This window comes from Lissotriton vulgaris, chromosome 5 (genome assembly GCF_964263255.1).
Source record: "Lissotriton vulgaris chromosome 5, aLisVul1.2, whole genome shotgun sequence".
Lineage (NCBI taxonomy): Eukaryota > Metazoa > Chordata > Amphibia > Caudata > Salamandridae > Lissotriton > Lissotriton vulgaris.
In genome coordinates, this window is record NC_141693.1 from 1945451488 (window position 1) to 1945695280 (window position 243793).

Genomic DNA, 243793 nt, shown 5'->3' on the forward strand with positions numbered 1-243793 from the left:
CTTGGCCATAAAATAGGCTCACAAACTGCTACAAAACCAACCCACACACTGATCTATTACACCTGCCCAACCAGCACTGCCTGATTTCCCTAATGACCAGTTGGACCGTGGCCCTGAGTACAATAGTAGCATGAAAGCTCCTCAACCTCGTCTCAAGGGAACCTTTTTCACTGCAGTTTAAGTCAGGTATTACACCTGGTTTCAGCACAGGCAGTGGCGGAAGTGGGTAGAGCCAATTTGCACCAGTGGTGGAAGATGGCAGACACCTCCTACGAAAAGGTTTGGGCATCTGCAAATTAAGCACTGGAAAAGCCTAAACTTACTGTACAAAAACAACAGTTGATGGACAGAATGCAGAACATACGTTCACCCCAGTACAGAGATCTGGGCCTAAATCCATCGTTTTTTTGCTCACCATGCCATTCCTGTTTGAACCTAGCCATATGCAAATCAGTCTTGACCCTGTGCCCCTTGGGAACAGTCCAGACCGACCTGCCAAGCCAGGTCCTCCCTGGACTGGAAACAAGCATCCTAGGACTGGTTTCGGGCTTTCAGCCGTCATCAGCCAGGATAGCTTGATTCCAGTGGCATGGAGAGCACGGGACTCACGTCTGAGCATACCCATCCCATTCGGGGTAACAAATGCAAAAACAACAGTTGATGGACAGAATGCAGAACAATGTCATACATTCACCCCAGTACAGAGATCTGGGCCTAAATCCATCGTTTTTTTTTGCTCACCATGCCATTCCAGTTTGAACCCAGCCATATGCAAATCAGTCTTGACCCTGTGCCCCATGGGAACAGTCCAGCCCACACTACAAAGCCAGGTCCTCCCTGGACTGGAAACAAGCATCCTAGGACCAGGGGTTGATTGGCACTGCAGGCACTCTAGCACGGGCTGAAGGGCCATTGTCTCAGTGCACTCTGTGGGCCGTTTTTTCCCCCTTTACCAGTCCACAGAGAGCACTGAAAGGGAGAGGAAAGCAGCTTCGCTGTGCGGTCGGCTGTTTAGCGATGATCAGTTATGGACTCTCCTTGACCCCCTGCCCTGCCAAGCAATCATGCTGATGGTGGGCTGGAGAGGGGTGATTGTGTGCCAGAATCAGCCACCCAGGGGGCCAGGTGTTGCTCAGGCCTATGAGCCATTTTCACCTCGGCCCCCCTGGGGCCCACGCAACCCAGACACAGAGCTTGCATTAGTCCTCGCCCACATTCCTTCTCATTCAGGGCATAGTGGAAGAGGAGGAATGGGTCTCACTATGGGGGCCAGGTGATGTGGGGAAATCACACCATCTTCACCTTAGCCTCCCCTCCACCCTCATGGATGGCCCAGAAGCTGTGGTTTTGCTTTGGCCGCTCACCTGCCATGCCATTGCCCGAGGCAGTACAGGACTGGGGAGGGCTGAGTAATTTACAAATAGCTAGGGCCTCGCTGTTTTCAGGTGCTCTTGCGCTAGAGGGCTGGGGAATAATTTTTTAAGAGAAAGGGGCCTCACTGTTTTCAGGTTATCCTGAGCTGGAGGGCGGGGAAATCATTTTTTAAGAGAAAAGGGCCTCGTTGTTTTTCAGGTGCTCCTGCGCTGAAGGGCTGGGAAATAATTTTTTCATAGAAAGGGGTCTCACTGTTTTTTTAGATGCTCCTGCGCTGGAGGGCTGGGGAATGTTTTTTTTAGGAGAAAGGGGCCTCACTGTTTTCAGGTGCTCATGCGCTGGAGGGCTGGGGAATAATTTGGTAATAGAAAGAGGCCTCGCTGTTTTTCAGTTGCTCAGCTTGTAGGACATTGTCACATTGGCCCTGTGTCCGTCACAAGAACAATATCTTCCCTCTTACATTCCTTGTGTGTTTCATGAAAGGGCACAACCGTAAATGTGGGCCACGCCCGCGAATGATTGGGCCACACCGCACGAATGTGGGCCACTTTTTTCATCAGTGCCCGGGCCAAACTGTGATCCCAATTCGACCCTGCCTAGGACCCCCTTTGGTATTGCTGTGTTCGCCCTAAGTTGGCAGGGTATGCCCTGACATGGGTCCCTTGCTCACTCTACCACTGGATTCAAGGTAGCCTGGCTGATGAGGATTATGAATACGAAACCGGTCCCGGGATGCTTGTTTCCGGTCCAGGGAAGACATGGCTTTGGTAGTTCGGGCTGGACTGTTCCCATGAGGCACGGGGTCAGACTGATTTGCATATGGCCATGTCTGAACTGGGGTGGTGGAGTGAGCTAAAGAATGGTGATGGATTAAACCCAAATCAGTTGACTGGGGGTGAGTGTTTAATTTGCTCAAACGCTCCTTCCATCATCCCCTTTGGTATCGCTTTAAACTTACTGTACGGCAGGATTATAACTATCAATGGTGCAAAAGGGGCAGTCACCTGAAGGCTAGCAGAACCATGTTATCGCTGTATTATTAAGACGACCCTGCCACCCAGTGGCAACATTAAAGAAATAATCTTCCAACCTTTGGTTCTTCTAAACAGACTTTTTTTTTAGACTTTTTTATTTTGATTTGTTGCACATATTGTCAGAACTGTGTGGAGTCGAGAAAAAAACAGCACCGGGGCGGACATCCGCCTGCCAGAAACGTTTGGATCACTGACAATGTAGGTTAGCCATGTGTCAATTCTTATGTGACACAGCGAAAGTAAATAGGATTCATTTTTAAACAGAAATAAACTTGATCAGTTCAGCCAGAAACGACTTTCTAAAAAGCACATAAGCAATGGAAAAAACAGCCCCTTCCAACTTTTCACAGTTGATGGTGGAAACGACAGACTTTCTTTTTTACTGAAGAGGTTGCTGAAATAGAAGAGATGTTAAATGTACAGTACAATCTTCAACAAATGTGAACAAAAGGCTGCTTGTTGTGTCTCCAACCCTTTCTTGAGGAGCCATCAAGAATCCAGAAATAAGGTCCTATTTACTGACCTCACTTCCCCATTTTGGGAGGTTTCCAAACAAGGAAAGATGGGGACAAGCACTATTTTACCAGCATAATTTCAGTGAAAAATTCGATTATGACAAATTGCTTTTCTAATTGATAAAAGTTGGTGCTAATTTTTTCATTGTTCAAAGTATTCACTTAAATCGTTCACATCCTTTTACGATTTACCAATAGGCCTGCTGATTTGTAGTTTAGTGTCATAATCAAGCGCTTACAACTGAGGCTGCAGTTAGGTCCCCCAACTTTCATTTACTGATAAGTACTTAACAGGTTGTTCAATTCGTGATGTTTGAATTTGATTTGTTTTGTTTTCTGACATAGCATGCTGTGTATCATTCTTTAAAACAGGTATTTGTAAATCCGGTATCTTCTTCATTAATAAAAACTTCAAGAAATATGCAAAATTATTTCAGGCAACTTGCTTTTTTTTACTTTTTAATCTGGTGCAAAATCACCTACATTATAGGCAGTGAAACAAAATCCATCTGCTCTAGTCAGTATCATATGAGCAGTAAAGACTGCAAAGTGACAATCACTCCTTTGTAGCACTGGGTCACAGAATTTGTAACCCTTTCATGTAATAGGATTAAACAGCGTAAATCAGGCTGGGCACTATCTGACATATCATTTTTGTCCCCCCTTCTGCATTTTTACTATATAATGTTATTGAAAAATCACAGACGGGTGAAACAGCAGAGGCACTAACCCAACAACCTGAGAGGAGATCGCTTGATCCCTCAATTCCAACTGAGGCCGCATATTTGTGTTAACTTCTCCCCTTCGATGCGGTGTGTTTTAACATTTTTGCCTATTTCCTCACTCCAACCTTGGATTGTTGGATACCACATGTTCATTTGTTCGAAACAAGCTTTATAGAAGTCTCAATTCTTTGCTGGTGTTGTTATTCTTGTACACACTTTATTTCGGTACTGTACACTGTTCGGTGTTCTTTTTATGGTGTATAAAGGTGTCTTAATCATCTTTGTACTCATTTTCAGTACATCTCACTGCTCGATGTTCTGTTTTTTGCATGACATGGCTTGGAGTGTGAGGTTCTGACATGTCTCCTAACGGAGTTTATAAATTCACTTGCCATTATTTAGTACGGCACGTACATGAATTGTGTAATGGTTTAATAATATTCTAGAGATGATTCTTATACATATACGTTACTTTGGAGTTTTTTTTGTTACTTTTGCCCATGTCGTGAGGAAGCCCGAACTAGTGGGCCGAAACGCGTTGACCGTACAGAACAGAGGAGTCCGACAGATTACTATTGCTACATAAGAAAATTAGATACACAGTCTTTGGACTGTGTGGAGGCTTCAGTGTGTATTGCGCTACCTCTCATTCGGATTGTGTTTGTGTTAGCTTTGTGTAGTAAAAAAACTATAAAGAATCGCTTTAATAGTCCTTTTTGGAGTTGGTATGTGATTGCAGAAATAGGGAAAAAAGAGTATCTAGGGACCAAGGGGCAGATTTATGTTAACTGGTGCATCCCGAGGGATGCGCCAGTTAACGTGCGCCACAGCTACGCCACCCATGGTGCGCCGCATTTATAATGCGGCGCACCATGGTGCAAAAACGGCACAGATGCGTGACGCATCTGTGCCGGAAATGTGGCGCATTGCTGGAGTTGCGTCGCAAGTGCGACGCAGCTCCAGCAAGGCTTGGGGGTGCCCCATCTACACAATGCTGCATCAAGACCTACGCCTGCTTCAAGCAGGCGCAGGGTTTTGACGCAGCATTGGCCAGAAAGTGACTGAGTGAAATCTCATAGATTTCACTCAGCCACTTTCAGGAGGCATTCCTGCGCAGGAACGCCCCCCCCCTGCGCAGGAACGCCTCCTTATGGCGCAGGGCTTTACAACGTGACGCATCTCCTAGATGCATCACGTTGTAAATAGGGCGCATTGTTTGCGCCACAGTTGCGTCAAATAAAGTGACGCAATTGCGGCGCAAGGGCATCATAAATCTGCCCCCAAGTACCCACTTGTAGGGTCTGATTTATTTCTTCCTTAAAGAAATCTCTACATTATTTTTTTCTCCACATCATTTTGTTGTTTGTCTGATGTCACACTTAAGGCGTCAGCTACAATAAACAACAAAGTGATGGATGGAATGCTTGAATTACCCTCCTTTAGAGCAGCATTCCAGTCCATCATTTTTCATTCGACAAATTGAAGGAGGCTGCCAGTGCAAAGAAAACACAATTCTCTTCATCCAGTCCTTCATCTCTAACGGTCACCAATAGGCATTCTACAACGTTGTGTAGTTTGGTGATGTCACCTGGGGTTTTGAGACCTATGGAGATGTCATTCCCTTGAGGGCATCTTTACCTTCTTTCCTCCCTCACTGTAGAGCTCTCTCTACCTTTCCCACCTTCAGCTCTTGTTCAGAATCTGCCTCTCAGAGCACATGGTTTGCAGCTCACACCTTCTGACTGAACCTCCACCATTTTCACACTTGTGTGCACATTTTGACCTTGTTTCACAATATCTGCCGTAGCAGCACTCCCTGTGTCAGGTGCAGAAACCACACGTAGCATAAACCCCTAGGCGCTACAGAACATGCTGACCTCAAATTAGCCTCACTCTGTGGTTGGATGGTTTCCCCAAGCCGACTTAGGAGAAATCTGCTTCAGGAACCTACTGACTCTTGCAAAGAGGATTAAAAAAATATATATATATTGACTTAGTGGTCTTCTTTTAGGATTAACTCTAAATTGAAATTCTGTAAAATGTCGAGAACAGATTAAAAACACTTTGCCATCTTAACTGGAGCACAATATTATAAAGTCTTTCCAGTGAGTATGTTTGGTGGATCCTTGGTGACTTCTTAATTTCTAACTATTATTTACACTTTTTTGTTGAAAGAAGTGATTATGATTGTGCTTCAAAGACATGCACGTGATAAGTAGAACTACAGTTGTTGTAGTTAAAATGTTTTGCTCATCAATCGAGAATCCTTTACTGCATGAAAGTGTGTACTCACTCGTGAATCCTTCTAAGCGTGAGTTGGCGTGTCAACCTGGCACCGATGCCGAAGACCACTGCTGACCGGGACAGGTCTAACCAACCTCCACCCTACAGAGAGTCCCCCTCAGCCCTTCAAGAGACACTCAGGAGAGAGGCTTACTGAAAAAACACGAGACTCAAGATGTTATGAGATGTAAACAGTAAAACCAAGCAGGGTTTAAAAAACTGCAAGAGCTGACATGTCCACATTGCTACCATATCGAGATGTTATGGTAGCCTTTTGGCCACCATAAACAGGATGAGAGTTGGCTTCCTGTAGATCTATGGACCCCTCTTTGCTGTAACTCCAGATTTACCCCAGCTGAAGTGCACTCTCAAGTATTTCATTGACATGTCACCCATGGGCTTTAAGCTGCGGCCAATGGAATGAGGGGACACCTGAAGGTGATGCTAACTCCTGACATGTTGCCCACCTGTGGAACAAACTAACCGTACAAGACATATGGCACAAACCAAACTGGGAGAACTTGTTTGGGCTGAACAAACAGAAATACTCTCTCCACCCTTGAAGAGGCAAATGTTAGCGTGACCTTGCTGAAAACTATACAGATGATGGTGATGATGACAACTACCCTACAAGAGCATCCTGGTGCTGTAGTTGAACACAGAGGGGCATATGTACAAGCCCCTATCGCCACCACAACGTCACCTATATTGACATTGTGGTGGCGATTGGGGCTGTGCCTTATGTACAAGGCAGCGTTAAGCCACTTAACGTGGCTTAACGCAGCCTCGTATTTAAGGCCCCCTTTCTCGCTATGGTTAGCGTGAAAAGGAGTGGGCAGTGGGTGTTGCGGTGGGTGTACCACTTATCTGAACAAACTATAAGAAGAAACTTGGGGCAAGATGTCGGTAAATAGTCTTTACCGATTTGTAAATACCGAATTTTATGGATTCGGTATTTACGAATTGGTAAATGCTATCTTGCTAAAAATTCGGTAAAAATTACCGAATCGTTAAGCTTCGGTATTTACTGAATCGGTAAATACCTATTCGGTAAAAGGGGAAACATTGAAGGGTGGCAGGGTGTCACTTTAACACCCTGTTGCACCCCTCAATTGTGTATGGGTGCACATGTTGCAGACATACAACCCCTAAGGGCATGTATGTCTGCAAAATGCACTGAAGCAATTTGCATTAAATTGCTTTTTTTTTTTTTTTGTTATTTACCACCAACTTGTAGTTAGTGGTAAATAACAAATCCTAACATGGGATATGCACTCATTTAAGTGCTCCCAACATTAGGAATCCGGTAATATACCGAATCGGTATTTAAGAAATCGGTAATTTACCGATTCCTTAACTTACCGGTTCTGTAAATTACAGAATCCTTAATTTCGCCCCCTACATAAGAAAAGCCTATTACCATTCGGTAACGGCCGAAATTCGTTAATTTCTTCCGTTTCCGACCAGTAATGGGCCACCTACATCTGGCCCTTTAACTCATGCTGATAAGTAACTTTAGATCATGAGCTATAGTCTCTTAACATAAGTATAACTATAACTGCTGAATTTCTATGGTTGGTGTGGGGAAAAACATGAACCTAACTATAACTTCCCTGTAACCTTTGTTTTTTTCATTAGATATATATCAGTGAGCAAGGGCACGGACGTGCCCGAAACGGGTCTGATGGCAGTTTTTTACCCACATGTTGTGAAATAAAACACCAGCAGTTGAATAACCGACTTCGCCTTGGATTGCTGATTTTGTAGTCTGCGTACCCTTCTGTGCACGAAGCACTTTGGTGACGGGTTGGATTGGCATATATATATATATATATATATATATATATATATATATATATATATATATATATATATATATATATATATATATATATATATATATATATATATATATATATATATATATATACACACACCGAATGAAAAGAAATTAAAGAGTGGTTTAAATTCCAACCCGAGTTCGAGTGTCGGTATGCATAGATGGATGGTGAACTGGAGTTGGTGTTTATATGTATATATATATATATATATATATATATATATATATATATATATATATATATATATATATATATATTATATATATATAATTATATATATATATACATAATATTTAGTTTGTATTATTAATTCGAACAGTTTTTGTATTGTATTTTTAAAATTAAGTTTCATATATGTTTTATCATAAATAAGTTTGCTAATTCGTTAGTTTTTACTTTTAAGTTATTGGGAATATTTCTATGTAGCTTTTTTTCAAAAAATTGTTTCTTTTTTTAAATGTTTTTCAGAGAAATATACATATTAATTTATAATTCTAATTAAAAGTAATTGTTTTAATTATATCATTAGTTTGTTTTTTAATATTTTAAACAAATTACACCCGCAGCACCCGCTGGATGTGACCGCCAAGGTGGTGGTCACATCCTAATTAGCACGGAAGTACCGCCGCTGCCCCTGCGAACGGTCCCTCCTCCTCTGGGGTGGCGGACGGAGGTCTGTCCGCCATCCTAATAGGCCCCTTTGTAATTGCAGGCTTCTGACTCAATGGGGACCTCTTCTAATCACTTGTGTTACTGCAGCCTTCTTCTGACTCGACAGGGGTCTCTACTAATCATCTGCTTGACTGCAGTCATTTTTCTGATCCTTCTTTCGTTTTTACTCGTCACATGTGGTTCTGCGGAATTCCTCTGACTTGACAGGGGCCTCTACTATTAATATGTGTTGCTGCAGCCTGCTTCTGACTCTACAGGGATGTCTGCTTATTACCTGTCTTACTGCAGCCTTCTTCTGTCTTTAAGGGAGTCTTTACTGATCAGCTCTTTTACTGCAGCATTCCTCTGACTCTATGTGGGATTCTAGTAATCACCTGTGTTACTGCAGCCTTCTTCTGACTCTACAGAGACCCCTAGTTATCACTTATTTTACTGCAGCCTTCTTCTGACTCTACAGAGACCCCTAGTTAACACTTATTTTACTGCAGCCTTCTTCTGACTCTGTGGCGCCTCTAGTATTCTATTGTGTTACTGCAGCCTCCGTCTGACTCTACAGAGACCTCAAGGAACAACTTGTCTTAACACAGCCTTCTTCTGACTCTACACGGACCTTCTATAATCGTCTGTGTTAGTGCAGCCTTCTTCTGACTCAACTGGGGAATCCACTGATCGCTGTATTACATGCGGCAGTCTTCTTACTATATCATACTGGTTTAGCTTGGTTCCAGTGACACAGTGTGCCGGGTGAAACTGGTCCTTAAATGCTTGTGTTCAGGTTTAGGGAGGACCTGGGCCGGCAGTTCGGGCTGGACTATTCCCATTGGAGCATGGTCGAGACTTATTTGCACATAGCTGGGTCTAAACTGAGGTGACAAAGTGAGCAAAATAACAATGGACTGGGATGGGGACCAGACTAATTACCAGTGGCTGAGATTAATAGAGCATTCCATCCATCACTGTTTTGTATACTTCAAAGTATTCTACACCAGCCAACTGATGGGTTTCACCAGCAAAAGCAAAATAGAGGATCCATTGTCTGGTTTAGGGTGATTTTTGCTCATTAGATCTCAATTACCAGAGATCTAGGATACAGCTTAGGATTTCTAGTTGTGAAAGACCTATTGAGAGCTTACAGGGTATTTACAGCTCGCCCATTGCTTACCATTGCCTCTCTCTTCTTGTGTTTGTTTCTACCCTGCAGAGGTTACTGAGTGAACGGTATCTGATATATAATCCATGACATTTACAAAGATTGAAAATGTTGAACTCAATGTCTAGTTTTAAGATATTAAAACATATATTTGCCTATTCTCTTGAAATGTTTTTTCTTTGACATTTTTTATTGGGATTGGCACTCACATTTTAAGGTTGAGACTTTTTCGCTTTCCCAATGCTTGTCTTTTCTATTTGCAAAGCAGTATTGCCACTGCACATCCCAGTATTAACACATTTATTGTGTTTCTTTAAAGTCCTTGCTACAACATTCCTTGTTCGGGTCTCAATGAGGGTTTCTCTGTATTCCACAGGACCATAGAAGCATCTTTCAGTGTTTTTGTGTAGGGTCAATATTCCTTTGGTTGTTATATTGAAACTGTGCAAATAAATTAAATGAAGAAGCACAATAAACTAACATAACATAAAGGTAAAATACTGCATTGTGCTAACCCTCTTATTGATGCTTATCTTGAGTGACATTGCATCAAAGACAAAACAGAGTTCACTCCATCCAAGGTTGAGGACATATGCAGAGCTCTGTCACCTAATGTGCCAAAAGCACCAGATCAGAGGGTGCTGACCACACAGAACACCTAGTGTCATTGGCTGCTATCTGATGGAGAGGAGGAGGAACTGCAGCTACAAAGGACATCAGACAAGTACTCTCTGCTTAGCCGGTGACATTGTGTGTAAACTATGGAGTTGTAAGATTACAGACAGTGATACAGTACAGGGATACGGTCCCGTGTGCACCACGAGTATCAAGTGAAAGCTGCCAATATGTTACCAGCCACCCTGTAATAATACTGCATTATTGCTCCTACTGTGTGCTGTATAATTTAGGAGCCCATTAGGATCGCGGACGGACTTGCGTCCGTCTGCGACCCTAGAGTAGGAGGGAACCTCCGCATGGCATGCGGAGTTCCCTCCTGTGCAATTAGGATGTGACCGCCACCCTGGTGGTCACATCCTCTATTTTTAACATTGCGGCGGGTGCGGCTTCAAGCTGCACCCGCAGCAATGTTAAAAATGCATGCATTGCATTTGTATGTAGAAAGTGGCAGGCACCGCGCGGTGCCTGCCGCTTTCTGCATACAAATGCAGGGGGGTACCATAGGTACCCTTCATGTGCACCCCCCCACCCCCCTTCACCTAGGGGGCCCACAACGGGCCCCCGCAGTGAAGTTACACATGCTTTTCCACGGCGGAAAAGCCGCCGCGGAAAAGCATGTATCAGAGCCCATCCTAATCTGGCTGACGGTGTCTGAGAGACACCGTCACCATATTAGTGCTTTTCCGTTGCGGTTGTAAGCCAACCGCGGCGGAAAAGTTGCGGATGGAAACCAGGACCCACCAGCCATCCTAATGTGGCGGTGGGTCTTTGGTGGGTCCCCTGTGGATTTTCCGCATCCTCCGGGCCGGCGGTGGCTTCCGCTGGCCCAGAGGATGCGGAAAATCCGCAATCCTAATAAGCCCCTTAGTTTGGGATCTCCAAGTGACTAAAAAAATGTGAAAACCAAAGACCAGTTGTGCTTTCAGATTGATGAAGAAATCTTCACACAGTCTCCATAAAATTTCCAATCAATAACTTTATATGTGTTTAGTTCTCATACATAATATTTATTAATATCGTGAAAACTGGCTAGCAGATTACTTTTCCAATATTTGACAACCAGGGCATGTCATGGCCGGCCTTGCACGGGAGGAAGTGTCAAAGTCCAACTCTATGTAAAATCAAATATTGCGCATGCACGAGCACTGGAAGGCTCCTCCCACAGGTGGAGGGGCGACGCCCCAACTCTTCCATCCTTAGAGTTCTCTGTTTCAAATTCCAAGGTAGGACAAGCATTCCTGGGTCCACTGCTGCAAAGACAACTCTCTCAGACAGGCTGACATCGGATAGGGGGTGGATCCGAATGCATTGTCATCTCTCCCAGTGGTGAACCCCAGGAGCATCCGCCACAAGGCTCACTTGAACTTCACGATGAGGACGCCGGCCAGGGAGATCAGGACCAGCAGCAGAACGATGCGGAGGACTTGGAGAGCCGTGTGCAGAATACCCGGCTGCAGCTGTGCTTGGATTCCTGTAATGAAGGTATTACATCAGTACCAGTAATGCAGGTAAAATATTCACACATCACTGTCATGCTCTGGTATTGCAGATCAACGAAACAGGAAATGTTTGATACCTGATAGAGGTTGCATGTCAGAATGTCGAGGACAAAAATATCAACTAACAGACTATCATGAAGACGTGCATGTATAGATAAGCATAGGGTTACTGCACTTAACTCCACATCTACACACACTGACCATATATACATTTTTGAGGTACAGAGATGTGGAGTTAAAAGTCAATTAATCAATGAATACGGATTTATTTAACGCAACTAGTCACCCACAAGTGTATCCTGGCACTATCCAGATCCAGGGAATTTAGGGGCATATTATCAAGGGGGTTTATCTCCGCTTTTTTGGCTTTAAAAGCCAAGAAAGCGGAGATAAAATTATCTTCCTATTACCTAGCTGCCGCTAACACCAGTTAGCGACAGCTAGTAGGAGATAGCGACCATCTTGGGCCCCACTTTGCATGTCAGTGATATTTATCACTAATGAGATGCAAAGTGGGCGTGCCAAGATGTTAGCGACTGAAACAGTCTCTAACATCGCTATCTCCTATTACCAACTTTTGGAGATATTTGCGCTAAGCGGGAATATCTCCAAAAGCTAACACCTGCCCTGAGCAGTTCTTAGCCATGTTATCCAATGGGAGGTGGATAACATGGCTAAGAGCATTAGCTCGCTAATGCATGAATATCGCTGACTTTTCAGCGATATTCATGCTTTGCGGCGATTTTTACCGCATTTGCGTTAAACCTTGGTAATACCAAGGTTTATTTGCGGTAAAAATCGCCGCAGCGATGCAGTAAATTTTTGTCTCTAACCAAGCAATAGCGATAATTATCGCTATTGCTTGGTAATATGCCCCCCAGGGTAGTAATATTTTGGCAGGTGGATGTAAAAATCTCTCAAATTCTAGTAGTAAACTCCGTGAGATAAGGTACAATTGCCACCTGTGAGACTGCCACCTTTGGCACTACTGGTAGCAGAATTACCTCGGTGTAGTGTGGCAGTGCTAATCTCTCTTCAGCTATGGTCAAAATGGTCACCCAAAGCATCCATGACAAATGTTGTCACACGAACCCCCAGGCTGTGAAACTGTGAGGAGAGAGGGAGCACCCCGATCTCTGCAGGGGTGTGCTGGTCTCTCCATCTCCTGCCCTTCTATCTGTTTCCTTCCTCTTGCTCATCTCAAGCACTCTCCTCCTTTCTCTAACCATAACACCTCTACAACTTCCTCTTCACTGCCCTTTTCTTGTATCTCTCCCTCTTTGCTGCCACTGTCTCCTTCTTCTCCTTATTATTTTCCCTTCTCCTTTCCCCTCCTCTCTCTATCCCCTGCTACACCTCTCCTCTCCTCTGCTACCCCCTGCTACACCTCCACCTCTCTTGCCTGCTAGTGAAGCTTGATAATAATGTTTTGTATATCCACTACTCAAAAGGCAAAATGAATGGCGTCATGTGACTAACACAGTGCACTTTATATAAGGTAACCATGGTTATTGTGTTTAACATGCGGGTGAAGCAGTAACAGTGCTGGAAATGAACTAGTTTGTAAAACTTCTGAACATAGGGCCTGATTCTCAAAGGTAGCTTACACTTTTGAGTATGTTTATTACTTTTTACATATTGACAAAACCCAAGTGTAAATCCCTACTAAAAAAACAAAACAAAACAGTGATAAGTCCAGCACCACATATCGCAAACCACTTGTTCTGCAGCACTCTCCCATAGGAAATAATGAAGGTAGGGAACTTAAAAGAACTACCTTAGGAAATAATGGTAAATTAAATTAAATAATTTGAAAGAGCTAAACATATAAATAAATGCGATTAAATGCTTACAAAATAAACATTGTTATTATTTAATAGGTAACATTATAATACCCCATTCTAAATGTTAAAAAATACAATATTTTTAATTAAAATATAAATACATTAATTTTAATTAATTCTATACTGCACTTTTAATAATTATTAATGCATTCAAATATTATTTTTTCTTTAGGTGGGGATATATTTTTCATTGTAAACTTCATAAAATCATTTAAATGTATTTAATGCATTTCTAGTAATTAAACACATATTTCCAAATTAAGTTAATTGTGCTGTAGCATGTATTTTTTTCTATATTTGGAATAAATTTATAAAATTAATTTACCTTCCTATGTAATATAAAAGTATTTGTAATATTTATTTTCGAGTTAATTGATTTTTTAAAGTTTTTCCTGTACTTTAACATAGGGAGACTCTGCAGTCGTGGCAGAGATAGTCACATGGTAAAGTGTAGGGAAAAATAAAACAGTCTCAGTTGCCTTTGTGAATCAGGCCCTGAACGTCCAGTTTATCGTATTTCATGAGCAACTTTTTCAGGCGCTCCTGGCTTTTCAGCCAGCAACACTTGGAAGGTTTAGTTTCTTAAGGGGCATATTATCAAGGGGGTTTATCTCTGCTTTTTTTGGCTTTAAAAGCCAAGAAAGCGGAGATAAAATGATCTCCCAATTACCTAGCTGTCGCTAACACCAGTTAGCGATAGATAGTAGGAGATAGCGACCATCTTGGCCCCCACTTTGCATGTCAGAGAAATGTATCACTAATGACATGCAAAGTGGGCGTGCCAAGATGTTAGCGACTGGAAACAGTCGCTAATATCGCTATCTCCTATTACCAACTTTTGGAGATATTCGCGCTAAGCGCGAATATCTCCAAAAGCTAACACCTGTCCTGAGCAGTTCTTAGCCATGCTATCCAATGGGAGGTGGATAACATGGCTAAGAGCATTAGCTCGATAATGCATGAATATCGCTGACTTTACAGCGATATTCATGCATTGCGGCCGATTTTTATCGCATTTGCGATAAACCTTGATAATACCAAGGTTTATCTGCGATAAAAATCGCCGCAGGTCGGCGATACATTTTTGTCTCTAACCAAGCAATAGCGATAATTATCGCTATTGCTCGGTAATATGCCCCTTAGACCCTACAATGTTAAATGCATGCCCTTGAAAGCATCATGGTCGTGCCTGAAAAGCCAGGGTGCTGACTGAATGGGATCTATGACAGAATTTCGACTACAAAAATATCGACCTACAAGAATATCGAGTCAACAATATCGAGGGCAAAAATATCGACATCCTATCTACAACATGGTAAGTACAAAAATATCGAAAAAATAATATCGTTGTAAAAAATATCGATGTTAAAAATATCGATTTTTTTTTAATATATATAAATGTAAAAGTAAGTATATAACACTAATAAATAAAATATACATATTTAAAAGTATCTAATGTTTAAAATTAATAAATAAAACATATATATTAATAATACATTAATTAAATATATACAGTAAAGATATAATATATATGTACTGAACAATAAGTATTAATAATTAATTTACTAATTTCTAAATTAATGAAATATATTCTAATTTACTAATACATGTACAAACATAAAACAATAACATACATAAAATGTAAGTAATATAAAAAATAAAATAAACATGTGATATTTTAACAATTAATTATATAAAACGTTGGATAGCGTAAGGGTAAAAATTACTATTCCTACTCCAGAGAGTGGAACAGTAGGGAAAGCGTTTGATAGCGTAGGGATAAAATTACTATTCCCACTCCAGAGAGTGCAACAGTCGAGAAAACTGACCCTGAACCCAAAAAACACCCCTTTACCCACGAAATGAAAACTGACCCTGAACCCTAAAAATACCCCTTTACCCAAAAACTGAAAACTGACCCTGAACCCTAAAAATACCCCTTTACCCAAAAACTGAAAACTGACCCTGAACCCTAAAAATACCCCTTTACCCAAGAACTGAAAACTGACCCTGAACCCTAAAAATACCCCTTTACCCAAAAACTGAAAACTGACCCTGAACCCTAAAAATACCCCTTTACCCAAAAACTGAAAACTGACCCTGAACCCTAAAAATACCCCTTTACCCAAGAACTGAAAACTGACCCTGAACCCTAAAAATACCCCTTTACCCAAAAACTGAAAACTGACCCTGAACCCTAAAAATACCCCTTTACCCATGAACTGAAAACTGACCCTGAACCCTAAAAATACCCCTTTACCCATGAACTGAAAACTGACCCTGAACCCTAAAAATACCCCTTTACCCATGAACTGAAAACTGACCCTGAACCCTAAAAATACCCCTTTACCCAAAAACTGAAAACTGACCCTGAACACTAAAAATACCCCTTTACCCATGAACTGAAAACTGACCCTGAACCCTAAAAATACCCCTTTACCCATGAACTGAAAACCGACCCTGAACACTAAAAATACCCCTTTACCCATGAACTGAAAACTGACCCTGAACCCTAAAAATACCCCTTTACCCAAAAACTGAAAACTGACCCTGAACCCTAAAAATACCCCTTTACCCATGAACTGAAAACTGACCCTGAACACTAAAAATACCCCTTTACCCATGAACTCAAAACTGACCCTGAACCCTAAAAATACCCCTTTACCCAAAAACTGAAAACTGACCCTGAACCCTAAAAATACCCCTTTACCCAAAAACTGAAAACTGACCCTAAACACTCAAAATACCCCTTTACCCAAAAACCCAAAAATGACCCTGAACCCTAAAAATACTCCTTAACCCAAAGTTAAATAATATTATTTAATTAGCAATTAATAATTAATTAACAATAACAATAAAGTAAATATATTAGCACATAAGCTGTAATTAATATAATTTAATAATTAATATCATTTTTCCCCAATTAATTAATTAACAGTAACTAAAAATTATATATATAAATAAATTACTCTAATAATGTAATTAACTAACTAATATTATTTAATTACCAATTAATTACTAATTTAAAATATGTACAAAATTATATTAATTAATTAACTAATTAATATTAATTATTTGCCAATTAATTAGTTATAAATATTTAAAAACATATATTAATTAATTAATTATTATTAAATTACTCCCCACCCTATTCCCCTATAAACCCACATCCCGCTACAGAAAATATATATCAATTAATCAATTAATTATTTCCCAATTAATCAATAATAATTAGCAAATAATTATAATTAATTAATTAATCCTACTAATTATTAATCAACTTACCATAATTGAATTACTTCCCACCCTATTCCCCTATAAACCCACAACCCGCTCCGGTACTAAAATATCAAATTTCCTTATAAATTTCTATATTATTATAGAAAATGTATACACATATAATAGTAATTATTTTAAATACTTAAATTAAACATATAACACATACATAATAAAAAACTATAAAATAATACAAATATCGATATTAGTGTCATCGAAATTATTAACATCGATATATATGCTATCGATATTACTAACTTCGATATTACTTACATCGATATTAAGTATTTCGATATTACTTACCTTGGGTCGATATTCTGTCCTACGATATTCTTGCCTTCGATATTATGCTCCTTCGATATTTCAGACTCGATATTATGGTAGGTCGATATTTCCAACTCGATATTTTGACTGTCTACCGACTGAATGTATCACAAAGCCAAAGAATCACTTCGAAATTATGCAAAAAGTTTAAAACAATAGTTTTCAGTTTGCGATTTTCAACCTTTATTTGCAGTAATAAAAAGGTAAGTTAATGAGGGTTAAAAAGGGCGGAGAATGCATTTCATGTGTAGATTTCAGAATATTAGTGCAAACTTGGAAATATTCACACTTGACTTGGAATGGAGTTTGCTACAAACATTACTGCTCACCATTGCTAGAGGCCCTGAGTGCTGTGGGTTTCACCTGCAGCCACCACCCAGCCCTCCTCCTGTGGTCATGCTGTGTAGAAACATCAGCTGCACTTGAGTGTGCCTGAATTAAGAAGATGGAAACAACACCTCGCTGCTGATGCCTCGATTCCCATACATACCCCAGGCTTTAGTGAGCTTTCACAAGCCCCTGTGCTAAACATTGCTGTGTTGTGAGCTCCATTGCCCCCTCAGACGTTGGAGCACGTGCCTGAGTATTAAGTAGGCTTCAGGAGCGGCTCAGCTTAGGCGGAGGAGCGTCGCCCTACTACTCTGCAAGCAGTTTAAAGAGGAAAAATAAAAGGATAATAATGCAATGGTATTACCATTTTAATTTTCTGTTCATGCTTTTGTGCGGGTCAGGGCTGGGCTGTGGAGAGCTGGGGTCAGGGAGAGGAGTGGTGAGCACACTCCAAGGGCCAAAATACGACTTCGGCAGTGCGGCTGCAGGGTGGACACGCTGCCGCACCGCCAAAGCCATGGTCAGACCCCCTGCCAGATTAGGAGTTTCCTCCTGTCTAGTGGGCTGGTTTTGGCATTTCCACGGCAGTGCCACAGAAAATGGTCACTGCAGTGGGAACACCAAAAACAGTTCCTGCACAGCATGAACTGAAATGTCTGTGCTGTGCTGGAGCTAGGGCGCATTCAAACAGGAGGAGGCACAGGGGGCCCTGCATGGCTCCCTTTGTATCCTCTCCACCACGGTGTTCATGAAGGAGGAACCTCCATGACATCGCCGGGGGAGAGGAAACTCGTACTATGCTTGGCGGAAACGCCACTGCGGCCTCCCGGCTGCAGCAACACCACCCTGGAATGGCTTTTCCCTGGGTTCTATGGCGGGCTGTGGCTCCTTGACTTCCCACATCATAATAGGGCAGTCGGGAAGCCACCAGTGCCGCACCCACTCAAGTCTGGTGGTCCTTGGACCGCCATAATTGTAAACTACAAATTGTGAGTCGCAAATTGCGAGTTGCAAAATCAAATGTACAGCAGTGTGTTTAACACTGTTTGCGATTCCCAATGGTGTCGCAAATTGTGAGGCTCATTAATATTAATGAACCTCTAGCAATTTGCAAGCTCATTGGGAATGACAGGCCCTCCCAGTGATGGTGGCCTCCTGGACTCAGCAGACCACCATGTCTGGGACTGCTTTTAAATAAAGCAGTTTTGTTTTTAAAATGCAGCCCGTTTTCCTTAAAGGAAAACGGAATGCATTAAAAAAAAAAAAAAGCTTTTGTTTCATTTTTTAAGGGCAGGCAGTAGTCCCTGTGACCACTGCCTGCCCTTAAAAAATAATTTTGCATGTGCGAATGCATTACTAACTACCTGAAGTAGGTGGTAATTGTAAGTGTTTTGCGAGAGAAATGTCGCTAACCGACATTTCTCCTATCAACAAACCTCCCGCTAACTTGCAGGGCGATAAGAAAAGTAGCGATAACCGCGCTTATCGCTACTTTTCTTACACCTGCTTTCAATGTGACTTAGCCATTATATCCAATGGAAGGTGCATATAATGGCAAAGTCTGGTCTGCCCTATCAACAACGTATCACCAATAGTTGTGCGATTATCGCTGGATTTCCAGCGATAATTGCACATTTGGCAGCTAACTCTGGAATTGTTATCGCTTTGGAGATAAGCGTCGCTGATAGCGCGCTATCTCCGCGATAAAATCCAGCGATAGCCGGCGATAATTATCCTAGAACTAAGCGCGCTTAGCGATAATTAATGACAATTGTTGTTGCTGATATGCCCCATAGATTTTCCCGGCACAGATGCACCAAAAATAGGAACTTCCAAAGTTCCAGCATTGTTGTTCACTGGACACACATCTCCCAGACTCCTTCTGGACTTCAGGCTTTGATCGATCATTTTTTGATATTCTGTGCAGAATGGGGTCTGGAATTAAATGCATCATAAAGTACTTTTATGGACAAGGAGATGATGGACAGAGCACTGACACTTCTTTGTGTTTGCTTTGTTCGCCCTAAGTTGGCAGGGTATGCCCAGAAGTGGGTCCCTTGCTCACTCTGCCACTGGATTCAAGCTAGCCTTGCTGAAGAGGGGTGTTACCCCGAAACCAGTCCAAGGATGCTTGTTTCCGGTCCAGGGCAGACATGGCTTGGCAGTTCGGGCTGGACTGTTCCAATAAGTCACAGGGCCAAGACTGATTTGCATATAGCTGTGTCTGAACTGGGTGGTGAAATGAGCTAAAGAACGATGATAGATTCAACCCAGATCTGTGACGGGGGTGAGTGTTCTGAAAAGTTTCAGCGCTCCGTCCATCATTTCCTAGTGTTTGCTCTCTCATGAGGCCTACAGACCATGGGTCAATGCACCTAACGGAAAACTGCACCACTCAGCCCTTAATTAGTAGGGTAGTGTAGCGGCTGCTACCCTGACTAGTTCCTCTTTCGGGGCCTTCTCAATAGGCCGGCAGGTCACAAGCTATCAGCATTTAAGCTACTGAAGCTATAATCCCCAGGTGCGGATGTTGCCAATAGCACAGCTCTTCTGCAATCCAGTACTACAGCACCCCTAGGCTGATACCAACAGTCACATGCCCCAATTCACACCCGGTACCCCTGCCAGCCTGCACTGATCCAATATTGGACACCCTTGACTCCCTTACCATAATTCCCTAAGGAGAGCCCGCCTCCTGGATTGAGTCCTTTTTTCCTTCCCCCATATATTGGGTGCCCACGCCTGATGATGGCCTCACATTGCCGGACTCCTAGTATATTGTATAAAATAACCTCAAGGTGTCATATGTCTGTTTATGTGTGATGCATGCTATTTTCCTTCGTTTTTTTCTATCACTGCACCATTTTCACTTTAGTGAGAGCACTGGGTCTTCGTTAAAATACAAAAAAAAGCTTTAGATTGCAAAAAGTATGCAATTAATGAATACATTGTCATACAGTATTGATTACCTGCCAGTTTCTTCCTTGACTTGGACAACTGTTATTGTTCTGTTTTCAATCACTGAAGACATATTGCTTTTTTGGGGGGACTGATGCCAGAGTTAACCATTGTTTATCTTCATATAAAGTAATAATACAATCAGTGGGGGTTGGAGAGAGCATAATTAACTTGGGGGAATAAGAGGAAGTGTCCACAAAGGAGAGCAAGCTATCAGAAGAAGGTAATAGTGAAGGAAATTTAAGCGTAAAACAATGTGCCACACGGAGATTCAAAGTGAGGACCAGAACGACATGGACAAAAGAGTGGTAGAGGGATGTGACAATGGTGAAGAAGCTAATTATATGAAAAAGTTCCCATACGTGGGAATTGTTGTACCTTTAGGGTCACACCTATAGGAAAAAACAAACAAAATTTGGAAGCATGAAGATGTGGATGTTTTTAAATTGCTCCACAGAGACATTCAATCAAAAGAGGGATTGAAAGAGGAGGAATGGGAGCCAGCGCGGAGGCCAAGAGTTCCTATGATAGTGGATAATTGGACATCAGTTTTTTACTGTGAGAAGCATTGGTACAGGGCAGTTGTGATATCAAAATATGTGAATATCATTTGCAAAGTCCAGATGCCTTTTGGAGATTATACCTGGTTGAAATAAAACAAGGAGTTCAGGGCTGGCTTAAATTTGAACCCAGACAAACCATGGAGGGACGTAGACTTGGAATTATGGCTACAATGAATGTCTTATATGCTTCCGCCAGCAACCACCCATATTGCAAGTGGTCTATCGGTCACATAGCATCCTTTTCTGTATTGTTTTACCCAGTAAGGAGCAGAGGCATTTGGGCGGGGTAAGGACTTAAGGAAGTCAGAGGCATGCTTGGGGTTCAATAAGGGTTATTGTCCCAGCCAGGAGAGCAATGGAGAAAACACAGGGGTAGGGGTCAACAGTCACAGCCTTTGCCATGCTGATCATGAAACACATGAACTTCCAGTTCTGCACTGGCGATAAAACCACCATCAAAGTCACCCTCACATACAGTCCGCCAGGACCATGAACCGACCTCAGAAATGCCATCGCTGAATTCATCACTCCGCTCACCATCGAATCCAACCACTACGTCTTCCTGGGAGACCTCAACTTCTACCTGGACGACTCCACTGACACCAACTCCACCTACCCCGTAGAAATATTGGACAATATCGGCCTCAAACAGGTGGTCACCAACCCTACGCACAAAGCAGGGCACATGCAGGACCCCAACTTCACAGCTAGCAACAGAATTAAGTAAAGCCACATCTCGGAGCTCACCTAGTCCAACCACTCTATCATACACTTCACCCTCGCATGACCTTTCCGCACCACCGCCAACTGCCACAGCGCACCCTACCGCTGCTGGACCAAGGTCACTCTGCAGCAATTGACCAACACCATCAGCATCACAAAACCCAGCATCACCACCAACCTGGACCATAAAGTAGAGAACTTCAACCCCTGGATCACCAGCACCGCCAATTGAGTCTCTCCCACCAAACCAGCCAAAATGCACAGACGAACCAAAGAACCTCGGAGCTCAGCACATTGAATTGCAGGTGTAAACAATTAGAAACAAGACGGTGCGCCAGCAGCAACCACATTGACTGAGCCACCCACAAATCAGCCCTCAACAACTACCAGTGCCACCTCAAAGCCACAAAAAAGGAGGCCCTGACCCACCAGATCCAGACCAGCACCAATCAAACCAAGGAACTTTTCACCATCGTCAGAGAGTTCACCTGCCCGTGAACGACTGAAAACTCTATACCCTCCTCACAAGACCTCTGTGACTCCTTCACCTACCACTTTCACAACAAGATAGAAACCATCTATAAAAACTTTGATCACCAACCCTCTGACCTCGTCAGCAACCCATCAACCACTACCTCAGACCACCCGCTCACCACATGGGAACATCTCAGCACACCGAACACAACCACCCTTATGAAATCCATTCACTCAAGAGCGTACAACGACCCAAACCCCCACCAATTCTTCAACCTTGGAAGAGATGAGATCAGCCACCAGCTCACCACCAACCTCAATGCTTCCATAACCATAGCCGCCTTTCCTGATGCAAGGAAACATGCAGAGATCTGGCCCCTCCTCAAGAAACCTTTGTTAGACCGCAGAGAGCTCCTAAACTACCGTCCCATCTCCCAGCTCCTGTTCCTTATCAAAGTCCTGGAGAAAGCCATCAACCTCCAACTCACCAAACATCGGGAGAGAAACAACCTCCTGGACCCTTTCCAATCAAGCTTCAGACGCAAATCAAGCAACAGACGGCATCCGTACCCTACTCGACAGAGGAGAATCAGATGCCATTATCCTCCGGGACCTCTAGGTAGCCTTCAAAACAGTTTGCCACCACACACTCCTCAATTGACTTTGCCAGATAGGAATGTACTAAAATGGATGGCATCCTTTCTCCCAAGAGGCACCCAGAAAGTCTGCCTCCCCCCTTCACCTCGCAACCCAAGCACACCTTCTGCAGCATGCCCCAAGAGTCATCCCTCAGTCCACCCTCTTCAACATCTATCGCAGACTACACCAGATTGCACGACATCAAAATCTTCTCCTAAGCCGATGATATCCAGCTCGTCCTCTCTATGTGGACCACACCTCGATGAAGACCAACTTCCCCAACTGTATGAAAAACCTTGGTGCCCCTCATAGCTGTTGGACCTGATGGGTTACCGGGAAATTTGTTGCGCGCTAACCACAAAGAGTGGGGGAAGCTGGTCTCATCCCTGCTAAATGCTATTAACAACGGTGCACCTGTTCCTGAATCTTGGAAAGGGGCGGAGGTCGTCCCTATATTTAAAAAGGGGTGTCGGGACGACCCTGCCAACTACAGGCCTTATTGACTCAACACAAAAGGTGGCGGGGAAAGTGATCCTGGGGAGGGTCCTCCAGTGGGTAGACGATAATAACATTCTATCGGACTACCAAGCCGGCTTTCGCCCCGGTACAGGGACTATAGAACAGGCCTTCAGACTGGTCCTTATCTATTGGAAGGTGGTGGTGCTGGGCAAAGGCAGTCTTTATCTGGAATTTATAGACCTGAAGACTGCCTTTGACCTAGTACCAAGGGAGGGGCTGTGGAGGGTTTTGTCTGAGATGGGATTGCCCCCGTACATCCTGTCCCTACTGGTGAGGCTCCACGCTGACAACTTTGCTCAGGTGCGGTGGGGCATGCGCGGAGAGAAAACTGACAGGATCCCAGTGGAAAGGGGCATCCGCCAGGGATGTGTGCTTGCTCCCACTCTGTTCTCTCTTTATGTGAACGGAGTGGTTGAGCACCTGCTTAGTAACCCTGCAGATGCACCGTCCCTGGCGGGCAAGCGCATCCCCACATTACTTTTCGCTGAAGACACCCTCCTTATTTCCAAGACCCCCATGGGCTTGCAGAGCCTCTTAAATAGCTTTCAGGAGTTCTGCTCACATAGGGGCCTGATTATTAAAACAAATAAAACCAAATAACCCGACCAAAAAACTGGGCTGTCCCCCGTTGCTGAATTCCGTGCCCTTGGAGAGGGTGGCCGAATTTGATTACTTAGGCATCCGCCTTACGGACTCAATGTATTGGAATTCGCACATCCAAAAGATGTTACTTGGTCATAAAAGGGTGGATGGTGCCCTCCTTAAGGAGCAACGCTCCTCTACAACTAAGCCGATTGCCCCAGTCATGGAGATTAATAAAGCAAGAGGGGTTAGTGCTGCTTTGAATGGGGCGGAACTGTGGGGCACGTGAAACCTTGAAGTATTAGCTAGATCAGAGAGTAAATTTCTGAAGGACTTGATGGCCCTTCCCCAGAGCACCCCAACAGTACCCGTATTAATGGATCTGGGATGTAGATCGATTAAGGACCAAGCCCAAATACGCCCCTTGTTACTTTGTGCGCGCCTGTGGCGTGTGCCCGAGCTGGCCTCATACGCAGATGGTTTGTTAGAGGTTATGCTAATGGAGGGCTGGTCTAAGATCAAGTGGTTGAGGGATGTGAAACGGTTGTTAGGGGATCTAGGCCTTGGTGAGGCATGGGAATCCCGGACCGCCCCTCCAAAAGCCGATTTAAAGAAGCTGTACTGGAACTGGATCTCCTGTAAAATCTCTACTGATTCAAAACATTGCAAATCCACTACTGACTTTATGAAGATCAAGGATGCGGTGGCTTAGGTAGAGAAATCAGTTGCAACTTCTAAAAATAGAAGTTACTTGCAAGCATGGAAGGAGTTCACAGATTGTGGGTGCACTAATTAAACATGTGGGCAAAGGGACGGAAGTGTAGAGGAGAGACAAAAGGGAGCTACTGAATTTTGTGATGAGTTTGATTGACCAAGGTTTATAACACTTCACCATAGCCGGGAAGATAACAGGCATATCTTTTTATGGCAAGTTGTGGTTGGGTTATGACCCAGAGGGAGGACACCTAGTGAAAAAGTATTATGTGGATGGCGTAAAGGCCTATATCAAGGAAATCTGTGTCAGTGGAGATTTTGGAAAGCACCACTCCTGTCTCACTGCTGCAGCTTGTGTTATAGTGGGCTGATATTGCAAAAATATCGGCCCAACCGGACCCCAGTATCAAAAACGCCCCGTCCCCCCCCCCCCCCACCCCTCTGTCGGCTCACCGGGGAAATGCCTTGTGCCCACTACGGCCAGTCTGGCCCTGCTTGTTTGGGGAAAAGTTGGTTTGAGGATGTGGAGCAAGACCAAGTGTAGTTTTGCCTGGGGGTCTACTGGTAGGGTGTGAGAGAGATTGGGAATGGAAAGGAAGGGAGGCCCATGAAAGAAAAAAGAAAAATGTTATGGGGTAAGGAGACACGTGTTGGGGAATGTTACAGTTTAAAGGAGGGGGCTGTCAGGAGTTTTAATGTATTAGTGAAGGTGGTTTGTTAAATGTCATTTTGTAAATAAAGATTTAATAATCTACAAGCCTGTCCTAATAATGTGCCCTTTAATGTCACACAGGTTTGTGGGCTAGGTCTATTGCACGATAATTGGCGCTGTTTTGGTATTAAACAGAACAGTGCTTAATTTGTAAAATAATAAGCTCCAGCGCCCTGGCCAGGAGACCACTGCAGCCTGCACCAACCATCGCCTCTGTCATCGCTGCCAAAACAACTCATTGCCATCTCTCTTGCATGCAAGTGCGACAGTTCAGGTTATTCCAGGTCCCCAAAGCTAAAGGAATGGCAGCGCAGGCAGGTATTTGTAATTGTTTTAAGTATATTGTATTCATAAACAACTGTTGCCGTACTCATCTCTAAAATAGATGAACAGCGCCACCTTGTGACAGACTGTCATAAGTGTGGTGATGACAATTAAGTGTCCGTGCTGAACACTGGAAACCAATTAAGTGGCGGTGCTGAGCACAGGAAACTACTGCCTCAAATTAAATACTACTGAAACAGAAACCTGCTCGAAACAGATGTATTGAGCAACCCTCTATAAAAATGAACTTAAAGTAGCAAATTGCCTATCAAAACGCCTCTCTCGTGTGCTATTCAGGACTCTGTAAACACCAATGGAGGCTGATATACCCTGAATATTTCTGATATCCCCGTGGCAAGACAGTGGACAAAATCAAAAGCATTAAAGGGCCGCAAAAGATGATATTTCAATAGTAAGGATCAAAACGAAGGACGCACTCTCTGAAGGCATTTATGGCTGTCCCTTAACTGAAGAGACTGTCTCAGCACCCCCACCCCCTGAAGAAATACTGGAGAACGCCTGTCACTGAGACAGACTATTAATAATTTACCACTCGTGGCACCGCGTCATGTGAAGTATTTTGGAGAAACAGAAGTGAGTGATACAAACAAGTGTAGAGAAAGAAATAGTCTTGGGCACACAACGCACCAGACGCTGGGTACAGGAAGCTGCCAGTCACATCTGCCAATCCACGGTACGTAGCCGTCACTCGTGCAGCGTGATTGACAGGGAAGCGCCTGATTGGGCCCGGTGCTGTCAATCACAATGCACATGTGATGGCGGCCCAGGTGTTATGAGGCCTCTTCAAGGGCCATCTTCTCACAAACAGAGGCCTGCCTGTCAGCGCTCCCACAATACAAATTTCAAGAGTGTGCTGTGTGGCCAGCTGTGAGCAGGGCATCTAACCTGGGCTTCTATTGGAATTCCATAATGCATATTAGCAAGCCCATTATCGCCGTTTTAGGCAGTTTCCAACAGTAAAACAGAGATAATTTTAACAATGTTCTTGCTAATATGCCCCTACTTTAGTATATGGCAAGTCTGAAATGCTGAATTGAATAATACTATTATTAAACGTGTAGCGATCTACATTAGTATATGGCATATGCTAATAAAATAGTATCAGTTGCATATTAAAGAACTACATGCAGCGGAATGCATTGTTTGAGAGTGTGTCAACTACACACGGTTGCTATCCCAGTCGCACAGTTCAGCAGTTTCCTCAAGAGAGCCTCTGGCAGACATTTTCATGCAAAGTGAAAGCATCTCAGTAGGAAACAGTACAGAGGCATGGACCTTCACCGTTCATCGTTAATCCATTTCAAGCCCATTCTTTTTTGTAAACTGCCCACATGAAAAGTGTTTGGCAGATTTTTTTAAGGCTGGTGGCTAGTTCGGAAAGTGGTAGGATGCTTTTTAGGTCGAGCTCTCGACCTATTGTCACTGAGTTAGCTCTGAAGGGAAGTCGATTGGTGCACGAGCGCGGATTGCTCCTCGTGGACGCGCATGCCCAGCCTCCCGGAGCCGTGCACATCTCCAGAAGCCGATTGCCAGGGTCAGCCATGCCTCTCCAGTCACACGCGCACACACACTGCATACACGCACGCGCACACACACACACTGCATACACGCACGCGCACACACACACACTGCATACACACACGCTCACACACAGGTGCCAAGCCCCCCAAGCCCCACTTACCGCCTCAGCCGCCTCTCCTGACTTCTGCTGCCATCCACTTTGTGAGAGTGGGCGCGGGCTTCTCCAAAAGACGGAAGTCCCGCCCCACGACTGCCGTGAGCGTGCACATCCCGAGACCGGAAGTTCGGGAGAGTGCACGGCTCACGGCTAGTTGGTATTGTTAGTGCTGTTTGTGAAATTTTGTTTTGCTCGTGTAATTTACTGTCTTTTTTTTGTTGTTACATCTGAATGACTTTTGGCGCTTATGAAAAGTTCTGGTTATAAGTAATGTTAGTTGAAATACTGTTATTAATCCAAAGACCAGAGAAAATCAAAGCAATGAAAGTTCTCTATTGCCTTTTCTCTGTCCAAGTACCAACTCTGCCTTGATTGGATCACTTCTCCGGAGTGAGAACAGTCGTAATTCACTTTCAGTTTATTGTCATTCTAAGTCAGAACGTTGGCTTTCTTTTTTTACGTAAGGTAACTATCTCTTTGTACAAGTAGCACACTTGACTATCTCCTTTTAGAGTGCTCCTGTTTTAATTAATAATGAATGCACTTGGAAACGAAGATATTTGCTAAGGATAACAGTCTGCTGTGGTGGACTAGATGGACTGAAACTTAAGTCTTGTTTTATAATGTCAGGTGTGATTTTGCTTCCCTGAACAGCGATTGAAACAAGTATGTATTTGTTAAACGATGTAAATTGTGTGGCAAATGGTGGTTTATATTGCAAGTGCGGCAAACTCATATTTAGGCATAAAAAGCTGCAGAATCAGATTTCTCTAATGCTCTGCCTTTAGGAACCAAGAAATCCGTGATATAGGATACCCAAGCCGTGTAAACCAATTAGAGGTGGGACCCGTCACCAGGCTAGGCACATGGCATAATTGTTGCTCAGCTATAGCTGTGCTCCTGAGAGCGGGGTGACTCACAAACTTCAGACATATCAGAAATTTCAACCATGGATGAAAAAAATGCAAATCAGAAAAAGAACAGAAAAAACACGTACAGCATATCGCTCCGACAGGAACAGCGTGCAGTGTGGAGGGAGCAGACGGGGATTTAACTGCTTCGGATTATGAGAATAGTGCAGATGTCTGTATTAGTGTGTTTGCTCACCAGATCTCGGCATACACGGTTTTGGCAGAAACTCTGATATTGAAACGAGCTTTGTCATCCTGCCCTTCGCAGGACAACTTGTACCTGCCAGGGTAAATGTCGAGATTGTGATATAGGATTTTAGAAAGGCATTTTGAAAGTTCTACTCATAAAGGAAATGAGGCCTGGCGAGATTAATTAACCTGCCCATGGTCACCTATTGTCAACAAGTGGGTATCACTATATTCAACTATTGTTTGCAATGCTTACACCACAATCAGTTGATAACGTGAGTTTCAGCAACATCACAGAGGTCATAGGTCTGTGCACTGACTGCCAGCAGCTGATTGAAAGTCCTAACAGGGAAAACACAGCCTTCCATTCTTCCAAAGTCGATAAGTAACATTGAGTTGGACAATGACAGCACAAGTCACTTGAAAGGGTTACTTTCCAGATCATGGTGTATGCTGCATAAGAGGTTAACTCGATACAAAATAATCAACAACAGTTAGCCAAAGGGACAGTGTCCAAAGCTGTTGTCCGGCTTCTCGGCCAAGCCCCATCCTCTTGTGGCCTACAGGAACGTTTCGAGAAGTCTTAGAACTTAGAAATGGCTCTTGGTTGGCTTTGTCAGGACACACTTTGGGTACTTGGTTGGTGGTGTGCACTGTGTACAAAAGCCTGATCCACAGTGGGGCTACTCAGCTGCAGATTAGGAAGCAGTGGAACGAGGAGACAAAATGGCCCAGAATCACACAATTTGGTCAAGTGGAGAAGGTGCAATTCGGAAGGAGGTCTCCTGGTTCCTCACTCAATGGAGTATCCATTATAGGATTATTAAGCATTTCTGACGTTGACTTAATGAGATTAACGCATCTGAAATCAGTATTTTGTAGGTGAAAAGTTCAGTCTTTGGGACAGTGTCCATATTCGTGTGGAGTGAGGTGGCCACCGTAATCTGACTCCACCAAGTTACCCCATCACAATATTCTGCAAAACATGATGAAGTCTTGACCAATGGGTTTGTTAGACCCTGTGCTAGAATGAATCTCCTTCGATCCACAGACCTCTCTGATGAATTCCGCAGGGATAAACTGCAAATGCATGATTGAGATGGCAACAACTGGAGATGGCTTATTTTTCTCCAGGATACTGTCTGGACGATAGAGTAAACACCCTCGTCTTCTATGTTTTAGTGCACTTATGCATTCCCGAGCTCCTCCAGGGCAGAGCCGCTCATATATCGTCTCTTTAAATCCTGGCTTTCTGCCATGCTAGCACTGCACTGCAGATGTGACTGGAGTCCTAAATTAAAAAGATAGAATTCAGAAGACAGAGAGAATAGTGTTCTACCCAGAGCTAAACTTAACCCAGGAGAGGTTAACAACAACACCAGTGTCTTGATTTTGAGTGTTGTCGAATTTGGCGAGTATTTAAATACACCCAGAAATTTCTGATGCTGCCCCATGAGGTATGGGTTCCATAACTACTTTCTGTGTCTGAGTTTTTAAAGTCCAACATGGGCAGCGCATGCGCTGATCTGCGAGGCATGCTGTATTGAGGTAGGGGCTTGATGCTTCGCCCACTCTCCGCTCATATTTTTCATTGGCTTGTGTCATTGTCCAATGTAAACTGTGGCTTTTCATTGGTCAAAAGCTTAGTAGTCCCTCCTTAGTACTGCCTTATCTCATTTTGTAACCTCCCATGGCATCACCCCTTTTACGTGTGTTGTTACTCTGTAGGCTTTAACTTGAGCCTCCAAGCTAAATTTTCTCAAATAGCTTTGTCCTGCCTGCAACAACAGGACATGCTCTTTCCTAACACTTAAAAAAAAAAATAACATGCATTTGCAGTTCATAGGTCTCGCATTTGCAAGAGTTAAAGCTATTGGCATTGTAATTGACAATGCTTATTATTAATCTGTTTTAAAAATAACACATACATTGTAATTTACAAGGCCAATAACTCAAACTCTTGTGAATGCGAGACCTATTGCATTGCAAATGCTTGTTTAGGTTTGGCTGCAGACATCTCTTGTGGTGTTGCAAGACCTCATATCTTCATAATACACAACATAACATTTGGGTGCTCGATTTAGTCTAATTTTTTCAAATACAGGTACATGGAAGGAGGAACGCGTGCCCTACAGAACCCCGAAGATAGGCTATGATGAGCAGGCGCTGCTCCTTCTCCTGGGAAGAATGAAAGAAGACCTTGCTACAAACTTCTCAAGTAAAAAGCTGACTCTGCTACTCTCTGCAAACCTCGCTTCCTTGCGCTAACTTAAGAAGCAGGCATGTTTTTGATGAGGGCAATAAGTACTGTGGAGCAGAGTCCATCCCCAGACTTATGTCCACGGGGTGTTCTTGCTTGGTTGAGGAGTTGGCGACTAAGAGGACCAAGCAATGAAGAGGCTTCTGATGGCGTTTAATAGACTCGATTAGGGGTTCTGAGGCGCACATGGGTTACTAGCCCTGGGGCTGGCTTACTGGGGAGGCTGCATCAGGTACACCCCCTTTGCACGTGACTCTCGGGGCAGCGAGGCAAGCAGTCCAAGGCTTACTCAGCGAGGTGAGGTGGGGTTATAGGCTCAGAGCCCCCAAAGCCTCAGGAACTCTAGTGATACACATTGCTGGTCTGGCGGGCTACTTGCAACCTCCCAGTTGTACTGCATGCTGGCAAGGGCTCTCCGATTTATGGATTCTGATGACTAGCAGTCGTATAGTGCACACACTCCACTGGCAGGTACTACCATATACCTATGACACATAAATGCACTATTCAGGAAAGGGAACCGGCTACATAGGACTTAAGAGGAACTTGAGAAGTACCAGGCTCTGGAAATGATGGAAATCAGACATGACCACTGCTGTCAAGCTCAAGTTGCCAAGGGGGAGAGTAAACCCCCTAGATAAAGAAAGTACATAATATATTTTACCAGTTATGCTCAGCTGTCCTCAGTGAGCACACAAGATGGTGGGATAAACCGAGGTCAAATAATAAAAGTGTCTTGCAATACGATAACTCATGGCAAGAGTGAGCGCTTGCAAACTCATGCTGGAGCCATTGGCAGGGGCGTAGCTTGGTCAGTAAGATTGGAGTTTGTGAGCTTCAGATTTTCCGACAATCACGCTGGCATATAGTGTTTAAATGCATTATAGGATAAGCAAGGTGCATGAGAGGGGCCTAAGGGACAGTGGAAAGGGAAAGGAATGCGGATGGGTAGGAATACTAAAAGATAAAATATTTTGTGAAACATTAAATATTCTGAGGACTCTCAAAACAGAGAGGGAGAGAGTGTGTGTACATTTTTGTCTGCGTATATGCAAAAATTCATGGAGAATTCAGACTGACATCTCACAATTACAGTCTGAAAGCACCTATTCCCAACTATTTATAAGAAAATACATTTATTAGGGGGTGTAATACCCCAAACACCCCCTGAAGCTACGCCCCTGGTCGATCCTTTTCTTTTCTTGCCGCCCCCCCCCCCCCCCCCCCCATCTCTGGAACAAGCTGCAGTTTCATCTTCTGTCCATTGCGGAAAAACAGCGTTTCCACAAAAAATTGAACACATGTCTGTTTGACCAGAAATAACGCAATTGGATATGAGCGCCAGTCTTTGGAATCTCTGAGAGCACCATGAGACCTACCGGTGATATGCGCGCTATATAATATTCTCTGACTTGACTTGACTTGACATTCCCATGATAAAAGCATTCCCCAGCTCACAATAAGACACCTCAGTGAGTTGAGCATTCACTGCAGCGATTAAGGGAGGGCAGGGAACTCTGCTCTGCCAGTGGAGTGTGCAGAGGTTTCCCTCCTCCGCCTTCTGCTGAGACCGTGGAGTATATGGCAAAACTCTGACTCCGCAGAGGAGCGGAGTTATCCAGCCCCCCGACTAAATAAGCTTACTGCCTCCACCCACCCTAAAAAAAATATTTAAAGAGAAATAAACACATTTACCTGTACTGGGGCATCCTCGGTCTGTGCTGCTCCTCCTCGCCATCTCTCTCCTGCAAACCCCCTACATCGGATGTACCTCTTGAGAAAACTGCGCATACAAGCGCGCATGTGCAGTTCTCGCAAAATGTACGTCCGACATAGGGGGCTTGCAGGAGAGAGACGGTGAGGAGCAGGACAGCCCGTGGACGCTGCAGTTCAGGTAAGTGTGCTTATTTATTTTTAAATTAATTTTAAAATATTTTTTTAAGGGGGTGGATGGAGGAGGGTGGAGGGTGGAGGAGCGGGTGGATTTCCACTGAGTTTTTTCCCCAACTCCATGAAGGTCACAGGTTTGAATCCCAACAGGGGCAACTCAGTATTTCATCAATCTGAGTTTGAGAAAAGGAAGAACATTGAGTTGGGTAATACTAACCCACTTACAGTAGCACAAAGAAACAATTCAGATTGTGTTAAGAGCTATTCAAATGGTCATCATTAGTTTCAGTAAAAAAGACCAGCTGTGATTCATGTGAGTCACAGCGATTCAAGAGTGGATTACGGTTTCGGAGAGGGAGGGCGTCATTCGATGACTTCAGGAAGGATACAACACACAAAAAAGTAACCACAAGCGAACCCACATATAGGTCACCACTGCTTGAGGTGGAGTGCATATCCACGTACAAACATAGTTGCTTTGCTTGCAATCTAGAAGGAGGTCGTAGATGGTGGACCAGTCTAGGCCAGAGGGAGAGAAGAATGCTGTAGCCCACTCATATAACTCCCTCCCTCCTGCATCTCCCCCACTCTCCCCATCCTTCTCGAGTAATTGATATTACACACCGGGGCATCACTGGAGCAGACCAAATAGCATCACAGCTTTACACATTGTCACATTTTCACTAGTTCTGCAATAGGAAGAACAGATAATACGTGGTAAAATCTGGTCACGTCATGACACAACTACTGTGACAACAATACCTTATCTCTTACATATCTGACCTAAGCCAAGGCTATTGATGTGTGAGGTCGCAAAGTCCCCTGACTCCCAAGTTCGCAAAGCTGACAAAGTTTAAACGAGCAGTGGAAAAGACAATAACCCCCGGATGCATCAACAACCCAATTTGCGATTCCTTAATAGCGAAAAATACTGATTCGCTATTAAGGAATAGCAAAATGGAATGCATCTAGGAATCACTAAAAAAATAGCAATTTCCTAGAATTCTTTAATTGTGACTCGCTAATTGAGAGTCGCAATTAAGGAATACCTCCCCATTCATTCCTATGGGCCTAGAGGCCCATAGGAATGAATGGGAAGACAATCTCAATTTGCGATTCGCAATTAGCGAATTGCAAATTGAGATTACGATTTCAAGGGTGCAGGGGTGTCCAAAGGACACCCTGTTGCAGCCCTGAAATTGATCTGTGCACATATGTTGCGCAAACACATGCCCTTAGGGCATGTGTGTGCGCAAAATGAAACTTTGCAAATTACCATGAAGTTGTACTTCAAGGTAATTTGCGTACCCTATTAGCGAATTCGCTATTTTTAAAACTTTCATGCATTGCATTTAAGGAATCTCAATTTAAGATTCCTTAAGGAGAGGTGTGGCTCACTGGTTAGAGGCGGCAGACCCGAGTGCAGAGAACGGCCCGGGACCAGGGTTCGATTCCCGACGCGGCAGGGTCTTGGACCAGGATCAGCGGACTGATAATTCTCGCATCGGTGCCTACTCCGACCAGGGATCACACTCGGCAACTCTGGGCATTAGCTTGCCTCATCTCCACAACGGCCCCACACAAACGCCGGGGATGCCTGGTTTCACCTTGGAGACCCCCAGGAGGGACTATCTCACAGGGAAAGCCAGGACGGGTTCCCCAGCGGTCTATAGCGCTACGAGGCCTTCGGGTAGCAGTGCGCTTTACAAGACACAACAATTTACAATTTACAATTTAAATGCAAATAATCGCAATTTAGCGATTTCTCTCTTTACGATTTTTTGCATCCCAAATGCAAAAATACCGCTTGCAAAGGGGCAGATTCTGAGAATCTGCCCCTTTGCGAGCGGATTTTTGTTTGATGCATCTAGCTGTAGGTCTAGCGCTGACAGCAAGCCTTTTAGCTTTGCCAATGCTTGTTTTGTTTTGCCATGGTTTCGGCAAAACCTTACTTTTGGGGAAGCTAACCGGCCCTCTTTGATCTAAAAACAAAACATTGACTAAAAGCAAAACTATGATTGGCCACAAAATCACACATTGCTGTAGTAGGGTTCGGCCCAGAAGGGAACTACTTTTTGTACGTATGTGTTCCTTGAAGAATGCCATCACTCACAGTGAAGTTAACCAATATCTGAAGTGGGCTGACCCATTGTCTTATGCTGTATGGTGTTAGTGTACTGAGTGGAAGAAGAATGTGAATGACACAGTATGCGATGTGGATGGCAGAGCCAAGCTAGCCAAGATAAGCCTTCTTTCCTGATGAATAATCTGATCAAAGAGCACTTAAAAGAAATTATGTAAAATGCCTGGATGGCTTGATCAGGGCTGGACTGGCCGTAGCAGGCCTCAGGGAAGCTGGAAGGGTGGGGGCCAGTTTTGCAGCAGTGGGGGCTGTTTTTTTTTGTTACTGGGAGCCAACTTAGCGGTGCTGCAATATCGGCCCCCAGTAACAAAAGCATCCATTTTGCTATGGTAGTTTGTGCTGCAGGACTTTTCCACTCGCTGCAGAAGCCTCCGTAGCAAAAATGGATGTTTCCAAACGCCCTAGGGGTGGTCACATCCTGTTTCTGAGGTCAGAATCGCCGACCTACGATCGAGTTGCTCCGGACCAATACGTGCAACTGCCCGACATTGTAATTAGGGCCTGTGTGTTTCACTAGGCTTCAGTGTGCAGAAAACCTTCTCTATGTGCATGGCTATGTAAGTCGTTGAGAAATATCCCCTCCGCCCATGCTGTGGCTCCAGATTGTTTTTTATTTTTTCAAGCCCTCAGTTTTGCCAGTTTGAGTTCTTCTAAACAGGACTCGGGTCCTCTACGGATATTTTATGCTGTATCTTCTCTCCAGTTCACGCCATCAAAGTGAGGTTGGCCTGGCACTTGCTACATCAATAGCCCAGCCACGGCCGTGAAGGGAGTTCGGTGGGGCAGGGAGGCTCTCTGCATCACATTTTGCGATGCAGGGTGCGCTAGGAACTTCGTTTTATTTATTAAATTGTTTACTTACCTCCAATTATCCATATTCCATTGTTTACCACCTCCCACCCTACCCCTCCCCCGCACCACCGCCCTGCCCCACCGAACTTCCTCCACGGACCGCAGCTGCAATAGCCTGTCACCAGGCTTTCCCAAGTTGTCATTCTGAATTTTGAAATATTGATAAAAAGCACACTGTAAATTGATTCTAAATGTAAATGACTAACCAGTGTAGGAAGGTAAATGAAGTTATAAAGTGCAGATGCCCTAGTGTTGCAGGCCTTCTGTAGTAGATGGTTAGTTCTGGAATGCGTATGTCTTTTATTTCTTTTGTTGAATGGTATGTACCCCATGTTCGGTGGATGTGATGCAGCCGCAATTCCTGCATGAGGGTATAGGGGGCAGAGCCCCACTAGTCTGAAGAGGACGGAGAAGGAGATTGGACTGGTCTGAGGCTGCGGCAATTACTCTGTCCATTCTGATGGCAGTGCAGCACAGCCACGTACAAACACATGCTGCGCATGCGAGGTGGACGACTTCAATGCCGCCCAAATCCCGAATGTGCAGTGTGTATCTCTGAGGCACTGTTGAGGGCAATCAGGCGCCACTAAGAGCAGAAGTTTTGCCAGTACTTTGGTCGAATACTCGGCTCGACCAGATCTATGATGTAGCCCATAACATCCTTCTAGGATCCCGCCTCTTCCTGTGAATGGCTGACCCATGTTACTGTCAGCCTATGAGAATCGGAAGCGAGATTTCCAGCACTGCTTCCTTCAGTCTGTACTGGGTTCCTATTTCCCTCCTTCCTTCAACGAGCTGCATCTGGGACCGTGTGGCCCCTCTGGGCGAAACACTGTGTCCGTGACCAAGCTGAAACCGGTGAGTACAAGTGCGCCCAGGGCCGGTCCTAGAACTCCTGGGGCCCCGGGCGAAAGAGAAGATGTGAGGCCCCTCTAATTTGCATATATCTTCCAGTCGCAGCCGGCATGACTCACGGGTGGAGGATCTTGCGGGAGTTCGGAAGGGGGGGGGGGTGGAGAACAGGAAGCAGGCAGCCTCCCTCCCCTCCCCTAAGCCAATCATAATGCTGCAATGGCAGCGTTGTGATTGATCAGGACGCCGACCAGCCAGGCGCCTATGGGGAGGCCATTTTCCCCATGTAGGCTGCATTGCAGCCTACATAGAGAAAGTCCAGAGTGCGCATGACTGGTTTGGCCGAACAGTCAGCGCCCTTAGCAGTTGGCAAGGCAATCCTCTCCTGCTCTAAAACAGACCCGCCCGCCCCCAACAAAACACTTCTGCTTTCTCGCAGTGCTAGAGGCAGAAACATAAAATGATCGTTTTAGCATTTTGTGTTTCTGGTTTTGCGAGAAAGTAGTGGGGCATCGCTCCTCCGCCCTAGTGAAGGAGCCGCCCTTGGTAACATCACAAGAAGTGACATCATAGAAAGTGACATCGCAGGACTATTGATCTTATTTAGCATCCCTGAAGAGACCTAACGTGGATATCAGTAACATGGACAAAAAGATAAATATACAAATGAAATAGGTCCATATATTTTAAAACTGTTAAATGGATTACATTTGTCTCATTAGATGGAAAAGCTAGGTGCAGGTCTCACAAAGATGTATATTATTGATCACCGGAGTTTCATGACATTTTTGTTGTTGCCGAAAATTCCTGGAGACCTAGTTAGGAGGCAGCAAGTGCTTTTAGAAACATAATATATTCGCAAACATGACCCAAAGTCAGCGCTCAATGCGATCTCACCGTTTGCACCGCCCTAGAGCCTCCCTGCTCAAGGGTCCTGTGACCTCAATGACAGAGTCACTGTTGCTCTAGGGTTTGCTGCTTCGTAGACCTGCCCAAAAGACTTGCGGTGGGCTTCAATAGGGATTGTGGTAGACCGGTCTTCAAGGTTAACCCACACTTGCCACTGCTAGGTTTCATCTGCTGGTGCTAAGACACCAGGGCTTCTAAGGTTGTGCGGGTCCTTCCAAGGTCTAGCATGGAAATGTGCTCCCTCAGGGAGATTGGTCTGGTGGACTGGTCATGAAGGCTGAACCTGGCTCCCCAGTTCCAAATTCGGCAGCTCTGACCATAGTGCCACAACCTCTCTCCACTGAACACCATACTACCCCACTGAGAGAAACTCACACTGCCTTCAACTACAACCCAATTGTGCCCCGCTACTAACACCTAGAGGCGACTCATTTCAAATTACGCACTAGACAAGAGCAATATGCTGCCTAAAAAAAAAAGTGACAACATTCTGGAAAAAGCATACACTCATAAGGAAGGTAAGATTAATTAAAGCATGTGAAATGTAAGCAGGAACAACATGGTTACCTTAACGCTTTAGCACTTATTCAGAAATGAATGAGTGCTTTTGCATGAAAAGTTAAGGCCATGACTACAGGGCCGGAACAGACCTGCTTCAATGCCCTTTGAATATATCCTTAAAAAACAAAAGCAATATGGTTTAAAAAGACCACATTTGTGAATACAGAGCAGCACTACGCACTTTATTTTCCAGTCCGCCCATCAAGGAGGTATTGCAGTACATCCAGAAATGGTGCACTTCCCCACCTGGGGAAAACAATGCTGTTTAGAGAAAGACAGGAAAACAAAAGTAGCGCTTCACTGGTAAACTCTGTGTAGTGGCACTAATGTGATTTGGGTGTGAATAAAATCAATCTGGCCCCTTTTCGACCCACTCTGTCTTGCTTTAGTTATTTTTTACAGTTTGAATTTTTTATTTCTCTCTTTCCCAAGGCTGCACTTTGGAAGTGAAAAATGTCACAAAAAGGATGACGTTTCCAGCAAAAAAGTTTTTCTTTTTTGGATTCATTTCACAGGGGAACAAATAAAGGAAAGGAAAAGAAAGAGGGAGTAGTGGCTACAAGGCGCTGGGAAGGGGGCCCCTACACCCTGATCTTGCAGATTTCTATAGTGCTTAGAGGTCCAGGGAAAGGGGGCCCCACACCTGGACCTTGCAGCTTGCTCTAGTGCTTTGAGGCCCAGGGAAAGGGGGCCCCCTCCCCTGGGCCTGAAGCAGTAACAAGGCCTTTCTTAAAACACTGCCCCAGCACCAGTTTCCCTGGCTGCTCCCTCCTCCCCTCACCCACTGCTCCTAACCTGTGTCCGGCTGGTCCTGGAAACAAAGGGGCCTTCTGTCACCTGGCAACAAAATGCAGACAAGGAATGGCCGGTACTTAAGAGAGGTGTTGCCTCGCCCCTGACACTCTGAGCCCTAATTGCTGGCCCTGCCGCTTTGACTTCCCCACTCTGTTTGTCCCTCCCCCCCACCCCTGCAGCCCCAGGAATGCCACCACGCGGTCGTCGACACCAGACATCTCTGATGTGTATTGTAATGTGTGGGGAGGGGGCCCTGGTGGAGCAGGGGGGCCCCCTGCCTCTCACCTGAGCGCGAGGCCCTGGGCGGCTGCCCATACTGCCCATACCTAGCGCCGGCCCTGAGTGTGCCTTGCCTTGTTTTTCAATGGCCGCCACTGCCGTGATGACCTTTCCCACCATCACCATCCGCAACTACAACCGGTTTGCAAGTCGGCCCTCACCAAAAATGACGTGCTGTGTGCTGGCCCACTCCTGGGTTTGGAGCAGGACAAGGAGGTGGGTCGCTACATTGTTGACCTAGGCCTAGTCGACGACTCCCCCAAATCAGTCTGCAGCAAGGCCTTCAGCATGTTGGACTTCTTCCAGCGCACAGGCCACAACATGGACGACATGCTGCTGCACTAAGGGTATCGCAATGACGACGGCGCCGGTGTGAACTTCACCACTGTGAGTAGCCATGTAGGGCCGGAAAACTAGAGGGTCTCTCAGGTGTGCTAGGAAGAGACTCGAAATGTGACACAGTGCTTGTTTAACTTCATTATCATTGTACTTGTGTTTATTATTGCCATTGTTACTAGCTCTATTAAATTCCTCATAGTATTATTGTTATATGTGCAATCAGAGGAGTTCGTACAGTTTAGAAAAAAACTTAAAACCCATCTTTTTCCCAGGGTGCAGTGCTCCATCACCTGCGGTGGGCTAACTGCGTGTGTATTGGAACTTCTATCTTCAGCGCCAGGATACCCGCGGGGTGATAGAGCGCTTTATAAATATTGGATACATTACATTGCATTACATAGATTACATTACCTGGTGCTGTGTAGGTATGAGAGTAGAAAAGAACAAATTCGGTTTCGGTATTGATTACTTATTTATGGCCACTAAAGATACATTCATGGGGGGTGGTGTCTTCTTCTCAAAGATATGTGTTTAACTCTTAAGGGTACTCTAATATAAATCTCACCGCATAGCCATATAGCCCTTTAAAATTAAAAAGTAAAACCTTTTAATCACATCTTTTCTGTAAAATCCGTCAAATGATTTCCGTCCGCTTTTAGCCGGTTTAAATGGAGAATAATATGCGAAAAAACTGCAGTTGGGGAAAGGTTGTTAATGACTGCAAAATTACAAATGGCGATATGCGAAGTGAGTCTGCTGGGATAAACGGAACGCCCCTCTACTTTCAAAATTCACCGGCCGCCACTGTGACATTGCTTCCGGGGATTCTAGAGAGGCGGTTGGAGGATCACGCTCCCCTGACCTTGGCTGTTTATGAATAAAGAAACGTCAACATGTCAGGGAGCCGCCAAGGCTGTGCACCCTCGTTCGTGTCCTCGTCGCCAGGCTAGGCTGGCATTGGTACCAGCGGCGCGGTCATCTTTTAAAGTCGTTGGTGCGCCAAAGGAAGGGAAGCTGAACAAGGAAGAGACTTCTGCCAGCAAAGGAAGGAAGCATGTTATGTATTTCATCCGTAAATCTATCCGTTATATCTAAATGTCAATGTTTTTATCATGCTATGCCTTAATTTCTAAAAATCAATAAACATGTCTCGGAAAAATAAGAGGGATGAAGTAGCCAGTGAGAGTTCCCTGACCTGAAGTCATGTTTCAAAGGCTGTTACTGGCGTCACGTTGTATTTAAAAAGCACCTATTTTAGATGTAAGTGGTAAAAGCTCACTGGATGGTGTTAATTAGCAGATGCATCCGCAGCCTCATTTAGAATGAGAGGAATAGAGCTTTGCCATCAGAACTGTGATCTGGAATGGAGAACCTTTTCGGTAGTGCATCTGGGGACATAGCTTCGGAAGGCCTCTCCTACTCAGGGCCAGGCTTTTGATGCCGGGTTCCCTGAAGTTTTTCCTTTTCGGATCTGCAATGCACAATATTCTGGTCCGGAAAGGAAAAGTGTAAAAATACCCCACACCGCACTAAAAAGTACTAGTGTTTAGTTGGAATTAGTTTTTCGGTCTGACCTTTTGATTTTGCTATAATTATACATATAATATACTTACTTGAAGGGGTTTCTGCCATCTCTCTTCATCCATTGGTCTGCTGTTATGTCTTGCTTCTACCCACTACACCATACAGCATGGGGCAATGCGTCCGCCTACTTCAGACACTGGAAACTTTCACTTTGAGTGATTGCATTTTGCTCTTTGACAATGAGCACATCCGCACACGAGGAAGTTCCCTAAAGTGGCAGTGCTTTTGTTATTACTTCATAACTACTTTAGTACTTTCTCAGCTCACATGAACTCTTTCCTTTTTTTCTTTCTTTCATCTTTTTTTCTTTCCTTTATCCTTTACTTTCCCCTTTCCTTCTTGCCTTCTACCCTTCGTTCTGGGTTTGTTTTTTTCCTTCCTTCATTCTTGATTTTTTCTTTCTTTCAGTCTTTCTTTTTTTTCTTTCTATCTTTCTTTCATTTTATCTTAATTTTTTCTTCCTGTCTTTCTTTCCTTCATTCTTGTTTTCATTTCTTTCTTTCTTTCTTTCCTTTCCTTTCCTTTCCTTACCTTTTTTCTTGGTTTCTTTCTTTCATTCCCACTTATTTCTTGGCTTCTTATGAAAGGCAAGAGACTGGCAGCCAATGCCAGACCAATTTGTCTTTTTTTAGGTCTGTGTTGCCAAACCTTTTTACTTCACTAAAATTATGTTGATAGCATACTTACTTTGGCGGTTTTCAGCCATACTTTATCGATTAGTTTGTGGTAACTTTATTCACAATTTTCATCCACCCACTCCAGCATGCGTCAAAGGGCAATGTGGCTGCCCACTGCAGCCATTAGCTGACTTCACTATGACTTATGGCACGCTTTTACTTCACAAGGAATGCATCCACCCACAAAGTAGTTCCTTTCAAGGCTAGGGAGTTCTATTGCAATGTCTGCATTTTTTAGACCAAAACTCAATTGTTGCCTTTAGCCATTTATTTTTTTACCTTAGTTCCTTGACACTATACTGTTTATATAACCACTGTGCATTGTGCAGTGGTGCTGTCTATATACCTGTGGCCTTACTGTTGATTGTATTAAGGCTGCACACGACTTAACCTGAGCTCTTCGAATTGCTCTTTTTGATTACTGTCCCACTTTCTATGTTTCCTTTTTATTCATGATGTAAATACAAATAATTCTACTCCTATTGAGATTTCTACAACACAGTCTTTATTATATCACTTTGTCGATTACTTTCATTCATTTATGTTGCATGATTTGGGGTGCAGAAAATAGGCATCAGTGAACATGTTCGGTCCCCACACCAACCCAGTACAGAAAATAATTCGCAGTAATTGGCATCTGATTGAAGAAATCTTACCCCACATTGGCAAACCTCTGTTCGCTCTTAAAAAAAACAGAAGCATCGGACAACAGATCTCGTCCACAAGAGGTGTCGCAAAAAAAGAAACACAAGGAACCCTTTTCAATATGGGCCCTGTAACGGGCCATCGCAAATGTGGGACATGTTCAGTGTGCAATCTGACGACAGAAGGAACCCTCTTCACGGATGGTCAAAAATTCTGGCGCCATAATAACTTCACAAACTGCAAGACCAAGTACGCAGTATATGCCATTACATGCCCCTGTGGAAAGGTCTACATTGGCAAAACAACACAAGAGGTGCGCCAACGCATTATCCAGCACAGATCGAGGATAAACAATAAAGTCTTGACAGCACCCTTGGTATCCCACTTTTTGCGAAAGGAACATTCATCTAATGATCTGAAATGGACAATCCTAGCGAACATCAAGAACACCCCGGGAGCAGGCGGGGACCCAGAGGCTCGCCTTGCTCAGAAAGAGGCTTACCTCATTTTGAGGTTCAACACCGCCATGGTGGGACTGAATGATCTTAATGAACTGAGTAATCTCTAGATAGCCTGCCTGCAGCGATTGTCTGTTCTTGCTGCTTGCCGCTCATGTGTCTAATATAAAGAACACCCTCATTACCCTATGTACCTATGTACTTGTCATATCCCTTTGCAAGGGTCTCCGGGTTTGTCTCCGCCAACATGATCATATATGCACTAGATTGCCACAACACATGGCATCACGATGTGCAATCTAACTCCACATACACCGCTCTAGCTGCCCTTTTTCCATAACCCTTATCACAGAGTTTTCCAATCGTTTCTGTGGGCGCGTGTATACTAGCGGACTACATGTCCCATCACACCGCTGCTAACGCATCACACGTTAAAAAGACTCGGACACGCCCCCTACTCACTCGCGTTGCCAGTTTCTCGCCGCTTGGGTGTCCGATGTCCAGCTCCATTGAATCGTTCAAAACGTAAGTCCTCTCTTAACAATGTTTGTAAAGAGCGAGTGAACGTTTTCCTGGTCCTTTTCTAAATACTGCTCCCCTTTGATCCCACAGTTGCCGAACTGCCGCGGCGGCTGCCGCTCGGGTTCGTGCATAATCACGAAGTTCTGCCGAATGAGGTAGGAGTCAATTTCACCCTTTTGCTTGATATAAGCTACGTGTGTAGAAGCAAACTGGGGCGTTAGAAGTGGGGATTGTGACGTGCAGTGTTGTTTACTTTCCCCAGGCACATCTTCACAACTATTGATTTTATGCGCATCGGCACCCCATACACTCTTTAGTGTCTTAAACATCAAGGTACGTGCACATAAACTGTCCTTTGATCATATGGAGGCCCATATTGTTTTATAAGCAACAGAGACTAACTAGGGTTTATATCATCTCACCCACAGGGAGTGTCCTGATATTTCAAGCATAAGGTACTCGCATGTTTCTTTACAGTGTTTTAGTTTCGGTGAGGTGTTAGTCAGCACTCCATTGATACCATTTTTTTAAATTTTCAGCAACAACGACCCCCCAATCCTTGTCCTGAGGAGAACCCCTTACCTACTTAACGGGTTCGAAACGCGTCGGCGTCCTGCTCCACCCAGATACTGAAATAACAGGGCATAATAGGAATATAACTTGCACAAATTCTACACTTCTGCATAGTTTTTTGTGTTCCTATTCTTTTGCACCATATGTGAAATTATAATACGTATCTAGTGGTGGTGGAAACGAGTAGGCTAGTATTTTATTCTGCTTGTCCACTTGTTCATTTTCATCCAGGATTGGTGCCTCAGTAAAACGTAATTCTTTGAGGCATTGCACAGGTGTTTTTTTCACAATTGTTATATGTGTATGTTTTGACTTAATGTATTGTATTTGGTTTATTCAATGCACTTGTGAACTTCTGTAAATGTGGTGTGTATCCCTTGATGCCAAAAAATTTCTTCAAAAAATCTTTTTCATAAAATACAAGTGATTAATCACAAATGGTTTGTCAGCCTAGCAATTAATTATACTAGGTGTGCATTTGTTTTCATTAATCTAGACTGTTCGGCACTGTGTTTTGTTTGTTCCATAAGAGTGGTCCAAGCCGGTCAGAGACAGGACCCAGCCTTTCCCTCTTCTCTCTGCGTCTTCCTGTGTTTAGCCCTCCCAGAGAGCATGGACCAATTACTACTATCCATCCTTGATTCCTATTTTAGGAACTGCTTTAGGAACTACTTTTGTCATTGTTTTTGACCACATCAGAGGAGCGATGTGTTTTAACTCGCTTCCTGATCCGTTTCTGTAAAAAGGCCTGTAAATCCAGTTCTTTTCTCGTCACATCTGCTGTGCATTCATAGACCAAGATCAAATCTCATATGCTGTTTTCCCAGGGTGCCTGTTTATTTTTCTTTCTCTGAATTCAAAGTGAGAGGATTTTTTTAAATGAATGTCCCAGGGTTTGCTTGCCCATCCCCCAACCCCTCTTGCTTCGTTGCTTGACCCGTGCCCCCACCTCCTCCCTCATACCTGCTGGTTGACTCTGTAAGCGTCTTTTCGCCAATCTAAATCACGCACAATCTCCCAATCTACAAGGTCGAAAGGTGTGCATCAGAAGCAGGGTTACAACAATGAATGCTCGGCCAGTCCGTCTTCAGTTTGGATTGGCAAAGGAGCATCCAGTCTGTGAATGCCCTTAACTCCTTCGGCGCTGATGACGGAACCGCTCTGTCATCAGCCGCGGTAGTGCTCTGCTGATGACGGAGCGGTTCCGTCATTGCCCGCTCGCCACGCCTGCGCGGCGCGGATTCAGCGCCTGCGCTGAGCGTTCCATTGAGCTAGCAGGGCCATGACGGAACCTAGGCTGGTGACGGAGCGGTTCCGTCACCAGCATGGGCGTGCCGCGCGGTCGCCGCGCCCCCTTAGCGGTGCGGCGGAATAGCTGCCGCAGCGAAGGTGTTAAGGTGCTCCAGTCCCATTCCTTCTATATAGCCCAGCTCTGACCCTCCAGTTGCTTCTTGCACCGCTTCTTCTGCGGCAGCTCCGTACCCTGTTGTGTTGCACCCCAAGGCAGCTCTGCCTTCTGGTAATTGACACGGCATGTCTGGGTGTGTGTCCACGTGTTGTCATCTGCACTTGTGCGAGTACACCTCCTACCCATGTAAAATAAGGAGTGACGCAGAAGTAAGCATCTGCAAACGTTTGTTATCATTCAACTCCAAGGCACAAACATACCACTCAAGTCATGTGTCAGCCTTGTTAGCTTCATCTTTATCTTCCAAAAAAGAAAAGAAAAGTCTCAAATGGGATCACCGGGCCGTAAAGCCATCAACGCTCTCAAAAACTGTTTTAGTCTCCCTTGATTTTATTGGGCACACTCTCCATAACCAATCTTGCATGCATAGGATACCTCAAAGGTACGATTAACCACTGTTTCCCTGCACGCCCCCATGCAGAGATCTGACTGCATTTCACTACTGTTAATTGTACCTTTATTTATTTCTGCTCTAATCCGGTGTCAGATTTCTGGTAGATAACTTCTTACATATTTCTTTTTTTGCAATTATATTTGGAGTTGGTTAAACATTTCCCTTGATGACTTGTAAGTTATATGAACTATAATATATTTTAACACTCTCTGGCATCCCTTTTAGGTCTAGACAGATTTAAATAGAAGAAAGTCACTTATGTACCATACCAAAAACGTACTTACTCACTCTTGGCTAAAAGACATTTACATTGATAAAACAAATAGCTCTCAAATCGGCGAGATCTATTGGCTTTGCAAATGCTTTATATTTTTCTTACTTACGCAGCTGTTTCCTTAAATCTAGATGCTCAGAGCGAATAAAAACTCTGCTGGGCTCAGGACGACTCGTGCTGTTGTTCGTCGTCTTGCCTCCTCTGTCACAAAGCGGTGTCAATGCTAAGAGTCAATCCTCTAATGCAAAATTCCCATTTGAGCAAAAAATATTTTAAAATAATGCATGACTTTCTACTTTAGAGAAGAGGTTCGGGTTTGGTGGGTTGGAGGCCTTTTTCATCCCACAGGGCTGACTTCTCACTCTGAACTAAAACCCTTCCTGTATCCTGTCTAGCCCCTTTGAAGTATCACATCTGGTGACGCTGCTACGAATGATCCATACAATTATCGACTTTGTGTTGTCTAATTTGAGGGCAGATTGACTCTGACTCCTGAAACTGACCTGCAGCCTCCTCAGGATTTGTCCAGCTGCAGAATATCACCTATCAACGCAGAGTGTGGGTCCACACATAATGATTCAGACCAAGTGGTGCCCCAGCTCCAGCTGACTGTTCAGGGGATTGACGACTCCCCTGTAGGGCACCGTAGACAGAGGAGACCGAAGTTGACAAGCGATGGTCCTATAGACCTTGTCCCTCATGGTAGTTGGGGGGCCCTTTGAACTGCGCCAGGGTCACCTGTAACCCCCAGAAGCTGTGCCTCAGTGGAGTGGGGCCCTCAACCCTGTCCTGTAGATGTACAAATCTTGGTAGAGGAAACACTTTAAATTTTGTGAAGAACTAACAGAATACAGAAGTGAGTCAGAGACACCTGTCTGATAGAGATGAAAGAGCTTCTCTTTTGGCTATTACCACCTGTTTATGATACTCTAATCACTGACCCCCACCGCATATGCTTGCACTACATAAGCAGTGAGAGGATGATGTTGCCTTCTGCCCACGTTGGTGGCCTGCCTCATCTCACAGACCCTGTTCGCAATGAGCTCCTGCTCAGCACACTATCGGCCACATGCATAATTGTTGCCGTTTGCGATTCCTAAATTGCGAAAATTAAGGAATGGCAATTTAGAAATCGCAAACGCAATGCATGAAAAATTCGCATTTATTATTGCGATTCGGTATTTTTCCTTAATTGCGATTCACAATTTGCGAATCGCAAATAAGGAAACCCTTCCCATTGATTCCGATGGGCCAAAAGGCCCATAGGAAAAAATGGGAAGGCATTGACATTTTGCGAATTTCATTTTGGGAATCGCAAACTGTGAATGCAATTTCAAGGGTGCAGGGGGGGGGGTAAAAATAACCCCTCCCTGCCCCCCTGATATTTAACTTTGAGTGCAATTTACACACACACATGACCCAAGGCATGTGTGTGTGTAAATTAAAACTTTCAAATATGCAACTAGTGCATTTTTGAAAGTTTTCGGTAAATTAGCATGAAGTTTAACTTCATGCTAATTTACCCCTTCCAAATAGCGAATTCGCAATTTAAAAATAATCATGCATTGCATTTAAGAAATCGCAAACTGCGATTTCTTAAATGAATCGCAATTTTAGAAATCGCAACATGGTTGCGATTCCTAAAATTGCGAAATGCATGATGCATCCCAAATTAGTCAATTGCATTCGCAAACGGCCGAAAATTGCGATTCGCACCGCTTGCGAATGCAATTGACTTTGATGCATGTGGGCAATAGATCCTGACAGCCCAGTCACACCCCCTCTTGCAGTCTCCCCCCTCCTCAGACTCATGTTCATCCATACTTAAGACTCAGGGCCTGATTTAGAGTTGGGTGGTGATAAAAAAGACTCTGATGTCTTGAAAAATTCTAAATCCAGAGGACAATCCTTCAGTCGCTTCTCGTCCTGAGATCGGAGGACTTCCTCTTTCCATAAACAATACCCTAAGTCTGAAAGTACAATCACTGACCGACACTGGTCCCTAGCGCTTTCTGACACTTGCGTCCAGCAATTGAACTCACCAGAGATTTAAGTCCTGATGAAATTCCACTCCAGAACTAACATTTTAACCCTTCCTGCTCACTCCAATGTAAATCGTTGATGCATAATTCAACATGTTTAATATACATTTGGGGGCCTATTATAAGTTTGGCAGTCCTCCTGCAGCATCCTCACCATTGTGCTGGCAGGAGGAGCGTGAAGCCTGTGGTGCCCCAGCCCTCCGGATTCTGAGTTGAATCTAGGGTGGGCAGTGGCGTAACAAAACTTGAGGGGGGCCCCCTGCAATGTACGTGGAGCAGCAAAAACACATTTCAACAAAATTGAATTTGGTTGCAAAATCAGATTTGGATGAAAAAAGAGCTGGGTCTGATGAGACGCTTTCGGGTGGAAAAATAAAATTAAGACAAAAATAATTTGGGGGCAAAAAAACATTTAGGTGCAAACTCACTCTAGGCACAAAGTCAGCAGGAGGAATGGTACCATTTTGAGGTGCAAAGTCATCGAATACAGAGAGAAAATATGGTTATAAGAAGTTACATGAAGTCCTGATGAAATCCCACTGCAGAACTAACATTTTAACCCTTCCTGCTGACTCCAATGTAAATTGTTGATGCATAATTCAACGATTAATATGCATTTGGGGGCCTATTATAAGTTTGGCAGTCCTCCTGCAGCATCCTCACCATTGGGATGGCAGGAGGACCGTCAAGCCTGTGGTGCGCCAGCCCTCCAAATTCTGAGTTGAATCTAGGGTGGGGGGGGGGCTGTGCTGCGGCAGTCGCACGGCGGCTTCTGTGTTGAGCTCATAGGAGGGCCTTACCAGCAGACCGCCGCCGTGACAGCGCCTACAGCACGTTCCTGCATGATGTGGCATGCATCATGTCATTCATGCCACACCATGCATTAACAGGGAGTGCAATTCAAGGGGGGCACAACATGTGCCCCACCACATGCACCCTTCAGCCAAGAAGCGACAGGAGGCTCTGTAAGGGCCCCCTTCATTGCATCTCTGCCACCGTTTTGATGGAGGGTTCACCTCCATGAAATGGATAGTAGACCTGCTACTCGGAATATGGTTGGCGGTGCCACGTCTGCACCACCAGCATATTCCTGCCCCTTTCCGCTGGGCCACTGCAGCGGGATCCTGGATCCCAGCAAAGGTAGCAGTTCGATTGCCACACTCCAAATATGGCGGGCGGATCCACTGTGGTGGCTTTGGTTGTACCGTCACCACTAGTACAGTGGTCCTAAGGAACGGAGTACTTGTAACTAGCCCCTTAATCACTACTTTCCATTTTTATAGTTTTTAGGTTTTTCGTTAATACTTTTTAAAATCATGTTTATCAACACCTGGCTTGGAACTTTAGGTTATTTATTGTATTGTTGCTTGAATAGTTGTGTTTGTGGTCCGCCACCACAGCAGAAGGTGAGGGTGGTTTATCATTGTGGCATCTTTTATGAATAAGTGTCTTGCCCTTGACTGCAACTTACGATTAATCTGTAGGGCAGTTCCCGTCCCGTTGAGAGTTTGGCCTCCGAAGAAATGCACCTCGCAGTAGTAGCTCCCTGAGTCGCAGACGGTCAAGTCCCAGATGTGCAGAGAGACTGTCTTGGTGTTGGTTGCCTTGTCCAGCCCGACATCCCTCTTTTTGACCCGGCCTGCAAAGATAGGAGAATCTTCAGCGACGGCGAAGAGCTCTGGCCACTTGAAGAACTTGACCACAGCCAACCTTGGTCCATCACTGGAGTGGAATGTGCAGTTCATCACTGCTGCTCCTCCCTCCTGAACCTCCAGGGTTTGGGGGTGCTGCTGAACCGACTGTTCAGGGGCTCCGGCTCCTGCTTGAAGGAGGAGATGAAACAGGTGTATAATTTCAACAGAGAATACATTTCAGGGATAGGGGAAGAGTGGAAGAGAGTGGAATGAGAGGACAAGGAAAACATGTGCTGAAGAAAATACGCGCAGTGGTAAGAGTTCCCGTGCATGATGAAGAGGTAGCAAGAACTTTATTGAGTAATGGGGGATGTGGGGATAAGAACTGGTTAAAGGGGGTAAGCGAGGTAAGAACTAAGAGATGAGGGTAAAGGGACTGAGAGCTGAGCAATGATTTAGAGGGGGTAAGAACTGAATAATGAGGGTAAAAGGAGTAGCAATTGAGTAGAGGGTGTAGAGGGAGTAAGAACTGAGTAATAGGGTGCAGGGGGTAAGAATTGAGTAATGGAGTAGAGGGGGTAAGAACTGAGTAATGAGGTAGAGGGGGTAAGAACTGAATAATGACTGTAGACAGGTTAGGGAAAGAGCAATGGAGTAGAGTGTCTCAGAACTAAGTAATGAGAGTAGAGGGGTAAGACTAGGTAATGGAGTAGCAGGGTTAGTACTGAGAAATAAGGCTTAAAAGGGGTATGAACTGAGTAATGGGTATTGAGGGGATAAGGAATAAGCAATGAAGGCAGAGGGAGTGATGAGAGATGGGGGGAGACCTGACTAATGAATCTAAAGGAAGTAAGAACTGAGGGCCCAACTACAAGATGTAGGAGCAGACAGCCAGTCCACAGTGGCGGCGGTTGGTAGAACACCTCCAAGCCGGCGGCATCCTGACCACTGCATTACAATGTTACTAGCTGGTAGAGTTGTGGTGGCATGCTTTGGCTCATAGATAGAGCCTGAAGCACATTTTTCTGCAGTGCAGCACCACTTGCACGCTGGGCACACATTTTCCATGCACCATGTCGTGCCTGGCACACAGTGCGTACACGACAATTCAGGCATACGGGGGCAAAACATGTGCCCCCAGCCACAATGGGCTGAATCACCCTGGTTCCCTTTTTGTGGCCCCTTCCGTGCCTTTCCACTGACCATTTCATGGCGGGGTCCCCGCCATGAAAAGGTCAGTGGAAAGGCAGGTCGTAATGGCCACGTTGGTGGTCAAAAGACGGCCACTGTTCGCACCGCCGTGGGAGCTATGATCTTGGCAGTGGTGGTGGTCTTGAGGAGTTCGTACAGTGGTCCGACCGCACACCTTGTAATTCAGAGGTCGGACCACGGAGGAGGTGGCGGTCAGACCACCAACCATAGTACGGCAGTCCCAAGACCACCCGTCTCATAATAGGGCTCTCAATAATGGGTAGAGGGGGTAAGAACCAAGTGATGGGCTAGAGAGGGTAAACTGAATGATGTGACAGAGGGGGTAATGGTATTTGGACAAAATATCGAGAAGAAAAATATTGAAAGGCAAAAACATTTAGTTGTAAGTATCATAATGCACAAATACCGTGTGCAAAATTATATCATTGACAAGAATATTGATTTTAAGGTAAGTAATATCTTTTTTTTTCTCAATTTCCTGCAGCAACAGCTTCCGCACTCCCGCCCACTTAGTAATACAAATCCCTCGGACCACTACTTTAAAAGTGTCCCATTCCAGGCAGTCGTCGTGGCCGTAACTTAATTCTCCGCAAAATATTGTTCAATCCCTACTCCCAGCTCGGCACAAAAGGCCGGGTCCTCCAGTAACTCTGGGCGCAGTTTCCAGGTTGGAACAATAGGGAGCTCCGCAACCCAACAAAAACTCATCAGCAACGGATTGTGGTCCGAAATGGTGTGCAATAAATATTCGCTACCTATTGCCATAACCGCCAGACCGGGACTACACAAGACCGCATCAAGTCGTACATGCAATTCATGCAAAGCATAGAAGTATGAATAATCTCTATCGTCTGGGTGCTGCACTCGCCAAACATCTAAAAAAAAACAGTGATCCTGCCATTGGGTCTGATTTTCGCTAGTTTATGAATCGGGACGTAGGTAGTGGAGGGTGGAATCTGTCCATGGTCACGTCTGCAATAAAGTTAAAGTCCCCCCCCCATCAAGACCGGGTTCGTAAAATAATCTGCCAGGGCGTCAGACAATCTCTCCAAGAAGGGTGCCTGTTCTACATTAGGGGCATAGATCCTGCAGAGGGTCACCTCCCGCCCGTAAAGGCGTCCTCTAACCACAGCATAGCGGCCCTCAGGATCTACCAGGTGGTCAGTCATTTGAAAGGGGACCCCAGCCCTAATCCAGATCAACACCCCTCGCGCAAAAGCTGAATAAGTGGTATAATAGAGCTGTCCTCGCCATCTGCGCTGCAGTGCCAACCCCTCTGTTCTAGTCAAATGTGTTTCCTGCAGGAAAGCTATCTGCGTGCCTCTACGCACTAGATAAGAGTGGACTTTATATCTACGCTGCATGGAGTGCAATCCCCGCACATTCCAAGTCACACATTTCACATCAGGTAATGGACCCATAGTATCAATGCAAAAAACAGAGGGACCTCCCGTTCCCCCCCTAGCCGCGCCAGCGGGTACCATTTCCCACTCAAACCATTCCCTTCCCCCAACAATCCCACCCCACCCACAACATCACCCTCCCTCCCCAATAACAGGCACTAACATAGTGAGTCCCATCCAAACTAGCCCAATAATTGCCTTAAGCTGTTGTAAGGCCAACTAACTGGGGACCATCCGGTGGGGGCTTGATAGAGCCTAGCAAGGAACAAATAGGTAATCAGTGCAACACTCAGCTTCCGCCCCAGGAACCCCCCAATAACCCATCCCCCTCAATACCCCCCAAGCATAATTCCACGTATCACAATGGCCTAAGCATTAGTCTGTATTGTCCACATTGAGCCAAGCCCGGGGTCCCCCTTCATCCTAATACAAACTAGTCCCCTAGGGAGCTCACAACATTCACTTTTCCCCCATGCACTCTTTCCACAGCTGACCAGATCAGGACCCCCTCCCTCGCATAATACACAGAGTCTACTCATCCATCAGTCCGTCCGCCGTTCCCGTTATGACCAGCTGCAAATGTACACTGTCTGATGCTGAAGTGTCCACCTCCGAAGTGCCCTTGTCATTCTCTGGGTCCGAGCCTCTTGGTGAAGTCAGCAATTAGTCCCCAGAAATTGCAGACACCGCCGCTAATGCTCCCTTGCGCTCCAACTCAGTTTGTGAGGTCGATGGTTTCCGCCGCCCCCGGCGCCGGCGCCTTATACGCTGTGATCTTCGGGGCAGCGAGTCCTCAGCCAGTGCCCGTGCCTCTCGTTCTGGTCCATCCCTTCCAGCACGATAAGATTCCAGCCATGTCCACGCTTCCTCCGGTGTATCATGAAAGCAGGTTTTTCCATCCAGTATTGTGTGAAGTTTGGCCGGGAATAAGAGGGAGTATTGAATCCCCTCTGCTCGCAGTTCCTTCTTGACTGCATGGAAGGTCGCTCGACGCTGCTGAGTCTCAAAAGAATAATCCGGGAATAGAGTGACTTTACTATTGCCGACCTGGTAGGGGCCATCCGTACGAGCCTTCTGAAAAAGCAAGTCCTTGTCTCTAAAGTGAAACAGGCGCGCCACCACTGGTCAAGGAGGGCGTCCCTGTTGTCGGGGTCTAGCAGGGACGCGGTGCGCACGCTCAAGAGTGTAGAAGGCGGACAAGCCCTCAGGGGCCACCTCCATTCTCAGCCAGTCCTCAAGGTATTGCACCATGTCTGAGCCCTCTGTTTTCTCTGGCAGGCCCACCACTCGAATGTTGTTCCGCCTGTTCCTTCCTTCTGCATCCTCTGCACGCTTCTCCAGCACTGCGATCCGGTCCAAAACGCTTGTCATTGTTGCGGCCAGTGTGGTTTGTGCAGGCGCTACCTCTTGGACTACGTCTTCCACATGTTTCACCTGGTCCGATAGTTTCGAGTGGTCGTCCCGCAGGAGGCCTAGCCCCGTCGCCACTTGTGCAATGTCCTGCTGTAGGGCAGTACGTGAGTCCGCAATGGCGGATAGGATCCTATCCAGCTGTTGCTGCAATCCAGGCTCTTGCACCAGGTCTTGCGTATCCTATTTAGCTTGAGACTGGGATACGGCGTCAGAGAGCTGGTGATATCCTTCCTTCTTCCCTCGGGGCTTACCCATGGCGTCGGTAGGCGGAACTCACACGAAGGGCCTGCAGAGCCTAATCACGTATTGGGGGGACACGGGGTCCAGACCCCAGACCTGAGGACCCTCCAGGGCTCCTATCGGGTGCTCAGCCATCTTCCACCGGTACTGCCCCTATCAATGCCGCCAGCCAGTACCTTCCGTTCACTGTGCCATCTGCGTAGGCCCGGGCAGGCCAACCCAGAACAGGATTATCCAGTCAGCGTGGTCCCAAGCCTGGTGGTCCTTCCGTGGATCAAAGCGTGGCAGCACCCGGGCCCACGCCAGGTCCCATGTATCGCAGCAGTCGCAGCCTCAGCACCGCAATGCCGTCCGAGCGCTCCTTCCCAGCCCTCCGTGAGGCTACTTGTTCGTTAGGCCCGCTTCAATCGTGAGTCCACGTTATGAGATAGTGGCCAGTATCCAGCCGCGGCCCGTGGAGGGAGTTACGGTGGGACAGGGAGGCGGGGAGGGGGAGGGGCAGGGTGGAGGGTGCTTAAAACCGGCATATGGATAATTGCAGGTAAGAACACAATTTAATTAATAAAACGAAATTCGTAGCGCAAACAACATCGTATTTTGTGATGCAGGGCGCACTACGAAATTCGTTTTATTTGCCACATTGATAGTAGCACACTTACTCTGAAAATAGTTTCAGCGCCACTGCAATCTGGTGTCTCTGTCCCTGGAGCAGAACCTCGGGCAGAGCCTCAGAGACCCTGCCGCTATTGTATGGTATTTGCAATAAACATTCAGGGCCTGATTGATTCACAAAGGTAAACTGACACGTTTGTGTCAGTTTACGCTTTTTCAGTAAGTTTACAAGTACGGAGACTCCGAGGTCAGAGCGGTGATTTCTGCACATAAAAAAATAGACCAGGCCTATCTTTTGATGTGCAGAGTTCCTCTCCCCGATTGCGGAGTCTCTGCACTCATAAACTTACTATTAAAGTGCTGTTTTGTGTATACTGACAAAGCATAAACTTACACAACATGTAAGTTTTCTTTGTGAATATGGGCCATATGTATCATACTTCCGTTTTGCGAATTTTAAATAGCGAATCTTAAGTAATCGCTATTTAGAATTCGCAAAACGATATGTATGTAGGTAATCTAGGAATTTTAGCGATTCCTTACTATTCCTTGGAAGGCCAGGAGGCCATAGGAATGAAGGGGAAATTTGCTAATCGCTATTTGCTAATCGCAAATTGTGCGAATTTTCAAGGGTGCAGGGGGTGTCTCAAGAACACCCTGCTGCACCCCTGAAAATGACATGTGTGCGCATATGGCGCACATACATGCCCTAAGGGCATGCATGTGCGTCACATGCCATAATGAAAAATGTCAATTTGTGCTTATTGAAAAGGAATCGCAATTTACCACCAACTTCCAGATGGTGGTAAATTGCAATTCCTTAAACCAAATTCGCAAGAGAAAAAAGCTTCTTACATAGCAATTAAGGAATCGCAAAATTGCGATTCCTTAAATGCTATGGCAAAATAAGGAATCGCAAATTTTTGCAATTCCTTATTTTGCTACTTTTTCATACATTGCAAATGTGCAAAAATGGCCGTTTCCGATTCGCAAAGGCCGAAATTCGGCGAATTTCGGGCTTTGCGAATCGAAAATAGCTTCATACATATGGCCCTTAGCCCCTCTGCCCGGAGCCTGGGCTGAACACTGAAAACTGTCCTAAAGCGGTCTGGCCACTTTGGCAGATGCACAGGCAGATTTGCTCAGGTACAGCTCATCCCACAGTCAGAATGGACAGGTTTGAGGTTCAGTCCACATCACGTGGTCATCTGTATCTTTCCAGGTAGCGCTCAGCTGAGGACTGTCATGAAATCTCTGACACACCACCTGGACAGACTGCACTGTCTCCCATGGGATCCACATGTAACAGGCTAGATGCTGCATGGCCTTCCCCTCCTTTCTGGTACATAATTTGTAAGACTTGCAATGCCAGTGCAAGTTAAGATGAAGTGAAAGAGTAAGAGAAAAGAGAGCAAGAAAAACAATGAGCACAAAAGACAAAAAAACTGAAAAACACGGAAAAAAACTCTAGAATAAGAGACTATTCTAACAGAGAAAAAGAAAAAGGAAGTAAAAAAGCATGCAATGACGTGAAGAGGTGGATACAATGGTACCTGGAGTATGCCCTTGTGTACAAGGGTTGTGCAAGATATCTGTGAAATGTATTTTTCATACAGTTTCTAAAACCAAGCGGTGAACAATGCATTAGCAGCACAAGAAGCTGCAACACACATCCAGTTTTAGCGTCCCAGCAAGACATTTTTATCATAAATTGTTTCTCGAGGGCAAAAATCATGAAGTATAAGTCCACACAAAATAAAAAAGCTGTAAAATACGTGAAATTCAATAATTCACATGCAATTGCACTCATAGAAAAAACACATGCCTACGAAGGAGTGGAAGGTGGAAAACACAATAAAAAGAGAGGAAAGCGAGAGAGGGGAGCGTAAAACCATAATGAGACCTGGTCACCTTGTTGGTGAGCAAGCCTGCAGAACAGACGAAACGTGACCGACAATTGTCAGCCGACAATAAATTATTGTTTTCTTCAAGACACGGCGTTGTCATCTTTGGTAACAAAGGATTGTGGTAAATTATTGAGGACTGTGCTTGAGTGGTCCTTTGAGACGATGCACCCTCTGATCCGGAGCATCGGTGGCAATACACGAACAATGAGTGTGGAATATATATATATATATATATATATATATATATATATATATATATATATATATATATATATATATATATATATATATATATATATATATATATATATATATATATATATATATATATATATATATATATATATATATATATATATATATATATAGTTCAAGCAGCAAATTCCCCGGCTTGCGCCGAGAACGCCATGTCCCCGCCACTGGTAACGGCGGCCCGTGGTAAAGGAGGCGAGCCTTCAATATAAATCAAAGCGTTGTCTTCTGTCAAAACACAACTCATGACCAAGAGACAGGGTCTCAAAACACGTAGAGTGAGTTTTGCCTAATTTTTTCTGCAAATAAAATACTGCTGAACGCATTGGGAGTCCGTGGTGGTTGTGTTTTGACAGAAGACAACGCTTTGATTTATATATATATATTATCACAAAACGATCCTTTCATGCAATGAGAGCGCTCCGCAATGTGTGCTCGGCCCAAGGGCTGGATCAAAGCCCGAAATTCAATTAGAGCACAAGAAGGGCGGCACAACCGGGTACTTTTTAAGAAGCTTTTATTCGCTTTTATTTTATTATAGGTGGGGTGTTGTGCGAATAAAAGCTTCTTAAAAAGTACCCGGTTGTGCCGCCCTTCTTGTACTCTAATATATATATATATATAAAAAATCCAACTTGCCTCTGGAGTGCCTCGTGCACAGACAGGTACACAGACAGCAACAATAACAAAATCGCCAGAGTCAGACTTCTTCTTTATAGTTGCTTTTATTTATGCATTTAAGTGGTGCTTATCGTCAGACGCGTTTCGGGCACGTCCGTGCCCTTGCCCACTGATATATATATATATCAGTGATGTGTATATATATATATATATATATATATATATATATATATATATATATATATATAGAGAGAGAGAGAGAGAAAATACGAGGAACCTTGAGACCAGAAATTCAACATAAAGAAACAAAAAATTAATTATTTTTTTATTCCTGATAAACATATGAAACTGCACAGGTACTTTGATCAGAAATTTCATAGAGAAAGTCGGAACACTTTGAAAGTTACATTAATTTAATAAACATTATTACAAACTATGCTTACTTTTATTTGCAAAGCAAAGAAATCGAGATTTACAGCACAAGAACAAAGGTATGAAGAAGTGGGAGAGAAGAGGAGTGCAGGGCACCGAGCGATGCTTCTCTTTTCCTTTTAACCCTGCTTCTGACCATCATGGTGTAATTTTGGTTTAGTTTTTTAAATCATGCAGTCTTATTTCTCATGCGATAGTGTCAGAGAAATTTCTAAAGGTTCTCTCTTTCCACAGTGTTGAATGCTTTCTCATAGTGGATGAATTTGACGTAGAGGGGTAAATTCCATTCTACCGATTGCCCAATGATGATGCGCTGTGTTGCAATCTGGTCTGTGCAGGGTCTATTTTTTGCAGCATCTAGCTTGCTGGTCTCTCAATGGTACGTCGACTTGTTCCTTTATTCTGTTCAGTATGACTCTGTTGAACATTGCCTGGGGTTCATAGAAGAGTTACCCGCATGTAGTTTGTGCAGTAACTCAGGTCACCTTTCTTGGGAAATGTAATGAGATATCCCTCCATCCAGTCTGATGGCACCTTATTCTCAATCCAGATCCTTTCAATCATGGTGTAGAGAATGTCTACTGATGTTTCAGTGTCTGCCTACTGTGCCTCTGCAGGGATGCTATCAGGTCCTGCTAACTTCCTATTTCTCAGCTGGTTGATGGCTTGCTGTATTTCTTCCTTGGTTGGTCTGCTACAGTCTATTGGCAAGTCATTGGCAGCTGGCTTTATGTCTGGTAGGGACTGTGGCATGGGCTGGTTAACCCTTACTTTAAAGCACTCCTCCTATCTTTGTTGTTGGCCTTTGATGCCCATGATTGTCTTCATAGCTTTGTCTTTAACAGGTCTTTCTCGCTTACTGTATCTGATGGGGAGTTTCTTTGTAATGTTGCAGCGTTCTTTTAAGTTTCCATGGGTTGTTGCTTCCTGGTCTTCTGTGGGAAAACCATCGATGAATCTTCGCTTCTCTGCTCCTAAGCTTTTCTTTGTTTCTTTGTTGGTTTTGGTGTATTTGCCTTGAGATTGTACTTTTTCTGCTCTTGTTTGGCTGGTGTTAACTACAGCTTTCTTTTCCTTTCTCTCTTGGATTTTTCAGAGAGTCTCAGTGGTGACCTATTCTTTTTGCTTGTGTTCTTGGGACCCTGTATCTCCTGGCAGGTTGATGCGATTGTTTCTTTGATCTTTTCCCACTGACATTCTACTGGGTCTCTGTCATCCTACAGTTTGTGCAGGAGTTGAAACTTGTTACTGAGGGTGACTGTGCTTTCACTCTGTTTCAACGCATCTTTGAGTAGGGTGGTGTTATATCACTGGCGTTGGTTTGTCGGTTCCATCCATGCTTTCTTAAGCTTTAGCTTTATCCTGGTTTCTACAAGGTCATGGTCTGACGCCATGTCCGCTCCTCTCATCACTCTCACATCCTGCAGGGACCACTGGAGCTTCTTGGAAATTTGGACATCGTTGATCTGATTCTCTGTTGAATGGTCTGGTGACACCCAGGTTGCTCTGTGTATTCTTTTGTGTAGGAATACACCAATGCCTGTCACCAGACTGTTTAGGGCACAGAGATCTGCGAGCCTTTTACCATTCCCATTCATATCACCAATGCCATGGTTGCCCATGACTTCTTCAGACCCAGTGTTGTCCCTTCCAATGTTGGCATTGAGGTCCCCCATCAGTATGCTGATGTCTCTTTCAAGGAATCCCTCCAGAAGAGACAGCTCCTCCATAATGGCAGAGGAGCATTGCCCCACAGCCCGCGTCAGCGATGATAAATAAAAAAAGATAATAAGACAATGGTATTATCATTTTATTTATGCTGTCTGTCTGAGCCCCGCAAAAGGTATAGGGTTGTGGCATGTCAGGAAGAAGGAGTGGTGTACACTTATATTAGTAGAGAAGTGTGGCTCAATGTTTAGAGCGGCAGACCCTGATGCAGTAGTCTGGCCGGGACCAGGGTTCAATTCCCGTCTCGGCGGGTCTCGGGCTCAATTTCCTTGGACCAGATAATTCTCGCTTCGGTGCCTATTCTAATCATGAGTCCCACTCTGCACCTCTGGGCAATAGCTTGCTTAATCTCTACAACGGCCCCAACAACGCTGAGGATGCCTGACTTCACCTTGGGGGTGCCAAGGAGTGGGCTCCTCACAGGGAAAGGTTAGGAAGGGTTCCTCGGCGGTATTCGTACAAGCGCCAAGGTGCCTACGGGTGGTTGTGCGCTATACAAGTGCGTAATCATTTCATTTCATCATTTCATTTCATAAGTGCACATGTGTGTTTGGCCGGCCGTCCTAGGCAGGCCAAACACACATGCACACTTATATTTCTCCAACCCAGCTGTGTCATACAGCTGCTTTGGAGAATAGCCTCAGGCTTCAATGCATGGTCTGAACGGCGCCGCTTCCGCCTTGAGTGATCGCTCCCCTCGCTGCTCCTTACAACGTGGTATCGTATTGCTGCATTGTAACCAAGTTCTGATATTTGCATAGCGCATTGTAACCAAGTTCTGATATTTGCATAGCGCCATTGGTAGTAAGCTTCGTAAATTCATAGCGCTATTATCCCACAGCGCTTACATTGCTTTGCTTGCATTACATTGCATTGTTGTGTGTGATTTCCCCCGGCGCCCTGCTCTGACCTCCCCTCCATTTTGATCCTGCTGTTGTTGTGTTCCCCTGAGCCCGCCACGCCTCCCAGCTGAGCCGCCCTCCCACAAGCATTGAAAAGCATTCCCCAAACCTCGCAGCGCTGTGATTCACTCGCCGCTTCCGCCTTGAGTGATCGCTCCCCTCGCTGCTCCTTACAGCGTGGTATCGTATTGCTGCATTGTAACCAAGTTCTGATATTTGCATAGCGCATTGTAACCAAGTTCTGATATTTGCATAGCGCCATTGGTAGTAAGCTTCGTAAATTCATAGCGCTATTATCCCACAGCGCTTACATTGCTTTGCTTGCATTACATTGCATTGTTGTGTGTGATTTCCCCCGGCGCCCTGCTCTGACCTCCCCTCCATTTTGATCCTGCTGTTGTTGTGTTCCCCTGAGCCCGCCACGCCTCCCAGCTGAGCCGCCCTCCCACAAGCATTGAAAAGCATTCCCCAAACCTCGCAGCGCTGTGATTCACTCGCCGCTTCCGCCTTGAGTGATCGCTCCCCTCGCTGCTCCTTACAGCGTGGTATCGTATTGCTGCATTGTAACCAAGTTCTGATATTTGCATAGCGCATTGTAACCAAGTTCTGATATTTGCATAGCGCCATTGGTAGTAAGCTTCGTAAATTCATAGCACTATTATCCCACAGCGCTTACATTGCTTTGCTTGCATTACATTGCATTGTTGTGTGTGATTTCCCCCGGCGCCCTGCTCTGACCTCCCCTCCATTTTGATCCTGCTGTTGTTGTGTTCCCCTGAGCCCGCCACGCCTCCCAGCTGAGCCGCCCTCGCCCCTCCCCCTCCACTATCCATATATGACAGTAGCTCCCGGGCCAGCGTCCACGCGCAGCGTCCGCGCCCAACCCGCGCCGAAGGTGCGCCAAAGGTAAGCCCGTCTACGCCCGTCCACGCCTGGACCGCGCCCAGCGCCATACCCCCTTGCCCCACGTTCCTCCCAGCCCTCCCGCATTACCTACGATGCCGCCACCCTCCTAGCCCTTAACCCCGGTCGCGCCCCCAACTGCGTCCAAGCCGCCCCTGGACAAACCCATGGACCTTTCTCTTGCTACTCCTGCAAATTCAGCGGCACCGACAACCTCTCCGCTACAACCACACCACAGATTCCCGACCCCAACCACCTACAATGCATCCTTCTCAACACCCGTTCGGTCCACAGGCACGCCATTGACCTATGGAATCTACTAGACACCATTTCTCCGGACATCGCCTTCCTTACAGAAACATGGATGAATGCTTCCTCCGCACCAGACATCACCATTGCCATCCCTGAAGACTATAAGATCACTAGCAAAGACCGTACCAGCCACACAGGAGGAGGGATCGCTATCGTCCATAAGAAATCAATCCGCATCTCAACCAGCTCTGACGCCAACCTCGCTAACTCCGAACACCTTCACTTCCAGATCCACATCGACCCCAAGACCACACTCAGAGGCACCCTCCTCTACAGACCACCAGGACCCCGCGCAAAATTCAGTGAAGACATCACGGACTTCATCTCTCCACACGCGCTCCCCTCCAAAGACTATATTCTTCTGGGAGACCTCAACTTTCACCTTGAAAAGATAAACGACCACAACACCGCCACCCTCGTGGACAACCTCGCCAACCTCGGACTTGCACAACTAGTCACTTCCCCCACCCACATCGCAGGTCACACTCTCGACCCCATCTTCACATCCAGCAATCATGTCTCCTTCAGCCACACTACGGATCTCCTCTGGACCGACCACAGCTGCGTTCACTTCACCTACAACAAGCCGAAACCCATCAACCACTCCCAACCTACCCTGCAAAGAAACTGGAACAAAATCACCACGGACCAAATCTCCGCATCGCTCCTTCGAAACTCCCCAGCCCTCTCTTCTAACGCCAATGAAGCCGCCGCCAACCTCACCCTATGGTTATCCAACACCGCCGACACCTTAGCTCCACTGAAAAAACGTCAAAGCAAACCTGGCAGCAAGAAAACCTCATGGTTCAACGATGATCTCAAGAAGTCCAAGAAACTCTGCCGCTCCCTTGAAAAGGCCTGGAAAAAAGACCCAACCACCAGCACCAAGGAAGCCTTCAAAAGCGCCACCCGCACTCACCACCAACTGATCTGAAAAGCCAAGAAAACAGCATTCAAGGATCGACTTGACAACAACGCCCACAACAGCAAGGAACTTTTCAACATCGTCAAGGAATTTTCCAACCCCTCGGCCAACTCCAACGACATCACCCCCTCTCAAACCCTCTGCGACTCCCTAGCCTCTTTTTTCCACAACAAGATTGCAGACATCCACAACAGCTTTGACAACCAACCCGGAAACCAACCCACCCTACCATCTGCTGACCATCTTCCCCCCGTAAACACCCTTAACGCCTGGAACCCAATCTCCACTGAGGACACCATCCGCCTGATGAATTCCATCCACTCTGGATCCCCCACAGACCCATGTCCTCACCACATCTTCAACAAAGCAGACTCCGTCATAGCACCGCACCTCCGAGACATCATCAACTGCTCCTTCAACTCCGCTACCTTCCCAGAAGACTGGAAACACGCTGAACTCACCGCCCTTCTGAAAAAACCAACAGCGGACCCCACCGAACTCAAAAATTACCGCCCCATCTCGCTTCTTCCATTCCCGGCCAAAGTCATCGAGAAAGCCGTCAACAACCAGCTCGCCGCTTTCCTCGAAGCCAACAAATCCCTCGACTCCTCACAATCTGGCTTCCGAGCCAAACACAGCACTGAGACCGCCCTCATCGCAGCAACAGACGACATTCGAACTCTACTGCACAATGGTGACACAGTCGCCCTCATCCTCCTCGACCTCTCTGCAGCATTCGATACAGTCTGCCACAGCACCCTTCTACAACGCCTCAATAACATCGGAATCCAAGGAAAAGCACTTGAATGGATCACCTCGTTCCTCACCGGAAGAACCCAGAGAGTCCGCCTTCCTCCATTCAAGTCCGAGGCCTCTGAAGTCATCTGCGGCGTACCTCAAGGATCCTCACTCAGTCCCACCCTCTTCAACGTATACATGAGCCCCCTCGCGGCCATCGCACGCCAACACAACCTCAACATCATATCTTACGCGGACGACACTCAACTGATCCTTTCTCTCACCAATGACCCCAGCACCGCCAAAACTAACCTACACGAAGGAATGAAAGAAGTTGCCAAATGGATGAAACAAAGCCGTCTGAAACTGAACTCAGACAAAACAGAAGTCCTCATCTTAGGTACATCCCCCTCTGCATGGGACGACTCCTGGTGGCCGGAAGCCCTCGGAAAAGCACCCATCCCGACAGACCACGCTCGGAACCTTGGAGTCATCCTGGATTCTTCACTCTCAATGAACAGACAAGTCAGCGCCGTATCCTCTTCCTGCTTCAACATTCTTCGCATGCTCAGAAAAACATTTCGCTGGATCCCCTCCGAAACAAGAAAAACAGTCACCCACGCTCTGGTCACGAGCCGACTAGACTACGGAAACACCCTCTACGCGGGTACTACCGCAAAACTCCAGAAGAAACTCCAACGAATCCAAAACGCCTCAGCCAGGCTCATATTAGACATCCCACGCAACGAACACATCTCTAGTCACCTTAAAGACCTCCACTGGCTACCCGTCAATAAGAGGATCACTTTCCGACTGCTTACCCACGCACACAAATCACTCTACGACATCGGACCAGATTGCCTCAACTCTCGACTGTCCTTCTACACCCCCTCCCGCCAACTACGTTCTTCCAGCCAAGCCCTCGCCACTGTACCTCGCATCAACAAGACCACCATGGGAGGCAGATCCTTTTCATACCTAGCTGCTAAAACATGGAACTCACTCCCCGCTTACCTTCGCCTCACCCAGAACCACCTAGCGTTCAGAAAGCAGCTTAAAACGTGGATATTTGACAAATAATCCTCCTCCCTTTCCTAAGCGCCTTGAAACCCTCTGGGTATGTAGTGCGCTATACAAATTTTATGACTTGACTATGACTTGAACGGCATACGAGGCCTCTCAGACCAATCCTGTCACTGCTCAGCAGCGTCTGGATTGAGGATGAAGCCTGTAACCTGAGGGCCTATTCACTTCCAGCCCAACGAGAGGAGCAGCGAGATGGCCGTCAGCAGGGGTGAAGCAGCAGGTAAGTCTCTTCTTTTTTTAATTTTATATTATTTCTTCCCCTTCCAACCCCTTTCACTCGACCCATGGCCACCCTACCACTTTAGATAGGCAGACACCGCCACTGCCCTCTGGGATGGAATGGAGTCTGTTGTAAAACTGTTCTTTTTCCTCTTCCTTGCTGTTATGTGTAAGCAATTGGGCTGTCTTGCCTGGCTTGTACATGGTGCTCACGTTCCATGTCCCGATGGTGATGGTCTTGGTCGAATGCAGGTGGATTGGCTTTGTGGCTTCCAGGGATCTCTGGCTTTCATCACAAGGCTTCATAATAATAATAATAATAATAATAATAATACCGACATTTGTAGAGCACGAACAGCTACTTCAAGCAGAGGTGTCCCAGTGCTATAACAATAAGTGGCAGACAAGGAGGTCAAATCATCAAGAAACCTGAGCATGTTAGCCTAAGCTAAATAGTTACGTTTTCACCGCTCTATTAAATAGTAGCTCTGAGTCAATATGTCGTAAGTTGTTTGGCATTTAGTTCCAGAGCTTGGAAGCCTTGACCGTGAAAGATCTGCCACCTATCTGGTCTTTCCTAAACCGTGGAGTGTACAATAGGTTTTATGTGTTCGATCTCAGCACTTGATTCTGTTTGTAGCTGCAAGGGTGTTTTTTCAGGTGGCTCGGGCATTTACCATGGATTTAACGGAATGCAAATGTCAAAGCCTTGAATTCGATTCTTCTGGCCACTGGCAGCCAGTGGAGCTCCTTGATGTGCGGAGAGATATGATGACGGAATGGCTCATAGCTCTCCATGAGGGAGATTCCTCTCTCCCCAAGACCAGGATGTCTTTTGGTTGATGTTTCCGTAGTTAGGACGTTTTACATGGTGGGGTAGCTGGCCCAACGTTGCCCTCCTTTCACAGCTGGGCTTGGTACCAGCCATGGCAGAGCTCTGCTGCCACCAGCCCCAGGTGAAAGACAGGTCAGGTCATGGAGCATAATTAAAGCAGCTGTTTAATGCAAATAAAACAGAACACTGCATTTCCATCTTCTGCTCTATATTAATAGCTTACAATGACAAGCAGAGAGAATATGTTTATTTTTGCACTTCTTAGATAGAGAAAAACCTGATTCTTTCTGCATGTTTCTTTCAACACATTCCGAGCTACTGCAGAATGATTTTTTTTAACTGACTTCTATTGAGCTGTTTCTACTATCTGCTTGCAACAAATACATAACAGGTTTCTGATAAATGTAATTTTGCACTAGAGGTTTCATTTTTATTCTTCATGTTTGCAAATATGCTTGCTCTTTCTCTTACGAAAGAGCTATGTACCAAGGTTCCACTGGCTTTGTAGGAAAAGTGATGTTGTGACCATGTATTGTATGGGATAAAGTACCCCCTGGCGTACCTGTCAAGGATATTGCAAATCACCTCAGAGTTCCATAACCTCATAAAGCAGCTTGCCGTTCTGCCTCATTCCTCTATGTGGTTATGAAACTCCTCAGTTACTTGCACTGTCCTTATAATGTATGGTGGGGTATTTTATCCCACGTGGAATGCGGTAACTGGGATATCCGCCACATTTGTGGCCTAGTATCCAGTCCACCAACTGGTAAATCAGTCCCTTAGTGTCAATGTAATTCTAGAAGACTCTCTTGATTTGGTCCACTAGACCTTTGTTCATGAGAAGAGAGTTGTGCCAAAAATGCCAAAAAACAAAAAACGAATAATTTAAAAACATTGGGACATTTGTAACCCCTTTGCTGCGTCGAACGTTCAGCACCCAGTGCTGAACGTTCGAATAACGAGCGCTGGCCCGTCGGCCAACGGTCGTGCACAGCACTGGCAAGGTAGTGCTCGCGACGACCGTTGGCCGACGGCAGCGCTTAAGGGGTTAAATCAGGGCAAATCGGAAGCATCTGTCATAACAAGTACCTTGCTGATTGCGTCTCTAAAGGGCTTACAGGTCTTGGTGGATCAGTGGCTTAGAGACTAACAAAGTATAACAAGTGACAAAGTTCTGCTAAATATTCCAGACCATTTCTACACCCTGCGGCATTCACTAATGATGCCACAATATGTACCCTTTTTTCGTAAGATAGGGCTTGGCCGCCTTGTTGACTGAGTCGTGCTATGGGGGAGTTTTCTACATCAGTTGAGCCTGGCTGTCGGAACCTTAATATAAAAGACACAACTTTGTCAACAAAATTGGCGAAATTGAGCACTACCCAGTTTGATTAAAAGTGGATCCAAAAGCCAACTCAGTAGTAGGATAAATTAGCAGACAGGTGAAGTAGAACTTCTGATAGGTCCATATTGTCCCTTTTCAGCTTCCTTCTATTTTTACTTAAGGGTACATTAGATATAAACTCACTCCAGTTAACACAGGGCTCAAAAGGGATATTCTTCAAGAAGGAGCTGAAAAGAGAATTCTTCAGTTTCAGACTTTTTGAAATAAAATGGAAAGTACTATAGATGGGTCCTGCTATCACAAATAAGCACACCTCGTTCAAGACCCCATTAAAGTCTCTTGTTGTAAGGGGAGGCGGATAGCAAGTCGCTGTAAAGACCACTCACCATGCAGCGGACTGCAGGCAGCACGTGGCCCCTTACAAATCACCCAAAAATTACTAATTAAATAAATAAATGATACTCACCAGAGAGAAGCAGGCAGGATAGGACCTTCATAAGCAGAAGCTTCTTCCAAGGACCCCATGCTGGGCAGGGCGCGTGCGAGCGCTTGGGGTACTGCGCACAGGTCATAATTGTGCTGGTGCGTCCTTCAGCCCGGTGAAGGCTTATTATTGTAAGAGGAGAGCAGCAACGTGTTGTGGGCGTTGGCTATGGGGTACTGAGAGGGGAATGTACTCCTGCTAATGAGGTCACTTGATTAGCCACAGCAGTTTGCGCGGCTGCTTTGTGAGAGGAAGGGTTACACACATCCTGCGTTTTGACCGTAGTAAGAACACCAAACGCCTCTTTGATCTTTAGCAACCTGAATCTGCATTGATTTTAGGAGTAGTCTTTGAAACACTTGAGAATTCCTAAATTTGTACATACGCACCCAGGCAAGGTGGTAAGATTGTGGGTACAGATTACCAAACTGTTTTAACTGGTATACATTTGTTTAAAAGAGGTAAAGGGACTGGTGGGCTCTAACTCTGCCCCCGGGCTTTGAGCATGAAGCATTCGGAGAGGTTAGCATATTGCTTCTTAAATACAGTTACCAAATTCAAATATGAATTCTTCTCGTACTGCGGTTAAATCTCAAAATAGGCATACCGACAGGCCCGGACTGGCCGTTGCGGGCACCGGGCAATACCCCGTTGCGCTGGACGGGTGGGGTATGGTTTTGGGTCCTTGGGGGCCGTTTTTGTTACATGGCCGATTTTGCAGTATAGCTCATGAAGCCTTGTGGTGAAAGACTCACGAACAGCTCACGCCATGAAGCCAGGCAAAGGCTGTGAGTCAAGGATGGCATTAAATACGGCTGTAGCCCTAATGCCCCAGGAGTGTGCACCTAGGGGCAGGAAGTGAGGGTAGAGCGAGTCAGCGGTCTAGAGTTCCCAGCCTCTTCAGATCCCACTGCCTCCAGTCTGTCACATGACCCCCATATTTAATTGCCCATCAATGCCAAGCCTCAGTAGTGACGGAATCACAGTAAAAGACAGGACACATGGCTGGCCTATCACATCGTCCACAAAATATTCCACATTTATTGACCCTCAGCGAGGAAGCATTCAGGCACCAAGCAAACAGAAAGGGATTGGAACTGGAGAAAAAGCATCATTTGAGCATAGAGAGGATCAATAAACAGCAAGAAAAGAATAAAAGGAAAGCTTCTGATATCAGAGTTGAGCAGGTAAATCCAATGGCAGAAGTGTGAGGTCCCACATGCTCAAATCTCTGGGATTCAGGCCGAATGGAAACTTCCGGCACCACACACAGACATATAGATGCAAACAGGTCAGAGAGAATTAGAGACCGCGTTCTAGCACAATTTCCTACGTCTTCATGTCAAGCGTCAGATTTGTGCTGCTGTAGGGTCCTATTGGTTTGAGACAAAAAGCTTCCAATTCCAGTTGAATTGTTAGTGTTTTATTGCAGGTGGCACATTAAATTGTGATCCTTGACAAACGGCATGCAAAATTTGGCACACTCACTACATTTTGGCACTCAAACCAGCCAGACCCTTACAGAGGAAATTGGTGCAGTATTTAGCAGAATATGTGCCTTTATCTGCGGTAAAGAACAAAATACACGTTATTCCTCAAAAAATTCAGAATAGGTGATAAATATTGACACTGATAAATTCCGTAACATGAGTTCAGATTTATATTTGGCGCTGTAATTATCGCATCCAAAAGAGTCTGTTCGTAATCTGACTCATAGTCAGTGCTCGTAAACAAAACCATGGCGCTAACATCTTATAAAGGGGCCATAGATGGCATACAAAGTGCACTCTCCCCCCCGCCCCAATGCATGCATCAACAAGAGGCCCCCTTCCAACAATTAAACTCAGGAGTCTTGCTTGATTTTCTGCAGTGCGTATGTTTATTAAAATAACTTCACAGGTCAATTACTTCATTGACCGCATTTCTTTATTTAAAGTCCAAATTACTTTTCACATCATGGCATTAAAAAATTCACACTTATCTACATATATACTCTTTACCGCCCATTCTCCAATGAGCATTTGGTTTAACTTCAGGGCTGCGCCAGCAGGCCACAACCCAGATAGCCTGCTCTCTTTACGTTAACCCCCTTCCGGTCAACAGAGCCGCAGGTGAATTATATGCCCCCACTTGGGCAACCAGCGGCTTCCAGGGTAGGGCTGGAGAAGCCAAGGCCACCAGCAGGTCAGCCTCAACTCTCCCGCCAGCCCGGAGTCCATGATGATTTCTAAAAACCTGTTCAGAGGTAAAAAACTGTCACTGGACAAGAAGTTCCCGTGTTATTCTTGTCCGGAAACCCCGCTATTGACCTGCCAAGAGACCTAATTTTAGGGTTGGGTGGGTGGGTGTCTTCTTCACGGACGTCCGACTCCTAGGGTGGCCAGTGGACAAAAGAGGGAGCCCTAAGATGGACGCAGGCTTTTAAGCCTCGCACCCAAGTATCACTTCCGGGGCGCCAATAAGCCCCGATTCTATTGGTCTACTTCTAGTTTCACTTCCGGGTCGGCTGACCCGGAAGTGAACCCCTGCCGGATCGGCCCCTTTGCTTGCCACTAACGGCGCCACTCCCCGAAGGGGGGTGGCGCCTTGCATAGATGGCATACAAAGTGCACTCTCCCCCCCGCCCCAATGCATGCATCAACAAGAGGCCCCCTTCCAACAATTAAACTCAGGAGTCTTGCTTGATTTTCTGCAGTGCGTATGTTTATTAAAATAACTTCACAGGTCAATTACTTCATTGACCGCATTTCTTTATTTAAAGTCCAAATTACTTTTCACATCACGGCATTAAAAAATTCACACTTATCTACATATATACTCTTTACCGCCCATTCTCCCATGAGCATTTGGTTTAACTTCAGGGCTGCGCCAGCAGGCCACAACCCAGATAGCCTGCTCTCTTTACGTTAACCCCCTTCCGGTCAACAGAGCCGCAGGTGAATTATATGCCCCCACTTGGGCAACCAGCAGCTTCCGGGGTAGGGCTGGAGAAGCCAAGGCCACCAGCAGGTCAGCCTCAACTCTCCCGCCAGCCCGGAGTCCATGATGATTTCTAAAAACCTGTTCAGAGGTAAAAAACTGTCACTGGACAAGAAGTTCCCGTGTTATTCTTGTCCGGAAACCCCGCCACAGGGCGAGGCGCTTACTGGCGGACTCGACCTCGCCCCCACGCTCAAGAGCTTCGGAGATAGCTCCTAAGATTGTTTCTATAAATATCTCGGTGCCCGCCTCTGACAGGTGCACACCATCCTCCGCATACAGTTCCGGCCTGGATGTTTGTATCAACTTGTGACGAATAGTTCTGATACTGGACTTCTGCAAGATCTCCGCCACTGCCTGATTTAACCTCTTTATCGATTTATTCACGTCTTTAATGGGTGCGGCCCGCGACCATACCAACCTCGGGATGACTTCGGACCACATTAGCGTAGCCTCGGGCAAGATATTTTTGACCGCTGCTAAGGTCGAAAACAAGAACGCTTTCACTCCTCTCCTTCCCGCCGGGATCATGTCGTTGCCACCACAGTGCAACACGAATACATCTGGATAAGGCATACCCCTGGCCAAAGCCGCCTTTAAATCCTTAGGGACGTCGGCTAGGAGCTGCCCGCCTATCCCCACCCAATGATGATTACATCCTTGCACCATGTGCACCCTTTTTTCGAGCGTCTCCTTGAAGATCACCCCAGCCCTGCAAATGAAGGAATGGCCGCACCAACATATTTGGACTCTCTTAGGGGAGGTACCTACAGCAAACATTAAGAGACACGGTGAGAACGATCTGAAGCAGAGGTGGCGGAAAAATAATGATACAGCTGTTAAACTAATTGTGGTCGTACATAACGTTCGTAACAAGCAGATTTCCAACGACCCAACCTCTTAATCGCCTGCTCGGGCAACACCAGACCCGCAGCTGTTGTTGCTGCCCCGATGCGAAAAGAATGGGATGTAAAATCGGACGGGTCCACCCCGATCTTCGCTAAAGTCATCTTAACCACCCTTGTAAACTGGAACCTAGTGAGGGGGAGCCCATTCATGTGAATCAGTACTCTATCATCGGCCCCTTGGGGCCTGGCTTGCATGAACTCTCTCATCAGGTTAACTGGACAGAAAGACTCACCCTCTACTCTACCCAATTGTACCCAAGTCCCTTTGCCTAAAGGGTCCGTTTTCGACCTTCGCACCCTGAGTCTCAGGACATCTACTGACTCTATTACGTCTGAGCACCTTAGGCCGCCCTCACTATCTGTTTTCGATGCCGGGAGTAATTCTGAGATTCGTAGAGCGCCGCAAAAAGCTAACACGTAGGCCATTCTAAATAATTGGGTCTCATATGATGAAAACCAAACCAACGGCAACGTGTCCAGGATTTTTACCAACTTCCCTACATCTATCGGCCTTCTAGAGTCTTTCGTCCCAGGTACCAAGCGCTCCCAACCCTTCACCGCCCTTCTTACTCTCTGATCCTTCGTTGGGTCGGTGACTCCCTGCAACCCTGCATAGAATGCCAGCGCTGATAGATGCCTCTTCATACCTGCAACTGAATTCCCTTTCTCCTTTTGCTGTACTATGAATCCTAACACGCTCTGCGGCATAAAAACATCCACTAGCCCCGCTCCCTTTAAGTATGACATATAACATTCCCAAGACTTTTGATACATACTCTTAGTCTTGGGGGCCACGGATGCTGCTATCAACTCGGAGGCAGTGGGGCACCAAGCTTCCATAGCTCCGCTGGGAAAGCTGACATTGTCGACTCTGCTTGCGGCCAAAGTGCCCGGAATTCTGTTAACTTAAAACGAGACAATGCATCAGCCGCTTTATTCTCAACACCTGGAACATGCCTAGCTGTGAAATGGACATTGTGTCTGAGACATTTCAGAATAAAATTCTTTAAGAGACGAAGCACCCATGTGCAGGTTGCGCTCTGGTTATTGATCACCATCACTACTGACATGCTGCCTGACCAAAATACAATGTGCCTGTTCGAGAGCATATCCCCCCACAAATGCAATGCCACCACTATGGGGAACAATTCTAGAAAGGAAATGTTACGGGTCAGGCCTAGTTCTACCCAGTCATCAGGCCAGTGCCGCATGCACCACTTGGAGCCCAAAATCGCTCCAAAACCAATACTTCCCGCTGCATCAGTGAACAGTTCCAGATCGGCATTTGAAGTGCTGGCGGACCGCCACAACACCGTACCATTGAATTCCTGCAAAAAACCCTTCCAAATCAGCAAGTTTTCTCTCACATCAGATGATAACCTCACTCTGTGGTGTTTTGCCCGCAGGCCAGACATTGCCCTTGCTATACTCCTGGAAAAGGCCCTGCCCATTGGTATGACCCGCAAGGCAAAGTTCAGTTGGCCCAAGAGGACTTGTAACTGGTGTAATGTAACTTTCTTTGCTCCCAGACAGCTATCAATTGCCGCCTTGAAGGCATCTACCTTTGACTTTGGCAACCTGCACACACCTGCTCTGGTGTCAATTTCAATGCCCAAAAATGTCAGACATGTTGTTGGGCCTTCTGTTTTCTCAGCCGCCAATGGCACCCCCAGAGCTCTCGTCACTTGCTGGAAGCCCAGCAGGGCCTTCCTGCAGGACTGGGAACACTTAGGGCCCATAAATAAAAAATCATCCAAGTAGTGTACTACTGCATGGGATTTGTCTGAGGTCAGGAATTGTTCCACCGCCCATTCTAAGAACCTTGCAAAGGTCTCGAAAACTGCACAGGCGATAGAACATCCCATGGGCATGCACAAGTCTATGAAGTAGTTGTCATCGAAAGTAAAACCCAACAGCCTGGTATCCTCTGGGTGCACGGGGACTAACCTAAATGCTGACTCAATATCTGCCTTGGCCATCAGGGCACCCTCACCCAGCCCCTGCAATTTTTCAATGGCTGTGTCGAAGGATGTATAGCGCACTGTGCATAGCTCCGGGTCTAATTTATCATTGACAGATAACCCTGGAGGGCTTGATAGATTATGTATCAGGCGGAATTTGCCCACCTCTTTCTTTGGGACTAAACCTAAAGGTGAACAGACCAGTTCAGGGTTTGGAGGATTCTTGAAAGGTCCAGCGACCCGCCCCATGGAGACTTCTTTCATGATCTTGCTTCGCGCCGCCTCCATGTTCTGGAGCACTGAGCTCTGATTGCGAGGCGGGACTTTAGTAGGGGATGCTGAAGACGGGATTCGAAAACCAAATGTAAAGCCGTGAAGCAGGAATTGGGCCTCCTCGAGTTTGTCATACTTACTAAGGAGGTGTGTCAAAACATGACGTTTAATTGGAGTTGGGAGCCTTGGGAGCCTTGTTGGATGCTTTGGGTGGCTTTCCTTTTGGGGTGGCATGGGCGGGCTGTTCTTTAGGATTTCCATTTTTCTTGAAACATCTGATTTCAGGATGGGATGTGCCACCGCAGTATGAACAGCAGTGCTTGAACCTGCACGAGGCTCCCCTAGTACACTCGTTTCTGTTAAACTGCCAGCAGGCCTGTTTTTTATCACCGACTCCCTTGTCACTCCGAAAGGACTGACTCTGAGCAGGGGCACTAGACTTAGACGTTGAGGGTGAGGAGTAAAAAACTGTATGCCATAAATTGATCTCTCGTTGATCCCATGATATACCTGGGTGGACTGCTTTCATTTGCCTGAACATTTTATCATATTTTAACCACCCCAGTCCTGGAAACTCAGCTGCGGCACCATGAATCAGGGATATATAACTCATCATCTGAGGACCTAACACAGGATATTTCTCCAGTATAACTGCAGCATAAATGGCAAATCCTGTGATCCAGTTTTTCATGGACCACTCTGTCCATGACTTCCTTTGACTATATTCACCCTCTTTCCCCCCTTTGGACTTTCCTGCCGCTACCCCAGCATTAATGAGGTCAAATACATCCATATATTCACCTCTGAGTATTCTTTCTTTTGTCTCTGCAGGCACGTGCCAGGTGATCCCTGTAGATGGCGATAGGGTCATTGAGGATGAACCAAACATTAACGGGCTGAAAGCCAACAGTGGTTGTCCCCCTGCCCCCCCCTGCGTCTGGCTATTAAGGGGCACAGACAAATCAGCAGCGTTGTTAGCTATTGATGCCTGTGATGGACACCCTAAATTTGAGTAAGCATTCAACATTACAGGCCCTGCCCCTGTTGGGTACGCCATGGTGGGTATCATCGAGCTTATGGGGCCATTACCAATTGCTTGGTAACTGCGCGACCCCCCCGGGTTGGACCCACACTTGCGACACTCCGCTACCTCGTTGCACCACTACTGGCGGTAACGTGCCCTGTGAACAGGGAACCCCCACATGAGTGACGGGGACCCCTCCTATTTGTGCAGGCTTAGCAGTAACATTCTGTCCTTCCGTGACATCCTTGTCCTTATCTGCGGGTGAATTCAACTCAACTGTCTCTAGCACCTCCTCCTCACCTGGTGATGCTGGTTGGGGCTGAGTCGCCCTGGGCCTTTTGCCTTTTGTTGCCTCTTTAAACCTCTCCGGCGTACGCCTCGCTCGCTTGCCTCTCCCTCTTTCTTCCTGAGGGTTCGCGTCCGCTTTGGCCCCCTCTCGCATGTTCTTTAGCACCCAATCCATGCCTTTTTCTCTCGTATACTCCAACAACTCCGTAAAACCGAGGTATTCGTCATTTTTTGCTGAGGGCTCTTTACCCTTCCGTGACCTTTTCGGCGGCATCCTGCGCTTAAAGAGAACAAGCGTTAATTTCTTTTAACTAACATTACACACATCTGTAAAGCCGTGCTCTCCCTTGCCCGGACCCTCGATGGGCCACCACTTATAGGATCTAAAGTGATCTTACTGCAGGTGACCCAAGAAAGTGTTGCACTATTTAAATGAGACACTCTGCTATCAATAAACTGACCCTTTCAGTGTTCCAAGCCAGAATATATTATACATCTTGAAGAAGGTGAAAGGTGAATATGAAATGAAACTTTGGGGACAAAGTCAATGTGCGATTACTATTCACAATAGCAAGGGACAATATGCATGACTAATGAAACCAAGTGCAGATACTACACCCATTTGTGAAACCTTAAGTTGATGCTACAATTCCCATACCGGGGCATAGATACTCAGGAATGTAACGCAACTAATGCCTGTAATTTTAGATAGCTTCTGTTTTTTAGCTGTATTTATGTGGAGGTGTACAAATCCGTTATTTCGGATTGTATCGGCATTTATAAATATTTTCTGCCCTTAAATGTTGTGGACTACGATATATTGCAAGACGCTCGCCGCGCCGGACCCCGGCTCCCAATGCTCCCTCATTCACTTGATAGAAATGCCAAAATTAACACTTAATGGTGAATCCCCGCGCCGGGGGTTAAAATGCGCTAAGGGGAGCCTACGCGCCGCGTCAGCCATACACCCGCTCGGCTGCATTCGCGTGCGCGCGCCACTCGGCACCCTGGCAACCCGTTCCTCTCATCAAGAATCAACACGCGCCTCCATTCGCTCGCACGATTCAACCATTAACTCCTCCCACGCTTTGGTGATACTTCATCAACAATCAACGCGCCTCCGGTCGCTCGCACGATTGAACCATCAACTCCTCACACGCTTCGACGATACTTCCTAAACAATCAACACACGCCTCCGTTCGCTCGTACGATTAAACCATTAACTCCTCACACGCTTCGACGATACACACGTGTGCCACGTCTCATAACCACACAACACACTGCACGGCCCACAAACCTGCCCACAAGTCGGATTGACCCTCGCTTGCTCGCCGCCGCACGATGGTCCCACGATGTCTTCTTCACGGACGTGCGACTCCTAGGGTGGCCAGTGGACAAAAGAGGGAGCCCTAAGATGGACGCAGGCTTTTAAGCCTCGCGCCCAAGTATCACTTCCGGGGCGCCAATAAGCCCCGATTCTATTGGTCTACTTCTAGTTCCACTTCCGGGTCGGCTGACCCGGAAGTGAACCCCTGCCGGATCGGCCCCTTTGCTTGCCACTAACGGCGCCACTCCCCGAAGGGGGGTGGCGCCTTGCATTCATACACCTGTTATGGCAAACAGAGAAACATCACCAACTCTAGCTTGACCAGGAACTGCCAAGAAACAGCAAGGCTGTATCATCTGGTCTTGATGGTTAAGGGCATTGATAATCAGTGAGAAATTAGTCAGATAGCCAAAGACAAAAAACCAAACCACTTCGGGCCCGTTTCACAAAAGTAATCCGAGACAAAATCCTAACTTTACAACTTTTGGTATTCACAGAAGGCATTTAGGAGTGCTGAAGTTAGGATTTTGCCTCAGTTAATCTTAAGTTTTGGTTTTATGTTAAACTTGAGACAATTAATTTAATAGTCGGTAACCTGAGCAGAAACACAAAAGTAGATGAAATAAAGCAAGAAGAAATATATTATGGACTGAGAGTTGGACTTTACATGTGTATCTACTTTTGAGTTTCTGCTCAGGTTACCAACTATTAATTAATTGTATTATATGTGGACTTAGGACTCTTGTTTCGTTTAAATTTAAGACAAACTTAAGTTCAAATGAGACAAAATCCTAGTCGTAAAGTTAGGATTTCGTCTCAGTTAAACTTATTTGTCTTAAATTGAACTTAAGACCAAAATTTAGGATTAACTGAGACAAAATCATAACTTTAGTACTCCCAAATGCCTTCTGTGACTACCTAAAGTCGTAAAGTTAGTACTCCCAAATGCCTTCTGTGACTACCGAAAGTCGTAAAGTTAGGATTTTGTCTCAGATTATTTTTCTGAATCAGGCCCTTAATTTTCTGTACATCTATATGTGTTCGTCTTTATACTTCTTATGGTCTCTAATCTGCTACATGTTGAATGAACTGTTGTTTGGTTTTGTGTAAAGCATCCATTGCCTTGGTGGTTAGGTCCATACTCTATAAATAACTAAGAATACACAATTTAAATAAACCACAGGCACATAAGGGCCATGGCTGAGTACTTGTAATACCAAAAGGGAAGGCCTCAGTCAAAGTCCAAGTAAATCAGCTTGATTTCAGAAACTCAAAATTGCTGGGACATCAAAGAGAAGTTTATCAATAGACAACAAAGCAGACTTTAAGTTTTCTCATTTTAAAATAATCAAACAAATGCCACAGTGAAAAATAGTTATTCAGAATATCTTCCACATTTCTTAGTAGAAGATTTCAGTATATTACATAAGTACGTAACTACAACAGCGTCTTGTTGCAATGTTTTACTTTGCCTTCTTCTGATCTCTCACCGTCGCTCTCTCTGTCCAGCTGGAAAGTTTCTTCCAGCACTATTTCCAGTCAGAAGGTTGAGGTTTTGCCTTAAGCAGAATCCATTGTGAGAGTTAGTTTCCCATCTTGAGTGGCTGTGAGGTGGTGTTTTGTATGTGTAATAAATACAAGAAGTTTTGTTTTTCCACATACTTTATCCAGGTTTGATCTATTTATGTCACTTGAGAAGAGTTAATTTTACCTGCTGTGCTGGGGCAGCCTGACACCACCATTCCTACCTGGTCCTGATGAACCGTGCCAGCACTGCTGCAAATGTGAAATGGTGCCAGTCATCGGCCATCCTGGTCTTTCACACTAACCTTTCATTTGTGGTGGATGGCGGGGAAGACCAAGAGGCTGAGTGCATAAAGTTTGCCCTCGACTACTACTCAAGAGAAATACCTTGGAGAAGGAATTGAATACATTGAAGTAGAAAGGGGTAATAACGCCTACCGAGGCTTCAGAGTGGCTTGCTCCTGTTGTTTTGGACAACAAATCAGGTGGGCTGGGAATAACACTTTGTGTTGAACTACGTGACGTGTATACTAGTATCTCGGTGGATCAACACCCATTGCCGCAAATTGAAAAACTACTCAGGATGATGGGGAAAGCATGTTTCGGTCTATGTGGGCCTCTTCAGATTGGTGTAGCTTGGTTCCAGTGGCACAGTGAGCAAAGGACCCAGGGATGGGCATACCCATTCAACTTTGGGAGTTACTACAAAGAATACAAAAAAAGATGATACAAATGCTTGAATTAATTTCAGCCACCAGTAATTTCTTGGGGATGCATCCCAGTTCAATTTTGTTTTTTGCTCACTTTGCCACCTCAGTTTACACTAAACCATACACAAATCTGATCTGGTCCTGCTCCAGGAATTGCTAAACCAGGTCCTCTCTGTAATGGAACAGGAAACCCATGATTGGTTAGGGCCTATCTGGGCATGGATTGGTGTCATTACAACGCATACAATTACAACGACATACCATTACAACGGAACTTTTACAACGCAAAAACTTTTACAACGCATGTATTTACAACGCATGTTTTCACAACGCAGGTACCTTTACAACGCATACCATTACAACGTAAGTATTGGTAAATATATAGTAATTTTATAATCGTAAATTAATTGAAAAAAATATAATTTAATGTAATTTAATTTCATTTCATTTCATTTAATTAATTTAATTTAAATTTAATTTTAATTTATTTTTACCCTGTACCCCTGTACCCCAAAAACCCAAAACTGACCCTGAACCCCAAAAATACCCCTTTACCCAAAAACTAAAAACTGACCCTGAACCCTAAAAATACCCCTTTACCCAAAAACCCCAAACTGACCCTGAACCCTAAAAATACCCCTTTACCCCAAACATATAACATTTAAAATATAATTATATACTTTCCAATACTTACGTTGTAATGGTATGCGTTGTAAAGATACCTGCGTTGTAAAAAGATGCGTTGTAAATACATGCGTTGTAAAAGTTTTTGCGTTGTAAAAGTTCCGTTGTAATGGTATGTCGTTGTAAAAGTTGCGTTGTAAGTGATGTTTCCCTCTGGGCATCTTCACTCGGGTGTAACTTGGTTCTAGCAGAAAAGTCTGCATCAGACCCACATCTTGGATTACCAGCTGCACCACTGCATTGCAATAAAGAATAAAGAAAAGTGATGGATGGAATGTTCGAATTAACTTCAGCCACCGGCAATTACTTGGGCTGCATCCAAGTCTGTTGCTTTTTTGTGTACAATCTGACCTCAGATTAAAACCAGTCATATGCAAATCAGCCATGGTCTTTCTGTATTAGGAACAGTCCAACCTAAAGCGTCAAGTCAGGTTCTCTAAGAATTGGACTGCAAGCAAGCCAGGAAAGGTGTCTGCCTATTTTGCCTTCCTCAGTAAGGTACAGATTGGTTTCAGTTGCGCAGTCAGCATGGGACCCACATCTGGGCATTAAATGTCCCTTAGGGCTTTGCATTGAAGAATATAAAAAAGGTGATGGCTGGAATGCTTGAGTTAATCTCAGCCACTGATAATTACTTGGATACCATCTCAGTCCATTGTTTTTATTTGCTCCCCATACCATCTCAGATTAGACATCCCAGACATATACTAATCAATATTGATTCTGCTCCAATGGATGCAGTCCAGCCCAAACAGCCAAGCCAGGTCCTCTCTGAACCAGTTGTGTTTTGTTACAGAGAGGAAACCTGTGATTGGGTGGTCCCACAGACTTCAGCAGCTGGCTCCCTACCTTGCAGGCTAATGTGCAATTTATAGAAAGAAAGAGTATTATGGGGAAACAGGAAAATTAAATAGAGAAAAACACATACCCCAGGAGTACCAAGTCATTTTTTGCCCCTAATGACAAGGAACGTGTACCACAGGTAGTACAGTATGAACAGTATGAAGGCAAGAAATATCACAGGGAGGTTTAATGCAATGTCACAGACCTTATAACTCAGTTACTGAAAGAAACTAGGACAATATTCAGAGCATTCTGGCATGTCCAATAAACAGAGCTGGAAGTTGAAAAACAATATAGGACAACAAAGGTACTGGAACCCAGAATCTTCTCATCCACAATCAAACACCGTATCCATTGTCACAAGGGCCTCGGGTCATGAGAGGACAAGCCTCAAATACTTTTCATGCCATGGTACCCTTAGACACACTCACTCTACTCTAGTTCCTCAACTCTACAACAAAGCTCTATTGCATTTTTTCTCAGAGTCCTGAAAGGCCACAGCACGTGTTTACAGGTTGTAGAACAACTGAACAACTTTTAAAATAACAACGATAAAGGAAAGACCAATCAGATGAACCCAAGATGAAGAATAAATATCATAAGCACAGCTGGAATAGCTCTCATTATAGGACCGAATGGCAGCCTGCTGAGAGTCCAAGCCGTGTAACCCGTTGCCATAGCTGCCAGGTTTTCAGTGTGCGTATGTGTGACATTTCCATGGTTGCAGTGGGTTTATGTGCGACATTTCAGTACCTGAGGTGTGACATTTCGAGTGACACTTTATCATGAACAGAACAAAACAATTGTTTCCAAGTAATAACATTTCCTTTAGAAAGGATTTGCTCCTGTGCAGTGTAATATAATGCCCTTGAGAGTACTTTAAACCCTCGTTAACAATCCTCGTCCCTAATAGTGGCTCAACAGAACCCAGACAGGAACAGCAGGTTGCAAGAGAGGCACTGCTGACATGATGAGAAAGCTCAAAAGTGACGGGCCGTCATCCAGGAGGCAGGGCAGCGTCACCACACCACAGGGACTGTGGGGACTATCCCCCGAATGCATCATTGTAGGAATTTGCGATTCCTAAATTGCGAAAATTAAGGAATCGCAATTTAGGAATCGCAAATTTCTATGCATTAAAAATTCGCAAAAGTTTTTACTATTTCTTAATTTTCCTTATTTGCGATTCCTTAATTGCGAATCGCAAATAAGGAATCGCTTTACATTGATTCCTATCGGCCTAGAGGCCCATAGGAATCAATGGGAAGGCATTCTCATTTTGCAAATTCGCAATTAAGGAATCGCAAAATGAGAATGCAATTTCAAGGGACCCCCCCTGCACCCCTGGAATGTCACGTAAGTACATTTTACTCACACACATGTCCCAAGGGCATGTGTGTGTGTAAAATGTAAGTTTCAAAAATGCATTTTTTTGCATTTTTGAAACTTTTCGCAAATGACCATGAAGGTTTACTTCATGGTAATTTTCCCCTTCCTAATTGCGAATTCGCAAATTAAAAAAAATCATGCATAGCATTTAAGAAATCACAACATTTGCGATTTCTTAAATGCTATCGCAATTTGAGAAATCGCAAAAAAATGCGATTTCTTAAATTGCGAAAAATGAAAAAAAAATAATGCATCCCAAAAAAGGTTTTTGCATTCGTAAACGGCCGATTTTTGCGATTTACGCCGTTTGCGAATGCAAAAACGCTTGATGCATGTGGGCATATATCTAATTATGAGAGCATGTTAGCAGCTGAGCAATGACCAGGGTATTATTGGCCCTAGTGCAAAGAAGGAAATTAGCCTCTTGCCCTCTGCTTGAACTGTGAAATACAGCAATAATCACAGTTTGGAGGTCCCCTTTGCTCTCTAAGACCTGGTGCCACTGCGCCTGCTGCACCAACAGAAGCTACACCCCTGCAGCTGCTTAGCAAATATGCATGACTAAAATTGAACCCTGTTCATGTGGGGGATTTAGCCAGAATGTGTTCCTCTAACCTCTGATGCAAGGTACTTTGCGGGGCTGCGATTCAATTTCCTGGTAACACATCTCGGATAGGGAGTGTCAGATTGGCTCGGCCACTTCCAAGAGTATAGAACAAAAAGTGGAGGGAGCAACATGCAGCTTCATCAGGTCATGATATAAGAAATTCCTACCTACTCCAGCACCTACGGTGGGGGCTGGGGAGGGGGGGGGGGGCGTCTGCAATGCCTACACAGGGGACTCTGGAGGTCTGCAACGCCTGCACAGGGGATTCACAACTGCTTAAAAATAATATTTACAGATGAATACATTGTTTACAAATAGAGAACCAAAATGTTAAATTCAACATTTTAAAAAGTTCTGGGAATCTGAAGGAATTTGACGTTGGAGGCCAATATTAAATTAGTATTCTCAGATTGGTTCATGGGAGCACTGCAGGTCATCAAACAGAATATAAAATGGATATTGGTTGGCCTCATTGAATTTAGAATAGCTCCATTTCCTCCCATTAAAATGTTCATTTTTTTTTATATATTTGTGATTTAAATAAAATATTTATTCATTTGTGTATTTGTCTAATAAATGCTTGTGTCAATTTTTGAGTATAATTTTGTAGGTCAAATCATCAAAATTGCTTAGGCTGAGATCCCCGGCTTCCAGTAATAACTCAGTGGGGATCTTTGGATTCCAATAAGGATTCAGTGGGTGGTCCCCTGATTTAAGTAATGTTGAAGTGGGGGTCCACATAAGGTCAAAGGTTAAGAACAACTGCAACATACAATAAAAAAAATAGAAAGACCAGGGTGTAAAGGCCATTCTTCAAACTTTGGGTCACTCAGTGTAGACCAAATTGTCACATTTGTAGGACTGGGATGATAGGCAGTTGATCGAGCGCAAATTGCACTGGCAGCTGTAGGGTTGCCTTATAATTCCGAATAGTCTGCACCTGGATATAATCTTTATTGTGTTAACATTTTTGCCATTAGATCGTGTATTCTAATAACACCAACGGTGAAGTGATAGGCATATTTATGTATGATTGCAGAGGCGGCTAATCCGCAGAAAGAAATATTCAAAGTCTTGAATGATCTGCGGACAGTGAAAGGCCCAACCCCGACCTTCAATTTGAAGGATTGTCAAGATTTTCAGGCCTTTTTTCTGAATAAAATAAAGGATCTGATGGTAGAGATTAGCCTAACCTCCCATTTTCCCTGTTCTATTGAGCCTCCCCACATATCCCCAAGGTCAACACTGGGTACGTTAACAGACCTTCCAGCTCTCACAACGGAGTCGCTACTCACCATAATGAATCGGGTGAAATCAGGATCCCCAGCCGACCCTTGCCCGCCCAAAATTTTTAAACTGGGCTGGCCTGGCATGGAGGATAAAATTCTCAACCTGCTGAATCGCTCCTTGGCAGAGGGACGGGTCCCCCATAACTTTAAGGAAGCACGGGTGATCCCCCTTCTAAAGAAACCTGGTGCCGACCCAAAAGTTTTCAAGAACTTTAGGCCAATCTCGCAGCTACCCTTTCTCTCTAAAATTTTAGAGCAACATGTCCTGCACTCCCTCACTCATTTTGTAGAAAGCAACCTTCTTCTGGAGCCCAATCAGGCAGGGTTCAGAGCTCATCACAGCACCGAATTGGTGATGCTTTCGGTGTTGGATGATTTGAGATTGAAGGCGGACAAAAGAAATCCATGTGCCCTGGTCCTTCTGGACTTATCCGCGGCATTTGATACCGTAAACCATTGTCAACTATTGTCGCGGGTTGAGGACTGTGGGATCCGGGGTACGGCCCTGGCCTGGCTGACTTCTTTTCTAGAAAATCGCTCACAGCGAGTCCAACTATCTGACCTCGTGTCAAGCCCAGCCAAATTGACATGTGGGGTGCCTCAGGGTTCAGCTCTGTCGCCCCTGCTCTTCAATATATACCTACAGCCACTGATTGCAGCCCTAAATAAGTTGAACTGTAGGGTCTATAATTACGCGGATGACACACAAATCCTGATCCAGACTGAACACTCCTCGAACGCATATTTGAGAATGCAAGACATTCTCAAATTTACGATTAACTGGATGTCGGATAATTGGTTGAAAATTAACCCAGACAAAACCGAAGTTTTGGCAGTCAATACAGCTACCGATCCATGGAATGATCGGTTCTGGCCAGTTGAATTGGGGCCATGTCCAGAACCTGCGGTAGCAGTAAAAAGTCTGGGAATCAAAATTGATGCTCTGTTGACCTTGACACAGCAGGTGTCGGCAGTGGTGGGCACTTGTGTTGGTCTACTGCGCCAGCTTCGGAAATTTTCCTCACTGCTGTCCGTCTCCACTCTTAGGCTGGCTGTTTCTGCCTTAATTCTAGCACGGCTGGATTACGGTAACTCCTTGTATCTGGGCCTGCCTAACAATCTTTTAGCCAGACTCCAAGTAGTGATGAACGATGCGGCCAGGCTGATTTTTAATAAGCCTCGGCGCACTAGGGCAACGCCTTTACTTCAGGATCTACACTGGCTGCCAATAGCTCAGAGAGTGAAATTCAAGAGTCTATGCATCGCTCATAAAGCGGTCCATGGCTCAGCCCCCATCTATATCAAGGATCGACTGACTAAATATGTGCCAAATAGGACCCTTCGGTCTGCTGACGCATGTAATTTGACATGCCCGAAGTTCAGTTTAGTATCCAAGGGTGGCAGAGCCTATTCCAGCATGGCCCCCCGAGTATGGAATCTGCTTCCAGTCAGTTTGAGGAAAGAAACTAATCTCCTCATTTTTAGAAAGCACCTGAAGACGCTGCTCTTCTTGGAAGCTTGGGGTTCATCGTAGTGAGAGGTTATGTGTTCTTGCCAGTGTTATGTGTCCATTGTGAGCGCTTAGATACCTCGGGGTGATATAGCGCTTTATAAATGAATAATAACATAACATAACATAACATATGATGTGGAGAAATCAATATTCCAATTGCGTATGCTTAGATAAGAGCCTTAACTTGAAGAATTGTATCTGGCTCTAATGAATGTTATAATTTGTATGCTTATGTAATGCATTGATTTAAATGTGCTCAGTAACAATGTTCATTCATCTGTCTTTTATGAATTTACGTGCTGTTTCTTATGTTGGCCAAATTCTGTAGGCCTGACATGTATTTTCCCTGCCGCTCTCGCTAGGTTTACTAGTAAAATTCATGTGTATGCAGAACTTGTTCTGTCTCATGTTTTCCATTGCAGGTGGAGAAATGCATCTTTGTTAGTTAGAATAATGTATCTGTTTTAGGAGTTGGGCTTAGGGAGAACATACATAGACCAGCAATGCTGATAATGTGGTATGATGTTCTTTCTCACTTGAGTGAGCCTGGGAATCAAGGTCATCGAGACAAGGTCTGGAAGCATTGTTGCGGCATGGAAAGTTTTCTGCGAGGAGGTGTCTTGTGTGAAAGGGGTGATACTGCACAGCCTGCTGGGAGTTTGCATTTGATTCTTGTATTGGAGTTAGGGATAGAGTCCTGGGACTTCTGCCTTATCGTGAGAGAAGAGAGCATCTTAGAACGAGCTCTGTAGCTTAATGCTACTTGACCCATTCAACGTTAATGGTTTTCTTAGGAAGCCTTCACAAGCTGACACCTCTCCAGAACTTGCCTTGGGGAAATCTAAGTAGGGATGTCAAGTTAGCGGTAGTGTAGGGACAGACTAATGCTTTTTACTTACAAACCTCCGATGAAGGAGACTCGGATGTAGGCGCTGTAACATTCCAAGGATGGATCGGAGATGTGAAGAACCTGAAAGCAGAGGGGACAGAGTCTGGGTCACTTGCCAGTAAACAGGAAGGAGATGAGCAGATGCCCACCGATGTCTGGAGATTTCAGGTGAAGATAGTGAAGCTTGACTCTGGAGAGTCCATCTGCTACTCCTAGATCTATATTCCACTGTACAGTGCGTCCCCTGTAGGGAAATACCACCTCAAAAGTTTGGGGTTTTTACCCTTCATCTGTTTTAGCTTTGGACTGGTTACTGGCTATTCATCCGTCATCCGCCAGGCCAGCTTGAATCCAGTGAGCTAAAGAATGATGATGGATTAAACCCAGATCAGTATACTGGGCTTGAGTGTTTGATTTGCTCAAGCGCTCCGTCCATCATCCCCTGTGGTATCGCTTTGATCGCCCTAAATTGGCAGGGTATTCCTAGACATGGGTCCCTTGCTCACTTTGCCACTGGATTTAAGCTAGCCTGACTGATGATGGCTGAATAACCAGAAACCGGTCCCAGGATGATTGTTTCCATTCCAGGGAAGACATTGCTTGGCAGTTTGGGCTGGACTGTTCCCATGAGGCACAGGGTCAGACTGATCTGCATATGGCCATGTCTGAACTGGGGTGGTGAAGTGAGTTAAAGAATGATGATGGATTAAACCCAGATCAGTTGATTGGGGTGAGTGTTTGATTTGCTCAAGCGCTACGTCCATCATCCGCTTTGGTATCGCTTTGTTCGCCCTAAGTTTTCAGGGTATGCCCAGACGTGGGTCCCTTGCTCACTTTGCCACTGGATTCAAGCTAGCCTGGCTGATGACAGCTGAATAGCCAGAAAACGATCCCAGGAAGATTGTTTTCGGTCCAGGGGAGACAGGCTTGGCAGTTTGGGCTGGACTGTTCCCATGAGGCAAAGGGTCAGACTGATCTGCATATGGCCATGTCTGAACTGGGGTGGTGGAGTGAGCTAAAGAATGATGATGGATTAAACCCAGATCAGATGATTGGGGTGAGTGTTGATTTGCTCAAGCGCTCCGTCCATCATCCCCTTTGGTATCGCTTTGTTCGCCCTAAGTTGGCAGGGTATGCCCAGACGTGGGTCCCTTGCTCACTTTGCCACTGGATTCAAGCTAGCCTGGCTGATGACTGCTGAATAACCAGAAACCCGTCCAAGGATGCTTGTTCCCGGTCCAGGGAAGACATGGCTTGGCAGTTCGGGCTGGACTGTTCCCATGAGGCACAGGGTCAGACTGATTTGCACATGGCCATGTCTGAACTGGGGTTGGAGTGAGCTAAAGAATGATGATGGATTAAACCCAGATCAGTTGACTGGGGTGAGTGTTTGATTTGCTCAAGCGCTCCGTTCCACATCCCCTTTGGTATCGCTTTGTTCGCCCTAAGTTGGAAGGGTATGCCCAGACGTGGGTCCCTTGCTCACTTTGCCACTGGATTCAAGCTAGCCTGGCTGATGACTGCTGAATAACCAGAAACCCGTCCCAGGATGCTTGTTTCCGGTCCAGGGAAGACATGGCTTGGCAGTTCGGGCTGGACTGTTCCAATGAGGCACAGGGTCAGACTGATTTGCATATGGCCATGTCTGAACTGGGGTGGTGGAGTGCGCTAAAGAATGATGATGGAATAAACCCAGATCAGTTGACTGGGGGTGAGTGTTTGATTTGCTCAAGCGCACTGTCCATCATCCCCTTTGGTATTGCTTTGTAAACCCATCTATTAGAGCACTCTTCAGGACTTTGTATTCATCATCTTCTCTGACAGTGACGAGCTTGTATCTACCTTTGTCTACAAAGGAGAACCCGCAGGATTGCTGCCCACTGCTCCTGGGGGACCTTCTGTCCTTGGCAGGCCCTTTCCAGTGCAGTTATACATTTGTGGATGTCATCCCCATTCTGATAGGGAGGGACAATATTGTTTAAGTTTCTATGGTCATAAGACCTTTCCAAACCACTAGGGAAGTTGCTGCCACCATGGGACTCTAGTCCCATATTTTTTATTTCTCGTTCAAGCTCTAGGGACTCCCTTTCTGAGGTTAATCTTTGTTTCCTTATTTTCAGTTGGGTTTCTTCAAACTTCATCTGATTCTCTCTCCTCTCCCGGGAGGTGTCCCTCCTATGAAAAGAGATAGAGGTCCCTACAGATGTGTCAGAATGGTTAGATTAATCTGAAGGAGATCTTGGCGTTCTATGCACACCCCCAACTTTTCCAGGTGGGACAAAGACAGGGCCACCTTGGCCTTCTTCATCTCCAGTTGGAGCTGGTTGGTCCAGGTCTAGGTCATTGTCACCTGCCTGGTCAACATCAGAGTCTGAGTCCTGGTAGTTTGTACCACTGGCCTCTTCTCTCCCTGTTGGTTCCACCCCATTGCCTACCATTTGAGGCTCTGTAGCCTTCCTATGGTCACCAAGCAGTAACACCTCTCTGAGATGTTGGGTGGTGGCATTCTTGCCTGTCTTTAGTTTCCTCATAGTACACAGAGCCCTTAATTCTAAAAAAGGGAATGTGTCATACTTGGATGTCTGTAACATATTGACATCTGGCAGGGGTTCACTGGTTCCTGGCCCTGAAGACATAACTAGTGAGGTGTGGTATATGCACTACCTACTCTAGTTGTGTACCTACTAAACTCTCTTGAGTTGTAGAAAGGGTGTGCTAAAGCCCTTAACACGCAACTCTAAGTTCAGTAGAACTTACTCTATTTAAGCTTGTATTATATGTACCTCTGGCACCTTTAGTGGTTTTGAAATGAAAAATCACTTGATATTATCTGGTAAAACAATGGCAAGCTGTAATCCCACACGCTGGACACCAATGTGAGAAGTAGGCCTGGCATATGCTGTCCACTATTCTAATGGGACCTTGCACCAGTCCAAACGACCCTTATTGAAGGTGGGTTTAAAGACAACCTACATAGAAAGCTATCCTAGTGGTAGCTGTGGAGAGCAGCCTTCAGGCTAAGTCTTGAAGGAATGTAAAGCAGCTTGTTTTAACAGTCTATAATCTCATGATTGACCAAATGAAAGGAGAACCACAGCAGGTATATATATAACATATATGGATTTATTCTAAGCATATCCCTCTAGTCTCTTTATGAGAGTAGCGGCAAAAGTACATTCAGTAAACTTAATTAGCACACAGTAAATTAGCACAATATAGGTTGAGCCCTGGGGGCGTACCAAAACATATATTAGGAAAGTGGTATAAGAACCACGACTGACATAGAGACAAGGCCTAGAACCTTAAAAACCGCTGGGGCCATCAGGAACCACCCAAAGTAGTGACGCAGGGGACCCACAGGGGACGCGTGCAGTGTCTAAACACAGATGTGCATCACCATTGACTTCTAAGAGAAAAGTTGAGGTTGGGATGTTAAAGATTAAGGACACTTAGAAGAGGACTTGGAGCAAACCCCTTTAGAACTATGAGGTTCTAGATTCAACGCCCACTGGAGCACCGGGGTACTCTTGTTACCTCACCCAGGGAAGCCGGGTGCATAGGTGTCTTTTCGTGTCAGGAGTCATCGTCGATTTCAATGGTGATCTGCTGCAAAGTGCTGCTGGTGACCAAGTCGAAAGTGTCCGGGTGGATACAAGGGTGGATAAGAGATGTGAAGAACCTGAAAGCAGAGGGGACAGAGTCTGGGTCACTTGCTAGTAGTGACCAGGAAGGCGATGAGCGGATGCCCACCGATGTCGGGTGATTTCAGATGAAGAAGGTGAAGCTTGACTCTTCAGCCACGAGGACCAGGAGGTGTCGATGAAACCAGGATCTGTATTCGAGCTGTCCCACAAAGGATGTCGAGTGCTGCTGTGTCGGTTTTCCGGATTGGACCCAACAAGCCTTGGCAACAGTAACCCATGCAGAAAGCAGAGATTGGCTTCGGTGCAGACTAGCAAGGTCTGAGGGACTCACCACTCAGTGGGGAGTCAGAGCACATCTAGAGCAACAAGGAAAGCTCAAAGAAAAGAAGAATTACCTTTGTGAGGACCCACCAGTCAACGGACCAGGGATCGCAAAGGGGCCTCAAGCAGAAATGCTAGAAGCTGGTTCACTGAACACTCGTGGAGTGTAGGCCCACAATCTTCAGTGCAGATGGTGCTCAGGGCTTGGACTACAGATAGCCCAATGCACAAGTTCAGGAAAGCTCAGAAAGTTGATGCACTAGCAAATGTGCACAGTGTCGAGGAATTCCGGTCCCACATCACTCATGAGGGCTGCGGGTCTCAGCTTTGCTGGGATCTTGTATTGGCCTCTGAGAAGTCTGGAAGTCTATATCCTGAGTTGCAAATACTTTGGGATCTGGTGGGAGCCTCGGAAATGCAGACCAGCATGATGCTTCTTTGGTGCCTGTTTGAACAGGGGAGTTACTCCTTGACCCCAAGGGAGATTCTTCCATCTTCTGGTTGTGTAGAATGTCGAAGTTCCATGATATATGTTGCAGAGTTTCATCCAGGTGTAATCTGAAGTCCTAAGGACTGAGGTCCCATACTTTATACTAAGTTAGGGGGTTGGACATACTCTGGGGACCCACCTATGGGAGGGTCTGGGGAGAGGGGTGGTTACACCTCTTTTGCTTTGTCCAGTTCCATGCCAGAGTAGGGGATGAGTGCCCCTGCAACCGGTTTGAACTGGGGTATGCACAGGGACACCAAGTGTGCCCCCAGCACTGTCTGAAAACCATTCTCTGAATGCACCCACCCAGCCCCAATACACTAAAGCCTGTCTGGGAGGTGGTTACAACTCCCTGTGACAGGAAACCTATAGTCCAGGCCTCCCTTGCTGGAGTTTCATCCAGCAGCAGGGGGTCAGACTCTGTCTGTGGCTGCAGCATCCATTTTGCGATGCTGGGGCTCTTTTGAACTATTACCGTTTAGGTCAGTGCTTACATGTCTTCTCCCTCTAGAAGGGTGGAATTCACCAGGACGGGTGGGGGTAGGATTCCAAAGTGTTTGACACCAAACAGAACATGTTTCCATGCAGCCATTCCAAAGTTATATATTTACAACAAGGGGTGGTGAGGGACAGAGTCTCTGAATTAAGCAGAAAACTCTCACCCTGTCAAGAGATCAGGGCTAGATCCAACACCGTTTTTTAGCTCACTGCACCATCCCAGTTTCAGAACCTGGCTGTATGCAAATTAGTCTGTTCCTGTCCCAGTGCATGATGGGAACAGGGCAAACCAAACTACAAAAGCCAATTCTTACACTGGGAAGGAAACAAGCTCCCGGGGACCGGTTTCTGGCATTACAGCCGTCTTCGGCCCGGTTTGCTTGAATCCTGATGGTGCAATGAGCAAGGGACTCATGTCTGAGTATACCCTTCCACGCTTAGGGTGGACAAAAATATTTACAACAAGGGGTGGTGAGGGACAGAGTCTCTGAATTAAGCAGAAAATTCTCACCCTGTCAAGAGATCAGGGCTAGATCCAACACCGTTTTTTAGCTCACTGCACCATCCCAGTTTCAGAACCTGGCTGTATGCAAATTAGTCTGTTCCTGTCCCAGTGCATGATGGGAACAGGGCACACCAAATTACAAAAGCCAATTCTTACACTGGGAAGGAAACAAGCTCCCGGGGACCGGTTTCTGGCATTACAGCCGTCTTCGGCCCGGTTTGCTTGAATCCTGATGGTGCAATGAGCAAGGGACTCATGTCTGAGTATACCCTTCCACGCTTAGGGTGGACAAAAATATTTACAACAAGGGGTGGTGAGGGACAGAGTCTCTGAATTAAGCAGAAAACTCTCACCCTGTCAAGAGATCAGGGCTAGATCCAACACCGTTTTTTAGCTCACTGCACCATCCCAGTTTCAGAACCTGGCTGTATGCAAATTAGTCTGTTCCTGTCCCAGTGCATGATGGGAACAGGGCAAACCAAACTACAAAAGCCAATTCTTACACTGGGAAGGAAACAAGCTCCCGGGGACCGGTTTCTGGCATTACAGCCGTCTTCGGCCCGGTTTGCTTGAATCCTGATGGTGCAATGAGCAAGGGACTCATGTCTGAGTATACCCTTCCACGCTTAGGGTGGACAAAAATATTTACAACAAGGGGTGGTGAGGGACAGAGTCTCTGAATTAAGCAGAAAACTCTCACCCTGTCAAGAGATCAGGGCTAGATCCAACACCGTTTTTTAGCTCACTGCACCATCCCAGTTTCAGAACCTGGCTGTATGCAAATTAGTCTGTTCCTGTCCCAGTGCATGATGGGAACAGGGCAAACCAAACTACAAAAGCCAATTCTTACACTGGGAAGGAAACAAGCTCCCGGGGACCGGTTTCTGGCATTACAGCCGTCTTCGGCCCGGTTTGCTTGAATCCTGATGGTGCAATGAGCAAGGGACTCATGTCTGAGTATACCCTTCCACGCTTAGGGTGGACAAAAATATTTACAACAAGGGGTGGTGAGGGACAGAGTCTCTGAATTAAGCAGAAAACTCTCACCCTGTCAAGAGATCAGGGCTAGATCCAACACCGTTTTTTAGCTCACTGCACCATCCCAGTTTCAGAACCTGGCTGTATGCAAATTAGTCTGTTCCTGTCCCAGTGCATGATGGGAACAGGGCAAACCAAACTACAAAAGCCAATTCTTACACTGGGAAGGAAACAAGCTCCCGGGGACCGGTTTCTGGCATTACAGCCGTCTTCGGCCCGGTTTGCTTGAATCCTGATGGTGCAATGAGCAAGGGACTCATGTCTGAGTATACCCTTCCACGCTTAGGGTGGACAAAAATATTTACAACAAGGGGTGGTGTTAGCCTTTACTGCGAGGTTATAATGCACTTAAGAGTATATGGTCTGGGTACATCACAGAACATCCTCAGAGAATAGGCTCCGAAAGCTGCAGAGGTGCCCAGCTCATGCATGGGCACCCTGTCACACAAAACTAAGCACTCTGCCTTCAGGATTGATAAGGCCTGCCATAGGAGTGACTTATAGGTTTATATGTGTCAGTGATTAAAGGTAGATATAGTTAACCTATATCTTAGCAAGGGGTGCATGCACCACCTTACCCAGGCTGCAGTAGCAGACCTGTGGTGCCAATTTGGAAGGCTTCCCAGGGGTGTCGTAATACATGCTTCAGCCCCTGGTAGGCCTCTGGAGTACCTATACCCTTAGTACCTAAGGTACCATATACTAGAGACTCACAAGGGTAACCCAGTAACCAATCTTGAGGGTACCTAAAGTACATGCAATCCTTTTAGAGAGGAAGCAGCTAGGTTGGGGTCCTGGTTAGCAGGGCCCCAGCCAGACTAAAGTCGAAAAACAGTGAAACACCAGCAAAAAGTGGGGGTAACCACAGTAAGCAGATCCTACTCTCCTGCACATGGCCCCCCATTCTCCAATACCATTGCAGACCTCATTGCACCCTTGCATATTGGAGTTCTGGACTGTATTAAGGTCCAGAGGTGTCAGGGACAACACCCAAAGACCCCTGAGTTCTACCTGTCTCGGTGCACAAATAAACAGAAACACGGGCTTCTCGATGGTGGCGTCAAAGACCAAAGGTTTATTACTGCAGGGATACAGAAGTCACAGAAACTACACACGGGCAGATTCTAGGAGCCTGTTCGATTTGTACTAAGTGGGTTGCTCCCTAAATACACGATTTTTAGCTGTAGGCAACATTCTTCTCATACTCGTACATTTCTTAAACTTTGTATCCCAAACAATAAATATTTGGCGTTAAACAGGAACAGTCAACAAAGTTTCTGATATCAAAACATTTCGAATGAGGGGTTCCCACTGTTCAATCATAATCTTATGTCATCTTCTTATTCAAGAGCCGGACCGCCTCATCGTAAATTTCGTTACCTCCCCATAATAAAGGCCCAGAAGGAAAAGAGCAGAGCCAGGTGTAGGAGATAGAAAAACAGGATAAGAGATGTTTTGTGGGTCGTAAATGGGCAAGGCTACCGACTTCGGCCGCCTAATCATGATTAGGCCGACGAGCACGAGAACCAGTATAGCAGGACTGGCCTCAGGCAGAGGAGACAGCTTCTGCCGAGTCATGCGGCCACAGCGTTTCCGAACTAAGGTGTATGTGTCATTAACAAGGGGAATCGCCGGCAAAAGCCTACGTGTTCTTTAGCGAAAATGAATTGATCAGAGGTCACTGTTTGTTCATTGACTATGTGAGGGCAAGAATACAAGATGGATGCCGTTTTCTAAAATGGATGCCATTGGTGTACCGGAAATGGGCTCATAACAAGAGTGCTCTTGCTCGTAGCATAGCGAAAACACCAGGATATACTATATGGATCATTTACGGTTCACTGGTACCGGAATTATAGGTCTACGACGATGTCAAAAACACGGGTTCGAATCGTCACGGAACCTCAGACCCTCCTTTTGCCCTTACATAGGCAATTACTCACTCTATAGGGTCTATCTCGATGTTCATCAGGTCAGTGATATGTTGCTGTAGCATTATTCTTTCTCGTACCTGGTCTCCCAACACAGGCGGTCTCCTTAAACAGGTTGCAGCACAGAGGCTACACAAGGCCGGACCACACTGGATAACAAGACAGCACGAGAATAGGAACACTAAGACAATACCAATGACCATCAGAACCTTCCATCCCCACGCTGATAACAGAGTCCAAAGCCATTCCATGAATGACCAATTTCCCTTGTCTACATGAATAGAGTCGGAGATCTTGTGTAGTTTAGAGATCGCCTCGTACACTGTCGGAGCATTATTGGGGATATAAACACAGCAGCTCGATTGGATCATTCTGCATACCCCACCTCGATCTGCAAGTATTACATCAAGAACCATACGGTTCTGTAATGTCATGAGACGATCCGCCTGGAGCTCAGCTGTTAAGTTACTAAGGGCGCCAGCAGTTTCTGTAATAGTAGACTCAACTACCCGTGTTAGCTGACGTATATTTCTACTATTGGCCATAGGCCCCCAGAACGGAAGGAAACCTTTGAAGAAGTCTCCGGCTTCTTGACCAGCGGTGTCTTCCTTGCTAAAGACACCTCTAACCACTCTGGTTTTGCGATAATCTGGGGCAGCTGTGTACGTCGGAGGTAACAGTCGAGCAATATAGCATGAACCTGAAAAGTCAGCAGGCAACCATGTATATGCTCTGTCTCGACAGATGAAGTAGGTACCCTTAGCAGTTAGGAAGGCAGGGGAAGAGTTTGATGGATACACATAAGTTTCGACACAGTCACTCTTCCCTAGCCGAGCTCTTGGATTTCTCCCATTACCTTGCAAGCAGAATTGACCTCGGTGAGGTACGACCCAAACTGGAGTGGAGCTCTTACGCTTGTTTTCACCCAAACTAATGCTATACTCCGTAGAATTCCAACTCAGATAAACTCGTAGCTCATCTTTAGGAATAAATGGGGTGTTACTGACGTCTTTAATCATGTCAGTTATTCCCTTTAGCACGGCTTTATTAGCGGAGTTATACTTGGTGGAACGTGGAGGACGCGGGGGATAGGTCTCGAGAGCATAGACAAATACAGTCTGAAAGGCCCGACATGATCCATTATAGCTAAAAGGCAAGACCAGATAGGGAATACCTTTATACATGGTATGTGGTATCAAACCACACACCCAGCAGTTCGTTGTGTTAACTACCAGTTGGTGTTGGTGCAATAGCTGTACAAAAGTGTTATTTATAAATTCTGAGCGTCGAGCTTGCTCATGTTCAGGAAACGGATGAAAGGAATGAAGAGAAGCATCAGTAGGATAAACAGGAACATGGGGAGGTACTGTAGTCGTGATTGGTGCAAAGATTAACTGAATACCAAAGGCAATTCCACCCACCAACGTTATTAAAATAATCAAAAATGTAATGGCACATTGCATCAAAAAGCATCTGTTATGTAAAATTTTGTATAATCTATTCCTGCGAACATAAATTACATTCTCTCGGTGCAGCCCAAAAAGCTCCATCTTCTACGACCGTTCGTGACCACTGATGATTTGTACGTAGTTGAAAATGCCTCTATCAGCCCTGGGAGTTCCCAAAACTAATAGAAAGGCCGACCTTGTGTCTGGCCCCCGCAGATTTAACTAGGCACAAAGCCACGACCCTACGGCGACCCAGACGGTAAGGTAATAGAAACAACAGAAAAAAAAACAGGGAAGTACAAAAAATGTTCAGTAAACTTCCTGGCTGGAGGCAATGTAATAGATTAAATATGAAAAATGCAGTTTCCTGCTTTATTTGTCCTTAGAATGAGAACAAAGGTTGTATCTCACTTTTCCTGGCTTCGTTTGATCCGGGAATAGTCTGTTTTCAGCAGGAGCAACAATGTTCGAACTTGCAGATGACAAATGTTCGTTCGATGCAGTGTTCTGGTCAGTAACCAAAGAAACAGCTTCAGGGGGGGAGTCAGAGTTCGGTGAATCAGTTGTCAGTTCTGCGTCACTGTAAGGAACATATCTAGGAACAGGTTATGTGTCAGAGGCACCAATTCCTTGCCTAACCCAATTGTCATAAGAGAGTGGAAGGGGTACACGCTTAGTGTGAGTAGCGTGGACCCAATTTCTCCGGCCAACCACACGTACAGCAGTCCTTGTCGCCAAGAGCACCTGATAGGGGCCCACAAACTTCGGTTGGAGATTCCTGGTCCGTCCGAAGTTCCGGATGACGATGAAGTCTCCGGGTTTCAGCTGGTGACCTGGACTTTCCGGAGGCTTTGGCAATGCATCGAAAACCTGTTGGTGAATGAGACTCAATTTAGCAGTCAAGTCAAAAAGGTAATCAATTAACATTGGGTACTCTAGCTGCTTAAACTCTCGTGGTCTCGGTACCCCCCAGACATTTGCAGGGCGACCAAACACAATTTCATATGGGCTAAGCCCTACTCGAGAGTGCACAGTCGCTCTAGTGGATAACAAAGCCAGCGGTAGTGCATCTGGCCAGGACAAACACGTGGAAGCTTGGATCTTAGCAAGTTTCAGTTTAAGAGTACCATTGTACCCTTCAACTAAACCTGCTGACTGGGGGTGGTTCGCACTATGAAACTTCTGCTTAATCCCTTAGCCCGCACACACACTCTGCATAACTTTCCCTACGAACTCACTCCCATTGTCTGACCATACAATCCGTGGCATTCCATATCTGGGGAAATATTCCTTTAGGAGGATTTTAGCAGTGGACAAGGCAGTGTTATCTTTTAATGGATATGCTTCAATCCACCTTGAAAAAGCACAGACTACCACCAGGACATATTTAAGGTTATTACATCGGTCCATGTGGATGAAATCCAACTGAATCACTTCGAAGGGGCAAGTAGGAGGAGCGAAGTGTCCAGCGGGTGTGGGGGTTCCTTTACCAGGATTATGCATCAGGCATACCATGCAGTTCCTAACCACTCTTTCTGCACACTTACTGATTCCATCATTCTTCCAGACTGGGGCCAACATTTTACAAATTCCTTTTGAACTGATGTGCGCTGCTCCGTGCGCCATCGTTACCACCGCAAGCACATACGCATCAGGCAACATCCAACGCTGATGCTCCGACAAGTCAATCCAACATCCACTCGAGTCCAATTTACCCGTTTTCTCTTTCCATGTAATCTTTTCCTCTTCAGTCGCTTCTTCCTGAAATGCTTTCACACTTTCCACTGTGTCCTCACACATTCCCGATTCAGCAATCCATCTCGCAGACGTCGCAACATACATCCCACTCATCGTATTCCTAGCTGTCTGTTTAGCTATCTCATCAGAAAAAGCATTCCCACGACCGACATCATCCGTAACTGCTCGATGAGCACTGCACTTTACAATCGCAACTTCAGTCGGTAAGATTAGAGATTCCAACAAGTCATTGACTAACTGACCATGCTGGATCTTAGTCCCATGGGACGTAATAAAACCTCTTTCCTTCCACAGTCGACCAAAACTATGCGCTACGCCGAACGCATACTGACTATCTGTGAACACATTCACTCTCTTTCCCTTTGCTAAAACACACGCTCTAGTCAATGCAATTAATTCTGCAGCTTGGGCAGAATTCTGACTCACTCTTGCAGTCTCCACAATCGTACTCAAAGTCGTTACTGCGTAGGCAGCTGTCACATCACCATTCTCCAATTTAAAACAAGACCCGTCAACATATAGCGTGTAAGCATGGGCGAATTTTGCGAATCTCGCGTTCGCGAATTTTGCGGATTTGCGAACTCGCCATCCGCAAAATCCGCGAATTCCCGCGAATTTGCGGATTTTTTTTTTTTTGTGTTCGCCCGTGTTTCTGCCAGTTCGCGAGGGTTTTTACAATTTCGCAATTTGCGAACTTACCTGTCGGGTCGCAAGTTTTGCAAACTTGTTGTTTCTACGTGTCCAGCCTGTTTGGGACACTCTTCTTCATCACTGCCACTCTCTGTCACCACTGCCACTCTCTGACTACTCATGCCACCCTCTGGCCCACCCATGCCACCCTCTGTTTCATCACCACACCCTCTGGTTGTCCAGTGTACATTATTTTCGGCAAAGCAAAGCACACCTTCCCTGCCTCAAGTGACCTGAATTAATTTGGGGCTGATTAATGTGTCACAGAATATTTTTTTAGCTGGCACCTGCTTCCTTAGTGCGCCCTGATTAGTGATCTTTTGCACTTGCTAAGTGCTTTCATTGTTGCAAAATTAGTTACAACACCTGCCCTGCCCCAACTGACAATAATGAATTAGGGGCTGATTAATGGATTTTAACTTCCAGCCTGGCTCCTGCTTGTCTCCCTTAGCTGTAATTCGGGACCTTTGTGGCATATGTGTAACTATTCTGAGGTTCAGAGCAGGGTCACATAATAGTTGCAACTGGCAACTGAACTCTGGAGGGGCCCCTCAGGAAGCACTACAGGAAATGGCTACTAATGATGAGCCTGAACTTTTGAACCTGGTAAGTAGTTTCAGTTTTGCTAAGATCGTATTTCTGCAATTTAGCACTTATTCGCGGGGCGCGAAGTTGTACTGGGAAGCCGCGAACTCACGCGAACAGTGCGAGCAGTGCGAGCAAAATCCGCTGCTCGCGGATTTGCGGATTTTGCGGGAGATTCGCGAATCTCGCGGATTGCGAATTTCCCGAAAATCCGCAAAATCCGCGAGCGAAACGGATTTTCCGCCCATGCTTAATAACGTGCCATCTGGATCTGGTAACGAAGTATCCTTAAGATCAATCCGTCCTTTTGTCTCCTCCTCGGTTCTAAAACAACAGTCATGGGGTTCAAAATCACTCGACTCCTGGCTAGTCGGCAACAGTGTTGCTGGATTCAGTACATTGCATCTTTTAATCTGAATGTGACTCGCTAGCAGTGTCAGCTCATAGCCTGATAATCTAGCACTGGTGAGGTGCTGAGTCTTCGTTCGGTTCATGAGTGTATCCACTGCATGTGGAACCATGACCACCAGCATATTGTTCATGACCAGACCAGCAGATTGTCGAATGGACACTGCAGCTGCTGCTGTAGCTCTTAAGCAACTTGGCAACGCTCTGGCTACCGGGTCTAATGTTGATGAAAAATACGCACAAGGACGTTGTTTATCACCAAATCGTTGCGTCAAGACACTCAACGCACAACCTTCTCTCTCGTGAACATAGAGTGTAAATGGCTTACTGTAGTCAGGTGTACCCAACACAGGAGCTGAACACAGTGCATTTCGTAACTCAGAGAAACTCTGCTGACATTCGTCAGACCATGGCACCGGACTCGGGACACCTTTTCCAGTCAGGGCCACCAATGGTTTTGCCAAGAGAGAAAAATTTGGGATCCATTGCCTGCAGTATGAAGTTATACCTAAAAACGCACACACTTCTCTCTGTGTGCTAGGAACATTCATCTGCGTAATTGCTTTTATTCTCTCCGGGGTCAACCTTCTTCCCTCCTTTGACAAGAGATGACCTAAGTAGGTCACTTCTTGGCAACAATATTGTAGTTTGGAAGGTGACACCTTGTGATGTAAATCCGACAAATGATGTAGTAGGGAAATTGTGGCTGTTTTGCAAGTTTCCTCGTCATCAGCAGCCACTAGAAGGTCATCTACATATTGCACCAGAGCAGAACCAGGAGGAAGCACAAAAGAATCTAATTGACTTTTTAATGCCTGGCTGTAAATGGATGGGCTTTCACAATAGTCCTGTGGAGCGCGTTTAAACCTGAAACTACGACCTCCTGGAGAGAAGCCGAAAATATCTCTGCTCTCCTCGGCTATCGGAATGCTGAAAAAGGCATTTTTCAAGTCGATCACTGAAAACCATGTGGCTGTAGCAGGAATCAACGTCAACAATGCTGTGATGTCTGGAACCACAGGAAACTGTGGAATCACAATTTTGTTAACCTCTCTAAGGTCAATTACAAATCTGTAGACTGGAGGTTTTGAAGGATCAGTGCGTTTTAGAATCGGCAGGACAGGACTGTTACAGACATTCCCTCTAGTTTCTTCCATTACGTCTTTTTGGATCAGATCTTGCACTATCAATAAAAGCGCACGTTCACCTTCGCTAGAGATCTTATATTGTGGAATTCGTGGGAATTTAACATTTGCTTTCAAACTTACTACATAAGGAGGTATTTCCAAAAGACCTACATCATTAGGACCAGTCGCCCAAAGAGTATCAGGGAGAGAACGCAGCTCCAGTGGGAGCGCATCCATTGACAAGTACATTGGGGAGATGACTCTCTTACCTAATGTAAGCTGTATTCCTGACGGAGAACAGTACAGTGTCGCATACAGGCGTTTTAACAGGTCTAAACCAAGCAGATTTTCATTGCAACCGGTCGTCAAAATCAGGGGTGCTTTTAATTGACGAGGCCCAACAGAAATAGACAAAGGACCAGAAACAGGATTGTGAACAGGGGCGCCTGAAAAACCTACTGAAACGTTCGTTAAGCCAGACAAAGGTGCGCCAGGGAGTTTTGCATGCATGATAGAACTTTTTGCTGCATCAGTATCCAACAGAAATGGTTCAACCACACCTGATGTAGCTACTGCGACATAAGGCCCACTCTGATCTACTGGATCTGATACTACTCCCTCTCCTTGTCCATGGCTGTCCTAGTACTCATTTTGTTGAATTTCCTCGCTAACCTCACAGTAATCTTCAACATGGTACTGTTGAGATCTACCAGGCTGTACAGATTGTCCGTTTCGCTGATCGAAATAATTAGAAGGACGATCATTAGTCTGCGGAGGCATAGTACCTCGTCCTCGGCCTCTAGGAGTTTGCGTAAAACCACCACGACCTCTCTGAGCTGGAACACCATTATTTTGTGCATTTAGGACTGGACACTCATTCTTATAATGACCTTCCTTTTTGCAGTAAGCACATTGATTCCATTGATACTGCGGTCTTTGGGAACCGTAATCAGTCCTCTGATATGGCCCTTGCTGTGAGTTTGTCTGATTCGTGCGAGGCGGATATGCCTGCTGCAAAAGGACTTTAGTTTTTAAATCTTTAGTTTTCTTTTCTGACTTTTCTTTCTCTTCTTTATCCCTATTTTCATAGTACTGGGCAGTTGCAAGTATTTGCGCAGTCGTAGAGACAGCCCATGCACTTTCAGAATCTTTTAATTTATTACTAAGCTCTGGTAACAAATTGTGCACAAATTTATCAACAAACAATCTCTGGCCTCCCTCCGTGCTCATATCCTGACCACTGTGATCTACGAAAGTTTCTTCAAATCTAGTGAAGAAGTCGGAGACGCTTTCGTCTTTCTTCTGCTTGCATGCGGACAATTTGTCCCAATTAACACGCAATGCTGGCATCAAAGTTTTCATTAAATCAATTATCCTACCAGGTAAATTAGCAATTAGAGGTTCGGGCTTAGAACCACCAATTTGTTGACCATCTGCCGCTATTATAGCTGGCCAATCACCACCAAGGGCAACTGGATGATTTTCGTTACGAATTTTAGCCCAAATAGGTTGCGGCACTACATTGCCAAATAGCATGTCGATGTCTGCTAAATTCATAACACAAGCTTGAACCGTCTGAGTCAGCTCTTTATAATATCTGGCTGGATTTTTACGCGGATCTGGCAAAGCCTGTTTTACTGCTAACACTTCAGCTCGTTTCCACGGAATGTGTATCCACACTCTCTGGAATTGTGCTGGAGCGGCTACAATACCATTGACCGCATCAGCTTGAATGGCTTCGCGCCATATTGGCGGAACCTCCCTCATCGGATATTGACGACCTTGTTTTGTGCTACGTTTCTCTAGGTCCCTTGGTGAGCGGAGAGAAGGATCAAACCTATAGCTTAAGATCAGTTCCATCGCTTCCTTTACGTCCTGACCTACTATCATACCTGCAGCAAATTTTTTCTGAACATGAATTAAATCATCCGGAACTGATTCAGAGTCGTCCTCCTCCCACTCCTCACGCAAGAGGGAACACATTACATCGAACACATAGCGCTGTGTCGGTTCATTCCATTGCGTAAATGTTTCCAATACATCTCGTACATCATACCTTCCAACTTTCGAAATCCACCTAAGGGCCGTAGAATCTAATATTCCTCGTTCTTCAACATTAGGAAGCTGACTACGTCTCTGAGTAGATTCAGAGGCAGGAGTCTTGATTAGAGTTTTGTAAAAAGGAGATAGAATATTAGTGACAGATTCAGTGATTTTCCGACGAACAGAAAGCGGAGTCATATAGCTTGCAGAAGTTTTGAGTAGAGTAGTAGTTGGAACAGATGAAACAGCAAGAGTAGGGGTAGCAGGCAAAGCAACTTGCGAAACAACAGGTATGAGCGGAGCAGGCATAGGCAGAGGAGCGGGCAACCCTGGAAGAGGGGGTGCCGGAGGAATATTGTTAACCACAGGGAGTGCAGGAGCTAGATTCAAGGAAACGGGAGTAGGCATCCCAGGCTATCCAGCAGCCGGTAACAAAACATGTGGCAAAGGTGGAGCCGTAGCACCCTGTGCATACGGTGGAGGTGACCTCAACAAGTAAGACAACAGGGGATCTTTTTCAGGGTCCTCTACTGGCTTAGCAGCACTCGATGGCAAGGCAGGATAGCACTTGTCAATCGCCAAATTACGTTCTCTATCAGATATCTCTATCGCTTTCTCAGTTTCATTGAATTGCAGCTGCTTAGCAGACTGCATTAAGGTCAACTCTTGCTCTTTTTGCTCTTTCTTCAATTTCTTAAGCTCCCTTTGTTTAGATTCTTTTCGCCAACAATGGAAAGAATCAAACATTGCTGGCCGGGCTTTCTTCTTAAACAGTTTTATTTCCAAATTATAAAGGATTTCAGGTTCAAAACTACCATGTAGTGGCCAACTAAGGACACCGTCCTTTTTCGCGTGATGAACCCACACCTCATTATAAGATATAGGACCCACACCATGTTTGCAATAAAGCTCGTAAGTAGGGGTTCCAATCGGAGGAACCGGACATGAGTCCTCCAACCGGGAATCCCTGTTGCAACCAAAACATGAAAACATACAGTTTTTCCGACTTACCATTTTATAAACCAGAACACAGAACAAACACAAACAAAGATGCGCAATCGAACTTAGAACTTAGGCCTACCAAATGAACAAATGTATCGATACTCAAACCAAACCAAAGATTATCGTAACAAGAACAACCAGTGATAATCTACAAAACCAAGTCAAATCAGAGAACTGAAAGGATGTATCCGAACAGGAGTAACCAATTGATAAATCCTTACAAAGTAACCAATAACAACTAGCAACCACTTAATACTTAACTGAGGCACTGAAGACGTCACCAAGGAGAAACCCGCCTACGTCTCGCCGTACTAAGGTCTGCACCTCGGGTCCAAGACAGGGCGACAGTCAAGGCAGCGGATCTCTGCAGCCGTCTGAACGGGAACCCTCGTGGAAGAGAACGTCGGGCCACTTTTGCGATATAACGGGATCGATGAAGTGGGGCGCCTCCCTCTGGAATCTTCACACGAAGCATCTCGAAATCTTCAGGCTTTTGGACCAGTACCGAATGACGTCGCCCTACGTTGGGCGCCAATTGGAGTTCTGGACTGTATTGGTGTCAGGGACAACACCCAAAGACCCCTGAGTTCTACCTGTCTCGGTGCACAAATAAACAGAAACACGGGCTTCTCGATGGTGGCGTCAAAGACCACAGGTTTATTACTGCAGGGATACAGAAGTCACAAAAACTACACACGGGCAGACTCTAGGAGCCTGTTCGATTTGTACTAAGTGGGTTGCTCCTTAAAAACACGATTTTTAGCTGTCGGCAACATTCTTCTCATACTCGTACATTTCTTAAACTTTGTATCCTAAACAATAAATATTTGGCGTTAAACAGGAACAGTCAACAAAGTTTCTGATATCAAAACATTTCGAATGAGGGGTTCCCACTGTTCAATCATAATCTTATGTCATCTTCTTATTCAAGAGCCGGACCGCCTCATCGTAAATTTCGTTACCTCCCCATAATAAAGGCCCAGAAGGAAAAGAGCAGAGCCAGGTGTAGGAGATAGAAAAACAGGATAAGAGATGTTTTGTGGGTCGTAAATGGGCAAGGCTACCGACTTCGGCCGCCTAATCATGATTAGGCCGACGAGCACGAGAACCAGTATAGCAGGACTGGCCTCAGGCAGAGGAGACAGCTTCTGCCGAGTCATGCAGCCACAGCGTTTCCGAACTAAGGTGTATGTGTCATTAACAAGGGGAATCGCCGGCAAAAGCCTACGTGTCCTTTAGCGAAAATGAATTGATCAGAGGTCACTGTTTGTTCATTGACTATGTGAGGGCAAGAATACAAGATGGATGCCGTTTTCTAAAATGGATGCCATTGGTGTACCGGAAATGGGCTCATAACAAGAGTGCTCTTGCTCGTAGCATAGCGAAAACACCAGTATATACTATATGGATCATTTACGGTTCACTGGTACCGGAATTATAGGTCTACGACGATGTCAAAAAGACGGGTTCGAATCGTCACGGAACCTCAATCTCGCATCCACTGACAACATCCAACTGGGTGAACTTAAGTTCCACCCAGACAACCCCAGTGACCAGAGCACCACCCCCTCCAGAGGAGGGTCACGGACATCAGACGCAAAGAATCAGGACCTTAGTCTTGTCCTGGTAGTATTTGAGAGCATTAGCTTTATTATAAACATCAAGCTTGCTCAATGCTCGTTGGAGACCAGATTTGGCCTGACCCATTACAACAATATCGTCAGCATATTGTAAAATGTGTAGTTTTGATTTTGCATGACCTAATTGTGGTCGGAAGCATTCTGCTATGCTCCAGGAATCTCCCATGGTCAGCGGTGTAGAGGTGAAACAAGAGGAGTGCAAGAACGCATCCTTGCTTCAGGCCGTCTGAAGTGGGGATTTTTGCGGAGACAGTCGTGGGGCCTGTTCTGACTTGCACCCATGTGTTCTTATGCAAGGAAATAGGGCTCTGAGCAAATTCCCTGGGATTCCCCACATTCCAAATTTCCTCCAGAGAATGTTACGGGACACTTTATCGAAGGCGGCACTATAGTCTATGAAGCAGCAAATAAGGGAAAGCTGACTTCTTTGGACTGCTTGATGATTCAGGATAGCTAGGGCGGTGATGTCATCAATTGTGGAGGCAGAAACTCGTACCCCATTTTGAAAGTATGGCAAAATATTGTTTTTCGCAACCCATTCTTCTAATGACTTGAGAAGACACTGAGCATAAACCTTAGCCTCGAGATCTAATAAGGCTATGAGTCAGTAATTTGTTGGAAGGGAAGGATCTCCTTTTTTGAGAATTGGGCATAAAATCAAGCCTTTCCATCAATCTGGTATCAGGAATGTAGTAAACGCAAAGTTGTACAGGTAGGATAACAGCTTGGCCCAATCGTCGACGCACATTTAAATACGGCGGATGGAAGGCCATTAGGCCCTGGGGCACCGGCATTTTTCATAGATTTCAAAAACCTGCAGACCTGTCCTAAAGTGGTCAGCTCCAGGATATCCATCGACATGTTATCAAGAGACTCCCTAATTCTGGCATCAGTAAGGTCTGGGATTTCACAGCAGTATTGTTGATTGACATACCGTGGCCAAGCTTCTTCTGACACCGCATTCCCCCTGCTCTTGTTGGAAGAGCGAAGTTTGTTTATATGGTTCCAGAAGTGTATCAGGTTTTTTTCTTTTAACAGACCATGTATTTTTAGCCAGTCCTTCTGTTCTTTTTGTTTCTTAGCTTCCCATGTTGATTTTTCATAGACTTTACGTAATAAGGCCATATTTTTTGTGGTGAGCACTGTAGCGTTGAGTTGATGCAAGCACGCGGCCCTCCTTAGGGCTCTTCCTTGGTTGACTGTGGCCACGCCGAGAGACCGCTGCAAGGGGGGCCTGGTATATCTGTTGTAAATTTCGGGTCCTGTTAAGAGCCAGTTTCCCACCTTATCACCACATAAAGAATCCCATTTAATTCTTCTGACTAGAGTATGGAATTCGGTCTGCGTTGAATGCTCCACTTCTGTAACTTTGGCAGCAACAGGAACTTGTAGGTCCATTGTTGCAGTCAGTGGGTTGTGGTCACTCTCTGTACGAGTAGGGATCTCCATTTTGACTAATTGGCTTGCCAGAAATGTTGATACAAAGATATAATCAATAGTCGAAAGATTCTTAAATGTTGCAGATAGATGTACACTGGGATCTTGTGCCAGTATAATTTGCTTCGCAGAGCGTAAATTGCAGTTGGATAATAAAATGGTAATGGCTTCTTGCTCTTTAGTTTTGGTGGCTAGGTAATCATTGAATCCCAAGTCCTTGATGTTAAAGTCGCCTAGTAACAAGACTTCATCAGAGGCAAACTCAACGATAATTTCTCTCCCCTTCACACTTTCAAGCAGACAAAAAGAGACATCATCCAGGGGTTCCAGAGTAAGTCTAGTACGTGGAACCCGGCTCCTTCGCCGGTGTGGTTAGGTTTGGTATTTGGCAGTGCTGGCAATCTGCAGTGGTCATCTGTGTGTTATCTTGGGCCCTAGCACTAATTACTTTACAAATTAAGCATCTTGCAGAGGAGAAACAAACAATAAAGAAATCATATTTGAGTCTATAAGTGAATGGACAAGTTCTACAAAAGCAAACCCCCCTCTCAAAATTCATTCCACGTAAAGCAAAGAAGTAAAAAAAAAAAGAAATAAATGGATCAATTCAGTGCAGAACCCATACCAAGTTTGCTCCAGGCGAACAGAAAACACACCTTCAGCACAGTTGTCTGTTTCTTTGACATGATTCATCCTCATAGTTTAAGGACTGTCATGCAGAAGAGCGACAAAGTGATGATGTACAGCAAGAGGGGTCCCTATAGAAGATGGCAGCTCCCCATTAATTGCCCTTGGCTCATAGTTCAAGTTGAGGTGGACAAGCCAACAAATTAATAGGGCAATCTAAGCCCAAGCCGAGCCAAGGGTCTAGCTTGGCTCTTAGGGCCCATGCGCGAGCCAAGCCTGGAACACATTTGCCATCTAAATTGTACAACTAACATCATTGATAATAGCCTATTAAAACAAACACAACAGGTTTTTCTACAGCGGTATTCTGGACTTAAGTGTTTGAAGGTGCTTTCATATATGTGATAGTGAAAAAAGGATTGGTAAAATAAAATATTTACCTAAGATCACACAAATTGGTTAAGCGAGGAAGCCACAATTAATCCAGGGTTTCTGGTGTCACTTTGTACAAATCAGCGACTAAATGGGAATCAATGTATCTCTCCTTTTTAACTCAAATGGTAATGCTCAGTTTCTAACTTTTTGTTAATAAAGGTAGAGCGAGGGTGCAGGAAGATGCCACATGAAAGCTCGGCTCATTATGGGCTTGATGTTCCCCCGAGACTGGAGCTGAACCATGCTTCAGGCTCGAGCTTTCAGGGGCTCACCCACCTCAAAGTTTAACTTGCCAATATGGCGACATTTCATGGTGATATTTGATGACAGCCTCACTTCCTTTAGGGGTGGGGCGGTGGCGAGAAAGGAATTGGGAAAGGTGTCCATTTTCAAAAGTGTCATTGGGTCATTGTACGACCCAAGGTGTTTTAAATCATGGATATTGCTAAGAAGTGTCATTTTGCAAAACAAATTTACAAACTGATGCATTTTTTATGTTCCAGGAGATTCCAGGGGTTTGTGTTGTTGCTGATGTTTGGACTCATCAACAAACTCAAAACTCCAAAGAAGATGATGGTGACGTAAGTGTAGCGAGACCTACTTTCGAGTTGTGTTCGATGCCGGAAATGCATAGTCTGCTCTGGTCAAGCAGTTTCCCCTTGGTGCAGCCATATTTCTGCGCTTTCCTTGGAGACATTCGGCCACATGCATCATTGTTGCCGTTTGCGATTTCTTAATTGCAAAAATTAGGGAATCGCAAGTAAGAAATCGCAAAAGGCTATGCATTAAGAAATCACATTTTTTTTTGCGATTTCTTAAATTTCCCTCATTGCGATTCACAATTTGCGAATCGTAATTAAGGAATCCCTTCCCATTGATTCCTATGGGCCTGGAGGCCCATAGGAATCAATGGGAAGTCATTCTCAATTTGCGATTTGCAATTTGCGAATCGCAAATTGAGAATGCAAATTCCCCCTGCACCCCTGAAATATAACTTTAAGTGCATTTTTCACACACACATGCCCGAATGGCATGTGTGTGTGTAAAATGAAACTTAAAAAAATGCACTTTTGTGCATTTTTGTAACTTTTCGCAAAATTACCAGGAAGGTCAACTTCATGGTAATTTACCTCTCCCTATTTGCGAATTCGCGAATTGAAAATGTTCATGCATTGCATTTAAGAAATCTAAAATTGCGATTTCTTAAATGCAATCACAATGTTAGAAATCGCAAAATGATTGCGATTCCTAAAATTGCGAAAACATGATGCATCCCAATTTTGTAAATTGCATTCGCAAACGGCCGAAAATTGCGATTTGCACCGTTTGCGAATGCAATTCACAATGATGCATGTGGGCAATTGTTACAAGTCCTTGACTGTACCCCAGTACAGCTTGACTTTTATTTTTGTCTTTGGGTTTTTCCCACGTGTGTTTCATTTTTGAACACATTTTGCACTACAAGCAGCTGAAACATTAGTTTAAGAGTCCATAACGCAAAGGCACTGGATGGCAGGAGTGTGCGTTGCATGTGAATCTGCAGCAGTACATGCTATGAATAGATGCTTACAAGGTTGGTAATATCCTCCTTACTTTAGGTGCCCTTCATGAGATGAAGCAAGGGAAATAGAATACCCATTGGTAATTGACAAAAAAGACATGTCCAAATTTGGTGACAGGCTCACAAGTGCATTTTAGGCCAATCCGAGGTCAGATCGTCATGCTGTGTTGCTAACGTCAAGTGACCATGTTGGTCAATCAATTCAATTCAAAACTTTATTCGGTTATTAAGAAAAAATAACCATAAAAGTACAATAAAAGAAAAGAGGAAATTCTTGCGATACAATTGATTACAGTAGACAAAAGTTGTTTCCACACAATTCAGATTACAATTGATTTTCGTGATTTAAAAACATTTTTAAGGAATGAGGAAATAAATACGACACTTAAAATACTATCGAGCTTCTGTATGGCTAAAAAGGCAGGGCGACAACGATTAATTCCCATGGTCTTTAAAAGTGAGATAACCCACGTTCGTCTAGGTACAGAATAAAATGTACAAAAGAATAGTATATGTATATCCGTTTGTACTGACAATTCATCACAAGGACATTTTGTCATAGTTTTGGACCAATTATTCATTACTGGGAAACTAAGTAGCCGAAACAGCAAATTCAATCTAAAACGAATGTTTTAGATGTTGGTCAGTTTGGCCCCTTGGACATAGAAAAGCACGTAATTTTAAGGATTAAAAGAGAGAAGTAACCTGGTTAAGATGTTACTTACGGTTGATACAAACTGATGTAAACTTTTTTAATCCAGCATTTTGTTTCACCACCTTTTATTGTTTCAGTGTTCCATCAAAATTAATGAAGTGCAGTGTTACAATGAAAAAAAAAATCTTTTGAAGTTATTTGTTGTATAGGTATGCTAACAATAACAATTACGCTCTGCATGTTAAAGGAGACACATTTAACAATTGTGATGATAAAAAATATGTAATCATAGGGAGAAACCCAGTTTCCTTTACCCCAGTTGCTTAACTTCTAACACTAACCGGAAACCCTGGACATAAATCCCATACAACCTAAACACTTTGGGGCAGATTTACAAGCCCCTTGCGTCACTTTTGTACTGTCGTTGCCTCACTTTTGTGAAGCAGCGGCGTAAAGGTTACGGCACAATTTTAACGTGGCGCATCTAGGGAGATGCGTCACGTTGTAAAGCCCTGCGTGACATTATACCTTCGTCAGGTATGATGTATGCAAGTTAAGCGTTCCTGTGCAGGAAAGCCTCGTAAAAGTGATGCAGTGAAATCTACAACATTTCACTGTGTGACTATTAGGATGACACTGGGTCAAAACCTTATACCTGCTTGAAGCAGGCGTAAGGAGTGATGCAGTGTATTAGGAATAGGCAGCAACACGCATTGCTGGAGTTGCGTCGTGCTTGTGACACGACTCCAGCAATGCGTGACTTTTCCGTCAACAGATGCACCAGAATTTCTGACACATCTGTTAATCCTTGCGCCACGGTGCGCCCTATTGTAAATACGGTGTATCCATGGTGATGCAAGGATTTGCATGGTGACGCAGGGAAAGTGACGTTACTTTCTTGTAAATCTGTTTCTTTATCTGTACCTCTGACTCTGTAGCCACTTCTGCAAGCTGGAATGGTGTCTGTTCTGTGGGGGTGCACTTCAAGTGGGTGCAGTAGGGAATACCTTCTGAGCCAGGTACTGAATAAGTCTCCAACATGGACTGAACATACTACTGATTGCTGCAGTATGTTCATCTATGACCCGGCTGTCCCTCCTCCCTGATTCCTCCCGCCATGCCTGCACCTGGACTAACTATGATGGTTTACATTTGTAAATGGCCGCAGAGGGTCTCGCAGGCCGGAAGTGAAGGGAGCTTCCGTTCTGGAAATTTGTTGAGCATCTAACTGGCTAAGTGGTGATGCCTGAGGGGGTTGAGGCAAAGCGACTCTCGACTGCTGGTCAAAAGTATTGCCCACTGAAAATGTATGCAGAGTCCATTAAGTGTCCTTCTTTGAACAGAGGAGGGGTGATAGAGTGGACGTCCTGCTGCTGAGGGGTGGGGGGGGTAAGGTCTCAGGGCGATAGGAGGTAGGGCTCAGTTTACTACCAGCAACATTCAGTAGCCCAAGTCTCCCACCTCGGCCCAGCACTTACATCCAGCGCTCCCACCCTCCTCTGGTCTTTGCCTTCAGTTCCTGGTTGTCTCTTTAAAGCCTCAGTGGGCGAATGTTGGCCAGGAGTTCCCTTGTGAGGTAATGCAACAAGGAGCTCTCAGAATGTGACATAAGCCACATAGGAAGCAAGGCATTGGGTGCAGCAGACACACCAAGAAAAGAAAATCTGCCAAGAACTGCCTGACATCCTCTCACCTGTTAAGGGCTGTGGATCACCAAAGACCCTTATGTGCAAGGGTCTTCTTGTAAATGTAAATGTATTTGAGCTTGTAAAGCGCACTGCTACCCATAGGTTTCCTGGCGCTGTATAACGCTGGGGAACCCATCCTGGCTTTCCCTGTGAGATGGTCCCTATTGGCCACCCCCCAAGCTAAAGCCAGGAATCCCCGGCGTTGATGGGGCGGTTTGTGGAGATTAAGCAAGCTATTGCGCAGAGTTGCCGAGTGGAACCCATAGTTAGAGTGGCACCGAAGGCGAGATTTATCGAGCCCACTGACATTGGCCCAACACCCTGCCGCGTCGGGAATTGAACCCTGGTCCCGGGCCGACCTCTGCTTCTGGGTCTGCTGCCTCTAACCAGTGAGCCACACTATTCCAGTAGCAATTCAATTTCTTTTTCAACAGCATCTTGTAAATGAAAAGTAATTCATCTATGTCTTTAAGCAACAGGACTGATATCCTCATTAATATGCAGCTTATACATAGTATTAAGCTTTCTTAAGCCATGCCACAAAGAAGGGAAATGGCTTACTATTTCATGGTGAGCATTCATGTATACACTTTGGTTTTCGATGGCATTAGTCGTAGTAATTGAGATAATTAATTATAGTTCTACTCATGCATGGTGTTTATTAAAGCAACCTTGTCAAAGATAAAACAAATCAAACAATCATTTCTTTTCAGTGTAATCTTTGTACAATGTTTGAATTTCTTTGTTGCTTTAGCATGTCGACTTTTCTTTGACTGACATTCTTGTTCCCATGCGGCTAGTCCCACATGTGCACATTTTCTGAGGTTAGCATCGACATGGCACGGCCATCTTCTTCACTTTCAATTGATATTGATCTACAAGAACTGGTTGAAGATGATTTAGATGACAATCAACTTTGTTCAGTGTCTATTTGTCTTAACTGATGTTGCCGCTTGGCATTGTGGGTGTGCGTCAAACGCTGTTTCTGGAATGTTTCGGTGGCCATTTTGTCTTTGCACCTTGACACACTTGTTAGGTCTCGCCTGTTAATGCGCATGCGCATTGAGCTTGCAAGACTATGGGGGCTTAAACAGACTTTAACCAACTTGCGATTCCATGGCGATTCCTTGCAGTGCCCGTCAAATTGAAGCTCAATGCGCAAGTGCATTGACATTAAAAGTGCGTGCACATGAAAGCGACAAGGCTCCCTCCCACGGCAATCCCCAACCCCATCCGCCAGCACCTCCCCTCTCTCTCGCACATGAAAGCTACAAGGCTCCCTCCCACGGCAATACCCACCCCCAGCCGCCAGCACCTCCCCTCTCTCTCCCCGCACACAGACAGGCTCGCATTCCTCCACACCCAGGCTGCCATTTCTCCTCCCCCTCCACAGCCACCAGCTCCTCCCCTCTCTCTCCCTGCAGTTTCACAACGTGTCTCGTCTTAAACACTCCAACATGCACAACTCACACACTGAAACACACTCGGATGTGTCTCGTCTTAAACCCTTCAACATGCACAACTCACACACTGAAACACACTATTTTTTAAACAAAATTCGGCAGCCTTCGACATCTGTTCCCCAGCCCCCAGCCGCCAGAACCTCCCCTCTCTCTCCCCGGACACAGCCAGGCTCGCAATTCTCCTCCCCCTCCCCAGACGCCAGCACCTCCCCTCTCTCTCCCTGCACACAGCCAGGCTCGCATTTCTCCTCCCCCTCCCCATCCGCCAGCACCTCCCCTCTCTCTCCCTGCAGTATCACGGCCGTGTCTCCTCTTAAACCCGCATTTCACATCTTCGCATTAAATACTAAAACATGTTGGAAGCATCATGTTCTTAAAAGAATTTGTATTAACTAACACACATTAATTTGCCTTGTACCGAAAACAAAAAATACACTATCTACATGTGTGGTAGTGAACGGCAGCGTTCAAATGCTGGTTGCAAGTTGCAGCCCGTTCCTTTCTGCTGCTACTCCGTTTGTATTGAGTGCCGAGGCTGCATACTTAAGACCAGGGCTTCAAACTGAGCCTGCAAAGGGAAGCTGCATTGAAAGCCCCCTCAGCCACCCACCCCATCAAGCCACACGAAACAGATAGAGGCCTGTCATTGTATTTTGATTTTGTTGGGGTCACCAGCATTTGAACGCTGGCTATTGGCATTGTAATTAATTGTTAATTATCTAAACTGATAAATGAAAGGCATTGTCATTTACAATGGCAATAGCTTAAACTCTTTCCAATACATGACCTATTGCCCCAATCCGCCAGCACCTACCCTCTCTCTCCCTGCAGTATCACGGCTTTCTCTCGTCTTAAACCCTTAAACATTGTCTCGTCTTAAACCCTTAAACCTGCACAAATCAATTTTTGACCACTGAAACAGACTATTTTTTAAACAAAATTCACCAGCCTTCGACATCTGTTCCCCAGCCCCCAAACGCCAGCACCTCCCCTCTCTCTCCCCGGACACAGCCAGGCTCGCAATTTTCCTCCCCCTCCCCAGACGCCAGCACCTCCCCTCTCTCTCCCTGCACACAGCCAGGCTCGCACAACACAATAAACAAAAGACTTGAAACTGATATCGCCGCCAAAAAACAAACGACTTCACAGACGAATTACAAATGAAATCGCCGCAGGCCCACCACTCACTCACCCTCACACTCACACACACACCCCCTCACCCTCAAACAACTTACACTCACACACCCACGATCTACTCACACCCATCACAACACTCTCACACTCACTATACATCACACACTCTCAGCCACAAACAACATCACTCACCCTCACTCTCACACCCCCGACCCTCACACACCCTCACCCTCACCCACAGTCCCACACTCAACATTCAAACTCGCACACCCTCACTCACCTTCACACCCTCACAACACTCACCCTCACTCACCCTCAAACTCTCACCTTCACTCACCCACACCTATCATCACACACTCTCACATCCCATTACCCTCAACCCCTCATCTTCACACACCCTCACCCCATCACCCACACTCATACTCACACCGTCACCCTCACTTACACTCACACACCATCACACACCCTCACACCCCCTGAACATCACATACAATAACCCTCATACCGTCCAAGTCCACCCTCACAACCCTCACTCATACTCACACCATCACCCTCACTCACACTCACACACCATCACACACCCTCACACCCCCTGAACCTCACATCCAATCACCCTCACACCGTCCAAGTCCACCCTCACAACCCTCACTCATACTCACACCGTCACCCTCACTCATCCTCACACACCATCACACACCCTCACAACCCCTGACCCTCACATCCACTCACCCTCACACTCACACCGTCCAAGGCCACCCTCCTAATCCACCCTACAACACCACCCTACAACTCCACCCTCCAAATAAACTGCGCATCTATGTTAATGCAAGCAAAGCTTTTGCAGTGCGCCTTGATGTGTACCTTACCAAAAAAAAGAACACATTTTACATGGATAATATAAAAAAAAATTAATGATGTCTTTGATTTTGGATTCAGCGCTAACAACAGCATCAATAAACATTACATAGGTCTCTTAGCTTCACAAACAACGCTTCACAACATTAATACATTTGAAGTGTACAATATTCAAGGAGAAAATATAAACACTTATAGCCATCATCACAACAACTCTCACTCACACCCACTCACACCCTCACCCACCCTCACCCTCAGCCTCACACACCGTCACTCATCCTCAAACTCCCTCACAACATCACACACCATCACTCAACAACACACCCTCACCCTCAACAACCTCACCCTCACACACCCTCACTCACCCTCACCCACTCACCCTCACACACCATCACTCTACATCACCCCCTCACCCTCACACCCCCTCACACACCCTCACCCACACTCACACACTCACACCCTCACAACACTCGCCCTCACTGACCCACACCTAGCATCACACACACTCACACACCATTACCCTCACCCCCTCATCTTCAGACACCCTCACCCCCTCACCCTCACAACCCTCACACCCTCACTCATACTCACACAGTCACCCTCACTTGCCCTTACACACCAACACACACCCTCACACCCCCTGACCCTCACATCCACTCACCCTTACACTCACACCGTCCAAGTCCACCCTCCAACTCCACCCTCCAACACCACCCTACAACTCCACCCTACAACTACTAATCCACGCTCCAACTACTAATCCACCCTCCAACTACTAATCCACCCTCCAACTCCAAAAGTAAATAGCATTAGGCAACATTTAATTCAATAACAAAACATCGGATTATACACTTGTAGGTATTCAAAAAAGAAAACTTAATGCATCGCGAGGACAGTGCACCAATTAATACATAAAAACGCAGAAAAGGATTGTTAAATATAACATTTTTTAGAAAAAAAATTAAATCCAAAGAAAAAAGGGAAACATCTAAATACACAGCGAGTAATACACCAATTTAAAAGGGGACAAAGACATCTAAAGGACACAAATTCACAACATAAAGCAGTCACTAAAGTAAGGGGAAATAAATAAACCATTAAACAATGGTGGCAAGAATCCACAAAACAAAGAAAGTGCGTAATCACAAGAGCACGAGACCTCACATCCTAATTGCAATTCTTCCATCAGTACAAGAAAGTATTCCACTCAAACAACACAACAAAAAAAATACAATTTTTAAAGGTGGCTTCATACTTATACTTTGCCACAATTAATGCACATCTGTACTCGAAAATTTAAAAGGAGGTAAACATTGTCTCTAATAAGCAAACACAGACAAAATCAATGCGCATCTATGTTAATGCAAGCCAAGCTTTTGCAGTGCAAATTGATGTGTACCTTACAAAAAAATGATAACTTTTTACATGAATTACATAAAAAACGTTACTGATGTGTTTGTTTTTTGATTCAGCGTTAACAACAGCATCAATCAACATTACATAGGGCAGGATTAGCTTCTCAAAAAACGCTTCACAACATTAATACATTTGAAGTGTCCAATATTCACGGAGAAAAAATAATCACCTATAGGCATCATCACAACCACTCACACCCTCACCCACCCTCACCCTCAGCCTCACATACCCTAACTCATCCTCACCCTACATCACACCCTCACACTCTCACAACCTCACACCCTCAATCACACTCATACCCTCACACACCATTACTCACCAACACACGCTCAGCCTCACTCACAACATCAAACGCCCAGACACTCACATCCACTCACACTCACAATCACACCGTCCAAGTCCACCCTCCAACTACACCCTAAAACACATAAATAGCGTTAGGCAACATTTACCCTCACCCCCTCACCTCACACACACACTCACAACACTCACACCCTCACTCACACTAAAACAGTCAGGCTCAATAACTCTCACACACCGTCACACACCCTCAAACACCCAAACACTCACATCCACTCACCCTCACACTCACACCGTCCAAGTCCACCCTCCAACTACACCCTATAACTACTATACCACCCTACAACTCTACACTCCAAATACAACTCCACCCTCCAACTCCACACATAAATAACGCACAATGCACCAACACAACAACACTCAGCACATTAACATTGTCACACTGCAACACTACAACATTGCTCAGCAACACCAGAACAACACCCAATAACACCACAACATCACTCTCAAGGACCACATCATCACTCGCAAACACCACATTAACACTACACAGCACCACACCAACACTCCAAAATACAACAGTACTCAGCACCATCACAACACCACTCTGCATCACCACATGGACAAAACAACAACACCACAATGATACTATTGTTTAATAATTAATGCGGCTGTGTTGGTAAGTGTTGCTAGGCTGCTGGAAAGTGATGCTGCCTGTGTTGTTAGCTCTCACCCTCAATATACCTATCTAACTATCTATATAAATCACAAATTAACAACAACATCTATACAATAATAGGATTACACCACATTTAAATAAATAATAAACAATACAATGTATTCATGTAATGATGGGATAAATAACACGGCAAAAATAACACCTACACAATAAGATCTTGCTAACACATAAAAAACTCTTGTACATTACAATTAAAATACCATTCCTGTAGATACGCCAAAAAAACAAATCAATTTACACCCAAAATATGCACTTGGAAAAAGGGACGGAAGTAATACACTCATGTTATTAAAAATACAAGACCAATACTGTACATACGATACCTGAAATAATAACCCAACACCTACTTAATACATACCGATTCTATCGAAGCATGACAATACTTTAATACATTACATTATTAATAATTAACAACTCGGAAACAAAGGGAAATACTATTAGCAAAACCAAAAAAGTACACAAAAACAATAAATGCATACAATACACACTTTGACTATACCTTAAAATCAATACATTGCTATACATTACATAAAATTACATTACAACATTTCACAATCACAATTTAGAACGTTCAATACATATTTAATAATATACTAAGTACATACGATAACGTAAAAAAAGTTGTGATACACAAAAGTCTAACATTAATATTAAACTGAAAAAATTAATCAAATACATCTCGACATAGTCTATAATACATTCACATCATACATTAAATAGTTGTAAAAAAAAACCTACCTGTCAAACTACGCCGGAAGAAGACAGGAACAACAACACGCCTTTCCCCCACGAAAGTTCCCGAACATCTGGGGATTTCCCAATTAACGCACGTCAAACGCAACGCTACGTCACCAAACGTAGCCCTGCGATTGGCTAAGGATTACGTCATACATCAAACACATTCAAAATACACAAAAAGACTAGAACGCTAAACACTTAACGTAAATCACGTAAAGGAAACACATAGCGCCCGCCATTTTTATTTCAATAAAACTTTATACACAACGGTAAAACAAAAAACATTACAACACATAACACATACTTAAAAAAAAATACATACAAGGACATGTTAGAATAAAATACATACATGCAACACAATAACACTCACACATCACATCTGACAATTGCTATAAAACAACAAACACAAAGCATAACGCTACAACATATAATACACTACATAACAAACATATATACAAAACTATTAATACACACCATCACAAGAACACAACAACTCAACTATGCAAAACACAAACAACACTCAGCACCAACACATCAACATGTCAGCAACAGGACAGCACCACTCACAAATAATCCAGCATTACTCCCCATCAAAAACACATAAGTCAGCACAACGACACCAACACTCAGTTACAACACAAAAAGACTCAGCAAAAAACATGCATCCTTTAACAAAACTCCAACATCACTGTACAACACCACAGCAACACTCAGCACCAGCCCAGCATCACTCAGGGGCACCACACATCACTATGTGCAACAACAGCATATTTCAAACACCACAGCATCACTTGTACACAAAACAACATCATTCAGAGCAACAACATCATCAATCTGTCCAGAAATATATATATATCTATATATTCAAATATATACTACAAATGTTTCAAACTTTATTACAAATGTCAAAATAATATGTTAAATGTTTTCACTTCTAATAATGTTAACACTTTAAAAATTGTGAAGGCAACACATGTAAGACAGGGGGAAAATATATATTGTAACTTTACTAATGCTATACATGTCACATGTGCAAAAAAAAATATTGGCATTTAAAATATATTAAATAAGAGTTTTATTTTGAGCAAATAATAAACAAAAATGTTCAACACTAAAAACTCAAACTTTCCTATTGCGAGACCTATTGCATTTCCAATGCTTGTTTTTTCTTTTGCTCTGCAAACCATCACAAAATGGTTCTCCTTCCCACAGCCTTCACATATCTGTCCAAGAGCTTGACATTTACCATCATGTGGAAATGAAAATTCACATCTAAAACACAACTTCCTTTTATGTTTAGATATCACCTTGTGTCCTTCACTCTTTGGCTTACTTTTCACACTTATGACTGTTTAATTCTGGGCACCTCCGGCCTCCATGTCAGCAACTTGTCTAGCAGTACGCTCTGGCAGCCGTTAACACTCACTATAGACTAAGAGTTTCTCCCAGAATTCGGCGTCTAAATGAATTGACAAGCATCCATCAATAACTCTAAGACGTATAGCTTCTTCAACATTAAATTAATTGAACTTATAGTGTTTGATGAGTGTGTCAAGTCTCTCCACAAATTCATCAATGGTTTCACCAACTTTCTTTAGTTCTTGAATGAAAATGTATTGTTCGTAACCTACAATATGTATTGGATTGAACTTATGGTTCAAATGTTTACACTTTAACCTGACGGTATGTAATTTCTTCGTCAGTTTGTGACATTTTCCTTATGAATTTTTTGCACCATCACCAGCAAGGTTTTTGAGGTATTTGAAAATATTTTTGTTATCAGGCGCTTCAAGTGCAACAAGGAAATCTTCATAAGTCTATCCAGTCAATCCATCACCAATATTTTGCATTCTGGCTGCATTAAAAGGTGATGGTGGTTTCAGAAAGGCGGCAGCATTGTAGACCAGTGTGGAACTTACTGACACTTTTTGTGGATCACGCTGACTTGGAGTAGGCAACTCATCCATGAGGCCTTATGACGTACCGCCTCTGGTTCATCTTTAATGATAGTTGGAAACATTACTTTTTTCGCTGCCATCTGAAAAAGTTCATTATTTTGTGAGTCGCTCTCGGTTCATCATTCTTTGAAGACCTGTGAAGTTGTTCTGAGTCCCACTGACATCTAGTTGGTCTCCACCTTGCAGCACTTCTGTTTGCAGTGTTATTTTGCAACTTTGATTATCATTGACTGCTTTTTGAAAAACTGGTTGTATCCGCCTTCACGGTAGACACTCCATATAATGTATGACTTTATTTTAGGTGGCAGCGCGGTACCCTTATGTATGGCCACATCAGCAGGTTCTCGACCAACAATGTGTAGATTCTCTACAATGCTTTTGTTTTCATCAACTGCTTCACAAAGCAGAAAAGACCATGTATGCTCTATTTTGTCTTAACCACATCGATGCTAGTGTTATTTTCCTCCTGTGCTGGCTCCTCTTCATTCCCATTGTTCATGACGAGCTCAGCTCGTCATGAGTGTATGGAGGTGTTCACCATGACAAGCTGAGCTCGTCATGAGCGTCCAAGGAGTTAACCACCCGCTAAACAGCTACTCTGCATAGGCAACATGAAGTGTAATCAGGGCCAAACTCGTACGAACACTAAGTTATGGCCACCTTGCCCACCCTGGAAGGTATACAACCGTTTCAACGCAACTTTTACAACGCATACTTTTTCAATGCACACCATTACAACGCAGGATCCTTTACAACGAAAGCCTTTACAACGCATGACATTACATAGCAGATGCTATTACAACGCATGCCATTACAACGTAAGTATAGGTAAGTATATCATTTTATTTAAACATTTGTTATGGGGTACAGGGGTATTTTTAGGGTTCAGGGCTAGGTTTGGGTTATGGGTTACAGGGGTATTTTTAGGGTTCAGGGCTGAGTTTGGGTTATGGGGTACAGGGGTATTTTTAGGGTTCAGGGCTGGGTTTGGGTTATGGGGTACAGGGGTATTTTTAGGGTTCAGGGCTGGGTTTGGGTTATGGGATACAGGTGTATTTTTAGGGTTTAGGGCTGGGTTTGGGTTATGGGGTGCAGGGGTATTTTTAGGGTTCAGGGCTGGGTTTGGGTTTTGGGGTACAGGGGTATTTTTAGGGTTCAGGGCTGGGTTTGGGTTATGGGGTACAGGGGTATTTTTAGGGTTCAGGGCTAGGTTTGGGTTATGGGGTACAGGGGTATTTTTAGGGTTCAGGGCTGGGTTTGGGTTATGGGGTACAGGGGTATTTTTAGGGTTCAGGGCTGGGTTTGGGTTTTACACTAACTGGATTTTGTATATTATTTTTAAACACCTACACTATTTTTAAAAAATATATAAATATATTTACAAATATATTAATAAAAAATTAATTTAATAAATAAAATTAAGTAAATATTTATTAATTACATTTGTTAAAAAATAATATACTTACCTAGACTTACGTTGTAATGGCATGCGTTGTAATAGCATCTGCTATGTAATGTGTTGTAAAGGCTTTCGTTGTAAAGGATCCTGCGTTGTAAAAATTGCGTTGTAATGGTGTGCGTTGAAAAAGTATGCGTTGTTACGTCAGACATCCACCCTGGAAGGGTAACAGAGGTACTAGAGCGAAACCGCACATAATCATACAAAAAGGTATTTGGCATGCCAAAGCACACACAGAGTACTTTAATACACCTGGAATTTTATCTTGCAAGCATGGATGTAGCATGCAAAAAAGACTTAATCAATTACTACTTCCAGGTGAGCCGGGCAGACCCTGAGTCCCTGCGGGGTGCCCTTATGGCAATGTTCTCAGACAAGACAAGTGCCTGGGCAAAGTACCTGGAACTAGCCGCTTCAACATTAAATCTGGATCTAACATCTCTGAGGGCTCTACAAATTAGCAAAACAGCTGCTAAAAAGCAACGTAAAGACGCAAGCTAAGAAGATCTCGAGGGATCTGAACCTAATCAAGGCAAGAAGCGTTAGAGGTGCAGAGGAGCTTGTAAAATCCCATGAAACCTTTCTTTGCCAACCTTTACTTGAGAGGAGCAATTGGAAAGCATGAATTTAAGAAAATTTTGGGCCATATGTAGGTAAATGGCATTTACCGAATCGGAAATACCGAATTTTACCGATTCGGTATTTACAATTCGGTAAATGCCATGTAGGTAATTATTCTGTAAATATTACTGAATCGGTAATATGCGGTAATTACCGAATTGGTATTTACCGATTCGGTAATTGCCATTGATTCCTATGGGCCTTGAGGCCCATAGGAATCAATGGCAATTACCGAATCGGTAAATACTGATTCGGTAATTTTACCGATTTGTCAAGGGGGACAGGGTGTCACTTTGACACCCTGTCGCACCCTAGATTTTGGCTTGTGTGCAATGTGACACACATACATGCCCTTAGGGCATGTATGTGTGCCACATGGCACAGGTGTACATGCACAGATGTGCATGTACACAGAAATTCGTTATTTACCATGCCATTGTATTTCATGGTAAATAACGAATTTCTAAGGGCCTGTGGCACTGTTTCCAGTGCCACCTACATCCCAAAATTCCGATTCTGTACATTTACCGAATCGGTACTTTACCGATTCGGTAAAATTACCGATTCGGTAAATATACAGAATCGGTAATTTTCAGGTCCCCTACATCTGGAATTACGAATACCAGTCGGTAACGGCCAAAATCGGCCGTTACCGACCGGTATTTTCCCACCTACATATGGCCCTTTATCATTTAGACTACTGACTACACCCATCAGGGAGTACAGGGCACACTGGAATAACTGGGTCCGGGCGCAGGAACAATGTAGATTGTGCAATTACCAATCCGAATCATTTGCACAGATATTAAACGCATCACACTTCATTACAGTGGAGCCTATTATTTCTGTCTGCACGAGCCATTGGAAGGGACGTAACAACGAGACTGGCTAATCAAATAACCATATCATCCTTCTCGCCACAAGGATCTGATAAAGAGACACTCCAAAAAAGGAACCAATGCAAGATGACACTCTTAATTTCCTGTTTAAAGTTTACTCATTGCTGATAATGAAGCCGGCTGCTTTAACCACTATCAGCTTCACGGTTTTAACATTGTTAATCTTCTCTTGACAATTAATTCCTTTTATCGTGTTTTAATGCGATAAATGATTGTTATGTTTTTAATTAACTAAACAATAAATGTTGATACATATGAAAACTGCTTCACAACGGCTGGTGCTGCGCTTTGTCTCCACATGCATAGAGCATCGATTTCGTACTTCGCCGAGGGCACACATGGCATGCACAAGCAGTTTGCTTGGATTATGGCAACATCTCTGGGAGAGCACTGTTGACCTTCGGGTTACTAATCCCCGATCTTGTCGCCATTTGTAGTGTCTTCCCCAGTCTTGGTACCCGCAAATGACTGCGCCGCACACGGAACTTGGAATTACACTTCTTCATTCTTCTATGAGTAATTGCAAACTCAGCATTCTAAATCAGCCTTCATTGCATTTTGCTCTGACACCTACATCATAGCTCTATGGAGTCCATCAGCAGCTAAAAGAGTTCCATCATTTCCAACTCGCAAGAAACTAAGGGGTTTATTCATGAGCCCTTGCGTCACCTGTGCGCCTCTGGGGCATCACATTTTTTGATGCACCAGTGGCTTAAAAAATGTACCATGTTGCACCATATTTACAAAGTGATGCATCTAGGTAGATGAGTCACTTTGTAAACCCCTGCGCCACATTATACCTGTGTCAGGTATAATGTATGCAGGGTGGGCGTTCTGACTCAAATAAGCCTCGTAGAAGTGAAGCAGTGAACTCTATGACATTTCACTGCGTCACTTCTAGGACGCAAATGCGTCAATATCTTACGGCTGCCTCACAGCAGGCGTAAGACTAACGCAGCCACATTGAAATGGGACTTGCCTATGTTAAATGACCCATTGCTGAAGTTGCGTCACTTCTGTGACACACTCCAGCAATGCGTCATTTATGCGCCTACAGATACGTCAGAAATACTGACGTATCTGTAGCTCCTTGCGACATGATGGGTCATATTGCAAATATGATGCGTCCAGCATGTCGCAAGGGTGGGCGCAATGAAAAGTGACGCATGCTGTTTTCACACAGCGATGCATCACTGTTCATAAATGAGGCCCAGCATCTTCTACCCAGATGGTTCATAGCCCTAGATCTCCCCAGCCTGATGAAAACTATTTTTTTTCAATAAACTTTATTCGGCTCACATAATATGAAACCATAAAAGTAACAAAATACAATTACATTACAAGCTCATATTAAAAATACATAATACATATCCCAATAAATATATATTTCCAGACAAACAGTACAGTAATTACGATATGTGTTCAGTAGTAAATATAACGAAGGCAGTATAAAAAAGTCCATTATGTAAATAAAAACAATTAGTTAATATCAATGCATCATCTAGTTATTTTATGCTTCCAAACATTTTCTGTACCTTAGTGAACATTTTAGAAAACCAGCCACAAATGGGATACATTTGGGTTTTAAGAATTGTAAGTAGTGGAGAGCAGGGCGTAACTGTGTAAAATTTTATTTTTTTAAAAGAGATATTAAAAATTGCCTCCTGGGTGTTTCATAGAATTTACAAAAGAACATAAAGTGCGACAGATCCTGTGGAGACATGTTGTCGCAGCCACAGGGTGCTAGCACTTTAACTTTATGGCACCCCCTGGGAACAGCTAATAGAAAGTGAAAATAATTAATTCTAAATCTGATTAATAAAAATCGCTCATAGGCAGATAACGGCAACAGAAGGTATGGCTCTAGGTCTAAGGATGTCTTGAGCAACAAGTGCTGAGGAACACTATAGTTGTATTTCCTGACAGGAGTTTTAGTGGGTTTATTAAAATGAATGTTGCAATAGACTGGTTGTCATGATTGCAATGGGACTCGAGCAGTGGTTTCTGACCACCGTCGTGTCGGAGGCAGCTGCTGAGAAACGTTGTGTGCTGTTCTCGTGATGTTATAGAATAAACAATTTCATCTACTGCTGGCTTCCTGCCTCTTAATATTTTTGGACCCAAGAACTATCCAGACTGTGGGTGCCAAGGTCCCATACAAAGGAATTCCTAATTTGACTATGACGTCAGTCTGTGCTTTTGATTTGAAGATGTGTTCTAAAGAGCATGTGTTCCTTTTGAACCCATATTCCACTGCTTGTCCACCTGTCTTGATTCTAGGGAGATATCCCTTAGTAAAGAGTCCAGTTGACTTTTCAGTTGACGCTTGTTTCCATTTATGTATGTACGTCAGAGGCTGCTAAGTATTACCCACTCATCAATCAATCAATCAATCAAGGTTCTCCAGTCATCCGGACTACTAAATGTTGATGAGCTACAAACAGGGCAAATCTTGTCCATGATTGTTGAACACCCTTTAAAAGATTAAAGCTGTCTTTGCCTGAAAAATCACATTTTAAGAAACGCTGATGCACACTCTGAGTTGAAACGTATGCTTGAGAGTAAAGGTGCACTTCCTGTGTGAAAGTGTGTATACACCCCCTTCCGGTTCGGTTGGTTAGGAAGCAGAGGAGCCGGTTACCCAACAGGACAGGAATCTGAGGTTTGCTGAAAGGGTAATGACAGGCCCTTGACGTGCGTGTGCCCATTTGAGATGAAAAGCTTGAAATGCCGGGACGCTGGCCCTGCTAAAGATGCCAGGATTTACAGCCATGATCTGTAAGAAATTAAATACATTTTTAAGCATTTCCGGATTACCAAATAGGTAAGGTAGGCACCGGATTATGGGTCCCACTCCTTTTAGGTGCCCGCGACAACGGTCCAAAATAATATTGATTTGATCTTAAAAGAAAATTACAATCAGGCTTTCTTAAATTGTTTCTAATAATTCTTTGCTTAATAAAATTAATATTTGTTAATGTTTAGTTTTGTATACTAAAATTGGTTTATTAAAATTGTTGGGTGCTAAAACTAAAAACGTACTAGTAGAGAATTTGCGAGAGGGCCCCGGAATGTTGACTGCTTAGGGGCCTCCACATGGTTAATTCCGGGCCCTGAGCACAAAGTGTGTTGTGAAGGCAAAAGTGGACATTTGTGAGCATTTTAGACATAATAACACCCCCGCCTCTAAGAATCCATTTACATCTGCAAACATGCAAGCCACAACTGTTTACAGTAGTACGAGTATAAATCCCACCTAAGTGTTGTAAAGTGTAAATTCAAAACAACATTTGGGAGGGTTAAGGCATGGCTTGCTTTGTGAGATGGTGAACGCCCATACATGCTGCCTTAGAAGTGGTCAGAGATGTATACCAGACGGGCTACAGTTAAATTCCTTTCTAGAGTGGGAAGTGAACACCTCCAAATTTGGTAAGGGTGTAGGGGACCAGGTTTTACCAGGGGGAAAAATGTTTATTCAGTGGAGAAATGTAATAAAATATGAAAAAATGCAGTTGCACAGAGCCACAGTTTTGTACAAGACAGAATTGCTCTGTGCACTTGCACTGTGTTTACACAACTCTACAATGGAAAATTGTAAACAAACATAACTGTGTAAACTTTTCAGGAATGCACCTGGATGCGAGCCCGACATGGGTTAATGCATTCACAAACTGAGATGTCCATCTCAGAAAATATTTTTACGCTTTTTTTCTGACTCCGTCTCTGCGACTCGACTTTTTGCCTTATTACTCAATGGGGTTTTCCTGCTGACCTCGAAGTAAACCACACCGGTTTCAGGTGATGTGTATTACAAAGACTGTCAGCAGGGGTGTTGCTTAGTCAGTGAGATTCGAGGGGTGAGAATGTCAGATTTCCCTACTAAAAAGCAGCGGGTCACAGGGTGCATGGGTGAGATGACTAGATTCGAGATGGACCGGTCCCATGGGAAGCGGGGTCAGGGGTGATTTGCATTAGCTGAGGCGGAATTAAAGTCTGCCACAGGTACCCCCTTACAATGCAGGTCCCCCCTTTCAATTGAGTACCCTGTCCACCTAAATCAAGGTCCGTTAACCCGTTGAGAGGTCGGATGTACTGCATGTTTTATGTTGACAGAGTAAAATGTACTCTGTTGGTATAAAACTTCATCTGATGGCCCAGCAGAGTAGGGGCCTTCGGAGGTGAGCCTTTCGACCATCTGCCCTGTTTAAAGGGGTGGTAGGATGGCTGTTTGTTACTGTCTGTAACCGCAACGTATATATTGGTGGGTGAGCGATAGTCAAAAAAAAAAAGGAAATTATTCCCACCTGTGGTGTCCAGAGACACGGGGGCAAGGGATGCCTAGGCCGCAAAGTGGGGCCTAACTATGACTGTGAAGAAACCACGCAACACTGACTGACAGTTAGGGCCAAAGACCACGAGCGGTCTTCCGGCCGTTTATTTATACCCAGGGGCTACCCCGCCCCTGAGGCGTATGCGTGCGTGTGTGCGTACGTGTGCGGGCCGGGTGGCTCCGTTACTACATCCCTCCAAACTCACAGATCAATAGTCCCGGCCATGAGATGTCTTTGATCAGTTCATATTCCATGCATAGTCCTTTAACCTTTGGTTGGGGGTCGGATTGGGTCGCAGGTGATATCTTTGGCTTTGACGACTTTCCAGACCTCCCTTCTCCGCTGGTTGCTCAGGATGATGTTGACCATTGCTCGAGGTGCTTTCGGGGCTGATGTTGTGGGCTGGCTCGAGTCTCGGTGGAATCGGTCTTTCCTCTTCTCGTGGGGCCGTGGATGACTCCTCGCGTACTGGCTCCTGGTCTCCGTCCTCCGCCTCCTCAGATGCAGAGCCGGCGTGTCCACCTTCGCGAGAGACACGCTTGAACCATGACACGTTCCGAGTCACGGCTCGTGTGCCCCTGGATGCGAACACCATGGTGCCATGTACATTCACGATCTCCCACACTTCCGGTTCAAAGGCTGGGTCGTATTTTGAATGTCGGTGTCTGTTCTTGAGGACCACTTTGTCACCAACTACTAATGACCTGGCTTGGGCCTTCCTGGCCTGGCTGGCTTTGTCATTTGTGCGCTTCCGTCGTTCTTGGGTGGCTTCGTGGTTTATCTCTGGAGGGCACCAGGCAGGTGTAGCTGGCACGCAGTCTCTTGGTACCTTCTTGAATACCAGGTGCGCCGGAGCGCAGCGGGTGGTCGAGTGGGGTGTTTGTCGATATGCGCTGAGGAACTGTGACAGGCACTCTTCGGCGTCCTCCTTTCTCTCCACGCCAATTTGCAGCGCGCGGTTTAAGGTCCGCATAAATCTTTCGACTTCCCCGTTTGCCTGGGGCCATTGCGGAGTGATTTTTCTGTGGTGGATGCTCCGGGCGGCTAGGTATGCTTGGAAGTCTTTCCCCTGAAAGGGAGGGCAATTGTCCGACCTCACTTCTTCTGGCAGGCCTACCATGGCGAATACTCTCTCCAGGGCTTTCTTGACGTGGTGGAACGCTGTGGAGGGTACGATTTCCACGATGGGAAAACGAGAGTAGGAGTCAATTAGGACGAGGGTGTGCCGTCCATCCGGGAAGGATCCGAAGTCTACGCTCACTTTCGACCATGGCTCTTGACAGGGGTCTTCGGTGATCACAGGGTGGGGAGCAGGTTCACGGCCTGTGATGGTGCACGAATGGCAGTTGCCAACCTCTTTCTCTACCGCTGCGTCCATGCCGGCGAACCACACTTTGTTGCGCAGGCGTCCTTTGGTCTTTGACACCCCCTGGTGACCTTGGTGTGCGAGGCGCACGACTACCCCCTGTAGCCTTGCAGGTACCACGATCGCTGTCCCTCGGAGGATCACACCATGGGGTCCAACACTCAGTTCACTCTGAGCCCTCCAAAGTTGTTGTCTTGCCAGCTGTTCCTGGGGCGTGAGGGCGCTGACTCCATCCAGGAAGTTTCTCCAGCTCCTATTTGCCAATGTTGCTTTCACTTTGAGGAGGCACTCGTCTTCATCCGTGGCCTTCCCGATGTCTTCCAGCGTGAAAACTCCTGTGGTGCAGGGGTCATTAGTTTTTGTTAATTCTTTGGAAACAAACTCCCTCTTTGGGACTTTGCATTTGAAAAATAAAACATTTTGGAATAGTTTGACATCCTGCTGTCTTGTTTGATGGAGCCGTCCTCCAAACTTTTCCTTCATTGGCAGGAACCGCCATGACTGCAGTTCCTGCCAATGTATAGAGATGTCCGCAGGGCTGGAGGACATGTCTAAATTTGGTTGATGGTGTAAAGGTTGGGTGGCAGATGTAAAGTCCTCCGCCACCCATCAGCCTTTAACCCATCTGTCAAACCCTAAATCAGACCCTCTACCTAGTGCGAAACACAGTGTACGGAATGACACCCGCTTGATTGACGGTGGTTGGACTATTTGCAAGCACCCGTCCCATCATCTTTGGGTATTTCGTTGTCAGTAGTATGCCTGGAAACCTGAGAACCTACTATGGCTAATGTTTGTGAATTCCAAAAAGGAGTGAATTTGCACCCGTTCTTGGAGTACTTCTGAGGGTGCAGAGTTGCTACTATTTTTGGTCAACTTGACACTATGGGGGATATGTACTAGGAAGTGGCGCAGCGTGTCGTTAGCCTCCTTGACTTAACGACACTCCACCACTTGTGAAACGCAGGGCTGCACCATATTTACAAGAATGTGGTGCAGCCTTGCGTTTCCCCCTGCGATGGTGCTAACTTTCACCAGAGTGCAAGGGTGTCTGCATGCAGGGGAGAATTAGTTATGTTTAGGAAGATGTTCCTTCCTGCACATAAACAATCCTAAAATGTCATTTTGTAACTTTCATGTGTGCTGCTTCATGCAGCACACATGAAAGTTACAAAATGGCATTTTTTTAAAAGGTTTGTTTATGTACAGGAAGGGATACCTTCCTGTACATAAACAAACCATGGCATTTTGCTTTTTCCATGTGTGTTCACACATGGAAAAAGCAAAAACGAGGAGAAATAATGCATTTCTCCTCGTTTCGCCAACTTAAGACCAGGATCTTCCTGGTCTTAATTGTGCACTGCCTCCTATGTACGCCACCCTTGTACATAGGGGGCAGCATCAAATACAATGGGTGTTGCGGTGGAATGCCTAGCACAACACCCACTGCATGCCTCTTTCACGCTAACCATGGCGAGAAAGGATGCCTTATGTACAAGGCAGCGTTAAGCCACATTAAGTGGCTCAACACTGCCTTGTACATAAGGCACAGCGCCTATCGCCACCACACCGTCACTATAGGTGACACTATGGTGGCGATAGTGGCATGTACATATGCCTCTATAATTTTAAGATCCAGGTAAGAAAAATGAGCAAGTTAAAGCTTTTGAGTGAAATCGGGACAATACAGACACAGCTGACCCGAATCAGGGCCCCAAAACCCAACTCCCAAGCAAAGGAGGCATCCCCTAAACACCCTCCCTGAAGCTGCACCTTTGACTGTAAGTAAGATATAGTTCGGTGTGTTGAGTGGCCTGTTGCAGAGATCTGTGGCCAACTCACAGGTTCTATGAGTGCAAATTAGCATTTTATCCTAACAGGATTTAGACATTGCCTACTTTTAAGTTGAGAAGTGAAGATATTTGTATTGCTGAACAAAGACGTAAATATGTAAACATGCAGAGTGCTTTGGAATTCTGATGCGGCCATTATTTAGGAGTAGCAGATACTACCCCTGTCTTTGCTTGCATTTGATACCTGCAGGTAAGAAGGCAGCAACAGGAACAGACACCAGCAAATAGAGATACTAACTGTGTGATAGTTTGCAACTCTGTAATATCAAGAAGTCCACTTTTGATATCCTGGCATTTAGATACATTGAGGCACATGGTTTGAGTGAATAAACTGCTGTGAAACCATATAGTTTTAAATCAGCCAAGTGTTACACCAGGTTATCCAAGTATTGTCCAGAAGGTGTAGCAAACAAAGTGATGGAGAGACATCAGAGACGGTTCTTTAGCCGAGGGAGGTGTTGCTGATGTTGAGGAGTGGCGTGAGAAGGAGTGTTAGAGCATCTTAAAAAGATTTAACAATGAATACTGGTACAATGTCGTCTTTGTAGGAGGTGGGCTTGAGTGAGCTGAAAATGTTGCTGAGTTCATAGTGCGAGAGGTTAAAGGCTGTCCACTTTGGAGTGGAGCGATGGGGACTTGCTGGTAGAGTGGAGGTAAGTTCATGCTATCAAAGTGGAATCTGATTTTGTGCATCTTCATGGTAAAGAAGGCACTTACAGAGTTGCACTTGTTGCCTGAATGTGGGATTGGAGGGTCTCCAAGTGTATTCATGAAGTGCCTGAACACTCTGAGGAGTCATAGCTGTCTTTCAGAAGGGGGCTTTGTTTGTGATGTTGAGGCATGTGTATTCTGGATGGAGTTTTCTTTTCTTCAGAAGTATTTTATTGCAGTTTTCATTCATAAAACTTGCAACATTTTAAATGTCATTGCCCTCTGAGCTCTTTCGATAATGAAGCCTCGTGAGAATTTCTTTGATGGTAAGATTGACTTCAATCAAGGTTTTTTCGACAAGAACAATTTGCAGCATCATCAGTTCTCCATACCATATCTTTGAAAGAGGCTATCAGTCGGACAACAGCTATTTTCAGTACTTCTACCGTATCTTCCAGCTCTGCAATCCTGGTTTCCAGTCACAGTCCGGGATGCATGTCATAGCTCTGGCCTATGCAACCTCACGTCCAGTCCCACCTCTCCAGTTTTGTGTTCCATGTCTTCTACAGACGTCTGTATGGTGAGTAGGATAGCTGCATTTGTATGGATAGGGAATGCCTCAGTTATCCTTTTCAGGCCCGGGCATCACTATTTTCGCCTTTGTCCTCTTATCCCTGCTTTTAGGCTTTCTGGTCCTTGGCTTTGGCCATACGTAGAGTAATCACTGGGCCCCTGCTGTGTTGCGATCAGTATCTTCCCGATGGACGTCCCAGCAGCGCCAGGGCCTCTGCCTCCATCCCTCTGACCGCTTATCGTTGAGTGAGTGCGGGCGGCACAAGCATCGGGGGTTGGAAAAGGGTTTGTGGGGAGTAATCCAATCAGATTTTGCAAACTCTGGCGATGGCCGCTCATGATGGGAGAAGTGGACCCCCCCTCTCGTCCGGCATTCGCCACCGAGTCACTCAAGCTTGAAACAGCTGGTTGGAGCTGAAGAGAGGTGGAAAGCCCAGGCTGAATTCACGGTCTGTTAGTGTATGGGCTTTACAGTCTTGTTTGGATCCAGAGTCACAAAAGACCCGTTCAACCTCTTAGGCTTCCAGGCTTGCGGCGGCAGTAAGGCCCATCACTCATTGCTTCCTTTCTTTCCCTCCTTAGCCACAGAATTCTCAAGTCCTCAAAGTTTATTTATCCAGTCGCTGGCGAGGGGTAAGCTAGGCAGAGGTCCACGAAGTGCTCAGTTGAGGGGGAGCCTCCACGTACTCAGGCTCTCCCCCTCTCAAGTCACCCCCATCTTCCTCAGATGAGGAGTCCCGGCCTTTGTCTACTGAGGTCTTCCAGGTTCTTAAACAGGCCTCTGGATCTTCTCCTCTCAGCCCGCCTGCGCCCGATGTCTGTCGCCTACTTCTGCTCTCTCCACGCTCCCGAGTTAATTCTACACATCAGGCCCGGTCTCCAGCTGTCCACCCTGGTGTTCCCCCCTCTCACACCATCTTCCTTTCACCTCAGCACGATGGAAGATCCCAACATCTCAGTTTGCTCCATGAGGGCATCACGCTCACTCCAAACTGTGCCTCTCCGCTGGAGAACGTGGCCATGGGCAGAGGTTGGCTAGGGGACATCTCAGGAAGTGGAACCACACGGGTTCAAATGCCAATGTAAATGCTGTGGACCCTGAAGCCGGGGCCACCTAAATTACAATTTTTTTTATCCTTGTGCTTTTTGGGTGGAAAGCAGTTTGTGGGCAATGAGTGATTATTGGGGATTTCAAGAGACAAGTGTTTGCAGGTCTGACTAGTAGAGTGCATGATGCTGTGGCCTGAGTTAGACTTTGGTGGAGGACTGTATGTCAGTAAGGGTGATGAAGTAAAATACTCCATCGCTCCGATGCACATGAGGTCCACCAAATTTAAAGATGTCACCGACCTTGTGGACATCTGTTAATGTTGACAGGACTAGTAGCACAGTGGTTCCTGTCAATGTTGTGAAAGTTTGACAGATGCATTTGTCAAAAATTGTCGGCCCACCATCAAACTTTTAGGGAGTTTTACATTTATCCGAAACAAACTCCCAAAGTAAAAAAAAAACACATGACATACTTAAGGTCATCCCGCCTCTAAATTGGGTGGACGGACCTTCAGTCGGGCGGAGAGGGTACTCCGTCACTGTTGGGATGGAGTACCCTCTCCGTCAAACTCTAAATCAGCCCCTTGATGTCTTCCCTGCATAATAAAGCAGGTGTGAGCACATTTGTAACAGCTGGAATGGGGTATGTGGCCTTTTATTGCCATCCAGAAGTGATATATAATCCCAATAAAGAAATAAGTGTTCTTTTCTCCTTCTTCTCTTCTCTCTTCCTATTGTTCGGACTTCCATCCTTCGCTCTACACATTTCCCATGTTCTCCATGGTTTTTTTCTCCTTCTGCAACATTTTTCCCCTCATTCTCCATTTGACTCCTTTCTCTCAATCCCTTAATTCTCCTTTCTGCACTTTCCATCTCATTCTCACGCATACTCTATTCACTCGTTTCATTTCTGTTTTACTCTGCGTTCTCATATCCTTTTTAGGTTTCGACCTGGCGAGGGGCACGAAGTGCCCCTCCCAGTTTGAAAACTTTTGTTTTCAGTAGGGATGTTCAGACCGCCTCTGTTTCCAATTGGCTAGCTCCATAAATGGAGACTAGCCATTGGGAGACAGAGGCTGTCAATCACGCTTTCTCGGGAAAACGCGATTCGGGGGCGTTTCTCGGACTTTTTTTAAGTCCCGCCCCTTTGTCCCGGGCCGCGCTGTGATTGGCTGCCGGCCCGGGACACCCCCGTGACGTCATTTCCCGGGCCGCGCTGTGATTGGCTGCCGGCCCGGGACACCCCCGTGACGTCAGCCAATCACAGCACGGCCCGGGACCTGACTTGTTTGAGTTGCTAGGACTTGGCCGTATAGAGCCAGTGCTGTACTTGATGTATTGACTGTTGGGTTAGGCGCATATATTTACATTTATCATGGGTAGATTTCACGCATCTAGCACATTCCCCTGCATTCTCTTCTCGCTAGATCAATAGAAGGCCTTTATAGAGGCAGTACTGCCTGACGCTGTCGGTGTTGTGCAAGTGACACATGCAGTGCGGTTTTCCCCAGGTCTCTGGGGCTCCTTGTGAGAATCAGCAGGTTCTGCACCATTGAAGAGCCCAGTGCCCTGCAAAATACGTCCGCTGGGAATCTGGCGGGTTTGCAGCTCCGTGCAGCCCGCTCAGATCGCATTTTTATTGCACGTTGGACATCTTGGTTAACAAAATAGCGGTTTGTAATATGTAACGGTTGAGCTGCCCACCTGGGGGTTTAGAATCTGCACACGCATTGGAAAGGTACCTCTTTTATTGAATTGTGCAAAAGGAGGTTCTGGACAAAAAAATATCTTCCGTGTGGTGCACGTGCGACTCTTTTGTCTTGGAAAGCAAGCTTGGTGATGACAACGGATATCTGGCGCAGCAGTAGTAATATTTTCGGTTTGGGCGCGTGCAGCGTTACAAGTACACTCAGCGGAGCACGCGCCTGTGTTGTCAGTCTGGCGCGTGCGCTTGCTGACTCGAGCCACGTGTTGCTCCCTCCCAGGTGGTTTGCCCTGTGCATTTGTCATAGTGTAGGTTTGTGAAAGTGGCCATTAGCCGTCTCAGTGGTTGCTTTGACGCACTCTCCCTGGAGCCATTTTCTCCTGCTTTACTGCACCGCCTCTCGCGGGCCTTCGCACACGTGTAAATCATTCCTACTTGCCTCAAGCGACTGAATATTGGGCTCGAGCCCGGGGCTATGTCTGCCTAGGGGCTCTGGGGGGGATGGCATATCACCTGGGACATGGAGGGCTTCTCGTTCCTTGCTTAATTGTTTGCTGAGCAAATCACAAATCCTCCTCTCTCCTCATTGAAAAATGGAAATAGATGACAGACGGGCGCCGGCAATTTCCTATAATCTCTTCGCAAACCATTTCTACATGGTCTTAAGCTTTGTCTTGGCATCTTCCGTAATTTTGCCCCACGTTGAGTCTAAAACGAATCCGTTTACCATTATTGGACTCTGTATGCAGCTGTGCCTAGACAGTGGTCGAAGTGCATACAAAAAGGGGAACTGTGATGCGTGCAGTGGGGGCTGGGTGAGTGAACTTGGGGGTGGGGTCGTAGGTGGGACTGAAAAACATGTTTGGTATCATTTTTTGGGGTCTTCCATCTTCAAGTAATGAAACAATAACAGCTTAAATTAAAAATAAAAGCAAGTTATGTTAATCAGAGGCTCATGGACTGCCATGTATTCCTCTATTAGTTCATGCACTGCAGCAGAGCCACAATTGAATGCTGTTGGTGAAGTGGAGAATAGTGTTGTGTATGTTTGGTGCTACAAAGTCCCAGTCATTTTTTAAACCGCACTACGCACAGTATAAGATGGGCTGCTATAAAACGTGTAGAAAGGTTTAAGATAAAGTGCTTCCAAAATATGTTTTTGTAGTACACAGAATGTAGGTAATGCACATTTTTTTGTAACTTTTCACTATTATTTTTATCCCGTTCCCGCCCCCCATCCCGCTGTCCGTGTGCCCGTTCCTGCCCCCCCTCCCGCTGTCCGTGTGCCCGTTCCCGCCCCCCCTCCCGCTGTCTGTGTGCCCGTTCCCGCCCCCCTCCCGCTGTCCCTGTGCCCGTCCCCCCCCACCTCCCGCTGTCCGTGTGCCCGTGCTTAATGCTTGTTGTTTTGTGACTTTTTAAAAAAAGTGTTTTAATTACAAGTCTCCCACCGAGATTGTGTCTGTTAGCTTATACCGTAATAATGATTAATACCAGCCCCTAGAGACCCGATCCACCTATGGTCATATTGGTGCCCATCAGAAATATCACCGCCGGCCTCCGATCCTCGCCATCATCTTCTTCCAAACTCCGCGGCGCTGCCAGTGGACGCCCTGTCCAGGTAGCAGCCGCCTTAGCCTGTGTCAGCCCGCGCCTCCCGGAGCCGGGGGCTGAGAGCCTCGCTCCGGAGGCGGCCCGGGGCTGCGAGGGCGGCTGCTGCTGCTGCTGGGACTGCAGGACGCGCCGGGTGGGCGAGCCCGGGGCGCGCCGCTGACTGCCTGAGCGGGGCGTGTGAGTCCAGGAGGGATTTGAACCCTACGGTGCAGAGTGGAGACAGCATGGCTGGAGTCTGAGGTGCCTTGTGTGGAAGAGGGTCCCCTACCCCAGCATCAGATAGCGTCAGGAGGGCTTCTCGCCGCTGCAGGGCTGTCGTAGGGAGCCTAACCTGGCTGGGGAGTCCGGAGAGCAAGGGATAGTTCCGGCCGACAGGCGGCGTCCTGTCCAGCGCGGGAGGGTGCACCACCATGGCACCCTGGCACCCACCGCCGCAGCGAGCCCTGATCTGCCTCACCTTTGGGATCCTGTGCTGCGCGCCCAGACCGGTAAGGGGGCAGCTGATGGCGGGTGGCGGCCCGGGGCACTGCTGTTAGGAGGTGCTTGTTTGGCGACTCTGAACTGCCTCTCCAGTGGCATCCGGGCTGTACAATGTGTTGTGGGTAACTCTGAGCAAGATGTAAGGGCGGTAGAGTGGCATGTCGTGATCGTGCCCTCAGAGATTGTCATTAAGACAGGCTCGCATCATGTGCAGAATGTAACCCTGGGCTTGGCATCGTGGCCCCCTGGCAGAGTTCAGAGGTGTTTAAAGGAGAAGATGGAATGTACCAAGTGCTTTTATGAGTTGTCATTAAGTTAAGATGGCATGCCCAAAGTAGGCATGGGTTTGAATGAGGGCACCATAGGTGGGTATTCCTCTGAGGTAGGCATTACGTGCTGAATGTGTCTTTCCAGTTGTCATACGGTAGAAAGCCACGTGCTGAGTGTTACTCTGAGGTTGGCATTAACGAGGAATGGCATACGAAGAGTGTTTTCTGGGTTTGACATGAGTAGGCTGGCATGGGCTGAATGTGTCTGCGTGGCTGGCATAAGGGGCATGTGCTGATGGCGTCTTTGCGGTTGGTGTTAAGATTGTGTCACTTGCAATAGCCACAGGACCGGCTGGTATGTGATGAAGGTGACTCTGGGGCTGGCATCATGACACCGTGGCATTTGTTGAGAGTGACCTAGCATTAAAACATGATGAAGTGAACTTTTGGAGTTGGCATAAGGGAAGCCAGGCCTCTGCTGAGGATCCTTAAGGAGTTGGAATGGGCTGAGCATGTCATTGTGGTTGGCAGCTCCATAGAACAGTGTGCATTAAAATGCGTACATGATACCTAGCATGGCATTAGAACAAAATGTCACCAAATGTTATGGTTCTGATGCTGACATCACTGTGTTTGGCATGGAACAGACTTGGGTGTGCAACATGTTGCCCTGAGTTTCACGTCATGACATCATGTGACGCATTATGGGCGTTTAGGGGGCATTTTAACTAGGCAAGGAGGAAATGTGCCAGGTGTGTCACAGGTGTGAGCTACGTATTAAAGGTAATGTCGAGTGTTTCTCTGACGCTGGTACAAAGGTGGGATGACGAACTGAGTCAATCAATCAGTCAAATAACTTTATTCGCATTTAGTAAATGCATAAAAGTACAAGTAGTTATCACAGTACAAATTGATCAAGGAATAATTCAAAACAGTTAAAAATTAATTGTATACATTTTTCCTTTTAAAAGATATCAACATTTATATGCATCCACATTACTGGAGCTAGCAGCTATACATTTATGAGAGGAATATTTGCAGTAATCAATTTATGATGGTAACACCCTCACGTGTGGTTTGTTCAGAATAGCCAAGCACTGGAAACATGGCTGTGCTTGCTTCCCTGCCCCCTGGCTGTGCTTGCTTCCCTGCCCCCTGGCTGTGCTTGCTTCCCTGCCCCCTGGCTGTGCTTGCTTCCCTGCCCCCTGGCTGTGCTTGCTCCCCCGCCCCCAGGTTCCCCTTCCCCTGGTTCCCCTTCCCCTGGTTCCCCTTCCCTGCCACCTGGTTGTGCTTGCTTCCCTGCCACCTGGCTGTGCTTGCTTCCCTGCCCCCTCGCTGTGCTTGCTTCCCTGCCCCCTCGCTGTGCTTGCTTCCCTGCCCCCTCGCTGTGCTTGCTTCCCTGCCCCCTCGCTGTGCTTGCTTCCCTGCCCCCTCGCTGTGCTTGCTTCCCTGCCCCCTGGCTGTGCTTGCTTCCCTGCCCCCTGGCTGTGCTTGCTTCCCTGCCCCCTGGCTGTGCTTGCTCCCCCGCCCCCAGGTTCCCCTTCCCCTAGTTCCCCTTCCCCTGGTTCCCCTTCCCTGCCACCTGGTTGTGCTTGCTTCCCTGCCACCTGGCTGTGCTTGCTTCCCTGCCCCCTCGCTGTGCTTGCTTCCCTGCCCCCTCGCTGTGCTTGCTTCCCTGCCCCCTCGCTCTGCTTGCTTCCCTGCCCCCTCGCTGTGCTTGCTTCCCTGCCCCCTCGCTGTGCTTGCTTCCCTGCCCCCTCGCTGTGCTTGCTTCCCTGCCCCCTCGCTGTGCTTGCTCTCCTGAGTGTGTGTGTGGCTCTGGGTGGGTGTGTGTGGCTCTGGGTGGGTGTGTGTGGCTCTGGGTGTGTGTGTGTGTGTGTGTGGCTCTGGGTGGGTGTGTGTGGCTCTGGGTGGGTGTGTGTGTGTGTGTGTGTGGCTCTGGGTGGGTGTGTGTGTGTGTGGCTCTGGGTGTGTGTGTGTGGCTCTGGGTGTGTGTGTGTGTGTGTGTGTGGCTGTGGGTGTGTGTGTGTGTGGCTCTTGGTGGGTGTGTGTGTGTGTGTGGCTCTTGGTGGGTGGGTGTGTGTGTGTGGCTCTTGGTGTGTGTGTGTGTGTGTGGCTCTGGGTGTGTGTGTGTGGCTCTTGGTGGGTGGGTGTGTGTGGCTGGTTCTTGGTGGGTGTGTGTGTGTGGCTGGCTCTTGGTGGGTGTGTGTGTGTGAGGCTCTGGGTGTGTGTGTGTGAGGCTCTGGGTGTGTGTGTGGCTCTAGGTGTGTGTGTGTGGTAGTAATTGCTGTCTGCTGAGCTCGTCCGTAGGGTACAATATGTCTCACATTTGCGAGATATTAAGCTAATGGAATGTAAATGACAATGCCATTTATTTATTTGTTTTCAAAACCAACACATAAATACAAATTTTGTCATTTACAATGCCAATAGCTCTAACTTTTCCAAAGGCGAAACCATTGCATTGTAAATGCTTGTTTCATATTTGTCATTTCCCTCTTCCATTCCCTGTCTATCTCTGTATCCTCTTCATTTCATCATCTTATTCCTTACTCTCTTGCTTTCCTCTGATTTTCTTTACCATTCACAGTTGTCTGTCCCCCTTTCTCTAGTTTATCCCGAGTCTGTCAACCTTTACTTATCTTTCACTTAGTTTGTCTTGCTTTCTCTTCTTCCTTCTTGCTCTGTTTTACTTTCCCAGATTCGTGCTTTGTTTGTCTTCATTTTCACATTCTCATTATCTTTCACTTTTTTCTCCGTATTTTCTACCCTTCACACTGCCCATTATTTTCTTTCCTGTTCTTTACTTTTCTGTTCCCTTCCTCTCTCTACCTTTCTCATTACTCTATCCTTTTTAGGTCTCGCCTGTCGATGCGCATGCGCATCGAGCTTGCGAGACTATGGGGGCTTAAACACTCTTTAACCAACTTGCAAGGAATCGTGGCGATTCCTTGCAGTGCCCGTGAAATTTAAGCTCAATGCGCATGCGCATTGAGCTTAAAAGCGCGTGCACATGCCCCCAGCCGCCTGCCTTGCCCACTCTCTCTCTCACAGCCTCCCCCAGCTCCGCCCCCTCACTTCTTGATTGCACGGCCGCTAGGCCGTGCCTCCCCTACTCTCCTCACCCCTCCTCCTCCTACTCTCCTCCCCCCTCCTCCTCCTACTCTCCTCCCCTGCCTGCCGTGTCGCACCTCTCCCCTCTCCCCGCTCCGCCCCCTCCCCTGCCCGCCGTGTCGCAGAACACAGAAGCTTGTTTAACCTATGTCCTATGTCCACGCAGTATTGCCTGTTTACGTGTTTATAGTGCCAAGATGACGGCCAACCACAGCTTCAGAGCACTCTGTGACGAGTGCACAGAGATGCAGCAAAACATTATCAGGACTCTTATAACAGTTCAACGCCTCAGGCATCAAAAGGAACAAGCAGGGCGCCAGTGGTGAGATTGCGACTTCTTCTCCCCTCCCAAGGCTTTCTAATTTTCCGGTGGTCACAAAATGGCTGCCGAAGAGCTCCTTGCCTGTCTGTTTGTCCACCTGCTTGAGCATCTCTGGTCCTTTTCTAGGCCGGTGGTCTTACCAGCCTATATGTACACACATCAATCTCTTTAGCCCCCCTCCTCTCTCGCGCACACTCCACCCCGCCGGAGCCTCGCATCACTCTGCAGTCTCTGCCTCGCGCCCGCCATTGCCCCCTCCCCTTCAAGGGGACTGAGCACGTGCTCTCATTACCTCACCTCCCTTTATAATTAATTTACGGTCTTTGCAACTCCCCAGCCATATGTTGCTTTGTTTTCGCTGCTTCTTTGTTGTTGTGTCGCCCCACATCCGCCTCTCACCGCACCGACGCCACCTCGCCTCAGACGGCCCCCTCCCTCCTCCCTCCTCCCCCCCTCTCTTTCTCGCACACTTCTTTCGCCTCCCTTTGAACTTCTCCCAGCTCAATTACTCTCCCCCTAATTTCCCATCACTTCCCTTTACAGCTCTTTTTCGCTCTCCCTCACAAATTCCCCCTCCTTTCCAATTCCAACAGATCACCCCTCCCAATACTGTTCGTCACTGGGCTATAAGTGGGATGCAAAGGTGTTTGGGGGAGGGGGTCTCCAAAAGGTGTTTGGCCTATTTAATTAAGGGTGTGGCTTAAATATGTAAACTCATTTTCTGTGATTTCCATAGTATGTGCCACCCAACCTGACTTTTGGTTCCTCTCCCAGCTTTCCTTTATTGCATCCAGTTATAGAACACAAAAATTGACGTGCACCAAAAACCTAACAGGACTATTGCAATTTATTTATTTATGTGTTTTTAACATAGCGCGTACTTTACCCAGAGTTGTCAGAGCGCTTTAGACTAGAGCGAAGTAAATTACATAAGGAAAAAGTGACATGGTAGTAGACAACACTACTTATATGTACAGCAGTTACTCGTGACGTGAGTTACAGATTAACAAATTACATATTCACTCAAGATTACATATTAAGTAAAATTGGAGCGATCAAGGCTGCACAGCTACATAATATATATTTTTAAAATTGAGACAGAGGGTCCTAGTAGCTCTCCTGAGTGTCATGTAACAATCGGGGTCATGACCTGAAATGAGGGGGTATGTGCCAGGTGGGGAGTTTGGCTTTCTCAATGGTCGTTTGCTGTTGAGTAACAGCAATAATTTTGTTGCCAGTAATTAATATCAAAAATGTTTCAATTCTGAAATAGTGAGATTGAGAGTTCAATATTACTGAGGCCAGTGGAAGGGGGTGTGGACTTCAGAGTGTCTCACTCACTCTGGTTATGTTCACTCTGTTACATGTATGCCCTTTTCCTCTCCATATCTCCTCCGTTTGCATATCTTACAACTCATCTCTTTCCTCTTCAGCCCCCTCTTTTCATTCTATCCTGAATACACCTTCTGGCATCTCCTTCCCTTCACCCCCACCCTCACACAACACACTCACTCATGTGTAAGAACTGCATTTTATTTTACTTTCGCCTTGTCAATATTTTGACAACTATGTACTTCCTTCACACACATATGCATAAAATCACAACGCGCCCATTCGGCTCTGCAGATGGATGTGGTGTGTTAGTGCTCGTTGTAAGGTTTCTGTGCTGTGTCCCCATGCGCCATTTACTCGATTCTGCACCTTTTCCTGCCCTCTGTTGAGGGTATATGCCCAGCTTAGACCTTAATGTGTTCAGTCATATGTAAAACTGACATGCTTGGCATGACACTAAAAGTTGTTGCCCTTTCGGCTGCTGTATTTTATTGCCGCGGTAGCTACGAGCTGGCTCGATGCTTCCCCAAACTCCCATAGTGTTTACTATTGCACACAGTTCTCTGCTGCAGACACTCAACCCTCTGAGTTACCTCATCATTTAATAAACATTTTCCAGCTGGAGCCCTCTTTGGTTTCTTTCCTGGTGGGAACCACTGCGTATTTGATTCAGGTCGCCGTGTGGCCTGTTTCAGATCACGTTTATATGCGAAATAATAGCTTTCTGCGCCGCTGCAGGGGGTTTCTTACCTCCACTCTAAATATGCAAGGATGCGATAAATGACGTCAAAGTACAGGAGCCGAGAGGCCTCCTATTTCTCTGAGGCACGTTCATGCGCACGTCACCTCCGTGCACACAGAAGGTGGCTCGCGCGAGTGGACCGTGCACGCATGCGCATACTGATGTTTCTTTCATCCCTGCCCTGTCCCTGGGTTTCACCTCACCCCCTATGTCCATGATAGGGGCTTTAGTTTGCAGGAGCGCACACACACACCCTCCTTTGTCCTTGGTATTGGCGGGATCATCGCTGCCTCGCTGCCCCCTCCAGTCATTCATTTGGAAAAGGTTATTCCCTCCGCGGAGCCCCGCTGCCTTTAGGCCGCTTCTGCCTGGCAGTTTCATTAACACCGGCTTAGCATCTCCCTGATTAAACTGCTCCCTTCTCGGGCTCCCGCTCTCAGCGGATGCAACAGCTGCAAAATGCGCGGCACCTCTGCACGCCACCAGTGTTTGGTGTGAAAATAACAGAATATGACAATTAAGCTGCTTCGCTCTGGCAGGCTCTCTGCTGAGACTGTTTATAGCTCCTCGAAGCTTCCTTGGGGGCATGCAAGCACTATAGAACAAATGGTAATATAACCAGGGTCAGGCAGTTCCCGAAGGGCTGGTCTGTCAGTGGTCTGTACTATTGGCTGTTTGTGGGCCTGTTTTATGGCCTGGTGGGACGTTTTTTAGGTCGAGCGACCTATCTCAATGCGCATTGAGAGCGGGAGCTCGATATAAAGGGGCTTAAACAGAGGTTTAACTAGCTGGCGATTTGGTGCTGTGCCGGTGAAATGCTCGTGCACAGCATCAAATCGCCAGCCATCTGCCATCTGTTCCCCAGCAGCTCCGCCCCACAAGCTTCCCCCAGCATGCGCTCTGGCTCAGCCGAGCCGCACTCCTCCCACACCTCTCACACACAAGTGAAGCTTCACTTCAAAGGCCCCCGCATTTCTCCTACCCCTCCCCACAGCAATTTCACTTTGATGGCTAGACTATGTAAACTTTGTACCTCAAACACACACACATTTACTCTTAGCCCCCGTGGCACTCTCGCCTCCCTTTTGCACGCACATTTTTTGCTGTCAGCTTCCACAGCACTCTCTGCTGTTCCCTTCTTTAACTCTTTCTCTTTCATTCACTCTTTCCGCATCCTTTTTTTTTAAATTCTCCCAAGTGCACGCTCTATCTGCCTTTCATAGCTATCACTCGTCCCTTGTATTCTCTCACTCGCACGCTCAAACACATACACATTTACTCTTAGCCTCCGTGGCACTCTCGTCCTCCCTTTTGCACGCACATTTTTTGCTGTCAGCTTCCACAACACTCTCTGCTGTTCCCTTCTATTACTCTTTCTCTTTCAGTCACTATTTCCGCAGCCTATCTGTCTTCATGACTGTCTCTGTTTCACTCTCATATTATGCCCCTCTCTCTCTCTCGCTCTGTTTTTCTCTCTCAAACACACACGTACACGCTCAGAAAGATGCTTGTAAGCACACGTGTAACTGCAGCCTGGACAACGAAAAACTTCTGAGTGTGGCCAGACTATGCAAACTTTGTACAAGTGCAGTGAATTTTGCACGAGCTTTTTTTGCACCGACCTTCTAAGTGCAAATATAATATTTTCACAGATCGGTGCAAATGTGTTTGCATTGATCATTCTGTGCAGATTTTGGTGCAAGCATTGCAGTGCACGAGTGCCATGGTACTATGTTGGTTGTTCAAGGGTAGATGGGTTCAGATCTTCGTTTCGGTCTGCCCTTTAGTTTTCACAACAAAGCAAAGACAACCCTGAAAATGTCCATGAAGTATAAAACATCTTAATGTAAATGGTCCGTCAAATTCCCACTGAACACCACCACATCCACCACCACATCCACCGCATCCACCACCACCACCGCATCCACCACAACCACATCCACCGCATCCACCACCACATTCACCACCACATCCAACATCACCACCACAACCACCACCGCATCCACCACCACAACCACCATGACATCCACCACCACATGCACCACTGCATCCACCACCACCACCGCATCCACCACCACATCCACCACATCGACCATCACCTCCACATCCACCATGACATCCACCACCACATCCACCACATGCTCTACCGCATCCACCACCACCACATCCACCACCACATCCACCACCACCACCGCATCCACCACCACATCCACCACATCCACCATCACCTCCACATCCACCATGACATCCACCGCCACATCCACCACCACATCCACCACCACCACATCCACCATCACCTCCACATCCACCATGACATCCACCGCCACATCCACCACCCCATCCACCACCACCACCACCGCATCCACCACCACCACTGCATCCACCACCACAGCCACAGCCACCGCCACCACATCCACCGCATCCACCACCACATCCACCACCACATCCACCATCACCTCCACATCCACCATGACATCCACCGCCACATCCACCACCACACCCACCACCACCACATCCACCACCACATCCACCACCACATCCACCACACCCACACCCACATCCACCACACCCACATCCACCACATCCACCACCACATCCACCTCCACATCCAACACCACATCCACCACCACATCCACCACCTCAACCACCACCGCATCCACCACCACATCCACCATGACATCCACCACCACATCCACCACATGCACCACCACATCCACCACCACATCCACCACATCCACCACCACCACCGCATCATCCACCACATCCACCATCACCTCCACATCCACCATGACATCCACCACCACATCCACCACATGCTCCACCACCACCACATCCACCACCACATCCACCACATCCACCGCATCCACCACCACCACCGCATCCACCACCACATCCACCACATCCACCATCACCTCCACATCCACCATGACATCCACCGCCACATCCACCACCACCACATCCACCACCACCACATCCACCACATGCACCACCACCGCATCCACCACCGCATCCACCACCACATCCACCACCACATCCACCACCACATCCACCACCAGGTGCAAATGCAATGTTCTTGGATTTTCGTCACAATAAAATACACTGAACATAATCTTCACAAAATTAATTTACAAACGTTTAAGCTATTGCCATTATAAATTACAATAAATTTTATTTAAGTATTAATTATTTACAAAATTAAAAGCCATTGTTATTTGCAATATCAATACATCTAAGTCACGTAAAGACAACACACATTGCATTACAAATGCTATAGGTGTCACATTTGCGAAAGTTAAAACTATTGACATTGTAACTGACAAAGCTATTACTTTTGCTATTTTCAAAACCAACACATAAATAAAAAAAGTGTCCTTTACAATACCAATTGCTCAAACTTTCCTAATGCGAGACCTATTGCATTTCCAATGCTTGTTCCTCTGTGTTCTCCTATTTCATATTTTCTTTCCCCATCCTTCTCCCTGTCCTCTACCCTGCTCTAGAATCAAGCGCGTGGTCCACATTTTTAGGCTCGCTCCTGATAAATTATGGTTTAAAGTTTGGAATCTTGCATATTCTGGCATTTTCAATGCTAACAAAGTTTTTGTTTTACATTTCTCCAACTTTACCGCAGTTTCTCAAATTATATAGTATATTCCTGCTTCTCACAGAACTGTTAGTGGATTAAAAAAGCTGCTTTCAAAATACAGACCTATGAGTCATAGTAGTTTTTATAAATGAATTAATTTAGCTTATTAAAGACAAGTGAAAGACACCGAGAAACATAACTCAAGATTTAGTGAAGACACAGAGAAACGCTTTTGAGATATAGGATAATAGAATGAGAACCAGCGAGGAGCTGACTGATGACTGAAGATTTTAAGTTCTAAATCTGTAAGGAGAAGCTATCACCTGAATATAACTACCGTAGGGATCACACTGTGAACATATGACACCTGAAAAATCTATTCCAAATTTAGCACTTCCTCCTGAAATGGGATAATGTTCTTCTATTTTAAATCCCATATCAGGTTGAAGAACTGTAGGTGATCGACTTAGATGTGAAAAGCAAGAGTAACATAATTATTTCATGAGAATTCGTGTTAAATAATTCGTTTTTTCCATTTACTGTTATTTAGTATTTCTTCAATAATGTAGTTTAGAGCACTTTTTTATTATAATATTAAATAATATGTATTTATCATTATAAACCATATTACATTTTGGAATTAGCTTAGAATGCATCTATAAAAAATGCTTATTCAGAAGTGGAAGTTCCTTGATGGAAACGTGTGTTTGCACATGTGTCATGTTTTCTGTGCCTCTGTGGTTGCAACACCTGCTAAAGGTATGTTGTAAGGTTTGTGAAAGCCAGGTTGCAACCCATCCTATCAGTCACCACCACCATCGCTTGTGGAGTCCCCTAGGGATCGCCCCACTGCCAGGCTACATATCAGTTGTCTCCTGCACCTTCACAACATCGACTACTCTATGTTTGGTGATGACAGGTTTCTAAAAGGTAAGGTAGTCTCAGGTGATGGTCATCGGATAGTAACCTGCTTGAATATTGTGACATATTCTCAAGGATTTATCGCAGAGTTATCGGCACTTTATCGCAGCCAAAGTGGCGATAAATGTATCGCCCCATTCACAAGCTGGTGCAAACAGACCACATCACCAGTTTACCTGCGATTGGATTGCAGCCACAAAAATCATCGCCACAGATGACACAGCAACTATCACTAATGAGATGCAGAGTAGGCATTCCTGTGCAAAAAGCTGCGACAACACCAATCCGCAACATTCTCAACGACCAGCCAGATCGGCGATAAGGCGCGTTAGCAACAGAAAATTAACACCTGCCCTCACCTGGTGTAAATTCGGACGACAGCCTGCACCAGACAAGGGAGCCCAGGCCAGAGCCACACCTGAAGGGCATCTGTTGCCATGGAGCTACTGATCATGTAGCTCGGAGCCCCAACAGGCCCACAACACCCACCGCCACCACCCCCAGGCCCGCCACAAAGGCAGTGCAGACACAGACCGCGGACCTTCAGAAAACGCACCAGCCTCACAGACATAACTCGAGAGTATGTCATTGCCCACTACAGGCTCAAAAGAACAACCATCCTCCATATCCTGAACATCATAGTCCACAGGCTGATGGTACCCACACAGCGGACAACCAACATCCCTCCGCAGACAAAGCTGCTGGCTGTGCTGCAACAGCAAGAGTCGGAGGAGTCTCACAGCCAGCCCTATCAAAGTTCCTCGCACCTGTCCTGGATGTCATCCTCAGCCTGGTACCCCAGTACCTATACTTCCCCCACACTGTGCAGGAACAGCTGGAGTCAAAGCAAGGCTTCTATGCCATAGCTGGCTTCCCACATGTGTTGGGGGCAATTGACTGCCCACATGTCCTACTTGTGCCTCCTGCTGCCAACACTGCACACAATTACCGCAACAGAAAGCACACGCACTCCATCAATGTGCAGGCAATAGTGGACCACTGGGGAATCTTCATCAATGTCGGACACCAACTACCCAGGCAGTGTGCACGATTCATACATCTTCCGACAGTCCATCATCAACCAGCGCTTCCAGGATGGCACCTATGGAAATGCACTGCTCGTTGTAAGGTACCAAATGAACACACTACAAATTACAATAGAAGGAGAGGCTGCCCTATATGTTTAAATTCCTGGCTCAGATGAGTCCAAAGATTTCAGTTGCGCAGTTGTGAGCTCACTACATTTCAAGGCCGCACCACATCATGAACCAAACAGGAGATAAGAAGATACAAACATAGTTTTATTTATTTTCTTTTTTCAGAGAATTCATTTTTTCTTTTAATTAGATTATAAAAAGACATTTGGTATGACAAAAAGTTCAATCATAAAAACAGCCCCACATTACCCTAACCATCATTCATTCAGACACAGCAAAATCACACATCTAACATATCCTCATGCACACCATTCGATACATCCAATTTATAACAAACAAAACATCATAATCAGAACAAATTCCAAGGTTGTAAACTGCGGATACAGCACAATGCCGGAAACCCAAGATGGTAATCTCAGGGCGGTGAGTGGAAGCGCCAACGCGCGTTTCGGTGCCAGGCCCGATCTATGGCCGCACCTTCATCAGGGCAGATACACGTAGGGAGATGGGGGGGCAGACAAAAGAAAAGCAGCCAATCTATGATAGACAAGAAAACATAAGGTGGGGATTATGTAATCACCAAAGAATTCTTATCTAAGTTTATATCTCAAAGCATTTATATAGTTCAAAACTATATATGGCTATTCTGCATATTAATAACAGGCTGATTCGTGTTTAGTCATTATATACATCTTATTTCATAGCATGAGTAGTGAGCTCAAACAATTGCAGACAACTATGCATAACATAAAATTTCGCAAAATCATCATCAGCAGGTGCTGGCCAAAAAAGGATACCCTAGAGACAAGACTAAAAAGATCATTAGCACACATATATATAGAAAGAATTTTTTTTTCCCCAAGATTGCACAGAGAACAGAGCTAGCGCTGGAAGGCTGTGTGCTAAACACAAAACAGATCAAACAATACATTCGCTCATACACAGTTATTTTAGCGGCTTTCATGGAATTAGATTCATGGCTATAAGCCGAAAATGTCAGAGTTCGGCAGCGAACCTATTCCTAGCTAAGGGAAAACAGTTTCAATGAAACAATGCAGGCCGCCCGACACGTCGCCGCAGGTGACCCTCATAAGAGGGCGGGCACCGTAGTGCCACAGGATGGCAGGCGCACCAGCCTGCTGGTGTCCAGCGGCCGGTGGCCGCTGCCATGACGTCAGCACGCTTCCTTGGGGGGTAGGGGGGACGAGGTATTTATGTCTCCCCCCGCCTCCGAGCAGTCTCTTTTTTGCCCTGCTGCCCTCGATGTTGTTGGTGCCCAGGACTTAAGGTAAGTGACCTTCCCCCCCCCCTTTCGTGCTCGCTCCCCGCCTCGGGTGGTTGTGTCGGGCCGGGAGGCCTGCTGTTTGGACTGCTGTTGTTCGGCCATCTTGGTCACCTCTGCCTCAGGCCTTCCCAGTAGTGCAGGGGCCGGCTGGTTTGGGGAGTTTTGTTGCTGCTCCCCGGGCTTGGCACTCGTGGCCTTCTCTAGGAGTGTCTTTGTAGGCGGCATTCTAATTCGAATCCAAAAGACATTGAAAGTCTGTTAAGGCTTGCGACATATATTATTCTGGGATTCGAACCCATCGCCTGCTATTTATCATCGGCAGTGATAACAAAGCACCACACAACATCTGTATTGCCGCGACGATCCACAATACGAATGCCGAGGTCCTTCCTCCCGATGTGTTTCAGTTACTCCTATTGAAACACCAAACACTCCAGTTTCTGCTGCGCAGCTATAGCTTATTTGTGCACGGACAAGCTAGATTTATATCCAATTGTTCATCTCTCCCCAGGGGAGATCACCTCCGCGTGTATTTAAAGTAAGCGAACTCCTACCCTCTCCCATTGCGCCAGCCTCGGCTGGCCCTTGCACGCGAGCCGCTCTGCATCCTGCCCCTGTATTCCCCTGCCTGACTGTCTCTCGTCTTGGCCCGTCGGGTCTGGGGGGTCCTAGGTTCATGTGGCAGCAGTTTCGGCCCTCCGGCTTTGGGACCCGCGGGCCAATTCCGGCTCTGGCCCTCGCGGCTCCAGGGCAGTTCACCCCCTTGTTGTTTCCTCGGCGGGCATAGGCCCTTCCATGTATCGCGTGTGGTCATTTATTGTATTATTTATTTATTTATTTCTGCACATTTATTTAGCGCGGTCTTTACCCGTAGGCGGCAGAGCGCTTCACAATAGGAACGGATTTGAAGCATAATGATAAACATTACACAAGAACAGCTTCTAAAGCATACGTTACGTTACATTTGGTAATAGTGACAATTGTGAGCAAACGAAATACATGAGGTACTAATAAGTGCACAAGAGGATAAAGTGGCAAGTGTGCAGTTACAAGAGCTTAATTCGAAGTATATTACTGCAATAGGTGCTGACTCTCAGGCACATAAACAAGCGTTACGTAGGCAAAGGTGGTTTAGCGCGGCGGCATCTGCTTCCAATCTTTATCGTCCCGGGTCGAATACGGAACAGAGCAGGTTTTATCCCCCGTGCTGATCTAGTGGGATCGCGCATGTGATTAGCTTCTGTATCAGCCTGGTCATTCAGTGAGACACAGTCTTTTCCCCCGTTTCATACCAGCTCGCCGGCACTTAAGTATCTTTGCGGGGGATCCAACGGTCCGTGAGGGGGCCTCTCTCGTCAGCTTCGGCTTCTGTATCATCATGCACTGTGAACAGGTTTCTCCTGAATCACTTAGCCATGGAGTATCTATGTTTGGTGTATAGCTTTTTAAGGAATACAGGGGAACTTACAAGGGCTGATATTTAGTTCATTTAAGGTGGCACTAACATCCATATCTTGCAGGACTGATTGTATACGGCTAGTGAAGTCTGGAGGGGAAGGAGCAGAAATACAGCGTCAAGGCGCCTAAAAGCGGAAGGAGCACAACAGACGAAGGAGAACATTTCAATGAATGGGAAGAAACGTTGTGACACTGTTCTTTATTTTTCAGATTACAAAGTAAAAATCATCAGTGGAGGATTAACGAAGCGGGACAGGTGGATTCGAGTGGTCCAGAGACAGGTATACTGGTAGAACCAGCCTCTTGGGGTGGACATGGAGGGAGAACTTATGCACGCAGTAGGGGAAAGAGAACAAGTCGGTTTGTGGTCTATAGAAATTGTCACCTACAAACACTCCAACTAACGTCCGCCTTTTCCCTCCATAGCCCCTTCTCACTCTCACTCTCGGAGTCCTCCGTATTGCTCGAAACTTTCGTTCCGCTTGTCGCATCACTGGGATGTAAGTATGGAGGGGTGTGGGACACGCACCTGTTGATTTTCACGAAGGCCAGGCTCTTTCTCCATTTGTGTACTGTGGCTGATCCTAATTTTTATCCCCAGATTCCGTGCAAGCGTTGTGAAGTCAGAATGGACAGCCAGAGTTCCCCTCCCCTCTTCCAAGAAAATACCCAGGTGGAGGACTCGTTGCCGGGCACCTCCCAAGACGCAGTGTGGGCTGACTTTTTGGAGCTGGCAAAGCTGAAGGGCCTGGCTTGGGCTCAGAATATGATGAATACGCCAGAGCCAGAGGATTCTGGTTGCCCGGCAGAATCCCCTTCGTCCGACAACTCGAACAATACCGATGCCGCTCCTTCCAGGCCCAAGCGGATCAGAAAGCCCACTGTTAGGGATTTCCCCTTGGAATCTTTGCCGCTGACTCGTAGCAAGTCGGTGGCGACCCCCAGGGAGGTCCCGTCTCTGGGGACAAGTGCTATGCCACCGCCTCCTGCCCTCCCCAAGGACACTCAGGCGACACAAGGTAATTTTGCTACCAAAGACGATCTGACCAAAGTTTTGGACTCGTTGAACAATTTCATGGAGCGCTTTCAAGGGGGGTTACCTGTTTCTAGCGCCACTCCAGCAGGGGGTAGTGGCCTGGCTAGTGGGAGTTCTGTTCTGGCAGCCTCCACGGTTTGGTCTTCGGTGCAAGCTGCAAAGCAAGGGGATTCAGTAATTGTCACCTCACCACCGGCGGCTCTCACGATCTCGAGTGGGGCGTCTAGTGGGGCGCCGCCGGTGAGTTCCCCCGCCGCTCCTTCGGCACCCACCGCTATGGTTTCTAACTCTCCCTCTGTTTCCTCTAGCGCTCCCTCGGGGGTGCCTCCAGCCAGCAGCACTTTGCCTGTTCCCGTCCCTACTCCTGTCCCAGCGATCTCCACTGCTCCGCTCCTCTCGGGGCGATGCTCTCTGGCGTGGCAGGTACCCCAGGCCGCCAAAGAGGCCATCTGGAGACGGGAGTTCATCGACATTTTTACCCTTCTCATGTTAGGGCAGGAAGGCATGGATGCTAGGAAGTTTGGGGTTAAGGAAGAGGATAAAAAGGTCAAGTACCAGCCCTGGCCTGAGAAGAACATTGCTAATTGGCTAGAGGCTTTCTCTATCTTAGCGGCTGTCACAATGGAACGCTTTCCGGAGCAGGGCCCAGGCCTTGTTCAATACTCCAGGATCATCCACAATGAGGCCTTGAAATGGGGTGGAAACGGGTGGATCAACTATGATAGGGAGTTCCGTAGAAAAATGTCTCAGTGCCCAGAGATGAACTGGGATCAGAAGGAGGTGCAGCTCTGGATGGAGCACATGGGAGCACGGGGCCAGCTTCCAGTGGGTCCAGCTAGCAGCACTACCAGTGGGCAGGCTTCCTCGGGGGGAACTTCCTTTTTTCGGGGCAAGGGTAAGCATTCCTTTCGGGGGGGCCGCAGAGGAGGTGGGGCCAGAGGTGGCTTCAAGCGTTCTCCCCCCGGCACCTGCCGCTTGTTCAATAATGGATCTTGCTCCTGGGGGAAGACATGTAAGTTTGTCCACGCCTGTAACACCTGCGGGGGGCCCCACCCCACAACCTCAGCCTCTTGCCAGTCCAAGCAGAGCACCCAGCCAGCCAGCAGGAGTGGACAGTAAGGGGGAGTTAGGCTGCAGGTCCCCGGGTTTGGTTTCTCCTCTCACGCCCTCTTTTTCTCCCCCTTTGCTTTTCAGCGAGTTTTCTGGGCACCCTCTTTCCACAGTCTCTTCCTCTCCCCCCCTCCAAGTACACACCGGCCGGTGCCACTGGGAGGGTCCCCTGTGATTATTGACAACATTGCTCCTTTACTCAGGCGTTACCCTTTAGAGGCGGACAGACGCTTGCTGTTATCAGGTTTCCACGAAGGTTTTAGGATCCCTTTCTCGGGGACCCTGGGAAGCAGGGATGCTGAGAACCTTAAATCTGCCAAGGAACAGCCAGATGTGGTGAGGGAGAAGGTTTAGAAAGAGAGAGCGCTGGACAGGGTAGGAGGTCCTTTTTTGCACCCACCTTTAGAGAATTTTGTTGTATCTCCCCTGGGGGTCGTGCCCAAAAAGGAACCAGGTGCCTTTAGAGTGATCCACCACCTTTCCTACCCTAAAGGGACTTCGGTCAACGACGGGCTAGATGTTGAAGCATGCTCTGTCTCGTATGCCACACTGGATGTAGCGTTGGATCTGGTCAGGAGAGCGGGCAGAGGGGCCTGGTTAGCCAAAGCTGACATTGAATCAGCTTTCAGGTTACTACCAGTCCACCCGAGCAGCTATCACCTGCTAGGTTTCAAGCTCGACGGCATGTTCTACTTTGACAAATGCATGCCCATGGGTTGTGCTGTGTCCTGTGCGTACTTTGAAGCTTTCAGTTGTTTCTTGCAATGGGCACTCCAAGACACATACGGTGTAGAAGGGGTGACTCATTACTTGGATGACTTTTTGTTTATTGGGAGCGACGGGAAACAGCGGTGCTCACAGGCCGTGGCAGATTTTGTCCGCCTTACAGGCCACCTGGGGGTCCCCCTTGCCCCGGGTAAGACAGTGGGGCCGGCTCAAATCCTGACCTTTCTGGGTATAGAGATTGACACTGTTGCAGAGGAATCCAGATTACCTGAGGAGAAGGTGCGCGATCTGTCTAGCAAGATTCATGCGCTGCTAGGTCTTGACAAAGCTTCCCTGGGTTGTATCCAGGGCATCCTAGGCCTGCTCAACTTTGCTGCTAGAATAATTCCAGCAGGTAGGGTCTTTGCCAGGAGACTTGCTAGGGCCACTGCTATCATCTCAAAAAAACACCACATGGTTAAGCTAAGCAAAGGTATTCAGCATGATCTGGCCATGTGGGCGGAATTCCTGCGCAATTTCAATGGGGCAGTGATTTGGAGGGCTCCCTTGGCGGGCAACCCTGACCTTGCTCTGTTCACGGACTCTTCAGGCAGGCACGGTTTTGGGGCCATTTTAGACAGGGAGTGGTGCGCAGAGAAGTGGCCCAATGCATGGATCAAGAAGAAGGTGACTGCTAAGATCACAGTACTGGAGCTCTTCCCCATCGTGGTGGCTTTCCACCTATGGCCCACCATCCTGTCCGTCAAAAGGGTTCTGCTGTGGTCAAATAATTTAGCGGTGGTTCAGGCCATCAACTCCCACTCTGCCTCTTGCCCCCTTGTTCTCTGTCTGCTGCGCGAGCTGGTGCGTACTTGCTTGAGTAACAATGTTGAATGCAGGGTGCGTCACATTCAGGGCATCAAGAACATCGCTGCTGACGCTCTCTCTCGTTTTCAGTGGCAACGGTTCCAAGAAGCCTGGCCGAGAGCGAGAGAGGAAGCCACACCTTTCCCTGCACACCTCTGGTACCTGCTGAAGTGGTGAACAGGATGAGGGCTCTGGGGGAGATGTCCCTGGCTCAGAACACTATCAATAGATACAAGGCTTGTGTTAAAAAATTTTGTGCAACTGTCGGACCTTGGGAAGTTGAAGGGGATGCGGCAGAATTAAAAGTCCAGGCCTTCATCCTGTGGGCTAAAGACAACAATAAGAGCCACTCTTGGATCTCTGGACACATAGCAGCCATCAGTCACAAGGCCAAGTTGTTAGGACAGGCGGACCCTACCAGGGCATTTGTTACCAGGGCAGCATTAAAAGGATGGGCTAAGGGGGAGCTACTTTACAGAGTATGATCCTGTGCTTGCCTCAGGTCACTTCGTCCGCTCACGAGTCTGCTTTGTTTGCATCTGCTTTTAGTCTAGCCTTCTTCGGCGCGTTCAGGATCTCTGAACTGGTTGCCAAATCTAAACACGACTTGTCAGGTGTAGCGTTATCTCTGCAGGACGTACTGGTTTTGGGAGACACGCTTAAGATTACTCTGCGCCAATCCAAGACTGATCAGAGGGGCAGGGGGATTGAACTTTGGCTTCAAAGCCTTGGCGCGCCCAAATTTTGCCCCGTGAGCCTCCTGGCGGCTTACCTTGCCATCCGTCCTCCCGGCATGGGTTATCTACTCTTACATTCAGATGGCACGCCTTTGACTAAATTCCAAGTAGAACATGTCATGCACGCATGCTTGTTTGCGGCCGGTGTCCTATCTGTGGGCAAAAAGTACAGTTCCCACTCCTTCCGCATAGGCGCAGCCACAACTGCATCCTCAGAAGGGGTACAGGTAGAAGGGATCAAGCAGCTGGGGAGATGGTCATCTGACTGTTACAAAAGATACATCAGACCAGACAGTAACAGGTAGTGCTTTGTGAACACAGGAGATGTTTGATGTGTTGTCCTGGGGCTTGAAACAGAATCTGTGTATATTGGGCACCCGGGGCCATGTAACAAGTACAATGTTTTGCTGTTTTTTGTGTGCAGTGTGGTATTTCTACCAGTTTGAATTTGTGTGTGTGTAATAAATAGTTTCATACAAAACTTCTCTTTATTTACCAGGAACAACGGTCTGGGTGCTGGGACACAAGGGGGTTTCCAGGTTGGCCCGGTGGGCAGAAAGCAGAAAGTGGAATCATGGGTTTAGCAAAACTCAGTTTGTCTGGCGTGGAGTCACTGGCTTGCGATGGAGCGGGGTGCTTGGTTTGCTAACACGAGAATTACAAGGGAACGCCCACCCTCCAGACGTGCTCATTCTGCACGTGGGAGGGAACGACCTGCCTTTCCTGGGGAAAAGGTTTCTCTTAAGGGACATGAAAGTGAACATTACCAAAATCAGCAATTTATTGGGTCCTTGCGATCTTTGGTGGTCTGAGATCACACCACGCCGGTTTTGGCTAGGTGCTCGCTCTGGGCAAGCAATGGAAGTGGCGAGAAAGAAAGTAAACTGCGCTATGCGTAAGTTCGCGGAGCTGATGGGCTTCGGTTTTATTCGCCATGGTGAACTTCACGCCAAAGCCTCTAGTTGCCTTGACGGAGAAGGAGTCCACCTGTCCAACGTAGGCATGGATTTATTTCTTTTGGACATTCAGGAAGCGCTAATCTCTGCAGGCTGCGTCTAGGAGGTAGCTCTGGTGGGGGGCCCTGTCTGTGACGGTCGCCACATCCAGGGCTGTGGAGGAGTTACATGATGATCCAGCGGCGAAAGGTACTTAGGAGTACCCTATGCAGAAGCACAAAGGGTGCTGAGGCCTATTATCCCTGGGAGATCCGTGCAGTGGACCCTGGGGGTGCGACGGCGCCCCGTTATCCTATGGGCGGTTGGTTACCTGGACAACCAGGGGTTGCTTGAACGCTCCGCCCCTCGTAGGGGGGGTGTGAGCTAGAGGGTGGACCAATGGTTCACCGGACAGGTGAGGGGCTACCCTCTCACCACAACCGCTAAGCACCGTATGGCCAAGGCTGCGGGCTACTTGGCCTATCAGGTGGCAAGCTGCGAGGGGCGGCTTGCCTTAGGATCATCTGTAAGTTAACCCACCATGTTTTAGCAATGATATGCTAATAAACCTGCGACTACTTTTTTCCCAACAACAAGTTGTCTTGTCCACTTATTTATGATGGGGATCTTGTCGTTTGGGGGATGGTGTGCGGGCCGATATCGGCACTATGCAGGCCGCCCGACACGTCACCGCAGGTGACCCTCATAAGAGGGCGGGCACTGTAGTGCCACAGGATGGCAGGTGCATCAGGCGCACCAGCCTTCTGGTGTCCAGCGGCCGGTGGCCGCTACCATGACGTCAGCACGCTTTCTTGGGGGGTGGGGGGGACAAGGTATTTATGTCTCCCCCCGCCTCCGAGCAGTCTCTTTTTTGCCTTGCTGCCCTCGATGTTGTTGGTGCCCAGGACTTAAGGTGAGTGACCTCCCCCCCCCCCCCTTTCGTGCTCGCTCCCCGCCTCGGGTGGTTGTGTCGGGCCGGGAGGCCTGCTGTTTGGACTGCTGTTGTGGGGCTTGTTTTAGTGATATTGTGTTTATCTCTTTCTTTTCCCTTTCTGTTTCTCGGGGTGGGGGCTGGGCACAGGGTTGGGGGGTAGTATTTCTTCGAGTTTTCTACTGTCCTTTGGGTACGGATGTGGCCTTGTTTTGTCTCGTTTTCCTGGGGGCGTACAGTAAATTTTTAAGGGATTATGTGGTTGTTGCTAATTTTGTACGTTGTTTCTCTTGGTCATCACTATTGCGGGGCGGTTTATAAGGGATACGCAGCGTACCTGGGCTACTTCTCCGGGAGTAGCATTGTGTACTATTTTTCTAGGGGGATATTATTGGTTGTTATGTTTATGTGTTCATTATTCTTCCCTATTGCGGGGCGGGTTCTATGGGGAATTTAAGTAATGTTACCTGGGGTATTTATGTCTCCCCCCGCCTCCGAGCAGTCTCTTTTGTGCCTTGCTGCCCTCGATGTTGCCCTCCCTGTCGCTTACCCTACATCTCAAGTGGCGGGGGGGGTGCTATGCTTTTAATATTTGTTATTTGTGTTGCAGGAGGAGTTACATGATGATCCAGAGGCGAAAGGTACTTAGGAGTACCCTATGCAGAAGCACAAAGGGTGCTGAGGCCTATTATCCCTGGGAGATCCGTGCGGTGGACCCTTGGGGTGCGACGGCGCCCCGTTATACTACGGGCGGTTGGTTACCTGGACAACCGGGGGTTGCTTGAACGCTCCGCCCCTCGTAGGGGGGGGGGTGTGAGCTAGAGGGTGAACCAATGGTTCACCGGACAGGTGAGGGGCTACCCTCTCACCACAACCGCTAAGCACCGTATGGCCAAGGCCGCGGGCTACTTGGCCTATAAGGTGGCAAGCTGCGAGGGGCGGCTTGCCTTTGGATCATCTGTAAGTTAACCCACCATGTTTTAGCAATGATATGCTAATAAACCTGCGACTACTTTTTTCCCAACAACAAGTTGTCTTGTCCACTTATTTATGATGGGGATCTTGTCGTTTGGGGGATGGTGTGCGGGCCGATATCGGCACTACTATTGCTGCACGTTTTTAAATTCAGGTGACTGCTCAGTACCAATCGAATTTAGACAGGCGATTCCTTAGAGATTAGTTAGTTTTATATTTACCTGCGCCCCAGACAGGGAATTTATGGTAGAGAAATTCCAAGCTGGAAGAAGGGCCGCTATTCTTGAGAGGAGCGCGCCAAGGAGCCACTTAAATCCCGGAATGTCTCTGGGTCCTTGCGGGTTCTGCAGCGCAGAATAAAAAGTGGGTCAGAAAGGGTAGAAAAGAAAATATTTCAAACCACTCGATAGTCATTCTGTCGCGAGTTTCAAAGCAAAGACAGTCCCGATCTAGAGGTCAAGAGGACTCACCGAAAGGCTCCCGTCTTAAAATCAGCAGGTATTCAGGGATAAGGCAAATCCTTGCATCAAGTTAACTGTGTTCTTTTCAGAATGGGTTACAATACAAACAGTCCCGATGTAGCAGTCAGGTGCAGAGACTGGAACAAAAAGAGCAAACTGGTCATAAGCTGTTTAAAACCTGATGGGGTCTAATGGGAGAACAAACAAATACTCTTTTAGAAATGCACCAAGATACGGGCTACTGTCGGAAAAAAGATATTCTCTACTCTGCAGCTCCGCGGGGCTGATAGAGAAAGAAAACAAGCTAAATACCTGTCAGCTGGTAGATTAACGGGCTCCTCGGTTTTTAGGTCTCGCCTCTCAATGCGCATGCGCATTGAGCAGAGCGAGACTTTAGGGGCTTAAATAAGCTTTACCTAGACTGGCGATTGACTGGCGATTTCATGCTGTGCCCGTGCGCTTTTAGGTCAATGCGCGTACACATCATCAAATCGCCATCTGTTCCCCAGCAGCACTCCTCCCACACCTTTGAAGTGAAGCTTAGCTTCACTTCAAAGGCTCCTGCTGCTTCACACCCTCATCGCCGCTCTCCCCGCTCCGCCCCCTCCCCTGCCAGCTGTGTCGCATTTCTCCTCCCCCCTCCCCTTCTCTGACTTCCCTCCGTCTTGTTTTCCTAGCACCCTCCCATCCCCCACCCCCACCCCCCTGTCCCCTACCAGCCTCCACTGAATGTTCCGATTTTTCTGTGAAAGTAACTGGGCTCGTGAGAAGTTACGCTTTTCTCCTTCCAGTCCTGATGTGCATTGAGTGCGGCTCCGGCAGCTTCCAGTTCTGCAGCACTTCGTCTATTGCTTTTGGAAAGCTGCATTTTTGTAATTTTGGCTCTCCCCGCTCCGCCCCCTCCCCTGCCCGCCGTGTCGCATTTCTCCTCCCCCTTCCCTTCTCTTCCTTCCCTCCGTCTTGTTTTCCTAGCACCCTCCCATCCCCCACCCCCACCCCCCTGTCCCCTACCAGCCTCCACTGAATGCTCCGATTTTTTATACCAGTCTCAGTTTTCATAACATACGTGGTGGCGGGGAAGAGGGAATGGCAAGCTGGCTTATATTTTTACATATTCTAAAATTTCCAAGTAACGGAAAATGTGTAGTATTGAAGCCCAACTTCACTCGGTTTTGCTCCTTTTTTGTATGTAAACAACTGAGAATTAAGCACAGATGTTGTGATTTTTTTTTTTAAATATATACGCATCGAGTCCTAAATACATTTTACACACCGTGCACGTGTCCTTTCACTACTGTTTCCCCCTTTAGCGTGCTTCTGATTTCAAGAGGCAGTTTTCATTCTAGCAGTTGCATCATGTCATGTGATGCTGTGTGCAACGTAACGTGCGGTTTTCGCACCTAAAAATAAGACGAGGTCGAAGGTAGCTCTCTGAAAGGGACGGGTGAGTTTTGCTTGGTCATTTTCGTTAACCAATCAGCCTTTTAACATCAAATGGCCAGGGCGTTTTTCTTCATTTCCTGCTATTGTCTGGATTGTTTCTAGGTTTCAGTAACTGTACTTGTGAAAGGTACAGGTAGTATTTTTTTCTTACTAAAGTTTTGGAAAATACATACATGAGGCAAAAGCTAGCACTTATGAGTTATACGTAAGAGCATTTTCTTGGCTAGTAAACAAGCCTAACACTATGGCTCGAGCGAAATAAGTGCAGACTGGCCAAATGTGTGGCAAGGTCTCGAGTGACATTTCTGATTTTATGTTGAATTATAGTTTTGAAAACGGCCATGATGTTAATGGTAAAATAAACCAGGGCACGTGTAGCCAGCCTGCTCTTATGAAGAGTGCTGTCACGTTGATAACCTTGGCAGATTGCTGGCAAATTACATTTGTCCAAAGCCAGCCATAGTATGGTGTGTGCTTCCCCCAGGTACTATGTACAAGGCTTTTCGGTGGGATTGACACCGTAATGTGAAGACATGTTTGTGTAATAAGCCTGTCGATCATCTGCGTCAGTTGTTGATGGCAACTTCTGCTGTGCTAAACTAAATCATGTGGTTTGTATATCAGCCTTAATTAGCTTCATGTGAAATGGCTAGAATGAAACTGGAGTTATTTTACTTCTGCTTGAGACACCACTTAATGTAGTAGTACTCTGTGCTGCAGGTAAACCGCAGATGTGGCCTAACGACCAGAGCTGCCATCTAAGTCACGTAAATACAAAACATGTTGCATTACAAATGCTATAGGTGTCACATTCGCGAAAGTTATAACTATTGGCATTGTAAATGACAAAGCTATCAATTTAGCTATTTTAAAAACCAACACATAAATAAAATATTTTTCATTTACAAGACCAATAGCTACAACTTTTCTAATGCGAGACCTATTGCATTTCCAATGCTTGTTTCAAAGGGAGGCCTCGAGGGGGGTCAGGATCAAGGGCTTAGTCAATGGGACGCTTTACAGGAGGGGCCCCGGAGTGATTGGTACCAATCGGTTCAGAGGCTAGTACGCTCTGCAAGGGAAGAATTAAACAAAAGTAAGGATCAGAGGCGGCTCACAAAAAAGCAGCACCGAATGAAGATTACAACTGCCTTCAATAGCGTGCAGGGCGCCATAGTTCACAGGCCAAGCCGACGAGGCACACCCAAATATCACATAATTCGACTGGTCGGGACACATACCTCGAAGCCACAAGTTCTGGCCGGCAGAGCTCCGTCGTGAGTTAACAATGCACTCAAACAGTTTACCCTCGGCGTCTAGTGCTCTTAAAGGGGGTGAGGGAAAAGGCCCCCTCGGTCGATTGGCCCACGGCCCAAGTTCAGGGTCAGACAGGTCAGGTGGGGCTGTTACAAACTCCGGCATGAACCATTTTCGCAAGGAGGATTTATGGAGAGACCTCTCAGCCGAGGGGTGAGAAACGGGACTCCTTTAGATCAAAGAAAAGAATAAAATAACACGTCCAATAAGTAGCTCCTAAATGGGATCAAGTTTCAGATAAAGGTACAGACCAAACGGGCTTCAGGGAATAGCTGCAATATGCAAGACGTGGCAATCCACGATGTAGGGGGGAGGTTTCTACATAAGGAATAATTCGAAAGAATAGACAACTAAAGTTCATAGGTTCAAAAATTCCCCTCGGGCAACCGGCATTCAAAAAATCGCATTCTCCCATGGGCAGTGGTCGTTGAGTCCCGAGTTTACAGCGTCTAGTAAGAACATCCAAAAAAACTCCCTTTTCTTTCTCACGGAGGTTGAGTCCCTACCTGGAACAATGCGCACTTTTTCAAGAATAGACCATTTCAGTTCCATTTCAGTGTGTTTAGCAGCCATCCAGTGTGCCAGAAGTGGGGCCCCACTTTTTTGGTTCCGAATATTGGATTTATGTTCGCCGATTCTAATGTGGCACTCACGCCCCGTTTCCCCAACATAGGGCAGCTCGCAGGGGCAGAGGATCACATACACAATATTGCATGACCGGCAATTACTCATATCATTCAATTAAAAAAATTGCGAATGCCGATAGTCAGGGTATTGCCAATGAGGGCATGGGCACAAGCATGGCAAGTACCACATCGGTGATTGCCCTCCACGGGGGAGAGGCCGAATACTCCAATCTGCCTGGGTTCTCTGGGTTTCTGTACTGCTCTTCGTACCAGATAGTTTCGGAGATTCTTATTCCGGTGGAAAGCAAAAAAAGGTTTAGGAATTTGCAATCCGGGTTCGTTGGTATTAAGAATGTGCCACTGAGAGTTGACCAATTGTCGCAGTTTGTTGTTAAACATGAAATGCTTGGTAATACATACCAGGCGTTCCTGCTTCTCCTGCTCTCGCTCTATGAACATACTCTCTCGGTTGTAGTACCTGGCACGTTTAAAGGAGTCCCTGATGAGACGATGAGGGTATCCGCGTTCGGATAATTTCACTTTCAAGATATCTGATTGTTGGAGAAAGTCGCTCATCAGGGAGCAATTCCTCCTCAGTCTGAGGAATTGACTAAAAGGAATCGAGTCTTGTTGGCAACGGGGATGGAAACTCCCATATTCCAGCAACGTGTTTTTGGCAGTTGGTTTAGTGTAGAGGGACACAATAAGCTGTCCTTCACTGTGTCTCACCCACACATCCAGGAACTCAATCCTCTCGCTGCTGGAATTGGCAGTAAAGCGAATGTTACGGTCGGCCAATTTGATCCAGCTAATGAATTCTTCCAGCGATGCCTGGTCTTCACTCCAGATGAAGAAAACATCATCAATGAAGCGCGACCAGGCTCGCACATTTTCGAAGAATGGGGCCACCTTATTGTGGATGTTAATCTCTTCGAAGTGGCCCATATATAAGCAGCAAAAAACACAGTTGATGGACAGAATGTAGAACAATGTCATACATTCACCCCAGTACAAGGATCTGGGCCTAAATCCATCGGTTTTTTTGCACTCCACACCACCCTGGGTTAGACACTGGCTATATGCAAATCCGCTCTGACCCTGTGCCTCATGGGAACAGTCCAGTCCGAACTACCAAGCCATGTCTTTCCCAGACAGGAATCAAGCATCCAAGGACCGGTTTCTGGCTATCAGCCTTCATCAGCCTGGATAGCTTGACTCCAGTGGTGTGGAGAGCCTGGGACTCACATCTGAGCATAACAAGCCCACACAGGGTGAACATTGCAAAAAACACAGTTGATGGACACCACTGGAGTCAAGCTATCCGGGCTGAAGAAGGTGATGGCTTGGTAGTTCGGACTGGACTGTTCCCATGAGGCACAGGGTCAGAGCTGATTTGCATATAGCCAGTGTCTAACCCAGGGTGGTGCGGAGTGCAAAGAAATGATGGATTTAGGCCCAGATCCTTGTACTGGGGTGAATGTATGACATTGTTCTACATTCTGTCCATCAACTGTGTTTTTTGCAATTTTCACCCCGAGTGGGCTGGGTATGCTCAGACGTGAGTCCCAGGCTCTCCACACCACTGGAGTCAAGCTATCCGGGCTGAAGAAGGCTGATAGCCAGAAACCGGTCCTTGGATGCTTGATTCCGGTCTGGGAAAGACATGGCTTGGTAGTTCGGACTGGACTGTTCCCATGAGGCACAGGGTCAAAGCTGATTTGCATATAGCCAGTGTCAAACCCAGGGTGGTGTGGAGTGCAAAAACATGATGGATTGAGGCCCAGATCCTTGTACTGGGGTGAATGTATGACATTGTTCTACATTCTGTCCATCAACTGTGTTTTTTGCAATTTTCACCCCGAGTGGGCTGGGTATGCTCAGACGTGAGTCCCAGGCTCTCCACACCACTGGAGTCAAGCTATCCGGGCTGAAGAAGGCTGATAGCCACAAACCGGTCCTTGGATGCTTGATTCCGGTCTGGGAAAGACATGGCTTGGTAGTTCGGACTGGACTGTTCCCATGAGGCACAGGGTCAGAGCTGATTTGCATATAGCCAGTGTCTAACCCAGGGTGGTGTGGAGTGCAAAAAAATGATGGATTTAGGCCCAGATCCTTGTACTGGGGTGAATGTATGACATTGTTCTACATTCTGTCCATCAACTGTGTTTTTTGCCATATATAAGCAGGCCACGCTGGGGGCACAAGATGCCCCCATGCTTACCCCCTTGATTTGATGGAAGTACTGCTGGTTAAACTCAAAGTAGTTCTCACCCAACACGATCTTTAAAAAGTCCAGGATCACAGTGGCATTCGGAAGATTGGCTTGTTTGACTAGGATTTCCTTTAATACTGACACCGCCCCTTCCTGGGGGATATTGGAATACAAAGATTCCACGTCCATTGTGACAAGTAGTTCGCTGTTAGGATCAAACGGTAGTTTCTCGATCTTCGAGATAAAATGGCCCGTGTCCTTAACAAAGGATTTAAGCTTACATACAAGAGGTTTCAGAAAATGATCGATATATTTCGATAAAGGCTTCGTAGCTGCCCCAATAGTGGAAACAATGGGGTGCATGGGAGGATCAATGCAGTCTTTGTGGACTTTAGGAAATCCATAAATGATTGGCATTCTGGTATAAGTTGGCGTCAAATACTCTGCTTCTTTGGCACAGATAAAGCCATTCTCAACAGCCGTCGTCACCTTAGTAAGGATCCGTGATTTGAGAGCTTCCTCCGGGCATCTCATGATGCGGTTATAGTGAGTATCCGAGGACAGGAGATTGTTCATCTTCTCAATGTAAGTGGGAGTTTTAAACACAGCAATCCCACCGCCTTTATCGCAAGGCTTGATGGTAAGTTCTGGATTCTCGCACAGTTGTTCAAGTGCCCGGTTTTCATCCCGCGGGATGTTATGGCCAGGATTGGGAACAAACCTCAACATTTTGTCCAACTTGGTCATAACCACTTTTTCAAAAACTCCGACCTCGGTTCCAAGAACTTCAAGGCTCGGGGTGAAGTTGGACGGTGGCTTAAGGCCCGAGATGTTTTCAAGGTCGGCACATTCCGGTCTGGACAGAAAAAACTTCTTTAGGCGGATCTTCCTAAAGAAAGCATGAATGTCTTTAGTCAGTTCGAATCGGTCTAGTTTGGTAGAAGGGACGAATGACAGACCATGGGAAAGGAGGGCCATGGACTCATCAGGGATGTTGGTATCTGATAGATTGAACACTGGTATGTTGCTCATCGCCTCCAGTAATGGTTGTTCTTGGGCAAAATATTTTTGTGGACGGCCCTGGCCCTGAGAAAATTGCGACCGATTTCTCGATCTGGGATTGCCTCTGCGGTTGGACAAAAAATTATTCTGGCCATTAGATCTATTAAAGACATCTGGGTGCTGCTGGAAACCAGAGTTATAGTTGGTTTCATGGTTTGGGCCATTGTCCCCATCAGAGTCTGTCGTATCAGAAAAAGTTTGTACTCTTCTGTTTCCTCCTCTGGGATTTTCCTGGTACCGATCTCCCCCTTCCGCGTTTGAATAGAAATGGGGGGTTAAGTAAGGATATGCCTTCTCCTGCGAGAACAGTCTTACATCTTTTTTAATTTCTCCAATTTTCTTTTTAGGAGATATTCAGGAAAGGAGTCAATCTCGAGATTGATCTCTTCTAGTTTCTCCTTACCTAAGTCTACCGGATTATCTCTCTTGAGTTTCTCTTCCAGCTCTTCAATTTCCTTGGCCAAGGCCGCCAGAACCTCGCGAGCCGTCTCCACAATCAGCATCATATAATCCCTCGAGCATCTGTTGGATATACGTGCCCATTTTTCTATAAAGTGACGCAATTCAACAAAAAGCCCAGGGATGTTCCTCACTCTAAGGCCGATCGGAATAGTTCCGGCCTTTAAGTAATCCAACATAAATTTGGCATGTGCTTCAGTACGGAGGGATTTTTTCCTCAGATTAAGTAACTTATCCCATTCCCCTTCGATACCTTTTGATAGGGTAAAATGGCTACTAGTCCCCTCAGTAGCTCCTATCATTCGCGCAAAGTCGTCATCCGTGAAGCCGAACGTTTTAATGCTCTCCATATTTGCCAGTCCTAGATAGAATAGGTTTCAAGGTAAGATTCAAAGTAATGGAATTCAGGACACAAGATGTCATGCAGTAAAAAATATTCCAGGCCGCAACTCTCACACAAGAAGACACTCTAAACACAAATGTACACACATAGGGTTCCAAACAATACAACAGACCCCACAGCACAGGGCTGGGAAGAGTAACCAATACAGTAAGGGGCCCCCTGAGAATGATGTAGGGCGAACCAGCAGGGGAAAGAACAAATTACAATAGAAGGAGAGGCTGCCCTATATGTTTAAATTCCTGGCTCAGATGAGTCCAAAGATTTCAGTTGCGCGGTTGTGAGCTCACTACCAAATGAACACACCACACACCTCAACTACATAATCATGCAATTCACAACTCTAGGAATGCAAAAGTCACAAAGTCACATACAACATGCCAAACAACATGCCCACCCACCAGACATGACTGCACAACTTACTGTGGGAACCTCGGCTAGCCATGTACATGAGTCATCAACGGCATGGCACCTCAGCTCCACATTAGCAGAATGTGGGGAGAGGAGGGATCCAGGCACGTGCGAAGGAGGCGATGTGACCGATGAATGAGACTGCACACAATGCCAAGTGTGGCGTGGATGTGCTGGACAGACAGCAGTATGCAGACCACAGACATATTATCCATGTCGACATACACTGCTGGTGGTGGTAGTGTTGTGGACAGTGGATGCAACCATGTCACCCCAGCCAGTGCGGGAGATCACGGAAATGTAACTTGTTACATCCCTCTGTAAGCGTGTGCGGAGTGCGCTGGTCCGGTGTACGCCAGGCTAGCATAGGTCTGTGAATAAAAAGCACGTAGCTCTGGGCGTGGTTCTCCTCCAGAATGGCCAACATCCCTGCCAGGGCGGTGCCTCTCACCCTGCCATGAGGCCGACGCCATGAGCGTTGGTCTCCGAAGCTGTCATTCCTGACCCTGCACATCCAGGCATCACTGCTCACCTGCCGACACCGGTGTGTGTCAAAGAGGGCCACCATATGCCACTGCAAGCTCCAAGACAGAGGCCCCCAACCTTGGAAGTCTCTACAGATCATCACAGCCTCCGCAACACAGGCCCGCAGTACTCCTTTCTCGTTGGCCTTACCCTACTGCATACACAGCGGAGAAGTAGGTCACACATTTGGAACTGTGTCTTGATTACACCATGGCAGAGAACAGCATTTATGGCTGAGTTTATGTCACAATACTTCCTTTGATGTGGTGCCACCAAGTCTGTACATAGGACTCCAACCAAACATTTCTGTGGGCCCTAGCTGACTGCGGCCTTCGGCCTACACAGCGGTCCTGCAAGCCTCACACCAATCCAATGCCGTCCGTATCAGGCAGGACACGACATGGTCGCAGGCTGTACACCCGGTCACCTCTGGTGCCACTACCTCCGTCAGCCATAAATCTAATCCACATGCCAGTCCAACGTCGTGTGTTAGAGATCCAGGAGAAGATGGCTGGACAGCGGTTAACCCACGCTGACCGCTGCCTCTGGCCGACACAGCAGCCAACTAGGTCACACTTTTGGAACTGAGTCTTGATTTCTTCATGGCAGTGTTCATCGCACAGTACGCAAGGAGAGGAGTAAGAGGAAGACGGGCCTCAGTCCGAATGAGAAAAGGCTCACCTTTTACGGAGGTGATGGGACACTACCAACAACTGCACATGTGCCACTGACTCTGTGCAGCGCAGGCCTACCACACATGGCTGTTGGCCACTGCTGACCGCTGCCTCCAGCACACATTGCGGTGGAGTAGGTCACACAATTTGAACTGAGTCTTGCTCTCCTCATGCAGAGCTCATATCATTGTACAGGCCTCATCGTGGACTGCATCCCCTTTTAGCTCTGGTGCCACAGAGTGTGTACCCTGAAATTCATGGGCAATCTCTGGTTGAACTTCGGTGGCATCTGAGTCCATGGGCTGGGGGTTGTCTTCATCTTCATGTAGCCGATACTGACATGGTGGAAAAGAGGAGTCTGTAGCATTCAACTCCGCCCGTTGCCTGTTTCTGCTGGCTTCTGCCCTCTACATCATGCCTTGGAAGGACCCCTTCCACTGTCCCCCGCAACTCTCTGCAACATTCTCCTTGGACATCAACGAGGCCCCGCTCAGCTCGCGTGACCCTACCTCAGTGCAGCGCAAGTCACCGTCCTGTGGCGGTGTGCCTGCGTAGGCCAAAGTGCAACCGGGGCCACTAACTCTGTGCTACTCAAGTCAGGGACCCTTGATGTTCGTACCTTGTACTGCTGATTGTCTGATCACTGTTGTGGTTGCTGCCAGCACCAACCAAATCTCGCAAGAAATGCGCATGCGCGGCCGCCTGCACATGCGCATTTGGTTGGATGAAGTCGGCGCAAAGAAGAAGATGAAGCCCCGGGACGCCGCATAAAAGGTAAGTGCTTTTCTTTACCTTTTAAACTATTACAAATCCAAATTAGGGGTTTAGAAGAGGGCGGGAGGGAGGCGGGCGGCGGGCAACTTCGCTCCGTCCACGGGTGTGCGTAGTGTTGCCTACTACGCCTACTACACCTTTGCGAATCGCGTAGTAGGCAACACTACGTGCACTCCGTGGGTGGAGCGAAGTACTCTGCTCAGGGTTAGTCATGGATCACACCTACTGTTGTATGTGTCGCTATTAGCGCAGCATCAGGCAAAGATCTACCTGCAACTGCATGACGAGTTCAGGCAGGCAGGTGCTCTACATCTGTGTCAACCCTGTTCTTACAATGGGCCGACACACACGTGGCCGGCCACATTCTTCACACATCATCACTGTATCGTAGTCAGGCATGTGGACATGCACAGACAGGCATGACAATGGTGTGCCGTAGGGGTGCAAGTGATGCAACGCGCTGCGCACACTAGTGACTATGCCTGGGGGGAGGGAGGAGCAGCATTGAGGCTACGTAAGGCACATTGATTCCGCTCATTTGCAACAAACAGTTCATGTAATACAGGAATCACTAAGTCACACATATCACACACCAATGAAGCAGTGAGCCTGCCAACATATCATGTAGTACGTAGTCTTGACTCATGTCTCTCTGCACTGTCACAGGTGACCGAGGATATGCACTCTGCACCTGGATGATGACACCCCTCCGAGCCCCGAACACACAGGCCCAGAGGCAGTACAATTTGGCCCACAAACGCACCAGGAGCATCGTGGACCGCACATTTGGCCTGTTGAAGTCATGTTTTAGGTGCCTGGACGTCACAGAGGCTCCTGTACAGTCCAGGCATCGTGTGCAAGATGATCGTTGTATGTTGTGTGTTGTACAACATATGTGTAAGCAGCAAAGCCCCATGGATACGAGTGCCAGATGCACTGGACGATGATGATGAAGATGAGACAGGTGGAGCATACCCCACTGCAGCCACAGCAGGAATAGCCCGTAGGGATACATCATTGACAATTTCTTCTTTGGTTGATGTCACATTGTGTTTGTGAAGGTCCTTTGCAATAATAGGACAGTACGATGACTGACCACAGGCACAGCATTTGCAAATAATACATTCCAAAACACATTCCCTGCGTGCATGTCACTCATCTGTACAGGTACTTCACTCTGACAAGTGTGGGTGCGACATGTAGTGCTGATAATTTTGAAATGTGTTAATGGATGGTGGGTGTGACACCTCTGTGCAGTGAGGCAGTTTAGGGTGTCACGTATTCGAACTGCCAGTTCTGTGTGTCGACATTTCACATGTGTCCCAATTCATTCCATTTTGGCTGTTATTTGTGGCCTGCAAGTGACAATAGGGCTTCTTTTGGGCTCTGATATGTGCCGCCATGATGCAGGGATATAGCCTGTGACTCAAGTCCCATGACATGGGCAACATGTGCATAAGGGGGAGTCACTGCCCCTACATTAGTCCATGCCTTCATTATTGTTTGGTCATGGACACGGCACGTTGGTGTGCAGGGGTTGTTGATTGTCCCTCTGCAATATGAAGAGGAGAGCGGTTTCAAAGTGTGTTCCTTGTATGTTTCCGCATTGGCGCAGCTTACATACTGAATGCATATCAATGTACATTGTGGCTGTTTGTGAGGAAATGCATATCTGATGTGGGACAATGGTCATTTGTTCTGCATCACAGCTGTGGGGTGTGTGTGGGTGTACTTGTAAAGCGCACTGCGACTCCATGGAGTATCCTGGCGCTGAAGACCGCTGGGGAACCCGTCCTGGTTTTCCCTGTGAGATGGTCCCTTTCTGGGTATCTCCAAGGTGAAACCAGGCATCCCCGGCATCTGTGGGTGGCCGTTGTAGAGATGAGGCAAGCTTAATGCCCAGAGTTGCCGAGTGTGTTCCCTGGTTAGAGTAGGCACCGAGGCGAGAATTATCAAGTCCGTTTAACCCTGGTCCACGACCCTGCCGCGTCGGGAATTGAACCCTGGTCGCGGGCCGTTCTCTGCTTACGGGTCTGCTTCCTCTAACCAGTGAGCCACACCACTCCACTCGGGTTGTGCTCGTACGTTGTCATCTCACCGTTTACTCTGCTTTTATGGTGCATTTTCCCACATGTCGCAAGGGATTTGCAGGCCTGTCGCTGGTTTTCGCGGCTTTTTGTTTCACATTTGGCCTAATCGCTACTTTTTCTGTGTTCGTGTTTTGCATTTTTGCGGCGTCGCGTTGACTTTATCGCAGACATTTGATGCGCTGTTGATGGCCTATTGCATGGTCCTCTGTGTTGTGCATATTAGTTAACACAGCGTTATTTTCCCTCAATAGACTGCGATGTTGAAAGTTGTCTTAAGTTACTTTTGCGATGGTTATCACGCGTTCTTGAGAATATCCCCCTTCATCTTTTATGTGCATTTTATAATACATTAACTTGCAGCATTCATAACCTTTTCTTTTATAGGTGCATGTGTGATCTTGAACTTAGATTTAGTGAAACAAGTGATTTATTTCAATTTAGCTGCAGTTGGGATATATGTATCTTAACCTTTGATTTGAGTGGGCCCAGGCACAAGATCCCCTTCTAAAATCAACGTTGTATTTTTACTTGATGTGTACAACTTTCTTTCTGTTTCAGGTACCAGATTCACTGTGTTCTCATTAAAACATATTTTCCGTTAGCTTGTTGTGTGAAGGTCATGTTTGTTGCAATTAATGGCTGGACTATGACTTTCAGCACCAGTACGGGATGGGAAGAAGAGGAGGTGGATATTCCTTTGGGAGATATCTTGAAGGTTGAAATGATAAAAACACCTGGCATTGGAATGTCCGTGAGAAGGAGGCTGACACCGAGCACAGCGGGAACACTGATTTTATATTCGTTCTTCATCCGTGAGAAGCTGTGAAATGTATCTCTTAGACTTTATTTCATGTTTTAACTGTGTGAAACTGATTTTAGTTAGTCAGGTTTGCCTCTGTTGACCAGTACAGGCGGTCCTCCCCTTTCTCTCTCTCATGAGACCCAATGATCCTTATATTTCTGCTCATTGGCCTACTTTCTAGCGCAAGTACATGTCTCCTTTTTTTTAATACAACCTTCACTTGGGTCTACTTTCAATGCTATATTTGCTGGCACTAGCTGCTTACCCACATCCGACTTACCCACAACCTTGCCTTAGCATTAGGACCTTTCCATTTATGGGAGCATTTACCAAATTGAATTGCCTGGATTATAGTCATATATTCTGTATTCAGGTGACTACTGATTTATGCCTAATTAATCCGATTTGAGATTGTAACTTTTACAAATTTGTTAATAAACCTTCATGGTTTACAGTACTTTTTTCTGTTATTCCTATGGGGCACATTTTCCTTCTTTCACTCAATCAATCATTCAATCAACCTGGGTTTTATAAAGCACGCTACTCACCCGTGAGGGTCTCAAGATGCTCGGGTGGGTGGGGAGCAACTCTGGATCAGTGGAAGAGTCGGGTCTTGCATGTCTTGAGGCTCTTCCTGAAGGTGTGCAGAGTGGGGGAGCGTCTGATGTTGACTGGGAGCTTGTTCCAGGTCTTTGCTGCGATGTAGGAGAAGGCTCTTCTGCTTGCTCTGGTTCTGCGGATGCGTGGGGTCTCTGCCAGGGTGAGGTCAGCAGAGCAGAGGTTCCTTTTGGGTATGTGGAAGGAGACTCTCTCGTTGAGGTCTTTGGGTCCGATGTTGTGGAGGGATTTGTAGACGTGGGTGAGTAGTTTGAAGGTTACTCTCTTCTCAACGGGCAGCCAGGGGAGGTCTCGTAGGTGCTGGGTCATGTGCTCGTGTCGTGGGGTTCTGAGGACGAGTCTGGCTACGGTGTTCTGGATGGTTTGGAGCTTGTGTAGCCGGGTTCTGTTTATTCCCGCGTAGAGGGGGTTGCCATACTCCAGTCTGCTGGTTATGAGTGCATGGGTGACGGTGGGTGGGTGTCCGAGGACGGAAGGCCACCATGTGTTGTCGCAGGCGGTGGAGGAGGGTCCGAGGACAAGGACCTCTGTCTTCTCCGAGTTCAGCTTCAGGCAGCTGTTGTTCATCAAGGCTGTGATGTCCTTCATTCCTTCCTGGAAGCAGAGTCTGGTGTCTTTGGGTTTCTTCACTATAATTGATATATAGCTTTAGTTATGATTTTAGCCTCAGTTCAAGTTAAAGGTCTATTCCAGTGCACATAGTAGGGATCTGAGTTCGAGCCAAGTTTTTTCTGTCAGACACCATCCTTATCTCTCCAGCTATCAGTATACGCTACACTGTATGCAACGTACTTGGCTCTGCCTGAACATCCAGAAGACAAAGAGCATATTAGTGGGATCCATGAACATGTCACCACTCTCTTTTGACTCAGTGGAATCTACTTGCCAACCCGCAACACCAGGTCCGAAGATAAACAACCTGAAGATCTTGTTTGACAAAAACCTTTGCTTCTTCCACTGCTACGTGGCATTAGATTAATCCTTCTGGAAATCCCTCCATTTCCAAATCATGGGGACACCCCAACTGAACTGTTTCTGCAGTGTGCCCCACCCAGCTTCAGGTAACATTTTTTTCCCAGGTCCAGAATCTTGATGTTTGGTGCATTAATGGCCTACGATGTAGCACCATAACAATATTTTCAAACAAACAAAGGTTTATCTGTGCCCAATGCATTTCGGGTGATTCGCCCTTCTTCAGGGCCGTACAAATTAAAACATTTCCATGAAACGGAAACACATTCGCAGCTCAGCTGACACGCGGTCCAAATCATGACAGTTTTCCCATGACCACAACGTTTCATGTGTACGGCCACTGAAGGAGGGCAAATCGCCCGAAATGCATTGGACACAGATAAACCTTTGTTCGTTTGAACATATTGTTATGGAGAAATAACAAGTGACATGAATGAGTAAAGAATAAAAAACGTAATAACAATAATTAAATGGAATAAAGACATGTCAAACAAATCATAAGAGAGTAATCTATTTTGTACACGTCTCTTTAAGTGCACAAGGGGTACGCACCTCTGTGTCAGAGGCTAGTATCTATTGGCATTCTGAACTCATCCTCACACTCAGGTGGATTAACCCGACTGCACCACCTACCTGTGCAAACCACGTGGACATTACCATTAACCATTTGGAGTGCGCCCTACTGGCAAACAGTCCTAACTAAGATGTAGCACCCCCATTCTCAGGTCACTCTGGTGACCCCAGGTCTACACGAGACTCATTGCATGGTCCGCAAGTCTCTCCATGGTCACTCACTTGAGGCTGGGCAACTAAAGTCAAAGACCCTTCCAGCCAACGAGGCCTCTGAGATTGACCTGCAAAAACCTCCTATGCTTAAAAAATGTGAAGACCTAAGACTAGCCATGCTCTCTTCTAGAGGGTTGAAGAGAATTTTCTAAAGTTTATGAGACACCTGAAAGAAAACCTCTTCCTCATGATTTATGCACAGGGCTCTTCAGGTGAGGTTGTTACGTTATATGATTTCCATGGGGCAGCTTGCCGCTGGCTACCAGGCTTGTGGCATGTGACATCGCTTGTGTTCCATGACCCGTGTTCTATGTTCTATGTAGTGACAGTTGGCAGTTGTCGGTTTGCCTGGCCGTGCCGGTTGGGTGTCTGTGCAGCCTCCAAGGAATAAAGTACATCCTTGTTATTGAAGAATTGCCCTCGTATTCTTTATTACATTTTGGTGATGATTTGGGAGGAGGAACGGTGCCAGGCTGTGACGGGAAGTAAAAAGAAGGGTGGGAAACCCAATAGACCCTTGGATGCTTGGGTAATTAGTGTATCAATGGGTAAACATGCCTTGAAGGCTTGGGTAATTAGTGTATCAACGGGTAAACGTGCCTACAAGGGATTCTTTTCTCTACTTATTCTCATGTTTTTTAGCAATCATCAGTAATAAGCTCAACACAGTAGCTTACATTAAGTTATTTCGAAAGCTGAATTTTTTATTTCAACGTGAATAGATCTGCTAATTATTTTTTTTTAAAAAGGAACAAACACAGATAGCTGTGTACTTCTTGAAACACAAATGTATGTTGAAACAATATTAAAGGGTACGAAAAATGCTACATATATGAACATACACAGTGACTGAGATTTATAAGTTGTTTGTTGCTGTAGTTATCTCATTGTCTGTGGCTCACAGGCTGTGACGGGAGGTAATGAAGCGGACTACCCCTACTAACATACGTAGTGCTGTGGCACGTCATTCATTGTGAACACCAGAGAAGTGTTCAAGTTTCATTACTACCTGCGGTGACTTGTATCGCACTGCTGTGTGGATATTTTAAAAATTGGTCCACTCACTTGCGACAACAATCTCCTGGTCAGGCTGCGCGTCATTCTCCGTCTGTGCTTGCAGTCCAGAGAGGAGTGGGCGGGCAAACAATGACTCAATAGCGCATTTATTGGAGAAGGACTAAGGGGCATATTATCAAGGCAGGCGCAATGAAATTATCGCCGGCCGCAAAGCGGTGATAATTTCATAGCCCTTTTAGCACTATTAGCAAGCTGTTGCTAACATTAGTTAGCGACAGCTTTTAGGTGATAGCGAGCGGTTTGGGGCCCGCTTTGCATGTCAGCGATATTTATCGCTAATGATATGCAAAGTGGGCGTACCCAACCAGTTAGCGACTGAAAGCAGTCGCTAACGTCGCTATTGCCTATTAGCAAGGCAGGCGTAGCGCTAAAAAAATTCACGCTAAGCGTGAATATCGCTAAAAACTAATGCCTGCTCAGACCAGTTCTTAGCCATTATTTCCAATGGGAGGTGGGTATTCTGGCTAAGACCCTATTGGCGATGATGCGTGAATATCGCTGGTTTTCCAGCGATATTCACACATTTCGCCGCTATCGCCGGTTATTTTATCGCATTGGAGATAAACGTTGCTAATATCACGTTATCTCGGCGATAAAATTCGGCGATTCTTGGCGATAAAAAAAATGGCGCTAAGCTTCTTTAGTGATAAATATCGCTAGTTGTTGATAATATGCCCCTAAGGGACAGTACGACTTTCATTTTGCCTCAGCTGCATGTTAATTGAAGGCTGTCTAAGTGGCAATACAACTTTATTGATATCAGCGGTGACACGCTAATAGGGGGAGTACTACAAGTGGTAAACCAAACACTGGTAAGAGCACCATGCCTCCTTAGCAAAAAGGGTCTAATTGTACATGTCATAGGTGTGGTAGTACTTTCCACTTGGCCAACTCAAAAAATAGTTTTGCTAGAAGTAAGGAGTACCATAAGTGTAGGGAAAAGAGGCACTATGCCAGCATGTGCAAGGCTGCAGGGAAAAAGATAGCGGTGCTGGAGGAGGAGGACAACAGTGAGGTCAGAGTGATGGTAGTCAAGGGAGAAGAGAGCTCCTCTTTTGATTTGGGAAGGAACAGGATTCACCCCAAAGCTAATTTTAGGATCAATGGGGACACAATGTCCTTAATGGTGGATACTGGATCTCTATATACCATTATTCCAAAATTGTTGTGTGATTCTGTGTGGCAAGGTGTTAAATTAATTCCATCTGATGTGATCTTGAAGGGATATCAAGGAGCTAGCATTGGTGTTCTGGGTTATATGTTGCTCCGGAAGGTCCTGCTATTGGGGTGGGAGCACCAGTATGATCTTAACAACAGGGTAGACCCAAGGGCAGAACAACAGGTTATGTGTATGGATGACACTGATGTGCAAAGTATTTTATAACTCCATACGAAGGTATTTGACACTGTATCGGGGGAAGCTGTTAGGTTCCTAAATCAAATAAGACTGAAAAAGGATTCTGCTCCCATTAAACATGTTGCCAGAAGAGTTCCCATGGCTATCAGAACCCAAGTTAAAGATATAATCAAGCAGATGCTGGATGAGAAGATCATTGAAACTGTGGAGGCTGCTGAGTGGTTGTCTCCAGTCGTTATCACTCAAAAACAGGATAGCTCACTCTGCTTTTGTGGGGACTTGAGGAGCCTAAACAAGAATGTCAACATGGATAGTTTTCCTCTTCAAAACATTAATGAGATCATCTTGATGTTGGCTGGTGGTAGAGTGTTTTTTAAGATGAATTTATGCAGTGCGTACCATCAAATTAAACTTCATCTGGATTCAAGAATGTATACATATTTCATTACAACAGAAGGCTACTAAAAATTTAACAAACTTCCTTTTGGCCTATGCTCAGCAACTAGTGCGTTTCAACGTATTATACCGGAAATCATGAAGGGTATTGATTGAGTGGTATTATTTCAAGACGACATCTTGATATATGGGCAGAATGTCAAAGATCATAACACCATCTTGGAACAAGTACTATCTCATTTGAGTGGAGCTGGTTTGACAGTGCGAAAAGATAAATGTGTTTTTGCTGTAGATGAAGTTGATTATTTGGGGTATTACATCACAAAAGAAGGCATCTAACCTATGCATGATCAGGTTAGTGCCATAGTCAATGGAAAAGTACCTGATGACAGAGACAAATTGAGGTCATTCATTGGTATGGTGGAATACTATGCCAAATTTGTTCAAGATTTTGCACACAAGGTGGAACCTTTGAGAGAGTTACTGAGAAAAGGCAAGACATTTACATGGGGTGGTGAGCAATATAAGGCTTTTCATTTGATCAAAGAGAACATTGCACAAGCTAACATTTTAGCACCTTTTACCCCGGGCTTACCCACTATTTTGACGGTGGATACCAGCTCCATGGGCTTTAAACTATTCTATACTCACAGAATGGAAAGGGGCGACCATTCGGTCCCCCCGAACGTATGGTGGAGTACCACGATCCCCCCGGGAAGCCATCTTGGGCGGGAGGCGAGTCTCGGCTGGTATGCCCGAAGTGGCGTAGCCGGGGCGCGCCTTTTTCCCGCCCTGGAGTAGGCTGGCCTAGACACTGACGCGGCCGGCCACGCCCTCGGGGCAGGCCGGGGCGGGTTTACGCCCGCCCTGAAGACGGATAAAAGGAGCAACAAGCCAAGGAAGCATCCTCTTGTTCCTGTGCTCTGAAGCTGCACCACCTCGCTGCACGTGAGCTCGAGACGGAACGAAGAGCCAATTTTGAGCGTTGTAATCTTTCTTGTTTGTTTTGCAGATACTCTGTCGGAGAAATGCCTAAGAAGGCGGGAAAGCGAATGACTACCGACCAGATGCTGCGTATTCTCATGAAAGAGGTGACCGACCTAAAGAAGCGAATGGCGGAGAAAGACGAGGAAGGGGGGCCGAAACGTCCTCTGGCAGGAGCAGCTCCAGGAGGAAAAGGCAAAAGGCCCAGAAGGGGAGCAGCTGGGGGGGACGTCCCGGTTCCCTGTACTCCGCTCGAGGCACCCACCCCTGTGCCGGAGGAAGGGAATCCGATTCCCGTGGTGGTCACCCCCGTATCCGGGGAAGATATGCCGCCCGAGCTGGCAGCACAACTAGCAGCGTGGTTGGGTAAAGGTAGCAAGGGTGCCACGGCTGACGACGCGCAGGTTTTGATGAAGCAACTGCGGGAAACAAGGGAAGCGACGAAGGCTCCACCGCCGGATGCGGCAGTGGGAAAACCACCTGGGTCAGGTCCAGTTGCAGATACAGCTTCCGGTTCAGGTAAGCGGCCATTGCCGATTGCGAGGGATGAGTCGGCACCCTCTCGAAGGGAAAAGTTGGGTCAACATGTCCCTCTGGCTATCAAAGAGAAGATATGGGCAGGGGAGTATATAAACATCTTCTCGTTGCTTACCGATCATTATGAGATGGAGCATGTTAAGAGCCAAAAGGAGCTCATGCATCCGAGTGTTTGGCGCGCAAAGATGGCCGCCTTTAAGGTAAATGAAAACATTGGTAATTGGGGCAAGGCATGGGGGGTTTTTACATCCATCTTGGGTGAACGTAGGCCCGAATTGCTGTCCGAATTGCCGATTTATCAGTCACGGATCATGGGATATTCAGTATCTCACGAGGGCAACCATTGGTTTTGTTATGATAATATTTTCAGGAAAGCGAAAGAGCATGACAAAAACTTAACTTGGGATTGTTATGATTCTGTGTCCTGGTCCAAAATGGAGGACTCTGGTATGTTGAAGGTGCCATTGGTAGGGAGTAACGTTGGCGAATCCTCCCGCCAATATGCGGGGACGCCCTTTCGATCAGGTACGAGTAGCGACAATCACTCGAGGCCAATCGGCAACACAGGGAAAAGAGGGGTGTGTTGGAACTTTAACAGGGGGAAATGTACTAGGCCCCAGGGGTCATGCAAATTTAGGCACGAATGTGGGGGGTGTGGGCAATCATCCCATCCTGAGTCCATGTGCAGAGCCAAAACGGGCGATAACGGGGGTAGAGGAGGCGCCAAACAGGTCTGACATAGTCCGAGGGGCGCCTTTACCTACTCCGATTGATACCATGGCAATGATTCCCTGGCTCAGCGAATACCCGGATCACGCTTCCGCTGGGGTGTTGCGGGGCGGATTTTCATATGGTTTCCGCATCCCAGTAGGGGATTTTCAGGGTATAGCAAAATTTAAAAACCAGATATCGGTCTTACAGCATACGAGCGTGGTGCAGGAAAAGATAGGGAAGGAGGTGGCTCGAGGTCGAGTCGCTGGTCCATTTAATGTGCCACCAGTTGCTAACTTTGTTTGTTCCCCTTTAGGGGTGGTCCCCAAGAAGGACCCGGGTGAGTTTCGGCTGATACATAATTTATCAGCCCCACGTGGTCTTTCCGTGAACGATGCGATTGACCCGGAAGTGTGTTCGGTGCGGTACGCATCCTTCGATGAAGCCGTAGCCATATTGAATCGCCTGGGGCCCGGTGCGCTGATGGCAAAACCTGATATCGAGTCAGCGTTCCGGTTGCTCCCGGTACATCCAGACGATCAGCGTCTCCTTGGTTTCATGTTTCAGGGTCACTATTACATGGATAGGTGTATGCCGATGGGGTGCTCTATATCGTGTGCCTATTTCGAAAAGTTCAGTTGCTTCCTGCAATGGGTCTTCACAAAGAGGACGGGGTTTCATCATGTTATGCATTATCTCGATGACTTTTTGTTTCTGGGGCCAGCCGGGGATCCGGAATGTGGACAGGCTGTGAATGCATTTTGTGTCTTGATGAATCAGTTTGGCGTGCCATTGGCACCAGGTAAGACTGTGGGTCCCTCGACTTGCCTCGAGTTTCTGGGGATCGAGCTCGATTCCGAGGAAGGTTGCTTTCGTTTACCAGGTGACAAAGTGTTAAGGTTCAGGGCATCCCTGCAAATGTGTATAAATGAGTCAAAGGTTACGCTACATCAACTACAACAATTGGTGGGGCAGTTGAATTTTGCCCTAAGAGTTATACCGATGGCCCGCCCCTTTTCTCGCTCGATCGCTCAAACCATGGTCGGCCTGAAGGAGGGTCATCATCGCACAAGGCTCTCGGCAGAGGTTCGCCAGGACATGCGCATTTGGTTGGCATTTCTGGCGGATTTCAATGGTCGAATTGTCTGGAACAAACCGGCCGTATCCTCTGAGGAGCTGGGGCTGTGGACAGATTCGGCAGGGAGCATTGGTTTTTGGTGCCATATTCGGCACTCGGTGGTCGGCACAAAGATGGCCGTCATGGTGGCATGATAGTGGTCTGACAAGTAACATTGCTTTCCTAGAACTTTTTCCCATTCTGGTGGCCCTGAGAACTTGGCCTGAGGGGTTCAGAGATCACTCTGTGGTATTCTGGTCTGATAACATGACCGTTGTTGAGTGTATCAATAGCCAGGCAGCACGATGCAAATGGGTGCTGAGATTGCTCAAGGAAATTGTGTTATTATGTATGCAATTGAATGTACTATTTAAGGCAAGACATGTCCCAGGGGTGATGAACCAGGCGGCTGATGCCCTTTCTCGTTTTCGTATGCAGGCCTTCTGGGGTTTTCGGCCCACAGCGGACCCAGTGGCAGCACCCTTTCCCGAAGCTCTCTGGTCTCTCGGTGCCCCGAATTACAGAACCTCGTGGGAGAGAGTTTAGCACCCAGGACGAGGAAGGCATATGAAGGGGCGTTCCGTTCCTATTGGGCCTTTTTGGGGGCGGCTAGAGGGGAGCTTTGGGGCCAGGAGGAGTTGGTAGTGAAATTCCTGCTGTCGTTACGGCGGGCAGGCAAATCAGTGGCTACGGCCCAGAGGCATCGGGCCGCCATTTCCTTTGTGGCTAGGGCTCATGGGATCCAGGACCCGACAGCGTCTTTCGTTGTGCAAAAAGCGCTACGTGGGTGGCAACGCCTTGAGGGTCGCAGAGTAGATGGAAGGCGCCCGATAGGTCTGGATAGGTTGGCCCTGTTATTATCTAGACTCCCTGCAATATGTTCATCCCAGTATGAAACAGTGTTATTCCGAGCCGCTTTTACGCTGGCATTCCATGGGGCTATGCGGGTAAGCGAATTAGTGGCGAGGAACAAACAGGACGTGATGGGGGGACTGTGCCAAGAGCACGTTCAGATCAGAGGGGAGACAATGACTGTCTCGTTCGTCAGGTCCAAGACCGATCAGGGTGCGATGGGTGACTGCATAATGATGCAAAGGATCCCCGGGTCCTCCATGTGCCCGGTGAGTTGTGTAGAGGAATATTTAGCACAAAGAGTGGCACCATGGGGGGGGACCTTGTTGAGACACGCTGACACCACCCCACTGACGAGGTTTCAGTTTCAGCGGGTGCTTGCGATGTCGATTACTGCTGCGGGCTTGAACCCGGGCGAGTTTGGGACCCATTCCTTTCGGATAGGGGCTGCTACAGAGGCTACAGCCAGGGGTCTGAATGTCGAACAAGTTAAACGTGTGGGGCGTTGGTCCTCCAATTGTTATAAGAGGTATGTGCGGTTGCACATGTTGTGAAGCTGTAATGATGTACTCACGCTTCTTGTTTTGTTTGGTTTCAGTTGCGCAAGCCTACGAGGCGGACTATGCAGTCGACCCAACACCGGGCCAGCGGTCAGACATCACCGGCTGTGAAAGAGGAGGTGTGGGTCGTGGGCCACTCATACGTGAGGCGTGCCGCGGACGTATTCAAAGCAGGTGATATGATTCACGTGGCTGGGGAATACGGGTACAGGGTGTCCTTCTACGGAAGGGGCGGACTCTGTATTGACCAGTTTCAATCATTTTTCGAGGGTTTGTTAGGGCGGTCGAGGTCACCGCCGTCTATAGTCATAGTACATCTTGGGGGCAATGATTTGGTCACCACTGGTAGACGACTTCTTCTTGAGGCGATGCTTTCCACTGTAAGTTGGTTGGCGAGGAGAGTTCCAGGGTGCACGATTGCATGGTCCCACATGATCCCACGAAAAGTATGGCGGGGGGCTATTTCTGTTTCTGCTCTGAATCATTCAGTAAGAAAAATCAATAACAAAGTGAGTAGATTGTTCCGTTCCAATACACTGCATTCGATTTCGCATGGTTGTATTACTGGTGACAGTATGTATTTGGGGGATGGGGTTCACTTGTCCCGGGTGGGGAACGAGTTACTCATAGGAGACTTGTTGGCTTGGCTAAAGACTTTAAGACATGACCTTTAGGTAGGAGTTTTGTGGGGGGTCCGGATAGCCGGTCAACTATCCGGCCTGTGGCGGTAAGGTCATGATCGGTGAGCACTAATTGGAAGATCCCTATGAGTGGGCGTCACCCATTACGGATGGGAGCGCTCGAGGGAGGTGGCCATTGGCCCCTCAACGGGGTAGGCGGTCCCTTCTAAGGATGGGCCGCCGAAAGGAAAGGAAAGGCGGTCAAGGCCCCTTCCTGGGTAGGAGGGGCTACAGCCCCCTCCTGGAGAATTTCCCGGGGCCAGGTCATCTGCGACGGCAGATGTGGTAAGTTGTGTGGGGTTTGGGGGGGGGTCTACGCTACCTTCTAGATACCTCACACGAGTCCTCGGACGACCTTTAAGTGGCGTCGAGTTTATTGGGGCCCCCGTCAAGTCAAGGGAAATTGGTAGTTGCACTCGAGGTACTCCTCTGTGCGGTCGCCCCTCACAAGTGAGGGGGATATTTCTGGTTTAGGGATCTTGACACCGGTTACGACCTTGCCGTTGGCCCTTAAACGTTAGGATGTACAATTTCAAAATTTCAAGTTAAATGTTTTTGTAGGATGTTAGTTCGGCTAGGAGAACCTTTGTATTAGAGAATATGTTAAGGTTAGCCAAAACATCGCAATGTGGTAATGAAATTGTACATAATATGAAACTGTTATTTTAATGTTTTAATTTTGTTTCATATTTTAATAAATACGGCCGGGAGGGTCACTCCCTCCCGTCTTCCAAAAGTTCAGAACTGTTTCCGGTTTCCCATCCTTGGGGATTGTGTTGAGAGGGGGTGGCGGGTATCTCAGCCATATGGAAAGGGGCGACCATTCGGTCCCCCCGAACGTATGGTGGAGTACCACGATCCCCCCGGGAAGCCATCTTGGGCGGGAGGCGAGTCTCGGCTGGTATGCCCGAAGTGGCGTAGCCGGGGCGCGCCTTTTTCCCGCCCTGGAGTGGGCTGGCCTAGACACTGACGCGGCCGGCCACGCCCTCGGGGCAGGCCGGGGCGGGTTTACGCCCGCCCTGAAGACGGATAAAAGGAGCAACAAGCCAAGGAAGCATCCTCTTGTTCCTGTGCTCTGAAGCTGCACCACCTCGCTGCACGTGAGCTCGAGACGGAACGAAGAGCCAATTTTGACCCACCCACCAGCCCCTGAGGACAGCAAGTGGTTTTGAATAAAGTTTGATGTGGTAACGCTAATTTTGTTTACAGGTTCGGTTTATTATCGTGATAGCTTGGAATATGCAATAAAGAAGGATCAATTTGTGGTATATTTTGCAAATAAAGTTATCCTGCTCTAGTGTTGATCAGTAGCATGTTATTAATAAAGTGTTGTTACTGTCTTTTAGTAAATTAGTCATTTAGTTTAGAACTGTCGTATTTATTTTGGTTGGGCGGTAAGGTCATGATCGGTGAGCACTAATTGGAAGATCCCTATGAGTGGGCGTCACCCATTACGGATGGGAGCGCTCGAGGGAGGTGGCCATTGGCCCCTCAACGGGGTAGGCGGTCCCTTCTAAGGATGGGCCGCCGAAAGGAAAGGAAAGGCGGTCAAGGCCCCTTCCTGGGTAGGAGGGGCTACAGCCCCCTCCTGGAGAATTTCCCGGGGCCAGGTCATCTGCGACGGCAGATGTGGTAAGTTGTGTGGGGTTTGGGGGGGGGTCTACGCTACCTTCTAGATACCTCACACGAGTCCTCGGACGACCTTTAAGTGGCGTCGAGTTTATTGGGGCCCCCGTCAAGTCAAGGGAAATTGGTAGTTGCACTCGAGGTACTCCTCTGTGCGGTCGCCCCTCACAAGTGAGGGGGATATTTCTGGTTTAGGGATCTTGACACCGGTTACAACCTTGCCGTTGGCCCTTAAACGTTAGGATGTACAATTTCAAAATTTCAAGTTAAATGTTTTTGTAGGATGTTAGTTCGGCTAGGAGAACCTTTGTATTAGAGAATATGTTAAGGTTAGCCAAAACATCGCAATGTGGTAATGAAATTGTACATAATATGAAACTGTTATTTTAATGTTTTAATTTTGTTTCATATTTTAATAAATACGGCCGGGAGGGTCACTCCCTCCCGTCTTCCAAAAGTTCAGAACTGTTTCCGGTTTCCCATCCTTGGGGATTGTGTTGAGAGGGGGTGGCGGGTATCTCAGCCATATGGAAAGGGGCGACCATTCGGTCCCCCCGAACGTATGGTGGAGTACCACGATCCCCCCGGGAAGCCATCTTGGGCGGGAGGCGAGTCTCGGCTGGTATGCCCGAAGTGGCGTAGCCGGGGCGCGCCTTTTTCCCGCCCTGGAGTGGGCTGGCCTAGACACTGACGCGGCCGGCCACGCCCTCGGGGCAGGCCGGGGCGGGTTTACGCCCGCCCTGAAGACGGATAAAAGGAGCAACAAGCCAAGGAAGCATCCTCTTGTTCCTGTGCTCTGAAGCTGCACCACCTCGCTGCACGTGAGCTCGAGACGGAACGAAGAGCCAATTTTGACCCACCCACCAGCCCCTGAGGACAGCAAGTGGTTTTGAATAAAGTTTGATGTGGTAACGCTAATTTTGTTTACAGGTTCGGTTTATTATCGTGATAGCTTGGAATATGCAATAAAGAAGGATCAATTTGTGGTATATTTTGCAAATAAAGTTATCCTGCTCTAGTGTTGATCAGTAGCATGTTATTAATAAAGTGTTGTTACTGTCTTTTAGTAAATTAGTCATTTAGTTTAGAACTGTCGTATTTATTTTGGTTGGGCGGTAAGGTCATGATCGGTGAGCACTAATTGGAAGATCCCTATGAGTGGGCGTCACCCATTACGGATGGGAGCGCTCGAGGGAGGTGGCCATTGGCCCCTCAACGGGGTAGGCGGTCCCTTCTAAGGATGGGCCGCCGAAAGGAAAGGAAAGGCGGTCAAGGCCCCTTCCTGGGTAGGAGGGGCTACAGCCCCCTCCTGGAGAATTTCCCGGGGCCAGGTCATCTGCGACGGCAGATGTGGTAAGTTGTGTGGGGTTTGGGGGGGGGTCTACGCTACCTTCTAGATACCTCACACGAGTCCTCGGACGACCTTTAAGTGGCGTCGAGTTTATTGGGGCCCCCGTCAAGTCAAGGGAAATTGGTAGTTGCACTCGAGGTACTCCTCTGTGCGGTCGCCCCTCACAAGTGAGGGGGATATTTCTGGTTTAGGGATCTTGACACCGGTTACGACCTTGCCGTTGGCCCTTAAACGTTAGGATGTACAATTTCAAAATTTCAAGTTAAATGTTTTTGTAGGATGTTAGTTCGGCTAGGAGAACCTTTGTATTAGAGAATATGTTAAGGTTAGCCAAAACATCGCAATGTGGTAATGAAATTGTACATAATATGAAACTGTTATTTTAATGTTTTAATTTTGTTTCATATTTTAATAAATACGGCCGGGAGGGTCACTCCCTCCCGTCTTCCAAAAGTTCAGAACTGTTTCCGGTTTCCCATCCTTGGGGATTGTGTTGAGAGGGGGTGGCGGGTATCTCAGCCATATGGAAAGGGGCGACCATTCGGTCCCCCCGAACGTATGGTGGAGTACCACGATCCCCCCGGGAAGCCATCTTGGGCGGGAGGCGAGTCTCGGCTGGTATGCCCGAAGTGGCGTAGCCGGGGCGCGCCTTTTTCCCGCCCTGGAGTGGGCTGGCCTAGACACTGACGCGGCCGGCCACGCCCTCGGGGCAGGCCGGGGCGGGTTTACGCCCGCCCTGAAGACGGATAAAAGGAGCAACAAGCCAAGGAAGCATCCTCTTGTTCCTGTGCTCTGAAGCTGCACCACCTCGCTGCACGTGAGCTCGAGACGGAACGAAGAGCCAATTTTGACCCACCCACCAGCCCCTGAGGACAGCAAGTGGTTTTGAATAAAGTTTGATGTGGTAACGCTAATTTTGTTTACAGGTTCGGTTTATTATCGTGATAGCTTGGAATATGCAATAAAGAAGGATCAATTTGTGGTATATTTTGCAAATAAAGTTATCCTGCTCTAGTGTTGATCAGTAGCATGTTATTAATAAAGTGTTGTTACTGTCTTTTAGTAAATTAGTCATTTAGTTTAGAACTGTCGTATTTATTTTGGTCGGGCGGTAAGGTCATGATCGGTGAGCACTAATTGGAAGATCCCTATGAGTGGGCGTCACCCATTACGGATGGGAGCGCTCGAGGGAGGTGGCCATTGGCCCCTCAACGGGGTAGGCGGTCCCTTCTAAGGATGGGCCGCCGAAAGGAAAGGAAAGGCGGTCAAGGCCCCTTCCTGGGTAGGAGGGGCTACAGCCCCCTCCTGGAGAATTTCCCGGGGCCAGGTCATCTGAGACGGCAGATGTGGTAAGTTGTGTGGGGTTTGGGGGGGGGTCTACGCTACCTTCTAGATACCTCACACGAGTCCTCGGACGACCTTTAAGTGGCGTCGAGTTTATTGGGGCCCCCGTCAAGTCAAGGGAAATTGGTAGTTGCACTCGAGGTACTCCTCTGTGCGGTCGCCCCTCACAAGTGAGGGGGATATTTCTGGTTTAGGGATCTTGACACCGGTTACGACCTTGCCGTTGGCCCTTAAACGTTAGGATGTACAATTTCAAAATTTCAAGTTAAATGTTTTTGTAGGATGTTAGTTCGGCTAGGAGAACCTTTGTATTAGAGAATATGTTAAGGTTAGCCAAAACATCGCAATGTGGTAATGAAATTGTACATAATATGAAACTGTTATTTTAATGTTTTAATTTTGTTTCATATTTTAATAAATACGGCCGGGAGGGTCACTCCCTCCCGTCTTCCAAAAGTTCAGAACTGTTTCCGGTTTCCCATCCTTGGGGATTGTGTTGAGAGGGGGTGGCGGGTATCTCAGCCATATGTGCTTTATTTAAGAAATTCTTTACCTTTGTGAGAGGTTTAGAGTGTTGATTCCTTTCACATCTCTTTGTTTCTTAGTAGTTTTACAAACTGAATCTGCAGAGTGTTTTCATTTCTCTGTCTTTTATTCTGCTAATCAGGCACTGGGTCTGGTCTGGGATGTGGGAGCAAAAAGCTTCTGGTTTCTCGCACCTAATCCCGGTGGAGGCACCCAAGACATTTACTGATTGCCCTTCTAGGAAGACCACTACAGAGAGCTCCTAGGCCTCCTCTTTCCTGTCGAGGTCTCCTCTTTCCTGTCTTCCACTAGTTTTATTGCTGACTTAAATCATTTTCCACTAGTCTGTCTGGTAGCACAGCGAGCGATAGGGTATGTGTGCTGCAGATAGTATTTCATCTGTCTTATTGATTATACTTTGCTTTTTCCCAGCAAATCAGCCTCAGCCCTCATGTGCTGAGGAAAGCTAGTTATGGGTATCCAGGGTGTGCTGCTATTATCCCTTTCTTGCCCTCTACTCCCCCTGGGAATGCTCTTAATACCCCTGTTCTCGGGGATCATGAAATCTATCGACAGGAACAGAGAGTAACAGGAAGGGTCGGATTGGTATCACAATTAGGCTGGGGCACTTCGAAACAAAGTGGCCCACATTCCCAAATGGTTCGTTTTTTTTTTGTAGATTTATATAGCATGAACTCGGCTCAAAGGCGTTGGAGCTATTTGACCATCAGCTATATTGTACAGAATCAAAATCATTTATAATACAGGTAGGGAGTTGTTAAAATTAAGTAATCCTCGTGGGCAGGTCGTGTAGAAATAGAAAACAGGTTTATTCATTAAGATGCTTCTTCAATTATAGCTTTCAGGATGATGGTAAGATCCATAATATATGCTTCACCAGGAGCATCCTCCTTGCTGCTCAGCCCTCTCACACAAACTGATCTCACTCAAGCACAAACATTCTCAGCATTCTAAATGGCACCACCAATGGCTGAGGAGCAAGGCAGATCACAACAATGGAGAGGATGCATAAACCAGACAAGTAGGTTACAACAGGAAATTAAGTGACTTGGCCAGACTCACTGGATGTTGGGCTGATGCCAGAACTCGAACGTACTTCCCCAATTCAAATGTCAACTGTCACCATAACACTGCATCATAGGCGACCTTTGTCCCTGCTTGCAGGGCCGGTCGCTCCACGCAACGCGCGGCTTCCCCCCCCCCCCCGTGAGTGCCAGGACCCCTGACCCCTCCGCTGCTGCCTCGCTCCAGCTGAGTGCCTGGATTGCTTGTGTTAGTAACTTGTGCCAGTTTCTTCGTTCTGTATTAGCTTGTGCCCCTGTTTTAGCCAGTCTTTTGTTTCCTTAGCTGTACCCCTGCTATTTTGTTGTCCCCGTGTACCCGTGATTGTTTTTTCGACGCTTCTCCCCCTCCCCGCTCCCCGCCGCTGCTCCCCTGCGGCCCGCCCCCTTTTCTTTCTGTATCCCAGCCATTGGCCACCCCGCTCCCGCCTCCCAGCTGCTCCTCCCTCCCACTTGGCCATTTATGGAGGTCGCCGCACGGTGGTGAGCTGTGACCTTTGTCCCTGCTTGCAGGGCCGGTCGCTCCACGCACCGCGCGGCTCCCCCCGGTGAGTGCCAGGGCCCCTGAACCCTCCGCTGCTGCCTCGCTCCAGCTGAGCGCCTGGATTGCTTGTGTTAGTAACTTGTGCCAGTTTCTTCGTTCTGTATTAGCTTGTGCCCCTGTTTTTGCCAGTCTCTTGTTTCCTTAGCTGTACCCCTGCTATTTTGTTGTTCCCGTGTACCCGTGATTGTTTTCCCGCCGCTTCTCCCCCTCCCCGCTCCCCGCCGCTGCTCCCCTGCGGCCCGCCCCCTTTTCTTTCTGTATCCCACCCATTGGCCACCCCGCTCCCGCCTCCCAGCTGCTCCTCCCTCCCACTTGGCCATTTATGGAGGTCACCACACGGTGGTGAGCTGTGACCTTTGTCTCTGCTTGCAGGGCCGGTCGCTCCAAGCACCGCGCGGCTCCCCCCCCGTGAGTGCCAGGACCCCTGACCCCTCCGCTGCTGCCTCGCTCCAGCTGAGCGCCTGGATTGCTTGACACACATCTCCCCAATTCCTACTCCACCCCCAACATCCCCAATATTCACACTGTTCCAGTCACACCCCACACCCTTACCTCATCACACCATGTCTGCCCACCGGCCCCTTCTCCCCGCCTCCCCACTCTCAACATCCCACGCACAACCCACATCAAGACCTCCTCACACCCCGCCTTTACACCCCCCACTACTGATAACCACACAGAAAGATTGCAATACAATGCACCAGATTACGACTCCCCCCAAAACTACATACATGGCCCAACCACACCTCCCTCACTTACAGCCCATACATTAAATATGTTACCTCTCACTCCGGACCCCAGACTCAATGAGATATTACTATCTCTACAACAAGTCAAAGAGGACCTCCTAATTCTGCACAACCTGATTCTACACAACCCAAGTTCACGCGCCCAGTTCTAGAATCCAGAACATTCCTCCACATCAAACATTCGAAACTCACCTAACAACAGCATGCAAGCTCCCCGAAACATGAGCCCCCAAGATGGAGAAAAGTGCCCTACCCCAATACCTCATCCCATTTGGTCCGGAGGATAAGCCTCTATCAGCTAAACATTTAATCTCTCTACTCTGTTCCTATGAGCTACTGTTTCTCTTTATTACAGCACACCCAGTTAACTTGCTTAATCATTCCCTAATCCAATCTATCCCCTGCAATACCCATAGAGTTTCAAGACACAATTCTAGAGGCATAGTTGAAAACAACCTCATGTGAGTCCCCCTCATAGCCGAACCCAACACAACACCCATTAAAGCTCGGCGAAAATGTATACTTCTAAACTGCAGGTCGGCATCAAGACATACAACCAATATAGCTGACCTCATACTCACTAATGAACCCGACCTACTAATTTTGACCGAAACATGGCTAAATGAATCATCTATGCCCATCCTAGACATACTGTATGTAGTAGCAAGCCTCAGCCAGGCCTACTAGTGCAAGGGATTCACCCTTCTCTGCTTAGAGTCCTTAGACCAACGGAAAGAAGTTAGCACAGAAACTGAAATAGAAAAGACAGAGTTTATTAAACCTCATAAGGTGGAACTACATTCACACAACACCCTTGGGTAGAGTATGAGGTAGCACACTGCCTAGAAGGAGCTTGGTCCTTTTATACCCACACAGGGGCTCAAATGAAGGCAGTACAAGGTACAGAATGCTGGTTTCAAATACATATAAGGTCATACAGAGAGAGTGTGCTAGCAATAAGTGGGACGGGCTGACAGTTAGCTAATTCTGGTGGACACATCTTGACAGTTACAAGTTGGCGACAGTTGTAAACTCAACTGGGCATGTGCAAAGCAGAAGAGGATAAATATATCTTGTCTCTAGGCAGATTTCAAGAGCAGTTGACAGGAAGGTAGGACAGAGCACATGGCAAACAAAATGGCCGATAAAAATACAAAATGCATTCTGTAAAACGGACAAGATAGTCCCAAAATACAAGATGTCTTCTGCTAATGCTTAACCTAATTATTGCTAAATTACGACAGGTACCCCCAAACTATGACATCACAAGACTAGATACAACTGATTGGCCAGGTGGTGGTATCGCTTGCTTACATCAGGGTAATCTGTCAATGAACTGCTCCCACTCCCCGGTATTATCCTCCTCTAAATACCTTTGTTTAGACATCACTAGTAATAACACACTAATATGTTCCCTACACACATTCTACCACCCTCAAGAGGATAACCTCATCTTCATAGAACACCTCATGGATATTCTAGCTATTAATGCCTAACAACAAAATATTAAAATATTCTTGGTGACTTCAATCTCCACTGGGATGACCTGGACGACTCAGGGGTCAATAGCCTCAAAGCTTTCCTCTCAGACCGTAACCGTACCCAAATCTGTAACAGCCCCACACATGATAAAGGCTTAACCCTCGATCTAGTAATTTCCAAAGCTGACTCCACACAGCTTGAATCAATCCTCCCTTGTGACTGGTCTGACCACCACATCATTACATTCCACATCAATGAATCAGTTAAATTACTATATGCACAACCCACGAGAACGAACATTTTGAAGAGGAATCGAAAAAATGTTGTTTCCGGCTTACTCTTAACCTCCAATCCTAACATCCTGCTTCCCCTGAAGGCTTATCCAATGTACAAGGCCTGCCTAACCACTAGTTCCACTCCATGAACATGGTACTAGACAATCTAGCTCCCTTACAATAGAAAAGAGTCATCACAAAAAATTCAAAACCCTGGTATGATGGTAGGCTAAATGAGGACAGATGAGCCCTAAGATTAATTGAATGACGATGGAGATCTGCACCACCCTCTGACCACCTTAAGCAACTAAGAACTACAAGAAACTCATAATACAGAAAGATCAGACGATCAAAAGCTGACTTCTTCAGTAATCAATTAGACCAAGCTAAGAACCGTTCCAAAAAGCTATTCGAATTAATCAAAGCTCAAACTAAAGGTGTAGCTCCCCACCCCCATGACAACCTCGACAAACTACCCAATTGCGAGGTATTTGCCTCCTTCTTTACTATGAAGAGAGAAAACATAAAGATGGACCTGCTCAACGACCTAATATCCCTTATTGACACTCAAATGGACACGTCATTGCCCCCGACAGTAGCCCCACATGCTCCGCAAAGTTTGACCTCAAAAACAACGCAGCAAGGTCCTTTCAACACTTACAGGAAGAAACTATACTGAAAACGCTAACGACCTTGAATCTCTCCAGCCATTTCACAGACCCTCTTCCCACAAACTACTTAAAAGACTTCATTCCACTTTTACTGCCTCTATGGACCAAGATTATAAACACCTCCCTCCTTCAAGGAACCATCCCAGTAATTCTAACGCCTTAACCGCGGTGGTTTTTCCGCTGCGGTGCAGGCATTCTAAAGGGTGGGCGGGCCACGTCAGCCGTTGGACGCGAGCAGCACCAGGGAGGTAGCACGCGTGACATCCAAAGGCCGACGGCAGCAGGGAAGGGGTTAAAGAAGCCATTGGTGGTCAGTCTTAAATACCTATTGCCAAATAAGTCAGCAAATGTCCGCCAATCTCCCAGCCTCACACGGCGGCGGGCTCGAGTGAGGAAGCGACCCTCGCAAATTTTTTATCAAAACGACTTTACCATCAAAGAAGTTTACTCGAGCCCAGGTCCTTTTAGCGTGCAATTTATTTCATACACAGAGTGTCAAACAACACCCGACGCGTTTCGGTGCAGCCGCACCTTGGTCACGGGTAACGGTGTTTACTCATATCTCAGTTTTTAAAGTGAAAATAACATATAAACATAAACGTAGGACTACTCGTCCTCACACCAGTGTTTGTCATACCACTATATGGCGGCCATATTTAAATGTGTGGTGAGCACAGGCATAATATACATCATATATATATATAAACCTTGTTAGGACAACTCCTAAGAGATTCCAAAAAATAATATTGTAACATTTAAATCAATTAGTTACATGTGGGTGCCCAAATACATGTCGGATCAAAACAAAGTCACACATTTGCAAGTTGTAGCCCCAGTGGGCAGATGTACCAGTACTCTGATACATATAACGTGACAATTCTGCCCCAGTGGGCATAATGATTCCGTATGCTAAATTGAGCCCCAGTGGGCATGAATGTCTCATTCTAATCTCAAGACTGTCTTGGATGTTTTTGAATATTTGTATATGTTTTAAAGTCACTATTTCTTTATGTTTGTAGGAGACACATATGTCGCCGCACAGGGAGGATGTAAAACCACTGGTTGCAGCTGTTTTTTGTTTGGATGGATTCACAGGACTATACACTTGAAAACTTTGATAAACCTTGTGAGTTTGAGGACACAGCAATGAGATTAGAATGAGACATTCATGCCCACTGGGGCTCAATTTAGCATACGGAATCATTATGCCCACTGGGGCAGAATTGTCACGTTATATGTATCAGAGTACTGGTACATCTGCCCACTGGGGCTACAACTTGCAAATGTGTGACTTTGTTTTGATCCGACATGTATTTGGGCACCCACATGTAACTAATTGATTTAAATGTTACAATATTATTTTTTGGAATCTCTTAGGAGTTGTCCTCACAAGGTTTATATATATATATGATGTATATTATGCCTGTGCTCACCACACATTTAAATATGGCCGCCATATAGTGGTATGACAAACACTGGTGTGAGGACGAGTAGTCCTACGTTTATGTTTATATGTTATTTTCACTTTAAAAACTGAGATATGAGTAAACACCGTTACCCGTGACCAAGGTGCGGCTGCACCGAAACGCGTCGGGTGTTGTTTGACACTCTGTGTATGAAATAAATTGCACGCTAAAAGGACCTGGGCTCGAGTAAACTTCTTTGATGGTAAAGTCGTTTTGATAAAAAACCTATTGCCAAATATCCAACATCCCCACTCTGGCCAAACTCTTAGAAAAATGTGTCCACATGCAGCTTGGTAACCACATAGATCAATTCAACCTGCTCAACCACTACCAATCAGGAATCCATGCAGGTCACAGTACGGAATCAGCCATGACCCACATAATAGATGATGCACTAAAAATCCTTGACCAAAATGAAGAATGTTTACTAATCTTGCTTGACCTTTCTTCTGTCTTTGACACCGTCAAACAGGACAACTTGCTAGATCTCCTGAAATCCAGAATGGGATTATCTGGATCTGTGCTCACTTGGTTCACCTCTTTCCTCCAAAATAGATCTTAAAGATTTAAGGTTAATCAATCCTTATCCAAACCCACTCCAGTCACCCTAGGAGTACCACAGGGATCATCCCTCTCGCACACACTTTTCAACCTTTTCATGGAACCACTCACCGAACTTCTCAGCTCCTCTAATGTCCACTATCATGTGCACGCAGATTATACACAACTCTACATAAAGATCCACTCACTTGAGGACATCCAATCTCTTAACTCAAAGCTTCGAAAACGCAGACCTGGTTGGCCGAAAACCATTTGAAACTAAACACCCTCAAAACTAAATTCCTCTTAATCGCTCCCCCAACCAATCGACCATCATCCTCAATTGGCTGAATCATCTAACAGCACTCAAAGGTCAACCTCTCATTATAAACTCAGCAAAATCATTGGAGTAACACTTGACAAAAATCTAAACATGGAGAAACACATCAGCGCCACTACAAAAGGAGTACATTTTCAGATGAACACCTTGAGAAGACTGAAACCATTCCTGCCCGCAAATGACTTCAGACAGGCAGTGCAAGCTCTAGTAATCCCAAGAGTGGATTATGGGAGTGTCGCTCTTTGTGGCCTTCCCAGATCAAAGACAGCCCTGCTAAGAGCTTCAATCAACAGAGCTGCTAGACTCAAAAGAAACTGTCACATCTCCCCGGACCTTAGAGCCCTCAACTGGCTACCTTTCCAGGTGAGAATTCATCTGAAAATCGCATGTATGATGCACAAGGCCTTACATCACAATACTCCGAGTTATCTAGCTCAGAAACTTGTGCTCTCTGGTGGTAAAAGATCCACTAGAAGCTTCAGGACTCTTCTTCTGAAGCCACAACGATTTGCCAAGAAGAAAACATATAACCGGGCCCTCTCAGGAATGGCTCCCAGGATCTGGAATGCTTTACCACCAGAAATGAGACAGAACCCCTCTACTGCCTCTTTAGGAAAAGATATGAAATCTATTCTCATGGCTAAATTTACTTGAACTATTTATATATCCCTGCAATATATTTGCTAGCTTGTATTAGTTACTACTTTGTATTCAGACTCACCTATGTTTTTTCTATGTTTATCTCTGTACCTTACATCCACCCTGTAAAGCGCTCTGACACCCGCAAGGGTCTTGTTCACACTATATAAAACCTTCAAAATAAATAAATATTAACATATTCAGGACGGATCCATCACTGCATCTTCATGACCAGGGCAACCTGTGCGGCAAAACAAGCACTGGCACTGATGCACGGGCAGAAAACTAAGGGTGGGCGAACTCGCAGAGTTTCACTCAACGAAATTCCACGGAGTTACACAAAAAATCTGCAAGATTCCACGCGGAGTCATGCAAGTGGGGAATATTAGCACGCCGCATTGCTTGCATTGATTTTTAGCACCAGCAGCTTGTTTTGCGCTGTACAACAGCGCAAACTGCACCATGTGGTGCACCACATGGTGTTGCTTCTTTCTGCCACTCAAGTAGAATTTCTGCTAGAGAGGCAGCTTTTTCAACGCGAATGGTAGTGATCTACCGCAACATGCCACAAATGCCCAAATTGAGAAACCTCGCCGGGAGGCATTTTAGCACTTGGACATTGCACTAGTGAATGCAACTTCTCGCTCGCCAACTTAATGTTGGCCAGCTGCGTGCGAGGAAAAGGCAGAGTTTTGCCAGAACTTCATGTTCCAAGCGTAGCATAGCGTCGAGCGTGTAAAACTCTGCCACCCCTACAGACAACTCTCGGCACATTACCACTCTTTCCAATGTCTTTCCCAGGGGTAACTTCCTCTACCAGGGTGGTGGTTCTGACAGATGAGTTGACAGAATCAGCATTGTGTTTGGTGGAGTTAAATTTGGAGCTTGCGGACATGACTGCAGAGAGAGGGGTATGTCTGAGCCAACTCCAAATAAAACAGCTTGTCTTTACTTCTGTTTCTTTGCCTGTTTAAATGCCTCCATAGACTTTCGTGGGGTTACTTACTTATCAAACTTATGTAACCCTCCAAAAGGTGCTCGTGCTCTAGTCCCCTTAATGGGAACATTTTTAGGTTTCGCCTGGCGATCCGCTGCGCAGCAGCGTTCGCGCAGGCGAAATCTTTCGAGAACAGTATGTGGCTTTGTCCCGCCTCTCTTTTCCATTGGCTAGCTCCATAAATGGAGGCTCGCCATTGGAAGAGAGAGGCGTCCGTCATTGTCCGTGGCGATTCGTGGGCGTTCCAGCGATTTATTTCCCTCTCCGCCCCTTTATGAACGTCATTGCGGCGGTGGGCGTTTTTTTTTTTTTTTTTTTTGCCAAGGTTTGCTTTGTTTCATTCCTCCGAAGATGGCGCCGGGGCCCGTTGATATCTCGCATCTACTGGTACGTTGCAGAGCGTTCGGTCCGTCAGAGCGGCTTGTTGTCTTTGCGTGTATCTGTCTGTATCTTTCTCTGTACTTTTCTGTTACCCCGTGTCTGCCTGCGTGTTTGTGTTTTGTGAATGCATAGCTGTTTGTTTCTGTGCATGTATCTGTCTGTATGTTTCTCTGTCCGTTTCTGTTACCCCGTGCCTGCCCGCCCTTGTGTTTGTTTTTATTGCATAGCTGTTTGTTTCTTGCGTGTATCTGTATCTCTCACTGTACGTTTCTGTTATCCCGCCTGTCTGTGTGTGTCTGTGTTTGTGTTTTGTGAGTGCATAGCTGTTTGTTTCTCTGCGTGTATCTGTCTGTATCGTTCTTTGTACGTTTCTGTTATCCCGCCTGCCTGTGTGTGTCGGGGAGTGTCGCTTTTCCGAGGCCTGTGGACAATCTGGTGGCATCCTACTTTTGCTAAATCGGTTGCTTAATGAAACCCCGTGTGTTTTGTGCAGGGGATTCGTGCTGGTCTGCGCATTTGCTTATTGCACCCCAATGTAACCGCCAGAAATAAAGTGGGCGCGATCATGCCGGTTCCAGGACTGGGCTGAAGCTGCCGTATTCCCGGATTTATGCTGTTCGGTTTACTTGTACCACTTTGGGGGGTGGCCTGTCGTTAATGAAAACACTTTCTCTCACACTTTGTATTTTAACAATATATCGCCCAGCGGAAATATGTGCCAAGCTTAGTCACCCTACTTGTTTGGCGTTTATCTGTTGGATTTGTACGCAGGTCACCTATTCGGCCATGGGAAGCGACAACTTTCCAGCCTAGAAAAAAAAGTTTTTATAAAATAAAAAATTAGTCATCGCCGATTTTCTGAAGAAGCTTGTTGATTTTGGGGGTTGTGCTAGATTTCAGTTGGTTTGGAGTTGAACACAGTTTATCATTGCGGCTTGAGTCGTTTTGTTCTGTATACATTATGCCGGTGGCATTAAAACTTTGCACGTTGAGCCCACTCCTCGCACGGGATAATGTTGTTACTGCTGCCCACAGAACAACTGGTTTCAATTTGCATTTTTAAGCAAACCTTTGCCACCGTCCGAGATTGTCTTTTCTCCCCATAAGATGCATGTTTTTCAGAAGTGCCGTCTAAGTTGTTGCAATTCATTAACTATGTAGAACATTATGCACGCGTTCTACAATTTCTACATGTTTCAAGGGAGATCGCAACTGAAATGTCACCTTTAAGTATTTGTCCAAGAACTGTCCTCGTTCCTTAGGGCCAGTAAATATAAGCGGAAGAGAAATCTACAATTTTTAAGGCACTTTAGGAGAAGTGAAGTGTTGGAGAGTTGACGTACTATTCAAAAACCACATTCCAATGTAGTTTAGTTGTCCCTTTCAAAAATACGTGTTGCCAGGTCACAGTGGTTGTCAGGACCATGTTTTCCTGTTGGTCAGTTTTAGTGCACAGCCAAGTTGGAGTCCGAAAAATGTTGCGCTTGAGCCAAGTGATCGTTTTTGGCACTTTTGTGAAACGACGGTCTCACTAATGTTCTGTTAAGTGCCCACACTCCTACTGCTCTTTCCACACAGAACTTGTCTCACCAAACACTCTGATTTCACATATCAGAAAATTGGAGCAAGATTTTAATTATATTGCTAGCCAGGCATAATTATTAAGGGCGGCGGGATTCCTCGCTTGGCATACATTATGAAACAGTCTGGTTGCTAAAAATGCAACCACATATATATATATATATATATATATATATATATATATATATATATATATATATATATATATATATATATATATATATATATATATATGTGTGTATATCAAACGCCCACGCATTCGAAGGAAGCACTCACAGCCAAGGCAAACCATTCGGTTTCAGTGTACAAAAGAAAAACCAGCAGTGATATTTCCAGGCTTTATTTCCGTGATTCCTTTACTGCGACGCGTTTCAAGGCTCCAGCCTCATCATCAGGCAGCTAGTAAGATGCGGCATGGATTTCAAACCATGCACCCTTATTTATATTTGCATTTGTCTTATTGGTGCATGCTGGGATTTGTATCCTTGGAAAAAGTCATTATGTCCCTTGGTAGGTCCCATGCCACATCTTAATTCTTAATAATCACCACGCTCCATTTAAAACACCTTTAGTAGGCCCCTTGATATCAGCCGGTCCATGTGTTCTTGCGATGGCTGTGCTGGCCGCAGTTTGGCAAAGTTCCGTTACCGCGCAGCCCTTCTTAAGCTGTGAAGCGGTGCACACACACACATATTCACCTGAATGCAGTGTATCTACTCAGAGTATAAAGTGAAGGGTGTGTTCTGTGGATGCGATGATCTGAATATAATGACACAGGTACTCACGCACACGAGAATGATGGACTTACCAGCAACAGATAAATATGGTTTAATGTCAGCAGAGCCCTGTCACGTTAAATAATAATATTAATGCGGGTGGATGAAGTGTGTGTCTGTCTGTAGCTGTGTGTGTGTCTGTAGCTGTGTGTGTGTCTGTGTATGTGGCTCTGTGTATGTGTGTGTGTGGCTCTGTATGTGTGTGTGGCTCTGCGTGTGGCTCTGTAGGTATGTATGTGTGTGGGTCTGTGTGTTTGTGTGTGGCATTTGCGAGAGATTAAGAGATTAAGCTATTGGCATTGTAAATGGCAGTACCATTTATTTATCTGTTTTCAAAACCAACACATAAATAAAAATGTTGTCATTTACAATGCCAATAGCTCTAACTTTTTCAAAGGCGAAACCGTTGCATTGTAAATTCTTGTTTAAACACCTGACTTCAACCTCATTCTCGAGTCAATGACAGGTATGAAAGATTTATCTTTTTTAATGGATTCTTTGCTAAAGTCCTCCTGTACAGATACTCTTTAAGCTTGTGTATTCTTATTCTTCTTCCTCTCTCTGGGTGTCAGGGGAGGATCCTGTGGTCATACTTAATGCATTCTGGGGGCTGCACTCTGCAACCATCATCTGTTCAGAATGGCATTGTCACACAAGAGCCCCAACAAACACGCACTGCGTTTCAGTAATAACTCTTGTTAAAATAAAAAAGCATGTGCAACTCTCTATTTGGCCTCTTGATGGCAGTGTTGTTCCATCAGCGGCCCGTAGAATTCACCAGTTATTCTGCTGTTCTTTAGTTTAAGCATGACTAAAATGGAATGGGAAAAATAGAGTCGTAGGGGCTTATTTATGAGAGCCCTGCCTCACTTTTGCATGACGTAAAGTGGTACATGCGTGACGCAGGACTCACAAATCGAAGACACGCAAAACCTCCCGGCATGGCTTTGAGTGGCCTCATAAATCATGAGTAAGACGATGCAGCGCAAATTGCTGCGCAGTCTTACTCTGCGCCCAGGAGGCGTTCCATGGGAGTTGCGGTGGGTTTTCCCAGGCAACACCCATGGAATTTGACGCTGCCCAGATTAACAAAGATTCTTACTTAGCTGTGATTCTATATGGCTGTTACATTTAGTTCTGGTTGCAATGAGCTTCAGGCTATTTGTGAATATAGAAATAACATACCATGTGGGTGCTGTTATGCCACATTCATTTTCATGCACATTTTTCAGGGTCTGTGGATGTCTCTCTTCCAGATATTTGGTAAGTGTAAGTGCATTTTTGGTACAAAGAATACGAACAGAAAGTACAAAATAATTATTGCAGAAAAACCTGCTTTAAAAGAGTCATGTCTCGTTTAGTAAACATCCATATAAGTCTAGCAAATAGCAGTGTGGTCGCAATGCTTTACGTATAAATAGTAATAAAGTTTCGGACAGTATTTAAAAAAAAAATATTGGCTTTTTAATTCAACGGTGAAACAACAATTCGAGCAATACATCGTTTTTTGTACGGAGTTTTATATAGCTCGAACTTGTTCCGGTATCTGGTATCAGAGCGCTTTACATAGCACCAGTTGCATTACATTAGGACACATTCATTAGGTCTCGCCTACGCAGCGCGCATGCGCTGCATAGGAGAGACCTACTGCCATCAGCACAGCTTTTTCAGCAAAGACGTGCACGCGTTGCATTGCTTGCAATACCAACTCGTGCACGTCATGAGATTTCCTTGCGGGAGCTCGCGGCGCCATCTGGTGGCACCATATGGTTGCACGTTCCCACAAGGACATCACCCATGCCCCCTCCCCTGCTGCCGAGGCATGCGCTTGTTTACTTTACTGCTAACAATTTATGCTGTGCGGTGGACATAGACTGGCAGTGACCAGAGAACAAAGCAATCAAGCTTTGTCCGCTTTTCAAACTGATAAGCCGCATATTAAAATAACTGTCATGGCCTTGAGATGCAACACAAAAGGTAGGCTTCCATGCCAATTAGGTGCGCAGTGAAAACATGGAAATTTGGTTTCCTTTCGCTCCACTCATTTATAGCTAATGACTGATGCGTAGGAGCTGGTTAGTGCATCTTCCCTTTCTCTTGTTTTAGAGCGCACTTGCGCTTCTTGACTTTTTGTTTTGTGCATGAGGCTCACACAGATTTATCATCTTCTCTTGTGGAGTGTAGTTCCTGAAAATTTCTGGAACCCGTGAAATAAACTTTGTCGTATTTAGACGATTTTTATGCCAAAATACCGATAATGACTAGTACATTGTGCACAAGCATTTGCGTCACAATCAGGTAACGATTTCACCACGAAATCGCCATTTTCGTTTCTGAACCCTTGACTGCCATTTTGCGTTTGGCATCCATCTTGTTTGTTGTCCTTCCCATAGGCTTGTACTGCAGCTGAATTCGATATCAAGGACACTTACACCTTAATTGACTTCCCTGTGACCTGGGCAAGCTGGAGCCATCGCCCCAAGCCAAACCTGTTTGGTCAGTTCCTATCCCAGTGGCCGAATGAGATATCATCAAAGCACAACAGGCCATAAATCGTTTACATCGCACACACACCCTGCCCAAATCTTGGTCACACCTGGCCCTGCTCTTTATTCTTCCTTTCCTTTATGATGAGGAGGAGCCCGGTTTTATTGAGGGTACACCGATATCTGATGGAAATGTTGGGCCTTGCCGGGTAATTGATCACAAACTGGACACACTAAATGTATACGTGTCACCATGACTCTGCCTTTTCTTTTGTAATGAAAATATGTGAATAGCTCACTGTAAATCCAAGAATGTTTGCACTGTAAATCGAAGAATGCTTGCCTGAAGCCTAAAAAACTGTATAAAAGAAGAAGCCAGGCTTTGTACATTTGAGCAGTCTCCTGAGAATCTACATACTGTTGTACTTCTAGGACGCTTGTTACGTGGTTGCAGCCAATAAATTTGATCCTTGACTTCACCTAGAAGACTCGTGTTTCTGTGGTCTAGATCAGGAAAGTACCCGAGGTCTTTGGGTGTTGCCCTGACACCGCTGGGTTACCGGATCAGTACCGGTTCTGAAAAACCCCGTACCTCAGGAGGAGAAATTGCTGAACCTTTATTACTCTGTGGCTCTCCCTCCTCCTTCACAGTGCATGATGGGCTTCATGGGACGCAAAACAGTGTGGCTGCAAATCTCTCTCTGACACAGGTAACCTTTCCTTATCACTTGGACCCTCTTCCCATTCGGCGGGCAGCTGAGAGTGAGTCAGGGGGAGGGGCTGGTTCTCCACCGAGCCCGGGACACGCTTAGTCGGTGTGCCCCATCCCGCTGCGGCTACCCCAGGGTGCACAGTTAGCTCTTACTGGAGTGACTTTTTCATTGGGCGCTAGCCTCGGTTCGCTTGTGATGCAACATCGTCCTTGTCAGATTATTCCACTTAACGGGACTTCGGCAGGAGCCTGACCCCAGGAGCAGGAGGGGTACTTTGTGAGGCGGCTTGTTTTGACCTCAAGATGTGGGCGGTTAATTTGAATATTTGTATTTCCCTGCTGCCGATGCCTGCTGTGTTGGATAACTATAGAGGATTTTGAAGTGGACGGGGTGGATTATGGACTGAAAACTGACACGTTCTTTATTACTTTCTTTTTATGTAAACCCTGTGTTCACGCTGGCCAAGAAAGCTGCATAAGAGCCATGCTTTGGCCCTCCGAAAACATCGTTTTATTCAGCATCCAAACTTTACCAATGCTTCCAACTGCCTCCCGCTCAGTAAGTGCACCTTGGTAATTTTCACACCATTTGTCTTAATATTTAGTAAACATGTCGTGTCCATCGGTAACCTGTCTCTATTGATACTTGTCTGAACTTCCTAACACTGCATTGAAAACAAGTTCTTCCGACCCTTCCCTCTGAGCTAATTGATACATGCACTGTTTGCTCCTCATGTATCTGTTCCATTTAGATTGTTGAGCACCACCATATCCTGTTTATTACGTATCATCCTAAGGACCAGACTTGCATACTTAAAATACAGCAAGGCTTGCAAAGAGCACTGTCAGAAAATCCATTTAACCAGGGCAAATGAGTCTACTGGATCCAATTGTTGTCATGGGGTTTGGACTGAATAAAAACCCTTCCCTCTTCTATCTCTCGACAATCCTTTTTCAATCCAAATAACAAACTCGCATGCCCACCACTCCTAATGAATTTCGGGGCATATTATCAAGGACCGGTGTTAAAATTATCGCCGTAAAAAACGGCAATAATGGGCTTGATAATACTCCCTTGTTAATTCCCATAGAAGCCCATGTTAACACCAGAACATGGGCTTCTACAGGATTTAACAAGGAAGTATTATCAAGCCCATTATCGCCGTTTTATCGATAGTTTCCTGCCGATAAAACGGCGATAATTTTAACACCGGTCCTTGATAATATGCCCCTTCATATCTTCCTATACTAATTCAACACTAATCCTCTTTGGGATCAGGAGTTGCGTGTTACTCCTCACTTCTACTTTGATAACCGACAAAGCCACCAGCAGCAAATGTCGTACATCACTCAGAGATCAAACTCACTCTCATTTGCTTTGAGATCTTTGGCTAAAAAGCTCTCGGGCCATCATATAAACCTCTACTGGCAACAATAAAAGCAAAAGTTCTTCCAACCCTGTCATATGGCAGTGTAGGATTGCATGGGAAAGACGCAGATCTGCTCAACAAAATGCAGACAGCCATCTTCAAATCTACCTTCCACATACATCAGGGAGCCTCACCAGCTCAGACGAGGTTGGAATTCGGAATAATAAACGAGACACTGGGAAGAAAGTACGCAAGCATTAAGTACTGGCACACACTGAAACAGAACACGTCAGCCTCGGAATTGCACCAAGCACTATGGGAAGAAATAAGATCTGATGTTAATTCCCCATACAATCAGTATCTTGAAAAGGCCATAACTGAGACCGGAACAAGAAAACTTTGGGAACTCAACTTGCCTTACCCGGCATTCAAACATGCTATAAACAAGTCGACAAAATTTCACTCCCTCTTACTCGATAAAGCCACGTTTAGTGCCAGAAAACACGCATGGATGGTCATATCAAACTACAAAACACTTGTGGCAGCCCCCTATCTAACAATAATGTTCAAAAGTAGGGAGCGCACAGCAGATTAACACAAAATTATTAAGAACGTGATGTTCTTCAATGTTATTAGCGGATCGAGTGCTCCCAACAGGTAGCGTGTCCGTCCTTAACACGTTAATTTAACAATAACTCATGTGTCACCATGTGACCATAGTGACATCCCTGAATGTCGGGCACTCCTTAGGTTCTCATAGAAGTGAGACTCCAAAAGTAGTTCAAACTGAAGTTCAAAAAGAGAATTTTAATCATTCATCTTGAATTCATCAATCAAATTTTCGTTCAGTAAATGCATCCAAAGAAAATTATCCCAATGCTCCAATGCATTTCGGGCAAAAGCGAGCCCTTCATCGGGGAGCCTCTGCGAATTAAACCAGACATAGCAATCAGAATTATGATAGGACAAAATGAAAACGAATAGAGTGCAACTAAGTGGGTGAATAGGTGAAAAAAACTGAGTTAAATCAACGTGCTGGTTCATGACTGTGAAGAGTTAAGATGTGCTCGAAAAGTAGAGGGAAGTATAAAATGTGCCTAGCGGTATACGCGGGTGAGAAATGAAAATCCGGGTAAACAGTGAAACGTGGAGGAGAATTTACATGTGCCTAGCGGTATGAGCGGGTGAATAATCAAAATCCGAGTGACATTACAAGGGCGCATGCAGCGTTAGACGCAAAAGACGAGGGTGGAACATGCTTGAAAATACGAGTGAGTTTACAAAGACGCGTGCAGCGCTTAAACATGCTTGAAAATGCGGGTGAGTTTACAAAGACGCGTGCAGCGTTTGACAGCGCTTATCGATGTTAAAAACGATTTGGTTACTCACAGTGAATACGGTGGTCGCGAGCTTCAAATGCCGGTATCAGTGAGACAGGAAGTGTGGTTAGTTTAGTAGGGAAAGAAAAATGAAGATCAAAATAGGACTATCGCGGAGGAGAAAAAACGTAGTGGCCATCTTGGAGAAGTATCAAACTGGTGAGGATAAATCAAAAAAGTTGCAACATAACAAAAAAGTGACGAAAAGGTAATCTAAAATACACGCATGTGGGGAAACAATGACAGTTATATTTAAACAAAGCATGAAAACTCCAAACGGTCATTAAGACCGGTAGGTTTCATTGTCTGCATACGATAAATCCAAGCCATTTCCCTCTGAAGTAAGTGCTTGTTGTTATCCATTCCTTCAGTTTTGCGCACTTGTTCCAAAATCAAGAACTTCAATTGGGAAACATTATGTCTATTTTCGTTGAAATGTACAGCCACATTAGATTTGGTGTTCTGAAGTCTGATGTTGGATTTATGCTCGTTAATACGAGTCTTGATCTTCCTTTCAGTCTTTCCTATATAGCATTTTCCACAAGGACATTTGATCATATATACGACATTAGTTGAGTCGCATGTGGCATCTACAAACAGTTTAATGGGGTTACCTCTCATTGGGTGATTAACTGTGGTTCCTGCAATAATATTATTGCAGTTCCCACAGTTTCTACATGGCCTTGTGCCTTTAGATGGTGTTTTATCCTGGTGTTTGCTTGTCAAGAGTTCTTTCAGGTTGGCACTGGGGGTATACGCAAAAAGCGGTGGTTCCTTAAAAGTGGTACCAAAATCTGGTTCAACGCTCATGATGGGCCAATGTCTCAGAATTATCCGCTTGTATGTGGAACTCATGTTGGAAAATTTGGAAACGAGTACCATTCTATTATTGGTTTTTGGAGGTGTCTTAACAAACAGTGACTCTCTCGGAGTGTCCATGGCTTTCTTCTTGGCGCTTTCAATGAGAGTGGGAGGATATCCCCTGGTTAAAAACCTTTTTCCCATTTTATGCAGTCTGATCTGAGTTTGCTCAGGGTTAGAGGAGATCCTTCTAATCCTCAACATTTGTGATGCGGGCAAATGAGTTTTCAGGGATCCTTGATGGTGGCTTGAAAAGTGCAACGCATTATTGCGATCGTTTTTTTTTCGGAACAGGTCCGTCTCAAAACCATTGGTGGTGATTGTAATCCTAACATCAAGAAAGGTGATGGATTTATTATCAATCTCCCAGGTGAGTTGTATGCGTTCATTGGCTTGATTTAAAACAGTGAGGGCTTGTGACAAGGATTCTTTTGTGTCTTTCCATACGATGAAAACATCGTCAATGTACCTTGAGTACATTTTTGTGTTGTTGGTCCAGATCGGGTTATCATAAATATGAGTCTGCTCAAAGTATTTCATATAGATGTTGGCGTAGGTAGGCGCCGCGCAATTACCCATAGAGGTTCCAGACAGCTGTAGATACCAGTCGTTATCTAGTTGGAAATAGCTTTGATATAATTTAAACATGGTGAGTTCCATGAGAAAATGTTGCATGTCAGGATCAAGGTCGCTCTCTAGGATGGATTTTTCCATGGCCTCTATCCCCCCAGCATGGGGGATGGACGTGTACAGGGAGCGGACATCCGCTGTACACAATGTTATCTGTTCTTCCTTTGTGAAGTTTACTTCGGCCAGCTTCTTCAAAAAATCAGCAGTGTCCTGAATGTAACTCCGCATGTTCCTGACGCTGTGTTGCAAGTATCAGTCAATGAATTTTCCAACGGGTTTGTGCAGTGAACCCTTGGTGGAAACTATCGGCCTGAAAGGGGGATCCTCTAGGCTCTTGTGGATCTTTGGTATGAGGTAGATAATGGGACTCTTTGGGAACGGTTTGAGTAAGTATTTCTTTGTCCTGTCATCTATAGTTCCATTTTCATAGGCTTTTTGCACAATATTAGTCAATATCTCCTTGAATTGCATAGTGGGGTTGCCTGGTAGTCTCATATATGTTTGTTCATCCTGGATGTGTTCTTGCATCTTGCGGTGATACAGAGATGAGTTCACTATCACCAGGGCACCGCCCTTGTCAGCCTTAATGCATTTTATTTCTGTGTTCTCAGAAAGTCTTCTCAAGGTATCTTGGTCTTTTTGTGTAATGTTTTTTGGTTTTTCTTCTTGTAATTTAATTTCAAGATGTCTTGGTTCACCAAATTCTCAAATAGGTCAATACTCTTGTGACTTATAGGTGCTTCAAAGGTGCTTGTTGGTCTAAGGCCCATAAGTAGATCTTGTTTACTGGGTAGTGGTGGTAATACATGATCAAAATAATGTCGCAGTTTCAATTTCCTGATGAATTTGTATGTGTTGACCTGTAGTTCTAGAGGATTGGTTCTGTATGTCGGTACAAATGATGTGCCTTTGGATAGTAAATCCATTTCGTGTTTATTTAGAGGCGTATCAGAGATATTAATGATCAAGTGTTCTTCTTCTTTTTGTCTTTCTGTGTGCTCCGTGTGCTCGGGTGAGTTGATTCTTTCTCTTTTTCTTTTTCCTTTTCTGAGACCCCGCCTGGGTCGTTTATAATGTCTCTGCCCTCGGCTAAAAAAGGAACCGCAGTAGAGGAACCTGGTTGTTGGCTTTGAGGTTCACCGTTTGTGTTGGATTCAGTTGACTTGTTTGCAGGTGTAGGAAATTTCCTGGGTGGACGGTTGGAAGTATCACTCCCGGAGGAGGAAGTGTCTGTTTGAGAATTGGGTGGTCTGTTTCTCCTACGTTGGGCATAAACATCTGCCCACGTATACACTTCACCCAATTTATAATCCTGGGTATCTCTCCTGAATTTTCTGATTTTCCTATCGTTAATTTCACGAGAGTGTTTGTCAATCTGCACCTTGATGTCTTCCAATATCTTACTCCATTCCTCAGTGGTGGTCATCTCTGATAATTCATTCTCCACATCTTTAATCTCCTTGTTCAATTCAGTTAAAATGCATGAGAGTTCTTGAATAATAAGCAATATCAAGTCTAAACTGCATTTATTCAACACTGCGTTCCATTTCTCTTGGAAGGACTTAGAGTTCTTACATAGCGACGGTTTCAATGCTATGCGCAAACCCCTCGGGATGCGTAAGGCGCGGTGGTATTTTAAAAGTGTGCTAGCATGTACTTTTGGTATATTTCCCTTTTGGACAAATACAACAGTTGTCGTATGCATTGTTCCTTTGTGCGATTAGAAGTATTAGAGGCTATGTCTTCGTTAATTAGCGCATAGATGCGAGCCGTTTCATCTGCATCAAACGCCAAAACATCCGCTTTGGCATCAGTGGATCTACTGATTTCTTCATATTGCATGATCAGTAAGTGCATGCTGCCACCTGGTTGGGCGGATAAAGTAATGCAATAATGTTCAAAAGTAGGGAGCGCACAGCAGATTAACACAAAATTATTAAGAACGTGATGTTCTTCAATGTTATTAGCGGATCGGGTGCTCCCAACAGGTAACGTGTCCGTCCTTAACACGTTAATTTAACAATAACTCATGTGTCACCATGTGACCATAGTGACATCCCTGAATGTCGGGCACTCCTTAGGTTCTCATAGAAGTGAGACTCCAAAAGTAGTTCAAACAGAAGTTCAAAAAGAGAATTTTAATCATTCATCTTGAATTCATCAATCAAATTTTCGTTCAGTAAATGCATCCAAAGAAAATTATCCCAATGCTCCAATGCATTTCGGGCAAAAGCGAGCCCTTCATCGGGGAGCCTCTGCGAATTAAACCAGACATAGCAATCAGAATTATGATAGGACAAAATGAAAACGAATAGAGTGCAACTAAGTGGGTGAAAAGGCGAAAAAAACTGAGTTAAATCAACGTGCTGGTTCATGACTGTGAAGAGTTAAGATGTGCTCGAAAAGTAGAGGGAAGTATAAAATGTGCCTAGCGGTATACGCGGGTGGGAAATGAAAATCCGGGTAAACAGTGAAACGTGGAGGAGAATTTACATGTGCCTAGCGGTATGAGCGGGTGAATAATAAAAATCCGAGTGACATTACAAGGGCGCATGCAGCGTTAGACGCGAAAGACGAGGGTGGAACATGCTTGAAAATACGAGTGAGTTTACAAAGACGCGTGCAGCGTTTAAACATGCTTGAAAATGCGGGTGAGTTTACAAAGACGCGTGCAGCGTTTGACAGCGCTTATCGATGTTAAAAACGATTTGGTTACTCACAGTGAATACGGTGGTCGCGAGCTTCAAACGCCGGTATCAGTGAGACAGGAAGTGTGGTTAGTTTAGTAGGGAAAGAAAAATGAAGATCAAAAAAGGAGTATCGCGGAGGAGAAAAAACGTAGTGGCCATCTTGGAGAAGTATCAAACTGGTGAGGATAAATCCAAAAAGGTGCAACATAACAAAAAATTGACGAAAAGGTAATCTAAAATACTCGCATGTAGGGAAACAATGACAGTTATATTTAAACAAAGCATGAAAACTCCAAACGGTCATTAAACCCGGTAGGTTTCATTGTCTGCATACGATAAATCCAAGCCATTTCCCTCTGAAGTAAGTGCTTGTTGTTATCCATTCCTTCAGTTTTGCACACTTGTTCCAAAATCAAGAACTCCAATTGGGAAACATTATGTCTATTTTCGTTGAAATGTACAGCCACATTAGATTTGGTGTTCTGAAGTCTGATGTTGGATTTATGCTCGTTAATACGAGTCTTGATCTTCCTTTCAGTCTTTCCTATATAGCATTTTCCACAAGGACATTTGATCATATATACGACATTAGTTGAGTTGCATGTGGCATCTACAAACAGTTTAATGGGGTTACCTCTCATTGGGTGATTAACTGTGGTTCCTGCAATAATATTATTGCAGTTCCCACAGTTTCTACATGGTCTTGTGCCTTTAGATGGTGTTTTATCCTGGTGTTTGCTTGTCAAGAGTTCTTTCAGGTTGGCACTGCGGGTATACGCAAAATTGAAAACACCATTGAAAGCGCCAAGAAGAAAGCCATGGACACTCCGAGAGAGTCATTGTTTGTTAAGACACCTCCAAAAACCAATAACAGAATGGTACTCGTTTCCAAATTTTCCAACATGAGTTCCACATACAAGCGGATAATTCTGAGACATTGGCCCATCATGAGCGTTGAACCAGATTTTGGTACCATTTTTAAGGAACCACCGCTTTTTGTGTATACCCGCAGTGCCAACCTGAAAGAACTCTTGACAAGCAAACACCAGGATAAAACACCATCTAAAGGCACAAGACCATGTAGAAACTGTGGGAACTGCAATAATATTATTGCAGGAACCACAGTTAATCACCCAATGAGAGGTAACCCCATTAAACTGTTTGTAGATGCCACATGCGACTCAACTAATGTTGTATATATGATCAAATGTCCTTGTGGAAAATGCTATATAGGAAAGACGGAAAGGAAGATCAAGACTCGTATTAACGAGCATAAATCCAACATCAGACTTCAGAACACCAAATCTAATGTGGCTGTACATTTCAACGAAAATAGACATAATGTTTCCCAATTGAAGTTCTTGATTTTGGAACAAGTGCGCAAAACTGAAGGAATGGATAACAACAAGCACTTACTTCAGAGGGAAATGGCTTGGATATATCATATGCAGACAATGAAACCTACCGGTCTTAATGACAGTTTGGAGTTTTCATGCTTTGTTTAAATATAACTGTCATTGTTTCCCCACATGCGAGTATTTTAGATTACCTTTTCGTCACTTTTTTGTTATGTTGCACCTTTTTTGATTTATCCTCACCAGTTTGATACTTCTCCAAGATGACCACTACGTTTTTTCTCCTCCGCGATAGTCCTTTTTTGATCTTCATTTTTCTTTCCCTACTAAACTAACCACACTTCCTGTCTCACTGTACCGGCGTTTGAAGCTCGCGACCACCGTATTCACTGTGAGTAACCGAATCGTTTTTAACATCGATAAGCGCTGTCAAACGCTGCACGCGTCTTTGTAAACTCACCCGCATTTTCAAGCATGTTTAAACGCTGCACGCGTCTTTGTAAACTCACTCGTATTTTCAAGCATGTTCCACCCTCGTCTTTCGCGTCTAACGCTGCATGCGCCCTTGTAATGTCACTCGGATTTTGATTATTCACCCGCTCATACCGCTAGGCACATGCAAATTCTCCTCCACGCTTCACTGTTTACCCGGATTTTCATTTCTCACCCGCGTATACCGCTAGGCACATTTTATACTTCCCTCTACTTTTCGAGCACATCTTAACTCTTCACAGTCATGAACTAGCACGTTGATTTAACTCAGTTTTTTTCACCTATTCACCCACTTAGTTGCACTCTATTCGTTTTCATTTTGTCCTATCATAATTCTGATTGCTATGTCTGGTTTAATTCGCAGAGGCTCCCCGATGAAGGGCTCGCTTTTGCCCGAAATGCATTGGAGCATTGGGATAATTTTCTTTGGATGCATTTACTGAACGAAAATTTGATTGATGAATTCAAGATGAATGATTAAAATTCTCTTTTTGAACTTCTGTTTGAACTACTTTTGGAGTCTCACTTCTATGAGAACCTAAGGAGTGCCCGACATTCAGGGATGTCACTATGGTCACATGGTGACACATGAGTTATTGTTAAATTAACGTGTTAAGGACGGACACGTTACCTGTTGGGAGCACCCGATCCGCTAATAACATTGAAGAACATCACGTTCTTAATAATTTTGTGTTAATCTGCTGTGCGCTCCCTACTTTTGAACATTATTGCATTACTTTATCCGCCCAACCAGGTGGCAGCACGCACTTACTGATCATGCAATATGAAGAAATCAGTAGATCCACTGATGCCATTGTGGATGTTTTGGCGTTTGACGCAGATGAAACGGCTCGCATCTATGCGCTAATTAACGAAGACATAGCCTCTAATACCTCTAATCGCACAAAGGAACAATGCATACGACAACTGTTGTATTTGTCCAAAAGGGAAATAAACCAAAAGCTACATGCTAGCACACTTTTAAAATACCACCGCGCCTTACGCATCCCGAGGGGTTTGCGCATAGCATTGAAACCGTCGCTATGTAAGAACTCTAAGTCCTTCCAAGAGAAATGGAACGCAGTGTTGAATAAATGCAGTTTAGACTTGATATTGCTTATTATTCAAGAACTCTCATGCAGTTTAACTGAATTGAACAAGGAGATTAAAGATGTGGAGAATGAATTATCAGAGATGACCACCACTCAGGAATGGAGTAAGATATTGGAAGACATCAAGGTGCAGATTGACAAACACTCTCGTGAAATTAACGATAGAAAAATCAGAAAATTCAGGAGAAATAGCCAGGATTATAAATTGGGTGAAGTGTATACGTGGGTAGATGTTTATGCCCAACGTAGGAGAAACAGACCACCCAATTCTCAAACAGACACTTCCTCCTCCGGGAGTGATACTTCCAACTGTCCACCCAGGAAATTTCCTACACCTGCAAACAAGTCAACTGAATCCAACACAAACGTTGAACCTCAAAGCCAACAACCAGGTTCCTCTACTGCGGTTCCTTTTTTAGCCGAGGGCAGAGACATTATAAACGACCCAGGCGGGGTCTCAGAAAAGGAAAAAGAAAAAGAGAAAGAATCAACTCACCCGAGCACACGGAGCACACAGAAAGACAAAAAGAAGAAGAACACTTGATCATTAATATCTCTGATACGCCTCTAAATAAACACGAAATGGATTTACTATCCAAAGGCACATCATTTGTACCGACATACAGAACCAATCCTCTAGAACTACAGGTCAACACATACAAATTCATCAGGAAATTGAAACTGCGACATTATTTTGATCATGTATTACCACCACTACCCAGTAAACAAGATCTACTTATGGGCCTTAGACCAACAAGCACCTTTGAAGCACCTATAAGTCACAAGAGTATTGACCTATTTGAGAATTTGGTGAACCAAGACATCTTGAAATTAAATTACAAGAAGAAAAACCAAAAAAACATTACACAAAAAGACCAAGATACCTTGAGAAGACTTTCTGAGAACACAGAAATAAAATGCATTAAGGCTGACAAGGGTGGTGCCCTGGTGATAATGAACTCATCTCTGTATCACCGCAAGATGCAAGAACACATCCAGGATGAACAAACATATATGAGACTACCAGGCAACCCCACTATGCAATTCAAGGAGATATTGACTAATATTGTGCAAAAAGCCTATGAAGATGGAACTATAGATGACAGGACAAAGAAATACTTACTCAAACCGTTCCCAAAGAGTCCCATTATCTACCTCATACCAAAGATCCACAAGAGCCTAGAGGATCCCCCTTTCAGGCCGATAGTTTCCACCAAGGGTTCACTGCACGAACCCGTTGGAAAATTCATTGACCGATACTTGCAACACAGCGTAGGGAACATGCGGAGTTACATTCAGGACACTGCTGATTTTTTGAAGAAGCTGGCCGAAGTAAACTTCACAAAAGAAGAACAGATAACATTGTGTACAGCGGATGTCCGCTCCCTGTACACGTCCATCCCCCATGCTGGGGGGATAGAGGCCATGGAAAAATCCATCCTAGAGAGCGACCTTGATCCTGACATGCAACATTTTCTCATGGAACTCACCATGTTTACATTATATCAAAGCTATTTCCAACTAGATAACGACTGGTATCTACAGCTGTCTGGAACCTCTATGGGTAATTGCGCGGCGCCTACCTCCGCCAACATCTATATGAAATACTTTGAGCAGACTCATATTTATGATAACCCGATCTGGACCAACAACACAAAAATGTACGCAAGGTACATTGACGATGTTTTCATCGTATGGAAAGACACAAAAGAATCCTTGTCACAAGCCCTCACTGTTTTAAATCAAGCCAATGAACGCATACAACTCACCTGGGAGATTGATAATAAATCCATCACCTTTCTTGATGTTAGGATTACAATCACCACCAATGGTTTTGAGACGGACCTGTTCCGGAAAAAACCGATCGCAATAATGCGTTGCACTTTTCAAGCCACCATCAAGGATCCCTGCAAACTCATTTGCCCGCATCACAAATGTTGAGGATTAGAAGGATCTCCTCTAACCCTGAGCAAACTCAGATCAGACTGCATGAAATGGGAAAAAGGTTTTTAACCAGGGGATATCCTTCCACTCTCGTTGAAAGCGCCAAGAAGAAAGCCATGGACACTCCGAGAGAGTCATTGTTTGTTAAGACACCTCCAAAAACCAATAACAGAATGGTACTCGTTTCCAAATTTTCCAACATGAGTTCCACATACAAGCGGATAATTCTGAGACATTGGCCCATCATGAGCGTTGAACCAGATTTTGGTACCACTTTTAAGGAACCACCGCTTTTTGCGTATACCCGCAGTGCCAACCTGAAAGAACTCTTGACAAGCAAACACCAGGATAAAACACCATCTAAAGGCACAAGACCATGTAGAAACTGTGGGAACTGCAATAATATTATTGCAGGAACCACAGTTAATCACCCAATGAGAGGTAACCCCATTAAACTGTTTGTAGATGCCACATGCGACTCAACTAATGTCGTATATATGATCAAATGTCCTTGTGGAAAATGTTATATAGGAAAGACTGAAAGGAAGATCAAGACTCGTATTAACGAGCATAAATCCAACATCAGACTTCAGAACACCAAATCTAATGTGGCTGTACATTTCAACGAAAATAGACATAATGTTTCCCAATTGAAGTTCTTGATTTTGGAACAAGTGCGCAAAACTGAAGGAATGGATAACAACAAGCACTTACTTCAGAGGGAAATGGCTTGGATTTATCGTATGCAGACAATGAAACCTACCGGTCTTGATGACCGTTTGGAGTTTTCATGCTTTGTTTAAATATAACTGTCATTGTTTCCCCACATGCGAGTATTTTAGATTACCTTTTCGTCACTTTTTTGTTATGTTGCACCTTTTTTGATTTATCCTCACCAGTTTGATACTTCTCCAAGATGGCCACTACATTTTTTTTCTCCTCTGCGATAGTCCTTTTTTGATCTTCATTTTTCTTTCCCTACTAAACTAACCACACTTCCTGTCTCACTGATACCGGCGTTTGAAGCTCGCGACCACCGTATTCACTGTGAGTAACCGAATCGTTTTTAACATCGATAAGCGCTGTCAAACGCTGCACGCGTCTTTGTAAACTCACCCGCATTTTCAAGCATGTTTAAATGCTGCATGCGTCTTTGTAAACTCACTCGTATTTTCAAGCATGTTCCACCCTCGTCTTTCGCGTCTAACGCTGCATGCGCCCTTGTAATGTCACTCGGATTTTGATTATTCACCCGCTCATACCGCTAGGCACATGTAAATTCTCCTCCACGTTTCACTGTTTACCCGGATTTTCATTTCTCACCCGCGTATACCGCTAGGCACATTTTATACTTCCCTCTACTTTTCGAGCACATCTTAACTCTTCACAGTCATGAACCAGCACGTTGATTTAACTCAGTTTTTTCACCTTTTCACTCACTTAGTTGCACTCTATTCGTTTTCATTTTGTCCTATCATAATTCTGATTGCTATGTCTGGTTTAATTCGCAGAGGCTCCCCGATGAAGGGCTCGCTTTTGCCCGAAATGCATTGGAGCATTGGGATAATTTTCTTTGGATGCATTTACTGAACGAAAATTTGATTGATGAATTCAAGATGAATGATTAAAATTCTCTTTTTGAACTTCTGTTTGAACTACTTTTGGAGTCTCACTTCTATGAGAACCTAAGGAGTGCCCGACATTCAGGGATGTCACTATGGTCACATGGTGACACATGAGTTATTCCCTATCTAACAATCACATTCCCAGCTCATAGAAAACAGAAATTGATGGGACTCCGTCTGGGGAAATTTCCATCGACTATGGACCAACCAATCTGGGTTCACGACGGACCCAAAATCTGTAGACTATGCGGGAGGAGTAATGAGGACTTCATTCATCTTGTCTGTATCTGCCCGAATCTAGCTCAAGCTCGAAGTTCTCTTTTAAAAAAGTCTATGAACGAGCGGGGCATAAGAACGTGCAGATCTGCAATTATGGCAACCTTGAACCCAGTAGACACGCGATTGAACTGCCTACTACTAAAGTTCCTTGCAGCCCACACCCAAGCGCTAAAGCACACCCGGGCACCCTGTCCACAAAAGGATAACATAACTGTGGTAGCTCTGGGAGAGAGCTCTCTGGAACATTAAAAGAGAAAAAAAACAAGAACTTCTGCACTAAGTTAGACAGACTGTATTTTAATTACACTCTATTCTATTTTAAATAACAAACTTGGTATTAGACTGAGAATGCTCTAGAATATACCAACAGAGATCGCACTTATATATCAAGAAATTTTAAACATATTATTCGACTCTTTTAAAATGTATTGTTGTGGTTTTAATGAACTGAAACAATAAAAAAAATTCACTACTCCCCAAAAAGCGATTTGACTCCTCATCAGGGGTAGTAAGCCTTCTGTAAATACAATTAAACTGCACTGCCTGTCTTACTTTCTGACTTTCGAGTTAAAAAGGAAGTACATATACAATTTCTTCTCTCACGTGGTCCTGCAGTGCCATCTGCTGATCAATTGTTAGCGGTGGCCTTGGTAGTATTATTTCCAGTATCCATACCTCTGCATCAGTCTCTACAACTATACTGATGCATCCACCGCTCCTGCCTGTTCACTGCTCCTGTCCGGTCAGCACTCCTGCCAGATTACCGCTCCAGCCCCATAACTTCTCCTGTCCCATCACTTCGCCTGCCCTGTTCACTGCTCTTATCTGTTCACTGCCCCTATCTGTTCACTGCTCCTGCCGGTTACCGCTCCTGCCCATGCCTAATCACCGCTCCTGCCCCTTCACTTCTCATGCCCCATCACTTCTCCTGTACCATCACCTCTCCTTTCCTGTCACCTCTCCTGTCCCATCACTGCTCCTGACACGTCAACTCTCCTGACACGTCACTTCTCCTGCCCGTCACTTCTTCTGCCCTGTCACTTCCCCTGCCCTGTCACTTCTTCTGCCCAGTCACCTCTCTTGCCCAGTCACCTTTCCTGCCCTAGTACCTCCCCTTTCCTGTCGTCTCTTCTGTCCCATCACTGCTCCTGACACGTCAACTTTCCTGCCCCGTCACTTCTCCTTTCCGTTGCTTCTCCTGCCCGGTCACCTCTCCTGCCCTAGTACCTCTCCTTTCCTGTGGTTTCTTCTGTCCAGTCACTGCTCCTGCCCAGCTCACTCTGTGTACAACATTGACAAATTCCACAAGGTGTCAAGTTCCCCACGTACTCTGTCTGGGGAAAGCTCATCTGTAATCACCAACTCAGATCTCACTGGCACTTGATATGCTAAAGGCAGAGGGGGACGCATTGTCATTCTAAAGGGGATAATCAGCCTCAATCGGAATGACAATGGGCCTGCCCTCGGTCTGTGCGAGCTCAGGGAGGGGCGGCTGCAGCCTCTGGAGTTCAACATACAAGTGCGAGCAGCCCCTGGAATGTGAATGAAAAAGTTATCATTTGCCGTCCCGGGACGATATTTTGAAAGAAAGAAGTAGGGGAACGGACTGAAATAATTTTTAGAAGTAGGGGCACGCCGTGCCCTTCCGTCCCCGCCCACTTCTACCACTGGATGCATGAGTCTTTTGGCTTTAGATTTCGGCAGTCTTTCCGTTAAATTATTTTCTTTCATTACTGAACACTCTACTGAGGCTAACTTGTGCTTACAATGTCCGCTCAGCTAAAGTCCTTCCATCCATCCTTTCAGACAACTGCATTATCTGCTTAATTCAGGTTTCAAGGCTAACCACTTTATTCTCATCAACTTCATTGCATCCAACAAAGCCACTTCCTCACCGTATAATTTCCTTCTTTCATGGATGACAAGTGCCCATTTCAATAAGTTACTCAACCTACTTTCTGAATAGAAATGGGTTGAGGTTTCATGGGCTTCCTGACTCTTGCCTAACGCATTGTTTATTCGCCGTCTTAGTACCTCTCACCAGTGAGTTTCATTATGGTGATTAATAACACCTTCAGGGGCATATCACCAAGCAGGGTGATAGACAATTATCGCCGCTTTAGCGGCCGTTTTCGGCTGCTAAGCGGCGATAATTCTATCGCTCTATTAGCAAGCTGTCGCTAACTGATGTTAGCGACAGCTTTAGGCGATAGCGAGCGGTTTGGGTCCCGCTTTGCATGTCAGTGATATTTATCGCTAACGACATGCAAAGTGGGCGTACCCAACCTGTTAGCGACTGAAAGCAGTCGCTAACGTCGCTATCGCCTATTAGCAAGGCAGGCGTAGCAAAGGAAATATTCCCGCTACCACCAAAAACTAACGCCTGCTGTGACCAGTTCTTAGCCATGTTATCCAATGGGAGGTGGATAAGATGGCTAAGAGCATTTTGTCGCTAATGCGTGAATATCGCTGTATTCTCAGCGATATTCACCCTATCGCCGGAAAATGTATCGCTTTGGAGATAAACGTTGCTAATAGCACGTTATCTCAGCGATAATTTCCGGCGATGCTTAGCGATAAAACATTTGTTGCTAAGCCTAGTTAGCGATAAATATCGGTAATATGCCCCTCAATTCCTTAACTATCGTTGCCTGTTTTATTTGAAATTTTATACAGCGCAACCACAACCCATAGGTATGCGAATATTTGCCTTAAGAGGACATCATTAGAGGAGCCTGTCAGACAAGCTTTGGGTCGACTTTGCGCTGTAATAAACTGCAAACAAAAGAATGCCTCTCTCCATTGGTTTATCATTGTTTCATATTGCTCAATCCAAGTGGTGCACTGAGAGTTTTTCTTACATTTAACAGGGACGATTGAGAGGAAATATTCTTTAGCTTTACACACATGTGAAATGGACACAGGATACAGCGATAAAGTAAACGATAAAAACATTAACTTATACATACTTTTCCATCTGTCATGATCACGTGATTATTTGGTGATGTGAGTCTGTGGTGGTAAATGTTTTGTGTTACAAAATTAGAGCCAACGTCTACAAGCGAGCCCGTGTTTGCAACATCTGTGTGTCAGGCAATTTGATTGACTGCAAAGAAAAAGGCTGGTCATTCAGGTAGCCTGGAAATGAACCATTATGCTTTACAGGCCACGAAAAGTCTCTGAAAACTTTTGTTCCCGTACCACAGTGACCGGCGCTGCCTGATATTCGTACCGCCCTTTGGGCCAGATGTAGGTAGGCATTTACCGGTCGGTAACGGCCGAATTCGGCCGTTACCGACCGGTAAATGCAATTTGAGATGTAGGGCCCTGTATTTTACAGAATCGGTAAATTTACCGATCGGTAAATTTACCAATTCTGTAAAATACCGAATCGGTATTTTTTCCGATTTGGTAAAATTGATATGTAGGTGGGACTCTTCTGAGTCCCACAAGCATTACAGAATCGGTATTTTACCATCAAATACTATTTGATGGTAAAATACCGATTCTGGTGTGCATGCACATGTGTGCATGCACACCTGTGCCATATGACAGGCAGACCTGCCCTTAGGGCAGGTATGCCTGCCACATGGCCCCCGAACCTTTTTTGGGGGTGCTAGAGGGTGTCAAAGTGACACCCCCTGCACCCTTGTCAGAATCGGTATTTACTGATTCGGTAAATAACGACCGGTAATGCCCCATTCATTCCTATGGGCTTCAAAGCCCATAGGAATGAATGGGGCATTACCGGTCGGTATTTACCGAATCGGTAAATACAGATATTTACCGATTCGGTAAAAGGAACATCTGGATGTTCCTACATATCCACCCCTCAGATTTACCGATTTTTAATTACCGAATCGGTAAAATTCGGTAATTAAAAATCGGTAAATCTCATTTACCTACATCTGGCCCTTTATCCTCTGCTCCAAAGCTTTCAAACCAGCTGCGTTATAAACAGCCACCCAAAGCATGAACTTGCATTAAAACTTACAGGTGAACCACTTCATTGTATAAAATATTCTATGTTTTATATATTCTTTACTATTTTTTTCCCAGTTCTTTTCTTAATGCGGAGTGAGGGCATTTCACATCTCTTTGCAAGCTTAGTTCGTTAGCTTGCTCGAGTATCGCACACATATCAAACATGCTTGGGCACTACGGGCCAGATGTAGGTGGCCCATTACCGATCGGTAAACCTGAAATTCGGTAAATTTTAGGCTTACCGACGGGTATTGGGCCATTTCCTATGTAGGGGATGATTCGGTAAATACCAAATCGGTATTTACCGATTTGGTATTTACCGAATCATTATTTACCGATTCGGTATTTACTGAATCTGTAAATGGCGTGTAGGAAGCACTTTAAAGAGTGCTCATGTGCTTTAAGGAGTCATTATTTACCACCAACAATTAGTTGGTGGTAAATAACGAATACCTTTAAAAATGCAAATTTGTGCATTTTCAACTGTGCCATGTGACAGACATACATGCCCTTAGGGCATGTATGTGTGCCACATGTGCACACAAGCACTATTCAGGTGTGCAACAGGGTGTCAATGTGACACCCTGAGACCCTAGAATGTTTCCCCTATTTTACCGAATCGGTATTTACCAAATCGGTAATTCACATTCATTCCTATGGGCCTTCAGGCCCATAGGAATGAATGGGAATTACCGAATCGGTAAATACCGATTCTGTAAATACCGAATCGTACCGATTCGGTAATACTTACCGAATATTTACCTGCATTGCATTTACTGATTCTAAAATACCAAATCAGTAAAATTCGGTATTTTAGAATCGGTAAATTTCAATTACCTACATCTAGCCCTAGATGTTTTATTTCCTTTGTTCTTTGCTGTTTACCTAATCTCCCCACATTATATTACCACCAGTTACTGCACAGAATGTTGGCTTGCTCAATAAACAAGCCCTAATACTTTTATGTAGTTTCAGTAACTTATATTAGATTAGATTGATAAGGAAGATTCTGCCTCTTCTTCCTTTTGAAGCCAGATGTCTGTTGGTTCAAGCCCTTATTTTATCGCGGCTCGATTACGCTAATGCGGTCTACCTGGGCGCACCTCAGGGAACCATTAAAATTCTACAGATTGTTCAGAACTGCGCCGCCCGACTTCTAATGAATGTCCCAAAGCGAAGTCAGGCCTATGTCAGTTGCACTGGCTGCCAGTGCAGCAAAGGATTTGGTTTAAGACCATGTGAACTGTCACATAAGTCCATTACTGACAAAGGACCTGCTCTGATTCAGCCTCGGCTTCAATTATATCAGATCTCCCGGTCTCTCAGATCAAACCATAAAAAAACTTCTTACAGTCCCTAGGATTAAACGTGCACGGACGGCTGGCCGACGTTTTCCACTTCATGCCGCAAAATTCTGGAACCACCTTCCCGACTCCATTCGTCTGGAATCTAACTATCTCCGTTTCAGGAAATTGCTGAAAACCTTTCTCTTTCCTTGATCAGTGAAGAATGATTAGGTGTCACCAATGCGCTGGGATGCCCTTGGGTAGCAATGCGCTATATAAATGCGCTTTCATTCATTCATTCATTCATTCATTGCACAACTGCTCACCAAGCTAAATATTAACACATTAAAAATATTAATATTAATATTAATCACATAGCCGAAACCTAATGCATTTACCAATGATCTTTTAACCTTTAATGACATCGGTACCCTTTTTACTGGCCTTGGTAAGATGAGAGGTGATGATGTGAGTCCAGCTTGCTTTTTGAAGGGCTGGTCTCTCCCCCTCCACCCCCATCCTCGTTCGTTACATCCAAGGGAGCTTCTCCCCACTTTAATGTGATAGGTTAGTGAGCTGTTGTATCTGTGTGTCACAAGTTGAAGTTCAAGCTGGACAGCCTTTCATCTTTTAGCTGTCGAGACATTGCGTACCATTCATTCAGTAATAGTGTTTTTCATCAAACATTTTCTGAAACAATTCATCCTGTGATAACTGATATGAATGTTCAATAATATCAAGGCCCTTGTGAACATAGCAGAGAGGCAGCCCCTCTTTTTAGGTCGAGCCTGGGCAGCGCATGCCCTGCTCTGGGAGGCATGCTGTATTCAAGTATGGACCTGAAGCTCCGCCCTCTCTCCGTCCATATTTTTATTTGGCTTGTGTCATTGTCCACTTTTAACTGTGGCTTTTCATTGGTCAATAGGCTTAGTAGTCCCTCCTTAGTACCGCTTTGTCTTATTTTGTAACCTCCCATAAGGACACCCCTGTTAGGTTTGTTGTTACATGGTAGGCTTTAATTATAGCATCCAAGCACTATTTTCTTAAATCGCTTTGTCCACGCTCTGTCATATCTCTCCTATCGCTTAAAAAAAAATCTTTATAGCACGGGCGCCGAACGCATTTGCAATGCTAAAGGTCTTGAATTTGAGAGAGTTTGAGCTATTGGCATTGTAAATGAGAATGCCTTTTATTTATCGGTTTTAAAAATAACACATAAATAAAAGGCTTTGTATTTTACACTGCCAATAGCTCAAACTCTCATAAATGCGAGACCTATTGCATTGCAAATGCTTGTTTTTGTTAGGCACTGGGAGATTAAGCGATTTGCCCAGAATCACAGGGTGTTCAGCGTTATTGCCGATACTCGAACTCAGTTCTCCAGATTTGAGGTCGACCGCGCTAGCCATTAGGCCAACTCCTCTCCTCTATTGGATACACTTCGCATATTTTTGGTTCCACCTACAAAAGTACATGGCCCATATGGCAGTGGAAAGTGGCTTGGCAAACTCTGACCCACTCAATGCGGCCATACAGATCATAGACCCCTGATTCACAAAAGAAAACTTACACTTTTGTATAAGGTAACGATTTTTTGGCATTAACAAACTACGAGTTAATAGTAAATTAAGTTTAGGGCTTCAGAGACTCTGTAGTCGGATCAGATAACATACCAAGATAGATCTGTTCTTTGTGGATTGGATCCTGAGAACCACCTCACAGCAATGCAAACCATGAAAAATAGAAGGGGCAGGCAGAGTGTCTCCACCAAGCTTGAGGATGCAGCAAAATGTAAGATCTTTAGACAACAGTGATAAATGGGGTTCAAAATAATCGAAACTCTTTTTAAGGCATCACCCCTGGTGGCGCTGTTGGGATTGGTGAAAATACTACCTTACGCTTAACGCAAATTCATGACCATCTCACGCCTTCCAGTCAAATGTCTGGGGGATGATTTACAACAAAGTAACGCAGCACGGTGCAGCAAGTCATTTTGCTGAGCCGTGCTGCGTTAGTTTGGAAAGCACAGAGATGCAACATATTTACAAAAATATGTCGCATCTCTGTGCTTCCCCTGTGCTGGCGCACAAACCACAGCCATGCACCGGCGCAGGCACCCTTGCACCATGGTGCAAGGATGCCTGCGTCGTGGGGAGATTGTTTTTGTGCTGGAAGAGGCACCTTCCTGTTCAAAAACAATCACAAGAGGCTTTTTCCTCTTTCAATGCGTGCTTGCTATGTGATTATCCTACCATTTAATATATTCTGTTCACATGCATGCTACCATCTCACTTCATATTGTAGGTAAGAGTCTTGTATAATTCTTTCTACTTTTGGTGGTGTCAGCCATTGATAACAAATATGATTGGAGCGCTGCTCAGACATCTTTGGGACAGGAGTCTCCAGGAGCAGGAGTAGTTGGTAATAAATCTCAAGGCGGTTATTGCAATAAGTCAGTTCTGCGACCGGTTGCTTCTTCCTGGGTGCGCGTGCGCGGCTCCAGTGTTTAGACACCAGGGGGCATATTTACAAGCCCCTGCGCCACAACTATGTCACTTTTCGTGACGTACTGGTAGCGCAGGGGGCTCCTCCATATTTACAAGGAGAGGAAAAGCCACCCTGCGTGATTTTTCCTCTCCTTGTAAATATGGCCCCTTTCACAGGCAGCACTGTGCGTGGAAGAGGCGTCCCATGGGTGTTGCTGTGGGTGCTCCCACGCAACACCCATGGAACAAGACACATCTCCAGATTTACGAGAAATCGTAAATCTGGAGATGCGTGTGAATGCTATGCCACCCTAGAGGTGGCGTAGCGAGGCACAACGAGGAGAAATATTTTCATTTCTCCTTGTTTTTTCCCTTTTTCAATGCGTCCTGCATTATACAGCACGCATTGAAAGAGGAAAAAGCCTCTTGTGATTGTTTTTGAACAGGAAGGTGCCTCTTCCAGCACAAAAACAATCTCCCCACGACGCAGGCATCCTTGCACCATGGTGCAAGGGTGCCTGCGCCGGTGCATGGCTGTGGTTTGTGCGCCAGCACAGGGGAAGCACAGAGATGCGACATATTTTTGTAAATATGTTGCATCTCTGTGCTTTCCAAACTAACGCAGCACGGCTCAGCAAAATGACTTGCTGCACCGTGCTGCGTTACTTTGTTGTAAATCATCCCCCAGACATTTGACTGGAAGGCGTGAGATGGTCATGAATTTGCGTTAAGCGTAAGGTAGTATTTTCACCAATCCCAACAGCGCCACCAGGGGTGATGCCTTAAAAAGAGTTTCGATTATTTTGAACCCCATTTATCACTGTTGTCTAAAGATCTTACATTTTGCTGCATCCTCAAGCTTGGTGGAGACACTCTGCCTGCCCCTTCTATTTTTCATGGTTTGCATTGCTGTGAGGTGGTTCTCAGGATCCAATCCACAAAGAACAGATCTATCTTGGTATGTTATCTGATCCGACTACAGAGTCTCTGAAGCCCTAAACTTAATTTACTATTAACTCGTAGTTTGTTAATGCCAAAAAATCGTTACCTTATACAAAAGTGTAAGTTTTCTTTTGTGAATCAGGGGTCTATGATCTGTATGGCCGCATTGAGTGGGTCAGAGTTTGCCAAGCCACTTTCCACTGCCATATGGGCCATGTACTTTTGTAGGTGGAACCAAAAATATGCGAAGTGTATAGGAATTTGAGGAGTAATACCATTTCTATGAAGCCTGTGCAGCCTGCCATCGTGAGTGGTAGTTTTGCCCATCTCGTTATCTGGTCTTAAAAGTTCCAGATTAAAGTACCATGGTTGAGTCTGAATATTTCATCTGTGCTGAGACTGAACTAGAACCCCAGCTATTTGATCGAGGACTCCTCAGACAGCACATGTACTAGAATAATTGTTTGAAATCAGTTTGTGTGTGAGAGAGCACAATTTGAATAAAACGTATATCCGAGCCATATTTACAAGCATATCGTATAACCGTAGGAATGAAATATATACTGTAACGTGAAGTTAACACCCATAGCGTATAATTAACCGATGTAATCAAAGTAATATAGGAAATCACTGTATTTACTCTTGAATATGCATTAGATTTAGAAGGCCCGTATACATAGTGGGCGAATGTAGAAATGTGTAGAAATGCTTACGAACTGAAGAACGTGCAAGGTAGAAATCATGTACGTGTGTAACTTTAAATGGAGAAACGGCGAGAAATGTAACATGGAGAAGTGTGCAGAGAGCATACATAACGGTGTAACGGATGAGAATATAAAGTTATATTCCATGTAATTTGTATTCTATGTAGAATGTATTTGCGTATAATCAAAAGGCTTTGCTAAATGCGAATATATATATAAATGTGTGTTAAAGGTTATACTGTGTAGAAGGTTTTGTAAGAATGTTAGAAGGTTTAGCTCATATGTGATTTTAACCTAACTGACCAAGAGTTCGCAGGAGAGTAGTCCGCTGTATGTAATTTAGTGGGCTCACAGGAGTCGTGAATAGCCTTGGTCTGAATGTGCGAGACAAGAGCAAAAGGTCTTGCTAGATTTAAGGTGACCATACTGGACGAAGTTTATGGCCTAAATGTGATAAGAGACGCTTGGAATTTGAGCTTTGTTTAGAAACGACCGTTCACAGGACCAACTAAGGTTAGGAATACAGTCGTAAAGAACTAAAGGTCTGTTGAGGTGATAGACTTTGCGCCGAAAGTGTCAAATGTAATGTCGAATGAAGTCACCAGCAAGAAGACGAAGATGGCGCCTAAGGAGAAGGGTCAACTTAACGGACGACGAGAAGAGATGAAGTTATGGAATGAGCGAAGAATGACATCATTAAGAAAGTACGTGGTGGGCGTCGAAGGGGCATTCCACCCATACTGTGATTGTGTATTTTAGGGACAGTATCCCGGGGAGAAGATAGCGAAGAGCTCAGAGCGCAGATGACTTGAGCAGATGTCTTGAGAAGTCAGAGAGAGAGAGAGAGAGATCAGAGCGCAAGAGAGCAGTAGGCCGAGGACCTTTAGAGAGCGGATGGGTAGGCAGAGAGGGTACTGCTTCTCGATAGAAATTACCATTAGGGGTTAAGAGAGTTTGAACTTCTTTGGAAGTCAAACTGGTGACACCTTTTTAGGTAAGGAACTTGCGAAGTAGGGATGTCACATAGTACAGGGTAGGGACAGAATTAACTTGTCTATTCTTTTTGTAGATGACGCAACAGGACCACATTGTATCTATGCTTTAATCTACAGATTTGAACGGAATTGGAACAGATTTGGAATTGATTAATTGTATTTCTTTTGTATACTTATTGGACTTATCCTGAGAGGATTGTATATGCATTTAATTCTGATTTTATATAAAACTTTTAAAACTTCATCAGTCGTAAGTGGTCCTTCAGAGTTGCGTCAGTTTATGGGGTTTATCTAACCTATGCGGGGGTTGTCTTTTACTCAATGACAGAAAACAACCGATCCAAATTGTTGAATGAGATTAATATCTAAGTGATCAAAAACGGTATCAAAATCTCATTCCCCGCAGTTGGTAGCAGAGAAAGATGGTTTTCTTCTTGAGGAAGACAACCTAGGTCAGGTCTAGATTACCCCAAGGTCCCTAGTCATCGACGACCAGAAGAAGAATCCCTGCCGAAGAAGGTGCTGACGGTGCGTCGAGAGAAAAGCAGCAGAGTCGGTCGAGAGTGAGTATAAGGGTCATGCGTTGTAAGATTGCGGTATTTTATGTTGTACTTATGTTGTAATGTCAAGCGGAGTTGAATGCCTGTAGTGTGATTGAGGAAAGGTTGTGAGCGCGCGCAACCGGATAAAATCTTAAGTTCAAGGAGAGCTTAAGTGGTTCGGGTGTATCGAACACCCAGAGTAATTTGTTCACCATTGAAAGGGGGTCATGAGGTACCATTGATCGCCCGACAGACCGATGATAGGGGGAGCGTAAGAGTGAGTGTATGAGTAACGGACGCTGGTCGTACGTTTACTGTGTGTAAGTAACCTATCAGTTAAGACGATCGTCCGACCGTGTGAGGAAAGACGTCTCGTCAGTTGAGGTGACAATTACAGTTAGACTGTGCCCGTACAGTCAGAGAAAAGTGATCGCTTGGACGGAAGTAGTCATTTTTCAGCGTATGAATGAAAACGCATGCAAGATCGTGAGACGAGTGGAGAAAGGAGGGGAACTGCTGCAGAGGGGACGAGTGACGTCAGCGTAGAGCCGCGCTGAGATTGGTCGGTCAGTGTAGAGTCGCGCTGGGATAGGCGGATCAGCGAGAGTCGCGTAGGGATTGGTTGGTTTGTCATCAGGACGTAAATAAGGAAGAGAATAGAGGAAAATCGTAGATTATCGAAAATGAAGTGTTTTAAACGTTTAAGGGCGATCTTTAAGAGAGATAGAAGAAACTTGTATGCCGGAGAAGAAGCTCCACCAGAAGGCACACCAGCTTATCATATGGCAGTGAATGTAGGCTTACACTCGATATTATGGATCTCCGAGTGGAATAAGCTAACAGAAGGGAATAAGGAACTGACGTTTCCGAGATACGGAACGTTTAAGTTGGAAGTACTGAACCAACTGAAAGCAGTAATGCTTGCGACAAGACCTCTACCGAGGCCAACACAATTCGAAGCACTTAGTGCATGGTTTAGAGCAGCACACGAAAAGAGCTTAAAAAGGCGCCAAGAAAGAGTGAGACGATCGGTAAAAGCAGTGCAGGATGCTAAATGGGACGATGAAGCTAAAAAGTGGAGGGTGCAAAAGATAGAAGCAGACAAACTGTTCACAATGATAGAAGCTTCGGGAGAAAAGAAACCTCTAGAAGAAGATGAGGATAGCGAGACAGAGGAGGATCTGATAGAGAGACTATTAACAGATAGACCACCTCCGTACAACACAGAAGCCGAAAGTCCTGTACTACAGCAAGTGGATGGAGCTAGATGGGGGGAATATAAATCGCTCCCAGTAACAGAGTGGGATGCCAAGAAGGGTGAGGAAGTACCTCAATCTAGTTCCGAACAGAGAGTAGTGGGAAGATTTGTAGTCCAGAAGGTGCCAGAAACGCAGTATGCAAGGTCGTATCAAATGCCCGACGCCTTACAAGTACCTGTTACCATAGGGCCTATAGTATCAATCTACAACCCAGAGGGGGTCCAGCAGGAGGAACAGGCACGATGGGACAGAGAAAGGGCAGAGATAGAGGGAAGGAATAACACGACTAATTCCCAAAGGCAGTTGCTAGGACCAAGGAGTCGGAGTACCCCACTAGATTCCGCAACGGGTCCCTGGATAGAACAGGGGGGTCAAAGAGGACAGATGGATTTGAGGGGACCGAAACCGAAATCCTATAAGGAATTTGAGAGAATGGGACGCTGCCGAAGAGACTCAGAATAAAAGATTAGAAACAGGAGCAGAATGGAGTGATCAGGATAACAGGATCCTCTCTCACTGCGGAGCTGGCGAAAGCAGCCCTGAGTGGGAGGGAGGGAGTCAAGGAAGTAGAGGAGATACTTGCCATATTACCAGCGGCAATAGGCAAATGTGCAACGACAGAAGTGCAGGGTGTGGGGAGGTGCCTCGCGTCACCTTTAGTGAGGGAGAACGAAGGACGCAGGAGTACCGAAATAGTTTCAGATGCACTCACCATGCCCCAGATGAAAATGCGCGACATTGGAATCACGGGAACATGGAGAGTCGTGAAACGTCTCGACATGCCTCCGGTGATCATAAACGAAATCACGGAAACATGGAGAGCCGCGAAGGGTCTCGCCATGCATCCGGTGACCACGAACGAAGTCATGAGAATATGGAGAGTCGCGAAACGTCTCGCCACTCATCCGGTGATCATGAACGAGATCGCGGGAGCATGGAGGGCCATGAAGGACCTTATCAATTGTTGAGCGACACCAGACAGCAAGCGAGTTACAGTGGTTTAGAACAGCACGGAGGATCCTATATCGTATCGGAAGAAACCGAGCCGAAAAGGCGAAATGTAGTAATGGGGGATAGAACAACGTTCCACCACACCCCAAGGGAAGATGGAAAAGCTTGGGATCTAGAGAGGTGGGAACAAAGAGAATCAAGAAAAACTCCTCATAACTCACCTGTGCTTAGGCGTAGGGCGCATAGTGGAGGTGAGAGGGATGTAAGAGAACAACCTAGGACTGACGTACTGAGAGCTGAAATCAAAGCAAGACGGATTGATGTAATGAGTTTAAAATCAGATTTGGATGAGATAATTGATGGCACAGTGGCGATAGAAAGGTTAGAACTATATGAACCAGATGAAATACTGTTTTTATCTAAGGATGTTACTCGGAAAGCAAGGGCGGCTCATGAAAAACTATCTGAATTGGCAGACAGGTATATGATAGACATGTCACGAACTAAAGCCTTACAGGCCAACCATAGGCTGAATTGCACGGATCGAGATCTAGATGAGCGTAGAACAATTGGGCTAAGAGTACACATAAGGGAATTAATCATGTGTATCAGAATATGGAGAGATCTGGATAGATGGGAGGAAAAATGGTCCAAGAGGGGATCTGTCAGAAGGAGTACACTTGCGAAGTCCCAAGATGGAGACCTAATGCGAATGGAAGCTTTTCCTTTGCGAGAAATCGCGAACGGAAACTACGTGCATGTGCCCTGGAGTAGGGGGGATTTAGCGGCATTTACTAATTCTTTCCCCAAGTTAAGAGAGAACCCCGTAGAGTGGTACAAGCAGGTAGAGAGGTTCGTAAAGATCTCTAAGGTACTGTGGATCGATTTGAACACTTTGTTTGATGTCGTAGTACCCTGAGATTTGTGGACAGCATGCAAACTTAGTATTGAATGGCCCGCTTGTGAGCCTCCGAGGGATACTCAGACAAACGGTCCATCAGAGAGAGTAATGGAAAAGTACGAGAGAGTAATTGCATGGTTAAAAGAGAAAGTACCAGTGCAAGACATAGACTGGGTTAAGATAGATCGAACGACTCAGGAACCTAAAGAGGCAGTTCACGAGTTCTACGAGAGGTTGCTGAAAGCATTCAAACAGTATAGCGGGTTGGATGTCATGGATCCCAAAGACATAGGACAGTTTGTGTCGAAGTTTGTCTTAGGATTGAGACCAGACATAAGCCTAATGATTCAACAGCATTTGATTTGTTGGCAGAACAAACCTTTAGATAAGATTCTGAGGTATGCAAGGTACTGTAGCGACGAAATAGATTCGAAGGCAAAGAAACTCAAGGAAAAGCTGATGTTGGTGCAGATGCAATCAGCTGGAAAGGGTGGACAGCGACAACAGGGAACAGGAACCACAGTAAAGAAACAGAATAATCAAAGCAGAGATGAGGAAGAAAGACCGAGACCGAGGGTAGATATCGCGACACTTAAAAAGACAACAAGATGCCATCAGTGTAACGAGGTGGGACATTGGAGACGCGAGTGTCCCTACAATGTCGAGACGGGGGAATTAGAACAGGTGGAGGATGAGGTTCAAACCAGCATGGTAAAGGGAACAGCAGTCCCGAAGGGAAAATTTATCAAAGGGGGGAATCAGACTCCTCGAGCGCCGTTCCCTCAACCGCCTCGCATTACAAATGGAGGAAAAACCTATAGACAAATGCCATTGTTCGTAGGAGGAGAAGAATGCTACTACGTTGATCCTCTTACAGGGCAACGAGTGAATAGGGAAGAAGACTGTACGCTAGGAGCAGCCCTGGAGGTAGACCAGAGAGGACCATACGTAGAGGCCGAAGTAGCTGGATGTCCTACGACCTTTTTGGTAGACACGGGGGCCACTCGATCCACGTTGAGATCAGCGGTAGTCCCAGGTTTGCCAATGTCGGGAGAGACGATTCAGGTGGTAGGAGTCGCAAACAGGAGAATGACGAATCCTCTAACAGAACCAGTGTCAGTGAAGATAGGGAATTACAGTGATGAACATCAGTTTGTAATCTGTGATTCTAGCCCTGTGTGTCTGTTAGGAAGAGATCTGTTGTGCAAACTGAATTGCACAATACATTGCACACCTGAAGGAGTAGAAGTGCAGACCAACGATGAAGATGCCGATTTTAGGGTTGTAAACTCGCAGGAATGTGTGGAACTATATCCTACCTTGACAGTGGAGGAGCTTCCACAGGATTTGAGAGAGAAAGTGTCAGCTGAGGTGTGGGATTTTACTGGAGAAGAAATAGGATTGATCAAAGGGGTAGAGCCAGTAAAGATCATGGTAAGACCCAATGCCGAATATCCGAGAATACCACAATATAAGTTGACACCGGAGACGATTGCAGGAATAAAGCCTGTGATCGAATCCATGATTAAACAGGGAATACTGAAGGAGATCGTGGGAAGTCCATGTAACTCCCCGATTATGGGTTTGCAGAAGCCTAGTGGGAAATACAGAATAGTGCAGGATCTACGAAAGATTAATAATATCGTTGTTTCATGTTGTCCAGTGGTACCGAATCCATCAGTGATATTTTTCAGATACCGTTCCAAGCTGAATGGTTCACCGTGATAGACTTGTGCCAGGCTTTCTTTTCGATTCCGTTAGATGAGGAGAGCCAGTATCTTTTCGCTTTTAAGCTGGAAAATCGCGTTTTAACATGGTGTCGTATCCCTCAGGGGTATACGGAAAGCCCATCGATTTTTAACCAGCAGCTGAAGAAAAATCTTGAAAGTCTAGTACTGTCCAAGAACTCGGTTCTAGTCCAGTACATAGACGACCTCCTAGTTGCGTCAGAAACTGAGGAAGCTTGCAAGGTAGACACCATCACCTTATTAAATCACTTGGCTGAGAACGGACACAAGGTGTCTCCAAGTAAATTGCAGTATTGTCTCACTGAAGTGCAATACTTGGGCCACAGGATTGAAAAGGGAAAGCGGAAGGTGTCTCCAGACAGAATAGAGGCGATCATGAAAATGAACGCGCCTAAAACCCAAAGAGAAGTCAGGATGTTTTTAGGCATGGTCGGTTACTGTCGACAGTGGATAGCCAACTTTTCACTGAAGGCAAAACCGTTACTACAGCTGACGCACAAAGGAGTAAGTGATCCGGTACCATGGGACAAAGATTGTTTGATGGCATTTTTGCAGCTGAGGGAGGACTTATGTCGTGCCCCGGCTTTAGGAATGCCTGATTACACAAAACCATTCTTGCTTTACTGCTGCGAAAGAGAGGGATGCGCTTTAGCAGTTTTGGCCCAGATACACGGAGATGCGCGTAGGCCAGTTGCTTATTTTTCGGCTACATTAGACCCAGTAGCCGCAGCGTTGCCCGGATGTCTCAAATCCGTAGCTGCAACAGGTGTCAGCACTGAACGATGTGAAAGTGTGGTAATGGGACATCAGTTAGTGGTGTACGTACCGCACTCTGTAGAATTGTTAATGACCAGGACTAAGACTCAGCATCTGACGAATAGCAGGCTCACACGCTACGAGCAAGTCATATTGGCTGCCGAGAATGTGACCCTAAAAAGATGCTCCGTCTTGAATCCTGCAACTTTGATGCCACTTCCAAATGAGATTGATGATGAAATTTGTACAGATCATGACTGCCTAGATGTGACTGAACTATGCACCAAACCGAGACCAGATATCGTAGATGAGCCATTGACTGACCCCGATGAAATATTCTTTGTTGATGGTTCATGCGTAAGAGACGATATTGGTCAGCTGAGAGCAGCATATGCAGTTTGTACAATTACCAGAGTTGTGGAAGCCGCCTGCCTGGAAGGAGTACATTCCGCTCAGGTAGCTGAAATTATTGCTTTGACGCGTGCCTGTCTAGCGGGTAACAAAATTCGAGTCACCATATACACCGATAGCCAGTATGGTTTCGGGGTAGTTGACGACTATGGGCAGTTATGGTCTCAAAGAGGTTACATGACCTCCTCGGGTTCTCCAATTAGGAATGGAGAATCCGTGAGATTATTGTTAGAGGCATTGCAAGGTCCGTCAGCCATAGCAGTTGTCAAATGTGCCGCGCACACGAAGAATGTAGACTTTGTGTCGCAAGGCAACCGTTATGCTGATGAGGTAGCACGATACTGCGCAGAACAAGGTTATTCTCACACCAATGTAGAAGTGGGGGGAATACAGGAAAGAACTGAGTTGACAATGTTGTTAGACACTGTAGATACATGGGATGAGTTAAAGAGTGTTCAGGAAAATGCACCAAACGATGAGAAAAAGGGCTGGGAAACAGCTGGATGTACGAAAAGTGAAATTAACTTTTGGATCTCTGCAGATGGGAGAGCAGTTTTACCAAACGAACTTGTTAGTCCAATGGCAAGGAAATTGCATGGATCAGCACACATAGGTAGAGATGCCATGGTGAGAGTATTCAGACAAACATGGTTTAATCCGAAGTTTAGAGTAGCGGCAGAAGCAGTATGTCAGCGTTGTGCGATCTGTCAGCAACTAAACATAGGAAAGAGAACACCAGTCACACTGAGTCACATTGGGAGGTCTGGGGGGCCTTTCAATAGGATGCAGCTTGATTTCATTGAAATGCCTCAATGCAATAGACTCAGATACGTTTTAGTGATTGTCTGTATATTTTCTAGATGGGTTGAGGCTAACCCTACACGTAGGTGCGATACACTCACAGTAGCGAAATTGTTGCTTAGAGAGTTGATACCGAGGTTTGGGGTGCCATCCTCTTTGGAATCGGACAGAGGAACTCATTTCAATAGCGAAATAGTGAAGATGCTATGTTCAGCTTTGAGTATTGATCAGAAGCACCATTGCAGTTATCGACCAGAAGCTTCAGGGATCGTAGAGCAAATTAACAGTACAATCAAGTCCAGACTTGCCAAAGTTTGTTCATCGACATCCCTGAATTGGCCTGATGCACTTCCATTGGTTCTGATGAGCATACGTAGCACGCCAGACAGAAAAACAGGTCTCTCTCCACACGAGGTGCTAATGGGGAGAGCTATGAGATTGCCATTGGTTCCGACTGCAGCGTTGTTGAACATCACAGACGATTTGATCTTGGACTACTGCAAGGGACTATCTGATGCCATTAATTCTGTGTCCCTCCAGGTCCAGGCTGCAGAGGTTCCATCGGCACAAGACTTGTGCCATGACTTGTGTCCGGGGGACTGGGTCCTGGTGAAGAAGCACGTCAGGAAGAACTGTCTATACGTGCGCTGGCGAGGACCGTTCCAAGTCATACTAGTTACGAACACTGCAGTAAAGTGTGGAGGTTTGCCCAACTGGATACATGCCTCACACACCCGAAGAGTGCCAACACCTCTGGAAGAAACAGCTCCTCTCTCGGATGAGAATCCAGCAGAAAGCGGAGAAGCCACAGAGGGGGAGAGCCAAGCTGTAGAGGTGATCGAAGAGGCTGAGCCTGTATCGGAGCAGGCAGACGATGGTCAGGATACCAGTGGGACTGAAGTTGTCTCAGAAGAAGAGAGTACATGGGAATTCGAATCAGATAACGAACAAGCTGTGAGCGATCGGGAGACAAGTCCAAGAACAAGGAGCGGGAGGACAAGGAGTGACGAAGCTAGTTGGCCGGAGAGAAGGAGAAGGCCAAGCTCGAAAGCAAATCAAGAAAGAATCCTTGTCCCGATCTCTGAAGAGTCGGATCAAGAAGAAGACACTACAGATTCAGAATCTGAGAGTCCAAGAAGATCAAGAAGGGTACGTGTGCCCTGCAGAAGGTACGCCACCCCAGAGTGGACTTATCTAGCAGATGTCTTGGGGACAGAAATCTGGGAGAGTGAAAGAAGTGAAGGTAATCGACCTCGATCCATTTGTGGCAGTGGAGATATGGATGTTGACGCCTGGACTCGAGACTGAGGGGTTACTGACTTTCACACTTCCCATACCCACATACCTAAGTCGGATCAAAGAACTAGTACTAAATCGATTACAGTTTCCGACTTTTGGGCATCAAATACCAGAACAAGAAGAAAAAGTCATCCGTTTTGAATTATTGGAACTTGTTGTTAAAGCTGCAGGTACGAGAATAATTGTAGATGCATAAAGACTTTGTGTGTAAGCTATAAAGAAGAACATAACCTAGCGCCGAGTGGAAAGAAGAATAAATTAGGGATTACATTTAGAGGACGGAGAAGGGTTAGGGTTGTCTGTTGCTGAAAAGATAAAAGACATTGTTGTGAAAAGAGACTTTGTTGATAAAGAGTACTTTACAGACTGAGAAAGCAAATAAAGCAAACCAAAGACTTGCAGGGAAAACTTTTTCTTCGCAAAAGAAGGAGCTACGCTGTTTGATAACATGGAGAACGGCAACCCAAACCGAAAAGCCAAATGCATAATAGGTACACTAATAACGGTAGTAATCTTTCTTATTATTACAGTAGTTACCACATCATACATGGTAGGACATGAAACTGATAAAGAAACAACAGATGTAAAGCCTGTAACGACTTTGAAACCTGCTCTTGTTGGGAAGAAGGAGGAGAGCAATGTCATCCGTGAAAAGACGTTACTGGCAAATGAAGCTCGTAGGTTACATGTAGACGAGTCACAGGGAAATTTTAGGTCAAATGCATATGCCAAACTGTTGTACGAGTATATCGATGCCATGGAGGCCAAAGAATGCTATGTTTGTATGCAATTGCCGGCTTCCGTAGATGAAGGCATCAGATATCATCATCTCCCACTGACATATGGGATAACATGTAGCTTACTGCTCAGTATATTTTATGGTAGAGAAGGGTTCGAGTACTACTTTTCAAATTATGATTCGGTACTACCTGAAGTTCCGAATTATAAGCAAATGAATAAGTGGGACTATTACAAAAAGGAAGACAGACTGACAAAGTTCTTTCTTCCTTGGGATACATTAGATACTTCATATGCACGCAGAAATAATCTGACTTGCAAAGTGTCAGAGGTTGAGAAAAAGTTCATAGGACAAGTAGATGACCGATACAGAAGGCAGAAGATTCTAAAAATGTCAGGACAGTGGAAAACAGATTGGACCGAAGAAGAAAAAGCACACAAGAAGAAGGGTAGCAATGGTCCAATAGCTTTGGATAGAACGCAGAAAGGAAAGTTATGTTTAACTCGAAGCAAGACGTATTATGAGAGTGTATTTGTAGGTGAAGTGAATTGCGAACATGCTTTTAGGTTAGAGTACTATACGAAAGATTTTATGAAAGGGATGCAAGCGATTCCTAATGTATATTTTGTATGTGGAAGAAATGCCTATGTAAAACTACCTGACAATTGGTATGGTTCGTGTTACTTGGCAATTGTCTTCCCCAAAATATATCATGCAAAGGATTTAGCGATCATAGAAGGAAAGGCTTCGACGAGAACGAGAAGGGAAGTAGGAGATGCAGAAGTAGTTGGAGACATATTTGGAGCAATGTTTCCTATGTTAGGTTTAATACTTAACGATGTTAAGATCAGTAGACGAGCTACAGTTGTAGATAGATTATCTGCAAGTACTGCAAGGTCATTAATGCTAGTAGAAGGAGAGATGCAGTCAATTAGAGCAATGGTTCTTCAGAACCGACTTGCTTTAGATGTACTGCTAGCAAAAGGGCGGAGTTTGCAAGGCTTTGAAGGTCCAAGAATGTTGTACTTACATTCCAGACAATTCAAAACCACTTGAGAAGGTCATACAGAACATTACACAGATACACAGATACATAAAGAAATCAAAGATTTATCAAAAGTAAATGTTTGGGAAAAAGTAGGACATGGAAAGGTTGGAAGTTGGTTTGCCAACCTTGGTAAAAGCATTGTGTGGTATATACTAAAACCTGTATTGATAGTATTGATTTGCATAATCACATTATTAGGATTAGTTAAATTGTACAAATGGTATAGGTCGAACCGGTTACAAAGGTCCATGAGAGAGCAAGAAAGTAGATTAGCTGCTTTACAAGATCAACAGTACAAAAGTTTAAGAGCTCTCAAAACGATAAAAAGAGGGAATATTGTAACTAGTTCAGTGTAAAGTGTTATTCAAATTGCATTTAGTGATGACTCCTAGAAGTCATCAAAGGGGGGAACTGAGAGAGCGCAATTTGAATAAAACGTATATCCGAGCCATATTTACAAGCATATCGTATAACCGTAGAATTGAAATATATACTGTAACGTGAAGTTAACACCCATAGCGTATAATTAACCGATGTAATCAAAGTAATATAGGAAATAACTGTATTTACTCTTGAATATGCATTAGATTTAGAAGGCCCGTATACATAGTGGGCGAATGTAGAAATGTGTAGAAATGCTTACGAACTGAAGAACGTGCAAGGTAGAAATCATGTACGTGTGTAACTTTAAATGGAGAAACGGCGAGAAATGTAACATGGAGAAGTGTGCAGAGAGCATACATAACGGTGTAACGGATGAGAATATAAAGTTATATTCCATGTAATTTGTATTCTATGTAGAATGTATTTGCGTATAATCAAAAGGCTTTGCTAAATGCGAATATATATATAAATGTGTGTTAAAGGTTATACTGTGTAGAAGGTTTTGTAAGAATGTTAGAAGGTTTAGGTCATATGTGATTTTAACCTAACTGACCAAGAGTTCGCAGGAGAGTAGTCCGCTGTATGTAATTTAGTGGGCTCACAGGAGTCGTGAATAGCCTTGGTCTGAATGTGCGAGACAAGAGCAAAAGGTCTTGCTAGATTTAAGGTGACAATACTGGACGAAGTTTATGGCCTAAACGTGATAAGAGACGCTTGGAATTTGAGCTTTGTTTAGAAACGACCGTTCACAGGACCAACTAAGGTTAGGAATACAGTCGTAAAGAACTAAAGGTCTGTTGAGGTGATAGACTTTGCGCCGAAAGTGTCAAATGTAATGTCGAATGAAGTCACCAGCAAGAAGACGAAGATGGCGCCCAAGGAGAAGGGTCAACTTAACGGACGACGAGAAGAGATGAAGTTATGGAATGAGCGAAGAATGACATCATTAAGAAAGTACGTGGTGGGCGTCGAAGGGGCGTTCCACCCATACTGTGATTGTGTATTTTAGGGACAGTATCCCGGGGAGAAGATAGCGAAGAGCTCAGAGCGCAGATGACTTGAGCAGATGTCTTGAGAAGTCAGAGAGAGAGAGAGAGAGATCAGAGCGCAAGAGAGCAGTAGGCCGAGGACCTTTAGAGAGCGGATGGGTAGGCAGAGAGGGTACTGCTTCTCGATAGAAATTACCATTAGGGGTTAAGAGAGTTTGAACTTCTTTGGAAGTCAAACTGCTGACACCTTTTTAGGTAAGGAACTTGCGAAGTAGGGATGTCACATAGTACAGGGTAGGGACAGAATTAACTTGTCTATTCTTTTTGTAGATGACGCAACAGGACCACATTGTATCTATGCTTTAATCTACAGATTTGAACGGCATTGGAACAGATTTGGAATTGATTAATTGTATTTCTTTTGTATACTTATTGGACTTATCCTGAGAGGATTGTATATGCATTTAATTCTGATTTTATATAAAACTTTTAAAACTTCATCAGTCGTAAGTGGTCCTTCAGAGTTGCGTCAGTTTATGGGGTTTATCTAACCTATGCGGGGGTTGTCTTTTACTCAATGACAGAAAACAACCGATCCAAATTGTTGAATGAGATTAATATCTAAGTGATCAAAAACGGTATCAAAATCTCATTCCCCGCATGTGTATTCAAATACATAGTTGCATAGACCTTGACCATCGCTTAAGACCAGCTATCTAGTTCAGATCAAGTCTAATCTGCACATTGCTTTCTATATGCAACACCACAGGACCTACTTAATCTGATCTATGTTTTTGCTTTTGCTCGATAATTACGGTATCTAAATAAAAATTGCCATGAAAATATCTCATAGCACAGTCATTACCAACGTACCTTCCTCTAATCCTTCTGTAAGGCACACCCCTTTTTAACAATCTTGTATTCTGTTATTAGAACATTGGAATGTTGGGAGCTCCATTGAAAACAATGGAGTGCTCCGGGCTTATAATGGCCGGTATAAGCCTGGAGCTCCAACATTCCAATGTTTCTTTCGGCTTCAGGGAGCCTGAGGGGATTCCAATCCCCTCACGCTTTCTAAGGCTTTGTTCTTTTTTGTTAGAACATTCTGCCCTCTAGTGGCAGAATGTTCTAATAGCCTTATAGCCCTTCGTAGCTGGGGTATACTGGCTATTAAAGTCCCTCTCCCTTCAGCTCGGGCCTTTAACGCTGGAGAGGGCCTTTAATAGCCGGTATAGCCCTTTACGGCGGGCTATAAGGCTATAATAAATACCCCTACAAATATGAAGGCACTCTTGGTGCTCGTCAACGCGCAGAACATGATGACAATAAACACAAACGTTCCACAGGAGACACGTGTGGGCTTCACTGGCAGGATGAGACCCTCTGTGCCCTTGTGGATCAGCAAGAAGTGACTTATTTTTCAAGAGCAGCATTTTCACTTCCAGAGATCAGAGCTAGAGCTGTGGATGAAACATGTCTATCCACAGGGAGGATGTTCACGCAGCAGTACACACAACCTTTCTTCTTTGCTTCCAGCCAGCTCCCTGGTGGGAGGGAGTTAAGCAGGTTAAAGTGAAAGGTCACACCAGTATGTGATTGGTAATGACCAATAAGTGAATAAAACCAAGATCCCATGCTTTCTTCATGCAAAGGTTGCATCAAATTGGATTTTATATATTTACTTATTATAAAGTGCTATTATCACATTAAATTAATCATGGTGCAGGACCTCAGATGCCAAAGGAGGCAGATGTGAAAATGCATCAGAGTGAAAATCACTCACCCACTATCAAAGCAAAACGGTGTTTTCAAGGCGTTCAAAAAAACAAGCACTGGCATAGCCAATAGTTCTCGTCTTCGGGACCTTATAAGTGTTTAGCCTTGCAACAGTTGATATTGTTGCACCAAGGATATTGTGCTGCAAAAGTAAATACTTATAAGGTCCGAAAAGCAAGACCTATTGGCTATGCCAATGCTTGTTTTAATAGACTGACAGTGTCATGTGAAGAAATAAGTACAGGTGCCAAGCACTGACTAACACTGGCACTCATTAAGCACTGGGACTCAAGCCCGTCCCTGACACGTCAAGTGAGGTGAATCACGAAATGGTGCTTTTACATGATCCGATGCGTAGGGAAAAACTCCCTTTATTTAGGATTCCAACAAAAGATACAAGCCACTTTTAGTATAGTCCTCATCCATCTGGACTTCGACAATGGTTTATAATGCACAGCACTCAACTAAGTGATCAAAAAGAATCTGGAATGCAACTTCAAAATAACTCATCAACCTTCATATAAGTCCATGCATTTTCCTTGCTCTTCAGTTTATACACTGGCTGCCTTTGACTAGGAGTATCCCTTTCAAAACATGATGTCCAGCTCCTAGTGCCATCCAAGGTTGTGTGTGTGGTTGTGTGTATGGTTGTGTGTGTGTGGTTGTGTGTGTGGTTGTGTGTGCAGTTATGTATGTGGTTGTGTGTGTGCAGTTGTGTGTGTGGTTGTGTGGTTGGGTGTAGTTGTGTGCGTGGTTGTGTGGTTGGGTGCGTGGTGTGTGTGTGTGTGGTTGTGTGTGTGGTTTGTATGTGTGGTTGTGTGTGTGGTTGTTTGTGGTTGTGTGTATGTGTGGTTGTGTGTGGTTGTGTGTGGGTGTGTGTGGTTGTGTATGTGTGGTTGTGTGTGTGTGTGGTTGTGGGTGGGTGTGGTTGTGTGTGTGGTTGTGTGTGTGGTTGTGTGTGTGGTTGTGTGTGTGGTTGTTTGTGGTGTGTGTGTGGTTGTGTGTGTGGTTGTGTGTGTGTGGTTGTGTGTGTGTGGTTGTTTGTGTGTGTGGTTGTGTGTTGTGTGTGTTTGTGTGTGGTTGTGGTTGTGTGTGTGTGGTTGTGTGTGTTTATGTGTGGTTGTGTGTGTGGTTGTGGGTCTGGTTGTGTGGGTGGTTGTGTGGGTGGTTGTCATTGTGTGTGTGGTTGTGTGTGTGGGTGTGTGTGTGGTTGTGTATGGTTGTGGTTGTGTGTGTGTGTTTTTGTGTGTGGTTGTGGTTGTGTGTGTGGTTGTGGTTGTGGGTGTGGATGTGGGTGTGGTTGCGTGGGTAGTTGTGGTTGTGTGGGTAGTTGTGGCTGTGTGTGCGGTTGTGTGTGTTTGTGTGTGGTTGCGGTTGTGTATGTTGTTGTGGGTGTGGTTGTGCATGTGGTTGTGTGGGTGGTTGTGGTTGTGTGTGTGGTTGTGTGTGTGGTTGTGTGTGTGGTTGTGTGTGGGTGTGGTTGTGTGTGTGGTTGTGGGTATGGCTGTGTGGTTGTGTGGGTAGTTGTGGTTGTGTGTGGTTGTGACAATAGCCATTTGTTGCACCAAGGATATTGTGCTGAAGTTATGCAGCACAATATCCTTGGTACAAAAACATCAAGTGTTGCATGGCTAAACACTTATAAGGTCCCAAAGGCAAGACCTATTGGCTATGCCAATTTACACTCGGAATTTGTGAATAAGTAAAAAGCAGTAAACTTATTCATAAGTGTAAATTACTTAAAAGTGTAATTTCCTTTATAAATCAGGCCTTCTTTGTGGAAATGTAGCTGTTACACTGGAATATGGAATTGGGAATAACATGCATAACGGCTGGTATTTCATTGTTGACTTCCGTAACCGGCTCCTATTTTGGTAGAATAAACATGTCAATTTCACGCTCTTCTACAGTGACCTATGAAGTAGAGGGACAAGCCGCTCTTTTGAGTTCATAGTAATGACGTAGTGTCTGCGAGTCACTCTCAGCCCATGCGCCATGGATGTGCAAGGCCCAGCCTGTTTTATAAGTGCACAAACATGAATCGTTCCCAATTCTCAATTTCCTATGAAGTCCCCCCATGTGGGCTAGCTACGTCCTCACTCGATAACTACTGCATATACACAGCGCTTTAAATGGGCCACTACTCGCCGGTACTAAGTACCGGCACTTCTCATTTTTATCGCTCTGAGTATCGTCACTTCTCTGCTGCCAAGGAGAGTACCAGTACTCATCAAAGGTAGGCTCATTTTTGCTTTGGCTCACACAGTTTGACAGCCAAAGCGCCTCTAGCCCAAGCTGAGCCACGTCTAAACAATTGAGCAGGGCTCATCTGCATAATGTCTGGTGTTCCTCACCTCTCTGTGTTTGACAGAGCAGGGTCCATTCAGGCCCTGAGCTGTCAATCATTTTCACACCATGGTGTGCATTTGTGCACACACTCAAATCCAGGCATCCCGTTCACAACAGCAATAGCAGCAATTAAGAAAGTCAGAAAGAGATAAGGGGTGTAAAATGGCCTTTATCCCAACTGAGACTTTTGTGTGAGTGTCTGTCTGCTCCTGTCTGGGTGTTTGCCTGCTTGTGTGTGCATGTTTGTGTGTGTGTGTGTGTGTGTGTGAGAAAAGCGAGTGAAAGAGGGAGAGAATCCAGACACTAGGGGGGTATTTTAAAGGACATTGTCGGAATGCTTTGTGTGAGCATTGCTGCTTGTTTCTGTGAGTGCGCAATCAAGAATATATAAGTAATCGGCCACATAGTAGAAGTGTCTTATATGTCTTTTCCTTAACCCCGCCCCTAGCCCCGCCCACTTTCTACACTTAGCTCATTTTAAGAGTACCTGCGCTTATTTTTTCCCATTTAAAGCACTGCATATACACACACATACATGACACTACAGCAGCTGTTTACTAGGCGCGGGATAATCATTAGGATTCCTGTATCAATCTGAAATATGCTTTTACTAAATGTATACATTCTTTCCTTTTTAGAAACACAGTGGGCTTGTGTACCTGCTACATGATAATACTTTTTGTATAGCGCTTCATATTGTTGTTAATAACATAGGTTATTATTGGCTAATTTTCCAGTAGTTAATAAAATGACATCACAAAGATGCAAGTCTAGGTTTGCCTTGCCAGAGTCTAAACCGAAGCCTTGGACCACGAATTTGTCAGGAGTTTAGGTAGAACTGACTGAGGAATCTTGCAAACAAGTAAGCAAGCAATGCACACACGCGCACGCGCGCACGGTCTCCTGAATGTCACCTATAGGCTACTATAGGTTTTGCCTTTCACTTAAGTGAGGGTCAAAGTCTCAATATCTTTGAGCTGGGTAATATTAACGGGTGTTACTGCAAAGCATTTATCACTCCACAGAGTTCTATATGTAGTACAGCCATTGATATAATTAACCCCATCCAGCTTACCTGTTAATATTGGAAGCACAAGGATCGCCAAAACCTTCATTTTAGGATAAAAATATGGCCGGAGGACCATGCACCGATATGAATCTCTTCTCTGTGAAATCCCCTCCGAGGTATTGAGACAGAAACTTTCATCAGGAAGTAAATTTAAGGAACTGGGAGGGATGTGGTTCTTTTACGTTTCTTTTGAGCTAATGAGAAAAGCGCAAGGGCCAGAAATCTGCTGTGGTAGGGGCATTTTGAGCATGAAATAGGAAAGTTCACATCATATTGTTATACACATTCAAGGGTGCCCTTTTGAAAATATGATTTGTGTAATCACCGTCAAGCTCTGGTCAACCAGCAGCATCTTCAGAACAGGGATTGGAGAAAGGAGGAATGGGGTGAACAAAGGGTCAACAGTGTGTGTGTGATTGTGTGTGTGGTTGTGTGTGTTGTGTGTGTGTGTGGTTGTGTGTGGTTGTGGTTGTGTGTATGTGGTTGTGTGTTTGTGATTGTGTGGTTGTGGTTATGTTTGTGGTTGTGTGGGTGGTTGTGGTTGTGTGTGTGGTTGTGGTTGTGTGTGTGGTTGTGGGTGGTTGTGTGTGTGGTTGTGTGTGTGGTTGTGTGTGTGTGGTTGTATGTTTTTGTGTGTGGTTGTGGTTGTGTGTGTGGTTATGTGTGTGTAATTGTGTGTGTTTGTCTGTGGTTGTGGTTGTGTGTGTGGTTGTGTGTGTATTTGTGTGGGTGGTTGTGGTTGTGTGTGTGCGGTTGTGTGTGTGTGTGGTTGTGTGTGGTTGTGTGTGGTTGTGTGTGTTGTTGTGGTTGTTTGTGTGTGTGGTTGTGTGCGTTTGTGTGTGGTTATGGTTGTGTGTGTGGTTGTGGGTGTGGGTGTGGTTGTGTATGTGGTTGTGTGGGTAGTTGTGGTTGTGTGTGTGGTTGTGTGTGGTTGTGGTTATGACAATAACCATTTGTTGCGCCAAGGATATTGTTCAGTAAGGGTACCTCTGCGGCAGACTGGTACAGTAAGGGTACCTCTGCCTGGCACACTAAGGGTGCCTGAGCAAAAGACCTGGAGCCGCAGGGAGGTTCCGGGGAAACCGCAACAGCGCCCCGTTAGTCCTTAGGGCAGTTGGGGGGCCTGACCAACCGGGGGTGTGCCACACCACGCTCCGCCCTGAAAGGGGCGGGAGTAGAATGCATGATCACGTGATCCAGAAGGGGATCTACAAAGGTGCTGCACTGTCCGGGCATCGACCCACCGTGCCGGATGGCTCATTAGGCGGGCGCGGCAGCGAGGGGCTGCCGGCCCTGGATTGCCCGTAAGATAACCCACAGATAACGGCATACTTTTGTGTATGAAAATAAACCTGCAGCAGTTCTTTACCCATAACAATGTGTCCTGTGTATTCATTATATGGGCAAGTGTATAAAATGCAAGGGGGAGCGGATGACGGTGTGGGCACTAATGACACTACAGCAGCCCTTTA

At 45.7% G+C, this 243793-nt stretch overlaps 1 protein-coding gene across 4 annotated transcripts; it reads right to left on the bottom strand.

The window, feature by feature from the left end:
* Positions 1–11233: 11233 nt before the first annotated feature.
* Positions 11234–242424, bottom strand: LOC147717827 (uncharacterized). Of its 4 annotated transcripts, none has more exons than XM_086920563.1 (5): positions 242328–242424; positions 74718–74980; positions 71936–72064; positions 49541–49891; positions 11234–11743 (listed from the first exon to the last, which is right to left on the bottom strand). In XM_086920563.1, the coding sequence occupies exons 2-5, from the start codon at positions 74977–74979 to the stop codon at positions 11628–11630; spliced, it is 858 nt and encodes a 285-aa protein (XP_086776689.1). In that variant the 5' UTR covers position 74980; positions 242328–242424; the 3' UTR covers positions 11234–11627. The 4 variants fall into 4 exon arrangements, with proteins under 4 accessions (XP_086776689.1, XP_086776688.1, XP_086776691.1 ...); XM_086920562.1 differs by having other exon boundaries at positions 74718–74985; positions 242328–242422; XM_086920565.1 differs by lacking the exon at positions 71936–72064 and having other exon boundaries at positions 242328–242422.
* Between the last annotated feature and the right edge of the window lie 1369 nt (positions 242425–243793).

Bases quoted from the DNA above. Each gene is read 5' to 3' on its own strand.
- LOC147717827 (XM_086920563.1), bottom strand. From the start codon at position 74,979: ATGCCGCCGAAAAGGTCACGGAAGGGTAAAGAGCCCTCAGCAAAAAAT. The intron at 49,892-71,935 runs GTATGTATCAAA...TCCTCCTTCAAG, and splicing joins CGTGGCCCCCAAGACTAAGA to CAGGAGCCGGAGCCCCTGAA. The intron at 11,744-49,540 runs GTAAGTTGCAGT...CCTTCATTACAG, and splicing joins AACTGCCCTACAGATTAATC to GAATCCAAGCACAGCTGCAG.